The sequence below is a fragment of the Pangasianodon hypophthalmus genome, chromosome 4, assembly GCF_027358585.1.
Source record: "Pangasianodon hypophthalmus isolate fPanHyp1 chromosome 4, fPanHyp1.pri, whole genome shotgun sequence".
NCBI lineage: Eukaryota > Metazoa > Chordata > Actinopteri > Siluriformes > Pangasiidae > Pangasianodon > Pangasianodon hypophthalmus.
The window spans coordinates 26,366,038-26,654,395 of record NC_069713.1 but is presented as its reverse complement, the minus strand read 5'-3'; the positions used below and the strand labels follow the sequence as shown (position 1 = coordinate 26,654,395).

General features: G+C 37.8%; 7 protein-coding genes, 2 long non-coding RNA genes and 1 pseudogene across 20 annotated transcripts; 5 read left to right on the top strand and 5 right to left on the bottom strand.

Annotated features, from left to right (window-relative positions):
• Positions 1–17,819: 17,819 nt before the first annotated feature.
• On the bottom strand, positions 17,820–23,403 carry plk3 (polo-like kinase 3 (Drosophila)). Of its 2 annotated transcripts, none has more exons than XM_026936905.3 (15): positions 23,100–23,403; positions 22,358–22,465; positions 22,142–22,258; positions 21,900–22,029; positions 21,696–21,783; positions 21,512–21,607; positions 21,180–21,378; positions 20,940–21,066; positions 20,725–20,831; positions 20,333–20,450; positions 20,036–20,119; positions 19,763–19,925; positions 19,465–19,594; positions 19,213–19,326; positions 17,820–18,993 (listed from the first exon to the last, which is right to left on the bottom strand). In XM_026936905.3, exons 1-15 carry the CDS (start codon positions 23,307–23,309, stop codon positions 18,799–18,801), a joined length of 1,986 nt encoding a protein of 661 aa, XP_026792706.1. In that variant the 5' UTR covers positions 23,310–23,403; the 3' UTR covers positions 17,820–18,798. The 2 variants fall into 2 exon arrangements, with proteins under 2 accessions (XP_026792706.1, XP_026792705.1); XM_026936904.3 differs by having other exon boundaries at positions 20,725–20,834; positions 23,100–23,400.
• A 130-nt stretch (positions 23,404–23,533) lies between these two features.
• LOC117597050 (THAP domain-containing protein 6-like) lies at positions 23,534–31,308 on the top strand. Its single transcript, XM_034303577.2, is given in 3 exon segments — positions 23,534–24,292; positions 24,295–24,349; positions 24,717–31,308. Coding segments are annotated over 3 exon segments (297 nt in total). The 5' UTR covers positions 23,534–24,270; the 3' UTR covers positions 24,937–31,308.
• A 1,807-nt stretch (positions 31,309–33,115) lies between these two features.
• cacybp (calcyclin binding protein) lies at positions 33,116–42,268 on the bottom strand. The gene is made up of 6 exons (XM_026935821.3): positions 42,110–42,268; positions 41,219–41,432; positions 41,015–41,111; positions 35,324–35,423; positions 35,136–35,230; positions 33,116–33,560 (listed from the first exon to the last, which is right to left on the bottom strand). Exons 1-6 carry the CDS (start codon positions 42,125–42,127, stop codon positions 33,401–33,403), a joined length of 684 nt encoding a protein of 227 aa, XP_026791622.1. The 5' UTR covers positions 42,128–42,268; the 3' UTR covers positions 33,116–33,400.
• Positions 35,321–46,270, bottom strand: mrps14 (mitochondrial ribosomal protein S14). The gene is made up of 5 exons (XM_026936184.3): positions 45,952–46,270; positions 44,575–44,739; positions 42,110–43,767; positions 41,015–41,111; positions 35,321–35,423 (listed from the first exon to the last, which is right to left on the bottom strand). Exons 1-3 carry the CDS (start codon positions 46,018–46,020, stop codon positions 43,585–43,587), a joined length of 417 nt encoding a protein of 138 aa, XP_026791985.1. The 5' UTR covers positions 46,021–46,270; the 3' UTR covers positions 35,321–35,423; positions 41,015–41,111; positions 42,110–43,584.
• Positions 46,271–64,561: 18,291 nt separating this feature from the next.
• tnn (tenascin N) lies at positions 64,562–92,730 on the top strand. Its single transcript, XM_026937257.3, has 15 exons — positions 64,562–64,803; positions 68,558–68,930; positions 69,272–69,646; positions 73,084–73,347; positions 74,370–74,552; positions 74,930–75,019; positions 79,354–79,617; positions 83,540–83,803; positions 86,273–86,403; positions 86,544–86,682; positions 87,037–87,188; positions 87,411–87,507; positions 87,799–87,963; positions 88,071–88,234; positions 91,973–92,730. Exons 2-15 carry the CDS (start codon positions 68,561–68,563, stop codon positions 92,093–92,095), a joined length of 2,781 nt encoding a protein of 926 aa, XP_026793058.1. The 5' UTR covers positions 64,562–64,803; positions 68,558–68,560; the 3' UTR covers positions 92,096–92,730.
• Positions 92,731–95,010: 2,280 nt separating this feature from the next.
• Positions 95,011–100,131, bottom strand: LOC113539772 (uncharacterized protein KIAA0040). 3 transcript variants are annotated; one of them, XM_034304136.2, is made up of 4 exons: positions 99,822–100,131; positions 99,540–99,624; positions 96,485–96,593; positions 95,011–96,403 (listed from the first exon to the last, which is right to left on the bottom strand). In XM_034304136.2, the coding sequence occupies exon 4, from the start codon at positions 96,170–96,172 to the stop codon at positions 95,837–95,839; it is 336 nt and encodes a 111-aa protein (XP_034160027.1). In that variant the 5' UTR covers positions 96,173–96,403; positions 96,485–96,593; positions 99,540–99,624; positions 99,822–100,131; the 3' UTR covers positions 95,011–95,836. The 3 variants fall into 3 exon arrangements, with proteins under 3 accessions (XP_034160027.1, XP_026791617.1, XP_034160028.1); XM_026935816.3 differs by lacking the exons at positions 99,540–99,624; positions 99,822–100,131 and adding an exon at positions 98,657–98,977; XM_034304137.2 differs by lacking the exons at positions 99,540–99,624; positions 99,822–100,131 and adding an exon at positions 98,410–98,534.
• Positions 98,626–112,990, top strand: LOC117597207 (uncharacterized). 2 transcript variants are annotated; one of them, XR_008301689.1, is made up of 2 exons: positions 98,626–98,741; positions 112,091–112,990. It is a non-coding gene; the product is annotated as an uncharacterized LOC117597207 (long non-coding RNA). The 2 variants fall into 2 exon arrangements; XR_008301688.1 differs by lacking the exon at positions 98,626–98,741 and adding an exon at positions 110,883–112,017.
• A 2,482-nt stretch (positions 112,991–115,472) lies between these two features.
• On the bottom strand, positions 115,473–286,658 carry tnr (tenascin R (restrictin, janusin)). 8 transcript variants are annotated; one of them, XR_008301687.1, is made up of 24 exons: positions 286,366–286,658; positions 271,778–271,925; positions 174,970–175,445; positions 169,441–169,917; positions 160,358–160,621; positions 159,074–159,189; positions 157,777–157,927; positions 154,501–154,770; positions 153,498–153,683; positions 151,481–151,570; positions 150,870–151,133; positions 150,084–150,350; positions 146,388–146,507; positions 146,157–146,300; positions 144,787–144,906; positions 143,557–143,700; positions 129,812–129,942; positions 126,687–126,819; positions 126,264–126,415; positions 126,049–126,145; positions 122,901–123,062; positions 122,552–122,715; positions 121,529–121,702; positions 115,475–120,701 (listed from the first exon to the last, which is right to left on the bottom strand). XR_008301687.1 is itself a non-coding variant. In XM_034303944.2 (23 exons), exons 3-23 carry the CDS (start codon positions 175,433–175,435, stop codon positions 121,583–121,585), a joined length of 4,038 nt encoding a protein of 1,345 aa, XP_034159835.1. In that variant the 5' UTR covers positions 175,436–175,445; positions 249,419–249,467; positions 249,568–253,778; the 3' UTR covers positions 115,473–121,582. The 8 variants fall into 8 exon arrangements, 7 of the variants coding, with proteins under 7 accessions (XP_034159835.1, XP_034159836.1, XP_026792444.1 ...); XM_034303944.2 differs by lacking the exons at positions 271,778–271,925; positions 286,366–286,658 and adding exons at positions 249,419–249,467; positions 249,568–253,778 and having other exon boundaries at positions 115,473–121,702; XM_053233699.1 differs by having other exon boundaries at positions 115,474–121,702.
• On the top strand, positions 136,174–142,171 carry LOC113540259 (uncharacterized; annotated as a pseudogene).
• On the top strand, positions 213,678–237,425 carry LOC117597162 (uncharacterized). Its single transcript, XR_008301690.1, has 3 exons — positions 213,678–214,786; positions 220,326–220,438; positions 236,608–237,425. It is a non-coding gene; the product is annotated as an uncharacterized LOC117597162 (long non-coding RNA).
• Positions 286,659–288,358: the final 1,700 nt, after the last annotated feature.

The following is a 288,358-nucleotide window of genomic DNA, read 5'->3' as shown; positions in this document are numbered from 1 at the left end:
CAATCATTAGTTCCGCCCAACAGGAAGTCGGCCATTTTGGATTTTGTGAAAAGTGCATGAGGTGAACATTTAAATAATCCTCCTAGGGGATTCATGTGATTGTCACCAAACTTGGTCAACATTATGCTGAGTCATTGAAAATTTGTGATATCTCGAATGGTTTCGCCATGGCAAAGCAATAAATTTATGGTGAAAAAAGGGAAACAGGAAGTGTCTCACATCTTTTGCATGCAATGCGTGATTTAGATAAACCTTGAGCTGTATGTTTGGTCAGGGGGCTGAGCACATGCATGTGACTATTGTGAGTCACGATCATAGCGCCACCAACTGGCAGCAGGAAGTGTGTCACTTAAAACAGGGTTTTAAATAATCTTCTTATATTTACCTGAACCGCTTGAAACTTGGTCAAAATAATGTCGAGACACGGCTGATGTATAATTGCAAAAGGATTCTTTGAAATCTTAAATAGTGTTGCCATGGTAACGCACTTACCATGTGGCGAAGACATTTTATATTCTATGTTGTTGTGTGATAACACATTAAAAATGATGCGACATCTTCTATATAGCTATAATTACACTTAATCTTTGCATAGCTGTTACATTGTAATTTGAATCAAATCAAATCACAAACTAGGAGAAAGGCACATAAACATAGCTATGTTGCACCCCATTAAATGCATGTGCCCACTACACATTACTTCACTACAATTAATTAATGGCTAATAAGGATAACAACATGTATCTCTTATCTTCTTCATGCATTATATCACCAAATATGAGCTGTATGTTTGAACATGGAAGCTGTTGTAATGCCTTAGACCTGGGCTTAACCTAACACATCAGCGCAAAATAAGTTACTCTACAGCACTATGCATTGTTTTCATACACTCACTGGGTGGCGATGGCACCGTAGTGCTTGGGCCCGTCATCGCTGCTTGCAGCCATATTTATAATTATTTTTGGCCACCATAGGTCATGGCTAAATGTCGGTATTCTATGTCAATGTAACGTTGGCATGAGATGTTTGGAAGATGTTGGATTTTGGTTACTTAAAACTACGACTTAAAACCAACAATATATCAATGTCTAATGATGTTAGAGTTTCAAGTTGTGTGGACTTCAACATTAGGATGTTTAGCAGATGTTGGGTTTTGGTACCTCATAACTAAAAATGTCAGTATTTGACATCAATTTGACACTGGATTTTGGTTACTTTACAAACAACTTAAAACCAAAAATATCAACATCAGCTGTTGTCAGTATTCTATGTCAAACTGATATTGGCATTAGACATTGTTCTGACATTGAATTTTGGTCACCCGAAGTCACAACCTATATTCAACCAAATAACGTCTTATGATGTTGGTGGCCTGCTGGGTACTGCTACTTTGAGAATTGGCTACTGCTGAATTTTGAACAAAAACAAACTAACAAATAAACACATCCTATAATTCATTTACCATTCATTTTCAGTTTGAAGTAAATAATAGCTAACAATTGCTAATGCTACTAATTTGTAGATTTGATTAGACTAGAATTTTTTTTTATTTGGTTCTCTGACACTCATCCAGATGCAGTGTTACATTTTTCATTTTGCAATTTCCGAGCACACATTGCTTACAAGAGTCCCCCATTTCCATGCCACTGTATAACTGATTCACAGCATTGCTCACTGTCTCCTAAAACACCAGTCATGACACATAGCTCCCTCTTTTTCACAAACCATCGCCTCGGCTTGTAGAGGAAGTAATCTGAAAGTGTGATCACACCATTCTGCTGTCTGCTCTCTTGAGACGCTGCAGTAAATACTAATTCACCAAAATATTGTATGGCAAGTATACAGCAAGGTTGATGAATAAACAAAAGAATAATTTGTATGACAGGTGATTCTTTAAAGATATTACTGTAGGAAATAACAGTGTAAAAGTTACCACGCACTTAAGCTTTAAACATCAACACCATCATACTCCTATGCTAACAGAAGTACATAACTGCTTGTTCTTTTTTTCTTGCTCTTTGTTCCTTTTGTAAGTTGTAAGTTCAACATACGATCAAACATGTGCTAGGTTGTACAGAATATATAGAATTTGTATCCTGTATCATTTGTTTGTTGTAAATTTGTTTCCTGTATCAACACTCAAACAATTTAGTCACCCACACCCACACACTAGCACTTTACAAGCATCTGTAAGAAGGTTCTCAGTGTTTGGAGATGTGTCAGCTGCCTGTGCGAAGAATTCTTGCGGTGTGTTATTTCACTTGGGGTATGTTGCTGATTGTATAGTGTCTCACACCTACAGGCTGTAAAGTTGGGAGAAATGGTGGTTGGGTAAACACTCTCACCCACCCAGGGTGACCATTTTTTCAGCTTGGCATTTACACTCCCCACCCTCAGTGTGACTTGCACAGCATGGGTTATTACCCTGGCTCAACAAAGTTACATTTTGCTAAAAAGTGTTAATTTCCCCTATGTATGTATGTATGTATGTATGTATGTGTGTATGTGTATATATATATACACACACATACACACACACATACATAGGGGAAATGAACACTTTTTAGCAAAATGTAACTTTGTTTACAAAACATCCTCTACATGATTGCCATTTCTTTGTAACACACATGGAGTTGTCTCTCCCAACTTTGGCTCCCGGTTTGGAAACAGTGTGTGATGTGCTAGCCATGTTTCCTGTTAAAGTCCATCTCAACCTTGCGACAGCTTCCCAATCCAGCCATGAGAATGATTTTTATATATTCTTGTTTTGTCAAAGGCATTCCTTAAAGGCTATCTGAAAAAATATATATAATATAAACTAAGTCTGAAAAATTTTGGAAGATATTTTGCTAAGAAGTATTAATTTCCTCTATGTATGGAGAGTTTTGGGATGACCTGTATATATAACCTGTGCATATATGCCCTGTGCAGTGCAGTCCTCAGGCCCCTCACCTGGGATGTTACTGTCGTTTTTGGCAGCACAAGCATGCTGTGCCAGGGTAATAACCCATGCTGTGCAAGTCACACTGAGGGTGGGGAGTGTAAATGCCAAGCTGAAAAAACGGTCACCCTGGGTGGGTGAGAGTGTTTACCCAATCACCATTTCTCGCAACATTACAGCCTGTAGGTGTGAGACACTATACGATCAGTGACATACCCCAAGTGAAATAACACACCGCATGTATATATATATATGTATATGTATAATACGTTAAGATACATATTATATATTATACATTAAGATATGAATGCAAAAAATGCCTGTAAGAGGCATAACAAAATTAAAAAACGAAATAACTAACCATGAACTGAATAGGCACTGCTGTGGATAATGTATCAAATCAGAATTATGATTACTGGATAGAGATCTTTTGTGGTTATAACTAATTGATCATTCTAAGCAATGTGGCACATTTTCACAGAGGGTTCTGTGTAGATCACCAAAAGAAATGCCTAATGACTCATTTGCCTCATGATTTCCCTTTTAAAATCTCCAAACAAGCTCCATAAGAATGTGTACAGTAATTGGAACATTAGAAAAAGAAGAGTTCAAGTGCATTTCCCTCTTTCAGGAGCCAATTGTCTGTCGATCAGTCACAGAGACTGTTGGTGATGGTGCAAGGTCTTTTTTTTGTTGCAAACATTACCCACAGATATTAATGTGTTTGTTAGTGCACCTGGGGCCTGCTCATTCCAGCACAGAGTCATTTCCCCTGCCTTGAATCAGGTGCTCTCTGGAGAGTGTGTGGCATGAGGAGAATGCTAACAGAGAGAGAGAGCGGGAGAGGTAGTAATATGTGACTGGAAACTCAATAAAGACCTCTCTCACTTTGCTTGCCTCTAGTTCACACACACCCTCTCTCTCTCACTCTGTCCCATGGCAGCCAGACTGTGCTGTGATTAATTGCTGGTGTGTGTTTTGGTCACTTTCGGAGATGAACACAGAGATCACTTGAGAAAGTAAAAGTGGATGGCATTTTTATTCTTGGTGGGCAAAGACTCTCTGGGATGTGCCCATCAATCACACATGACCAACATGTGCTTGACTACTCAAAAGGAAAGAATCATAGATGCTTGGCCAGCCATTGTTTGCTGGTTATCATTAGCCACAAAGATGAGAAATAATTGAAATATCAGGCAACAGATGGACCGACTCATAATGCACCATTATGAATTGTATTTTGCTGGTGCAGCATAAACATGTGATGGATGTCTTCGTCACAAAAATTAACCATGAGGCAAAATGTTTTTTAAGCTTTCTGTTGGATGGCTACATGTTTATGCTTCTTCAAAGTTATTTCATACAGAAATTCTTTGAGGGATGCAAACTTTTGCACCCAGCTGTACAAGTAACAAAAACAAGTTGCTTGTTGAAAACAGAGTCCATAGAACACATTTATTGCAGTGGAGACCTGGCCAGCAGCAAGGGCCGAGATATATTATTCAAAATATGTAATAGAATATGAGCAGAGATATGAAGGTGTAAATTCCTGGCTTATCTTTCTCTGCATAGATGTTTCATAAATGTTTTCTTCATAAACAGTACTTTACTATGTCAAATAGTTTTTCTACACTTGCTCTGTGCTCCCATAAAAACTAATTTATCCACAAGCTCATTCAAAAACAAGTACTTCACTTATTTTCTAAACATTGCATATATGCACTAACCTTGATAGCAATAAATGTACAATACACATTTTGACATGCTTACTCAGACATTATGTTTACATTGCTTTTTCTTTCATTCCCTTCTTCCATTTTCCATTTCTTCTTCCTATAATTCCTTATATAATAAGATCAAATCAGAAAAAGACGATGAATGACCCAGTGGGCACAAACACAAAAGACACTTAAAATACATGAAAAAAAGTTCATGAAACATTAAATTTAAGCTAGCATGAACATTTTTAATATGTCTATAGAGGACATAGAAAATGTGACTATTTTGGTTAAACTTTGAGTTAAATTTGCTCCAACAATCTTTGAAAGACAGACGTTATTAATTTAATTTATTACTCACATTTTAGACATTTTCTCTCAAACATGGAAAAACATTAGAGAAAAAAGATGGCTTGCATGGCTAAATGATGGCTAATTCCCCTATCTATACATTCTCTGTGTATGGGCTTTAGTATCAAGTCAGACAGATGTAGGCGATAACACTAATTTCCCAACATGTTAGAGTTAGAGCATGATGGTAAATTTTGAAATCTTTGAGTTGTTCAATTTCAACAAAATGGAACACCATGGAAACTGACTCTCCCTTGGCCATAGCTTGGAAATCAAAGGTCACTGAGAATGAGTGAATGAGAATGTTTTTGGCAGCTATCCAGTCTGTCTGTAAGCTATCTGTGAATCGCTACTGATTTCTGATATTGTGTTTGGTTCTGTCTACACAGGGTCCATGTTATTCCACTGGACAAGGTAAACTGTGCTATGAGGCAGTGAACACCCACTAAGTAAACCCATCATGAACCTTGGTTTCATACTGTATTAACATTTGCTTTTGTTTCTTAGGAATACTTATCTTTTTACTGTAAGGCTTAATTCCAAAAAGATTGATGTGTGATGCTAGACTGTTACTTAGACTTTTATCCAGAGTAAAAAAAAATAAATAATAAATAATAAACCCCAACAGGGGGGCTCAGTAGCTTAGCAGTTAGCATGTTTGCCCTGCACTGCCAGGGTTGGGGGTTCAATTCCCTGTATGTGCAGAGTTTGCAGGTTGATGGGCATCTTTATATTGTCTGTAGTGAGTGAATGTGTGTGTGTGTGATTGTGCCCTCTGATGGGTTGGGACCCTTGTGCGCCAAGTCCCCGGGATAGGCTCTAGGCTCCCTGTGTGGAATGAGTTATCCAGAAATTGGAAGGATGGATAAATCCCAACATAATGATGAGCAACTGAGGGGGTAAGCACCTTGGTGAAGGACCCAATGGTGGCTCTTTGGTAGTTCTAGCATGTGAATTTTCTTGCATACTTTTCTTGGGGACTTTGATATTATGATACCAATGTTAATAAATGTAAACATGGCATTATTTTACTACCGTTAAAGTGACAGGCATAACACTTAACAGTTTAATGAAGAATAGGTTCTGGATCACATAGCTTTCCTGATGAGGAAGATGGCATTTTTACTTTTATTTAAGGATGCGTTCAGATGCAACTTTATGTGACCCCAACTGTGGTAAAGCAACCAGGAAGTTGAAATCTTTCCTTCCTCTGTTCATCTTTCTGTGACTGGAAACTCAGTGAGCTTGATTCTCTCTCTACCTGTTGGCCAAACTCTCCACAGGGGTAGAAATTTTGGGTAAATTTTGGGTGGCGTTTTATGTGCTAGACAGAACAATGGTCTATGAGAGACTAACTGGCTCATGTGTAGTTTAATTCCATTAAATTACAACTAATAAACTAATAAAAATCCTTTGGAAATTCTATAGGGCAGAATGACAGAGAATATAACCTTCGCAACAATAGGGAGAAGTACCCATATAGGAAACACTGAGCTTCTCTGTGTGCACCTACACAGTGTTGCTACAGGCAGAAAAGGGAAATTACTAACTACGCAATTTTACCATAGCATTTGTCAGCAGACATACATGAATGACGCATTTTAAAGAAGAGGGAAATGTGCTGCTGACAGCACACATTGCAAATATGACTGGCAACCTCCCACTAGCAACAAAGGGAGCATGCAAAGTAGTAATTGTGTGCTACAGGTATCTATGAATAAAAAAAGACAGTAAATTCCCCAAGAGCTGCTTTGTGTGTCTTTGAAAGTGAGTACTGTGTTGCTCTGGGTTTTCAGAGCAGGGGAGGTTTTGCAGAAACAGGCCTGTGGGCTACCCTGCCTTAATAGAGAAACCCAGCTGGTTGCCATCTTCAATTCCAAAGCTGAAGCCTCACAAGAGCACATCTGTTCCCCTCTACTTAAACACCAGACAGACCAAGAGAAAGGATCCCCTTTCTTTTCTTGGGATATGTTGGAAGTGCTACCCTCCCTTGCATTCCCTTTACATTGTCAGTACCTTAGCGGGTCTCCAAAAGTGAAACCTCCTACTCTTCTGACAGAGTTGTCTAAAAAACCCTGGGGAATGAACCTTAAAAACAACTCCCACATCTTCCAGGGAATAGCAGCATATGTTAACCCAATGCCCTTGTAAGGCTTGTTGCAAATAAGGTGGATTTTGTGAAGATTCTATATTTTGTAATATAGAATTAATTAGAATTAATATCTTAAATTATGATAATTGACTTATGCCAATTCTTTGCCATTTGAATCAGATTGATATAATCCAGATTGATTTTGTCCAGAAATTATTAATAATTATAAATTAATGTCCAATTATAAATTATTGGCCAGAGTTATTCTATAGTCATTGGTAATAGCCTGATCATGGGCAAAAATGTTTGGACACAATACTGGCTCAAAGTAAAGACAACGCAGATTAATACTTAATGATTGTTATGCAAATGAGAGAATCTACAACTAAAAAGGCTAAAGCTGTCCGATTTCTGATTATGAACTGGAAGCATTAGACAGATTTTAATATTTTCCTCTTAATTATATTTGAGGGATGTTAAACATCTTTAAACATGTTTAAACATGTACTGTCAAACTGCTGCTGCCACCATCCATATATCCATATATATATTCCTATACATTTTTTTAATCCATTCATATATTTTTATGTATATATTTTTTCTTTATATTTAATATTTTTCTACATTTTCTTATTTTATGTCGGAACAGTTGTATAAAGCATTTCACTGCCAGTTGTACTGTGTATGGTTATGCATGTGACAAATAAAATTTGAATTTGAATTTGAATTTGATTTTGACATAGATGAGAATCAGAGTAGTATATCTGGTTGTCAGCATACTGGGAGAATCAGGAGGAAACAATGTCGGAATTCTCCTTATCTAAAGCTCAGGAATGCACCACAGACTTAATACTTAATACCTTAATTTACATATAATATTAACACTTAATACATTCATTTTCCTCTCTTCCCCAGAGCTTATCTGTCTCTCAATTTGAAGAGTAGATAATCTCCTCATCTGCTTCTGCACTGTTTTTCAAATTATGCAATATGATCTCTTGTTATGCAATATGATTTCCATGTGGATGTGAGACATTTCCATTGCATATGGCCAATAAATCAATAGATGTACAAATAATAATAATTTAAAGATTAGGAAAAGACTTACCATCTATCACAATGTGATTATTAATGACAGATTTCTACAGAAGGTTCAGTAGCCAGAATCCTAGAGAAACAAAGGTTAAATCTACAATACAAATGGTTCTTCCTTTTATAAAGCTAAGAACCCTTAAGTATACAAATAACCCTGGTAACACTTTAGTTGGATAGTCCAATCCAGACACTACAAACAATCAACAAACCATCTATAGACCACAGACTGTCAACATACTGTCTGGTGACAAGTCAACCAGCTTACTAACTAATTCTAAACAATATGTTAACAGTTTTTGTATCTTTTGTTAGTAGATAATCTATGCACACTCTACAGGGCATCGATTTTATTTGGATGGTCCAGTATGTGCTTGTCAATGTTTAGTAGATGATCTATAGACTATCAACTTGTCCTATCACAATATATGACATGTTGAAAGGCAGTTATACATCATTTAACATGTTGAGAATAAGTTGGTAGATTATTCTGGCAGTATATAAATGGCAGATGGCAGTATATAAATAGTTTGTAATGTGTCTACATTGGACTGTCCAAACCGTGTTACCAGAATCTTTGTCCCACCAAACAGCATGGCATGGCTATTTTTTAACATAAACACACACACACACACACACACACACAAATCTGAACCCAGGTTTTGTATTCTAAGATTGTGTGTCAATTTCCTGTCTGAAAACACTACCCCTGAAAGTTTAAACTTAAATTTATTTGTCAAGGACCATATACAAAAAACATTAATCACAAAACAAAAGATGTTTTGCACCAGAGTTAGTGCAAAACGTCTAGTGCAGAGCTATTAGTGCATTTCCATCTACAAACAGTACAAAACAAAAATAAAACCACTACATGCCTAAAAATTACACCAACATGATTGCAACCCGAATTCCAAACCCTAAGCAAGTCTAACTCCCCCACATCACACTTCAAGAGGAGTTTCTCTGGAGGTTAACAGGTGCTAAGTTGTGATGACTACAAGTAATAAAATATGAAAATTTGAAAACAGAATCAACCCTTTTAAAAATTTGTTCAAATGTACTTCCATGTGTCTTCTTTGCAAGGTAAACCACAGGACATGAGACAGTGAATTTGTTTTAATGACAGTGTCTCACGCAACACATCTAAGGGTGCCAATACTATATGTAGTGAAAATGCTGAGAATTTTGCATGCAAACTTTGTCAAATGTTAAATAATGGTGGCATGATTGTTGGTGCCAGGTAGGCTGGATAGAGTAATTCTCCTGGGATTTTCACACACAACAGTCTCTAGAGTTTGCACAGAATGGTTAAAAAACAAAACAAAACAAAACAAAAAGGCAGTTCTGTGTGCAGAACACCTTGTTGATGGAAGAGGTCAGAGGAGAATGGCCAGACTGATTGAAGCTGAAAGGACCAGCAATGCTAGCTCAAATAACCACTTTTTAAAACCATGGTGAGCAGAAAAGCATTTAAAAATGAACAACATTTCGAACCTTACATGTCCACATGCAGACAGTCACTGACACTAATATTTAAAATTGTAATATTGATTCAATCAATTGTTATCTGAAAGATTATGTTGAAGATTGTTGCTCTTTCAAGAAACCAACAGTCAGAGTATAAAACAGTCTTTAAGCTTTTAAGCTAGTCTGATTTCCTGCACAATGTACTAATGAATGATTGATCTTTACTGTTTTCCTACACTGATTATACTGTGTGTGAATCAGTTCATTCAGACCATGTTATGAGTACCCCTTTGGCGTTCAAACAGAGGCTTTTCATAAACAAACGGGGTGTTCATTATGTGGATGTAAAGTCAGCTCTCTCCAAGTCTTACACACATTTTACTGGCTTCCTATGGTCCACAAAGCCCTGCTTATCTGACTTGACCGAAATTCTAGACCTGTTGCCCAAAGGAAATCAGTGTCACACCGTGTTGCCATCCACCCCCACAATCCCTGCTTTTGTTAGGAAACCCCCAAATGTCTCACACCCTATTTAGCCCTGTGAGGTCTGTCCTTGTCTGGGAATGTGGAGGCTAATAATGAAAACCAGAGCTGTTATGTCAGTCCACACAGCAGCAGTCACCTTCCTAAAGTTCTTATGGAGGGGGATCCATAACAATTGTGTCTGCCAAAGAAGCCTGGAAATGGCTGTGATCTAAATAAATAGTGATGCTAGTCAGTGAATGCATCTATTTATAAATCTGTAGCATTTGTCAAGCTAAAGTATATGGAGTAGGTGGACGAGGCTATAGATGTAACAACACAGAGATTTACAAAAAAAAAAAAAAATATATATATATATATATATATATATATATATATATATATATATATATATATATATATATATATATAAAAATTTATTTTCTATGAAAGACGTACAGTGATGACTTGGATTTCACTGCCACTACGTCACTCAGCTGTGCCTCTCTCCCAGCTCACCACACAGGTTTTTCAGGAGTGGGGGAGCCATCACAAGGAAATAGAGGAGCCTGAAATAGAAAACACACATCCTTTCAACCCCCCTTTCCTCTGTCATGACGTTTTTCCTCAAAGCATGATTCACCCGTCTGCTCTCACACTGCCACTTTTGTTGAGAGAAGAGCTATAAGCTTTTCTTTAACTCTCAGTTGAAAATATCACTGAAGTTCCACAACTGTAGTTCAGTTGTTTCAGTTGCTCAGCCTGTTTATATATGGCTTGAATTACTGAGTATTGCAGTAAACAGTTACTTAAGTTAACTGCTGATATGTTCATAATAGGCATATGTAAGGTGTTTCAGTGTTGTGGAATAGCAGAATAGAAACATAATTGTAAGTTGTACAAATTACAACTGTAAAAAAAACTGTCCAGTTACATACATCCCAATATCAATTATAGCTCCATTTTTACACCTGAACGCTCCCTATAGGTGCACAATGGACAACTTTCATACTTAAGTACACAACACAGTAATTAACAATTAAAATATGTGTAGCTCATCAACAGAATTTTTTCCCCAGTAAAAAAGAAAAATCTAACTTGCCAAGGCCCCAAAAGACTTTCTGACAACTGATATAAACCCACATTAACATTTAGATGGTATGCATTGTAGGTTGATTAGCATTTTCAAATTGTCCATAGTGTGTGATTGTGTGGGCAATTGTGCCCTGTGATGGGTTGGCACCCTGTCCAGGGTGTCCCCCACCTTGTGCCCTGAGTCCCCTGGGATAGGCTCCAAGGCTCCCCATGACCTTGTGTAGGATAAGCAGTACAGAAAACGGATGGCTATCCTGAATAATATGAATTTGCTTTTGAACAATTATGTTAACCATGTGAGCTATGCTGTAGTGAACACGAACTCTATTATCAACAGTATATAAAGAAAGGTAACATTAGCTGGCTAGCAAACTCAACCAAATGCTATTAGGTTTTCAGTAGATTGCTAAGTTTTCTAGCTAGCTAGCTAGAATTCATAGATGTTTCTATCTAGCAAAGATAGCATTACCTATGGCTGTAGCAGCTCTTATATATTAAGACAACACCTATATTTAAGACAACAGACAAAACATCGAAGTGACATCTAAAGTTTAATACTGAGTTTTAATACTGTAAAACATAAAATAATCTGGCTATCTACTCTAGCTTACTCAGCTAGCTAATGGCTTACCTATGCATGTTTTCTTTTGAAGCATTTAAAACTGAAGATATCTGATAAGTTGGGCCAGGTATGTTCATCTGTCTCCACTGTATCAGATGCCTGAAGTGTAGATTTGAACTTTAATTATTTAAAACATGCTGTATTTTAATTGACTTACAATCTTCTGGGGTTAAATGCAATTTTTTTTTACTTTGAAACTGTGATCAAAAATGAATGTAATGAAGCTGAATATTCATATATGAAATATGAATAAAAAAACTCAAGTAAAAGAAATATGATTTAATTATTCTGTGACAGATTATATGTACTGTATCAATTACATGTAGTCTGTTTCAGAATAAGAGTAAATTCTTAAAAGGGCTGATTGGAGGCAGAAGAAGCAATTTTGTATAAGTCCATCAGCAGCTGATGTCAGTATTCACTGCATTGGCCTAACAGATAGATAACATATATCACATTAAGATGTTTAAAGGGTTGTTCAAGTGTTGGATCTACAGTCAGCTTACAACCCATCCCGCAACAGGACCACATGCTTGAGCCTAGAAGCTAACTGTTATTAAACTCAATGGAATATGCACCTACTTCAGTCTCCACTAATAATTTAGGACAGCTACATACTTTGATATCATAATAAATCAAAGCACAGTCTAAGGCTTGAAATTTGTTCTTGCTTTGTGACTTAAGTGTCCTTCAAAGCCTTTGAATTAGAGACTGTTTCTGTGTCGACCTGTATGTAGGAACACGACTGTGACATTGTCCTCTTTAGTTGAGAGTACACGTAGTTCAGAATTTGTATAAAAGCCATATCACAATTGACAAATATATTACCCACAATTGACAAAGGGTTTCCCAACCAGGGGTTCCTGAACCTTTAGGGCTTGTGGTGGCATTGCACTGTGATGAGACTGTGATGCACGTTAAGTGCCACGTTAAGTTAAATTTTAACAATATATATTTTTACAAGTAAAAAATGAAATTAATTAAAGGCATTAATACTGTAGCATTTTATCGTAACCTCATAAGTAAAAAGCGATAGAAATTGACTGAATTACTCATGGTTGATGTCACAAGATAAAAGTTTTTAGCATGCAAGAGTTGAACATAAAATTACTGTAAGCAAGCTAAATCATTTTTTTTTGTGGCTAAAAGCATCTTCATCTTTAGAACCCTTTAAAATCACTTAGAATGGACAGAAATGTTGTCAGTAAAAGAAAGATCATAAGAGGAGGAACATCCAGATGCAAATTAGACAAGCGGGAAAGTTAATATGTATAGTGAAGAATATTTAATATTTAGATTTCCATGCATGGACAGTGACAATGCCAAACAAATTCCCAAGAGTGTGTGGTATGTTTGAAGCAGCTTTCTTATGAAAGTATGGAGCCAGCTTTCTTAAAAAGACATCTGGAAGCAAAACATGGCCATTAAACAAAACAAGGCAAGGTTATGCAGATTAAAAGAGCAACAGAAGCTGTAACTTCTAAACAAATTTTTTTCAACAAGCCAAAGGTTTCGCATAACATGTCCAGGGGTATTTGAGGTAAATAATTTAGATAGAAAATGTTAAGCTGACAAAAAAATGCTGGGAACCCCTGCCTTAAAGGAAAGAATAGGTGGGCTCATTAAGGCCTTTCTCATCAATGAGAACACATTGTACACATTATACTTTGTTTTCTTCATTTCCATATTTCTCCTGGCCAGGGCAATTGCTGTGGATAAAATAAAACTTAAATACTTAATAATAATGTGCAAATGTACACTTGCAATTTCATAGCAAAATGAGCTTTAAATATTGTGAATGATACTACATTGGTAATCAAGGCAGTTTTATTAGTGACTAATTAGATAGAGTTAGATGGAACTCAAGTACAATTTGATTAATTATGGAAAACTAGGCCTAGAGTGAAAAGTCCCCAACAGAGCACAAGCCAGTAATGTAGCTGCTCTTTATGTGGACTATATACCTTGGAATGGGAAAAAAAGCTAATTCAAGTTTGCAGTTATACTGTTTACTGGTATAGCTGGAGAAAAGTGATACACTAAATATTGTGTATACTTAAGTTTACTTTTTTATTAGCATTTTAAAGCACAATTTAAGAAAAGTTTAATTGTACTATCTAAAAATATGATTAAGAAGTTTATTTCTGAGTATACTTAATATTCTATTAGGTCAACATTAAATTGTTATTGTTGTGTTGTTATCTTTAATCCAATACACAATATGTTTAGAAAAAATAGCATAATTAGCATAAAAGGTAATAAGTATATGTTAACAACTAAATGCAATTTCGTATGAAGCAAGTATATTCAAGTCACACTTTAAGTTCAGTTTTTCCCTCTGCTTCACAACTACTAATTTATGGCCTCATTTCCTCACCACCATTTCCTTTGTTTATGTCTTAGAAGAAAGTGCTTAAATACCACTTAGTAAACTAATTCCTAGCTTCTTCAGAGATATACCTGGACTTTCTAAAGTTATTGTATAATTTCATCAGTATCCTATTGACACTCACGTATTTGAGAAAGAGCTCCACCTACAAAATCACAGGATAATGCTGTAAATGAGAATGTATGTTTGTAAGCATGTCTTATCTTTGGAAATTTTCTTTAAAAAAATTGAGCACCTGTGATTTTGCTGAGATAGCAGCACCCACGAAAATTAGATAAGTACTAATTGATCTTGGCAAGATTAATCTATGCTAAGTTCCTGGAGAAAGAGCAGTTAGCTGGAGGAGGCTCTCCATCTGGACACAGATTAATTTACCTCTGCTTCCCTAACTCAAGATGTTGAAATGAGAGGATCTAAGGCTTTATCTTCTCCTATGCCTGTGTTAAAATATGTCGTGAGCTTGGGAATTTTTGTCAACAAATTTGACTGACGTTCAACTTTACTTTTTGCTATTTTTCTCTTATGAGATCCGCTTTCGTATTTTCAAGACATCTCATCAACTCGTCCATTTGACTCGATGGCGGCAGTTTGCTTATTAAGACTTCAACGTGAGTACGTCACGTGTGAATTCGATACAGGCCAATCACTGGACGCGTTCAGAAACGTTAAGCAATAATGGATATTTTTATTGGATTTCAGACAGAATGTTAAATAAAGGTCACTGATGATTGCAGGGTTCAGTAAGTGAGAGATTTTGACTGACACTTCCCGCGCAGGAACTGCATTCACGCACGGGCATTCAAAGCAAAGCGATAAAGCATAATTTTAAAGAGACTGTCAACTTATTATAAAATGCAGTTAATTTTTTTTCCGGGATCACTGTGGGCCCCCAAACCCCCAGCCCGGGGCCCTGGGCTTAAGCCCAGGTAAGCCCGTGCATTAATGCAGCCCTGCTCATGGCAAGGAGGTATGCATTTGGAATAATTTTCTGTGAATGATGTGCAGAAAAACTGATTCCAAAACAACGTCCCAAACAACTGAAAAAAACTGCTCTCTCAGGGAGTCATTTATAGTGCACTCTACACTTTCTTGGTTTTACTCAAAAACACCAAGGTGACTGTGTGGTAAATAGACAGACTGTGTGTTCTTGCCTACTGTGTGGGGGTGAGTAGGGGGAAGACCACAGAATTAAACTAGAGTTATTTTGTACTGGTGACATTCAGAGTAAGTCATCCAGTAGGTGGGATTTCCCCATAAAATGGCATATAGCAAGGATGTTTAAACATATTTGTATGATTGTTGTACCAGTAGTGTATTATCCTTTTCTGTGCTACAAAATAGCTGTAATTAAGTTCACGATTGTGCCATTCAGTCAACAAAAGAAAACTAATGTGTACCATTATGCAAATATTTTGAAGGACATTACCCTTTAAACTGTAAACTAAAACTGAACAGTTTTAGTGAATGAAAACAACAGATTGTAGTCTTTTTCTTTCCTCAAATTTCTCCAGTAGGTTTGTTTAAAGTTTCTGAATTGTAAATGCAATAATTTCATAGCTTGAATTCCTTCTAAAATGGAAAGCCAGATCATTTTCCAGATGCACATTGCCAATACTTTCTCCTTCATTGATGTGATTTGACAACTAAATAGAAATTCTGCAGTCCCTGATCATGCTGCTACAACAGAGTCAGCCTATTATAATGTTACTCAAAGCACACCTATTATGCTGCATGCACTTAATTTCAGTGACTTTGGTGAGGTATCATCAGGTACTTTAGTTAGACAATAGTTAGACAATAATTCTGGCTGTAATTCAAATGATATTAAATGAATGCACTCATTATACATTATTGTTCCTATAGTAGCAGCGCATTCACAGGAAGTTGTATGGTGGACAATCTACATAATCTAAGACTGATAATTAATACCCATAAAGGGCCATAAATGAATGAATGAATGAATGAATGAATGGCCAAAAGTTTGTTGACATCTGACCATAGTACACATATGTGTTATGTGAACATCCCATTCCAGGTTTAGTCCCCCTTTGCTGTTATAATATCCTACATTCTTCTGAGAAGGCTATTTATTAGATTTTGGAGCATTCTATACAAATGGTGTGCGTCCAACTTTGTGGCAATGGTTTGAGGAAGAATCCAAGATATGGGTGCAATGGGCAGGTTTTTAAAGATTTTAAAATGTATAATCATTGATATGTTTTATTTGAAGAGATATTTATTTAATATTTATAGATAATTTATGCCTCACACCACCCCTTCATTGATTATTTTCCTATAACAGCAGGCTTGTCACTGTAGTAGAAACGGTTACTAGCATTACCGAACAAGCAAGGAGTATCACATCAGCAGCATGCCCAAGCATGTAGTACAGAATGAGATTTTCTTTGTGTTTTTGCCTCATTTTTATTCATTGAGGAAAATGCCATTGCATTTTGTCATATATTTTGATCAGAAGTATGAATTATTTTTTAGTTATTATATAGTTTTGATCATGGAGAAAAGTTCATTGACAAACATTTTACATCTTAGTTTTCAGCAACAAAATTAACACTGAATTCACATAACATGTGGCTGGAAACAACATAAAGTTTAGCAAAAATGAAGGGTGAATTGTATAAAATGGAATATTTATAAACAGTTTGAAAATGGAGTGTGGGCATATACTGTAATATACAAATGCAACTTCACAGTAAGTATTGACTTTTGGCTGCTTGGTCATAACTATGCAGCCACTACCCCAGTCTCAGAAGGCACTAAAAAACTTGGTTTCAGAATCAGGATTGTGTCCTCCTCCACTACATCTGAAAGAATGATTCTACCATCTGGTGCTCCAGACTATCATGAGCCTCTGTAGCCCAGAACTCTAAGAAGGGCCCAACCTTGCCTCTTTTGGTAGGATTCCACAGCCAAGCAACTTTCCTAGGCCAGGTGGCTTCATAGAGGAAGGTTTAGTTTCTCTGGCTTGCCATCGCACCAGCCCAGCCAGGGAAAACACACACTAAACCTGACCGCTGCTTTAGTGTGAGAAGACCTGAATGAATCCTTCAAGCCACTCTGGGCAGCTATCCTGAAAACTATAGCCAGCTGAACCAAGATGTTGGCTGATATGGTATTTGTGAAGCTGAAAGATGTTAATATGCCTGGCTATAATCTGGTGACTCAGGTGGTGATGGGACAACGTGATCAAAAGCACATGAGGGTAGCCTGCTGTCTCCCTTTTTTTATTTTTATTTTTTATAAAACACAGACAGCTATGCAATGGCTGCCTTTAAAAATCACTCACTTGTCACTATTGGCATCATACATGCCTGTGAGTAGCGCTTAAAAAAAGACCTTGATTTTCATGCAAAATATGCAGTGAGCAAACTTTTCTGGAGATTATTCGTACATACATAGTAATGAGCAGTTTGTTGGCACTGCCCATTTTAATTCACACATGTCATTAATTATGTCATTTGTCCTATTAGTAGCTAATAATTAGTGGCGATTTTTTTTTCCATTCATGGCTTTGATTATAATTTATAAGTTACTGTCACTGAACGCAACACAAAGTCAGCCTTCAAAAAAGATGCATTTCAACAAACTTTATTCACCCCTCCTCGAGATTCCAAGATACCAATACATAAAAAAGTGATATTGAACATACACAGTGATAACACCATGGAGTTACATAAATAAATAAAAAATAAATAAATATAAACAAATACATGTGCCAAAAAATCTGCCCGAAAATATAACTCACAATGGTGGGATGAAAAGAAAAACCAATACTTATTTCTTTAACATTTTACAGTCAGTGTCACAGTATTTAGAACAATGCCACATGGTGGAAGTCACGACGTAAACAGTTGGAGGCACAAATGAAAAACATTTTGTCTCTCATCTGATAGAGGATATTACATGACTAATATCTTGAACCAGGCAAAAAGCTTATAGCAAGTGTTTGTAGTGCTTACCTCCATCCATTTAGACACAATCGAAATCAAACTGAAAGCAAAAAAAATAAAGGCTCCACCACACAAGCCCTTTCTGATACCTTTTTGTTATTTAAGCTTATAAGATACAGAAGGGCCATTATTGCACAACCCAGAAGACATCCCTCAGAAAGGCACTTTACTCTCCCTTTACACCTCTACACGAGTTACAGCCGGTCCAGCCGCAGATTTCAACTACTAGCCCCACCAGTTTTAAAACTAAATTACTCTGCTTAAAATGTTTAGCATCACCAGCATTCCACACATGATTTGTACCTTGAAGTGAAATAAAAGTCTCTATTAAATAAAGGGGAAGGCAGGTGATCAAAACACAAAGCCTCATCCTCGTCACACAAGTTCTCTTCATCTCCCTGTCACTTTGTTGTGTACATTGTGAAGTCAAGCTGGTAGTGTCAGTGTGACATAGAAAAGAAAACAAAATCCAAAACAGTGCACCATAAGTCCAAGGAGGCCAGAATATAGGTTGGGAGAACTTTTGTGCCAAGATGCAAGCTTCTCCAGATGTGGTTTCAGTCCTAGACCTTTCAGGTTTTAGTCATTTTTTTTGGTTCATTTATGTTTTGGTGTAGTGCTGCAGCAGCTGCACCACATAATGGAGTCGGTGGCGCAGCTCAGAGGAGCAGCCATGCTCACTGAGTGTTTTCAGAGAATATGAGGAGGAGATCCGCTCACGACTAATATAGGTCAACAAGTACGTGTCTGCCAACTTGGACAGTATCACTTTGGTGTGATCAGTGTAGAAGTTCACCTGGGAGCAGAAAAAGAACATATTGTAATTGTTAAAGATAATTAAGTAGAATTACATTTTTGGCTCTTTAACCAGTTGAAAATTTCTCATCCTTCACCTAAATAAGACTTGTTTCAATCTCTTTTTCTACAAGTATTTCTGAAATGCATAAGGCTACATGCTAAACTAGAAGATTCTTATATAAACAGAATCAAAATGGATAAAAGAAACAAAGCTAACCTGTAGAGAACCATTGTTAAAAAGCATAACTAAAGCATGGTCTGTCTTCATCCACTGCAGGAGAAGGGGACAGTCAGTAGCAGATGGCTGCTCATCACAACCCAGATCTCCACCCTGTAGGGACAGATACAAAGCTTAGCTTTGCCTCATGGATTAATTTACTTACAGTCTAAGGAGAGTAACCATAAGTGATTTAAAGCAAAAATAGCTCTGGTAATGAATTTCAAAAAAGTTGTCTGAAAAGCTCCTCACCTCCATGAGATTCTGCTCCATGTAGTTGGCCATCAGCTCCACAATGTGTTTCTGGCTCTGGAGCTGTTCTGGTAGTGCATCCGCTTGGAAGGTGAAGTGTTTATTGTTGGTCAAACAATAACGAACTACCCTGGGGAGTGAGAAAATGCTAGGTCATAACCTAATTAAACTAAAACAAGATCTGGCCACTTTGATTCAAAACATTTGTGAAGGGCATAACTAATCAATTATAGATTTGACTGATGTCCAGATCTATTTTAGTTTTAAGTGAAGTACCAAATTGTAGTCACAAATTTACCTTCGCTGGTCACACAGACTCAGATGAGTGCCTTCATTGAATAGGACTCCCACATTCTGATTGGAGAGCTGATAGCCAAAGCCATATTTGTTGGAGTAGTCCACCCACTTGGTCACCCAGACAAAAGGTTTAGTATTTGTGACACATGGAGTGTTCCTAGATGCTGACGAACCAAAAGAATCCAAACATTAATTTTCTGACCATTATTCTGAGAGATGCACACATGTTTATCAAAAAGCTTCTATTGTTTATTACAGTGTGAATAGAACAAACCTGCTGGCATGGTGGACAAACAATTAATGAGGACCTTCATGGTAGCCTCGGCCACAGCAGCTGGGGTCAGTGGGTCTTCGCATCCTGCACAAAGAAACAGGGCAAAGGTGAAGAATCATGAAACAAAAGTACACCACAAATTTAATATAGCTGATAAGAGAGCAAAATAGGAGTCACTTTATTGTGTTGCTCATGTGAAAATACAAACTATACAGCACTATAAAAACCTCAGAGTGAAATCTAAAATAGCACATCCACAAGTAGATCTACACTAAGTAAACTAACAAATGCACACACCATCAGTACTGCTGGCCATTGTGCCTTTGAAGGAACGGGATGTTGACTTTCTGGACTCGTCCTCAGCTGGTGTGTCTAAGGGCCTTGAAACAGCCAACTGACCTGCTGGAGATGCAACCTGTGTGGAGAGATAGTAGACAGAAGTTATTCATCTACAGAAGCCCCCCATATAACAGTGCTGCCAAGTCAGCTGATATCATAACAAAAGCACAGTCTGGCTTATCACACCTCCTTAAGTACAGTGTCTTTATAAATCATCAACCAGACAGATGATTAAGTGCAACACAGGGTATCTTGACAGGAATTTGGCTAAAGCTAAATTGACTAAATTGAACAAATGTATAACAGAATGTTTACCAACCCAAAGCAGTATTAAGGCTCTTAACACATACCTCATTCACTCCCACTGTCTTGTAGCTGATCTGCCGGCTAATTGAGTGCTTAACCATGCCTGAGACAAGCTTGGAGATGTCCTCCTTGTCCTCACTGGGGTTCTTCTCTGCTGAAGGTCAACAAAACAGCTGATGAAGTTCACATAATGATATTGAAAGGGTTCAGTTTAAAGAAATCCCAGCTTAAAGAAAAGTTCAGTGATTGGAAGCCTTACCTTTTGATTTCTTCTTGCCAAAGAGGCTCTTGGCCATCTTGGTGAAGAACTTCTTGGCAGGGCTGGGTGGGTTGAGCTCCGGCACCATCACACATGCGCTGGGAGGAAGTTTGTCTGGAGTGAAGCCCTGAGAGAAGAGTTAATAGGAAATAGAGTCCAGATACCATGTACTCCAGTGATAGGTTACATTATCCAAAAATATCCAAGATTAAACAGATACAATGTGCTGCAATAACTAACCTTGCTGAAATACTCATGAGCCAGAATCTGGTCAAGAGTAAGGCGCTCATTGGGGTTCTTTTGCAGAATTGCAGAAATTAACTTCTGTGCTGCTGCTGAGAGTGACAGTGGAAGTGTATACTTCACTTCTTTGATGCATTTGTATGTTTCTTTCAAGTCTAATGTTTCAAATGGAGGGTTCCCACACAGAAGTGTGTACCTGATCAATCCAGAGAAATAGACCATTGTCAAGAAACTGAATGTCACAGTATTTCCCATTGTATAATTTTACATTTAGTCTGATATGATATTTAATATTTAATTAAATAAACCTGAATATGGCATTTACTTACATCACACAACCCAGTGACCAAACGTCTGACTCAGTCCCATGTCCTTGACGATTTAATACTTCTGGTGCCAGGTAGTTTGGTGTCCCACAGATAGTTCTGCAAAATAGAGTCAGTTACCTCTTTGCAAAATAATGGTATTGATCAGAACTATGATTTCACTTGGGGGAAAAAGACAATAACTTACTTTTTTCTCTGCTCAACAGTCTCCAGCTTTGCTGCCAGCCCAAAGTCTCCTAATCTCAATTCCATATTCTCATTCACAAAGAAATTGCCTATTTTTTAAAAAAAGGTTTTGTGCTCAGTTACAGCAGTTCAAAAGCACAGCACAGCAAAATCAACTCCACAGGGTCATAAGACAATGAAATGTGGAAAATTGAAAATGCAGTACCTAGTTTGAGGTCTCTGTGGAGGATTCCTTTGTTGTGGAGGTATTTGAGGCCAGAAATGATTTGCCTGAGGTAGTAACGTACTTCAGGGTCTGTCAGGGTGTGTCGTGCTTTCCAAATGTGTGCCAAGGACTGCAGCAAGGAAAGCACACAGTCAACCTCATTTTATCATCTGATGCAGTCATCATTGGCAAGGACCTTTATTATTACCAAACATAGTACAACTACTGGTAATGGAGCTCACCTTTCTGCTGCAGAGCTCGAGGAAGATGTAGATGTTGTCCTGATCTTCGAAATGATGAGAAAACTTGACAACATGTTTGTGCTGGAGGGTTTTGTGCAGCTCAATTTCATTGGTTATCTAAGGACCACAACATGGCAGCGGTTAGAATGAATACATGACAAATGATTTTCATCAGTATGAACCTTGACATAATAAAATCAGCAGATCCTTGTTTACTTTGTCTCTCTGGTGTGGCTTGGACACTCTGCTTTGTGGAATCACTTTCACGGCATACATCTTGTTGCTGGAAAGATCAGTCATCTCATAACAGCGAGCAAACCCTCCCTGGAACAAAACATGGAGGTCTGTCAAAGATAAATCAGCTCTGGGCGAAAATAACCTTTATTTGCTTTAAAATGCGCGTGATGAATGGTCATGTGATCACTTAAAATCAGCGACGATGACACTGGCGATGACGATGCTCCTTACTGCCTTACATAACGCCCCAACGATGCAGAAATCATGCATTAAACCACGAGAGGACGGCCTATCGCGATCGGATTTAAGGGACATTAAACATCCGAAAGAAACAAAACATCCGAACGTGATACTAAACGTGTTACTAAACGTGATACTAAACGTGATACTAAACGTGTTTGTTAGTTAAGATGAGGAAAGAGCTGCATCGCTGTTGAACACAATCCGCAGGTAGGATCAAGAAGGGACACTGGCCTCAGGTGAATTCATATGTGACCATCAATACAACTAAACATAAAGATGTACACTAGATTAATTTTCTAGAATAAAGCCCTACGGCCTGGAATAAAGACATACACCCTAGTTATAAATTCATACACCACAGAATAAAGCCAAACAGACTAGATTAAAGGCATTCAAGAACACACGGGCCGGAACACAGCCCATCTCTTCGACAAGAAAACGAGACTGTCGAGTTATGAAATTATTCAGACTGATGTACCTTTCCCAAAAGCTTTCCTTTGGAGTACGATCGTCCAGTTTTCGGATCGATCACCACCTGCGCCAGCTCGACTTTCGTTTGTTCACATTTGCTCCGGCTCGGTTTTTGCGTCAGGGCTGGCAGAGAGCGCTCCGCAGACGGCTTAAACAAATCCGGGTTCATCATTTGACAGGAACGACGCTGCACTGTGCTGAAACAAGATGGATCCATTCATTAAGACGCGATCTCCTGGTCCGCAAAACGTGTCCGTAAGCCCACCACCCTTCAACTCCTCATCAAACTCGCCCGAGCACGCGACTCCTGGTATATAAGCCACAGTGACGTCACGGAAGGGGCGGTGCCTAATGGGAGGAGCGATGTTAAGAACGATGATGTGATTTGTTACCATCAGACGTCCATCAAGGTGTAGAGGAAGCCGGAATGAAAACGATTGAAATGGTGAATGAAACCCGCATTGATCCAATCACGGATCGGTGTGTTTGGATCAAATGAATATCAAAGGCCAACCATTGTAAGAATACTTGAACATGTTTTTGGAAAATGTCAGCCAGCGTCGTGTCGTCTTCTGTAATCAAGACCATATTTTCATTCATTCCCGTTGTCACCTCGCCTAAATCAAAAGATTTACAGCTTCTTTCAGTAGTGTGGCCCGATCCAGTCTTATTTACTGTGCGATTCAATTTCGTTCATCTTCGCTGACAGTAAACCCTTCAATTTGTTTCAACATGCCCGGGCACATAGAGTATAAATGAATCAATAACGTATGCATGTGGGATGCTATTAATAACAATAAAAAAACAGCATGTGCTACCCCCTGGTGGATTTATTTTGCGCTACTGTTACTGTTGGCACGCAATTTCCCATTTCTGCCTGGCAGCACTTCTGAAACTCATATTTTCAGAATTTGAACAGTTCATCAACAGTGGTCGAATTTGTCAAACTGCAATCACTGCTGTTTATCCATCATATGCATACACATTCTTGGGTGATTTGAAGAGTAAAAAAATCTTTCGTGATCACACTGAAAAAAAATATTCCTGCCTTCAACAAATATTGCTCATTAAAATCATAGATATATAAAATACCTAGACGCCTCATTGGCCGCTGGATCGTACGTCAACGTCGCCGCCATCTTGGTGCGGGCAACCATCATTCACGTGGACTCGAGAAAATGCCTCAGTCATGTGCTGCTTGGGCTGTACAAACCGCCGCACAATTGAAAATAGGTGTCGGGGAATTACTTTTCACAGGTAAGACTGAAAAGTTGTTGACTGACACTGATCTGGTTGTATTTGGTCATTAAAACATTATGCTGACCGTCGGAGTCAGACTATTAATAGCTAGCGATATCGCTATTTAGCTGCGAGTCGAGACATTATAGGAAACCAGAAAGTTTACATTCTTTCTTATATAGTTTTAGCGTATGGTATACTATATGTCAGAAACTAAGTTGTCCGTAATCGAGATATTCATTCCGTATGATACTTGCAGTTTTTTTTTTTTTCTCAAAACTGACTCTTATGCCAACCTACTCGTTTCGGCTAAGCGGCATGAATCTAACGTTAACCGTTAATAGTTGGCTAACTGACGTTAGCAAACTCTTCTCACACATTGAAGGTTTCCCAAAAACATACAGTTGAGGAGGCAGTGGGAAGTAGCTCTAAGAAGGGAAGGTTTTTCCGCAAGCGAGTCCTCCGTGCTATGCAGTGAACACTTCAAGCCGGAGGACTTTGACAGGACAGGTCAAACTGTGAGGATTAGGGATGGAGCTAAACCATCGATCTTCAGTTTCCCCCCTCATCTAAACACAGTAGGTTTTATCGTCACTGGATTATAAAGATTTGATAGCTTGTCATTAAATAGTTAGTGACATATATTTAATATTTATTTTAGCCTGTATTTTATATGTCTATGATTAAAATAAACATATTTTACTTAAAAGGTTGTGTTTTTAAATTTACTTAATTTGAAGCTATATTTGCGGCACAAGATATTGAGTTTTAACTGTTCTCATAATAATAAAGAAAGTAAACAAATAATTTTGAGTGAATTCGACGTTAATCTGGAATTTAGTAAACCCAACATAATTTTTTAAGATCCTCTGGGACACCACGTGATGTAACACGTAAATGAGTCGAATGAGTGAAGCTCGTCGACAAAGTGAAGATTTTTGTAAAAAGCTATTTCAGAGATAAGTAACTTTTAACATGGTGTTAAATCAGTAGAATTTTTTGTGTGTATTGTGTATGTCAAGTTTTTGTTCATTTAAAGAAGCTACATTTTCAATATACTATAGCTAGCAAAGCTACAGTATATTGAACCTGTGCCTGCGTGAGGCTACCGTGAGGCTAATTAACTCAGGAGTCTGAGCGGGCTGTAGCAGCGAATCCTTTAGATGCACAAGAGTAAACAAAGTAAATCACCCTTGCCTCTATTATTTATCGATCATTAATAAACAAGCTACAATACAACAATCATTATCAGCAGTCATAACAGTTCTCGTAAAATCGTCGGGAACAAGTGGTGGATCGAGGCATAGGCGATGCAGAGCTGCAGTGTTGTCCCTGTGCTACACTTAACCGCTACCTCCCACTTCTGCTGTCTGTCTGCACATTAAAAACTGTTGGTTTGTGCGTGTTTGTTTATTTATTTATTTATAAACATTGCTTTCATTGGGTAAACTTAGCATAACTGTTGTTAGCTCACTTCAAGCTGAAGTTTTTAATGATTTAATGCAAATGTTATTTAAAAAATAAATGACAGTAAATTAACGTTATTTATAGAATATGTTTCATGGGACACTCACAGGCTGCATGCGGGCACCGTGTTGGAGACCACTGGGCATAGCTAATCGGTGGAGAACATTTGAGAACGTCTGATACTTTGCCTTACAAAAATGCTCAGCTTTGAGACAGACCCAGCCTTTTAAGACTTAATCTTTCTCACTTCTATCTGGTCAAGGTAGTTTCTTTGTTAAGGAAGAATTAAGAAGAAAAAATTTCTTTGTGACATCTGACTTGGATAGAGGTAGGAACACTTACAGTGATTTTTTTTGTTTAAAGATGATGTAGCAAAACTTGTGTGTCCATGTACTGCATAAATTCAGTGAGCTTTATGAGCTTTATGCCAGTTCTTATCAACCAAATCCAAAACCACATCTTTTGAATAGGATATTGTGCCAAAATATAAAAATAATCTGAATTTAATGGTTCACCAGATCACAAGTTACTAAGCTTGTAGTAGTCTTTTTTTGTTCTCTTTTTTTTCCTAGTGTCAAATGAAGTGGCTATGCAAATTTTGTGGCATAGTAGTTCCACAGAAAGGAGCCCTCCTGAAACATTACAGATTAAATCACGATTATTTAGGACGGCACCAGTCACGGTCATGTCTGCATTCTGATTGCCCCTGTTCATTTAAGACTTTGAGTGTGCTGCATGATAATGATAATATAATATTAGATATGATCATATTAGATAAACAACTACAATGCTTTACTCCCCTTGAAGAGACTGAACTAATTTCACTAATTTCATCATCAAAATCATCAACCTGTATACTAGATCCTTTACCTACTTGTTTCCTCAAACAGATAATTCCTGAAACAATCAAACCTCTTTTAAAGATAATCAGTTCTTCCCTTAGCATTGGCTATGTACCTAAATCATTTAAATTAGCAGTTATCAAGCCCCTGATTAAAAAACCTGACCTTGACCCCTGTCAGCTGTCTAACTATAGACCAATATCAAACCTCCCCTTTATTTCCAAGGACCTTTATTTCCAAGGTCCTTGAAAAGGTTGTAGCACAGCAGCTATGCTCATACTTACATAGGAATAACATTCATGAAATGTATCAGTCAGGATTTAGGCCTCATCATAGCACAGAGACAGCACTGGTAAAAGTTGTAAATGACTTACTACTGGCCTCTGATCAGGGTTGTGTCTCCTTGCTGGTGCTGCTTGACCTTAGTGGAGCTTTTGATACCATTGATCATGCTATTCTCCTCGATAGACTAGAAAATGTAGTAGGCATTAAGGGAACAGCCCTTTCCTGGCTCAGGTCTTATTTGACTGATCGTTATCAGTTTGTAAACGTAAATGGTGACTTCTCTTCTGATACTAAGGTAAAGTTTAGTGTCCTGCAAGGCTCTGTCTTAGGCCGACTGCTCTTTTCTCTATATATGCTACCTCTGGGTAAAATTATCCGTAAACATGGTATTAGCTTCCACTGTTACGCTGATGACACACAGTTGTACGTTTCAGCAAAGCCAGATGACAGACACCAGCTTAATAAAGTTGAGGAATGTGTAAAAGACATTAGAAACTGGATGCTTATTACCTTTCTCTTACTTAATTCTGACAAGACAGAAGTACTTGTACTAGGACCACATGCAGCTGGAAGTAAGCTTTCTGATTACATAATAACCCTGGATGACCTTTCTGTTTCATCATGTGCAGCAGTAAAAGACCTTGGTGTGATTATCGACTCTAGTCTTTCTTTTGAAGCTCATGTAGATAATATAACTAGGATTGCTTTCTTTCATCTCAGAAATATTGCTAAAATAAGAAATATATAGTCACTACACGATGCAGAAAAATTAGTTCATGCTTTTTTTACCTCTAGGTTGGATTACTGTAATGCCTTACTGTCTGGATGTTCCAGTAGATGAATAAACAAGCTCCAGTTAGTCCAGAATGCAGCAGCGAGAGTCCTTACTAGAACCAGAAGATATGACCACATCACCCCTATCTTATCCACACTGCATTGGCTCCCAATCAAATTTCGTATTGATTATAAAATACTACTATTGACCTATAAAGCACTAAATGGTCTCGCGCCTCAGTACCTGAGCGAACTTTTGGTCTTTTATGATCTGTCACGCCTACTTAGATCAAAAGGTGCAGGCTATTTGTTGGTACCTCAAATAATGCGGGCTACAGCTGGGGGTAGAGCTTTCTCTTACAAAGCCCCACAGTTATAGAACAGCTTTCCACTTAGTGTTCGGGGCTCAGACACAGTCTCAGTGTTTAAGTCTAGGCTGAAAACATATTTGTTTAGTCAAGCCTTTTGTGAATAGATTTCTTAGGTACAGGGGCAGGTCTGGAGGGTTTCACAGGCATAGAGTGTTGTGGTGAACTGGGATGTTTGGATGCTGTCGCCCCCCCACTCTCACACGTTCACTCAGGTTTGTTGACGGTGGAGTGGCTGGCTGCCTTATGTCCCAGGGTGCCCTCATGTCTGTATTAGCTTCTGGCTCTCCCTTTTAGTTATGCTGTCATAGCTAGTCTTGCCGGAGTCCCTGCTTGCACTCTGCATGCAAAGTACATCATGCTTAACCATTAGAGCACAAAAGCTCACCTAACAATCTCTTCCTTTCTCTCCATCTCTCTCTCTCCCTCACTCTCTGTCGAGCTACACATGCTACTTCTGAGATGCCAGTGATGCCAGTGATCCTGACCCCTTCTGCTCCTCCTCGCTACCTGACCCATCCTGATGCCCTACTTCTGGTTGGAGTTCGCATCGGTTGAGATCGCTCGCTGCTGCTGGGGGTGGCCCCATATGGACTACCTGAAGAACTGTTTGGATTGCTGGGGATGGCGCCACCTGGGGGCTGTGGAGATGGCATGGGGATCACATGTGGGGAGCTATACTGTAATGGCTTGGGACTGCGATTGCTGTAGTGGCTTTGGGGCTGCAGTTGCCATGAGCAGCTTCGTACTCAGGACTCCATCAGTGGACAGTGGATAGATTTTAACCAGCCGGACTTCTTGCAAAAACTGTGATGAATTTATTGGTTGCACAATTGCACTATTTGTCCATATAGTACACAATAATAGAAGGGATTTATTTATAATTGCACTATCCGTTGCACCCAGATGAGGATGGGTTCCTTTTTGAGCCTGGTTCCTCTCAAGGTTTCTTCCTCATATCATCTTGGGGAGTTTTTCCTTGCCACCGTCGCCACTGGCTTGCTCATTAGGGATAAATTCACAGTGATAAATTCAAATATTTACAATATATTTTTGTGAATCCATTTATTTCTGTAAAGCTGCTTTGTGACAATGTCCATTGTTAAAAGCGCTATACAAATAAAATTTAATTGAATTGAATCATCTGAGCTGTCAAGAAACTGTTGAGTGTCTTTTCAGTGGTTGTGATTTTCGGACAAAGTGTATGGAACATTTGCTTCTCATAAATGTAGAAAGCATTCAACTCATTCAGTAACTGATTTTAAACCTACAGTGCTGCAGAGAACCTCAGATCCTGGTAATGTTGTTGATGGTGTAGCTAACACAGAGGAAAGTGAGGATGACAGTTTTTATTTGGCATTGGATGAGCAGGGTGAATCTTTACAAAATGCTGCTGTAAAAAAAGTTGGTTCTTTGCTGCTTAAATTGGAATGCCTCTTCCATGTGCTAGGCAACTGCATAGATCAGTTAGTAGAAGAGCTCCATTTTATTTCAGGAGAGGCATCAGGTCAAGCATTTAGAAATATTATTGAACAAACCATAAAGAAACACAATTGTGTTGTTGATCCTTCATTAATCACGGACTTGGTAAAAGAGTTTTGTGAATCAGGCCCATTAAGCACAGCAGTTGGGGTAGATGGTCCCTTTTGCACTGGGTACAAAAGGAAAACGTATTTTAAAGAAAACTTCAGTGTTGTTGAGCCTGTGGAGTACATCACTGATGCGAGCGAAAAAAGGAGTTTTCAGTATGTTCCACTTCTTAAGTCTTTGTCTGGACTCCTAAACAATGAGAATATTTTGAAAAAAGCTATGAAAAATGAGGTGTTAAGATCAGATATGCAGTACAGATCTTTCTATGATGGCACATACTTTAAAGACAACACATTTCTCTCTGGAGACGAATTTAGGGTTTGTGACACTAACTACGGTTGAGAGCATTTGACCACCATCAGATGCCTCGTCAGATGCCTCGTCAGTTTCGGTTAGAAACATCAGATGACACCGTGTTGCTTTTCTCCCCAGAGAGTCCTGGTCTGCGATCACAACATTGGCCATCTTGTTTTGATATTCCTCAATTTCCTTATGATACAGAGCTGACTCTGAAGTCTAAATGGAGTTCTTCTCAACGATCACACTGTGAAATCTCAGATTGGTGACACACTAGTTAAGAAAATGTTCCAGCATTGTTCGTATCCCACCAACAAGTAGAACTTTTTCAAGTCAGAGGAAGGAAATAGTTGAGGACAGCCCAGCCATAGAGCAGCTGATGAAAAGATGGCCTGCATTGTTTCATAGCACTCAGGTATCTTGTCGAAGGTTTTATATTGTGCAGAGGGATTTTGTATTTCATTCCTGCACTTGAATGTCCTTTTGCTGTTGGCAGATTTAGTTAGTAATGGAAATAGAATATGATATGTGGTATTGGTATATTTGTCAACATCATTGTAAATTCATAATGGATTGGAAATTGGAGTTGACATTGTTAATTCTGTCTTTCTTTGAAGATCAAAGAAGAATTCAAAAGATTGACCGGTGTCGATCTGGAGTCAACATTTATAGGAAATTTGGACAATTACATGGAGAACCTCCTCTGTTTCGCACAAAGGGAGGAAGTGCTGGGTGCAAAATCCATAATTTTATGAAATTGCTGGACCAGGTATCATTTGCTGGAAATCTTACATACCTCTTTTCAGCTATTAAGCTACGGGTGTTCAGTCTGATGTGTAGTGCATATTGTCATTTTGTCATTGACAAGCTTTTTGGATGTCTGCTGGCAAAGTAGTGATATGCTGCTTGATTGTGTACCTCTCTGAAAATGCTGAACATCTCACTGCACATTACATGGTTAATAAACATGGTTACTTTTGTGTTTTTACAGTGCTGCAGTCCAGTGAAAATGTTTAACCCTTAAGTAATTTTGCTTTTTTTTTTTTTTAAATGAGTATCATCAGATCTTCAACCAAAACTTATGTATGCGTAAATGTGACCTTTCATGTTATGTAACACCCAGTGAAAAATGTGATTGCCCCCTTAGTGTCAATAACTGGTTACACCCAAATGCAACCAAATGTATTTATTTTCACACCAATGTGGAGGAATTTTTGCCCACTCCTCCTTGTCCCCAGGCAACAAAGATAATAAAGGAATACATCTTCTCTTAATTTTATCTGTGAAGTTACAAGACGTTGCTTGTAACTTCAGTGGCATTTTAGCTTTAGCCTAAGTCTGTCAGCATAGCTCCATTGATAAATAGTGTGTATGTATTTAGTGTTAGTACATACAGGTGTGCAAACAGGACCATTTATTATTCCATTGTTTTGTTTCAGGACACCCATGGTGAAATGAGCCAAGATGACTTGCACAGCACACTGAAGGGGGCTCTGCCGATGGCAGTCCTTTAGAAGCAGGAATAGTCTTGGAAGGTGTTCAGGTGCTGTCAGGATTGTCAGGTGTTGCAAAGGTCTGTGTTGCCCTGTTTGGCCTGATGTATGCTGAGAATCTGAGTTACTCCAAAACAAAGGTATACATTTGTATTTTTCCAGAAAATTCTGCTTGAGCTAGACAGTGAAAAACTTTCATCAAAGATTGTATCGTTTGCATATTTCCTGACATTGATTATTGCAAAAGCATACTAAATGCCATAGCACAAACAATTACAAAGCCCACAAAAACACACATATGCTAGCATACACACATACAGCACCAGATTGCTTAAAAAAACATAAACTCTACGCACAGGCATCAAACATAGTGATGCACACACACAAACGTAATAGCCCCAATCTTACACACACATTTCAGCCAAGATGATGCTTATTGTTGTTAATTGTTCCACAGTTAATTGAATATCTCTCTCTCTCATACACATTTGCCTGTTCAGAAGTTGGCTGGACTGCTGTGATGTTTATTTCGAGCCAGAGTTTTTGTCACAGTTTTTGCCTGTTTAACACTAGAATATAGCACCCAATGTTGCACAGTCCACAAACACCTAACATCTATAAAGACAACATACAAACACATACCAAAATACACACACAACCCATATAACATACATATAGCAAACTCAACGTACTTTCTCCATGGATACCAAACTGTTAATACATAAACAGATACCAATACTGTTAATACCAAACTGTTAAAACACATAAATGAATGGTACAGGCACACATTATAAAGTTGAGGCTTAATGTTAATTGCTACACAGTAATTTGAACAGAACCTTTTTTTTCTTATGCTTTGATGTATTTCTCATCACCAATAACACTTTCTGTGTAGATCTTATGATGAAAGGATAACAATAAAAACCTTTGATATTCTTTGATTGTCTTAAGTTTCAAGTCATTTTAATTTAAAGTTAAATTAGAAGTAAAGGAACATTGTGTAGATTTTGAAGTTTATCGCACTTAAAATAATTTATCTACATGAGCTTTAAATGCATAGCAGAGTAAACCTAAATTCTTAGGTTTAAAAAACTTAAATTTATTTTGTAGTATTTTAAGTAAAAACTTTGGTGGGGAAACTCATAAATTTGGGCATTGCAAACTAAGTTTTTTTTAAGCTAATATTGCTTAAACGTCCATGTGGAATATGCTTAAAAAGTGGCTTGGAAAAATATAGTGGCTTGCACTATATTTTTAGGTAAAAAGTTTTTTTTTTTTTTACAGTAATAAAACACTAGGCCTACACTGAAATCATTTTCAGCAGTCTGTGGAGAACATACAATTGTTTTTATATCCACAAATATTTATGAGTACATAAGGTAAACATGGAAAGATGGATGCATTGTAAGTCTTTAAAAATTAGTTGACATGGTTTACATTACCTACACATTGTCTTCACTGGGCACTTGGAATAAAAAAAAAAACAAAAACAAACAAACAAAAAAAAAAACAAGAGCGAGATCCCACAGGCTGAGTAAACTGGCCTGACACTTACCCTGAGAAGCAAACAAACAACCTGTTACATATGATATTTTTAATGTACCATACTTTCAAAAAGTGGTGGGAACACAGCCCCAGAACAGGTTATGCAAAATGAAGAAAATAGAATTTTCTTTATCGACAATTTATTTTCCATTATCAGTATGCAGTCTTGAAAACCAAATCAAGTGTGTAGCATTTTAGGTTTTAGGAACAGGTGTTTTTAAACAGTTTTTCTGACACTCTTGGGGAAATAACAACTGCAGAAAAGTCAAACAAATTTATAGACTTGTGTCCTAATAAGAATTTTCAGCCATAGTGACTGTCAAAAAAGAAAGTGTTAAATAAAAGGCAATTATACAGGAATGGCATGTAGGTGAGAAACTGTAGTTCAGTCGTAGCCAGGAGACAGACTCAGAAGTCAAATTCATCTCCTCTGGCTTTCTTCTCCTGTGACTCTGCCCATGCCTTGTTGATAGTGCGCTTCATTTCGTCATCACCCTCTGAGTAGATCTTCTTCAGCATATTCATCAGCCCCTCTCCAGGATCTGCATTCTCATCATAGCTGGGTTTGCTGAGGAGAATGCATGACAAGTTAGCACGATCATCAGGTTACATGGGCTGTTATCAATATTTTAATAGAAAATATTAAAATATTGATAACAGCCCATAAGTAATGGGCTAATAAGTAAGCTAATAAATAAATAATAAATACTAATAAGTAATAAGTAAATAATAAATAAATTATAATTTTTATAGAACTATTTTGTGATTTGGATGTATGCTTTCGATCTTTGCCATGCTCCAACCACAACAGTTGATCCAACCACAACAGTTGTAGCTTCTTGACAAAAGCAGATTCATTTTCATTTAAAATCTCCTGGTGCTTCATGGAATCCATGAAGTTCCCCAGGACCTTTAGAGGTTCTCTTCTATATAACCGACTTTTTATGCCAAAACTATCTTGAGTGTTTGTTCCCAAAAGGTGTATTTGTGCTTATCTGACCATAGAAACTGGTTCTTGTCAAAGTTCCAGGAGCTTCTGGTGAGCTCAAGGCACTCATGATTGTGGTTAGATGAAATAAAACGCTTTCTTCTGGCATGCCTTCCAAATTATTTTCAAAATTGTTGGCATTGAGATGGCATGGAAATTTGGAGAACATGATCCCTAGAGAAATTTTTGCCTCTTTAACAGTCTTCCTCACCATGTGGAAGACAATACACATTCTCATTTCATTTGTACTGTATATGCTTTAATCCTGTCCATACTGATGAATGAATGAGGGAATTTGGCCTATGAGTCACCTCATATTTATACCCAACTAAAACAGGAAGTCAAATATGACCATTTAAGAGTTCCTACACACTGAGGTGAACTTTAAAGTAAAATATAAATGGAACCATGCATTTTGTATAGTTTTTTTTATTGTATTAGTATAAAATTCTACTAAAGTTTAGAGTTCTCATATTTTCAGTGTGAGATTAAAATTAACTAACCACAGGCATTTTACATGAACTTTTTATACATCAACAAGGGTGCCAACAATTCTGAGCTGACTGTAAGACTATTTGAAAGTCCTATTTCAGCTTTTTATACTTTAACACCTCTATCCATTAAGTATTATTAGTTAAAAGAGGTTAATAGAGGAATATTTCTTTAATAAAGAAATAAAGGAAAATTTCTTTTCCTATGAAACTCAGTTTGTACTCAGTCAGGTTTCTTTTTTGCACTGATCTAATCCAGTATTAAATAATATGCTTTATCAAGACATCATTCCTTACTCCCTTGAGGTAATATCCACTTGTACTGAAAGTAAATTTCACAAGATCAATCAGTAAGTCATTAGTGTTTACTATATTATATTCAATATACAAATAAACATAAGACTGATAAGTTCGGGATTTATCCCTGAAACCGTTAGTCACAGCTCATTAGCAGACCTTATGCGGCCCTTATGCTATATATATTCCTTTTTGAAATGGTACTATCATTATGTGTTGGGAGTGCAGGCACTGCCTATCTATCTAAGGAGACATCTCCTGAATGGAATGCAGGGACAGAGCCCATATTTCAACTGTCCATGATGATAGTATAATGTGTGTAGAGTCAAGTACTGTACTATAGTATTCTTGTATAATGTATACTCACTCTTTCTCCTTAGACTGTTTCTCCACCTGCGTAAAACACTCCCATTTCTTTGTTGTCTTCTTTTTGCACATGACGAGTACCATGTCTGTTTTCACCTGTTTTTAAGAGATAACACCATAAAAGGCCAAAGATGTGATGCAGTCTGTTGACAACTTTCAGTGCACTCAGTATTGGACAGATTGACACACCTTTCTACTGCTCTCCTCAACTACAATGGGGCACAAGAGGTTGTTGACTGTCATTTGATAGTTTTTTCCCTCCAAATCTTTAACAAGCACACTGAAAGACCTGTAAAAGACAGAAATTGCTCCAATATTTCATCACTCATTCATTGAGCTCACTATGCTGACAAATAAAACCTGGTATGTGGACAAATAAAACACTCAAAAAACATACGATAAGTAAAATACATATAAAATATGAAAAAATATAATATATATTTTAATATAATTATTATAATAATACAATATAAATCTAAATAAGAACTGAAAATGATAGAATATTTGAACTTAATATATACAGTCAGATCCGGAAGTATTTGGACAGTGATGGAGTTTTTCTGATTTTGCCTTTATACACCACCACAGTGGATTTGGAATAAAACAATCAAGATGTGATCGAAGTGTAGACTTTCAGCTTTATTTTTATTTTACCATTTAGGAATTATAGCCATTTTCAGCAAAGTACCTCCATTTTCAGGGGCTCAAAGGTATTTGGACAACTGACTGACAAGAACTTAACTGACCAGGTGCGGTCCATTCCCTCGTTACAATGAAGCAGATAAAAGGTCCGGAGTTGATATCAGGTATTGAGTTGGCATTTGGCAGCTGTTTGACTGGAGCTACCAATATGAAGCCCAAGGAGATCTCAATGCAAGTGAAGGAGGCCATCGTTAGGCTGGACAAACAACATAAATCTATAGAAAGATAGCAAAAACCTTAGGTGTGGCCAAATCAACAGTTGGGTACATTCTTAAAAAGAAAGAAAGCACTGGTGAGCTCAACAACATCGAAAGGCCTGGAAGACCACGGAAGACAACTAAAGTAGATGATCACAGAATCCTTTCCTTGGTAAAGAAAAACCCCTACACAACATCAACAGAAGTCAAGAATACTGTGGAGAAGGTAGGCGTATCATTGTCAAAATCTACACTCAAGAGACACCTTCATTAATGCAAATACAGAGGGTTTACAACAAGGTGCAAACCACTGGTAACATTCAAGAACAGGAAAGCCAGATTAGACTTTGCCAGAAAACATCTAAAAAAAGCCTCCCATGTTCTGGAATAAGATTCTTTGGACTGATGAAACCAAGATTAACTTGTACCAGAATGATGGGAAGAGAAAAGTATGGCAAAAAAAAGGAACAGCTCATGAGCCAGAGTATACTACATCATGTGTCAAACATGGTGGAGGCAGTGTTATGGCATGGGCATGTATGGCTGCCAATGTAACGGGCTCACTGGTGTATATCGATGATGTGACTGCTGAGAGAAGTAGCACGATGAATTCTGAGGTGTATAGAGCTATACTCTCTGCTCACATTCAGCCAAATGCTACAAAACCGATAGGACACCGCTTCACAGTGCAGGTGGATAATGATCCTAAACATACTGCGAAAGCAGCTCAAGACTTTTTGAAGGCAAAGAAATGGAATATTCTTCAATGGCCAAGTCAGTCGCCTGATCTCAACACAATAGAGCATGCTTTTCAGTTACTGAAGACAAGACTGAAGGCAGAAAGACCCACAAACAAGCAGCAACTGAAGGTGGCTGCAGTGAAGGCCTGGCAAAGCATCTCCAGGGAGGAAACTAAGAATTTGAGTTTTGAGAACATGGGCTCCAGCCTTCAGGCAGTCATTGACGGCAAAGGATTTTCATCCAAGTATTAAAATTATGGTTATACTGTATTTACAATTATGTCACTTTGTCTAAATACCTTTGAGCTCCTGAAAATGGAGGTACTTTGCTGAAAATGGCTGTAATTCCTAAACGGTAAATGCCATATTTTTGTGGAACCTCTTAAAATAAAGCTGAAAGTCTACACTTCGATCACATCTTGATTGTTTTATTTCAAATCCATTGTGGTGGATGACATCACATTCAGCTAAAAATCATTAAAGATCACAAAATGTGTCATTTTTGTTTAAATTACTGAGGGGCATTTTCAACCCAAATTTTTTTCCTTGAGTACTAAAAGAAAATAATGCATAAGTTGTTATTTGATGTTTAAATGAAAAAATCTTGAAATCATTTTGTGTATAAAAGCACTATTTTAACAGAAGAAACTGTAGCTGTTCCTTGCTAAGTGGCAAATATTAAGCATCCAAATAAATAAATAAAACACTTTCTAATTCTAGTCAAAATTCTAATATGGTTTTCTCTGTTTGGCTCCAGTATTAGGCTAAATCCCAAACAGCTTCATATTCACTATGTTCACTACATAATTTAAAATGTAACAGTACTGTAGGCACATATAGCACTACATACACTCATCTTCTACTTTAATAGGAACACCTGTACACCTGCTCATTTATGCAGTTATCTAATCTGCCAATCATGTGGCAGCGCTAAGCATAAAATCATGCAGATACAGGTCAAGAGCTTCAGTTAATGTTCACATCAAACATCAGAATGAAGAAAAAGTGTTATCTCTGTGACTTTAACTGTGGCGTGGTTGTTGGTGCCAGATGGGCTGGTTTGAGTATTTCAGAAACTGTTAATGTCCTGTGATCATAGGCACAGACTCACCCAAACTGGACAGTTGAAGACTGGAAAAAGACCAGGTGATTTTTTTTTTTCTAATCTTCAACTGTCCAGTTTGGGTGAGTTTGTGCCCAGATAGCCTCAGATTCTTGTTCTTGGCTGATAGGAGTGGAACCTGATGTGGTCTTCTGCTGCTGTAGCCCATCCACCTCAACGTTTGATGTTTTGTGCATGCTGAGATGCTTTTCTGCTCAGCACGGTTGTAAAGAGTGATTATATGAGTTACCTTCCTGGCAGCTCGACCAATCTGGCCATTTTCCTCTGCCCTCTCTTATCAACAAGGTGTTTCTACTCAAACTGTCGCTCACGCCATGTGTTTTGTTTTTCCTACCATTCTGTACAAACTCTAGACACTTTTGTGTGTGAAAATCCCAGGAGATCAGCAGTTTATGAAATACTCAAACCAGCCCATCTGGTACCAACATCCATGCCATGATGAAAGTGACAAAGATCACACTTTTTCTTCCTTCTGATGTTTCTTGTGAACATTACCTGATGCTCTTGACCTGTATCTGCATGATTTTATGCATTGCACGGCTGCCACATAATTGGCTGATTAGATAACTGCATGAATATGCAGATGTACAGGTGTTCCTAATAAAGTGAAGAGCGTATTAGAGAATACGGTCACAGAAAAATCATGCTTGTTTAGGGCTTACAGGTAATATCACTTTCTGAACACATAATCTGGTCATTTTTTTTATATTTCATTGGAAGAATGACAATTTTTAAAATGTGGAAATAGTAAAAATGAAGTATGCTACAAATGGCATTTATTTAATCAAATCCTTTTCCTACATCAAGCAACACTGAAGTCATTTGGCTAAAAAGTTCAAGGCTTAAAGTAAAGATCCACCCTGAACAACTCTGCATATTTATTATTAACATGTGATCTCTAGTAGCATCCAATGGAATTCTGAGTTTACTTTTATTGTTTGAACTTCTTTCATCGACATGTTGATATATTTACACTTTGGTTAATGGTTTCCTACATTACCCACAATGCTTTTTGACTACCCAGTAATAGTAGGACCTATGGGAATTCATTTCTAGCTATAGAGAGTGATGCAGCAGTGGTTTAGTCCTCTAGTCAGGCCAGCTCTCCCAGCATCTTATCTATATACTTTTCTTAAACAGATCAGCTTCCAAAACCTCAGCTTTCATGCTAATACCGCTATCAACATCCCTCAGATCGCTAACTAGCCGAGTAGAGTCTCTGCTGTAACTCAGCCCAACTGTGTTGTATAGCTCCACTGCATTCTGGAACTTTGAGTCCAACATTTGCTGTCACCATGATTTCTACATTGGACTTCTCATTAATATGACATTGAATCTCAATTAAAAAAAAAAAAAAGAAAGTGAGCAAGAGTGAGCTAACAGAATTTTTCTCCTATTAAATGTCATTGACAACCACTAACTTCTCCCAGCAGGAGCGAAAAATACAGCATCAACCAACAACTTAGCACCAAAATTACTAAACACATCGAAACATTTAAATAAAAACATATACACTCACTGAGCTCTTTATTATGAACAGCTGTACCTACTGATTCATGCAATTATCTAATCAACCAATCGTGTGGCAGCAGTGCAATGCATAAACTCATGCAGATACAGGCCAGCAGCTTCGGATAATGTTCACATCAACCATCAGAATGGGGAAAAAAATGTGATCTCAGTGACTGTGGCTTCATTGCTGGTCCCAGACAGGCTGGTTTGAGTATTTCCATAACTGCTGATCTCCTGGAATTTTCACACACAACAGTTTCTAGAGTTTACTCAGAACGGTGCAATAAAGAAAATACATCCAGTGAGTGGCAGTTCTCCAGACGGAAACACCTTGTTGATGAGAAAGGTCAACGGAGAATGACCAGACTGGTCGAGTTGACAGGAAGGCTACAGTACCTCAGATAACCACTCTGTACAATTGTGGTGAGCACAAAAGGATTTCAGAATGCACAACACATCGAACCACGAGGCAGATGGGCTACAACAGCAGAAGACCATGTCAGGTTCCACTTCTGTCAGCCAAGAACAGAAAGCTGAGGCTGCAGTGGGCACAGGCTCATCAAAACTGGACACCTTTGGGATGTGGTAGAACGGGAGATTCGGAGCTTGAAAGTTCACCTGAAAAATCTGCAGGAATTGCATGAATCATGTCAACTTGGACTAGAATCTCAAAAGAATGTTTTCAACATCTTGTGGAATCCATGCCACGAAGAACTGAGGCTGTTTTGAGAGCAAACGGAGGCCCTACCCAGTAATAGTGTTAGTGTTTCTAATAAAGTGTTCGGTGAGTGTATAATGTGTTTGAGGGTGGACTAACAGTAGATTTCAAACATCTGAATGCAGATATTCTACATGAGCTGATGAGAACTGCTGTCTCTTTCTTGATATCATAAGGCTGCAGTGGAAAAAAATCGAATGTACTCAAGGTACGCGGGTTTTTATTGTCATTCCTCTACATACATTGTGCAACAAATAGCAGTATGTGAAACTACATAATGTACAGATACACAACAGTTTGAGATGAGTGCAGGACAAAAAAAAACCAATAAATACACAGAACAGTGAACACACAGTACATGGGCTGCAAACATGTGAAACGTGGGTTCTGTGTATTTATTGTCCTTTGTATTTGTTGTTCCACACATATTGTTCTGTGTATTTTTGCATGGAGCGAGCAGGCATAAACATCACCTTACCAAGCATTAGTCTTTTGTAGTGCGAAGTTGCATTTTCATTGTATTTTAACATAATCTGAGAAGGGATTGCATCCCTTCTGTTTTTACTAAGATTACTGGCTGCTATTATCTGATTTTCTGTAAATCTGTTTTGTGATAATGTCCATTGTTATAAGCTCTATATAAATAAAATTGAATTGAATACTTTTGCCAGCTGATGAACTCTATCTCTCATGTTCATCAGGAGACAAGCTAAAGCACCACACCATGTATTTACATTGTAACAGAAAATCTTTTTAATTTGTGTTAGGTAAAGGAAAATCTATCTGAAGATACTGAGAAATGTTGGAACTAATACATTAGGTAGTTCACAACAAGCACTTCATTAGTCAACTACTCGTGTTCCTCAGCAGTTTGAACATGTAACATACCTGTCCGCAAAGCTGACTTGAACATTGTCAGCAGGGATTTTATGCACTCCTTTTAATGTGATGTAGACTTTTACAAATTTTTCTGATTGGTCCCAACCTATAATAGAAAAAAACATTGTGAGTAACAGAGGCATTCAGACTGGTGCAGTGGGGGGATTACTATGCATAGGAGGCCAATCAACAGCACAATTAAAGTATATACACCATAATTGTTTATTTTGACTGTGTATCCCTTGACTGTTGTGTCTGCTTTGTCTCCATAGTCTCTTTTTGTTTGCTGTTCCCTCTGTTGCTGTTTCTGAGCCAGTTCTTTCTCGATCCTTTTCTGCTCCTGTGAGAGGATATCCTGCACACGCTTCCTTTCACACATCTCCAGGAGCTGCATCACTTCTTTCAAGTCACTCTCAAGTCCTGTGATCTGAACAGCAATTAATAAAGTACTTCTGTGTCAACTGTTAGGCATAAAATCCAGAGTTGTAAAGAACGTCCTCCTATGAGTCTCAATTTCGCAAATTTGTTTATTGTCTGTCCTACAGAATGTTGGATTATACATGTTTTACACAGAAATCTCCAAGTGTGACAAACATTTACAAATGTTGTTGGGTAAATTATAATTAATATTTTAGTTACATACAGTCAGGTCCAGAAGTATTTGGACAGTGACACAATTTTCGTAATTTTGCCCCTGTACACCACCACAATGGGTTTGAAATGAAGCAATCAAGATGTGACTTAAATGTAGACTCTCATTTTGGACACTTATCTTATGTTGATAAATTAGACTAGAGAAACTCCTCAGCAGATTATGGAAAACAAAAGCCAACTTTACATCAGTTAAATTGTGTAAAGGATCTACGTAATTTACGTAGGTTAATTCTAATTTCCAGTTTTATTTTGCTCATTAAAATTAATATGACCAAGTAATAACTAACTAAACTGAATCAATAACATTAGCTAGTAAAACAGTTCAACACAGAGCACAGGCTTCTTACTAACATGTCTAATGGTTTATTAAAACACTGACAACCAACTATAACCGTCACATACAACTGTAATGTCAATTCAACAGTTCATGGCTAAACATAATAAACATACCTGCTCGCTAAGGTCCATGGCTGTATCTGCTTTAAAAATAAGTGTTTCCTTCAATGTATTTTATCGGATAAACACAAATAAGGTGTTAATATTCACACTACAACAAGCAGTTTCATATACCTCAGACTCCACAGTATACGCATGTGTAGCCGCTTTTCTAGAAAGATTCTGCACTGCTGCTATACTTCCGGTGTTGTGCCGAAAAAAGCATCCCTGCCGCGAAATGCGCCCCCTGTCGCGGGAACGCGCATTTGGAGATAGATGCCTCACAACGGAAAGAAAAGGAATAGCAAAGTAAAGGTTCCATAGCAAAGTAAAAGTTGCTTCAATATTTTTATTCCATACATTGATTAAAACAGCAGCTGAACGAAACACACATCACTACTGATATACATAATTACTAGAAAGATATATTTATAAGCAAGCATGTTTGTATCAATCATACACACCCGCGCGAGCGCACACACACACGAACCCAAAATAAAGGCACCGTGTTACTACTGCATAAACACGTAATAAAATATATAAAATTAATAAATTAAACTGAAAATAAAATTAAAACATTAAGATTTATTAATCTTATGTAAATATATAGGTACATTTACATAAGATTAATAAGCTTCATTTATCATTTTCCCCTAAATTTAAAATGTGTTTAAAGTGTTACGTCACCTGTTTATAATTTTCACTGCAAAGTGAAAATTTAAACTGAGTTATTTTAGTTAAACCCATTACTGAAACACTAGAGCTGTTATTTTTAAAAGTTACTTTAAAATTTTTATTACCTATTTAGTTTTGAAATGCATATTAACGAGCCTATAACTTTATTAGCAGTAACTACACTATGTATTGATATTGCATAAACAACATAAAGTAGAAATTTACTTTCTTAAGCAAAGAAGCAAACAAGGAGCAGGAAAAAAAATCATGATCTTGACACAAATTGTTACTGTTCAGTATTTAGCTAGATTTTAAATTTCTTTCATCTGTAAAGTTTATAATACACCAGTAGACCCTGATGCCAATGGCGTCGACAGGGATGCCACGACTGCCAACAAGTCTAGTCCTTATGAATCTGCGTGCCTGAAATACCCATAAATATACTATAAACAGGAAGGAACCTATTCAAGAAAAACTATTTCCGACATTGGACCTTGCTGTGACCTTGCCCCTGTTTGGATGTCTATATGGAGAGTGTCTGTGTTATTGTCTTTATTCTTAGTCTCTTTATAAATGTAAAACCTCAATGATGGTCAGGACAGACACCTGATAGCATCATAGTGAATAAGATTTATTATGCACAAAGCAGCAAAATATTACTAGGAAGACACTTTACAGGAAAATATCTTCAAAAACAGCAATTCATATGCACATGTGGATGATACATTTCTGCTGGGACTTTGAACATGTTGATCTCTGGCTTCTCCGTACTGAAGCTGCAACCTGTAAATACTGAATTGTCCATTGTTAAGTTTTCACCACATCGCTCTCTGTATGCCTGACATCTGGTTGTGGTCCGCTAGTTGTCTGAAGATGATGCGGCTCAGACGCCACCTGTGTTTCACTCCACGGGGTCGTGATGTAATCACACATCTATTGCGGATACGTACTGGGCAGCTGTCTCGGGGCAATGCAGCAATTTCTTTATCAGCTACCTCCTGCAGGAACAAAGTGGTGTCTATGTCAATTTCTGGCGTATAACAGATATATAGGAGTCTCACAAAACAAACAGTTTAGGAGTTTATGATCATGTTTTTTTTTTTTTACATTTGTCATGAAATTTTCTAAAGGGGCCACTAGTAAGGTTAATAAAAAAAAAAAAAAAAATTAAACTAGTTAGTATGTGTCTGTTATGTGAATAACAGAAGTATGGAACAGCCCATTTCAAACTCCATAAGTACAAATAGAATAACTGGAGAAGAGCTAATATTTTCTAATTTTCCAGAGGATATGACAGTAAAGTCGCATGCATATGGTTACAAAAATAATTAAAAAAAAAAAAAATTTTATATATATATATATATATATATATATATATATATATATATATATATATATATATAGGCACAGTTTCTGGTTTGGTATAATCTTTTCCTTTCTGTGAGTAGAGACTGCTTTTGAAAATAATTCATGAAATAAATATAAACTTTTATATTGACTTGTAAAACATTTACAGTTTGTACTCTGTTAATATTCTGCAGTATTAACATACAACTGATTCATATTATCAATCTTAATTTTTGCAAATGGTTTTTGTAACAACACATCAGGGGACATTACATACACACTATCTAATCAATAATACTAATCATGAGTGAAAAAACTGATTTTGGAAAATGCATTCTAAGAGCAATGTGCTATTGGTGAGGTCAGAATATAAAACGGGTTGTGTTAACCTCATTTCACCTACACACTGGGACAGAATTTAGCAAGTGGAAGAAGCACCAACTGAATAAAATAAGCACCTGTAACTCTTTAGGTAAGAGTGTGTTCTTTCTGATGGCATTGATCCTCAGTCTTGTGTCTGCATACTCATACGCCATCTGTCTTCTTTTCACATCTCGCAGCATTCTCCAGTCGACATAATAACCCCGGACCTGCTCCATGATTCCCAGTGAACTTCTGCCTGCCTGAAAATACATACACAACCAGCAGCACACAGTAAGACCATTGAGGCCAGAGCACACAAGAACAGAATCAACTACAAAAGCATTTTATGGCTGTGTAACCCAAACTTGTGGAGATTGTTGTTGGCACTGTTTTGCTTGAAATAAAATGACAATATCATTAGGATTATAAATACAGGTACATATAAGGTACCCAATAGCAGTTATGATTGCAGGACATGATCACAAATGATGACAAAAAGTATGTTCACATATTCAAGGAAAAAAGTAGTTAATGAACATAGTTTAGCTTTGTTGTTAGACCACTGATACGAGCTTCTGAAAAGTTAACATTTATCTGAACGGAAGTAGTTCTAGGCAATGTATGATCAAATACATGTTTAAGCCACCCTTGCTATGGAGTGGCATCCATGGAAATGTGTCAGTAAGTAAGCTCACTGTCTGCAAACCTAAATGCTCCTTATCTTCACAACCTCAGTCTTTGTAATAATTACTTCTAAAAGAAATGTGTCCTTGTGTTTGTGAGCTTTCTGGTGTTAAAGACCCCAATTTAGTGTAACCTCATCACACAGGTGTAAAAAGGAAAGAGCCTTTTTGCATCCCAAATGTCGGTCACATTAAGGGAGTCCAACCTAGCTAATATAAATGACAGAAATCTGAGCATATATAATACAAGCACATTTATGTATAAAAATTATACACAACAAGGCTCAATCCTGAATGTCTCACTACTCCCGACATAAGAACACTAATTAAAAATAAAATATAAAATATGGCTTCATCCCAGTGGTGGACAAAAATATTATATCATGATATTTGAAAATATTGCTTTGATACAGAAATATGTATCATATCATAGAAAGATATGTTTCTTCAAATAAATCTTACAAATCTTACCCTTAATAACAAACGCTATACACACTATCCCGAGGTTTGTTTAGATGCCTATTGACATTGACTAAGGCTGAATCCCAAATAGCTCCTTACTACTTTGTAGAAAGAATGAAATAATGGCCTCTACACCCTATATAGTGCACTGTGTCCCCTACACAGCCATTTAGGATTCGGTCGGAAGCACTAGCAGTTAGACAAGGTTAGCACACGTTACAGAGCTATCTAGGTGGGTCTAGTGGTTTTCTTGTGTAAAGTAATCTACATACAGTTGTGTGCTGAAGAATACACAACAGCTCTAAAACACACAGAAGACGACATTACCTGTTTAGTGAACTGGAATGATGATTGAAGTAACCCCAAACCAGACCGTAGCATTTTGCAAGCGGACATGTTAAATTTCCTCGTTTAGCCGCAGGCCGGTTGGACTTGAACATCGTTACCGTCATCTAGTGGCTGGGACTCATAGTGTAGCTTACAGGTCCACACTGTGTGTGTGTGTGTGTGTGTGTGTGTTCCCAGTAGCGGTGGTAATTTCGATTCCTCCCAGTGACTCGAATCTTTTGATTCCGTTCACCGAAAAGATTCATTCAGATTCGTTCAGTGACTCGTTCCGTAAGTTCCATCATCAGCAGTAGGTGGTAAGAGAAGCTCTGGCGAATTTATTTTCAAGAAAGACATTTCAGTTATTGCAGTCTAGTTTCGAGAGAGTGGCCTGAATGAGGATAGGAATGTAATCTGAAATAATAAACAGTGTACATACGTGTATGAAGTAGTTTTTACTGCTACAATAATTAAAAAAAAAAAACCATCAGTCATTTTTACCCATTCGTGTATAGCGGATTATGCTATGAACAACCCATAAGGCTTGTCTTAGTGCTATACACGTTTCAGATGCACTGTTCCGCCCACTTTCTGTTCTTGTTGAAAGGGTGGCGAACTGAACGAACGACATGTAACAGCATACCTGTCAACCCTCCCGTTTTCCCCGGGATTCTCCCGTATTTTACCATTCTATCCCGCTATCATCCCGTTTAAATATTTTCCCGTATTTTTAATCTTTCTATAAAAAAAAATCCCACTGGGTGTAATTGATATGTTTGCTACATTCACCTCCGGTAAAGCAGGTGACAGTATACAGAACATTAGCTGTAACATCTACAGAACTCACTCAAACGTGTAATGTGTGTAACATCAGTAGATCAGCAGATCCTCGTTCGTTCACTTAGTTCGTTCATTTCGTTGACGAACTGCAAGTACCAGTTCACTCAGAATCAGCGCGTCTGCCATTCTCGTTCAGACTCCAAGTAAGGGGCGTATTCGTTCAATTTGCCAACCAATGGCATGTTCCTTCCCAACCCGCACTCTAATACAGTCTTTAAAAAGCAGGGAAACGCTGCCAAAGCAGTCACGTGTTGTACACGGGCGGGACTTCAGTGAACGAAAAATGTGAGTCAGTACATGGAAGTGAACGAGGACGATTCGTTCACTTAAAATGTTCATTCAAAAACACTGATTCATTCACAACGAACTACCACTAGCTCCCACTGTTCAAATTTCAAATTAAAATGTTCAATTTACAAATGTATAAATGTATCCCTAATGGGCATTCCAGAGCATACCTGTCAACATTGGGATTTGAAAATAAGGGAAATCCCTCACGTTCCTCCATGCTGTTCTTCTCCTTCTACTTGTTTTATTGGCGGGTGCCGTTTGAGTGAGTTCTGTAGATGTTACAGCTAATGTTCTGTATACTGTCACCTGCTTTACCGGAGGTGAATGTAGCAAACATATCAATTACACCCAGTGGGATTTTTTTTTTTTTATAGAAAGATTAAAAATACGGGAGAAATACGGGAAAATATTTAAACGGGATGATAGCGGGATAGAATGGTAAAATACGGGAGAATCCCGGCAAAAACGGGAGGGTTGACAGGTATGTTCCAGAGGCGACGGTGGCAAGGATAGTCTCCCTGAGACATGAGGAAGAAACCTTGAGAGGAACCAGACTCAAAAAAAAAAAAAAAAAATCCTCATCTGGGTCACACCGTATAGTGTGATTATAAATAATTTCTGTTCTATAACTGTGTACTATATATTCCAATAGTGTTAACTGCGTTAACAGGAACTTGAATATGAGCATCATTAGAGTTTTATCTTTAAGTCTGTAGTAAAGTTATTAACTGTTCAATGATGGAGACTTGAGTGTAAACTGCTCTTAGCAATTGCAGTCTTTAGGCTAGCCACGATGCATCTTGGATGAAATAGTTGAATCAGATTTAAATATGTTTAAAAGTATCTATATTTCAATTTCAGCAGCTCCGACAGTCATGCTGGTTGCAGATCACAGGTTTATATTAATGCATTATCATTTCTATAGTAACACCTACTTCACAGAGACCTGTCTGGCTGATGTTCCAGGTAACAGTAAGTCTAGTAACAATAATGATATGTTCAATAATAAACAGATTTAAAAACATGTGATTATAATGTGATTATAATAATATAATAATTATAAGAATTTTTATGCCACAAGAAAGTCTTCAGGACAGAGGAGTACTGTGTGTATTGAACACTGTATGTATTAACACCACATTTAAACAAATGTGAATATTATTTCAGTGGTGTAGCTGATCCATTGGCTCAACATGCCCCAAGGCTAGTCGTACATTTTCCAAACAAAAAAGCCCTAAATTTGAGAGAAATGCCTCAGCAACTCTGACCCACAGTTAAACTAACATGCTGACTACATGTTTTACTTTCTGTGCAAAATGCAATAGTGTCTCAATCATCAATAAGATAATAGTAAATAAGAATGATGACCTCTTAACTATGATGAATTCACTCGGTTTGGGTCTGCAAGCTATTTTCGGCAGCTCCATATACTTTGTTACCATCACAGCCTGAAAGGAATTATTGTTTCTTAATCTATGCTCACATGCTTAAATCTGTTTGGGTGCCTATATACAAAGAGCGACTCATTTTACCCACTGGCTCCACTTCTCCAGCTTTTTCCTATATACCAGAGTTTTAATGAGTCCATAAATAAGGAACAGCTAGAAGTGATGAGGAGAAAGAGAACTACTGGAGCTAATTCCAGCCAATCAGAAGCAGTATGTTCTGAAATGGTGGGAGACACCCTGCTATGACTTGTGGTCATGTTCATTGTGGTAATAAACAAATGTTTGGAAATGACATTTGATACTTACACAGCTCCTGCATCTTGCATCAAAGAGGTTTGGTTAAAGCTGCCAGAAGCAGTGTCTGAGAAGCAGAGTCATACAAACCTTCTCAGACGCTATATAATAACCGTACTATAATAGTCCACAACACATTATCTCCTTTGCTAGAAGTTCACATTTCATTCTGTTTGCCTAAAATCATATCAGTTATTGATATTTTATACATACAGTGCACAAAACTAAAATCCTACAAAATATAAATCAGCATTTTAGGAAATATAAATAGCATTTTATACAATCATTTAATATAGAGAGTGCTAAGTGCAGCTGTTATGACTTTATGACAAAGCTTCCTACTCCCTATGTAGATTGTTATTACAGAAAGTAATACTATTTAGGACAATTTAGTGAGGCCAATCAGCCTACAGTGCATTTCTTTGGACTGGGGAGGAAACCAGAGTACCCAGGGGAAACCCCTGAAGCACAGGGAGAACATGCAAGCTCTGCACACACACAGAGTGGAGGTGGGATTCAAACCCCCAATCCCATAGGTGTGAGGCAAACGTTCTAATCACTAAGCCACCATGCCCCCCTTCTGTAGTTCAATTTAATTCAATTCAATTCAATTTTATTTGTATAGTGCTTTTAACAATGGACATTGTCACAAAGCAGCTTTACAGAAATATATAAATTCAGGATATAAATTTTAAATGTATAAATTTATCTCTAATGAGCAATCTAGAGGCGATAAAAAGGTGATAAATATCAGTCAAATAAAAGCTGAGCCACGAGAGGGCCATTCCCTTAACTCTACAACCCCTGGCAAAAATTATGGAATCACCACACTTAGAGGATGTTCGTCCAGCTTTTTTACTTTATAGCAAACAAACAAATCACAGATATGACACAAAAAAGGTTTTGTTCAATAGCTTAACATTCTGGCTTGTGAAATATACATAAAAAAATTCAAGGACATTTTTTTTTTATTAATGGCATGTCTTTTTCCAAATCAATTAGAGGAAAAAATTATGGAATCACTCAATGTTGAGGAAAAAATTATGGAATCAATAACAAAAAAAAAACACAATTAATACTTTGTTGCTCCTCCTCTGGCTTTTATTCTTTGAGGCATAGACCTCACTAATGAAAAACAATATTCCCCATCAATCTGGTTCCAACTTTCTCAAATAGCAGTTGACAGATCAGCTTTGCAGGGTGGAGCCTTAACATGGACCAGTTTTTTTACTTTCCACCATAAATTTTCAATTGGATTGAGATCCGGACTGTTTGCTGGCCATGTCATTGAGTTGATATGCCTTTCCTGAAAAAAAGCTTTAAAACTGTTTGCTCTGTGGCAAGATGCATTGTCATCCTGAAAAATTATTTCATCATCACCAAACGTATTTTCTATGGATGGAATGAGAAAATGTCCAAAATTTCACTGTACAACTGTGCATTGACTGCTGCAGTAATGACTGCCATCTCCCCTGGTCCTTTACCTGACATGCAACCCAATATCATAAATGAGTTGGGAAATTTGATTGGTTCAGGCAGTCATCTTTATATGTTTTGTTAGAACGGCACCAGACAGAAGTTCCAGCATCATCTCCTTGGCCAATGCAGATTCATGATTCATCACTGAATTTCACTTTCATCCAATCATCCACACTCCATGATTGCTTCTCCTTAGCCCACTGTAACCTTGTTTTCTTCTGTTTTGGTGTTAGTGCTGGTTTTCTTTTGGCTTTTCTATATGTAAATCTCATTTCATTCAGCCGGTTTCTTACAGTTCTGTCACAAACATTGACTCCTGTTTCCGCCCATTTGTTTTTCATTTCATTGTTTTGTTGTGCATTTTCTATTTTCAAGGCATAGTGCTTTGAGTTTTCTATCCTGATGCTTTGACATCTTCCTTAGTCTGCCTGTATATCTACCTTTCATAACCTTCCCATTAAGTTTATACTTGCAACAAATTTTAGACACAGCTGACTGGGAGCAACCAACTTCTTTGGCCACACTCCATGTTGAAATTCCTTGTTGAAGGAGTTTTATAATCCTTTCCATTGTTTCAACTGACAACTCTCTCATTGGAGCCATGTTTCCTTTCAATTAGCCAAGTCCAACAGCCCATTAAAGTGTGTAAGCACTCCCTTTTAACTGCTGACTTATTAGCATTTTTAGACTTGTCCCAGTATTTGTTTTAGAAATGGAAATTAAAAATTGATTCCATAATTTTTTCCTCAACATTGAGTGATTCCATATTTTTTTCCTCTATTTGATTTGGAAAAAGACATGCCATTAATAAAAAAAAATGTCCTTGAATTTTTTTTATGTATATTTCACAAACCAGAATGTTAAGCTGTTGAACAAAACCTTTTTTGTGTCATATCTGTGATTTGTTTGTTTGCTATAAAGTAAAAAAGCTGGATGAACATCCTCTAAGTGTGGTGATTCCATAATTTTTGCCAGGGGTTGTAGTCTATCAAGGAGAATAGTATGATCAATTGTGTCAAAAGCTGCACTAAGGTTAAGCAATACAAGCAAGGAGACACAACCCTGATCAGAGGCTAGCAGCAGGTCATTTACCACTTTACCCAGCGCTTTCTCTGTGCTATAATGAAGCCTAAATCCTGACTGATACATTTCACGAATGTTATTCCTATGTAAGTATGAGCATAGCTGCTGTGCTACAACCTTTTCTAGGACCTTGGAGATAAAGGGGAGGTTTGATATTGGCCTATAGTTAGACAACTGACAGGGGTCGAGGTCAGGTTTTTTTAATCAGGGGTTTTATAACTGCTAGTTTAAAAGATTTAGGTACATAGCCAGTGCTAAGGGAAGAACTGATTATTTTTAGAAGAGGTTTGATTATTTCTGGTATTATCTGTTTGAAGAAACATGTAGGTAAGTGATCTAGTATACAGGTTGATGATTTTGATGAGGAAATTAGTGAAATCGAAATCTCGAAGGGCAATAAAACATTCTAATCGCTGATCTGATATAGTTATATTGTTATCTACAGGCTAGTCATCAAATTATCTGGTTTTAAATTTATAGTCTGAATTTTTTGCCATTGAAAAAAATTCATGAAGTCATCACTACTACATATTGATGGTGAGCATGTTTCTGTGTTGGTCTTATTCCTAGTTAATTTTGCTAAAGTATTAAATAAGAATCTAGGATTATTTTTGTTATCTGTCTATTAGGGTGGAGAGATACATGCTGTTTGAAACACTACCGATTTAGTTTGACTCCATTTACATTCTAATTTTCGAGTGGTCTCTTTTAAGGTGCATTTGTAATCATTATACCAGGGTGCTAGTTTTTTCTCTCTAATTATTTTTCCTTCATGTGGAGCTACATTATCTAGAGTGTAGTGGAATGTTGACTCTAAGTATTCAGTTGCCTGATCAAGTTCTGCGGGGTCAGATTTTGATCTAATCATAGTTGATAACTCTGGGAGATTATTGACAAAACCCTGTGCAGTAGCTGACATGAATGTGCGTTTGATGCAGTAGCATGGCAATGTGCATATATTATGACTAAGGCATAATTTGGGCAAAAGTATGAAATAATGATCTGAGATAACTTCAGACTGTGGAAATGTGACTATATTTTCTATATTTAATCCTAATGTTAGTATTAGATCAAGAATGTGACCACCATTATGAGTGGGTCCTATTACGTTCTGATAAACCCCTACTGAATCAAGAATGGACACAACTGCTGTTCTTAGAGGGTCTTCCGGATTATGAAAATGAATATTAAAGGCTCCAACAATTAATGTTTTGTCTAAAGAAACATACAAGATTTGAGATGAAATCTGCAAATTCACAAAGGAATTCAGAATATGGCCCTGGGGGTCTGTAAATAATAATTAGCAGAATTGACTGGGTAGACTTAATTTTTTGTGGCTACATATGTTATGTAAAAAATGTATAAAGAACTTCAAACGCGTTGAATTTATGTCTAGGTTTTTGTGTGATGCCTAGATTATCATTATAAATAACTGCGACGCGTCCTCCTCTGCCAGTTAGACGGGGCTGATGTATGTAACTGTATCCAGGAGGACTAGCTTCATTTAATGCTACATACTCATTTGGTTTAATCTACATTTCTGTTAAACACAGTACATTAAACTCCTGTTCAGTATTAGTTTCATTAACAATAAATGATTTAGATGTAAGAGATCTAATATTTAACAGTCCTAGCTTCAGATCAAAGGGGATCACCTCTCACTCTCACTGTATGATCTAATTTTATGTTAATTAGGTTACTAAAACAAACTCTCTGAATATTTCTATATTTTTGTGTAGCTTGGGAACAGACACAGTCTCAATATGGTGGAGCCTGCGTGAAGACTCAGTGCAGCTAGCAGATAGTCCATTTAGCCTGCTTGTCTGCTCCCTGGCCTTGTCGGCTCCCTGGATTGTCACCAATTAACTAGGCCTGTTCTGAGGCTGTGTGGTATGCTGAAAGAAATGAGATCAGCACCTTGCCAAGTGGAATGGATACCGTCCTGCCATAACAGGCCAGCCTTGCCCTTGTAAAGGGTTAAGAAATGGTATGAATATTTATTGAAAACAGACACCCCCCCCTTTCTTTAATTAGAAAGAACTTGACTAATAGAATTCAACATGTGAGACTGCTACCTCACCAATAGATGGCTCTCGCGCGCTCCAGTAAACATTGAAAGAGATTAGTTTTCTCCAGCATCAGTTTAACACAGAGCTACATCACCATGCCGCATTGGGATGGGGCCAGAGCATACTACTGCATTGGACATCGCCTTCACTAATTTACACACCTCTACAGTGTTACTCTTAGTAACCTCTGACTGATGAAGGCATATGTTATTAACTCCTACATGAAAAACTACCTACGAAAACCTATCCTTGCCTAAGACCCTAAGATTACCTGCTATGTCCGGTGCCTTGGCTCCCAGTATACACCTAACTAGTGCTGCTGGTTCCCCTAAAGGCCTAGCTAATTTCACATACCATAAGATAGAGTCTCCTATAACCAGAGCTCTTTCAGGTTTCTCAGCGGGTGCTTCACTGAGGAGAGCAAACCTATTAGACCTTAGTGTTAACTGCGACTTTTTGCAATTATGCCACCAAGTTGTCACCCATTCATCCCACTGTAAGGGCTCTAATGACAGTGTTGGGGGAATGCTAATGCCGCCTAAGGCAGCCAGACTTTCCCCTAAAGAAAATATGGTGCTCTCACTCTTGCCAACCTCTCTAATGCTGCAATCTTCTCCTTTAGGGACCTAACGAATATACGCTTATCACAAGTAAAGCTATTACTAACAACAGAGGAAGAATGACTAAACACAGAAGAGCTATTGTAGCACAAATTGCTGAAAAGTTAAAGCTGGCTATGATAGAAAGGTGTCAGAACACCATGGCAGCTTGCTGCATATGGGGCTGTGTAGCCACAGACCTGTCAGAGTACCCATGCTGACCTCAATCCACTGCCAAAAGTGCCTACAATGGACAGGTGAGCATCAGAACTGGACCATGCAGCAATGGAAGAAGGTGGCTTGGTCCGATAAATCACATTTTCTTTTACATCATGTGGAAGGCCGGGTGCATGTGCATCGTTTACCTGGGGAAGAGATGGCACTAGCATGCACTATGGGAAGAACGCACTATGGGACGACTGGGGCTCAGTTGGTTTTCCAGTTCATCCCAAAGGTGTTCAGTGGGGTTGAAATCAGGGCTCTGTGCAGGCCACTTGAGTTCTTCCACTCCAACCTTGAAATGGCCTATCTAGCCTATTCTAATATATTCAGAGTCTTTTTAACCACTCCACTTCATTTCCCCCTCCATTTTAGTTTTGTTATTTTGTATAGATTAGTGACTTATAATCCCAATTAAGTCCATTACGTTCCAAATTGTAACAATACAAAATGTGGAAAAAAATACTAACAGTGGCAATGGTAGCTCAGTGGTTCCGGTGTTAAGGTGTCGTGAGTTCAATACCTGCACTACCAAGCTGCCAAGGACCCTTGAGCAAGAACCTTAACACTCATGTGCTCATTTGTATCCTGTCTCAATTTTAAGCTGCTTTGAATAAAAACATAAGCCAAATGAGGTAAATGTTTACGGTGGGTCACCACTCATGGCACTGTACATCAGTAGTAAATTGCAGTGTATAAAAGTGTCTGCCAAATGAATAAATGCATTTATATAAATTTTATACAAATGCATTTATTAGCATGAATAAAATATTTTGCCACATGCATCCTAACATTTATATTAAAATTCTTTACCCTTCTAATGTGGTGTTATAATGTTACAATCAAAATTAATATTGTGTAGGCATGTGCCAAGAGCCATTCATCATCAGTGCCATCCAAATTTAATCTTTAAAAATGTAAAGAAACTCACATCATAACAGCTTTAAATCCATAGCAGGCACACTTCAAAGAAGTGCAAGATTTCTAAGTTCTTATACTATATTGAGTTTAGATTTATTTCAACCTTAAGCTGGTCTGTTCAGAGATGTGGCAGAGCTGTGGCAAACTTTATTTGTACTAACATTTTTACATATGTAACATAATATTCAGTGTCATTTAACCCCCCCCCTCCTAACTTTTACTAAAAACTTTTTAAGGAGTCATTCATTTGTTTATTTGAGATTTTAGATAGTCATTTTACAGTAAAGTGCTATAAATAAGTGTTGACCACCCAGCTGCTTATTCACCCATGGAGCTTCTTCCTGGCCTTAAATATGTCTGCATGTCTACGTGTTCATCCCTGTATACAATAATGCCACATAAAGTTCAGGAAATCACTCTTTAAACAGTGTTAAGTCACCAGAGAGGTACGTTTAACTCCAGACAAGGACCACTTTGTTGCACAGGCTGGGTAAACTGCCAACAAGCCATATGTAACCAAATGTTATATAACAGACACAGAGAGAGATTTTGTTATTATTATTGTCATCTGATTTTAATGGATTTTTGTTATTGTCATGCTCTATACTACACTCCACTGTTACAGTCTCGAGTGTTCAGTGCTCTATTGTTCTATTATTATAATTTTTAGAAAATTATTCAAAAACATTGCATGCTTTTTTTTTTTTTAATCTCAAGCTTTTAAAACCACAGCCCTCTGCATCTCTCATCACTATTGAAATAATTTGATCATCACATGCTGCTTAAATTAAAGAAAATATTTAGACATCTATTAAATTATTAAATTTAATTTAACTAAATTTAAATTTAACTATTAAATATCTCGATGACATTTATAATTGCATTTCTGGTTATTGTATCATTAATGAAATAGGTGTGCTATTTTCAAAATGAAATACTTTATCTAATTACAGGATTTGAACTGTTGTGTGTGTGCTAGGAATATAAACCAAGAAAAATGAATTATTTCCTGAATATACAGTCAGGTCCATTAATATTTAGACAGTGAGACAATTTTCGTGATTTTGACTTTGTACAACACTACAATGGATTTGAAATAAAGCATGTCAAGATGTGACTTTCAGCTTTAATTCAAGTAGTCTAACAAAAATATTGCATTAACCGTTTAGGAATCACAGGCTCAAAATTAATTGGGCAAACTAACATAATTAAAAATATAAGGATTGTTTAAATACTTAGAGGCAAATCCTTTGCAGTCAGTGACTGCCTGAAGTCTGGAACCCATGAACAACTCCAAATGCTGAGTTTCCTCCATTAAAAATGGCTGTAATTCCTAAACAGTTAATGCAGTATATTTTTTAAACCCCTTCAATGAAAGTCTACACTTAAATCACATCTTAATTGCTTCATCTCAAATTCATTATGATGGTGTACAGAGGCAAAATTACAAAAATCATGTCACTGGCCAAATACTTATGGACCCAACTGTATCAGACATTTTTTTCTCTAGGTTTATTGACATTCTGTGTTATGCTTGATATGGAAGGAAATACACCCCTTTTTATTTGTAAAATAGACATTTTCCAATTCCAGTTTCTCTTTTCAGTAGAAATATTTCAAATCATAATTAATTAATTAATTAAAAAATATATAATAATAATAATAATAATAATAATAATAATAATAATAATAATAATAATAATAATGAAATCTGCAAGCAGCATTTTTGGGGGCCAAGCACCCAGACTTGGTGAGCTGCACATTCACAGACATGCTACAATTGTTGCCTAAACAATCACAAAGCAGAGCCATAACTTTAGGCAAAGGGATTCAAGAGCGATTTGTAGTCTCACTCATGATGTGTATGTTTTGACCACTGTAGGAGGAAAGGTCTAGATGAAGAAATGGGCAGCAGCGTGGCATTGTTGCTGCAGCTGCCGCTACTGCTGTGGCCTGTGGGGTTGTCTGTTGCTACTTTGACCTGTGGTTGTGATTGCGACTGCCCTGACCTGAATTTTTTTCCACCTCCATCAGTCCCCACCGGCTACTGAGTTTGTCAGCTGAAAGATCAATATGAAAGCTGGAAGGAGTGAATCAGTAGAATTACATAACTACATAAACCAGCCCTTCATGGACATGAACAGTTCTTTGCTTCTAGATTTGCTAATTAGAGACTTCAAACTCTTTGAATTATTTGTTTTTACCATTTTAAAAATTTTCTTGTATTTAGTTGTGTATATATTTAGTGAGCTGCTGAAAATTACTTACATTATTTGAATTTTCTTAAATATTTAAAAATTCTTTCCAGCACCTGCCCTATATGCATAATTTCAGTGCATGTTTGTGATTATTAGATTAGATTTTTGGTCACTGCACAACAGCTTCAGGCTATAAGATGAAGTCCTGTTTTGACCTGAGTTCAAGGCCTTGCTGACCCTTGTAATGTTTTGATACCTGGGTACAGCTGCTTCGCCTTCCCTCGAGGACATGTACCCTGTATGGGTCAATATGACAGGAGACACCTAGGTTATCTGTCCTTTACATTCCACCTTCTCAGATTGACAACAATAATTGACCAGATAGTCTTCTTTAATGGAGTTAATAAATAACTCTTTTACATCCTATAGATGGTTTAATCTAATTTATTTTTAAGATTTTTACATTATTAATACCACAGAACAAAGACTGGCCAAGAAGTTTTTGGATTGTGCCATTCTTAAGCATGTTTTTTTTCTGTTAAATCAAGAAATATCTGAGGAAGAGATAATTTTCACAGCTATGCATCTCAGCCGATTGTATTTTCCAACCATAACTGTTAATCCTGTAAAACTGAGGAAAAGATGTCAGATCCAAAAATGACAAGACAGTATGGCAAGGCAGCACTAGGCTTCTGTGCATTTTCAGCAACATCTGTGAAATCATTCAGTGGGACCACCAAGGTTAGAAGGAAGTGCACTTTTGAGGCACTGTATACATTTGCCCACAAGGAAGTAATATTAGGACCTTATATAATTATTATTTATTATAATAGGACCTTTGTACTCTACTAGGTTTATTGAGTCTATGTATGTAAAAATTACTATATTATATGCACACATATGCATTTCCACTTTGCAGTTTTTGAAAAATCAAGCTATCATTCACCAATAAAAATCCTATAAAGTTGTAATAATTCCCATCCCACAGGAATGGTTTCGAATGTTTAAGGAAGGGGTGGGGTTAGAGGTCATAGCACTTCATAGAACTTTCATATATATAACCCTAACTAATATTTTTTATTTAATGATGTGTCCTTTATATATGTGTTGTTTAAAAACTACTTTCTTGTAATTTTAACGATATGTTAAAGCAGAAGCTATACATGTAGTGAATGGGAAAAACAGATTCACTGCAGGTTCTTCTCTAGCAATTCTCTAAATAAACTTTGGTATCAGTGCATGAGAAAAGTGGTACAGAGGTGAACCCAAGCATTGTGACTCTAATCCTTGTTTTTCCTTCTGCTTTCTGGCTTTTAATTTACCCAGCTAACAGAAAACATTATTAAAACTTTAAATGTAAAAAAATTTTACTGAGTTTTAATAATGTTTTCTGTTAGCTGGGTAAATTCTTATAATGATGACCCTGTTTTCTCATTGCTCTGAGTATTTAATAGGTTCTAAGACATTCAAGCTGTAACAAAATAATTTTAAAAAATTATTTTTATTAAAAAAATTATTTTTTTTATAATGTAACATAACATCCAAAATAAATGTTCCTGCAATGTTATAGAAGTATACGCTGTATTGCACTGAGTTTACAGAATCTAACATTATAGAGATGTTAATGCTAACATTGCATCAACACTGTGGTAATGTTTAAAAATCTGAAAACATAAACAATATTCTCAGAAAACCTAGATAATAGACTTAACTTTTTTGAATGAGAAGAACCATAATGTTCAGAAAATGTTCTGCTAACCAGAAGTTGTTAGCTGTGTAGTTACCAATTTAAGGATCAATATGCACTTGGTTGTCCTCAAAGGCAAAGCATTAGATCAGTGCATTTTCCTTATGATCTGTTATGTGACCAATGTGCCTGGGCAACCTGATCTGAGTCAGGAGCATGTCATGCATTCAAATGCATTTGCCAATGGTTGCAACCTGATTTTGTAATAATGTAATAATCCATTATTATTTTCAAAAGACCTCTTGCATTAGCTCTAATAAGACTCTCATAAGTCTGTATCACACAATTTTGGTTTATTTCTTTCTCATATTTTATGTATGTGCAGTGGTGCTGTGAACTGGATTTCTTAAATTATGTGATGATCACATAGCTTTTTGTGCCCCTTCAACCACAAGAGCATTAGTGAGGTCAGCCGCTGGGGTCGTGTGAGGAGGCCTGGCATGCAGTCAGTGTTCCAGTTCATCCCAAAAGTATGTTCAGTGGGGTTGAGGTCAGGACTCTGTACAGGTCACTTGAGTTCTTCCAAACCAAACTTGGCAAACCATGTCTTCATGTTCCTCGCTTTGTGCACAGGGGCATTATCATGCTGGAACAGGTCTGGGCCCCTTAGTTCCAATGAAGGGAATTCTTAATGTTACAGCATACAAAGACATTCTAGGCAATCATGTGATTCCACCTTTGTGGAAAAGGGGAGCCCTTTGGGGAAGGCCCACATATGGGGTTCATGGGCGTCCACTTACTTTTGGCCATAAAGTGTAATTGATTATACGCTCTGTATATGAGAGAACAACAAGAAGCAGTTCATTGACTTGAATTGAATTTAGACTGGCAAATAAGATTTTCTCTAAAAAATGATGACATATAACAATATTTGGATGTGAGAATAACACACACCAAAAATCATGAGCACAAATACATTTTCAGAGGTAAAAGCTCTAACAATGCATGTGCTTTATTTTACCAGCAACATTAAGTGGGACTTGGGGCAATGATTCAGCTGTTAGCCAGGTGATTTTACAGTTGAGGATACTAATTTAGTGACTTGACATAAGCACTTTGCTTTTTTTGGGAGTACTTGTAAAGTTGCCATTGAGTACCAGTGATTTTGTTTATCTGGTATGTTTATCATGATGTAATATGTAGATAATATGATGTAGAGATGCTGTAAAGGTAAAGGAAACATGTACTTTGTGATTTGATGTAATTATCATTTATAATCGTGTTATTGGTGATTCCTGTTATGTGAATTAAAATATGACTGTGTTTTGAATGTGCTATACTTATATTACATACATATTTAGTCCATAATAAACTTAAATTTCTCAACAGTAGAAAAATGCATACTCAAGTCAGTGCTCATACTGGTTAATCATCACTTCAGGCCAACTCAACATTAAGACTGCCCCCAAATAATTTAGACAGTATTTGTTCTCCTGGACTGTTTTCATTCCTTAGAGCAAGCATTGACCTCACCCAAATGCTTAATGATAAAATTAAAATTAAATTTTGCACATACAGCAATTATTTCAGTGAGAATTTTCATATAATTGCTCTACTTTATGCCAGGTTATGATATTTATAAAGCTATAGTTATAATCATTTTCTTTCTCTTTGAATGGCTGTTTACCATTTCTTTTGGATAAGAACCACAGTCTAACAAGCCATCGTTACCCAAAGAAAAGAAAAGAAAAGAAAAGAAAAGAAAAAAAAGAAGAAAATAAACAAACAAAAAAACAGGATTTTATATGACCATCAAACTACATAATATATTATGACCTCTGTTATGCATACGTACAAGCTGTATATATTTTATCTTGACATATTGCAGTCTAAATATATATTAAAAGATTCTTCGCAACTTTTAGTATTCAGTTTTCTTCTACCAGAATCCTATCCTCAACTGTCTAGGACCAAATCCAAAGTTTAGACTTATAGAATTTTATTTTCTGGGAGAGAAGTCAATGCTATAAGAAGAAAATAATTCCTGTGGAACATACTATACATCAATTTGAGGAGTAAACTGCCATAGAATATAACCACTATAATATTGGTTAAAAGGCAAAAAATGTGATCTATCAATGACAAAAAATGTACTGTCATAATAAACAGGATGCTTTGAATTGATTAGAATGATTAGAATGATTAGATTAGAATGATTAGAATATATAATTAAAGTGCAGTCAAATACATAGCCAAACCATATAGAACATATTGTCCCTGTCCCAGATGTAGTTTAATAGACATCTGAGTGGCAGGGATGGCATAAATGTGAAGAATGCATTTTGTTCTGAATTTAAAGGTTACCCATACTGACCTGGTTGTAGCACACGTTTTCCTGCTTTGAACCGTCACACTAAATGCTTGTCCCTACATGTCAGTTCATGACCCACCTTTATGAACTGGTGTTCAATTTCTGTCTAGGTAATTCTTTGAGTAACTTACTACATCTAGAAGTCCAGAACTGTTTTCACAGCCTGAAATTGCATAGCTTTACCCATAAATTAAAATGACTCAATAAATAAAAATTTACTTGTTGATATAGCACAGATTCACACATACAGCAATTTCTGCACTGAGAACGTTGGGCTTTTTTTTTTTTGGCGTATGGTTGCTCTCCAGCCTGTGATCTCTGTGTAAAGTTCCACACTGTTTCTCCTCTTTTGCATAGCTCTATTAACCTTTTCTTTTGGATAAAGACCACATCATTACAAGCACATGTTACTTTCAAAAAAACAAAAAACAAGCAAACAAACAAACAAACAAAAAAAACAGGGTTTCACCTGGCCAAAGCTGAGCAGTAGCAGGATTAACAAGATGACAAGAGCCCCTGGGACACAATCAGTAGACAGATTTCTAAATAATTTTTATGTAGCAGATATTGGCAAGAGTTGTAGTTGGCAAGTGTCATGAGCTACAGTAGGTGCTTTGGTGTTTTATGACAGCAACTAAAATGTTAGGATATGTATAGAAAAAGAGTGGTTTAATTGGATTTTATACAAAGGAACTGCTAAACCTACCCTTTGCCCTTTTATATCAGTCAGACTGGATTTGTTTTTAAGAACCCTTACTGGAAGCATATTTTTTTGTACCTGTTTCAGATTCTTCTGCAGTTCGTGCTTCAGGAATAGTCTAGATGGATAACTGAGCAGAATAGCTGAAAGAAAACAAGGGTTTGGATAGGAACATTTCCTCTCTTTGTTCCCTGTTGAGGGCTTGACCTCTGATACAGGAATAATCAAGTGAAGTATCTTTCCATATAATTTCTTTAATATGTTTACTTTGGGATGAAATCAAAATGAAAGTCTGCTGATGGAAAGTCTTAGTCCATACTAACAGTATACTATGTATTTTTTTCCTTCATTTTTTCATGAAAGGGGGCTTTAGAAGTACAGTTTCTGTGCTTTATTTTCACCAGGCTGGAACCAGCACTTTGAAGTTTCTGGTAAAGAGCAGCTTAAAGAAATATTTTAAAGATGGTATCAATTGCTTTCTGCAAATACAAAAAAGTGCCTAACACCCCTTCTTGCCAGGATCTCCTGCAGGTTCATTATTGCAGTATACCCCTTTCTTTGCATGCACAAGCTCTTGCTGAGCCTTTGACCTAAGAAATGGGGAGGAAGTCATAAGTCGGGTTTATGCCATGCTACATTTCTGCTGCACAGCCTTTGGATCCCCCACATACTCACACATGCACATTCGTAGTGCAGAAGATACTTATTATATTATTTACTTACTTAAATTTTATGTACTGTAAATTTACAGCAAGTAACTGTCAAATGGAATGCTGTAAAATTCTACTTTTACAGTTTATATTGTATTACAACCAAATGTCTTTCCATTCAAATTTAGCACAAGGAAGTCAGAAGGTATTTTGACACACATATTTAAGTTTAATAGATTTGACCTGAATAATAGAAAAAAGTACTGGCTACCCAGATAAAAGAGTTGAAACTAAAAGAGTTGAATAATTAAATAAAAATAATTAAACCCTAAAAAGTTAAAAAAAAATTTAGAGTGCAGTTTAACACCCATTATTTTTGTGCAGTGTCAGATGTTAGTCAGATGTTAACTCTGAGTGGAATAATGCCTGACTGTGGATTGGCAAAGTAAGTAGCATTACAACTAACAAGATCCTTGAAGACCTACACTGAGTTTCAGCAGGTAAGGTTGTATTTAATTTCTTTTCTGATAGAATAATCCAGAAAAAGTTTACTTTCCTTGAAAGCTTGATAAATGCCATTTCCACCACACAGTAATTTTCCTCTTTCTTCTGTTCTAATTTATTGCATTTTCATGCCACATGTGAAAGTATCCAAACATTTAAAGAGAAATTCATGCACCAAACACTTTACAGGGTACGTGCTTCCATTTAGCTCTACAAATGAGATATTGAAACTTTGAAAAAAAGGTTGTTGATGTTGGGAAAGTATTATGCACCTATAATTGGACTTGATAATGATCACATTCTGTCCATCTATATCAGGAAAAAAATTCTCAGTCTGTGAGTAAGACTGAATTCCTCTTCACATCTTCACACCTTTTCTGGTCTCAAGTTACAACAATTCCATCTGTGACCTTGGCCTGTGTAACTCAACACCAAAGGTATTTAGAGACAAACAACATAAAGAAAACATATGGACATAACAGTTACAACAGTCTTTAATTGGTTTTTATTTTGCAATATTTTTAAATACAAAAACTAGGAAGAACTTTTCATAATGTGTTTTCAATGTGTGCATTTCATTGATTTAGATTTATTGACTCCTAGAATCCTAGATTTGTCTTTTAATGCTGTGATGTTGTACAGCATGGTCTGATATGCATTAGTGATTAGTTATTTGGAATTATTGTTGTTCATCTGCCCCTGTGAGAATCATGATTTTATTTCAGCATTTCATTGTGCTTTGTGATTTTTCATTTATTGAGAGATGGCATTTGAGGATTTTGTGAGACATTCTGTCAGGGTTTACATATAAACATTGACTTTTAGCATCCTTTTGAAGAACATCTCTTAAAGACCACTGAATTCAGTGTTACCACTGCACATTAACACTTTTTGAAACAAAAGGTGAATTACAATAAATGTCAATTTTTTTTCGTCGTGAGAGACTGCGTGGAGATATGGCTACCTTCTCATGAATGCTTAGCTCAGTAGTGTGTTCAAACCTCCTTAAGAAGTTTAGGGTTCTGTTGATTTTGGCTGTGTTCCTCTGAGTCTCCTTACATATGGCAGTGCCTGGAATAGAGGTCCATTAAAATTTGTGGCTACTGTACATCAGCAAACTTGAAAATTGATGTATATGAAAAATGATCTGCAAGGGTGGTAGCATGGGCAGTGGGGGTGGGTGGTTGTTTTGTTAAAGTAATGTTTGGAGAAACGATTTGTTCCAGACAATGTTGAGTTGTGGAATGCCTCACATTATCTCCCTCTGTGATCCCTGAGCTATAGAGAGAGGAACGCCCAGGGTGCCTATTGGCTCAAGGCTGCTCATTTAAACTGTGTGAGGGTTTTTTGGAGCTGGAGGACTACAACACTGCTCAGGAGGGCCAAGTCAGAGCTTCTCGACAGGTGCTCACTGCAAGGCACCTTGAGTAACAGTAAGAGATTCTTGAACTCAGGCAGACTGAGGAGGGACATTCAGAATCAGAGAAATAACTACAGCGGTATGGCAATTTTCAGTTCTGTTTTTGGTACTGTGGATGAGGAGATGAGTTTTTTTTAATGGTATAATAATTTTATTAGCCAGTTTTAGGTCAAATTTCAGTTAAACAGGGAAGCTGTTGAAAATAATGCATGAATAATATGCTTTACACTTTCTAAGCTGTTTATACACTTTACATGCTATTTATTATTTTAAACAAAATTCATATGACAGTGTGATTTGTCTAAAGCAGACTGCTTATATAATGAGTAGAATTTTGGATATTTTCACTTCTGCACATGTATAACATATCTTACAAGCGTCACATTATTTGCACTTTATGCAGTACATAAGTGCTTCTGTTGTCCAGATGTCCACTGTGGTCCTAGAGTATGGCTCATTTTTATCACTGTATCCCATGGATTAGAGGGCAACATCATAAAATGTCATAAATTATTGGTCCTATCATTGTATCATTGTAAAGGGAAGCAGCAGAATCAACTTCAGTGTGACCATAGTGCTCAAAAAGATAATGTTCCTCAGAAAATTTCTGTTTTTATTTGCCTCTGACTATAAACATGTGGGCATGAAAAATTAAGAATGTGGAGAGATTTACACACTGGAATTCAAACACTAAGCAAGGTCATTTCTGTGCTCCTTCATGTCTGAGTGAACAGCCTAATATATACACCTCAGTGTACCATACATTACATCAGTGAAGAGCTGCATCAATATCGTAAATTTTGGGTTTGTTAAATTATGTACCTTTAAAAAGTAGATGTACTTCCTTCAAACATGACCAAAAGCATTTCTGAGAAAAGATGTTTAAGCATTGACCAGTGAAGCATGCATTAATATCTTTTGATGCTCTCCCCCAAATGCCCTTGTCTTTTTTAGTCTGTAGAATAACAGAATATAAGCTTGCTGGTTTAACTTCAGATTTTACACCAGTGCATTTCCTTTCTGATTGCAAGAAAATACAAGAGGTTGAAAATAATTGTGCTAGTATCTAGAATGCAACATTGTATTCTCAGCTCTGAGAAAAATATTATCGTGCATATGCTTTGTGTTGGGCTAACTGGATGATTTTGGGGTTCTGTAACTTTATCAAGAAAGTTGTGGTTAAGTCCCCAGTGTTACAGGCATAGCAGGGAATATAACGCAGCATCCCATACACTAGAATAATTACTTTCAGCTCTTGCTGAAAGTAAAGAGTTCTTTCAGCTCTTGAAGACCAGAGAGGAAATGCACCAGTGTAAAATCTTTGTAGCTGCTTTTAAACTGCCTAGCGGAATTTTTCCAGATCACCAAGACCCTCATTTGGCTTAACAGCAAGACCCAAGTTCTGCTTCGAAAAGCAATAGAACAGACTGTTTTTGGTTTGATGCTTCATATATCTCAAGAGACAAGGGGGACACACAGTGTGGATCTTTCCGTCTCATCTCTCTTCTGCCAATCCCTTTTTCTCAGAGAATGCTCTTGATCCTCCCTCGGACCTATCCAAGAAATACGAGGAGATTGCAATCCCAGTGCTGGTGGTGAATCTACTCTTTTCCTCATCACCTTCTATGAGAGTTGTTGGTTTGCTGTTGTGTGGAGATACATCAAAATAGAGTCTCTGGCCATTTTACTGTCTGTATCTCCACTGAACTCGTCCTTTAGGTGTTAACCTGCACACTGCCATTACCTTACATAGGGTTTAGTATTTTGTAGCTTGTTGACATATGTGTGAGACTGAAGTGTGATTATTTATGGCTGGAATGTGGTCTATATGCAGCTCTCCAGTGGAGGGAGGGAGCCTGAGACCATTGTGGGCAAATTACAAGAGCAGGCACCAACAGGGCAACTTCCCTCAAAAGAAATGTGTCCAGCTTTGCTGAACTCATGCGTTGTGTCCTTAGAGCACTCAGTCAATGTGAAAGATAAATTAAGTAAATTACGATTGAGGGTGCCAGTATAGTGACCCTCTGAACACAGGTGACTGTTGCTATTATGATTATATTTGTGTGAATCATTTTAGGATAGAGGTTCAGGAAAGGCTTTCATGCTGGCAGCTAGTCTTTTGTCGATCAGTGGGGACTGAGAAAAACTGGCAAGTCTCAAGTGATCCCTCTGTAGGAGAAATAAAAGACAGTGGATTGGGAGCATCAAATAAAAACTTCTGAGAGGGAGCAATAAACAGTTCGTCTGATTGGCCATTGTAAGTTCTGATGTGCAGGTGGTAGGATGTGATGTGGACTCCAGAGATGCAATCTACTCAGTTGCATACTCCTCCACTCCATTCCCAAGTGTCACTGCCAGGTGCAGTAATTTGAAACAGTACTGGATGCTCTCAACTTCAAATGCAGTACAGACTTTAAATGTTTCATGGTGTAATCATCACATTAGTGAAATACTGTGTCTCCAGATAGTTAGAACATTAATTATGAGATGCAATTCAGGAAAATGTGCTATAAATTACAGTGAAATTGGGATCTACTGGAAAACCATCCTCATTATGTGACCAGATGAGAACTCTATAAGGAAGTGGAATCTTCTTGAATCTTCATTTCCTTTTAAATGAACCTCCACATCTCCATATTTGGGAAGGAAAGGCCTATTTTAAATTACCAACCCAACGCTGATGTTTTGCATTTGCTTGGGAAGTCATGTGCAATTCCAGAATATGCATGCTCACATTTTGTCTTCTATCCATCGGGAAGACCACACTTTTTGAGTTTTTTGCCATTTCACAGCTGCACCACACTTTGATGAGCTCCTAAAATGTCCTCAATGATAAAAACAAATACTGCAATAAATTAGTGATGGAAAGACTATTGAATTATGCGTGTAGTTTTTATATGACCGTTTCATTGGCAACCATTATTAGGTATTGTGCAATAATTACATTCTATTTTACTATACAATCCTAGTTGGTATATTTTACCATGTATTATAAATTTGCTGTACAGTTAATGAAAACTACATGATTCTTTATTTATTATCATAAAGGAGTTGCCCAAAGGGCTCACAGACCCTTGCCTTGGGGCCCCATAGGCCCACAAGGACATGTTCTCTTATGTAGTTTCAGTGGCAAACTGAGCTACTTCTGCTCATACTTACAGAATAAGCAGTTAATGCACATGTATGTTTTTTAAATGCATTTTAATTGTTTTTTTTTTCTTTTTTCTTTTTTCTTTCTTTCACTGTGCCTTTTATTTTATACAGTTAAATGTGCTTATATTCTATATATTCATATAGGCTTTGCATTTTGCCTTTTTTAAATAGGGTCAGTACACTGCTATGGAAAATGTTTCTTAAATGTTGCACATATTAGTACAAGATCTTTTCTTGTGATTTTTCTTTATTAATAAAATATCATTTAAATACTATACTAATATATTCCACTTTTGTGTGAGGCTAAAAAGGATTTTGGATGACATCACTGTTATTAGAAATGACATCATTCACTTAGAAAGGGCTCCATGCTTCTTTAAGCTCTTGTTGCTGTGGTTGTATAATTAAAGGTTAAGATGGAATATGCCAACCAAGCACAGGGTTGCTCAGTTCTTATTGCAAGATGAGGCATTTCTCAAGTAAAATAACCTTAACCACATTAAAAATAATGAAATGTCTGGATCAACCATCCAACTTTATTGTGCATGTAACAAGACATGGTCTTTGTTTGAAAGAGACCAAAACCAAAAGCATTCCAGTGAGAATACAGTCCAGTATGGTCTATATCTGAATTTCCACATGGATGTCCATGGGAAATTGTTTATGTGTTTCTTTCACAGGCCATGCTTCCCAGGCTAAATTGGCTTTGGTTGCTCCTGTTTGGGATGCTGGGTGTAGTCTCACTTGTTACACAGGCAGAAGAGTCTGAGAAAGCAGTCACATTTAGCCATGTGTACAGGATTGACTCTGGTTGTAAGCAGGACCAGCAGGCAGTTTTGCCTTCCCAGGACCAAGCATCAGAAGGTCAGGTCATGACGGTGGATGGGGAGAAAGACATTATTTTCAAGCACAACATTAAGTTTCCATCATCTAGCTGCAATTGCGCTGATTCAGAGGAATTCAAATCCCTGCTGTACCGTGTCAATGGTTTGGAGGAGGAGGTTACCTACCTGAAGTCCCAGTGTGCTCAGGGCTGCTGCAGAGGAAGCTCAGGTATTAGTTCACATGCCAACAGTTCAACTAATTCAGGAGACCATGTTCTCTAACAAGAACACCTGAAAAGAATAAATTATTGTGTCCCTCTTTTTATGAAGTGTTTAGCCACATATACTGTACCTCTAATCCACTTGTTGAGCATAGTGGAATTTATTATGTTCTGATTAAAATTTAGCCATACTGATCTGCTTTTATTAAACAAAAGAATTGATCATTGCTGTAGAGGGAGAAACTACAAAAACTATTACACCATGATCTAATATCATCTGTATACACTGCAAGTTGATGTTCTGCCAGTTAATCTCCAGATTTCATGCAAGTGACCTGCATTCTACTAGGTGGAGACACAAGCTGTAATGGCCATGGTGTATACCAGCACAACACTTGCAGCTGCAAATGTGATGCAGGCTGGGAGGGTCCAGACTGCTCCGTCTCCACCTGTCCGGATAATTGTAATGATAATGGCTACTGTGTAGATGGACGATGCATTTGCCACACTGGTTACATGGGCCACGACTGTGGCCTGCTCACATGTCCTGATGACTGCAATGACAAGGGCCACTGCGTGGATGGCAAGTGTGTGTGCTTTGAGGGCTTCTCTGGAGACACCTGCAGCATGCAGAAATGCCCAAGTGACTGCAAAGAGAATGGCCGCTGCATCGATGGACAGTGTCTCTGCGACGAGGGCTTTTTCGGAAATGACTGCTCTATGGGTAAGGTTTCTTCAAGAATATTTGCAGGTGGTTTCTTACCAAAGATTGTTGGATATGTTATTAGGAGTATGCATCTCTTTCAGATTTAAAGATTTGGCAGTTGGCTGTATGTAATGCATCAGTGTCTAATAGAACGTTTCCACTGGACAGCATGGTATGCCTTGGTAACAAATCCAAACCCAGGACTATCTGTATCCTAGTTAGGTTCATGTGTCAGTTTTGCATACCTCAACCATACTTCATTTGAGGTTGTGAGGGTCACTTACGGTAGGCGAGTTTATTAAATGGCTGAATTTTAAAAAATTCAAACAAAACCCAGGCGTATCTCATTTTAAGTTCCTCATAGGGTGAACTATTGAACACAGTTATATTTTAATGGCAGTCCGCATGACCAAACACAGCCAAGAATACTAATACTTTGATCTTTATTGAAAAAACAGAGACCAAATGTAGTACAAATGATGCTAAAGCATAATAAAAATGCAAGGAATAGCTAAATCTGTGACTAAAACTCAAGTGGCTATATCTATTGTACATTCAGAGCACTAGGTAGGTATTTTATTATGCAGTGAACAAACACAGTTAATAGTAATAATTTGTGATTCAACCTAACCTGAAGATAGCAGATTTTATGTGGATCATGGATGAGAAGCAAAAATTAAATCTAAATATCATAAATATTATAAATATCAATGACATAAAAGCTGCTGCTAAAAGAAAAAAAATCTGAAGCATAAAAGTGGTAAGATTGTGATATTTATGTTTATAACGTTTGAAAACACTAAAAAAAATCACTATTTCTGTACTAGTTGAAAAGTAATACTGTCCAGAGACATTACATACATCGTGTGTATTTAAGGTGTCCTGTGATGGACTGGTGTCCCATCCGGGATGAATTCTCCCGCCATGCACCCAGTGTTCTGAGGATTGGCTGACCATGAACCTGACCAGGATAAAACAATTACAGAAGATGAATGAATGAATGAATGAATTTATATAGCATTTTTAACAATGGACATTGTCACAAAGCAGCTTTACAGAAATTTGGATGAAATCTCTCTAGCCATGGGCAATAAAGGTAAGCAAATTCAGCATGGGTACATAGTTTCATGGCTCAGTTGTGGAATTAATTATAAAATGTGTGATCATAGTACACCACAATATGTTAGTATTTAATTATGGCCCTCTATCATCTTAGAGTGTATGAGGAATTCCAGCATGTGCTACAGAAGTGTAACATTCTTTTAAGTTAAACACAATGCAAATGTAAATACAATTTGAGGTGAGTGTACAGTATAATTACTTCCTGGTACCTTCATGAATATCAAAAGCAGCATTTTTCAGTAGCAGGACTCAACTGTCCTCCCTGCAGTTAGCTCTATTGTTACAACTTTTTCCCTTCATAAGGATAGAGTGCCTCAGGGTAGGAATGCACTGATATGTGATCCTCAAAAAATAATATTGTGAATGGCATGAATCTTAGAGAAGGATATATTGTTCATGTTAACACTTTTGGGTAAGACATCATAATTGAGTCCATATGAGTGAAGACCAAGCATACCATAAAGCAGTGCGGCACCAGCTAAATTGCTAGCTGAACTGTAATTTCAAGCACATGACACCAGTGGAGCTAGAATTTTATGTGATGTGACCTGTCAATCATTTGCCAGTGATTTTTTTCTTTCACTACTGCAACATTGTACCACACCATATGCATGGTACTAATCAATGTTATCGTTTCAGTATTCATATTACTAACAATACAGCCAAGCGGTTGTTCACATGACCTCTGAAACTTGTTGCCATATGATGATTTATATTGTAGCTATTTTCGAAATTAATATCTACAAAATTGGTAAATATTTGTAGAAGCACTCAGGGAGACCAAACGCACTGAACTAATTTCATGTGAGCAGGGAATTTGAAGCCACATCATGCAAAGATGCCTTACGTATATACCCCCTGGAGGGTGAGAATAAATTACTTTGGTTTTATATCCCTCATCATCGGTGGGATTATCAAAAGGGGAATTGGGGAGAGGTTTATTCTAAGGTCATGCAGGATTTCATTGTGCCAGATCAAAAGTGTGCAGATGTGCAGACTTTAGATCACTTACTACATATAACTACTGGGGCTGTGTAAACAAGACCTAACTTCAAATGGTGACATTTTGTTGTACTTAAGAGAACTGGGGGGACCATAATGAGAATGATATGTCTTTAGTCCAAAAATGCATGATCTGATTCAGAGTACAGAGGTCAGTCTTCTGCAGTGATCAGAAATATCATTTATAGTTCTTTAAATACATGTTCTGTAGATTTGTTACCTTTTATGAAGCTTTTTTAAAAAAATGTATTGCTATGTTTTATTATTCATTTGTCAGAATGTGCTGCACATTTTCTTGCACTATGCTTTCTCTAAAGTCATTAAATGGTAATTTATTTATCCCAGAGGCCTTTTGTGGGTTATTATTTAAAGGTGAAATTGTTACTGGCAGACGCCGGAATGAGGCAGGAGTATTAACTGCCACTAAATGAAAAGGCTCCTGCTAAACCAAAGGAAAACATTGACTTCCTGACCTTTCACCATGTGGAACAATGTCCAAACCTGCTGTGAATTCTTTCCTGGTTAATGTGGTTTTCTGAGCATCTATTTGGACTCTCTCTTTCACCCTGCATTTATTCCCCAAGCGTTTTTTTTTTTTCATTTCCTGGGTTTCTTCACTTCACTTTTTTTTTTGACTCCAGTAAGACAGTTAGTAATCTCTATGTGGAAACCTTGCTGCAAACTCTGTGTGTCTGATTGTATGGCTGTATATATATTATATATATATATCTGATAATGTTAACCACTACCATCACATTTATTCTTTCTGAAGAGATGTGGCTTGTATTCCGTTATTACTGATGATCTTGGTTAGTGACCACACTGTAACGAGAAAAACTTAATAACAAGAACAGCTGCTAGTCAAGATTCTTGGAGAACTGCAAATTCAGAAGCATATTTACTTAAGTTAAGATAGATTACAACAATGGTAAAAAAGGGAAGAAAATGGGGAGTTGTTTGTGAGAGGCACAAATATGGAGGGCAAAAAAACTTGAGAATTAAAGAGGAAAATGTCTTTTAGCCTTCCATCACATATACACACCAGAAATCTCAAGTAATGGTAAGTATGAAATGTATGAAATGGGAAGTGTTAAATGAACTACCACAGAGTTTACGCAAAAACAACAACAACAACAACAACAACAACAAAAAACAGTTATTCTGAGTCATGAAGTAATTAATTATAATACTTTGGTGGAGCTTTTTAAAAATTTATTATTATTATTATTTTCACTTTTACACAATGATCTCTACGGGAGATTAGTTTTGCACCATGGGTTTAACATATAGTAAAATTGATTTTTAACATGAAAAACTGTGTGTCTCTACAGTACTGGGTCTAAAAGACCTTCGTGTGATCAGGGTGACTGATGTGTCCCTGCTGGTGGAGTGGGAACATGTAAATAAAGCCGAGTACTACATGCTCTCCTACTATCCTTATGGAAATGAGGGAACCATTCAGGAGATCCGTGTTCCCAACACTGAAAATTCCTACTTGATCACAGGCCTCAAACCTGGAGTTACCTATATCGTGCAAGTACAGGCTGTCATCAAGGGTATCAGCAGTGAACCAGACCGCATCACAGCCACAACAGGTAAAAGAACTTAAGAATTTTTGACTCATTTTTTCATTCAATGACATACAATTGTATGCAAAAGTTAGTACACCCCAGCCAAATTACATAATTTATTGATTTTTCAAGTGAAAAGAAGTAAAAACAACTTTTGCAGCAAAGTGCAGGAAGGTTTAGTTGACACTGTTGGTGCACTGTTCTACTCTGCAGTGTTGCTTGCACAAACATGATCTGCATGGAAAAATAATCAGAAGGAAACCTTACCTGCAACTCATCACAAAAGTGAAAGTCTATTGTACGTAAAATATCTAGATAAGCCAGAGGCATTTGAGAAACAAATACTGACTGATGAAGTAAAAATGTAACTCTTTGGCCACAATCACAAAAGGTATGCTTGGAGAAAAAAAAAGTGGTTGAAGAAAGGAACTCCTTGCCAACTGTTAAGCATGTGGATATGTGGATATATTATGCTCTGTTAGGAGGTGGTGTTACTAAGTTCTGACTTAGTAGGGTGTCCAAACTTTTGCACATGCCATGATTACAAGTTTTTTTTTTCAAAGTAACTGTGTAATAATATTTGCAGAAAGATATATATTTTTAAATAGTTTGCTGCAGAGGTTGTGTTTACTTCTTTACACATTAAAATCAACAAAAGTAAACACTGTACTGTGACCTTATATACCTTATGTGCAGTTAAATGTGCTGATCTGGTTGTGATGAATGACATGAACTGTCCATATGGGATGCTGTCAGTTATTGTGTTCTGCAAAGAGTTTCAGTGTAAACAAGAAAGTGCCAACAGAGTAAAATGCACGTATTGTGGGGTTTTTAGACAATAACTTATTTCTTCACATCCTATTCTGTCCTATGAGTTCCAGAATTGCAGAAGGTAATCTAAAACCCAAGAACAAATAATGAAATATTCACAACAATAAAGGACATTGAATAATAAGCAGCATATTCTAAGTTTCAGACTATTTACAGTGTTTGGCCTGCAGTATAATTTTTGTGAGTAGCAGTCCTTATATTGTGTGCTGGTGCAGATTTGTCTGGTGTAGAAGGTGTTCGTGTGCTTGGACAGACAGAGGACTCTATCCAGGTGGACTGGCAGAATCCAGAAACAGAGGTGGATTACTTTAAACTACGTCATGCCAGTCCAGATGGCCAAGAGGAGCTGGAAAACGTAGCCAGGAGCCAGGAGGCTAGGACTGTGCACACCATTATAGGTGAACTTCTTTCAGAAGAATAAACACATACCCTGACTCTTATAAAATTACCCCGACACCTGAAAAATAACCTGAAACGTTACCACTTTCTGTGTTGGCAAACTTTGAGTTAGCAGCGCAGCTTTGTCTTTATATTTTAAAAGACTTTAACAAGCATTTTATATTATATTATATTATATTATATTATATTATATTATATTATATTATATTATATTATATTATATTATATTATATTATATTATATTATATTTAAATAGATCACAGTACTCTCTGAGGTATATAGGGCATTGAGTAAACATTGAATGTGAGGGCATTGAGTGAGTGGCAATGCTGTGTTTTTATATTTATGGGCAAATTAACTGTATTGTTGTTTGCAGGTCTTAACCCAGGCACTGAGTACCAAATAACAGTGCAGGCCATCAAAGGAAGCAATGAGGGCAAACCATCCCATGCCACAGGAGTCACAGGTTAGTTGGTTAGTTAATATTCTCAACTGGAGGAGTGTTATAAACAAACACACAAAACCCAGACAAACAAACACACAAAACCCAGAAATGCTTAAGACATAGTCAAGCCCTTCTAGAATTATAGAATGCAGTGATATACCAGTATGACAACACCATTAAGTGGAAATCTGAATGGGAGAGACGATATCGTAGGAAATATGACTTCCAGGTGTGGAGCATTAAGCTATTGGAATTTTTAAAACAGGGTAAGTAGAGCAAACAAATTTCTGCTATATTGGTAAAAAAAGCAATGAAAAGTATGTTTCGAATATTACTTTGTTCAATAACTGAAAGCTGTGCTGTTGTGTACACATCTCTACACTAACTGTTAGTGTAGTTTTCAGAGTTTGTGCATGCTGCTTCTGTTTGCACACCTGTGACACACCGTGGGTTTGGCCTGCAGTATAATTGCAGCATATACATCTGTTATAATTATACAGAATACTGATTCAGAGGCTCAAAAGGTGACAGGTCTGAGACAGAAAAGAAACACACTAATTGAATTGCAATCAACACAGTGTGTTTGTTTTTAAATATGCTATCCTCACTTTAATCATAGACTTATAATCAAACCATAGTAACTGTATATCAAACTATCATGGTTACTAATAAAAAAAATAAATGGAGAAATCTCTCTGACAAGAAAAATGATTAAAGAAGTAAACATGTGCATGGTGTAATGTGGGAAATATTAAGTCTGTAATCATTGTTGAGTAATTTATTGTTGAGTAATTAAACTCAAACAAAAGTTGTTCTGGCTCTCCCCTATGCCATACACAGTATGCCATTAATTTTTTTAATTCTATATCAACTTTATTCTGGATTATGCATCAAAGCCTGAATATGAGGTCAACCTTTCCCTTCTTCAACATCTTTACATTTTCAGGTGTACTTAACTACTGGAACTTCACCATTAAACTATTAAACACTATTAAATTATTCTTAGTTGAACCATTTCTAACAGATTGAGTTTTTTTTTTAAATAGCAGTTTGTATTCTAGAATGAAACTTGAATTTACTGAATTTCAGTTTGTAGCCTACCTTCCAATGCTCCCTTTTCACCAAGTTTAATGTTCAGTAATTGTTTATCCTTCACAGCAAAGTTTATTACTAATATTTTTCTTGTTGCCATAAATGAAATAAATAGCTTTCTTGACCAAGGAAACCCACCTCCAACCTTTTTTTTCTTATTAACTTTACCCAAGGTTATTCAAATATGTGTCGCTCTTACACACAAGTCTAAGAGCAACACATAATTCTGAGTAACACTAGGGGTATGACTTTCTGGCCTGTTATGGGAGATCTGCGGAAAGTGTTCAGGCGTGTAGTCACAACAGTGTGCTCATTTGAACACATACATTTCTACAATGATATAGGTAAAACAAACAATTTTATGCTTGGAGGCTTGACTCACTTTTCTGGTAATATGAATACTTTACTGGCATGTTTGACTTATGATAATATATAAATAAAACACTAGTGATGTATTTTCAGTAGTTGCTAGTAATCACAAGAATGTTTCAATTTTCTCAATATTCCCAGTATGGAAAATACATACAACTCACTTCATCTATTGGCAATTAACTGTTTCTCCATCCATGTCTGAAAAAAGTTGGAGAAAATATTGTATATTGGTATAAACTAAATAGCATAGATATATCAAAGAATGAAATATTTCAAATGTGAAAATATTGATAATGCTAAAGGCTTATTGTTATATTTTTCAATCACTGACTCAAATCCATCATTTTCTTTTGAATATAGGAGCAAACAAGTATTTATCTATGCTCATTGTACAGCTACTATATATATATAAAACTTGTCCCACCAGTGTCCCATAATTCCCATTATTTATCCTATGAGGCTTAATTATTGCTGATACTGAAGCAGTACTCAGTGTACAGTGTATGAAGTTGTTTAATTTAGTAAAATAAATTTTCAAGTGAGTGTTTAAATTAGACTGTGTGATTCAGTTGATGTGTGTTCTTGAAAAGGTGTTAAGTTAGTGCTTGTTGTCCCATTGACAGCTCCTTTGTACTCATAGCCCCAAGCTCAACATAAATAGTTTTCATTCTGAGGTTAACCATCTCTGTGTTTTTTCTTGATCTTTGTCAGGCATCCAACCATGTGACCCCCACACATGCTTTAAAGTCTAATCCTAAAACCACAGCAGGGGAAAAAAGAAAGAAAGAAAGAAAAAAAAAATCCTGATTTTTTCATTTCTATAGCCAACATTCTGTTTTTTCCCCATGTTCCCTTGCTATTAAAAAAAAAAAAAAACAATTTTAGGCCATTATAAAAACACTTCAGATAATGTATTTTAATTAGTGCTGTGAGAGTGAATTTCAGTTAACACTATTCAAATTTTCATAGTCCTTATTTCAGCTCTAGCTGCCATTATAGAGACTTAAGTTAGGATGCATTTTTCATTTCCTCAGCTGAGTTTTGAAATAATGCCCCTTTTTACTACTCTCAACATAGCCAGCAGTTTTCTACATGTGACAAAATGACTTGTCAAGGCTCAGCTTCACTATGATGCAGCTCATAAAGCCTGCAATGTTTAGCTGACTTTAGTTGAATTTATGGTCACATCTGTGCCTAGAAAGGCACAAAACAATACACAATATAAAAACATTTCACTTTTTAAAATCCTAAAATGAGGCAGAGGCAATACAAGTCAGAGAGACTGTCAGGTCATTGACTTCATAAAAGCTTTTGTGGATGGATCTGTGAGGATACTGTAGAGAGTACAGAGGTTTTCAGTTTCATTCCTGAAGGTCTACTGCACTGTTTTATTCTACTCACAACACACCCGGTCCATCTGAAGGATGGATTAATAGTTAGATTTGAGTAACTTGGATGCCCATATCATAGGCAAAACCCACAACTCTAAATGAGTTGAATTAGGGTTAAGCTCCTTAACATAGAAAGTAATTTAATGAAATCCATGCCTCCTGAGCCTGTGTATTCTAGTATTCATTTAATGTGTGGTAAACGTTTCTTAACATTGTACATGCCACTCATGGACAAAATTCTACTCATCTTTACATAAAGACTGTCTGCAGTGTGGGACACTTCATATAAGAATAGTAACACACCCAATTAATGGCACTCATTAGTCACATCATATGTGCTGCAACCTTCACTGTACATTTGCAGCATACAAACTCATAACCCAAAGTAAACTATATTTAAATGAGGCACATGTATTTTCCATATAGTGAAAGCCACAAGCCATGTTGCACTCTTCTGCCTCATTAAACCAGGGAGACATTTGAGCTGTCCTCCATCCCCTGCCCCTGCTGAAACTTGGTTAGACCTTGAGAGATTTGTCCAGCAAAAAATTTGATGCTGCTTATTTCACCATACAATTAAACATAAGACAGTTAAAAGTATAATCAGCTCATCATTCTGCTGGCTTTATTCTTATAAAGTGCAGCTTTTGTCAGGTTGTTTGCAAATAAAACAGCAGGTATGGTACACAGTGGTAGCATTAACCCAGACACTGAATTGGAAGAAAAAGTATAGCATTGTCTGCTTGTGGTTTTGATGGTGAAGTTTTGGCAAAAAGGTTAGCACTTAGAGTACTTGCACTGGCATTCCATTGGGTTGATGCTACTTTTTGCAGTCTGATGTGCTCTTTTGTATTCCACACCATATCTCAAATCAAGGCAATTCAAAAAAAAAAAAAAAAAAAAAAGGGTATAATAACAAAAAGCTTTGAGGGATGGTGATCTCACTGTTTTTGGAATGCACAATGTATCAGTTTTATAGCAGATAGCATGGCACTGACCTTGTTGAAGTCACAGAGGAATTTCCCAAATGATGATAGCTTTTGCACACTTTCTCACTTCCTCTTGTGGTTCATGCCAGTGCTCACTTAGCTCTGGTAAACCTAGCTGCTCACACAATCCATTCAGTTTCTTCATTTTTCCACCTTTTCCTTTTAAGATACAGGATCTGGGCAGTTTCAACATTAAAAACTTGACGGCATTCATGTATTTGACTGTCAAAATGTGTCTTTAAATGTGAACAACATCTGAATAAAATAATTGTTCTTTTGCCTAAGGCAACTATAAGCTAAGCTATTTTGCCTAAGGCAACTATAAGCTAATATTTATTTCTTGAATGAAGTCTAAATCAATCTTTGAGCTGGCTAAAATGATGTACACAAAAAAGCATATTCAGTGTACCCATAACTATAGGAAATCAAGCAATCATTTAAAAAATGTGATATAGACTGAATTTCACTTACACTATTGTGTCAAAACTAACATAAACCCTTTCTCGTCTAGACGTTGATTCCCCGAACAACCTGGTCACTAGGAACGTAACCGAGACCACAGTGTCTGTGATGTGGGAGAAGGTCCGTGCTGAGATTGATGGCTACATACTGACCTATAGCTCTGCTGAAGGCTCCAGCCAGGAGATCCATGTGGGAGCAGATGCCACTTCCTACCAGCTCACATCACTGAAACCTGGGGTGCTGTACACCATCTTTGTCTGGGCCTACAAGGGTTCCCGTTTGAGCAAGAAGAGCTCTACTGAGGCTGTGACGGGTAAACCGTTCCTCTCTCAGTTTTTCCTTGCTGGTTTCCTATGTTGAGGGAGCTTCTTATAGTTCTTTCATCTTCACACTCTCTATGTAAATAGTTCACTTTTTCTCTGTAACAAATTCCTTGCTGCTAAATGAATAGGACATCTTATGTTTATCTCCTTGCTATTTCCTGCTTGATGCTGCTATTTTGTTGTGAAACTTCATTAGTATTATACTGGAATTCACCTGTGCAGCTTTTAATATTTCTGTCTCTGCCAGTGAGCTTGAGCTGTCCCTCAATTCTTCATTCTTTGTGCTAGTTGACAGCATGTTGCAACTGTATACACATGAGCTAAGTTAGATAAAAGCTCACAAATTAAAAAGACAACTATTTAGTTAACAGCTAAGTGAGGTCCTACTATACAGTATCATTTGCTATTTGAAGAATTGTTATACTTTTTGTTATTTACACTTCTGACCTTAAACCCAAGCACTGGTAAAATGGTATCCTCAAGATAGCAGAAGTGATCTCTCCAAGTGCTATCTATAACCCAGATGCTTAAGTTCATTATCAGCTAACCCTACAGTATAAGCTACGTATATAATCTATATTACAGTTCCTCTTGTGGTTACCTTCTTGTAATTGCCATTATGCCATAAGTGTTAAGATTTGAGAATTCAGTACGTTTGTTGCTATGTTATTATATGTGAGCAATAAGTTACAGGGACCAGATGGTACAGATTCAATCAGTGGTAGGTCTTCCTGTGGGCTTTATTCAATGTTTGGAAGATAAGTGAAACAGATGTTGACTAGTCTCATAACTCAAATGGCAGGGTGCCTCACGGATCTGAGAACAGGGAATAGAAGCCCTTGAGGTGCAGAAGTTCTGATGTTTTTCTTTCCTTTTGCTCCCACATGACACACACACTCACATACACACTCACGTATATGTGTGTTGTGACTCTCACACAAGACTGAGGGAAAATACTTTAATACCAAGCTACTGCATGTTATTTTTACTTGAATTTACTGTTCCATGCTTTGAACAGTTAAGGAAGGTATTTTTGAAATGAAAACAAACATTAAAAATTCAGTTAAGACTTTAGTTCAAGTCACACAACTGTATTATCTAATTAAAAGATAACTATTGCAAATGTAATCCCCCCCCAAACTTGTCACTTACAGCAGACACATATTCATAATAAACTTTTGGATGGAGCAGAGGACCAAAATAATACTGTAAAGTGTTACACCTTTGAATTTAATGTAGTGTGATTGGATAATATATATATATATATATATATATATATATATATATATATATATATATATACACACACACACTGATCAGCCATAACATTAAAACCACTGACAGGTGACGCAAATAACATTGATTATCTTGACATTATAGTGCCTGTCAAGGGGTGGGGTATATTAGGCAGCAAGTGAACAGTCAGTTCTTGAAGTTGATGTATTGGAAGCAGGAATAATGGACAAGCGGAAGGATCTGAGTGACTTTGACCAGGGCCAAACTGTGAAGGCATCTCCAAAACAGCAGGTCTTGTTGGGTGTTCCCAGTATGCAGTGGTTAGTACATATCAACAGTGGTCCAATGAAGGACAACCGATGAACCGGTGACAGGGTCATGGGTGCCCAAGGCTCACTGATGCACGTGGGGAGTGTAGGCTAGCCCGTCTGGTCTGATCCCACAGAAGAGCTACTGCAACACAAAGTGCTGAAAAAGTTAATGCTGCCTATGATAGAAAGATGTCAGAACACACAGTGCATCACAGCTTGCTGCGTATGGGGCTGTGTAGCCACAGACCGGTCAGAGTGCCCATGCTGACCCCTGTCCACCACCGAAAGCGTTGTGTGTGCGTTGCTTACTTGGGGAAGAGATGGCACCAGGATGCACTCCGGGAAGAAGGAAAGCCAGCAGAGGCAGTGTGGGGCTCTGGGCAATGTTCTGCTGTAGTGATGGGTCGTTCTTGAACGATTCGTTCAGTTTGAATGAATCTTTAATGTGACTTGGGAAGAACGAGTCGTCTCGGGGAGTGATTCGTTCAGTCGCGCATGCGCAACATCCTATAGGTTCTGTACTGGAATTAGTTAACCTGTTTCGAGTCTTTGGGTCTGAGTCATTCGTTCGTCACGTGACAGCCCCTTACAACCTTCCTAACAAACGCATAGTAATTATTATTATTATTATTATTATTATTATTAAAACATAACACCACAGATCTTCAAGAAACAGTAACAAAAACATAGTGACAGAAATGGACAGACCTTTATTTATTTCTAGGAAAATGCTTATTACACATCTTTTGATAATTTTATGATAATTCCTAAATATGATCCAACATACAAAAAATACAGTTTTACGTTATAGTATTACTGACTGAGGTACTGATCCGGGAAGTGGTCACGTGACAAAAGAACGAACGACTCGAAAGACTCAAGAGACTTGAGAGATGAACTAATCAATTCCCTTTCCGGCTCAGACTGCATTGGTTAAGCTTATGGGGCTGTCACGTGATGAACGAGCGACTCAGACCCGAAGACTTGTCAGGTAAGAGGGGAGGTGAGCTAATCATAGACTAAAGATCCAGGTAAACAATGAATTAATGTTTTCTGTTTCTTATAGCATTATAGTTTTGTCTTGTTTGTAGTGTGATCAACGTTTGCGTATGTAGTAGATGTGTTAGGGAAGTAACACGTAACATTTTAATTATATTTTGCTAAAAATGAACGAAATGAACGAAATGACTAGAAAAAAGATTCGTTCATTTTGCTGAACGAGACTCAAAGGTCCGAGTCGGTAAAATGATCCGAACTTCCCATCACTATTCTGCTGGGAAACCTTGTGTCCTGGCATTCATGTGGATGTTACTTTGACACCTACCACCTACCTAAACCTTGTTGCAGACCAAGTACATCCCTTCATGGCAGCGGTATTCCTAATGTCATTGGCTTCTTTCAGCAGGATAATGCGCCCCTGCCACACTGCAAAAATTGTTCAGGAATGGATTGAGAAACATGACAAAGAGTTCAAGGTGTTGACTTGGCCTCCAATTTCCCCAGATCTCAATCCGATCGAGCATCTGTGGGATGTGCTGGACAAATAAATTAAATCCACCTCGAAACTTACAGGACTTAAGGGATCTAATGCTAATGTTTTGGTGCCAGATACCACAGCACACCTTCAGAGGTCTTGTAGAGTCCATGCCTTGAGGGGTCAGATTTTGGCAGCACAAGTGGGACGTACACAATATTAGGCAGGTGGTTTTAATGTTATGGCTGATCAGTGTATATACAGTATATACATACATATATATATATAGAGAGAGAGAGAGAGAGAGAGAGAGAGAGCATTAAAAGCATGTACAAATAGCTTTTTAAAACAGTACCACCTAGCACTAAACTTCTCTACATTTACATTTATGGCATTTGGAAGATGGCCTTATCCAGATTGACTTATTATGGCCTATAGGACTCTGTACTATGCTAAGCTATGACTTGGCAATATACCATAATTTTGTTTAAGAGCTTGGTGCTGAGTAAAAAGGCAATAAATCCTGGACTCAAAATTAAATTGACAAGAGATTCCAGTATAGACTGTAAAATATACTTATATTTATACATATACATATATAACTGTTACTGTTTCCTCTTTCTAGTTGAAAATTCTAGAGAATAACCTTAATGTGCAAAGATAAAACACAAACAGACATCTATAGTTCATTAATCTTGACATCTCTGTAATCTCAGGACTCAGATGGTGGGTCATTATTTTCATCCCAACTCCAAAATTCCTTCCTTTTGGTTGAATGCATGCTACAATATATGCTGAATATATGCTATATCACTATGAAAAGAAACATAAAAGTTAAAAATGCTGCCAGATTCTGCATCATTCTTTAACATGCTATAAACGCTTTTTCAGAACTAGATGCACCTACTAATCTCTTGGTCCAAGAAGTGACGGAGGACTCAGCGATGGTGTCATGGGACAGAGTCCAAGCAGAAATAGATGGCTACATACTGAGCTACAGCTCTGCTGATGGCTCCAGTGATGAGGTGCGAGTGGAAGCAGACAGCACCTCCTACCAGTTCACTGGTCTGAGGCCAGGAGTTGTATATACAGTCTACGTCTGGGCCATCAAGGGCTCTCGCTCCAGCAGGAAAGCTACAACACAAACTGAGACAGGTTATTAAGTGTCTTGCATAATTTTCTTTATCTTCTGATTCATGAATGAGATTCTGGTTCATGCTATTGAGTCCATGGATTCAAACATTCAGTCTAAAACATTCAGGATCTAAAACATTCAGTCTCCAAATTAAATGTGAAAACTTTGGTAAACCACCCATATAATTACCCTGGAATTTTTAGCTTTTTTACCAGTTGGTCAAAAATTGATTGCTGTCTATTATGTTCTTCTTTCCTCTGTCCAAAAACATCGTAAATTATCATAATGTCATTTGAACAAAGGGATTAACTGCAAGACAATTTATAAGAAGTGTCATGTGTATTACATTTCTATGGAAAAAAGCTGTACACTTAGGGTGCAGCTAAAAAACATTCAAATACTGACTTTCCAATATTTTCTCTAAAGTACATGTTCCAGAATTACAGCTATTTGGTTAAATGTAAAGCTTTTTCTTTCCACTGATAAGCTATCACAACATGGACCTACAGTGCATTAAAATGTTCTACAGCTGGCTTCTTAGAACAAGATGCACCTATTAATCTTGTGGTCAGAGATGTGATGGAGGACTCAGCGATGGTGTCATGGGACAGAGTCCAAGCAGAAATAGATGGCTACATACTGAGCTACAGCTCTGCTGATGGCTCCAGTGATGAGGTGTGACTGGGAGCAGACAGCATCTCCTGCCAGTTCACTGGTCTGAGGCCAGGAGTTGTATATACAGTCTAGGTCTGGGCCATCAAGGGCTCTCGCTCCAGCAGGAAAGCTACAACACAAACTGAGACAGCTTTCTGAAATTTCTCTTGCAGTTCTCTTGGAAAATCCTCAGGTTATTTTTTTGTTTTTTGCTTACAATCATAAGAGAGATATAAAAAAAAAAACTGAATCCTATTTTTGAGGTAAATTATAGATGACCAGCCTTAATATTTAAGGATCAACTAAAAAAACTCCCTCTATCCATAGTCATTATTGGTTTTAAATTGGATCTTAATCTCAGAATCTCTCAAATCTGAGATTTTCAGACATGATTCACCTACTGTGGATTTCTGAAACATTCATTTCTATATCAAAGGGTTAAGATTGATTAGTACGTCACTGGAATTTAGCATTTGACATTTAATAAATTTGGAAAATTTGGAAATATAAGTTTGCTCTTTCTTACATTATTTATACCTTGTTAAAACATACACTGTCATGCCATTTTAACAAACTGATAATTGGAATATACTTTATACAGTATATGCTTTATATCGCACAAATCTATAAATCTAAGGTGCATAAAATATACAGTTGTCTATTTTTGTCAAAGAATATGATCCATAATTATAGCCGTTTACTTAAACATCAAGACTTTCACTTCCACAGAAACGCTGTCAAAAGCTAAATGCTGCTCATTTGGTTTATATACAGTAAATTGGTGTTGAAGTAGACGGTCCTACTAAACTCTTTTCTGAATTGAAGTAGACGGTCCTACTAATCTCTTTTCTGAGTGTCATGAGAAAAACAGACAGTGAATGATGGTTACATAGTGAGCTACAGTTTTTCTAACTGCTCCAGTGAGGCGGTGTAAAAGGGAGCAGACAGCACCTTCTACCAGTTCACTGGTCTGAAACCTGGGGTTTATTCGTATAACCAATGTCTCTATGTAGTCTAACCTACCCATCTCTGCGGTGACTCTCATAATGAAGCTCATAATGACTTCAATTGGTTACATTTATTTGAAAGCAGACACTGAGTCTCTCCACAGCCTGAAATGTTCACCATCAAGCTTGCGTCATTACTACAGAAACAGTGGAGGTCCAGACACCATGGTGTATTTGTACATACACTCCCTTTTTATTATTTTATTATTTTGTATATACACCCCTTTCTATTATTTTGATATTTTTTATTTTCATTTTTATTAACCACCTGACCACGCCACAGTGCAACTCGTAGACCATTTGTCTTTGATTATTACAGAGCCAGCAATATGCTTTCATAAGCAGTTTGTGATCGTAAAATTCTTGTTTCAACCACAGTTTTAGTTTCACTTGGCTGTGGTGGCATACAGCATATGCATAGTGCATACTCCATTCCAGAACGTACCAGAGATATTTAATGGAAAACAATGAGAACCAAAACAAGACAGTTAGCACCTACTGGCTACACTAAAAACAATGAACAGTTCTACTTCTGTTTCCCAACTGGATGTTTTTCACAAATCTTGAAACACAGAGCTCACACAGAAATATTGTGGACAGGATTATAACATTACTTAAATTATTACCTGGTAACAGATGTAAATCTAAAAAACTGACACCTGAACTGAGTTGTGAAATAAACATAGAAACAGTCTGTACAATGCAAATGTGGAGACCTGTGACTACAAATTTGTAGTCTTGGACATACTCCTGTCTTGACATGTCCAGTTCCCCACATCACTGAAAAGCAGATAAGAGTAAACTTCAATTTTTTCTTGGTATTTTCAGAAATTGATGCTCCAAAGAATCTGAAAGCTATTGATGTTAAGACGGATTCTGCAGATCTAACCTGGAAACCTCCTCAGGCTCACATTGATGGCTACATTCTTAGTTACAGGCCTGATGACAGTAGTATGCAGGTATGTGGACTGCTACATATTTACATATACAGTACTTTTACATCTTTATATATCTCACATCTTCTGTATTGAACAGCATTTTGTTGCAACTATAATGGTAAATAGTACAACATCCATATGCAATGCCCCATTTTTTTCAGACTGTTGAGAAGAACTTTGTTGCAGGAGATACCAGATTTAGCGTCTCTGGTCTGGCCACAGGGAAGAAGTATATTGTCACTCTGATTGCCTATAGAGGCTCAAAGAGGAGTAAAGTGGTGGAGACCATATTTGTCACTGGTAAAGTTACACACTTATACCTTTATTATAGTAGTAAGGTGCACAGATGTATTGAATAGGTGAATCACTTCTATTATGCGATTAAACTGAAAGAAATTAACTATTTCTATTTACTATGTTATGTTTATTTTTTTTTTTTTGCTGAGGCCCTAGTAAGTGAAGGACAAAAATGAGGCCATAATAAGTAAAGGATAAAACCAGCATGTTAGTTTTATAGCACTCAAGTAAAAATAGAGGGTGGTGAATTAGAATAACTGTTTTTGCTTATGATGTGTTTCAGTATGGGCATTATTCTTGGCTTTTTTTTTATTGCCGTCATTTTAAAATTTTTAATGCTATTTTTGGTCTTTGAAGTAGGAGCAGCTTATCCCTTCCCTATGGACTGCATACAGATCATGAAGAATGGAAACATGGAGAGTGGAGTTTACAATATCTACGTGGCCAGTGACCGCAATAAGCCAATGCAGGTGTATTGCGACATGACCACAGATGGTGGTGGCTGGATTGTAAGTTAATGTATTGTCTGACAAATATAAAAAGCTCATGCCTGGTGAGCAGAGGACAATTCAATGAGAATTGAATCTCATTATAATTCATGCATCTTTTATAGTTTGTACAAATTTTCCCATTATGCATGATCCTAAATACATAAAGTGACAATAGATGAAAATGTGTTTCTTGACATTGTCTTTGGTTCTCTCTCTCTTTCTCTCTCTTTCTTAACCAAGGTCTTTCAGAGACGCAACACCGGCAAGCTAGACTTCATGAAGCGATGGAGACAATATATCCAAGGCTTTGGGGACCTGACTGATGAATTCTGGCTTGGTAGTGGAAAATAAATCTACAATAAAAATCTACAAATCTACATTTTGTATTGATATGAAAGTCACATTCAAACTTCCTATCATACCTGTTAGGGGAGAGCTAGGAACAAAAAGATACTGTCATTTCATACAGGGACTGACTGATGACATTTGTGATGACATCTGATAATTGACTGATGACTGATGACAAGTGTGATACGTATGGTATCATCTACTGTAATTTTTCTGGGTGGTGCTTGGGAAGAAGGCTGCAATTTAATATCAGGCACTGTAACTGTGTTGTGTTATCTAGGCCTGGAGAACATCCATGCACTGACCAACACAAGCACAAATTATGAAGTGCGCTTCGATCTGGGCCTCGGAAGCGAGCGTGCTTACGCTGTCTATGATGACTTCAAAGTAGGATCAGCTAAGCAGAAATTTAAGCTCACTATTGGCAATTACAGAGGAAACGCAGGTAGGGAAGAAAAATGTAGCCAGAAAATAAATACAAACCTTTTCTTATGTCTGGTGTAAATTACAGTATATAATACATTACTTGCTAATAACCTCTTTTTGCCATAGGTGATGCTATGTCCTACCACCAGGGCAGACCTTTCACTACTATAGATTCGGACAATGACATTGCCCTGGGTAACTGCGCTTTCACACACCATGGTGCCTGGTGGTACAAAAATTGCCACTTAGCCAACTTAAATGGCAAATTTGAGGACAACAGACACAGCATGGTAAGCTTTAGCTAAACAATACCTTTTCAAGGGAAGAGAAATGTTTTATGTTAGGAATTGTGCAGTCTGTGGTTTACTTTGTGTAGTCTTTGGCGTACTGAGACACTGACATTTGCTGCTCAGCATTTAAATACACATGTAGGTTGATGGCCAGCAGAGGGCACCGTCAAAACAGTATTGCCTCCAAAACTGTAAGGGATAAAAGGAGAACGTGATAATATGGAGCAGGGGTGCACAAATCCAGAACTGGACAGCTGTTGTCAAATTTGGTAATTACCATAATCACAAACCCTGAAGCTGGTGAACTAAATGAGGTGTTTTTGAGCAGGGTAATCCCCTGGATTACTCAGAACTGGAGTTGAACATCCCCGACAGAGGGAGAGGAACTTCAGTGCCGTGAAGCTATCCAGATTTATAAACCCTCACACCAGAAACTTTATCTGTGTGTGGGTAATAAGCAGTCTGAGTTCTGCAATCCTTTCATACAGCATAAAATTAAAATTTGTCTTAAGGTAGATGCAGAATGTAGTGTGACAACAGAAAATATAGGGGTTTGTTGTCATGTGATTCACCTGGCATGACAGTAGCAAAATATTCTTTCTGGTGATTCCTGATTGTTGTTTTTAAGAATGGAGTTGAAATATGGGATGGCTTTTGACTATAAAATATAAATGTAAGGTTTAAATTTAAAACTCACTTGTAGCTGGGACATTCCAGAATTGTAGGACAATTTAGGCATCAATACTTCTATTTAGTTCACATTTTCTGTTATGTATTTTAAGAAAAGAGATCATAAACCTTCAGAAAAATGTATTCATCAAGCTCAGGCATAAAAGATATATACATATATATATATATATATATATATATATATATATATATATATATATATTTTTTTTTTATTGGGGAAACATTTAAATTATTTAAATTAATTATTTAAATAACAATACTGTAAAAATTCTTGAGCTTGAAACATCTTTTTAGATTATTTTCTATTACAGTTGTACAATAATGTAGTTGAACGCAGAGTAACATGGTCTGCCAATGTGGGGTGCACAAGCCAGTAGGCAAGAAGTGTGCAGAACTACTGCTGTATGGAACAAAACAGTTTGTTGACTTTTTTTTTCGGGAAATAGACGGCCAATTTTCAAACGTTGGACCCACTTTCTGTATTTATCTCTGCATTGCTCTGCTTTCTTCACCTTCCCCTGTAGTTCCCGTAATTCCCTGTGTAATTTTTCTCTATCAGCTAATTTTTCTCTATTTCCTTCCATATTTACATTGTCTACAACACATATAACTACTTAGTTAGTTACATAACCATTTCAACTATAACATCACAGATGCAGTTAGAATGGTAAGCTAATATACACTGTTTTATTTATCTTACAGTTCTGATTTTTCAAGTATTTAATAAATAATGTAATGATAATTGTGGAAGGGTTGGCATAGTAGTAAAATAAGTAATGAGCATTTTTACTTATTGCAGAATTGCAGATTGTTGCAACAAGTATTCAGAAAACACTGTTTTTATAGTGTGCTTTAATATTTGACTGTTGCATTAAACATGTTCCTCAATATTTCCTTTCCTACACTAAAACTGCCACATTTTTATTCACCTTGAAGTCCCTGGTCCTGGCCTAACTAGACATTCTAGGTTGACTGGCAGTTCATGACTGACTGGAGGGGTGTTCAATCCTTCAAGTGCCTTTTTCCTGGCCTTACACCTATCATGAGCCTCTTTCCATTTTTTAATCTGGGCATGCTTCTCTCTCTCACTCAGATCCTTGATTGTTCTATTCTATCCTGCTTCTACATCTCGTCTCCACTTTTCTCTCTCTCTTTTGAGACAGTCCTGTCTCAAATTTACTCAAAAAATGATAACAGGGTTGTGCACTGATGCATTTTCTCAAGGAAAGATGCTAATATAGGAATGAAATGTCACTATCTAGATCATGACATCACATTTAATAAATTAAAAAAGAAAACTTTGAAGTAAGTACCTTTTTGCACTAATAGCGTTAGTAACAGGGTTGAGTTGCTAAGATGGACATAGGCAACCAATGCTAAAAGGATGATAAAAATAAAGAAAAAGAAGAGGGCACCTACCTGTCTTCTGGCCATGCTGTTAGCAAATGTCCTGATGATGTAATTTCCTGTTTGTAGTGTGACCTATTGTTTTTCTGTCTCTTTCATCAGGCTATATAACTTTCAGTAACAGGGTTGAGTCAAAAATGTGGGACTAATGCTAAATTATTATTATTATTATTTAAAATAAATAAATAAATAATATATTTTTTACACAATTAAAAGACACTTAAATCAACCATACCATGGAAGAAAAGAAAGATTTAACACTTATTTTATCTATAATATTTGACTTGTAATTTGGCCATCAACAAGACAGGGCAATAAAAAAATGCCTAATTTAGGTAGTGTACCTGAATTTTAACCAATATTTTGAAACATTTTATAAATTTTATTTTTATTTTGTTTTAAGATAACATTTTTGTACTCAACCAGTATTTTATTCTGTACTCTTGGCATTCTGAACATCTATTCTATGAAAATTTGTGGGTAGGACAGAAAATGTACTCTAATTCTGGAATGTCCCAGCTGAAAATCAGATGCAGGTATTGTTGCAAAATTAACCAACTTCTTTATAATATATATGGAATCCTCAGTTATTCTCAGAGGTGATCAAGAGCCCTCAGAAAAATCAAATTCAATCTTGCATGCATGTTTGTAGCAAATGCACACATATACAGTCAGGTCCAGAAGTATTTGGACAATGACAGAGTTTTTGTGATTTTGCCTTTATACACCACCACAATGGATTTGAAATAAACAATCAAGATGTGATCGAAGTGTAGACTTTCAGCTTCATTTTAAGAGTTTCCACAAAAATATGGCATTTACCATTTAGGAATTACAGCCATTTTAAGCAGAGTACTTCCATTTTCAGGGGCTCAAAGGTATTTGGACAATTGACTGACAAGAACTTAACTGACCAGGTGCGGTCCATTCCCTCGTTACTTCAAGACAAATGAAGCAGATAAAAGGTCCGGAGTTGATATCAGGTATTGAGCTGGCATTTGGCAGCTGTTTGTAATTCCTAAATGGTAAATGCCATATTTTTGTGGAACCTCTTAAAATAAAGCTGAAAGTCTACACTTCGATCACATCTTGATTGTTTTTTTCAAATCCATTGTGGTGGTGTATAAAGGCAAAATCACAAAAAACCCTGTCATTGTCCAAATACTTCCACATTTTAAACTATCCCAGTTAAACTTGTGTATTTCTTTATATACACTGGCTTTAAGAATATATGTGAAATAAATATATTACGGAAGATTTTGAGGAATATAATTTTATTTTACTACCGTTTTTTTTTTTATAAAAGTGTCTTTTTTTAAGTACTTCTTTTTTTCTGAAAAATATTGGTTTCAAAATGATTTGCAACCCCATCCATTTGCATTGTATTTGGTGAAGCCTCCTTGGAGATCCTAACATCTCCGGTTCTCTTACAGAGTTTTTTTTTTTTTTGTTAATGAAAGCGCTTCATCAGATGTATGCACCCATCTTCCAGGATATAACCCAATTTTATCTGTCTTTACTTAGGCAAAGTAGAAGCATCATTTAGTTGAGAAATAAGTAAGAATGTGACCATGATTTTCACTTCCTTTTGAATATCATTAGGTGGCTAAATTTGAATTTCTCTTGAACTTTTACCACTAGGGGGTGAACTGGGAGCCATGGAAGGGCCACCGCTTGTCCCTGGACTATACAGAGATTAAGATCCGCCCAGTGAACACAGCTAGCCGAAAGAAGAGATCACTCAAGAGAAAAGCAGCTGCCTAATGATCAGTAAACTGCAAAGTGAAATGACACAAAGAAAGTAGAAATTGTGATTAATCAAAATATCATATATTATCTCATTAAAAAAATATATGGGTGACAACTGGCCTTTACAGATTACAGATATTGATACAGACATAATTACAGATATTGTACAACTGTATTGCTTTATCTTAGAATAATGTCAAAAGGTCAAATGAAAAAAAAAAAATCAATATTTTATTATATTTGTCCGATGTAGCAACTTGTACAGTGTAAGATTATGGGATTATTCCCTAAACAGCTGTGGTATAGTTGGCCAATTTTCAAACTGTTAAGTGATTTCATATAGTCCCAATGATTCATTCATAATACAAGGGGCATATAAACTGTAAATTAGCTATATAATTAAAATTCACACATTATAAGTTCATTTTATCACCATTTCCTCATTTTACAATTATTACAGTGTTCAGTATGGAATGATGTCTTATAGATTTGAGGGGTTTTACCCCCCCCCCCCCCTTTTTTTCATTTTAATAGTATCTACTGCAATTATTACTTTTACATTTTAGACCTAAATGCTGTATAGTATGTATTAGGCTTGTAATGTTAACAGTTTGGATATGTACTGTAGGACAGTACTATAAAGTGATCTCACAGAAATAAAAGTTCTTGAAATAAAACATATTTTGGTATTTGTCTTTATTATAATGATGTGAAACAGTCTTTTGCCAACTGAACTTAGTGCCATGATTCATTGAATCATTATTACTATATGACAGCATCAATGGTGTGTGTTTACCAAAAAAAAAAAAATTGTACAAACCTTATTAAAACAATATTTTGTAATAGTTCTCTGAAATAGGTTTCATAGGTTTACGTTACTGGCAATATGTAGGTAACATATAGTTTGTGCATCTGTATTCATTTGCATTTTGAAATTACTTCAAGTGTAAATGAAACAGCACAGGGAAATTTTTGCTGTTTTCCTGTAGCATTGAAATGCTTTCCAAATGACTGTTTACTTCTGACTGCTACAAAAAGCTGCCCTTCAGAGTTTTCCACCTTTAGAGGCAGTACGGCATAGTCATGTTGAATAGACTGCAGCTTTTAAAGGCAATTGTGTTCTTCATGTTATGAAACAGTGCAGCATGACAGCCTTTTTAGAGTTCTATACTCATGGCTGGTGGTTTCAAAGTCAAAGTCAAAGTCAACTTTATTGTCAATTCTGCCACATGTTCAGCACATACAGAGAATTGAAATTATGTTACTCTCAGACCCTAGGTGCATACAGATAACATACACACACACAAAAAAAAAGGATGTAAAAATACAAATGGAAATGCAAATGGATACATATAAATAGAGTATAAATGTAGATCTACAAGGCACAACAGATAGAGTGCAAACAGTGCAAATGTAAAGTGAGTAGTGCAAAGAGCTTATCAGACTGTTAAAGTGACAAAGTTAAAGTGACAAAGTTAAAGTGACAAAGTAAACTGTCAGAAAAGGGTAATTTACAGTCCAATTCTGTATGAGGTAGAGCATAGACTAATGCTGCACAGGTGACTGGTGCAGGTCCTGGGGAATAGGGGGTGGGGGTGGGTTGGTGGTGTCAGAGGGTCAAAGTTTGGGAGAGAGTTGAGCTTCCTGACAGCCTGGTGGATGAAGCTGTCCTTCAGTCTACTGGTCCTGGCCTGAAGACTCTGCAGTCTTCTACCTGATGGCAGCAGACTGAAGAAGCTGTGTGTCGGGTGGGTGGGATCACCCGCAATGCAAAGGGCTTTTCGGGTGAGACGGGTGCTGTAGATGTCTTGGAGGGAGGGGAGAGAGACAACAACAATCTTCTCAGCTGCTCTCACTATGCGTTGGAGGGTCTTTCGGCAGGATGCGTTGCAGGCGCCATACCACACATCCTGCTGAAAGACCGTGGAGTGAGTGGAGTGATATGTTTGTTATTGTCTGCAGTGTTTATTTTGCTGTCAATTTCAGCTAAAGTCCTTTAACTTTCATTTATCCTATAAACCTTATACTGATGACCACTCTTTTCTGCTGTTGCTGGTTGAAATATGCAATTGCTTCAGACTCTCCTGTTGTGTCTGTGTGCAATCTGTATCAATGATCCTATAGGATTATTTCCTTTATATCTACACAACACAGTATTTAGTTATTGAACTGTAGCACTAAAAATATTAACACAGTACTAAGTGCTCAGTTTTAGTTTTAAACTCTCATGTAAATGCTTATTCATAGTACAGACTTGACATCACCAAAGTAAATACTTGGAGGAGGAACAGAGGGTGGCAGAACTAAGTTCTGTTATAATTTACATATCAGATGATGACATATTTGAATAGGTAGCAGTTTCCTGCAAAGAAATATGACATGCATGGCTTCCTCTTTTTTAAACAAGAAGTTAGAAATAATGACGTAAAATAAAGTAATACAGGAAATAGGCTAGGCTTCCTAAAGTTTAAGATGCTTATAAAGCCAAAATTGCTGGGTTCAAATTTTAGTGTATATAATTCAAACAGTTTAGAAGCATCAAGCCAGTCTCACTCTTCTCTCACCAGATTGGCATTGTGTAGTAGCAGAAGCCAGAGCTGAGGCAAAACAAGGAGTGCTTGTTTTAGTGGGGGAAGCCGACTCGTTGTTGGATTAGTTACTTTAACAGCCCAGGTTATACCATCACAAAGTGTCTAGTGCTTTGAGAGAAAACGACTTCATGTTTGTATGTGTAGAGCTATTGTTTACATTAAATGTTAGTGAATAAAATAGATACACCCAGGGTTATTAGGGCAATAGGATTCATTTGAGAAAACTGATGTACTGAGAAGTCTGAGAAGGTATATGAGAACATCCTGTCCAAATTGTACAGCAACATATGCAAGAAGAGTTGCTATGATAGCAAGAGAAAATCTTATACAAACAGAAAATAGAAAAATACAGCACCTTTATTTTAATTAGGTTAAAAACAAGACACAGGACTGTATTAATTTCCATACATCAACAGTATAGAGAAAGCAAAAAACATGCTGCATAAGTAAATTCATTATCACACACCTGAAATTAACATGCTCATGCTAATTCAACTGCTTTCCCTCATTGTTGGCCCATAAATTCAAAATGTACCTTCTCTACCATTATTCGTATGTGTCATGATTTCAACTCTAGGTTGTCTCATTGGAAAACAAGCCAATTTAATCACAAATTATAGGCTACACTGAATGGCAGAGCAAAAACATTTGTGCGGTAAAATCACTATTCTTATTCTTTCACAGTAATGAAAATGAATTTGACAAAAGGTGTTAAAACATCTTTGCATTTTTACAGGCCTTTATTTCTTACAGAGGTGTTATTGCTTAACACAAGTGCCTTATGTGAACATCCAGGAAGTTCTTTCCTCTTTGCACTGTCAGCAGTGTTGTATTTAGAAATACGAAAGGGGAATCCACCTCTATTGCACAAACAATTATCTTAGTTTGCAGCAAAGTTTAGGGTTAAGCAAAGGATTAGTTTTGTACCTTTTTATCCATTTCACATAATCCTTGCTTGTTTAAATGAAGTTTCATAAAATTAAGTTAATCTAGGAAAGGAATTCTAAATGTCTAGTAGTTCTTAGTCACGATGACTAAACTCATTCCAGTCTTCAATATTATAATACATCCAGTTAGCTTGACATACTAGTAAGTAATGTAACTTATGTATGAGCTAGGCATATATAAATATCCAAGCCGTATTTCAAAACAGATCATGACCCAACTACACAATGGTAAGGGCCAGTCTATCTGGAGGCATGGGGTCTGTTTTGACTGAAATCCACAAGTCCTCCTCATTCTGGCCACCATTCTTCCTTTTTTTCTTTTTCTTTTCAACCTGTGTCCCTGTCAGTGTGGCAGAATCTCTACAACAGCAACAGTGGCATCCTCTGCAAAGTGATGAGCAGCAGTGACAGCAAACAACCAGGGAAGTGAAGAAAACAAGTAGAGGCAGCAAAAGGAGCACAACAACACACACTGTGTTGTAAATGCCCTCATTGTGTTTGGTGATCATAAGCATCCAAAAAGCATTGAAGAATTCAGCAATCTGCTCCTTCATGGTTCAACAAGAGCCTTGGCTCTCAGGAGGTCATATGCAGATCAAACCAGAAATATCCTTTGTAGTAAATGGGCAGATGTTTATACCACTTCTTCTGGATTTCTATAAGATCTCAGCTTTGTTCACCATAGAAATGGCAATCTTTTTTCTTTCTTGTAGGCTCTTCTAATTAGTTAATTTCAGCATTATTGAATGAGGGATGTCCAGCTGTGGAATTAGTGCTGCTCGACCCTAAAACCAAACACAAACCAAATGCACATTTATCTCTGGTAAATGCTTTGAATACCAGAGCATTTTTTACGTGAAGTCTACCTTTGAAATCACAGAAGATTCTGATATGAATGATGCAAAATCAAGCTTCCACCTGCAGATTAGTCCCTTCTGCTTTGACTCTCCAAGAAGTGATAGAATTCGGACATTTCTGCAGTGAGAGACAGAGGGGTGGTGGATTAAAATCTACGTCCTGTGCACTAGTGGTTTGAAAAAAAATAGGTGGTTTGCCAAGAAGACAGGAAATGGTGTAAACAGGGTAATATTCACAATAAATAAGCTAAAGATTTTCTTTTGATTTTATAGCAATGAAATTGCATATTTGTATATTGGTTACATAACTATTTTTTAGTGGTTTATAATTCATTTAAATAACTATATTAAAAATACACATCTATGGTAATACATAAACAACATCATAAAATTCCTGTACAATGAATATGATGTTTAAAGATGGTCATTATTGTCTATTGAATAATTTGAGTCAAGCTTATAATGGTGTTAGGTTAGAAAACATTTTTGTAAATTCAAAACAGGTCATTTCAAAACAAAAAGTATAATACTGTTGGGAAATCATAGATATTCATGTCTGTTTGAGTACTCTGCTCAAGGAGGTTAACCACTCTGGACTCCCCTGAATAACACATTAAAAAAGAGACACGAATATTAATAAGGACTGATCTAGTTTATTCCCTTAAAGGGGTAGAAGGTCATGATGGACTGTCCTGCTTTTGTTTCAAAGGATGGGATTGTGTCATTAAATTTATAGGAAAAGTCAGTGATATTTTAATAAGGTGTAATGAATTATTTTCCCCAATCCAAGTTGGTGCATTTTCTAGGTCAGGGTTCACCCTTTGCATCCTATCCACAAATTATTCATTTGCCTGGCTGCTTAATTTGTGTCATAGGTTACATTATATACAAGTCTTATTTCCTTATGACAACCAAAGGGTAATTCACCTTCTCCTAGGCAATGATCTAAGAAAAATAAGTAGTATAAGTGCATTAGACTGGCAGAAGCTGTCTTAATTTTACCCCAATGCCATATGCTTTTATAAATGTTCTATTTCATACTTTGCTAATTCTAGCTTCTTCAGAATAGTAAACAGGAAACCTGTCTAAACCACACATAAAGCCAGGTTGGGGCTTAAAAATTTAACTAACTGACTAACTGTACACAAGCTTTGTGTGTTGTGTGTGTGCGTGTATATATATATATATATATATATATATATATATATATATATATATATATATATATATATATATATATATGCGTGTATATATATATATATATACACACACACACACACACAAAGGACAAACATATGTATATATAGTTTTTTCTCCAATTAAATGAATGTTAGTTTGCTAGAGACCAAAATAATCTAATTGTTTATCTGTTGTGTTCTTGTCTTTTGGGAGACTTACAAATCACTTATACTGACAGACTCAAATTTTTGGAAAAAAGTGCAGAAGGATGATAATCTTTATGTAGAATAAAGAGTACTGTTTCCTTAAGGCCACTCTCTGTGCTCGTTAGGGAAGGCCAAGCATTTCGGGAAACAAGCTTTTTGCAATCACTTAGCTTTAATATCTGCACACAGCTGTTTGGAGCTATGCACATAAATGGCTAGCCTTCTGAAACAATTACATCATTTGCTGCTCTTAAACCGATTAAGGCAATGTTTACACAAAGGGAAAAGGCCTTTGAGTTATATTAAAATACTAACTGCTCTCAATTTACAAGTGGCCAGTTTACATTTCTGATAATTTACTACTTATAATCTCCTATTTTTATTACAATCTCCTATTTACTTAAATTTACATAAATTATACAAATAGAGTATATTGTTCTGTAAACAATTTAAGCCTATTAAATGTCGGCAAATAAATCTAAAAGAATGAATATTTAACAGCAAGGCATATGCTTTACATACACATCCTCATAGTCCTTGGATACGTACATATTTTTCTGATACCCGTCTGTTATTTGCTACATGAGTTAGAAAAGAAGTTTCTCACGACATTCACAGATAAAAATGTCAGTCACATCAGTGCAGTAGTACAGGACGTTGAGCGGAAGCAGCATATGCTGAGAAAGCTACTCTTGACTCCATGTAAGCAGTGTGCATGTGACTAAAAGCTGTACACCACAACAGCAAGATCTTATTTCTCAGGAAGCCACAAACACCATCAAAGCTCTGACCTTACCATCTTTGTACACACAAGGTCCAGATGTTTTCCCTCCCATCATACAACCCTCCTCAGATCCTGCCTGATGCTGACACCATGCAAGGTTTGTACTTTATCCACATGTTCATCTGAATACTGCTTAAGTTATGTCCTGTGCCTTCCTTTTGCTATGTGGAGGCCTAGAGTGGAAGAAAGACTCCTGTGTCTCACAAGCTCCTTTGCCTTGCACTCTTGCATTCTTGTGGGTAGGTTATACATTCAACTACTCTCTGATGTCACCGAAGCAGAGAGGGAGGGCTGAAGGAGTAAAACTGTCACAGTGTATGCTCATGAACATGAACTACTTTATAGGGAAAGTACAATAGCTAACATACATGTTTGCACAACAGAGTTTTCTCGAGTTTGCGCTCATATAATCTTTCAGACAGCTGCCATGAACCACTAAAGGTAAAAAATTTTGATAGGCAAATTACTACTCTTACCTACTCTCATAATGTGCTAAAGCCTGGCATTGCAAGCATTGCATGGCTGGATGCTTCAGACATGATGCATACATTTGGTCACGCATAATTTAATTCATCTTATAGTACATGATGACAAAAAAATTCTCAACAAAGGTTGCAAAGATGGCATAAATAGATTTCACTGGAAACAACGTGATCTTTGACTTCAGGAAGAACAAATTAATTCTGTCATTCCAGTTTCTGTTTTAGTCAGTTTTCATTTTGATAAAAAAAGCTATCACAGCTGAAGAAAGTTCACATTATATTTGAGTAGATAAAAAGCTAATATATTTTAAAATATTTTATATATTTTAAATATAAAATATTGCTCAGGGATCTGTATGTGCTAAAAACATAAAAGCAGAAAACCAGAAAACATAAATCTATTTTCTACACACATCATAACGAGGTCAGCAGGTCTGTACAGGATGCAGAACTGAAAGTGTGTCTTAGGGTGTGACTCTGGCCAAATGAAGCAAAGAGCTGCAAAATAAATAAATAAATAAAATAATGTTGACACGTCACCCTAATAACTATCATTGTGAATGATTATAAATTTATTACATAAAATACTGTATATGATATATACAGTGCATGTAATATATAATATTACAATTACCTGATTTCACAGCCTAGGGGATGTGACTCTTAATTTAGATATCGTGATGAACTAAACTTACCTCCACAGGAAATTTGTTCACTTTAGAGGAAGTTAGACATGTACGCAGATGAACTGCACCAACATTTCCCAAAGCCCTGAATCTAAGACCAACCCTATGTTAGACTTCACAACGTCATGTGGTACATACAAAAGAACACATTGTTACAGAGAACTGAAGCAAGCAGACCTCCAGAAACCATGCTCTAAGCTGTTCTCCAGCCTGATTTCATCCTGCAGGGCATAAAAAGCACATTGCCTTACTGAATAACTCAATAAAAGAACATGTTGGAGCTCAGGTTATAAGCTGCCCTTTTAGTGAAAAATAAATCACACTGGCACACTGTTTGGAGAAGCCAAATATAGCAAGAGCTGTTGCTAACTAGCGGCAAACACACCATGAGTCAGGCAAATGAAATGTATCAGCTTAGTACTGTGGGGGGAGGGGGGGAGGGGGCTGGAGAAAACATCATCTTTCTTTCTTTCTTTTTTACTTTCCACATGAAACATCTTAATTATATGGAACAGAGTATTTATGTATCAGGTTTTCTCAAGAAATTGTGAAAAGCCACACTGCAGTATCATGTCCTTGCATTCACCTCCCAGAGTGACAACAGGCTTCCTCTTTTTTCTTTTGGGCTTTACATTAGTTGTAACCAACCACATTTCACAAGGCTGACGTGCCCACAGATAGAGACTTCAGTTTAATGTGAAATACACAAAAGGGAAGCAAAAACTGCATTCTGACTTGATTTTGATTTTACTATTTCTATTACCTATATTTACACCCCAAACTTTAGGAGTAAATCTCTGGGCAAGATTTTAATAAATAGTAATTTTAAGCCTAAACTAATAGAAGATTAGCACACCTGTAAAAACCTTAGGAAAATAGACCAGAATAGGACAAACATGGGGCATACAGCACACAACATCAAAAAAACAAAACAAAACAAAACAAAATTGGTCCTTCCTGCAATCTATGTCAGTGCTTGTTTGTGTGCAAAAAGCTTTTCAAATCGCTGCTTGGCAGATTCCAGTTTGCTATGCCTGTCAACATTGCCAAAAAATTGCTGAGAGTGATGGCAAAGTTTAACTCTCAAGGTAATAAATTAATTATTGGGTAAGAGGTCAGCTGCAATTATGCTAGATTTAATTTAAACTTAATCAAGTAAAACTGCGAATAAAACTAAAATAACTTTATCTCACTCTTTCTTTTATCATTCTAACACTAATCTAGGACATTACCTCTCTCCACCAGCAGAGGTCAGGTTAGGGAATTCTATTGGAACCTCTGCCATTCCACTTTCCGTTCACTTTAGGACTCCAGTATATTAACATACAAGCATTATAGTTGTGTTTGACCTGTTTGCATTGTAAAGTCTGTATTCTGGGTACTGCTTGGTTTAGATTTTCTATTAAAGTGCCTCCGCACATGAATCCTATCTCTCTCCAAGTCTGATGCCCAGTGAGCTATTTGCGGACACATAAATTGTGACATAATTCAAATGAAAATGCTAATCGCGTATTACCATTTGCATTTTCATTTACACAAACGTACAATGTCTGCCAAATTTAAAATGGAATAGCAAAGTCCATTTACAATTGCATTTCCCATGTCTTAAGAGTTATGACCCTGTCATATCCATATAGCAATAGCAATTACTCCATTTCATTTCCACGGCGTTGGGTATGGGGCATGCCAAAATTCAAATGGAGTCGCAATTTCCTTCATATTTCCATTTCCGATGTCTTTCACAGAAACCTGTCAATCAGTATTGGGGGTGGGAGTAATACCGTGGGGCGTGTTTGTATTTGGAAGTGACGTCAGTCACAGTCGACCGCATTCTAGAGCGTCATTCGGTCAACAGCCAAGCAGGAAAATGTGCTGAACAGACGATTGTGCCGATGCTTTACGCCCTCCAATGCTTCAAGACAATGCATATTCCTTAGCAGATATTGGAAGTTTGTATCTATCTAAAAATTCTGTATATGAAAGTAGATAACTTATGGTGAAAAAAAAAAACTGTCACCAATAATTTCTAATAACTTCAATTATTTCTAAACCTATATTCAAAAAAAGTGTTTTATTTTTATAATTCCAAGGCATTGGAAATGCAAATACAAGGGGAATTGCGATTCCATTTGAATTCTGGCAGGCTAGATACGCGTTGCCAAGGAAGTGAAATAGCAAATGGGGTAATTGCTATTGCTATTTCAATTGACAGACTCATAACTTGTAAGATATAGGAAATGCAACTGCAAATGGACTTTGCTTTCAAATGGACATCAAATGGACTTTGCTTTCCATTTGAAATTTGGCAGCCATTGTACTTTTGTGTAAATGAAAATGCAAATGCTGATATGCAATTTGCATTTTCATTTGAATTGTTTCATTTGATGACTTTCCTCAGAAGGCCTCACAAATACACAACAAATTGCATCACTATTAGGCTGGTTGTCACAGTTGCAATAATTTGCAGTATTTCCCTCACATTTTTGTCTCCACAAGGGTTTCAGAGACAGAATTTTAAAACATAGCTGCCTTTAATACTTTTATGTCCCACAAAAATGTATTGTATTACTGCTGTGTGATTACTAATCAGCAATTCATTATTATTTAGTACACAAGAACTATGGTACGTCCATGATTTTGATAGATTAGTGACCATGGTTTCTATAGTTAAAAAACAAACAAACAAACAATCTTGGTTAATTTAAGGGATGTTCTGCATTGTACCGCTTGGGTCCAGTTACACTAGGCATAGTTTTCTATCTGTAATGCCCTGTTTCTTCAGTACTAAAAGTCTCAAGATAAAAGGAGGAGGATGCAAAGTCTTTTTTCAAAGATAAACAAGCTGATAGAAAGAAAGAGAGAAAGAGAGAGAGAGACACTGAGAGAGGAAGTGTATTTCAAAGACCCCATGAATGGCTGAAAGAAATTCAAATTCAAAACTTATTATGGTATACTTAGCCTGAGGGAGTACTCCTCTGTGCTTGCACCATATGCTATCTCTATAAAAGAATAAAAGCCTCAAAACCTGTCCAATGCAAGATGGTTCAAAAACAAATGTTGCCTAGGAGCATCGATTTCAACATGGCTGGGAAGCTCTGAAAGCCCTCATTTGTACAGAGTGACCTCTTGCTCCAGGCCATTTTAAGCCTTTTTTCTTCTATGTTGCCTTGTGCCCTACAAACTACATTCAAGAGACAACAAAACGACCATGATCAAATGATTCTTGACTTACAGAGTGCAATCTTTAAATTCTAAATATTTACAGTTTTGTTGTTTTTCTTTCTTTAACGTATTTTGACACCTCAGTTTCAAGAAACCATAAATATCTTTCCACACAGAGGACTCAAAATAGTGAATTAAAATCATGCTAAAATAGCCTACATTGTGCCACACATTATGAGTTCAGGACCTGGATTTCATATCTTATGGCTTCATTAAGTTGTGTGATCTTGATATAAAAAAATTAACTACAAAATAATAGAATGCACTGGATCAAATACTGTTTTATGAGCTGCTAAATAGTGAGAGTTTATGCTGTTGATGGGTAAATTTGGACAAATTTGCAGTGATGAATGTGATAATTACTATGAGGACTATTCAAGCACAATATATTGGCAATATACCAGGCTCCCATTACATGTTTATTTCAACGCTTGGCGTTTTCTCATTCATACTGTATATCATATTAGTCTTTTCTGTTTTTCATTTTTAAATTGTTAGGTTGGTTTTATGTTATTTCAAATTACATTTGACAACAAAGAAAAAACTGTTTTAAGATGGAGTTCTTCTACATGTTACTGAGAAACCTCAGTCTCCAACATCTTCAACACTTCTACTCAAGAAAAATCTGGCAAGATTAGATATGTGAGGTCAATTTAATTATGTGAAATGCACAGCTGGAAGATTGACTTAAGCAGGTGCTTAACCTATGTCTGAATACGTGTAATTTCCCAGTGTGTATATTGTCTTTGGACTTATTCACTGACTTAAGTTGCCAAATCTGAATATGGCCAAAACTATATATATTGAAGGAATCTGCCTGCCTCCTTTTAAAAAAAGATTTTAACCATGAAGTCCTGTTCAATACTTCAGTCGTAAATGTGCCATAGGCCTATAAAATGTTTTTAATTTTACATTTGTCTAATTTATTTTCAAAATACACAATATATTCAATTCAATTCAATTTTATTTGTATAGCGCTTTTAACAATGGACATTGTCACAAAGCAGCTTTACAGAAATAAATGGATTCACAAAAATATATTGTAAATATTTAAAACGTATTATATATATATCTTATCTTCATCTTAATTCATAATGATATAAACAATATTTATGGAAGTAGTCATATAAAACTCCATCACTTGCCTGGACATCATCTTGTTGACAGGTGGGTCATGCAAAAGGGACCAAATAGGGGGTTTAGTCTTTACAGCATTTATGGTTTAAAATGACCTAAACAGAATGCAAATATGAAATAAGATTTTTTTTTTCAGATTCACTGAATACATTGAGGGAAAAAATCTTTTATACAGTAGAGTGTTCAAAAATTGTGATCTGAAAGAAAACCTAAGGGTTAACTTATCATACTTGTCCGATCTAGTCTAGGATTCTAGCAATCTCGAACTACCAAATGGCTTGAAAAAAAAATCTGAAATATTACTCCATGAGAATCCAAACCACTGAACTTATCTTCATACAAATGCTGCGTCACGTAGTTGTCAAATAATATTACACCCTTTCCCAGCTGCAATGATGGTGTGAAACAGCTTTTTTTTTAAATTTTTTTGCATACCAATTTTTTATTCCATATATATTAACTATCATTTTTTACATATTAATATTCACTCAGTATGTATACTATGGCCAAAAGTTTGTTGTTTGTGGACACCTGACCATCACACTCACATGTGGGCCTTCCCAAAACTGTTACCACAACTGTTACCACAAAACTGGAAGCATACAATTGTGTAGAATATCTTTGTATGCTATAGAATTACAATTTCACTTCACTGGAATTAAGGGGCCCAATCATGTTCAAGCATGCCCCTGTGAACAAAGTGAGCTCCATAAAAACATAGTTTTCCTCAGAAAACTTTAGGACCCCAAAAAATTAATGTTATGTTTTGACTACAGCTATTACTTCAGCAGTAATGTAGGTTGGTACTAACCACTGCACACCAGGAACACCCCACAAGACCTGCCATTTTGGAGATACTCTGACTCAGTCGTCTAGCCATCAGAATTTGGCCCTTGACAAAGTTACTCTGATCCTTACGCTTGCCCATTTTTCCTGCTTTCAACACATCAACTTTGTGAACTGACTGTTCACTTGCTGCCTTATATGTCCCACCCCTTGACAGGTGCCATTGTAAACAGATAATCAATATTTTTCACTTCACCTCTCAGTGTTTTTAATGTTATGGCTGATCAGTGTATATGTATGTATATATACATAAACACATATACACACACCGATCATATATACAGTATATACTGTTCTGATAACATCCTGCTGAGAGAGGCCACTGCCATTAGGAAATACCATTGCCATGAAGGGGTATACTTGGTCTGCAACAATGTTTTGGTAGGTGGTATGTGTCAAATTAACATCCACATAAATGCCAGGATCCAAATTTTCCCAACAGAACATTGCCCAGAGCATTACACTGCCCCCGCCAACATGCCTTCTTCCCATAGTACATCCTGGTGGTACATCTTCCCCAGGTAAGCGATGCACATGCACCGGCCATCCAGATGATATAAAAGAAAATGTGATTCATCAGACCATGCCACCTTCTTCCATTACTCCATGGTCTAGTTCTGATGCTCACGTGCCCATTGTAGGCACTTTAGGTGGTGGACAGGGGTGAGCATTGGCACTCTGACCGGTTATGTGTCCCATAAACAGCAAGCTGCGATGCATTGTGTGTTCTGACACCTTTCAATCATAGCCAGAATTAACTTTTTCAGCAATTTGTGCTACAGTAGCTCTTATGTGGGGTGGGACCAAATGGGCTAGCCTTCGCTCCCCATGCACATCAATGGGCCTTGGGCACCCATGAGCCTGGTTCACTGGTTGTCCTTCCTAACCCACTTTTGGTAGGTACTAACCACTGTATACTGGAAACACCTGCCATTTTGGAGATGACCCAGTCATCTAGCCATCACAATTTGGCCCTTGTCAAAATCGCTCAGATCCATACACTTGCCCATTTTTCCTGCTTTCATCAACTTTGAGAACTGACTGTTGACTTGCTGCCTAATATATCCCACTCCTTCCACTGTAATGAGATAATCAATGTTATTCATTTCTCCTTCACACACACACACACACACACACACACACACATATATATATATATATATATATATATATATATATATATATATATATATATATATATATATACACAGTATGTTTTAGGGGAGATGCACTGTTTTGAGTGTGGCGATTAGGCATGTATGGTTCTCCTGTCCCTTTAGAGTTGAAACAGAGAGCGAGAATGCTGTAAAGGATGGGGTGATGGCTGAGGTTCGGGTAAGTAAAATCAGGGTGAGGAGAATGTAACAACTTCCTGATGGTACTGAGAAAATGAGTAAAACTGAGGGCATTTCAAGGCTGTTGTTACTGATAGTGAGAATGCTGGGGTACAGGTGTTAGGGCAGACTGATGTGGAGAGTTTGGAGATAGTAGGTAAGATGAGCAGTGTAGATAGTGCAGAGGGTTTAGGCTCAGACTCTACTGCTGAGCTGAGTAATGGTAGGACAGTGATATCAGGAGTGGCACGGCAAACAGTAGAATTAGTTGATGAGGAAATGAACAATGATGATGCTTTGTCTGACTTTTTAGATGTATCAGATCTCTCTCAGATAGTTTATGATCAGGTGTACTCTTTAGAAGAGATCAGCGATTTCTTGGATGAGACTTTTGGAAAAATAGTTGATGTACGGAATTTCTTTTCAGATGAGACTTCAATTCGTTATTGGCAGTGTATGGTTGGAGAAGACACACTGAGCCAAAGGAAGAGATTCTGTTTAAAAAAGATCCTCACTAAGCTAAGGAGAACAAAATGAAACAAAATGAAACAAAACCTAATAAATAGACCAATATCAGGGGTAGCTTATCTTTTTTCAAAATATTTGGATCTAAACATTTTGTCTACTATTGAATTGGAAAAAGAATACTAGTAGTATTCTTCTTAATATTGTAAATGCATTTGATTTAATGAATGTGTGGAGGAGCAGAAACCAGTTAGTTAAGTGGTAAACATGGGTTAACTTGATAGACTCTAATATTACTGCTGCAAGACTGGATAGAATATATGTAAGTAATTCAGATAATAACAGACTCGTTAATCCCTCTATATTCCCTAATGGTTTCTCTGATCATCACATAGAGACCGTAGATTTTAATACTGCAACTCTACCACACCTGAAATATTACTGGCACTTTAACATTAAGCTATTACATCTTTTTGTGATAAATTTTGTAGGTTTTGGGAAATTTGGGAATTGAATAAGGATAATTTTGAAAATCTGACTCAAGAGTGGGAGGTAGGGAAATCAAGATCAGGTGTTTTGCTAATAATTTGGATATCATACCACTGCTGGGTTGAAGAAGAATATTGCACAGTTGGAAAAGGATATCAGTGATATGGAAAGTTTGATGTGGATGATGGGGGTGTAAATAATGATTTAAAAAGAAAGAAGCTCGAGCTGAAATCCTTACTGGAAGAGAGAGTAAAGGGTGCTTTAATTAGAGCCAGAAAAAAGCACAGAAAAAGCATATACTTCACCTTCACTGGGAAAATGGGACATTAACCTAAGATCCTATGGAAATAAGAAGAATGGCCACTGACTTATGCTGAACTGTTCGGATCTACTCATTGTGAACCTGGGAGTATGGACTTCCTAATTTGGAAACTGAGGACAAAAAGACATTGGATACAATGATTACCTTTGATGAGGCTGTTCAGCAGCTTTCAGCAGGGCGCACACCTTGAGAAGACTGTCTACCAGCTGAATTTTACAAGAAATTCTGGAGTATTATAGGTGAAGACTTTTATAAGGTAATTTATGAATGTTTTGAGAGGGGCATATTAACCAATAGTTGTCAGTGGGCTGTGTTATCGCTGCTGCCAAAAATGGAGACTTGGGGTTATTGAAGAACTGGTGCCCTGCATCTTTAATGTGCCTTGATTAGAAAATTTTGCCTAAGTGGCCAATAGGCTTAAAAATTGTTTGAATCTTGTTGTCAAAAGAGAGCAAACATATTATGTTCCAGGCCATACAATCATGGATCATTTGTTTCTAATAAATGATGTTATTGATGTTTCTTAATCTTAATGTTGTTTTTTTATCTTGATCAAGAGAAAGCATTTGTTTGAGTAGCATATGATTACCTTTTTAATGTTTTAAAAGCATTTGGGTTTGGAAATAAGTTTATTTCATGGGTAAAGTTGTTGTACCCTGGGGCTTCAATGCTGAAGATGGGAAGAGGGCTGAGTTGCCCAGGACTTGTTAAGATTCGACCGGGTTGTCGAATCTCAGGGGAACTCTATAGCCTAGTGATGGAGCCTCTATTGTATAAATTAAGAAATAATTTGAAAGGTTATACCAGGAGACTCCACAGAGTCATGCTGTTCTGTATTGTCTTATGCCAATGATGTTACTGTTTTTATTACAGGGCAGGAGGATATCCAAACACTCTGTTGGAGCTTAGCTGTATGAAAAAGCCTCCTCTGCTAAAGTTAACCGGGCGAAAAGTGAGGAATTTGTTGTGGGTCCCTGGAGTAATGGTGGGCCACCTCAGCTTCCAGGGGGCTGCAATGGGGAAGAGAAGGCATTAAAGTTCTCGAAGTGTTTTTGGGTACAGAAGGGTATAGGCAAAAGAATTGGGAGGTATGCTGGAAAAGGTGTCAGCCAAGTTGTCTAAATGGAAATGGCTATTACCTGAGCTATCCTATAGGGGTAGAGTCTTGGTTACAAATAACCTGGCTGCCTCCATGTTATGCCATAAGTTGAATGTGCTAGAACTACCAGATGATATAAAAGTTAAGACAAATACAACTGGTGGAATTCTTTTGGTCTAGGCAGCATTAGATTCATCGGTCTGCATTATTATTAAGTTAATATTTAATATTAAATTAAGTTGGATTAATACTTTTTGACTACGGGCTGCACAGAGACTGTTATATGAGGAAGATATGGGGTACACCAAGGTGGCTTGTGCTCTTTTAAGGAGAACATCAGGTCTCAGTTACGATAAACAATTATTGTTATTGAGACTGAATGAGCTATACGTGAGCAACTTGCCTCCATTTAAGAGTTTAACTCCATGTTGAGAGTTTGGTAAATGAATTTGAAATTGAGCTAAGATTAAGGCTGATGATGGATGGAAATAGATGGAGAAAGAACAGCTGCATCACTGAAAGTATCTCATCAGACTGTTCTAAGAAGAGTAAAGGTTTGGAGGTGGTCAGAATTGTTGGGCCAGAGGAAGAATGACTCATAATCGCACTGTGTCACCCAGACATAATCTAGTGTCACCCAAAAGAGGATGGGTTCCCTTTTGAGTCTGGTTCCTCTAAAGCTTTCTTCCTCATGTCGTCTTAGGGAGTTATTTCTTGCCACTGTCACCTCTGGCTTGATCATTACAGATAAATCTAAATCTGCATCTGGATTTCTGTAAAACTGCTTTGCGGCAAGGTCCTTTGTTATGCTATATAAATAAAATTTATATATATATATATATATATATATATATATATATATATATATATATATATATATATATATATACAGTGAATGAAGCAATAAAGATGTGATTGAAATGTAGACTTTCAGCTTTTAATTCAAGGGGTTTAACAAAAATATTGCATTAACAGTTTAATAATTACAACAATTTTTTACATAGTCCCTCCATTTTCACAGGCTCAAAAGTAATTGGATAATTGACCGATAAGCAGTTTCATGGACAGGTGTGGCCTGTTTCCTTGTTATTTCATGACAAATTAAGGAGATAAAAGGTCTGGAGTTGATTCCAAGCATTGAATTTGCATGTGGTAGCTATTCATGGGAACTCTCAATATGCAGTTCAAAGAGGTGTCGAGGCAAGTGAAGGAGGCCATCATTAGGCCGAAAATACAAAACAGACCTAGATAGCAGAAATGACCAAATCAACAGTTTGGTACATTCTTACGAATGCAATGGCAAGCTCATCAACACCAAAAGGCCTCGAAAGACAACTAAAGTGGATGATTGCAGATTCTTTCCTTGGTGAAGAAAAAACCCTTCACAACATCTAACCAGGTCACTCTGGAGGAGGTAGGCATATCAGTATCAAAGTCTACAATCAAGAGATGTAAATATGTAAAAAGGTACAGCGAAAGCAACCCAAAAGCTTAATTAAATAAAAAATGTTGAAATCCTTTCAACACAATTAGCACTGCTTGACTCTGTAGTACACAGTTGTGGAAGAGTACTGACTCATAATTGCACTTTCTGGTGTCACTCAAAAGAGGATGGGTTACCTTTTGAGTCTGGTTCCTCTCAAGGTTTCTTGCTCTTGTTGGGTACATGTACTTTTGTGCTCCTTCAACTTTCTATTTTTAGATCTGAAATCAAATTTGGGAAAATGTCTCTGTCTGGTTTTCTTATTCATAAGAATAAATACAGCAATCATTAAAGGCTTTACATTGCTTTCATAAAAATATTAATATTAATTAAAGTAACAAATACATTATATGATTTCTTTTCTTTTTTTTTACAGATTATGTTTATTTTAAAACTGTTTAATTTAATGACATCTCTTTTGACCTTCTTGAAGAACACAGAGCTGAGAGTGCCCCACCCCAAACTTTCAGGATTCCTTTAACTGCAGCTGCAGCAGCTGCTGACATAATAATAATAATAATAATAATAATAATAATAATAATAATAATAATATAGCCTAAATAAAAAAGAACTAAAGCATTTTGAGTAGTTTTTGTATTTTGTATTTTGTAGTTTTTGAGTAGATAGTATTCCTGTTACAACGCAATCAGTTACAATTTCTTTGAGCAACACATCGAGCTTTTTAACTGTTTAATGTGGATCGTACAGAAGACTCGAGTTTACAGGACTGAGGAGTTTACGCGTTTCAGTTTCTTAGTAACATAAAGTGCATTTTTGTCTCGTTAACTTCAAGAGAAAGAGAAGAAATAGAGCCTGGTGAGGGAACGACTGTATAAAGCTCCAAAATGTAACAGGAACTAACTAACTGTTCTTACTGATCTTTACAAAGGGCCTTGGGACTCTTTCCATAAATGTTAAATAAATGTCTCCTAACAGAAAACTAAACCATATATACACATTTTTAATCTGTTTCTATGGAGCGTCTGCCATACAAGTCCCTGTGAAAGAGCTGCTACTATAGAAACGATGACGATTTGCGTATTTCACCATGGAAAAGTTAGTTTTATACTGGACATTCGCTGCACATTAGAGATTGTCTCTTTCTTTTTCTCAAGAAATAAACACATAAAATGACAAAACTTGGACAGAGAACCAAGAACAATCGAATATACTTAAAAAAAATTCTCCCGTTGAAGCTCGCTGAAGTTTCCATAAATGTTAAGAACCACAGTTCACCAGCGCTTTATAGTAATGCCGTCAGTAAGGGACCGTCTAAAAAGTGCTTAACATAGGCAACTCTGTAAGATTCTATCAAGATTATAGCCGTCTATAGGAGGATATCTGACGTATTGCAGTATTCGGATACAGCACGCATTCGGTACAGTGGGATATAACATGTTATATGTATTTTTTTATTTTAATGGTTTTATTTAAGATGAGGCATACATGTAAAACCAAAGGCACAGTGATAGACTCTATTATTCCTATCAACTACAGCCAATAGATTAAAAAAAAAACAAAACTCTTTTTTTTTTTTTTCCTCTGTGCTTGATCACACGCATGTCCAATACAGTGATTCAGAAGAACATTGTGTGTTTTGCTGGTGTGGGGATCTGTGTTTTCTTGTTGGTGGTTACCTGCACTGATAATCAGTGTGGAGATCATGTGATCTGCATTGTGTGGCTGCTTGTCTTGGGTCACATGAGGCATGTCACATGACACATCAGGAGATTATAAAGTTTGGCTTGTGGAGTTCACACTCTCTTGCTGCTGCCATTTGCTACTGCAACTAGACTCCCGTCATACAGGTAATGGAGTGACTAGACTGTGTTTTAATTGATATAGGAACTGAATTCTCATGTTCTGTTTTAACTTTATCAGGGTGACTGCTAGAACAATGTGTTCCACTCTTCATGAAGGACACAGGTGACTGCGTGGCATTTGAAGGACTTGTGGCCTCCTATTGAGTTGCTGGGCTGCAGACACTCTGGTAGTTTGTCTTATGTGATTTCGTTTTTTAAATTGTTTTATATTGGTATTTAAAATGTGTTGATTATGTACTTGTATTTGTAGCACTGGAGTGCCCCATTTTATCTTCCTGGGTTATTGTGCTGTGGGGAGTATTGAACACTCTTGCAAAGTAGGCCAATACTTCTTGTATGTTGGTTTTATGTGTGCTGGTGAATGAAATTGGGGATTAATGTGCATTATTTCTTTTTAAAGGGACCAGGCCAGCCACTGTTTTATTGTCAGTGTACAAGTCTTTTTTTTTTTTTTTTTTTTTTAGTTTGTTTGTTGGTTGTTTTGTTTGCCTTTGGCTTTGTCCTTTTTTTTTTTTTTTTGGTCCTTGGTCTAGTGTAACCCTGCCTTGACCAAGCCAGCGCGGTGGTCATTGTGTTGGGAGCTGGCTGTTCTCCTCTTTTTGTCTCTGTATAGGTTCTCTGTACAAGGCCGGATCTGCACCTCACTACTGCTCCTTTCAGTTGGGGGCTGCACTGAGGGGACACTATTTTGGTGTGTACTGGTAACATGCAACACGGTGTGGTATTTTGTAGTGGTAATTACTGACCTTGTGTGTGCCGTGTTTGCTATGTTGCATGCTTGTATGGTGTTGGGTTTGTTGTGTCTGTCTCTCTCACCAGGGCCTCCTAGGAGAGGAGCTGTGGGTGCCGTGCCGACCCGACCTTATTAGTTTGAGAATCTCCGGCCAGTTTCCCTTCGTCTCTTTTTCACATTAGCAATTGTACCTATTCAAAATTGTAATAAATTTGAGCTTGTGTACATGCCTTGTGTAAGCTGTTTCTTTGCGGGCAGGGTCTAGAATCGGCCACACTACAGAGAGAAAAGGGGTTTCCCCCGCCCATTTTAGGGGGTGGCGTAGTCAGACAGTAAAGTACATGTAGGAATTCTGCGCGTCAGGTACCACACTGGTAGTGGCATAACCAGAAATTAATTTCGCTGGTTATTATTATTATTATTACGAAATATGAAAATTACCATTGTTATCCTGATCTGTACAATTAAACTGGTAAGTATGATGGGCTTGTGCATTTCAGGTGGATGTTGGATAGCAGTAGGAGCAGTGATGACACTTATTATTTATTTAATCATTTAAGGAACAATCTAATTTTTAATTATCATTTCTCATTAATGATTGAAGCTTCTTTGATTCTGATGTGTCATATATTTTAGGAACAGGAGAAATACAGGAAAGTGGGTGCTATGGGTTGTTTGGGGGCTTAAATTAAATTAAAAGCAACACAATATCTAGTTGCTGTAGTTTATAGAGATAACAGAATTTACTGTACTGTATATTTTACTTGAATTTATATGTGCACCTCATACAATCAAAAAATTAAATTATTTTTTTTCTCTTTTTTGCCAAATAAAACCAAAATTTAAAAATCCAAATGAAAGGATCCAAAAAAATGAAAGGCATTGATTTTTTTAAAATTTTTTTGCTAAAAAATAAAACATTTAAAAGCATTAAAAAACTAATTTTATTTCATGAATATATGAATTTTATTTATTTATTTTTTTCTTCTGGACAAAATTTCAAAAACACTTGATATCTTGATAACAACCACGTTTACTGAAAGAGGAAGAGCTACATCATATGTCTGAGCACATAAGTGAGTGAAAAACAAAACAATTAGTGTTGTAGTCTGGTTTATTAGTGTATGATGCCGCACTGCCAAACTGCAAAGTATATTTAAAAGAAAACATGGCTGTTGAATAATAGATAGTTTCTTAATTGGGCATGGGCACCCAAGGCTCACTGATGCATGTGGGGAGCAAAGTCTAGTCGTCTGTTCTGAACCCCCAGAAGGGATACTGTAGCACAGATTGCTGAAAAAGTTAATGGTAGCTATGATAGAAAGGTGTCAGAACATGTGGATTTTACTTTGACACATACCAGCTTCCCTAAACATTGTTGCAGACCAAGTACATCCCTTCATGGCAATGGTACTCCCTAATAGCAGTGGCCTCTTTCAGCAGGATAATGCCCCCTGCGACACTGCAAAAATTGTTCAGGAATGGCTTGAGGAACATGATAAAGAATTAAATGTGTTGACATGGCCTCCAAATTCCCCAGATCTCAGTCTGATCGAGCATCTGTGGTGTGTGCTGGACAAACAAATCTGATCCATGGAGGTCCCCCTCGGAGCTGCTTCTAACGTCTTGGTGCCAGATACAACAACACACCTTCAGTGTGGAGTCCATGCATAGATGAGTCTGAGCTGTTTTGGCAGCACAACATTGGTGGTTTTAATATTATGGCTGTTTGGTGTATGTGTAATCACTCATTTAATAAAATCATTAAAATGTAACAAAGCAGTTCTTTTCAAAATTCACATTTTTTAAAATATTGACGTTCTGTTTGTATCTTTTTTTTTCAAAAAATAATTGCAAAACAAAAATATAAAATATACACTCCCCCCAGAATATAATTTAGTACTGTACTTATACAGTAACGTAATGTAATGTAATATTGCATTTCTAGTGAGTCTTAGTGCACATCACGAGGCTCAGTGTCTCAATAGTTGTTGCGAATTAGCGATAATCTACTTAACGGTTTTAACAGATGTGTTGACTGAGTCACTGCCCTTATAGTTAAAACATATCCAAATCAAAAGCCTTGGATGAATAACGAAGTACTTTTCCTACTGAAGGCATGAGATGCTGCTGGAGATGCTGCTGGAGACCGGGAAGCTTACAGTGCATCCAGTTTCAATCTGATGCGAGGAATCCGGGATGCCAAGCACAAATACAAGCTGCAGATTGTATAACTTATTGCACCATAACCTTGTTACCTCATTTTTAACATATTTGCTATTTGCACTACTGGTTAGATGCTAACTGTATTTTCTTGTCTCTGAACTTGTACTCTGACAATGACAATAAAGTTGAACCTTACCTAACCTAACCACCACTACAACCTTCAAAATGAAGAAATCTCAATTCCTGGAATTTTATTTTTTTGTTTTTTTTGTTTTGTTCTTAATTATGAGGTCATTAATGTACTCATTCTGTGAGACTTTTGTGTAATACTGCCCTTGTAATGACTGTTACATACCGCTGTACTGAATGCATGTTGTATCCGAATACTGCAATACTGCAGGTCAGATAGACGGAAACTTACATAGTTGCCCATGTCAGGCACTTTTTAGACGGTCCCTTACAGATTTCTTATAGATTCGCTTCAGCGACCTTCAGGGGGAGAAATTTCAAATATTACTTTTCCAGCAAAAATTTTATGTTAGTAAATAACAGTAAGTAAGTAACATACATGTATTACGTAATAGACGACTTTTTAGACAAAAACAAATTATTGTTTTTGTCTAAAAAACAATATGAAGGCTGTCGGGTATTAGCAAAAACAGATATAGAAATATAGATTTTGTTTAGTTTAGTACTGTTTACTGGTCGTTATCAGGATTTTTACATATTTAATATAGAAAACATGTAATTTCATTATTTTTGATATACAGCATTTCTTTCCTAAGACCATGTGTGTAGTACTGTATGCAAATAAATTAGAATACTTCACTCATGAGCATGTAATTGCTAGTGTCTCTAGTGTCCTGTGAAAAGGATAAATATTGAACACATTACTGTAAGAGACTTAATTTATCATTAGCAAGATTAGCACTATCAGGAGGTTTTCTTTAGTCATATCTGTGGTGTGAAAGCTAGTCGTATACAGGCACTTTTGTTACAAATGTCACAAACATCTATATCTTTGAGCTCATCATTGTTTTTACTCAGTTTCTATACTGCTGTATTATTATGTACTGCACATGAAGAGGCAGAAAAAACAAATTCATATTTATAATATTTTATTAATGTGTACAAAAGGTATTAAAAAGGAATTATACAGCATGTTTAAGTCAAACTAGGGCTAATTTAATTAGTCATGTTAATATCCAAGGTTATTCAACTGTAAGTTTCAGGCTATTACAGAGGCATATACAGTATTTCCACAGGTCCATCTTTTTACCACATCAAGTTTGTCTTCAGCGCATGCAATATCCATTCTCTCAGTAAACAGCAAGAGCCAGGGAGGAAAAGAATACACAATTTAATGTGCATCATCTTCTCTCATCTACTGTTTCACATTTGCAGAAAATATATTATACATGATGACAAAAAGAAGCCCATAATAAAGAAATGACAGTATTAATAATGAACTGGATAATTCATTTAATAATGATAACAGGATAATTAATAATAATAAGTCTGAAATGTCAAGAACACTGACACTCTTCTTAACACGCAAATTCTCGTGTTCCAATAAATGGATGGTAATGTGCTGCTGTCATTGCTGAAATATTATTAATTACATTAGCATTAACAAAACAAAGCTTTAATCTTCTTAAGAAAGTCCAGTAAAATAGAAAAAAAAAATACACCTTCAAATGTATAAGTCTCTGATCCACTGTAGAGTGCCACTGATCACATTCTCGTCGGTATTTTCTTAAATAGTATGTTCACTGAGCCTGGTGTGTCAGGTGCTGTCACCGCTATGGTGTGTTACCAAGGTAAGGAGCAGATAAAGACATTACAGTGCAGCCAGCGAGAAAAGGCTCATTAGAGAGTGGCTGGTCAATATGACAGGGGTCACTGAACTGCATCATGAGAACAGGACTGAGACAGTTCTCCCTAAAAAACAGGATGTCATTTATATTTTATAGCTGCATTATGAAGCATTTATTGTTATGCAGGGAGAACACCTAATAACCTGAAGGTGAAATGCTTCCTTGCCCAATGCTTTGGGGTATGTACCAATGTTCTTGTCACCAATACTGACACACTGTCTTTGAATACACTTCCTAAACGCTTCAACAAGATACTGAGTATAGCAGCGTGACTACTTTGATTTTTGTAATCTTTGTATTTTTAAATTTTCACCTTCAGACAGAGTGCACTGAGGCGTACCACTGGTGATGGTAGTTTTAATATTTTACTTTTTGCTACTGTTTTCTTTAAGATCCACTGTCACAAGATGATGTCTTTGCTATTAGTACTTGGCAAGGACACATACAATGGGGAAAACTCAGCTGGTTCTGAAGGAAACCACTTTGGTGGTCTGGAATGAAGGGAAGTACAACCAATTTTTTCAATAATTACTTTTGTCATGTTTCAGGTCTCACTTTATAGAAATATTGTAACCATAAAATGTTAACCATGAAATGTGTACTCATATTTGATAACATGTAATCCTCAATGTTATAGATGTATGGAACCGGTATAGTGCACAAGGTGACAGGGAGGCCTGAAAGTGATCTTTATGACCTTATATAGGCATCTGTATCCTAGGCCTGAACATGATCTATATGACCTTACATAGGCAAATGGGGAAAGCAGGAATAAGCTGTAAATTTAAGTGAGAAAGTCTGCCTTAAACACTAACATAAGCATATATGGGAATGTTGGGTCTTGTGAAAAACCAGATGTGGAAGTTTTTTTCATGTAAATGAAAAAAGAATGGCCCTCTGAAGAGTTGGGTAGCTCGGCTTTATTTTTTGAAAGAATAAAGTCTTTGGCCTTGAACTTCTGCTCTCCGGAGTGAACTTTGATCTTCATTACTGGCTACATCAACTTTTGCATTTTAATGTTACTTCCTTTTTTCTTTTTCTTCTTTTTTTTTTTTTACTTCAATGGGTTGAATAAGTCAAAATATTTTCTATTATATGCTCTTTTTTATACACATGCACTTTTTTTTTGCACCAATAATGTGGTTATAATAATTTAATATCAGACTAAATTGAAAGATATTCCAATATTACAGACATAATATTAACTTGGTTAATTTAACTTGAATTTGTGGGTCCCTGGAGGACTAGTGGGTAGGCCACAGCGATCTCGCCACTGCGGCCCAGGTTTGATTCTCCCAGCCAGGGAACCAACCCCAGCCCAGGGTTGCATGCACTCTTAGTGCCGATCCCAAGCCCAGATAAAATTGGGGAGGGTTGCGTCAGGAAGGGCATCCAGCATAAAAACTGTGCACAATCAAATACGTGGACCAAATGATCTGCAGTGGCAACCCCTAACAGGAGCAGCCGAAAGAGCAACAATTTAACTTGAATTTGCGTTTTAATTTAAATTGCATTTGCAATTACTAGATTAGTACAATCTTTTATCTTGTAAAGCTACCCACAAATATAAATGTGCAACAGAAATAGATGTAGAAATAGATGTACCAAGAAATCTAAAAGCTGTCTAGTTAGGTTAACTTGTGAAGTAATACTGACTCCAGAACACCCCCCTCCCCCCCAATTCTGTAAACAGTTTGACCTGTCAAATTTTTTTTCAACATTCAGTTAGATAAATTTATTCACTACAAATTAAACAACACCATACACTGAAAATTAAATTTTAAAAAAGAGGAAGCAAAAACTTTTCAAAGCAGTAGATTTTACACTTGAGTGGTGTTATTCTGAATTCAGTATGCATCTGACCCAATCCTGTTGAAAGAGTTAACGTATCACCATTTTTGAGGTCATTCATTTCTTACACTGAAACTAATTCTACAGCAAAACTGAACTGACCGCACACTATGACATGACAAGTTACATGAACATTTAAATCACATGAGTATGAGAAATAATGCAAATATAAATCAATAAGTTCAAGAATGGATTTTTAAAAAGAGTTTTGAATTTGCTGCAATAATCTGGGATTGTCTGGGATGCTTTATAAGCTGCAATGATGGTATTTCTGTATCAAAAACTATCAAGATGTAAGCTAATTTAATTTTGAAATCCTCTATGAAATTCAGTCTATATGTGCAGACTTTTCCAACCAATAAATCTTTGGTTTCAAAAATACCATCAGTGATTAAATAAAATATAAAAAAAATATAATCAGTAATTATAAAGAATGAGACATGATTATTCTCCATATGTAATGAAATGGTATGTTCCACTCTAAGCATTCAAAGGCAACTTACCTATGAAATCTCCAAAATGACAAGTCATTAACATGCCACTGATTCTAGTGAGTCAAATATACAGTTTAATCGAATACTAACTGATTATAGAGTTAAGTTAAAAATGCCTTCAATTATTTCTTAAAGTATCAAACAGTCAATAAAAAATCACATTATATTATTATCATTTACTGTACCTTTTAAACACTCTCACTTTTACATTTTTACTGATTACAGCATGTTTAGTTATTTATGTATTTCCTATTTTATTTACACATCATTTCCTAATCTCCTCAGCTCTTATGTGATAATGAGAGTGGCATGTCCAAACCTACTCAGGTGTTAGACTGGTTCAGTGGGTTAGAATCTGATATTGATGGTAATGAGGACTAGAACAATCCATCAAAAGTGTTGACCACATTGTGTGGAGAAAGCAGGAGAGTATAAAAGGGTGTGGCAGGAACAATAAGCTTAGCCAGTTTGGTCTGGATGGAAATGCTGATCCCTTTCTCTCCCTTTCACATAGCAACTGCAGACAGTGATGAAGACCATGCTCCTGGTCAACGCAGAGCCTAGCCTCAAGTTGCTACAGGAATCAACAAGCTTTATCCTTAAATCATATAGATAATTGTTTGTACAAACATAGGGTGACAAACAAAGTAGTTGGAGAACTTAAAGCTTGTACTTATATGGAGCATTACAGTATATTATTAATTGCTGGTTAGCAATCGCACAGCATTAATAAAACTGTTGAGCGATACTGGCTCTGTGTCAGTGGTAGTGTATCTATTCCATTTCTGACCCATTAGAACTGGAAGTGAATGTGTTTTAATGTCATGCTTTAGTAATTCTGTGGGATTACTAACCAGCATTTGATAATACATTGGAATAATTCATATGTACACAGACTTGATGTTCTCCACTTATTGCATTTGGCTGCTTTAGCTGATTTTGCACAAACTGATAGTAGGGGTGGCACAGTGGCACAATGTAACACGGTGGCGTTGTTGCCTCGCAGCTCCAGGGTCCCTTCGTGGAGTTTCTGAGCATGATCTCCCTGTGTCTGTGTAGGTTTCCTGTAGGTTCCCCAGTTTCCTACCACTTCCCAAAAACATGCGAGTAGGTGGACTGCCTAAGATAAATTGTCCATAGGCATGAATGAGGCTGTGAATGTGTATGTACATCATACCCTGCAATGGACTGGTGTCCCATTCAAGGTGTATTCCCACCTCATGCCCAGTGTTCCAGGGATGCACAAGATACTGCACGGGTGAATAAAACACAACCCCCTAATTATAATATAAGTGGTGAGGACATTAAAAATTCAGTATCAGTAAAATAGGAAATAGATAAATATCTGGATATTGCTGGAATCAATAATAATCCAAAAATTGAGAAGCTGTAGCATTGCTGCATCACACCTCCAAGGTCACTTGTTCAATCTTGAGCTGAGGTTATCGTCTGGGTGGAGTTTCCGCCCCTGTACTCCCCTTGTCTGCGTGAGTTTCCTCCAGGTTCAAAAAAACATGACAGTAGGTGGACCGGCTACAGTAACTTGTCCTAAGCATGAATATGTGTGTGAATGTTTAGAAAGAAGAAAGATTACACTACAGTGTAATAATTCCTTTTCACATATCCTAGCTTGTTAGGAAGCTGGGGTAAGAACATGCCATGACACAGCACCCCTGGAACAGATGGGGTTAAGGACTTCGCTTAAGGGCCCAACAGTAGCAGGAAGTTGAACCCCCAACCTTCTGATCAGTAACCCAGAGCCTTAACCACTGTGGTGCCACTGCACCGTATTGTGACACAATGTTCCTGGCATAGGCTCCTCATTTATTGCACCCCTGACCAGGATAAAATGGTTACGGGAATAAAACAATAAATAATAAAAATAAAAATTAAGTTGTTTTTTAAAACTCACTCTATATTAATTTTTTGTATTCAGTTATATTTTTGACTATCAGATAGCCCATATAGTCTAGATCACATATTAATGTCATTTTTGGGATTCCCTAGTTACCCTATGTATATGTCAAATAGCAAAATTAAAAGAAAGTCCCAACAGTCCCAAAATCTTGCATGTAAACCATTCAATCATATTTTACAGTTGTTTTCAGTTATAAAAATATAATTCTCTTATTTTTCTGTGTAGTTTTTTTCTAAAATCTTTTTTCTTAAAGTAACATTGTCATGTATGTAATTTTTATTCATGTCCTTTCCCCAAACCACTTGTGGTAAATAACACTGTACCATACTGTACCTGGGAGCATTTTTTTTTTACACCTTCAGGGATCAAAAGTTTTACAGAGAAAGGAACAATCCAAAAGGCTTATCATTCTAAATGCAATTCTTCAAAAGAGATCAAATAAACAACACAGCCTTACTTTTCTTTTTATGTAAAAATAGGAACAGCTAGTAAGATGGGCCAAAACAGCTGATTAATGTGGAGTGCACCTCCTTCGCTTGCCACTGATGGTGCGATAATTATAAGGTCTCATCTTCATCTCCACAAACGGGATGGAGAACTCATGGCCTTTCCACATGTGCCAGTTGATACCCTACGAAGTACAGAATGGATTTTTTTTTTTTTGAAAATGCAATGACATATGTAGCAAAGTGACATACTATATTACTGAAATACTGATTTTAAATTAAACATTGGTATATTGCATGGAATGGAAATAAAATCTAATTGGAAATGGTAGAATGGCATCCATGAGGAGAGCAATGCTTAAAATTTATTGGTGATTTTAGTAGTTCAAAACATTGTTTCTTTGAATTATAGAATAGTGTGAACATTATACCCTGTACATTTCCTTTGCCAGCAACTAAGAGACTGGACTATAGCTGTTTGAAAAAAAAAATCAACTGCAACAAAAAGCAAAGGTGGATAATTTTTTTTTTTTTCATTCATGTTTTGTTTTTGATTAGTGTTATCTTAGCTTCTGCATTCTTTTCTCACATCTAATTACAAATCTGCTCAGGTTGGATTTCTACCCAGCAAAAACAGCGTTGTACCCTAATGGGAAAAAAAAAACATACTGTATGTGCATATTGACAATTAAATAGCAGAAGCCTGCATGACTTAAATTTTTATGTTGTGTAAAAATATACTGACGTGCTGGTAATCTACAATAGTTAATTCTGTACACACTCTAGTAACAAAGTAAAAACAGGGGAATGAAATTCTTTCTTATTCTTGTAAATATAGTATAAAGTATAAGTATAAAGCATATACTATAGCCAGAACACTGCTGCAAAGTATCTGAAAAATTGGCTTTCTTAGTGAGGATGAATGTATATTTATAGCCACTTGCTATTAATATAAACTGATCCTTTTATTTATTGTTAAAAAAAAAGTTAATACCAGGTACTCAGTATCCTGAGACATTTTATTTGACATTTACCTGACTGTGTCTGGACTCTCCATATTTGCCATTTAGGTTGACTCTGTGACAATTCTTATACCACCAGGCTCCTTTATAGGAAAGTGCACAGTTAGTTACAGCGTTGTCATTATCCTTGTCTTTAGTGGAGAAAGGTCGACCATGGTGGTAGCTCAGAGAGTCACCTAGTACAAATAAAGCACAAAATGTTTTCATGCTATACAGAATTATACTCAAGAGCTTTCTATAATCTTAGAGGACATGCATGGGATGCACTGAGGATGACAAAAGAAACTCAAAGTATTGCATCTTCTTCAAAGCCCAGCACACACTCAACTTCCAGTCTTTTCAGAAAAAGCCATCCACTCACCAGCAGTGCCATTGTATTCCCCTATCCTTAGTTTGTAGAGGCTTCTGGAGTCTCCAATAGAGAACCGGTCGTAGTTGGCGTATACTGCCTCCTGGCCATTTCTCATGTCAATGCGCAGCTCATAGCGTCCTTGAGCCGTAATCTTGTGAAGATTCTCCAAACCTGCATGAAGAAAAAACAAGGTCATCGAGTAGCTCTGAGAAATAGGTCTGAAAAATACCCAAAACCGAAAATAAATTTTCTCCACAAATGTGGTGCACATAGATAACAGCTTGCTAATCTGTGCTGATTTGGATGTTTGTTTCAAGTGAAGTGAAGTGACGTGTAGCCATTTATGGTGACCCATACTCGGAATTTGTGCTCTGCATTTAACCCATCCAAGTGCACACACACAGTAGTGAACACACACACCGTGAACACACACGTGATGATCATGCTGAAAAATCCATCTGGCCATGGCCATCTTTTAACAGACAGAGGCAATCAGGTTTTCTGCTGAAATATACTGATACCTAACATAATTCATGATGCCATCAATCTTCACAAGAGCACCAGTAAACCACTACCATATCATAGATGCTTTTATTTGAATGCATGGAATTATGGCTTAGTGGTATTTGTAACAGCTTATGTATTTTCCATTATATATTGTTTATGTGCAGGTGAAAAACATTTCTTCTGTGTGTGAATTTTTTTTATTGTTGATCAAATGCAATAATAGACTTTCTAGAAACTCTAGGCAATTTAATGATTTTTAATCGTTTTTAGGCCAGAAACTAGGGCTTTTATCAAGGTGGAGGAAATAATGAATAGCTACAAATACAAATTGATTTTGGTGCAAAGCCTTCAGGTGTCTGCTAGTAAGCTAAAGATGAAAAGGAATTTCACCTTTCAGCATGACAATGACTCAACGCATACATCCAAATAAAAAAAGGAATGGCTTAACAAAAGAAGATCAAAGTTTTTGAATAGCCTAGCCAGAGCCCAGACTTGAAACCAACTAAAAATCTGTGGGGTGACTGGAAGTGGGCTGTGCACTGGAGAAGCCCTTACAATTTGATGGCTCTAGAATGTCTTTGCAAGAAAGAGTGGGAAAATATTGCCAAGTCAAGATGTGCCACACAGATAGACTCTTATCCAAAAAGACTGAGTGGTGTAATAAAATCAACAAAGTATTAGTTTAGGGGTGTGAACACTTGTGCAACTAGGTTATTGTAAGTTTTTTATTTTCCTTTTTTTCCTAAAATGTTTTTGATTATTTTTCACCTTATTTGTAAACTTTGCATTTTCACATTAATGGTGGGAAAAGATCTGACATGACTTATCTTAGTTTCATTTTTTTTACTTCACAAAAACCTGCCATTTTAACAGGGGTATGTATACTTTTTATATCCACTGTATTTCATTATTATTTTAAATAAAATATTTTTCATATCATTTTTCTATCTTTTTAATGAGCTTCTTCCAAAAATAATCCTGCCATTATCTAGGATTGAATGTTTGCGTAGATATAGTTTATAATGTTTTCTTTTTATTTTACACTGGGACAATGCTTTGAAGTCTGAGCCATGCAAAGATATTCTTTTGTTCCTCCAGTGAATCTTAATGAATATATTCATTGTCTTATAATGAGATTTGCAAAGAGTATTTATGCAATGAATTACAAATAAAATGGGCTCAGAAGTTCTTTGTCATACTGGATTTTTGAAGACAATTACAGGGCTGTTTAAATGAATGAATGTGGAAGCAGAAAATCATCATTACAAATTATGAACCCATTGTGGCATGAATCACATGAATCACAACAACACAATGGCTACATGTACAGAGAAATAGATAACCACAAAGAATGAGAAATTAGAATGACAAAAAGTTGTATATACTGTACATTGTGCAGTTGTATTGCTATAAAATCAAAAGTGATAGATTAATGGTTTAGCCAATACAAAGTTAACTAAAAGAAAATGAGCATTATGTGACTATACAGATGAAGTCAAGTTTGTATTTTATACATGCCCAGGGGCGTGTTAAATGGGCTAGCTGTGATTAAGCCTCCCCTTTCTTTCGAAGACATCTCCCCTTTCATTCGAAGATGTCTTCTTAAAAAGACATCACATATCACCATTGCGTAAGCATTCAGAATTTTGATAATCATTTTGTTTTATTTAAAAGTGGTCATAACACCTCTAAGGTGATCTAAAGGTGATCTAGGTAAAGGAGCAGGTCTGGAGGGTTCACAGGCATAGAGTGTTGTGATGAGCTGGGATGTTTGGATGCTTTCGCCCCCCCACTCTCATGCGTTCACTCAGGTTTGTCGACAGTAGAGTGGCTGGCTGCTTTATGTCCCAGGGTGCCCTCATGTCTGTGTTAGCTTCTGGCTCTCCCTTTTAGTTATGCTGTCATATTTAGTCTTGCTGGAGTCCTTGCTTGCACTCTGCATGCAAAATACATTGTCCTTAAGCATTAGAGGACAAAAGCTTACCTAATAATCTCTCCCTCTCTCTGTCGAGCTACACATGCTAGTCTTGAGTTGCCAGTGATCCTGTCCCCTTCTGCTCTCCGGACCTACCTGACCCATCCTGATGCCCTTCTTCTGGTTGGAGTTCTCATCGGTTGAGCATGCTCACTGCAGCTGGGGGTGGCCCCATATGGATGGCCTGAAGAACCATTTGGATTGCTGGGGATGGTGCCACCTGAGGGCTGTGGAGATGGCTTGGGGATCTCATATGGGGAGTTGCACTGTGATGGCTTGGGACTGTGATTGCTGTAGTGCCTTTGGGGCTGCAGATGCCACGAGCAGCTTCATACTCAAGACTCCATCAGTGGACAGTGGATAGATTTTACTCAACCGGACTTCTTGCAAAAACTCTGATGAATTTACTGGTTGCACATTTGCACCATTTGTCCATATAGTACACAATTATAGAAGGGATTTATTTATAATTGCACTATCCATTGCACCCAGATGAGGATGGGTTCCCTTCTGAGTCTGGTTCCTCTCAAGGTTTCTTCCTCAAATTGCCTCTGGCTTGCTCATTAGGGATAACTTCACATATTTACAGTATATTTTGGATCCATTTATTTCTCTCCATTGTTAAAAGCACTATACAAATAAAATTGAATTGAATTGAATTGAATCTAATCTCACCTAGCCAGAACTCATCCTCCAGATTCCCAAATCCAGTCCTATATTCACTCCATGTCCTGGAGAAATCAGTCAGGCCATTCTGGCGACGCTGAAACACCTAAAACAAATCATATATATTGTTGTTTGGGTCAATTTTGTAAATTGGATTTTTGAAAAGTAAACACATGGCATCTAATAGATTTTTCTAAGTATTTCTAGAATTTATACACACTTACAATCCAGCCACCACCATCAGTAGTCATGTCGCAATAGACCTGTACACCCTGACTGGGGTCACGGTTGATGTAGACAGTGTAAACTCCACTGACGAGCTCACCATTTAGCAGATGCTGAGCGCAGTTCTGCGGCACAGCAAACAACCGGTTTCCTAAGCAGGCAGTTAAAAAAAATGTTAGAGTAATATCCATGTCCAAGAAGAAAAGAACTGGGGACCTTAGCTTAAGAAAGCCTAAGAAGAATTGGCAACTAAAATGGCAACTTTAATCATGACAAAAAATAAATTCACAAAGAGAAAATAAGAGACAGGACCAAACCCAAGCACAGACACACTCAGTGCAGTACTCTGTCAATCTTGCAATTAAATAACTGGAGCTTCTGGTAACAAACACAGTCGTTTTGTTTGGGTGAGAGTGAGGTACCAGTTGTGAAGGATGTAGAGACAATGGCGCTGGTCTCAAGGCCTCGGGCTGCCTGCAATCTCACTGTGTACTCTGTTGTCTCAGCCAGTCCCTCCAGACGGATCCATGTGTCCTCAGCATCCAGAATTAGCTCCTGTAATTGTTTGAACAAAAGCATAGCCAATATAAAATGATTACCCACACACCCACACAATGGTATAAATAACAATAATGTAAAATCATAGCCTTTCTCCTCACTTTTATTCCTTCACCAGAGATTTAATACAAGGAATAATATTCTGTTTTGGAACAAAATTGCCCATCACAGTGCCTCTTCTTATTTGCACACATTTGCATTTTCATCAGTGCACACGCTCATGTGAAAAAATGTTATTTTATTTTATTTTATTGTAATATTTTTTGAAATCCCAAGAGATAGTGTAGGGCAACTATTGAATTGCTTACAAAATTTACAGCGATAGACTGCAAGTTGGTCTAAGTGATGAATAGAAGGTGGTTAATAGACCAAGATGTTATTTAATTTTTATGTTTTGCAAACTGAAGGAGTGTAAATGATAGGAGTTTATGTATAGCAATAGAGATATTTCCATCAAAGAATCTCAAAAACCACTGTGTATTCACTCTGACTTAATTGAAATTTCTTCTTGAGCAGCACAGTATATATTTGGGCAATTCTGCTCTTCGGTGCAGTCTTATTTTTCCTTTGCATGATTCAAATAATTCAAATGAAAGAAAAAAAAGCAAATGAGAGTGACACACAATTTAAGCAGTGTGTTAGGTAAAATTATGCAACAACAACAACAACAACAACAAAACACTAAGAACAAGTTACATAGCTGTGCTCTTGTACAAGCTGTTATACATACATGTGTCATATGTTGCTAGGATGCCTCATCTCTAACTCCTGAAGTATTATGGTGAAAACAGACTACTATTGTTTTCCATGATATTTCATTGTTATATTATAAACATCAGTAAGCAATGGAATGGACTCAAAGCTCATTCTTTTAATTGTAGAATGCATTAGTTGAGCTTATGCCTTGATAGGGAGGACATAGTTATGTGGGTAAGAGTTTCCTTAGTCAAGCCTTCATTCACTGTGCATTACTGACACCCTCTGGACAATCAGCAAGACTGGAAACATACTGGGTCAAGTATTGATTGCATTTGCAGAAAACTATTGTGACTGTGTGAGACAGAGAGATGAATTATAGTGGAGAAAGATACAAAGAGTAATGGAGAGCAAACTACATTATGATGTTTCTGAGATCATTTTCTAAGACTGCCCAAACAGATTATGAATGCAATATAATTTGTTTCAAAATTTATTAGTGTTCTTAGTAGACATTTTGCACATAGCACAAGCATGATGTTTTACTTTATTTAAACCTCACAGCAAACAATTCAGTAAAAATATAATAATTTCCTAAATTAAACTGGTGAACTGTGGAAATGGGATGAAGAGTTTTTAAAACAGTTGTGTATATATATATATATATATATATATATATATATATATATATATATATATATATATATATATATATATATATATATATTGGACAATGACAGAGGAGCTCAAAGGTATTTGGACAATTGACTGACAAGAAGTTAATTGACCAGGTGCGGTCCATTCCCTCGTTACTTCAAGATAAATGAAGCAGATAAAAGGTCTGGAGTTGATATCAGGTATTGAGTTGGCATTTGGCAGCTGTTCGACTAGAGCTACCAATATGAAGTCCAAGGAGATCTCAATGCAAGTGAAGGAGGCCATCATTAGGCTGAAAAAACAACATAAATCTATAAGAGAGATAGCAAAGTAGGTGTGGCCAAATCAACAGTTGGGTGCATTCTTAAAAAGAAAGAAAGCACTGGTGAGCTCAACAACATCGAAAGGCCTGTAAGACCATGGAAGACCTTGTAAGACCTTGGTGAAGAAAAACCCCTACACAACATCAACAGAAGTCAAGAATACTCTGGAGAAGGTAGGCGTATCATTTTCAAAATCTACGATCAAGAGACGCGTCATGAATGCAAATACAGAGGGTTTACAACAAGGTGCAAACCACTGGTAACATTCAAGAACAGGAAAGCCAGATTAGACTTTGCCAGAAAACATCTAAAAAAGCCTCCCATGTTCTGGAATAAGATTCTTTGGACTGATGAAACCAGGATTAACTTGTACCAGAATGATGAGAAGAGATGGCAAAAGAAAAGGAACAGCTCATGATTCAAAGTATACCACATCATGTGTCAAATATAGTGGAGGCAGTGTTATGGCATGGGCATGTATGGCTGCCAATGGAACGGGTTCACTGGTGTTTATTGATGATGTGACTGCTGACAGAAGTAGCAAGATGAATTCTGAGGTGTATAGGGCTATACTCTCTGCTCACATTCAGCCAAATGCTACAAAACTGATAGGACGCTGCTTCGCAGTGCAGGTGGATAATGACCCTAAACATACTGCGAAAGCAGCTCAAGACTTTTTGAAGGCAAAGAAATGGAATATTCTTCAATGGCCAAGTCAGTTGCCTGATCTCAACCCAATAGAGCATGCTTTTCACTTATTGAAGACAAGACTGAAGGCAGAAAAACCCACAAACAAGCAGCAACTGAAGGTGGCTGCAGTGAAGGCCTGGCAAAGCATCTCCAGGGAGGAAACTCAGAATCTGAGTTTTGAGAACATGGGCTCCAGACTTCAGGTGGTCATTGACTGCAAAGGATTTTCATCCAAGTATTAAGATTATGGTTATACTGTATTTACAATTATGCTACTTTGTCCAAATACCTTTGAGCCACTGAAAATGAAGGTACTTTGCTGAAAAAGGCTGTAATTCCTAAACGGTAAATGCCATATTTTTGTGGAACCTCTTAAAATAAAGCTGAAAGTCTACACTTCGAGCAAATCTTGAGTGTTTTATTTCAAATCCATTGTGGTGGTGTATAAAGGCAAAATCACAAAAACTGTATCATTGTCCAAATATACATATATGTACACACACATATACATATATATATATATATATATATATATATATATATATATATATATATATATATATATATATATATACCTGTTTTATGGAATACATTATAAAATGTGAAAATAATTTGGTACTCACTTTGCGGCTTCCATCAGCTGACTTATAGGTCAGCATGTAGTTGTCGATGTCTGCAATGGGCGGTTGCCATGAGATGAGGGCACTACGGTGGTTGACCTCACTAGCAGTCAGATTCTGGGGAGCGTCCATGGCTATGGAACAAAAGCTTTAAGGTCATACAAAGGACAATTTATCTTTTCTTGTCCAGTTCTGACTAGTTTAACCAGTTCTGATATAATTTGTACTGTTCACATACAGTGACATTTTGTATGGTACAGTGACATCCTCTGCTGCAAGAATGTAGGTGTGGTAGGGATTGCACTACTACTACAACAATGCACAGGTTACTAATTAAATTTCCAAGTTCAATCCTTTTTGGCCTACACTGTTAATGACAAAAGTAAATAAATTGGTGCAATATATGTGCAAAATAATAAATCTGTGTATCATGTTACACTATTTAATAGTGTACCAATTCTTAAAATGCATTCCGGTTTGAAAGAGCTGGCAACGCTGCTGGCGACTCAGGCCATTAATTGGTGTAGTGTTTCATCTACCCCAAGTTGCCCAGCCATGGGGTTATGCTAAGCCATTTGAAAAAGCATTTCTCTGCAGGTTTTTGGGACTAATAATTGAGTCACAGCTTCTCCTATTTGAATGTCCCAGCTCACTCAGTATAAATGATTTTATCCCCTTCCTACCTTTGCAAGCCATAACTGCAAAGTTGGGAAAGGTCAGTGCTGTCCCAGTCTGCACATTTCTGTCATCGATCATTGTGACCTGATCAAGCACATTCTTAAATTATTATATGACTGCTCCAGCCACAATGGGCTGGAAGAGAGGAGGCAAGACCTCATCCACTGGATAGGGAGGATAGCATGAACATCCTTAGTCAACTGGGCGGCTTTCACCAGAGAGTTGGTTTGGTGGCACAAGACCCATGTTGACATCTGGGCTGGAAGGCAATTGATGAATTGCTCAAGTGGCACCCATTTGATTACCTTCTTGGGGTGTGCCTGGTCCAGTCTCAGGCAGTATCTGTAGAGTACAGCAGTCTCTGGGAGAAGGTCCCCTTGAACATTTCCAGGTACACCTTGGCGTAATCCTGAGGTGTCATCATGGCGAGGGTGCTTAATGATGGTCTTGCAAAGGTAGGAAGGGGATAAAATCCATGACTGGTCGCTGCTCCTGCATCTGGGACTGGGTGAGAGGACTCTGCTCCATATTTGCATCTCATCCACTGTGTAGCTCCAAGGTTTCAGCACTAGTGTGACAATGACAATTAAATGCTACTCAGGAACATAGAAGACTAAAGGTGATATTGAACATGAACTTTCTTATAAGCTTGTTCCTTCTGGTAGAGGTCTGCACCTAATCACATTTCTTGTGGTGTGGGATTAAATTTCCAACAGTAGCAGTCAGTAATTTGGGTGAGAGTGGGCGGTCAACACCTTGAACTCTGGCATGTTCCTCAAACCATTCCTGAACAATTTTTGCAGTGTGGCAGGGTGCATTATTTTGCTGAAAGAGGCCACTGCCATTAGGGAATACTGTTGCCATGAATGGGTTATTTGGTCTGCAACAATGTTTAGGTAGGTGGTATGTGTCAAAGTAACATCCACTGAATGCCAGGACCCAAGATTTCCCAGCAGAACATTGCCCAGAACATCACACTGCCTCCGCTGGCTTGCCTTCTTCCCATAGTGCATCCTGGTGCCATCTCTTCCCCACGTAAGTGATGCACACGCACCTGGCCATCCATATGATGTAAAAGAAAATGTGATTCATCGGACCTGGCCACCTTCTTCCATTGTTCCATGGTCCAGTTCTGATGCTCACGTGCCCATTGTAGGCACTTTTGGTGGTGGACAGGGGTCAGCATGAGCACTCTGACTGGTCTGTGGCTACACAGCCCCATACACAGCAAGCTGCAATGCACTGTGTGTTCGGGCATCTTTCTATCATAGCCAGCATTAACTTTTTCAGCAATTTGTACTACAGTAGCTCTCCTGAGGGATTGGACAAGACAGGCTAGCCTTTCCTCTCCACACACATCAACGAGCTTTGGGCACCCACGAACCTGTCGCCAGTTCACCGGTTGTCCTTCCTTGGACCACTTTTGGTAGTGCTAACCACAGCATACTGGGAACACCCCACAAGACCTGCCATTTTGGAGATCACCCAGTCATCGAAGCCATCACAGTTGGGCCATTGTCAAAGTTGCTTAGATCCTTACGCTTGCTGATTTTTCCTGCTTCCAATACATCAGCTTCAAGAACTGACTGTTTACTTGCTGCCTAATATATCCTACCCCTTGACAGGTGCCACTGTAATGAGATAATCAATGCTTTTCACTTCACGTCAGTCATTTAAATGTTATGGCTGATCAGTGTATATACTGTATACTTTTAAGAACACATGGAAAGTATGATGCTGAAAGCACTCATCTGTGTGCGCAGCACATGCATAATACAGTCCTCAGAGCAGGCTATGCAAGTGGTTGATAAGAATGATGGCAAAGTGTGGGTACTCTGTCATCAGATGTTGAACTTGGATTGGAAAATGATCAGTTTAGTGCTAAGAAGCCAACCTCAGGCAATTCAGTCTTCAGTCAACGACATCCTATTCTTGCCTGAATGTTTCAAATAGCTTATTAAAATTTTCATTTCAGTATAGTAAGCCAACAGTTTTTGTTTGTTCATATTTTTTGGTTTATAATTTTGAGTGACAGAGGTCATGTTTAATTTAAAGAGATCTGTTTTTCTCTGTGACAGTTTTTCTACTGTTTTGACAGTAAAATATTTTAAAATAATACTGTATGTTGATAAGACAAATAAAAATAACAAATCTCTCTCTCTTATATTTTCCCATTGAGAAAAAATGTGAGATTTTGGAAATGAGATCTATATTCAGCGGGTTGGGTCGGGTCAGGAAGAAAAACATTCTATGCAGATAATGGGTGTACACAGAGTCAATTTTAAGTGGGACCGGGCGGATTTAAAAAAAAAAAAAACAGTTTTGCGCAGACCTCTACCTTCTGGCAAAAAAATAATAAAATAAAGTAGTAAATCATACTTTGATCCAGTGGAAATTTGGCTGCTTTCCAGTTGCTCTGCACTTCTAACTTGACAGGCTCTCTCTCTCTCTCTCTCTCTCTCTCTCTCTCTCTCTCACACACACACACACACACAGAATCCAGTTGCACATTAAAGAACTACTATAAGCCTGAGAGAGTTTGTGGACTAGTGTCTGGGGTATGAATGAATGTTGAATGCTGAACTGAAGTTGAGGTATAATATTCTAACGTGTTTGTTTTCTATGTGACAGAGAAGGCCAGAGAAGAAGATATGGCAGAATATATGGAGTCTGTGATGGAGTGATTTGGCCAGTACGTATCTTGGTGAGGGTCCAGTGTAGCCGGATTGGAGTCCTGAATATGGGCCAAGTACTTTGTAACTACTTGAATGAGTGCAACAGGGATGTAGTCATTGAGGCACATAACTGGAGATATCTCAGGCACAAGGATGATGGTTGCAGCAGGTGAATACAGCAGCCAGGGAAATGGTCAAGTCAATTCCACCCAAGTTGGTTTTATTGTCATTCCACTATATACAAGGAAATGTATACTAGTTAATGTCATTTCATCCACGACCATGGTGTAGATAATACAGGACAGTACACAGGATTACAAATGCATGACAGTGTGAGATGAGTGCAAAATATGCAATAAATACAAAGGACAATAAATACACAGGACAATAGATACACAGGACAGTGCACGCTAACTAGCCAGAGTACTGGATGGGAGAAACCACTGCAAACTATTGTCTGTAAACTTTTGACTCTGAAAAGAAATGCAGCACCAATATCAAGTAAAGAATTAAAAGTAGGAAAAAAGTGTCTCATAACAGCAAAAAGTGCCCCATACAGATGTGGCCTTTAAGAATGTACGTTTTTTCACGTGGTTTCACGTGATTTGTCATGTGTGATCACGAGGCATCCTGCAGACACGCTTGTTAAATTCATTCGCTGTGCTTCACACAATATCCACCAGGTGACACATGGAACAACAAACTGTAGCTCTACACACAACACTGAAAAAAATAGAATCTGTGGTTGGTTAGATTTAAGAAAAAATATTACGTATGGTTTACATAAAAATATTACGTATCTCATCAAAACGTGATTTCACTGATTATGCTAAACCTAATTTAAACAAGTTTCTAATTACAAGACTGAATTATGCCAAGTGAGTGTGATCAATTCACATAGTACAGCTACTATAACCATAGTGTTTAAATTAAGATGGCTAAAATGTGTGGGGAAGAATAGCACAGTGGTAATGTGGTTGTTGTAGAATGCCAGCAAGCCGGGTTCTCATGTGAGCGTGAGGATTCGATGAGCTTTTTTTTTTTTTTTTTTCTCAGTGTAGAAAGTCGATTTGTGTTTGCATGTGTAAATATGGATGTCCTTCCTCAAAGTAGCATTGAATGAATTCCATTTTCTTTTTTCTTGCCAGTGGAAACTTTAGTTCTTTTCTTAGATTTAAAGTTTCACCATTGAAAAAATTAGTTTAAAGTGAACACAGAACTCTACAGTCCAGATCAGACTGCCACTTCAACTTGGCAATGATTAGTCTTGAATCGATCTTTAAATATGCCTAGGCTTATAGATTATTACATTATATATTTAACATAGAACTAACATCATTCTCTGATAGTGTCTGATAATTTGTTAACTGTACGTTTAATGTCACGATTTTGAGAACACATAAAATATCCACAATAAAATATGGATAAAAATAGCCTAATAATGGACACAAATATTTTGTAATATGGACACTGGAAAATCCATTTACACCTGACTGCATGAGTGTAATGCAGGGGATTATTATTTTATGTGCTTTGTAAACGTATTTGTAAAATAGATTCGATGATGGCAGTGTGGAAGTGGACCATCATCTTCACAGGGAGGTGGAACTTCTTCAGCTGCCGCAACAAGTACAGCCTCTGCTGAGCCTTCTTGGTGAGGGAGCTGATGTTCTGCTCCCACTTAAGCTCCTGGGTGATGGTGGTACCCAGGAAGCGGAAGGTCTCAACAGAGGTCACCGGAGTGTCACAGAGGATGATGGGTGGGTGAGGGGCTAGATCCTTCCTGAAATCCACTATCATCTCCGCTGTCTTGAGAGCGTTGAGCTCCAGGTTGTTCATGCTGCACCATGACACCAGACAGTCCATCTCCCTTCTGTAGGCCTACTCATCTCCATCAGAGATGAGGCCGATGAGGGTGGTGTCATCTGCGAACTTCAGAAGTTTGACAGACTAGTGACTAGAAGTGCAGCTGTTGGTATAAAGCCCCACAGTTATGGAACAGCCTTCCAATTAGAGTTCGGGGCTCAGACACATTCTTAGTGTTTAAGTCTAGGCTAAAAACATATTTGTTTAGTCAAGGCTTTTGTGAATAGTTTTTCTTAGGTAAAGGAGCAGATCTGGAGGGTTCACAGGCATAGTGTGTTTTGGTGAACTGGGATATTTGGATACTGTCCTTAACCATTACAGGACAAAAGCTTACCTAACAATCTCTCTCTCTCTCTCTCTCTCACACTCTCTCTCTCTCTCTCTGCCTCTCTCTCTGTCGAGCTTCACATGCTACTCCTGAGATACTAGTGATCCTGACCCCTTCTGCTATCCAGACCTGCCTGATCCATCCCATGCCCTACTTCTGGTTGGAGTTCTCATCTGTTGCTTGCTGCTGCTGGGGGTGGCCCCACATGGATGGCTTGAAGATCATTGGGATTGCTGGGGATAGTGCCTGGGCTTCAGACCATGGAGATGGCTTCGGGATCTCATACGGGGAGTTGTACTGTGATGACTTGGGACTACGATTGCTGTGGTGGCTTTGGGGTTGTGGTTGCCATGAGCAGTTTTCTACTCGTGTCTCCATCAGTAGACAGTGGATAGGTTCAACAAACCGGACTTCTTGTGAAAACTGCGATGAATTTACTGGTTGCACAATTGCACTATTTGTCTATGTAGTACACAGTAATAGATCAGATTTATTTATAATTGCACTATCCATTATCACCCTTTTGAGTCTGGTTCCTCACAAGGTTTCTTCCTCATAACGTCTCAGGGAGTTTTTCCTTGCCACTGTCGCCTCTGGCTAGCCCATTAGAAATAAATACACATATTTACAATTTATTTTGATTAATTTAATTTGAATGTATTTATTTCTGTAAAGCTGCTTTGTGACAATTGTTAAAAGTGCTATACAAATTGAATTGAATTTAATACAGTGTGACATAATCACAAATGTAAATATGTTGCAACAGTGTCATCTGATGGTTGTGCTTAAGGTGGCAAATATTTATTTAATGTTTTTCCCTTGATTTTAGGGACATTGTTGACAACACCATTAGCCATAGTGTTCAACTGCCAGCAAGTTCAGTGAAAAAACAGCTCTGGCGTGACACTGGAGAGGACATCAGTGAGTGTTCCATTCCCGAGGATCAGGCAAAAGCTTGGGTGGAAGTACAGGAAAACTCAACATTGTCCCATGATCAGAGACAAAAATAAAGAGATACATCTCCAACAAGCCTAGATATGGATCAAGGAGAAGGAGATGTTTCTCATGAAATCATTTTCATTGATGAAACAATGGTGGCTTTGGATCACTTTGCCACCATGTAATTTCATAAGAGTGGCAGACACGTGTCCAAACCAAAGCCAAAACACCCACTGAAAGTTCATCTTTGTGGAGCAATATCCAGAGTGGGAAAATGGACCGGTCTTTCTTTGAAGATGCTATTATAAAATAAACCGCTGCTCTCTACATTAGGGAAAACTTCGGAGTCCATCACCACTTTTTCCAGGACAATGACCTGAAACACACTGCTGCAAGCAGAGTCATTGTTGCAGAGGGTATAAACTGGGTGAAGACTCCACCAGAATCCACTGATATGAGTCCCATTGAGATGGTGTGGCATAATCTGAAAGACTATATTCAGAAAGAAGCAAAAGCAGCTACAAAGTCTGACTTAATTGCTGCTATAAATAAATTGTGGTTCAAGGAATTCGACTATATGCAACAAATACATAAATATACTGTTTAAAGTTCTTCCAGCTGTGGTTGAGCATCAGGGTGGACACACTGGACTGTAGTATATATAGGCTAAAGTGTAATGCCATAAAATAAAAATACTGTACATTTCCAATATATGAATAAGATATATTGATATATATTGACATATACAATATATAAGACCACTTTCCAATAAATATAAACGTTTTTATTGGCACAACCATTTTGCTGTATTTCTGTATTCATTAGATTAAACTGGAACATAATAAAACTGAATGCTACAGTAGTAGTTCTTAAAAATACTGTGACACCCACTATATAGGGAATAGTAAATTAGTGAAGTGAAGTGAAGTAAAGTGTAGTAAATTGTAGCCAAGTATGGCGACCCATACTCGGAATTTGTGCTCTGCATTTAACCCATCCAAGTGCACACACAGTAGAGAACACACACCCCAAGCAGTGGGCAGCCTTTTTTGGGGGGTGGGGGTTTGGTGCCTTGCTCAAGGGTCTCACCTCAGTTGTGGTATTGAGGGTGGGAGAGAGTACTGGTCATTCACTTCCCCCACCTACAATCCCTGCCAGACCTGAGACTCAAACCCACAACCTTCAGGTTCACTTTCGGGTAAATTAAATTAATGTAAATCAAATTCACACGCCAAACATGTAAAAATACTACTATTAATAACTATGAATAACTATGAATTATTAATGTTTTATCGGCATGTGCACAGTACATGTATTGTACAATAAACTTGAATTACACTGAAAAAAATGAAGTGTGGTTGGATAGATTTAAGATAAAATATTACTTATGGTTTACATATGGATGTATGAAAACAAATTATGTTAATGTAACTCAATTAAATCACGTGGAACTGATGTAAGCATTTGAAATAAGTAAATTTATTGAGCTTTTTTTTCAGTGTGTGGACATGTGTGTTCACTTGAAACCAGTTTTTTCAATAGTGAATCTTTAAATCTAAGAAAAGAACAAAAGTTTCCATTGGCAAGAAAAGAGAAAATGAAAGCATAACCAATACAATCACGTTTTGATGAGAAACATAACATTTTATGTATTTTTATGCAAACCATACGGAGTATTTTTCTTAAATCTATAGGTTCAACGACATTTAATGTGCTATGGTGCTTGTTGCAAAACGGTTCTGAGAGAGGTTCCCAGATCTGCAGGCCAAGCACAAGCAGGCCAGGGGCTTCAGTATGAGAAACAGCACTGTTTGTTTGGAAAAAGAGTATATGCTGTATAAGCTGTATATGTCCTGGCAGAACTACTGGTCTTGTCTTTCCTGTGCCCACAGCATGCACGTGATCCTGCGTGATACAGCATGAAATCGCAGGGTCCCTTTTCCTCTGACGTGCATTCACAATGACCACATCTGTAGGTGTGCAGTGATGATTGTACGATGGTGGTTTTTGCGAAGAGTTTGAGACCTTTGTTCTCCCCAGGAACACAAAGTTCCCCATGCTTCACACATTCCACAGAACCCAGCTTTAACAGACTACATAAGGCTACTTTACATCTCCTGTAAGGACAATGACTTTTAAGATGATGCACCATAGTTTGAAAACTTGTTGCCTCTTTTAATGTCATTCTGTATATGTATCATGCTTATAGCCACCAGGTCATTACGATGCTTTTGATCATTTAACAGGTATCATAGTGTTTGCGAGTGTATCAATAACAGCAGGTATGTCGTGTTTGGTATGTGCGTGATTGCTATTGAATTTCCTAAGAAATGGTATAACTTGAAGTGTACAATCTATTACATGCAAGTTACCAAATTCCTGACCAAAGTTCTAACTTAACCTTGTGCAAAGTTTGCAAAGCACATAACTCAGTGACCAGAATGTTAATTAGTGTCAGAGGAGGAGAATACCATTTACAACCTGCCCCAAGAGCCTGCTGATTGGAGCAAACACTTTGGGATCAGCCCAACTGGAAAGGGTTAAAACCCCCTGACACAAAGGAACGTGGGAGTCTCATCCAACACATCTTTGCGAGAGTCCATCAACATCTTCAGGGAGCCTCTACCAACATCTTCAAGGAGTCCTCTTCAACTAACAGCTCAAGAGAGTCTCCATCCACATCTGAAGGAAGTCTCATCAACCAAGAGTGTTAGAAGTTCTTTCCCCTTGTCATCACGAGGAGATTACGCTTGCTCCGAGACGCCGCATCCAGACTGGTTCCTGCAAAGCCTCCAGCTCTCGCCTTCGCACCGCTGTGAAGTTTTGCAACCCGCCTATGAGACACCGCAAGATTCGCGCCTCACTCTGTTTATCAGCCCCACTGGTCTTTCGAGATGCTACATAAGGTTAACCAGACCGCTGACCAATCAACATCGCTGGAAACCCCTTCCAAACAACAACGCGACGAGGGATTCCCTGGCAACACAAACGCAAGTGTAGTACCTCCAGATTCTCGCTGAACTGGTGCATTTAATACAAGTCTAAAGCGCTTCTAAATGAAGCGAATGTTAAATTAAACTGATAAGTTGATGGTTCATTCGGGTCACGGCCTGAGAACTGCTAGAAACTCGGAATTTCATTCATTCTTTTTTCAAAGCCATTTTCACCCCTGTTTGTGTGTGTGTGTGTGTCTGTGTGTGTACGTGCATGCATGTGTGCGTGTTTTTGTGTTAGATTAATTTCTGTGTTTTGGAATAGTAATAATGTCTCGTCTGATTTTTTAAAGGCAAGTGTCTTGTGCGTCTGTGCTTATAATTTACTGCCTTAAACTGCTGCTATTACTGTGCTCTTAATATAGTGTTTCACTATATTTAGGATATTATTGCCGGTGGTCACAGAGGTAATATCCCATACACAATTAATAAATACATTCATTTCAACTTATCGCTGGACGAATAATTGATCAGCTATTAAAATATTAAGTTTACAAAATTTCCCCTTCTGAGCTGATCTGCTAATCTCCTACATATTTTGTTGGAGAATACATCAGCTTAACCTAAACAGCTAATTTCCTACACTGTTGATGAGGCACAGTGTCACTTATGACTAGTTCCATCAGTGAACTTGATGATGTGGCTGTTGAAGATGTCTGTGAAGACATCAGTCACTTGGTAGGGGCACTTCTTCAGCACATAAGCAGGGGCATTGTCAGGGCCAGCAGCTTTACATGGGTTTAACATCAGCAGGGTTTCTGCATGTCTGCTGTGGTCAAAGACAACACTTGGCTGCCAGGGGGAGCTGTTATTCATACTGCTTCCTCTGTTTTGGAGGCTTCAAAGTGGGCATAAAAGTCATTTAACCTGTCTAGGAGGGAGGCATAATTGGTGCTGACAAGGTGATTCTTCCATCTCTACTGATTGTTTGAATCCCCTGACACATGCATTGTGGGTTATTGTTAGTGAAATGTTGTATCTGCTGTTTGTAGGAGACCTTGGTTCTTTTGATGCTGTTGGCGAGGTTGGTCCTTGCTGCCCTGAGAGCCACACTGTTACCTGATCTGAATGCAATCACAGGCCTTGAGGGTTGAGCAGACCTCAGCATAGTGACAGTTTGAGTGATCACATCATCCCCACACTTGCTTATATTGCCAGTGACCGATGATGTATATTACTCTAAGTCTGGAGTATGGACCCCACATGCAGTGGCATGGTCCAATCAGTGTGAATCAAAATCAAAACAGTCCTGTAATGTTGATACCGCTCCCTCTGGCCACACTTTAATTGTGTTAGTGGCTATTTTTTCTCTTTCAACAGCAGTTGATATGCAGGGATTAACAGCACAGAGGTGTGATCTGAAAGTCTGAGGTGAGGCAGTGGATGGCTTTATACTCTCCCTTTGTGTTCACACAAACATAATCCAGTGTATTGTATCCATGTTGTTGAATCATATAGTGCCTTTTAGGCCCTTAGGTGCAAGCTACCCATTAATGGTGTGTACACTATATGGCCAAACGTTTGTGGACACCTGAGCATCACACCCATATGTGCTTTTTGAACATCACATTCCAGATTTAGCCCCCTTTGCTATTATAATAACCACCTCTCCTCTGCGAAGGCTTTCCACTAGATTTTGGAGTGTGGCAGTGTGGATTTGCCCATTCAGCCATAAGAGCATTAGTGAGGTGAGGCACTAATTGTCTGGCCAAAAGGTCTGAGGCTCAGTCAGCGTTTCTGTTCATCTCAAAGGAGTTCAGTGGGGTTGAGGTCAGGGATCTGTGCAGGTGACTTAAGTTCTTCCACACCAGCTTTGGCAAACTATGGCTTCATGTGGCTCGCTTTGTGCACAGGAGCACTGTCATGCTGGGACATGTTTGGGACTCTTAATTCCAGTGAAGGGAAATTGTAATGCTACTGCATTCAAACACATCCTATCCAATTGTGTGCTTCCATCTTGTGTGGCAACAGATTGGGGAAGGCTCACATGAGGATGTGGTGGTCAGATGTCCACAAACTTTTGGCCATATAGTGTACCTCATTACTAAATACTACCTTCTAGACAGCAGCAAGTGCACATCTACACAACCTATGGCCATGTTAGCACATCACAGCACATCTGACCGCTTCTTTTTGGGGGTTCAAAAAACTTATAAACAAAGACATACTACGTACATATCATCACAGTATAATCCACAACAATTTTGTTCTTAATTTAAATACACAGCTGAAACACTGAGTAAATTAATGTCCAAAGGAGAAATATTCTGCCCATGAAGCATCTCAAAAGATGATATATCTGCTGAGTACATTCATATTCATACCCACACCCTTTAATCTTTTACTATTAAAACAGCGCAATCATTGAAATGCTGAAGACAGCCAACATTCCTCCAGAGGGAGGCATGAAGTTGGTTTTATGTTGTCATTTCAATTAATGCTAAGCTCGCATATGCTACACTCTCTGCCAGAAATGCCAAAATGACATATTTCAACATCTCAAAATCCCTGTAGGACAGTACATATATTACAGAACTGTTTATTCTGCTCTTTTTCAGCGATGAGATATTGTTACATTTTATCCAAGCATGACAGCATCTAAATCCACTGTGCTTTGAGTGTATATTTTTTCAAAATTAAGCTGGCATTAATAAAAATATCAAAAATCTGTCTGAAGTCAAATGAACCCAGCAAACTCTGTCAGGTGATTGCACATCAAAATTCTGTTGCTAAGCCTGTGACACTTTTATATGCAAATTAATTTCCTCTAATCCATGAGGCCTAATGAACAGCTTCTGGGAGGGCTGCTTGATTGAGATTGAGTTTGAATTTGCCTGAAAGCATTTGCTCCATTCTAAGCAGCCATGTCAGATTTTTTTCTTTCTTTTTTCTAATGCCTTGATTCATTTCCTCCTTGTATTTCCCATGGGAAAAAAAACATCCCTGCTGACAACTAAGCCTTGCTTGTTTGTCGACTTCCCCTCACAAGTGGCCTCTTGCAGTGCAAGTCATGGACTGTAGTGGTGTGTGGAGTGCACATATGGTCTGTTTCCTTTGAAACACAGAGGCATATTAATGTTGTAATCAGTTAGCTGCCTAGCTATCCACAAAATGACAACAGTCATTAATAGTCTATCAAAAATAGAATACTTTTAATAATTTCCTGAAGGTTCAAACAATCAACAATTAAAAATAACTTATACAGTATATTGCTTCTTCACTTGTATATTACTGTTGCTTTTTGTTTGTTAACTTACTTTCCTTATTCTATAGATTCCAGAACACATCTATTTCCTATTTTACTTACGTAAGATTTAATCGACTTTTATGATAATGAGAGGGCTATGTTCAGTTATCCAGGTATTAGATTAATCCAGGCTGTTTTGCTCTGATGTCAACAGTTAATGAAGAGCAATCACAAGTGTCACTGTCAACCACATTGACTAGTCCTGTGATCTGCTGTGGATTAGGATGGAATTTGAGAACTCTGAGATCAACAAAATTAAAGACACTTAAAATATTTTCTGAAGTGTCTTCAAACACATTCAGAATGTTATGACAAGATTGTGTTTGTCTCCCTACTAGCCCTAAAGGGACAGGATGGAGTTTTTTTTCTCAGGCTACATATAATCTTCATTTGCTTATGCCCACTTTAGCCTCAGATTACTGTTCTTGGCTGGCAAGAGTAGAACCCAGTGTGGTCTTCTGCTGTTTCATGTGTTGTGCATTCAGGTTATTTGAGTTACTGTAGCCTTCCTGCCAGTTTGAACCAGTCTGGTCAGAGGAAAAGAGATTTAATGAATATGTGAGCCTCCACTGCACTCCATCCACCCCCTTCATCATTGATCAGAAGGTTCAAGGTTTAAATTATGGCACTGCCAATTTACTACTTTTAGGGCTCTTGAGCAACCCTCTTAACCCTCAACTACTTAGCTCAATTGTAAGTCATAGCATAAATAAAAAAAATATATATTACACAATCATTTAATTCTTAAATTTCTACCAAAAGTGAAATTCTCACAATGCATTATGGGTGATGCATGTAGTATTGCATCCTTTATAGTTTTTGGGACCTTTTCCAAATAGAACACAGGATGTGAATACATGCTGCATACAGTACATGAGGTTGCAGACATTGATTTTGAAGTTGGAGATTTAAAATATTTTCATTCAACATCACAAATAATACCAAACATGTTTTTAAGCACAACACACATTCTAGTATCATGACTTGGATACGTGTTTTTGAGTTACTAACAAGGGACTCACGTGTGATGAAGCTGGTGATCACAGTGCCACTGGTCAAAGGGCCCTTGGTGGCATAGAGACCAATGGAATAAGGAGTGCTGGGGAGAAGTTGACTCAGCTGATGTTCCTGCTTGTTCCCTTCCACTAGAAATGTGTCTGCTGTCACTAGTTAAAAAGGAAAGGTAAGCTTCAACACTTCATTCGTCAAAGACAGAAGAAGAAGCCTTTATTTGTCACATGCACATTACAGTCCAGTGAAATTCTTTTCTTCACATACCAGAGCACAGGGTCAGCCACAACACAGCACCTGTGGAGCAGAGAGGGTTAAGGGCCTTGATCAAGGCCCAACAGTAGCAGCTTGGCAGTATTGAGGCTTGAACCCCCAACTTTCTGATCAGTAACCCAGCACCTTAGCCGTTGAGCCACCACTGCCCTAATAGCCTTTTGTAGACATTATTTGTAGATAATGGCTTTTTGTAGTTTGGTGTAAATCACTTTCCACCATTTCGATTTTTAAAGCACATACTCTGAAAGCTGTAAATTACTGTATACTGTAAAATACCATAAATGTAAATATTTACAGTGAATCTGAGCTTATCCCAGAAACACTGGGTGCAAGGTTGGATGAGAAAACACCCAAGATGGGGTGCCAGGACATCATAGAGCACCATGTACACTCACATTCACACACACACTCACGAGTGTGGAGTCACCAATCAACCTACTGACATGCTTTTGGGAGGTGAGAGGAAACCAGAGATGGGAGGAAACCCATAAGAAACTCACACATACATGGGGAGAAACTCCACACAGAATGTAACCTGAGCACAGGACCAAACTGAGGACCTTGGAGCTGTGAGATGCCAACTCTACCCACATGCTATCCTATTTTGTAAGCTAATGAAGTTAAAAATCATTGTGTGCAATGAGCTATTAAGGAAACAAAAAAGTAGAAATTTAACAAGCAGTTGAGAGTAGCACTGAATGCTGCAGAGGTGTCTACTGGCAGTTATATTACTCTTCGTTATCTCCCTCTCCCTCTCTCTGTTACTCTGTTTCACCATCTGTCCCTCTCACAATCCTTTCCTTTGCTTTTTTCTCACTCATCTTTTCTTCCGTTTTCTCCTCACTCGATTTCCATTTTCCCTCTTTCCAGTTCATCTTTCTGCCCTCTTCTCTCTCTTCTCTGACATATTTTCCCTCTCTCTGTTTCCTTTCTCCTATGCTGTTTCTCTTTTTATTTCTACCTACCTTGGCTACGGGTGAGAGTGAGTACATAGTTATCCACGTTAGAGAGTGGAGGAGTCCAGCGCAACAATGCTCCCTGTGGTGTGACATTCAGGGCCATCAGTTCCATTGGCATGTCCATGGCTGCAGGTGAAAAAGACTGTAGTTTAGCGTAGTTTATGAAAGAGATGTCTGTAGAAAAGCAGTTTTGCATGACTCTGATATTTTCTTTTTTTATGTGCACAGGATTTTCAGAGATGGTTAAATATAGCACATCTCTCCAGGTTGAAACTAATTTGTTTTGATTAACATCCTGGGAAAGACCACAATTTTCTAAAGGAGCAGAGTTTGTGGGAGAAATTATACATTCGAAGCAGACACACCTAAGGACTCACTGAAAAGGCACATACACCACTGGGAGGGGCAAAGTTAACCTCGTAGAACCTGAAGAGAGCACTTGGCAATGTCAATGTAGCTGCAGCACAGACTTCCTGGAGCAGCATTCCCATAAGGAGGTAACATTTCTCATAGAGTGGCATGTCATGATAGGGCCTGGGGGTCCAGTACATCTATAGGTGATAACATCCAGACCCAGATGCTTAGATAAGAGTGCTTTCATGTCTTTGTTTACTGGCTGATCTGAGGATAGGATAGTCACCATCCAATCTAAATAGTAATGAAACAAGGAGTGCTCTGCAGGCTCTCCTTCATGAAATGCTGAAAGGTCAATGGTGATTGATTTACAAAGCTGGGTGATATAACTTTGGTCAGATATCCTAGATCCATCCAAATGGTGACATAGTCCTCTGGCCTACAAAGCAATCGTCAAGCAAAGCAATCGTCAGAGCATGTAGCTCTTCCACTCTTTTTACTGAAGTGGTCACTAGCAAAAAAAACAGTTTCAGAGTCAATTGCTTAGTTTGGAACCTTGCATAGGCTTGCATAGTCAGGAGGGGATGTAAGGGACTTCAGCACAAGGGGAGAGGAAAGGGCTCTTAGGGAATCGTTGTCAGCCATGGTGCTGTGATTTAATGCATGTACACTTTTAGCATAAATGAGGAGTAGCTGCTATCCAGCAGTCCCTGAGTAAAATGTAGTATTTACTGGATCCAGATAATGAGTTGCACACCATTCACAGAAGAATTTGCACCTAAAGGCATAAAAGGGCATACAAGACCTGGACTGCTTTGTTGCAGTCCTCAGTTGGCAATTCATTCTGAGGGGCCAACCCTCCAGGCACAAGATAATTGCCTGGGGGTGCCAGATTTCTCTGTTCATTAGGCCTGATCAGATCAGATTTGACAATCCTGGTGTCTAGTGTTGCACGGTATCAATAAGCTTCTAAGTAATACTGTTTCCACAATATAATATTTGTGACCACTAAGTGAATATACCTGTAAAGACACTGGTGCTGATGACCTTGCTCTCCTGGCTTCCACGCACAGTGTTTAATTTGATGTCATATTCTGTCGCGGGATGGAGTCTGGTCAGAGTATAGTTTGTCACATCCTTGTCAATCAACACACTGTCCACTTGACCTAGAATTAAAAAAACTTTCCATAATGTATTTGCAACTTGAAAAGGGTTTCTATACTAAGATGCAGTGGGACTGCAAATGACCATACCTCTAGCAGACTGGTAGGACATTTTGTAGTAATCAAAGTGAGCAAGCGGCTGAGCCCATGATACGGTTACTGAATCCTCAGAGATGAATGATACCATAATCTCTCTGGGAGGGTCCATACCTAAAGCAGAGATAGCTTATCAATGTTAAGTAAAGACAACTGTGGGAACTTTTAAACTAGTATTTTAAAAGTTTTACTAGTTTTACTAGCACTAAAACTAGTATTTAAAAGGCTTTATGACTGAATTTATGCATACATAATATGTAAAATTTGAAAATTATCATTTTTATTGAAATGTCTAAAGCTCTATAAACTCGGAAATATGAAGTACATTCTATAACATGTTCTAAACATGTTCAGTGTCAAATCTCATCATAATACCATGTGGATATTTTTCTACTGTCATATTTGTTATGGCTTAGGCAGAATTATGAAGCAAATTTAATAGTTACAGATATTTATTAAAACTACGAACATTTACAATGAAAAAAAAAAAAGTTTCAGGTAAATTAAAGACACACAATCTAAACATACATTTTGAAAGTGTATAATGCACCAGTACTTGTTCAAGATGTTAGCAAGCTGCTGCACCTACTGCAAATAAATAAATAAATAAATAAATAAATAAATAAATAAATAAAATGCCAAATAGTGGCATTTATGTTTCAGTAGGTTTCTAAGCAAACAGGGAATTAATTATAGTACTCTTTATTTGAGTATTGTTCATGAAAGTACAAAGAATGATGAGCACATTCTGTAAAAAGGTTACATGTTGGGCCACTGGTATAGATTCTACAACTCTCTGGAACTGTACTGGAGAAATGAACACCATCCTTCCAAGAGACACTCCCTCAATTGGTGTTTTGATGATTTTGTAGAGCGCTGTCTAACACGTCATACAAAAATCACCTATAAGGGTTCAACTGGGTTGACATCTGGTGACTGTAAAGGTCATAGCATATGATTCACATTATTTCCCTACATCACAGCATCCAGTGAGCCCTTGGGTAGCATTGTATTTCTGGAAGGTAAAATATTTCATTATATTATAAAGATGATCAATCAGAAGAACTTTGTCAGAAGATGTGACTCTTCCCCTTTAAGAGGACCAACAAGATGACAGCAAAATGACCCCAGAACAGAGCTACAATTTTTCTTTTAATTTTTCACCCATCTGTGTGCGTACATACATATTGCATTTGCAGGAAAACATGGATGATTTATTTCCTTGTTCCATGAGCGCTTACTGGCACCAAAGCAAAGGTTGGCAGGCAGTGATTTGGCAAACCGTTACAATATATGGAATGTAAGTTCAGTGCTCTTCCAAAAAAAAAAACTGCTGATACAGTATTGTATTCAATTCTAAAACTAGAAATGTTAAATAATATGCAGCCTCATTTAAATGTTTCTGAAATAAAATGTTCCCAGTAAATGAGTTTTATTATTCATGCATGCATATAGTAAATCATTATGCATTCAAAAGAGCACTCAGCAAAAAAAATCTTAAACTCTAAAAGGCGGAAGATAACATTTTAGCAAGCTGTAAATACAACACTTTTGTGTGTTTCTTTAAACTTAAATGGCAAAATTTCACAGTGCATCTTATGTGGTAGTACAACGTGTGCCAACAAAAAACACGCAAACAAAAATACCTGACAAATCACTATAAAACACAAATTTATAGATCAATCCATGTGGCTCAGGACCACCAACAAAACCACTGAAATGCCTACATGAAAAAAGTACACAATAACTTTCAAAAACACCCAAAGTCAAAAATTGCAGAGAAAATATAGAAGTGCCTCTTGTCTTCTCTGGATTAAACATCAGCCAGCTGACAAAATAACTAAACATTTCATGATTACTCTAAATTCAAATAGAGATAATTAAGAAAGAAGTAGATACAACTGAATTAATTACAACTCAAAAGGATGAAATAAATTAACTGGCACACTTTGTGGAGGAATCTTAATCAGGAAGTGCAGTACATTTCCAGAAATACAGTAGGGACAGTAAATAACAAAAAATAGAAATAGAATGAATAAATACATGTTTCTGCTAAAAAAATATATATATATTCTATGGGAATCTATTTGGGATTTCTTTAAAAAGCTTTCTTTACAGGTTATTTTTGCTGTTTTAAAAATGTAACAATGGTGGAATGTAAATGGTAAAAAAATATGTAACAATGGTTAGAAAAGCAAATGGAATACATAATTAACTAGACTTCCCATTGCTTCACCCTTGTTTGCAATTTTTGCACTTCTCACCTGAATTTAGAACAGAATGCTGTCTAATTGGGTCTGAAATGTGTGCCAATAGCTTAGTACAAGGGCATCCAATCTTATCTGTAAAGGGCCAGCCAGTGTGGCTGCAGACTTTCAAGCCAACCAAGCAGGAGCCTGATAGTCAATTGAAGGCCAAGATCAACTGGTTAAATAGGTGGAATCAGGTGGAGCAACTGCTTGGTTGGTATATGCAGCTATCAGGTCCTACACACACACACACACACACACACACACACACAGTCCTGATAATAAGCCAGACACTCTCTGCTGTAAACAATCAGCCACAAAACACTCTGCTGCAATTGTGAATTGTCACACCTCCTCCTGTGTAAAGATCTTGCTAATATGAAGATCAGCCTATATATTTGTCCACTGAGCAAGGATGCTGTGAGACACATCTCTAAGCAAAGCTACTATCATGTTTCATTTTATTCTGTATTCAAAATATCTACAAACATGTTCAAAGAAAGCACAAAGCCTGTTTTGTCTATATTATCAAGCAAGTCCTGGTTCTCACTGAACATTGCAACAATTGCAAAAAAGGCTGACCACTGCTCGGGGTGTGTGTTCACGGTGTGTGTGTGTGTGTGTGTGTGTGTGTTCACTACTGTGTGTGTGCACTTGGATGGGTTAAATGCAGAGCATAAATTACGAGTATGGGTCACCATATCTGGCCACAAGTCACTTCACTTCACTTTACTTCACTTCACTCAATATTCAGATACATCCTTCTTAATCTTTCATTTTAATCTCATGTAGTACTTGTTAATGAGCTGATGTTTGTTGTGTTAGAACAGTGCCAACAGTAAAATCTGCAGCTCAGGGGAACCAGAATCGGGATTGGAAAACCTTGCATTAGATAATATCACTGATTGGCTGATATTTTCTATAGGAAATATGGATCAAATAATTAAATTAATTATATTTTGTAGTTAAATATGTTAATTATTGTTAGTAAATGGGTGTTCTAATAAGTATTTCTATTGAAGTGTGATGACATTATCTGTGTACATCCACATAACAGGGCATTTAAGGTTTAGTATTAAGTCAGTAAAATAGTGCCATGCACCTTTCTGACTTCAAGTGGACATTCTGCAGCAAACGTTTTGTCATTGTTATTTTTTGTTCAATTAGTCCATTACAAAGTATTAAATATTACAGATATGTGTTTTGAGTGTCTTTCAGTGTTTCTCTTCTGACATAGAAGAATAAAATGAATATGGCTGCCTGTGCCCAGCTTTGAATATTGACTACAATTTATATTAAAAAAAAAAAAAAATAGAGATCACACAGGTACATCTTGACTCTGGTACCAATTTGTTACACAGAGTAATCAAGATTGGACCCCATTATTATTATGAAATAAATAACTAGATTGGGTGTTGCTTGAAGGCTGAAGCAGTTGTACCTGTGACAATGGTGCCTGTAACTGGCTCTGAAGCTGTGTCTCCATGCATGGTAACCAGAGTAACAATGTATTTTCTGGAAGGCAGGAGGCCTGAAAGGACAGTCCTTGTCTTGGAACCATCCAGAACAACTTCAAACTCCTCACTGGAATCATCTGTAGAGTATTGCAGCTTGAAATTATTAGCAGGTGGGGCTGGAGCACTCCAGGCTATGGCGAAGGAGTCAGCTGTGATGTCTGAGAAGTAGAGCTGACTCACAGGACGGAAGCCTGTAACCAAATGATGGATGTTCAATATTATTGGTTCTCTTGAGGAATGAACTCTTCTGTAATCGTTGAACCTTCTCAGGGAGGCAGGAAGTTAAAAAAAAAGCAACATGAGGCTATGAGTTAGCATGGAGTATGGAAGATCTTTGGCCACACACATTAAGTAAATGATGTATTTTTGTAGAAGAAAAAAGAAGACTGGAGATGAAAAGAGATGAGAACAAAGAGGTGAAAAGTATCCTCGCCAGACACACATATTTCAATACAAAAGCAATGAAATACTCTACGGTAATTATTTGATACAAAATGAATAAATTCAAAGTTTGTTATATGCTCAAAATTCAAATTTAAATAGACAAAATTAAAAATTCTCTGATGAATTGTACTTAGCACCACATCATAATAATATAGGGCAGAAGAAGCCATAGCCTTGTGATATGAGTGAACCCTCAGAGCTCCAGGTTAAAAATATAACAAATAAATAAATAACTATTCAGTATGTGAAATATTCACAGTGGGTACCTGTAAAGGCATCAATTGTGGCAGCAGCACTTTGTTGTCTGCCCCTCTGAGCCATGACAGTGATGGTGTACTCAGTACCAGGCTCCAGGCCACTCAGTGTGGTGCTGCTGATATCTCTGGGTATGGTTATTTCAGTGGTCACACCACTAGCTGAGGTGTAGCTTACTCTGTAATACTCAATGGGTCCCTGGACAGAGCCCCAGAGTAAAGTGATGCTGTTCTCTGTGGAAGCTGTGACCATCAGATCCATGGGGATATCCAGACCTGTGAAAAAGTAAAAGAAAGGAATAAAAAAAATAAAGAACATAAAAAGTAGTAGTGAGCATCAGTGGAAATACATGGGATGGCAAGTGGCTTTGCTTAAAATATGGAATGACCATGTCTGCAGAGGAACTTGGGGCTCCCTCCTAAAATCTTGAAAACAATCATCACTCTACTTTTACTTTTAGTAAAGTAGAAAGCATAAAAGATTTTTTATTTTACAGGTTAATAGCGGGACTGCTGGAATACAATACATACCAGAATAAAATCAAGATAATAGCTTATTAGATAATTGGATTAATGAATATTATATGCCTTCAGTCTGTTGCTCTACATTGATAGCTGGTTACCTGTCCTGGCATTCATTGTGGCTGGATTGCTTTGGTTGTTACCCAGAATAGCCGATATCCCAATGCCATATTCAGTACCTGGTTGTAGATCTAAGAAGAGAAAGTATTAGTGATTTGTTCTCAGTTTAAGAATTATAATAATAATAATAATTAATAATTTGGCATAATAATAATAATTTAAAAATATGGGCTCCTAAGTGGCACTATATAATCTGTGATATATGTGGATGACGGTAGTTAGCACTTTCCTCAGAGTGTGTTCAGCTGTCCTGTGACATTTGTGGCAAGTATGAGAGGTTATTATCAATAACAGATCAAATCTCTAATGAGAGACAAAGATAACATCGGGGAAAACTGACTCTGTCACCCTAGGACGTGTTTCCACTAATAAAAAAATATTATCCATTATTACAGCATTTCATGGTCACAACACCACAATCACACATAATTCACATTCACAGGGGTCAATAAATATATGCTACAATAAACTGTATATATATATAAGAATATGAGTTACATGCATTGCTGTAGGCATATGAAGGCATGCACATAAAGGCATGCATGCGAGTGTGCATCTGTGTGGGTGCGAACAGGATGTTTACTGTTCTTAGTGATATAAAAACTATATAAGAACATTTAACATCCTGTTCAAACCCACACATATGCACCCCCACAGGCATGCCTTTATAACCAATAATCAACAGAACAAAAAGGCAATAGGTTGAAGCAGGAGCATGATACGGGCCGATGGAAAACGTGCGGCATTTACTCACACAGTAACAAAAATACTCTATTTTAAAATACGTACTCTACTTTAACAGTGCTAAAAGCCAATGAAGATAGGTTCAGTCTAAATAAGGCCTCCTCTTGGGCTTCAGTAGTATCCCATAATTTAATCATTTAACACTGTCACGTCAGGCATTTCAAATGTGTTTGACCACACCCAGGGAATCACAAACACTGCTTCAACACCAAGGATGGAATACCAAACAAAAACCAATGCGCAGAGGTGGAGTGAGCTCAAATTACACACAGATGAAGGCTATTTATTGCAACAAACATCTGGTGGCTGAATTAATGAGAAGTTAATGGGGAGAACAAACACTGAATGTTGGAAGTCAGAACTAGGTTGTAATGATCTCTCTCTTATGCACAGGACAAAAAAAAATGTCCTCCAGCCTGCCACTAAGGACACACTTCACTGACACTTGAGCACAGTTGCATTGCTTACACATATCTGGGGACTTAAAGGCATATCTCCACACATATTGACTAACAGCCAGCCTGAGGAAGTACTACCTAAGACTAGCCAAGTCATAATAACTGAAGTATCACACCGTGTGAACTGCTGATGCCAAGATAAGAAGGTGGAAGCATCTGTGTATCAACAAAAAATGTGGTGCATGCTGTTCTTTGGCAGCCTCTCATTACTTTATGACTGTTATTGCACTCTTCCCATTTTCACAGTTGACAAGAAAAAAAAAAACATGGAGAATGTTGCAGGCCACTCAAACCATGTCTCCATGTTGCTCACTTTGCACAGGGGCATTGTCATGCTGGAACAGTCAAGTTAGTTCCAGTGAAAGTAAATCTTAATACTGCAGCACTCAAAGAAATTCTAGACAATTGTTTCCAGCTTTGTCGCAACACTTTGGGGAAAGCCAAAATATCAGTGTTATGGTCAGATGTCCACATAATTTCGGGCATACAGTGTAAATAAAATTTAAGGATATAGACATGAAACACATTTCATTGCTTGAGATAAGAGACAAACGTCATGTGACAGGGACTAAAATCACCATTGTACATACATACAAAGATTAGTATTTTTTTGACACCTTTATTTAAATTTTTTCACTCTTGGGTGAAAAGGACCTGAACGTTATTTATTTATTTAGTTGTTTGTTTGTTTGTTGACAATGCATTATAAGTTCCAAACTACAGTTTATGTTAAGCAAAAGAACAGAACCGAGCAGCTCTGAAACAGAGGAAGATTGTAAAGATGTGGTGAGCTCACTTGTGAGAGTGATCCTGGTTGTGGTTCCATTGCTATGTGGAATTACGATTTTATTGTACTGATCTCCAGCCAGTGTACTGTACACAACACAATAATACTCCACAACAGCCTTGCTATTGTCCCACTCCAGCTCCAGAGATGTGGATGTCTTAGAGAGCACCCGCAAGTGTTTGGGTGGATCGATCTCTGTAAAAAATATGATCATATGACAATGATCATCAGACATCAAAGGCACAATGCAATGCAGTATATGTTTAATGATGCTTGTGTGATGATTATAAAATGTTTGCCCAGCAGGGAAGTTATAGGAAAGATGGTTCCGGACAAACAGTAGTGTCAGAGTTTTTTAAAAATCTTGGTGATTACAGTCTTTGAGTATTAAATAATCAACATGACTATCATATCAATGTGTACTACTGAGCCATTTCTTGTCTACACTCTGCTCTTCATCCCGGCCTTGCTGCTGAACTCTCCTGTTTTTCTGTCCATCATACCAAACTTTGACCTCTTTACCCGTTATATCTGCAGCTCTTTGGAGCCTCTCTACCTTTCATTGTAGGTGTACCTTTCTATGTCAATATCTGTTCTCCACTGAAGCTTCTCTCTCATTCATTTCAGCTTGTCAGTCTGTCATTCAACCCAACCCCTATGTACTTCATCACAGCCTCGCATTCTGTCCACCCATCTTACCAACATATTACCTCTTTATCCCCAATTCTCCCATCTTCAATCCAGCCTCTTTGCCCTTCCTTGCAGCCCCCATGACCTTTACAGCCTCCACCTATCCCAACCTGACTGTTCTTTATTGCAGTGTCCACCATTCACTTCTGCAAGCAGGCAAATTTTCTAGCATCTGGAAATCATGAATCATCTTACTGCTATTTTATGAATTGAGGTGCAATTCACTTATTGCCACAGAACAATACTTTGTTTTCAGCTAATTTTCATGATCAATGTTAACACATTGATGTTCTGTTATGATGTATGTCCCAGGTGTGCTCACCTGTGATAAACTCAGCAGAGACAATTCTACTTTCACTGCCCTTGTGAAAGCTGCTAACCAACACTTCATATCTGGAGCCTGGCCTTAGGACTTGTAGTGAGTACTGACTCAGAGTCGGCTCCAGATGAAATGTGGTCTTGGGTCCACCATAACCCACGAGTCCATAACGCAGGATGATTTCGTCCACTTTGGCCCTGGGCAGAGTCCATTCTACAAATGCCACCGTGTCCGAGACATCCCGGATCATAAGCTGTGTTGGTCCATCAATTACTGAGAACCAGAAATCAGAATGGCCAACATGAAAACATTAGTGCACACAAAAAAATGACAGAATTGTAGGTAACGAATAGAACTAAAGCTGGAAATGAACTGCTAGTGACAAAAATGCAACCAAAACCTTAACAAAACCTTTACATATGCTCATTTAGTAGATGCTTTTATCCAAAGTGACTTACTTTAGAGGCAGGAGGCAGGTCATTACTGAGACATGATATACAGTTGAAGACAAAATTATTAGCCCCCTATGAAATATTTCATTATTTTTCAAATAATTCCCAAGTGCTATATAATGGAGTGAAATTTTTTTCAACACAGCATTTCTAAACATAATAGTTTATTTAGGAAACTTGGAGTGTTTGTAAAACAAATAGAAACAAAATTATAACCAAGAATAAAAAAAGTCTACAGGTCAAAATTATTAGCCCTCTGATGTTAATAGTCAATAGCGTATCCCTTTTGCTTGATAACAGCCTTTAGTCGTTTGTTGTAGTTCTCAACAAGTTTCAGGCATGTCTCCTGAGGAGTTGCAGCCCATTCCTCCTTAGCAAATCTCTCAAGCTCCTCCAGATTTGTTGGTCTCCTGGCATGGACTCTGGTCTTCAGTGTGCCCCACAGATTTTCTATTGGATTCAAGTCTGGGCTTTGTGCAGGCTAGTCAAGGACGTTCACTTTGCTCATTTGGAGGTAATTCTTCACCAGAAATGAGGTATGCTTTGGGTCATTATCATGCTGGAAGACAAAACGTCGACCCAAACCAAGTTTTGTTGCAGATTGCCTGAGGTTGTCTTCTTGTAGTCTTCCTTTTTCATGTTTCCTTCAACCCTGACGAGATTCCCAGTTCCAAACGCACTGAAACATCCCCACAGCATTTTACTCCCACCGCCATGTTTCACTGTGGGAACGGTGTTCTTTGGGTTGAGTGCCTCTCCCTTCTTTCTCCAAACATAGGCAACATCTCTATGGCCAAAGAGCTCTAGTTTTGTCTCATCTGACCAAAGGACGTGTTTCCAGTAGTCACCATTTTTGTCCAGGTTGTTCTTGGCAAATTTCAGTCTAGCTTGGAGGTGTCTCTTCTTTAGAAGTGGAGTTTTTCTTGGTCGGCAACCTCGCAGTCCATTCCTGTGCAGGGCTCTAGTGACTGTCTTCGTTGAGACATCAATCCCAGACTTGACTAAATCATTCACTAGTGTCTTGGCAGTTGTTCTTGGGTCTTTAGAAACCTCTCTCACTAGTTTTCTTTCCAAAGTTTTTGAAATCTTTCGCTTCCTACCTCTGCCAGTCTTGTTCTCCACTGTGTGGGTCTCTTCAAACTTGATAATACTTCTCACGGCAGTTCTTGACACTTGAAAACACTTTGATAAACGTGTATATCCTGCTCCTCCTTTGTGAGCATTAACAATTCTCTCAAAAATGATGGGACTCTTAACCTAATATTTTGTTGCACAACCTTTAGAGTATCTGTAGCTCTCAATGAGACTTCTGGACCTGTCAACAGGTAATTTGTCCCACTCTTCCTGAGCAAACTGCTCCAGCTGTCTCAAGTTTGAAGTGTGCCTTCTCCAGACTGCATGTTTCAGCTCCACAGATTGATCCATAGATGATTGGATGTTTGATTGGATTCAGTGTCTTTGATTGGATTCAGTGTCTTTGGAAGTTTTCCTTTGGCTCTTTGTCTACCTTCTGCACTATCCTTCTGTTCAATCCGGGGCTGATTTTCCTCTTGCAGCCATATCCAGGGAGATTGGCTACAGTCCCATGGACCTTAAACTTCTTAATAATATTTGTAACTGTAGTCACAGGAACATCAAGCTGCTTGGTGACAGTCTTATAGCCTATGCCTTTAAGATGCTTGTCTATAATTTTCTTTCTGATCTCCTCAGTCAACAGTCTCCTTTGCTTTCTCTGGTCCATGTTCAATGTGGTACACACAATGATACCAAACAGCAGAGTGACAACTTTTCTCCATTTAAATAGGCTGAATGACTTATTACAAGATTGAAGGCATGCGTGATACTAATTAAAGAAAACAGTTAGCTGGAAATATGTCTATAATCTGAATATTTATAATCTTTTCTAGGGGTACCATCAAATCTGTCCAGGCCATTTTAGAATATCTTTGTAGAATAAGCAATAATTTATCTCTTTTCACACTTTCTTTGCTTTACTCTATGACATACCAAAGGCTTCAGGTATACATGAAACAATTGCTTTTACTTTCATCACTTTGCAGGAGGATTGAAGCATTGTTTCAATGCGCTGTAAGGGTACCAACAAATTTGTCCACATCTGTAAGTCCTTGACCACATTAAAAATGCTAATTAGACAGAGAAGACCATTTCTTAATGGCTTTTGTTTATTTCTTCACATTTCAAGTTCATTAATAACCACATTTTAAATAGACTCTGTAAATCTAAAAGATATAAGCCAGAAGGCTGTTAATGTAAGAGGGCTGGTAAAAGGGTCTGTAAGTTCTGTGTCAGTTCTTTGTCAGTTGCATTCAGCACCCAAGCATGGACATATACATATTTTATTCATGTACTTATGTTGCTGCAGTGAACAGGTAAAACATTAATAACATCAAATTAATAATTATTGCCTCTTTAATATTGATTGACTAAAATTAATTGTCTTTTAATAGTAGACATCCCGCTTGCATTGCTTTGGAGAAGTTCAGTTGAATCTATTTGTCCTGTCTCTATGTGACAGAAAGAAAGAATTTAAATTAAGTCCTAAATTGCTGACAGGCCTGCTCTGTCATCAAGGTGACATTTTCCATTTCTAAGGTAGTGTGATGTTTCCCTGAATTTTACAGGTCCAGCCCAATACCAATGCTCTGGTTTTAGGCTGCATGAGTGAATGTAGCAGTATAATTTCTCCCCAGCGCATATGATGGATAGGAAGTATGTTAGGTACATAAGAATACTCCAGCAGGAGAACAGTACCAGTTATGGTCAGGTAAACACATTAATGGACATCACGAGTGCTAGACAAGCTCACATGTGGTAACAGTGGCAGTGACAGGCTGGCTCCTGCCTTGGTCTTTTAGTGCCACCAGATTCACAGTGTACTCCTCTCCAGGCCTTAGACCAGTCTGATGGTAGGATGTGATTGTGCTGGGCAGCTGGGTTGTCATTCCTCCTTCATTGTCCTTTGGCAAAAACAAACATACAACCAAACAAACAGACAAACAAATACACACACACACACACACACCCCAGCTTCTGTAACCCCATGTTCATAGATACACATCAAGAGACAGTAAAATGTGCAAAAATGAACAGTAAACAACACAGAAGCTGAATTTTTTCAGGAGGAAACTATAATGCTAGACCACATCAAGTGTACATTATATCTGCAAGGTTCTGTGTTTGGTGGTAAAACTTGACTGAGAGTTCTCAATATATTCTCTTTTGCTTTTTTTGATCGCTTTTTTTTGATCTCTTGCCACATAAAACTCCATCCATTATGATATTGTTCAAGGCCAAGAAAGTACTTTATGCTTTTAGATTTAATCCTATTTGGTTAACACTCAATGTAGTGTCTCAGTGTGATTTCCCTTGTGCCTTTCTATGACCCTTGGCTCTTCTTGCCCAATAAGATTAAACTGCTACTGACACTCTCCACATCTGCGACCTTTATATTCAGCACATACCTTCTCTGTCTTTTCTTCTTCTGAGTTTCATGTAAAACTGAAGGTTCTGTAAAACGTTTTATCTTAAAAGGCACACATATCCCACATTCAGGCTATAGACAGGAGCTGGGAGTTAAAAAAGCAGGAGAAATTAAAGAGGCTGGCATATATAACGGTATTAAAGGCCTAACTTGCTCAGCATTAAAATGTGGTTATACCACCATTAGGAAGCAACAAAGTCAACCGTGGATATATTTACTTACTCGTTTGCTGGCTAAGGACAATCTATTATTTGTCCTATAATAAAAGAGCAATGCTATGAAATAAAACTATAATCCTCTCTTGTTGTCTTCCCATTATGACAAATACAATTTATCTGTCTGTTGTTACTCAGCAGAGACATTGTTTACACAGACTTTAGCATTAGTAATCTACCATGGCAGTACAAGTGTCCCTGGAGGTTAAACATGGAACTATTAAAAGAAGAAATACTATTAAAAGAAGAAAGGATTCCCTTCTGCCATTTTGGAAATTAAATGTGAAATGTTGAAGAGATGTGCCACTTGCTTATGTTTACTGTTTATGTGCACTTATATATGTTTACTATACCAGAAACTGATGCTGAATGGAAAATCAATTGAACTTAGGAAGAAAAAGTCTTACCATGGGAATGAAGCTTATTTCCCAACCATCAAACAAGTAGTCAAAGGGTTGCCACTGAACCTCCACTGATGTTTCCATGATAGATTTGAAGAGTAGACCATCAGGATTTGAGAGATCTGGAAGGCACAGACTGATGCATTATTTGCTTTTGTCTTCACTATGGTCAATTTATCAACATTTTTATGTAGTTCTCCACTTGATGACTGTGTGTTTGTTTATTTTCCTGAAGGAAGAGTAGATAATGTGTGTGTTTGAGGGGGGGGGGGGGGGGGGGGGGGGGTGGTATGAGAAATATTTGAATGAAAGAAATATTTGACTCAGAAAATGCAAAACAAACAAAATATTAATTTTAGAATAAGAAAACAACATAAAAAAGCATAACCAACTAATGATAATAACAGCCAGAAACTAATTACATGGTCCAGTCCCTTTCAAATTCAGTTTGCTCCCATTCACATGATTGTCTGTAAATGATCTGTAATAGTTCATGCAGCAGAGGTTTATCCAGCAGTGGTTATTATTACTAGGCAGAAAGCCCAGCTGACTTTTGACAAACAATATGATAATTTGCTGCGATGTGGGTGAAGCAGTAGAATTCTGGGCAGTGGCAGTTCTTGTTTAGTTGCACGAGGTTGACAGGCAGTAAGTGCATGCAAAGGATCCTGGAGAATTATGCCAACTTGTTTCCCAGTATCCAACTGGGAACACATGAGTCGAATAGTATCCGACTGACAAAGGAGTCCAGTTGTTCATTTGCAGGGAAAAGCAGCAAAGAGTGTGACTGTGTACGTTCAAAAATACATTGCATAATATTCCATCCAGCCTTGACAAACTTGCATTTGATAGTGTTGATAGAGTTGATGCCCTTGAGACTTGCAGTTACCCATATTACTATGATCTAATCCAAGTGCTAATTATGGCTCCCTATGTCAACTATTCTACATTCAATTCTGATCAGCTGGTGGAAAGTTTTCTCGCCTCATTTATATCACTACCCTATATGCTTGGGTGGTATTATGACTGACTGGTAACTTGCTTTGCATAAAGTGATATATGTTAATAATATAAACAAACTACAGATTTTACAAGGAAACTGTCCAAACACTGCAAGCAAAGCATACAGCACAGCAATATCTCAATGGCTCATCTGTAGATTATATACAGTAGCTCAGCTTTGCAAAGTCAAATTGTTTCAGAAATATCAGACTGAGAACAATTTTCTAACCATTCTTTAGAATGTCATTTGATGAATAGAGCCAAAATCTTAACAAAAAATTAACTCACAGGTTGAGGCCGTGGCGCTGACTGGCACACTGATGACATCTTCAATGACAGTGTACACATTGATGTTGTACTCCAGACCTGGCTCCAGCTTACTGATGGTGGTGTTGGTCACACTCCCTTGAACTCTCAATTCCAGCTGTACTCCACCAGGGCTTGTTGGAACGTAAGTAATCAAGTAGTCTGTTACAACTGATGACCCCTCCCACTCTATGTCAATAGTACGTTCCGTCACTCCACGCACTCGCAAATTCATAGGTGGTGCCACTGCAAGGATAGAAGGATGGGGAAGTGTGAGTAATGGTATATAACTGTGTTCATGCATATGGAATGAAAGGGCTAGCATTAAAAAGCAGGTATTGAAAGTTAAAACACAAAATTTGACAAACATCATGACAGACATCCAGGGTCTTGGGAGTTAGTACATGAGTTTTTATTTTGATGCAAATGGAAATCAGCCAGCCAACATTATTTGAAATGTAGATGCAGTGTTATTAATTATATCTTGTTTTGTTACATTCATTCTAGTATTTGTTATTTTTTCTAAAATAATGTTAGTTATCTATATAACTGACAGTGCCAATATGAAATTTTCAACAAAGTCCGTAGTGACAGACAGTATGATGCAGTATTTCCAGTAAATACCACCATCATATAGCCATCGTTCAATGAGCTGGTAAGAATAACATAATCTATGAGAAATAAGAATCAGAGGGCACTCCTTTCCTATTAATGCTTAGATATTAATTACTCTGTGAGCTTATAACAACATGGATAAACATGCTGCATTAATACTCAGCACAAGTAAATTCATGTACAGTCTGTCAGATCAGCCCCTAACATTTGCACTCTCAATTTCTGCATACTTTGCAGCTATAGTGAAGCCTGTGACGATGACTAACCTTCAACAACAAAAACAGCAGTCTCCTAGAACACAGTAATGCTGCTTATTAAAATAAAACAGACATAATGATGTGTTAAATCAAATAGTAGCAGACTATTTTCCTTGCCAGTTGGGATTTTTTGAGCTCACTGTCAGTACTGTTCCCCCCATACAACTACTTGTAATAAGCCATTTTAATGTAAGCTTGCAACACATTTTCAAGTATTTTTGTTTTGCATAAGAGCCATAACCTCATGCTGTAATAGAGGTAAATTTGATATTTCAACTAGAATACAGTACATCATGGTTGAGATATCAATATGATTTCAGCTTGCACATATACTGCTTCTTGTTGCTAGATATATATATATATATACACACACACACACATATATATATATATATACACGCACTCTCAATCACTGATTTATTCAACACAAACCAAACATACCTCGCTCCGCGTACCAAGACTGCGAGGGTGAACAAGCTGTGTGACGTTAATGTAACTCTTCTTTACAGCCAAAAGCAACAAGAGAAATTACAAGTGGTTCAGTTGGTAATAGCATGAAAAATGTGAGCTTCGGGGGAACATGAGCAGATCTAATGGATTTGGAACTTCCCAGGTGACCTCATGACCTCTCATTATACAACGTGACCCATAACAACCAATGAATTTGTGGCAATTAACTTATTTATCGTAAAATTATAAATAAACTGTGTGTATGTTGTTTTAAATGTGTTGTTATTTGTGCTAGTATTGTATTGGAAGCTATGAATTTTAATATTCATTAATATGAAATTTGTGCATGTAAATTACTATGAACTTCATCCTCTGAATGAATTATGTACACAGGATAGAACTATGCTGTTTTATGTGGTCATCTACAATGAGACCCATATGAAATGCCATCTACAGTGCTGAGTTCTTGACTGCCACATACATCGTTAGTGTAGATGGGGATTTTCTGGTGTCTTGTAGTCCCTGAACAAAAGTCAGGATCCTGAGAATTGGGCAATGCACCAGGTCCAGCAGATGGGGTGAAGACCATTCAGAAAACAGCTTCCATAACCATCAATGTGTTGACTTGGCACTGGTGCCTCATCAAACCTTTTCCAGTCAAGAATGGTAAAATTTAAAATATCAGGCAAGAAATTCAGACTATTAATTTAAAACCGGACAGTTTTATAACTAACCCTGTAGACGATAATATAATAATATCAGATCTACAATTACAATGTTTTACTCCCCTTGAAGAGACTGAACTAATTTCACTAATTTCATCATCAAAATCATCAACCTGTATACTAGATCCTTCACCTACTTGTTTCCTCAAACAGATAATTCCTGAAACAATCAAATCTCTTTTAAAGATAATCAATTCTTCCCTTAGCATTGGCTATGTACCTAAATCTTTTAAATTAGTTATCAAGCCACTGATTAAAAAACCTGACCTTGACCCCTTGTCAGCTGTCTAACTATAGACTGTAGGATCTGAAGTGAACAGGCAAGGAAAGCAAAGAAGCCATAAAGCTAGGAATCCTGCTCCCAGACTTTGCAGATCCAAGTTAATTACCACTTGTTTACTGGATTTCAACTGCCCTGTGAACAATCAGCAACTGATAGGACATCCCTGACCAGAGGACGAACCCTCATGGAATGCCAAGAGGAACCTCTGTCAAACTTATTGATCTAGGTCGCTGGCCAAGACCAGATGGCTCACCCAACACGATGCTAAAACTGATAACTACAGAAGGGGGGGGGGCTCACCCAAGGACCCCAGGACCCCAGGACCCCAAGTTCTCCCACAAAGTTCACCACCCTTCAAACATTCCACAGAACCCAGCTTTAACAGACTACATAAGGCTACTTCACATCTCCTATAAGGACAATGACTTTTAAGATGATGCACCATAGTTTGGAAACTTGTTGCCTCTTTTAATGTCATTCCGTATGTGTGTCATGCTTATAGCCACCAGGTCATTATGATGCTTTTGATCGTTTAACAGGGACCATAGTGTTTGTGTGTGTATCAATAACAGCAGGTATGTCATGTTTGGTATGTGTGTGATCACTATTGAATTTCCTAAGGGTAGGTATAATGTAAAGTTGAGTACGATGTATTACATGCATGTTACCAAATTCCTTAACAAAGTTCTAACTTAACCTTATGCAAAGTTTGCAAAGCACATAACTCAGAGACCAGAATGTTAATTAGTGTCAGAGGAGGAGAGTACAGTTTTCACCCTGCCCCAAGATCCTGCTGATTGGATGAGACTCTGAAAAGGGTTAAAACCCCCTGACACAAAGGAAACTCTAAGTCTCATCCAACACATCTCTGCAAGAGTCCACATCTTCCAAGAGTCTCATCCAATCCATCTTTGAGAGAGTCCAACACATCTTTGGAGTCTCATCCACTACATCTCTGCAAGAGTCTCCATCCACATCTGAAGGAAGTCTCATCAACCAAGAGCTTTAGAAGTTCATCACGAGGAGATCACGGTTGCTCCGAGACTCCGCATCCAGACTGGTTCCTGCAAAGCCTCCAACTCTCGCCTTCGCACCGCTGTGAACCACTCATCAAAGTTTTGCAACCCGCCTACGAGACTCCGCCGGGTTCGTGCCTCACTCTGTTTATCTTCCTCATTGATCTTTCGAGACGCTACATAAGGCCAACCAGACCGCCGACCAATCAACATTGCCGGAAACTCCTTCCAAACAACGATGGCAACGAGGGTATCCCTGGCAACACAAACGCAAGTATAGTACCTCCAGATTCTCGCTGAACTGGTGCATTTAATACAAGTTTAAAGCCCTTCTAAACAAAGCGAATGTTAAATCAAACTCATAAGTTGATGGTTCGTTCAGGTCGTGGTCTGAGAAACTGCTAGTAACTTGGAATTTCATTCACTCTCTTTTCAAAGCCATTTTCACCCCTGTTTATGTGTGTGTGTGTGTGTTAGTGTTAGATTAGTTTTTGTGTTTTAGAATAGTAATAAAGTCTCGTCTGATTTTATAAAGGCCAGTGTCTTGTGTCTCTGTGCTTCAAATTTATTGCCTTAAACTGCCGATCTTGTTACTGTGCTCTTTATATAGTGTTTCACTATATTTAGGATGTTATTGCCGGTGGCCACGGAGGTAATATCCCATACACAATTAATAAATACACTCATTTCAACTTATCGCTGGACGAATAGTTGATCAGCTATTAAAATATTAAGTTTACAAATTTCCCCTTCTGAGCTGATCTGCTAGTCTCGTATATATATTGGTGGAGAGTACATCAGCTTAACCTAAATGAGCTAAATTTCCTTACAAGACCAATATCAAACCTCCCCTTTATCTCTAAGTTCCTAGAAAAGGTTGTAGCACAGCAGCTATGCTCACACTTACATAGGAATAACATTCATGAAATGTATCAGTCAGGATTTAGGCCTCACCGTAGCACAGAGACAGCACTGTAAAAGTTGTAAATGACTTACTACTGGCCTCTGATCAGGGTTGTGTCTCCTTGCTTGTGCTGCTTGACCTTAGTGCAGCTTTTGATACCATTGATCATGCTATTCTCCTCGATAGACTGGAAAATGTAGTAGGCATTAAGGGAACGGCCCTTTCCTGGCTCAGGTCTTATTTGACCGATCGTTATCAGTTTGTAAACGTAAATGGTGACTTCTCTTCTCATACTAAGGTACTAAGGTAATACTAAACATGGTATTAGCTTCCACTGTTACGCTGATGACACACAGTTGTATGTTTCAGCAAACCCAGATGACAGACACGAGCTTAATAAAGTTGAGGAATGTGTGAAAGACATTAGACACTGCATTGGCTCCCAATCAAATTTTGTATTGATTATAAAATACTACTATTGACTTATAAAGCACTAAATGGTCTCGCGCCACAGTACCTGAGTGAACTTTTGGTCTTTTATGATCTGCCACACCTACTCGGATCAAAAGGTGCAGGCTATTTTTTGGTACCTCGAATAGTGTGTGCTACAGCTGGGGGTAGAGCTTTCTCTTACACAATTATGGAACAGCCTTCCACTTAGTGTTCGAGGCTCAGACACAGTCTTAGGGTTTAAGTCAAGGCTGAAAACACATTTGTTTAGTCAAGCCTTTAGTGAATTTTTTTCTTAGGTACAGGGGCAGGTCTGGAGGGTTCACAGGCATAGAGTGTTGTGGTGAACTGGGATGTTTGGATGTTGTCCCAAACTTCTGAAAAAAAAGTTCTCCAACATGTGACGTAAATGTAAATAATCTGAAAGGGTTATTTTTAGTGCTGACATGAGACTTGCACAGCTGGACAGATCTCACAGAGTAGTCTTGCTCAAGATAATTTTAATTAGCAGTGTGGCTGTTGGCCATATGCTGCAGTGGCGGATCCACTTCCATTTTTAATACTGACCAACTGCTGCATCATAAAGCTGAAATTGTGTGTGTGTGTGTGTGTAAAAATGGGCTTCTCTTGAGACTGAGCTTTGTCTAGAAGTATTATGCAGTCCCTGGGGATCAATTAAAGGCAAATACTACTGACAAGAAGGTCATTTAGTTACTTTTTTAAATGTACCACACAGGTGGGAAATTTCTCCAGCTCCTGTTGTACCCTTGAACCATTGAAGAATACTGAAACATCCACTTAATGCAACTCTCTGTCTATATTCCTGTAAATAATGTTTTTGTTTTTGACACATAGAATATGCCAATTATTTTTGCAAAATTTGTCCCTTTGTCCTCATTTGCAAAATCACCTTACCGCTTTAATAGAGTGTGCACCATGCACAGTGTACGCTATTGTATGTTAAAAAAAAAATTTTAAAAAAGTTTTTCTTTGTTAGATAGTGCTTAAATATTCCATACATATAGATAAATATTTGATGGTAAGACTGTATCAATAATTTGTATAATAATGTTGTTGTTGTTCTTTCAGCTGCTCCCGTTAGGGATCATTGGTCCACGTGTTTGATTTGGCACAGGTTTTTACGCCGGTTGCCCTTCCTGATGCAACCCTTCCATTTTATCCTGGCTTGGGACCAGCACTGAGAGTACACTCCCAGTAGCTGGGTTGGTTCCCTGCCCAGGAATCGACCCTCGACCTCGACCACGGGATCCAGTGACATAATTTAATTTTTTGTTTTATTTTACATCATTTCAATGTAACTGGAAAATTTTGTTTTATGATGGTTTGGGGCCAGAGAATGATCGCAGACACTGGGCTGGAATACAGATTAAATCTGTACAGTACTATACAGTACTGTCACTAGGAAAATCTCTGGTGTACAGTGCAATCTTTTTTTTGCAACAAAACATTGCATACTGAGTATATAAATAGCCACACATACTGGCATTTTATTTAATTTTATCATGTTTCATTTGAACTTAAACATCTAGCAATATATTTGTTCTCTCTTTTTTTTTTACTACGGGCAAGTTAAAAAGATTACAATTCCCAAAACTTGGATAACATTTTAAACATTCCACATAATTAACCTCCCATTTTACAGAACTGCTTTATTTTGCTATCACTTGTCTGAATCCATAATGTTACTTCATGCTGCTCCTAAAGCCTGTAGAGCCAGAGAAGAGCAGTACAACTGAACTGACTTTTCTGTATTATCCCGCCTCTGTTGTACCACCACCCTTGTTGTTTTCCTCTCAGTTGAAATGAATAGAGCAATTTTGCCTCAACCAGGTCTTCAAGAAAATGAGAATCAAATAGTATTGAATTGGTAGTGTGATTTGCCCATTTTCTCTTTTCATCTTGCTCTTCTTTCTCATGAGGTGACAGCTGTTGTCAGCCCATTTTTTCTCTCTTTTTTGTTTCTCAGAACAACAGTAAAAGCAAGTAAGCACTATTCAGAAACTGCCCAGGCCTGACTAATGTGAAGAACCTTCTGAAGTGAATGTGACTTTTGACAAATGAATGATGTTAAACTCAGAGACATCACCAATTTTATAGCTTCAGTGTGTGTGCAGAGGCTTCAGCAGGGGGTGTAATTGCTTTTGCTTGGTGTGTAGCTGCTCTTTTACTTGAGATAGACATGTACATGGATTTGGAGTGGTTTTGGAGAATTCTTATCGCTACAAGATTTACTTTAGAAGTAATTTCTAAAGATGAACTAAAGTTCTATTTAAAAATGTGACCTCACCTTAAAAATGATGCACTTCTCTCCTGATTGACAATCTGTAACGGCTTATTTATACTTCTGCGAGCATGTATCTGTGAGCCTGTCAAGGCGTAATGCATGATGCCTTGCATATGGACCACTTAAGGAGCAGTGCCGCATGACCCACACCAAAATTTACAGTAAAAGAGACAGAAAAACAGAAACAGAAAGTCTCAGAAATTTTTTTTGTAAAGTGCTGGGGAAAAAAAACGAAACCTTGCATGATCAATTATAAATCAGTTCTCACTGAAAGCATTTCTGAAGCCTTCTCACTCACTGTTCGGCAGTATCAAGCTGCCCATATATCAAAGCATATCAATTTAACTAATGTTTAAATCCACACTTCTATCAATCACAGAATGAACACTAGGTGTTCAGTGCAAGATATTTTAATAAAGACACCAGCCTTTAGAAAGACACCAGCCTTGAGAAACAGTATGAATATGTCTAAACTGATATTTATATATATTTTTTAAACTTTTCATCATTTTCTGTCATGAACCGTTATGTTTAATATTTTGAACAGACTACACTTCAAAAAGCAGTGGGGAGCATGAGCATGTCACTAACCTATAGAATACAAAAAGTAGTGATAAGGGAAATTTTATTGTTTAAACTTGTTGCTTAAAATTTTACTGTTTATACTTGAAATGTATTTGGAACCGTAAATGTATTTGAAACCCTTGATTAAACCCGCAGAAGTAATATCACCACGTCTCATCACATAATTTCCAAGTAGGCAGCACATACCTCCCCGCCAACCAGTCTGCCTTAATCTTGCAGGGAAAAGTTTATGTTCCCATGTTTATGGACACCACTACTTCTGGTATGTTATAGAAGTTTGTGACTGCACTTGATATTCTTCGTTATGGTTTTGGACGAGATCAGAAAAAGGTGTATTCCAAAATAGTGTTTTATTTAAGCAATATCGCAGGAGCAAGAGTGTGGTTATACTGAATATTGGCATGGCTATGATTTGGACGTAGGTAATCACAGGTGTACTGATATTCAGTATAAGCGCAAAATTGAGAATGCGATATTGCTTTTATACAACAGTTCTATAAACATGAAATTAATATCAAGTAAGTGACATTTTGGACACAATATGGCCGAATGTGGGGCTGAATCCGCTAGTGGAAATAGATCCCAAAGAAGCTACATTCACTTTATAGCATGTTGGCTATCTGGCTAGCTAGGTCACATTGATTTGTACATTTCCGTTAAATGTGCTTCCGGTAAAATTGGCATCCCTTCTTCCTTTTCATCTTTATCTGATGAGCTTTCTTTCATATTTTAAGTCAAAAATTATACTCCTGAAAAGTATTCTTTGTCATGTCCACTGATAATGTCGCTAACACTACTCTATTAGCCATTTTGAACTAGGAATTGGAATTTTACGTGGTGAACACAGACAAGTTTTATACAACTAACTGTTGTATAAAAAGTTAGTTGTAAGCTGTTTCAGATATACAGTATTTAAATGTGATTGCCTAAATAAGTATGCCTTTGTGTTTCTTGATTTTATTGTAAAATGTCTTTGATTTTGCTACATTTAAGACTTTCATTGAGAATTATGGGTGCTTCTTTACTAGATATACAAGCACATATTGATAGAACTGAAAGCAGCCAATTTGCACTTGAGTAAACAAATCAATTTCTGTACAGACTACAAATTTTCCTAATCATTTCCTATCATTACAAACATTTAACAATTTGTTATCTATTAATATTTTTTGCGGTCTTTGAGGATCATTCTGCATTCATGCTGAATTCATGCCTGGATTAGGCAAGATATTTGGATGGGCAGTTTTTTACCTGGCTTTTTGAGATAGCAATTAAATTTGAGATGTCATGTTCTCAAAAATAACTAAGCAATGGATTTAATACACCATGTTATTATTATGAAGTTAAATAATTTTTTATCTAAACATATATGTTTTTTCAAATATAGGTAATCACTAATGGTTTTGCACACATCTCTTAGGAACTATCATATTCTGACTGTTCTTAGTGCAGGAAGCTTGGTAAACAGCACCCACCTGAAGCACACTCTTCTCCCATGTAGCCCTCCTGGCACACACAGAATCCAGCCTTACATTCTCCCTTGTGGCTGCAGTTGTTAGCGCAGGAGATACGTGAGCAATCTTCACCTAGGAATCCCAGTCTGCACTGGCAAGTTCCATTGATGCAGAGCCCCTGCTCAGAGCAGTCATTCAGGCATCTGTTCATGGAGCAATCATCTCCAGAGTAGGCCTCCTCACACACACATTCTCCAGCAATACACACACCCTGGCCTGAGCAGTCACCAGGGCACCTAGGCTCTGAGCAGTTTTCTCCACTGAAATCACTGTCACACACACACTCGCCTTCGACACACACACCCTGACCAGAGCAGTTCCCCAGACATTGTGGTTCTGAGCAGTTCTTCCCCATCCAGCCTTCATCACACACACAGCCACAAACATCCATGCTGAAGGTGCCATGGCCACTGCAGAGAGGGCCAAAATCCAGCTGGCCTAGGAAGAAAATAAAGAAAAACATGATATGGGAGTTTTTCGTGCGATGTTAGACACTATCATCAAAACACCAATTGAAGGAATATGTCTTAGAACAATGCCGTTCATTCCTCCAGTACAACTGCAGAGACATAACATGTCAGCTCATTCATACCCCAGGGTAATAGGACATGACGTTTATTTGAAATATTCTTTGTCTATTATTTTTCCACATACTGTACAGTATATTATTTAAAAATGTAGTTGTAATGAAAATGATTTTATGTTAGAACAAAGACAACACTTTATAATAACTTTCATTAATGCGGGATTAATAATATTTTTTCACAATTCATACATGTTTATGAATGACACTTGTAAATGTAGTTGCTCATGTGTGTACTCATTATTAAAGTTTACATGTTTTCTTTAAGGGCAGCATGGATGCCACCTCACAGCTCCTGGGTCCCTGGTTCGAACCTGAGCTCAAGTTACTATCTGTGTGGAGTTTTGCATGCTCTCATCGTGTCTGAATGGGTTTCTTCTGGGTTCACTGATTTCCTCCCACCTTCCAAAAACATGCCTGTAGGTGGACTGGCAACTATAAATTCCCCACAGGTATAAATAAGTTTGTGAATGTGTGTGCATGGTCCCTGTGATGGCCTAGCATCTTATCCAGAGTGTATTTCTGCCTCACCCTCAGTGTTCCTGGGATAGGCTCTGGATTCACCATGCCCCTGACAAGGATATGTTTTCCTATACCTTTACATTATATTTCTTCATTACTAAGTGAGCTGAAAAAAAAAACATTAGTACATGTTTGTTTCAGTGTTTGTAATGTTAAACAATCATTAATAGATAGGCTGGTAACTACAAATCTGACCTAAACATCTTGTTAACAAGTTTATCCTAAAGCTGGACTTTTACAAAATGTGTAATTCATTGGTAAACATTCACAACACATAATTACAAATCATCAATTAATTCAAACTAGCCCAAGACAAACCTGGATCAACAACCTATATTTACAAAATATTACACACATTTTCTAAATAGCAGTTTTCCTTTTCTCTAATCATTCACTTACTTACCATTTTCTTTTTTCTGTTTTTTACTCTCTGCATTATCACCCAGGTATAACCATCCACTCTATAATCACCCACTTTATAATCACCCATAGTCCCTCACTGTAAAATGCTTTTTTAAAGATAATTTTAGCATCATTTTCAACTTCTGATTTTTTTTAGTTTTAAGTTATTTGTATAGTTCTTTGAACTATAGTCAAAAACGTCTCTAGGTTACGTATGTAACCATGGTTCCCCACAGGGAACGAGACGCTGTGTCAAAACGCTTTGGGAACGCCCCTGGCGAGACCACATTCTGAAGCACGTGTGAAATCAGTCCAATGGAGAAGCGAGACGTAATGAGCGGGGTGACGTGAGCAACCAGGAAGCATAAAGGTGCATCCGGCAAACGCACATATTAGCTTCTGGTGAAGTAAGCGCCTGCAGGGATGCAAGGAGTATGGCAGAGAGATGCAGCGTCTCGTTCTCTTCGGAGAACCATGGTCCAGTCCCAAAAGGCCACGCCTACCGACAAGACCTTGGAGGCCGCCATACCCCTAGTCGAGTGCGCTCTGACCCCCATGGGGGACTGGAGGCCAGAGGACCCGTAGGCCAGTGTGATGGTCTCAACCACCCACCTACTCATGGTTTGCTTGGTTGCTGGAACCCCTTTCTTAGGCGGACCGAAGCAAACAAACAACTTATCTGCCTTACGCCACTGGGCAGCCCTGTGGACATAAGTGTCCAGTGCTCACACTGGACAAAGCAGATTGAGTCTTTCCTGGCCTGCTTCCTGGAAGGGAGGAGGACAAAAGGCTTGCAGTACCACGGGTTCTGGCGAAGAAGTGGGCACTTTAGGGACATACCCGGGTCTAGGGTAAAGGAACGCCTTAACCATACCTGGGGCAAACTCCAGGCCCGACACTGCAAGTGCATGAAGATCCCCTATCATCCTGAGAGAGGATATGGCCAACAAGAAGATAGTCTTAAGCGTGAGGAGCTTATCAGAACTATCTTCAATGGGTTCATAGGGGGCATTGCCCAAAGCCTCCAGAACCACCGCCAGGTCCCATGAGGGCACCTTGGTGCACTGTACTGGCCTCAGCCTCTGGGTGCCACGGAAGAAGCATGTAACGAACGGGTCTTCCCACTGACTGGCCACCTAGAAAGGTGTGGCAAGCAGCTATGGCCGCCACATAAACCTTCAGGGTGGAGAGGGATAACCCTGCGGAGAAGCGCTCCTGCAGAAACTCCAGAACTGTACCAACTGTGCAGTTAACTGGGTCTTTCATTCGCTGTCCGCACCAAGAAGTGAAAAGTTTCCACTTCAAAGCATACAGTTTCCTCGTGGCGGGAGCTCTGGACTGGAGTATGGTCTCAACAACCTCAGTTGAGAGACCAGATGCTAGGAGCTGTGCCCCTTCAGGGGCCAAGCCCACAGCCTCCACATCTCCGGGCGGGGGTGAAGGATGGTGCCCCCCGCCTGAAAGAGGAGGTCCCTCCTGATCGGAATCCGCAATGGAGAGCTGTCGAGGAGGAAGACAAGGTCCGAGAACCATACTCGGGCTGGCCAGAACGGGGCTACTAGCAGAAGCCGGACCCTGTCCCAGCGTACTCTCTCCAGAACTCCCGGGAGCAGAGCAATCAGGGGAAAAGCATACAGACGAAGCCTCGGCCACGTCTGCACCATGGCATCCAGACCCAGTGGAGCTGGATGCATGAGGGAGAACCAGAGTGGATAGTGTGTCGTTTCCTGCGACGCAAATAGATCCACTTCCGCCTGGCCAAACTCCCTCCAGAGGAGCTCCACCATCTCGGGGTGGAGCCTCCATTCCCCGGGCCTCAGCCCCTGTCTCGACAGGATGTCTGCTCCCTGATTGAAGTGCCCAGGGATGTAGACTGCTCTGAGTGAGTGGACCTTTCCATGAGAGTACAGGAGGATCTGGTGCGCCAGCCTGTATAGGGGGCGCAAGCGCAGATCCCCCTGTTGGTTGATGTCGGAGACCACCGATGTGTTACCTGTGCGGACAAGCACATGATGTCCCCTTAGGTCTGGAAGGAAGTATTTCAGAGCTCGAAACACAGCCAGCATCTCCAGGCATCTCTGGAGTGGCAAAGGAGCCAGGGCAGCATACACACACTTGGTGAAAGTGCAGGGTGAGAGTGACAGGCCGAACGGAAAAACCTGATACTGGTATGCTTCCCCAAAAGCAAACCTCAGGAACTTCCCGTGTTGAGGAAGGATGGATACGTGGAAGTATGCGTTCTTGAGATCTATCGTGACAAACCAGTCTTTGGACCTGATCTAAGACACGATCTGTGAGACAGTGAGCATCTTGAACCGAAACCGTTTGATAGCGCAGTTCAGTAGATGCAAGTCCAGGATCGGACATAACCCCCCATCCTTCTTTGGAATGATGAAGAGCGGCTGTAGACTCTCGAGAGAGAGGAAGAACACGTTCTATGGCCTCCTTCCTCAAGAGAGTGTCTACTTCTTGTTCCAATACCAGAGCCTGCTTGGGGCCCACTAGTGTGGGGACAACCCTGTTGAAGCGAGGTGAACGAGAACCAAACTGAATTCTGTAACCTCCTTCTACAGTCTGCAGGACCCATTGTGAGACATTTGGCAGAAGTTTCCACGCTACCAGAAAGTCTAGTAAGGGAACCAGCCTCTCGAGACTGGCCTCTGGTGCAGCTAGAGGACCCACTTCGGTGGCCTGAAGCGGATGACCGGCAGGGAACGACCAACTTGACCGTTCTACCGCCCTCACTTGAGGGAATGAGCTTTCCCGTGCCGTACCGCTGCCCGCTTCGAGGACCCCGACCGAGAGCACCGCTCTGACCCCTGCTCTTTCTGCGGGTCCTTCGGTGTCCTGAAGTGGATGACCGACGTGACCGCACAAGCCCGTCTCGGATCCCTCCGCTAAATCCACCTGCAATCCCCAGGATAACAGCCTCTGCTATGCCTCGGCAGAGGGAGCGGAGCACATGGAGTGGAAGAAGCTCACAATTATGACAGGAATGCTCCATTCTCAAACAGACGACGCACAAATCGTGTGTATCCCCACCCGTGATATAGTGCAGGCAGGAAGGAACAAACGATCTGAAACGCCGTCCGCTCGCCACAGACTTTGTTTTCACACTCTGTTTAGACATGCTTTTCACACATGCACAGACGCGCTCGCTGAAGAGCAAAAAGCTAATATGTGTGTTTGCCGGATGCACCTTTATGCTTCCTGGTTGCTCACGTCACCCATTGGACTGATTTCACACGTGCTTCAGAACGTAGTCTCACCAGGGGTTTTCCCAAAGCATTTTGACGCAGCTTGAGTTCCTGAAGGGGAACAACTCTAGCTATAGATGTACACTGCTAATGTGCAAAAAAAAAAAAAAACTCCCTGAGACTACAAGATAATAAGACAATCCAGACTCAAAAGGGAACCCCTTCTCTTCTGGGTGGCCCTGGATAGTGGGATTTTGATCATTAAAGCAGCAAACAATTGTATAGAGAAAAGGAAAAGTTTAATAAATGTGTTAAATGTTTGATATGATCATATTGTGAATAGGAGACATCTTATGAATATTATCACAGCAGGAGTGCTTAGGAAGTGCAAGGCTCTGTGGTATGCAGATAAGATTATCCACTGGAGCATGGAGGTGAGTCATAGTCATAAACATTTTTCGGGATGTGCATTTTAAGAAATGGAAATTTTAAGTTAAAATAATAATTAATACACTGACTGAAATTAAGCCTGATTTGTGAAGTTTCATGTAGTAAAATGTCATGTTAGAGCTGTTCTTCCATGATTAAATAACTATTTGTTCATTTTTCAGTTCATATACTTCCATTATGTATCTTATTTTGTTAATAAGTTGAAATTTAACAATTGTCCCCAAATTCCTTTTCAAGCTTAGAAAAAAGTATGAATATTTCTTCTAGAATTACTAAAGAACAAATATAAAATAAAATATATTAAAGAAATAAACAATGCATTTATTTTGGACTCACCCAGGACTAAGTTATCTCCACAGCAAGCACCGCTACACTGTGCTCTGAGCAGTGATACTTCTTTCTCCAGCATCTCTATGCGACTGGCTAGCTGCTGCAGCATGGTTGAAGCTGGGCATGAACACACTGCCTTGGGGATGTTGATGTGGTGGGTGAAAGTCACCTGGCTGTCCAAGTCCACTGATTGTTCCTCATACTCCTCACCTGATTTATCACTCCCTGTGGATCCCTTTGAGTCCAGATCCACTGAGCACAGGGACTCTAGTGGAATATTAATGTTGTACACATGGTTGAAGATCATGGGCTGGCTCTGATTGCTGGTGTTGCCACTACCATCTGTAGCTTGCCGTTTGATCCTAGCTGTCCATACTATTTTGTCCTTGTGGGCTGGCACAGCATTAATGCTGAGGAACAGCAATGCCAAGCTCATCAGAGAACACAATGCCATTATGGACCAACACATCATGGCTCCAGATCTAAAAGGAATAAAGAAAAATGATAATGCTAATTTAGTCTGTGATAGGAAACTAATTCAGAAAGGGTCAGTGGCCAACATCACACAGTGATTCCCTAGGGATATGGCATTAGGCAGTAATCAGGGCCAGTATGTGTATAAAGCTTCTGAGTAAAAACAGTCTTAGAAGTCTACTTAAGACCAAAAATATCTTAGTTAAAAGTGAATAAAATGTGTTATATAGCTGTTGTATAAAGCAACTCTTAGTGAGGATTAGAAAGTAACCCTAGGAGTAATTGCTGTATGACAATGGCATTGCTATAAAGAATAACCCTAGTAGTAAACCCTACTAGTAAGTATTAAGCCTAGGAGTAAATGCTGTATAACAATGACTGTAATGAGATCACCTACACCCCATTTTTGGAGTACAAGCTAATACAAGTGCACATACACACACATATACACACACACACACACTCTGATCAGCCATAACATTAAAACCACCTGCCTAATATTGTATAGGTCCCCCTTGTGCTGCCAAAACAGCTCTGATCCATCAAGGCTTAGACTCCAGAAGATCTCTGAACGTGTGCTGTGGTATCTGGCACCAAAACGTTAGCAGCAGATCCTTTAAGTCCTGTAAGTTCGGACTTGTTTGTCCAGCACATCCCACAGATGCTCGATCAGATTGAGATCTGGGGAATTTGGACGCCATATCAACACCTTGAACTCTTTGTCATGTTCCTCAAACCATTCCTGAACAATTTTTGAAGTGAGACAGGGCGCACTATCCTGCTGAAAGAGGCCACTGCCATTAGGGAATGCCGTGAAGGGGTGTACTTGGTCTGCAGCAATGTTTAGGTAGGTGATACATCTAAAAAGTAACATCCACATGAATGCCAGGACCCAAGGTTTCCCAGAAAATTGCCCAGAGCATCACACTACCTCCGCGGACTTGCCTTCTTCCCATAATGCATCCTGGTGCCATCTCTTCCCTAGGTAAGAAATGCACACGCACCCAGCCATCCAGATGATATAAAAGAAAATGTGATTCATCAGATCAGGCCACCTTCTTCTTTGCTCCAAGGCCCAGTTCTGATGCTCACGTGCCCATTGTAGGTGCTTTCGGCGATGAACAGGGGTCAGCATGGGCGCTCTTACTGGTCTGTGGCTACTCAGCCCCATACACAGCAAGCTACGATGCACACCTTTCTATCATAGCCAGCATTAACTTTTTCAGCAATTCGTGCTACCGTAGCTCTTCTGTGGTATTGGACCAGATGGGCTAGCCTTTGCTCCCCACGCACATCAGTGAGCCTTGGGTGCCTATGACCCTATCGCTGGTTCACCGGTTGTCCTTTCTTGGACCACATTTGGTAGGTATTAACCACTGCATACTGGGAACACCCCACAAGCCTGCCGTTTTTGGAGATGCTCTGACCCAGTCGTCTAGCTGTCACAATTTGGCCCTTGCTAAAGTTGCTCAGATCCTTACGCTTGCCCAATTTTCCTGCTTCCAACACCTCAACTTCAAGAACTGAATGTTCACTTGCTGCCACCCCTTGACAGGTTACATTGTAACGATATGATCAATGTTACACAGTTCACCTCTCAGTGGTTTTAATGTTTAACTGGGAAGAAATGGCACCAGGATGCACTATGGCAGGGGTTTTGGCAGGTGGGCCACAAGAGGGTGCTAGGGGGTCCGCGAAAAACATGACAGAAATAAAAAAATTACATGATTTACTTAAGATTTTGTTTTAAATAATTTATTTTTTATCCTAAGGCTATTAATAACCAAATCTATATATAGTTTTGTGATTTATATGAGTGGATCCTTGTAACGTATTTATCCCAAAATACTTTGCGTTTTATCATTTTGCATTTTACAGAAGGCTAATTTGAACTGAGCAATTAGCCACTGTGTACATGCTCTACAAATGATGGAAAGATTTTTGAAGAATCCCGATCCTGCAAGCAGTTCGTGTAAATCTGATGAAACTAAGGCGGACACTAAGGCAAAAACTAGAAAATATGACAAATCTTACATTGCGTTTGGTTTTACCTGCATGTTAAAGCAGGGAGTCGAGAGACCGCAGTGTGTTCTCTGTCAAGAGATTCTCTCCAACGAGTGCATGAAACCATCCAAGCTCAAACGACATCTAGAGCAGAAACATCCCAATGAGGCAGGAAAATCAACTGACTATTTCAAACATCAGGAGCTGTGTTTGGCCCGGCAGTCTAGTATTTTTCGGCAGCAAGCATCAGTCTGAGAGATGTTTAAAAGCTTCATATTTGGCATCCCTCCACATTGTGTGTGCTAAGAAGCCGCACACAGTTGGCGAAACATTATTATTACCAGCTACTAAAGACAACGTCAGGGAGTTATTTGGAGAAGAAGCAGCACGAAAGGTAGATTGTGTGCCTTTGCCGGACAATACAATGAGCAGACGCATAGGTGAGATGGCCAATGATATTGCATCGCAACTATTGCTAGTGGATGAAAGTACTGATGTAGCGAATCAAGCACAGCTAATGGTCTATATACGTTTCCTCGGTAAGGACTAATTTATCGAGGAACTTCTCTTTTGTAAACCCCTTGATGGCCACGGGGCAGCACATCGTTAATATGATGGATAAATTCATGACGGACAATTCAATAGACTGGTCTCGCTGTGTTGGAGTGTGTACTGACGGTGCTGCTGCTATGACCGGTAAGCACAGTGGCGTCATGACTCTGATCAAAGAGAAAGCCCAGACGCTGTTGCCACACACTGTATGCTTCACCATGAGGCTCTTGTGGCCAAACGCATTGAAGATGATTTGCATCAAGTGCTGAGGGATGTAGTAAAAACTGAACTATGTAAAATCACACCCCTTGAAACACAGGTTCTTCAGTTTACGCCCCAAAGAAATGGGTGCTGATTACGAGGGTTTGTTGCTCCACTCAGAGGTACGCTGGCTTTCCCGCGGGGCTGTGTTAAGCGCAAAGAGCTGAGAGAGTTTCTCTCTGGTGAAAAGCCAGAGCTTGCCAAATGTTTTGAAGATGACTTGTGGATACTGAAGTTGTCATACATGGAGGATGTTTTCCAGCATCTCAATGTCCTCAATCAGAGCATGCAAGGAAACAGTGTTCACATGCTGAACGCACAAGATATGGTGCGCGCATTCACGCAAAAATTATCCCTGTGGGAAAGCAAATTGCAAGAGGGAGTTACAGAAATGTTTCCTCTCTATAACCAGGAATGCATCTCCTCAACTGCTGACAACATCATGCCAGTAATTCAGCAACAACTGTCACATCTTCAGGGCTATTTTAAACGTATTTTCCTGATTTGAACAACACACACCTGGACTTTGTTAGAAACCTATTTGCACCAGGGGCTGGCACTCATCTGGATCTAGCAGCCCAGGAGCAAATGAAAATGTCTTCTATCTTTTGCCACAACTTGTGAAGCTGGATTTTCAGCAATGAAAGTACTTCAGTCCAAGCACAGAGCCTGTCTGGAGGTTGAAAGTGACATGCGCCTTGCTCTCACGAAAATGAAACCACTCTATTGCAAACTAAGTAGAAGCCACCAGGCTCATCCTTCCCATTAGGGGTTTTTGAATCAGTGAATGATTCAAATTGGTTAGATTGTGTTTGTAGTGCAAATGCAGTCCTTCAGATTTAACTTGTCACACTGTTCTAGTGTCTTAATACTGTGAAAGAAGGTATCCTGTTCAGTTAAGGAAAATATTTTGCAATTTTCCAGAAATAGCTAGTATAAAAAAAAAAAAACACTACAGAAACTACGAATGCTGTCCTTCAGGTTAAACTTTTTATCTATCAGTGCCTTAATTAGACAAGGTACTCTGTTCAGTAAATGTAAATATTTTGCAATTTTTTCAGAAATACAAAAAGCTACAGAAAATGGTTAATTGTGAGAATCATTTCTGGCTATAGTGAATTGCCAAATAATAAAAGAAATTTTTATGTAAATAGAATTTCAAATGTCTGTTTATTGTAATATGAATTGCAATATGTCTTTACATTACAAAATTTCAGTTTACATGTTTATAGCCTACTTAAAATACATAGCCTTTATATTTAAGGCAAGGGGGTCCCCTGCAAGGAATCCTCACATTTGGGGGTCCATGGAATTAAAAAGTTTGAAAACCCCTGCACTATGGTAAGAAGGCAAGCCAGCTAAGGCAGTGTGTTGGTCTGTTTAAGAGAACATTGTTTAATTAGCGATGTTCTGCTGGGAAACCTTGGGTCCTGGCATTCATGTGTATGTTACTTTGACACATACCATCTACATAAACATTGATGCAGATCAAGTACACCCCTTCATAGCAATGGTATTCTCTAATGGCAGTGGCCTCTTTCAGCAGGATCATACATCTTGTCACACTGCAAAATCTTTCAGGAATGGTTTGAGGAACATGACAAATGCTTCAAGGTGTTGACTCGGCATCCAAATTTCCCCAGACCTCAATCTGATCGAGCATCTGTGGGATGTGCTGGACAAAAAAGTCCATTGAGGCCCCACCTTGCAACTTAGAGGACTTAATGGATCTGTTGCTAATGTCTTGGTGCCAGATACTACAGCATACCTTCAGAGGTCTTGTGGAGTCCATGCCTCAATGGATCAGAGCTGTTTTGGTGGCAAAGGGATCTACACTAATATCGGGCAGGTGGTTTTAATGTTATAGCTGATCAGTATTTACTCAGTTTATTAATACTATACTCTATCCATGATGAAAATAACTGTCTATTAGTACTGTATTCTACTGATGATTAGAATAACTCAGTTTATTAGTACTGTATCTATGATGAGAATAACTCAGGGTGGGTGGGGGTACTGAGCCAACACAGAGTACGATATGTCTTTTTTTTTTTTTTTTTTTTTTTTTTTTGTTTTATTCTGGCAAATTTGTCAAAATGTATGAACAAATTATTATAGTTGGAGTTAGTTTTACCGTGGAAACAGAGCCCTTTTGAGAACTGAATGCATTAAAGCTCACCACTTGGCTACATTCTCCCCTGCTACAGTCAAAGCCCTCAGTGAACTAATACAGACCCTTCACTTGCTTCCCAGCTTCTCTAAAGAAACTGCACCAAGACTTGTAAGCACTTGGGAAAACACTTCTGGACTAAGTGATACGGAATTAACCACTAAAACGGATTTGACTGCACACCAGTGTTGGCTCTTTTTTTCCATTTTCTTTTTTTTTGTAAGTTGATTTTGTTTGTTTGTTTTATTTGACAAAATTTAAAACATAATACAAATCCATTGTGGTCCTCGATATTTAAAAAATGGATGAACAAATCATAAATGGAGTGCAATCAATCTCAAGTTCAGAAACTCACCACACCAACTTCAAATCATCAATTAAAAAACAACCATTTTTTCACTTCCCTTCTAAAAATACTATCAACTTGTATCTCTTGAATACACCCAGGTAATTTATTCCAAGCAACAGAGCTAGTATATAAAAAAGAATTTTTTCCCATTTCACTCTTAAATCTACAAGGATATATAGCATTACTACTCGCCCTTGTAGAATGACAGTGAACCTCTCTTAAAAATACATAGTATTCTAACAGATACTTTGGAACCATTTTGTTTAATATCTTAAACACCATCACCAGTTTTAGAAAAATTGTCCTTTTTTCAACTTTTAAAAATCCAATTTTCCTATAATGTTCCTCTTGCTAATGCATTAGTGGATTTACTTTCAAAATAACCCTACACAACTTATTTTGAGCAGTCTGCAATTTATTTTTTAATTTCTTTGAAATACCGCTATACCAAAAAGCTGCAGTGTAATCAAAGTGTGAATGCACTAATGCACCAGCCAACATTTTTAAAGTTTGAGTATCTAAGAAAGCCGCCTGTCTTGCTAAAAATTTTATTTGATTACAAATTTTTGAATGAGCTAAAGCAGCCATCCTTTCTCCTGTCAAATTGCTGTCTAAAACACAACACAAATATTTTACTTCTCGTTTAGGTGTAATAATTTGATCTCCAACCTTTACCTCTAATCTAAAGCATTTTTTCAATTTAGCAGCCGAGCCAAACAAACTTCAGTTTTCCCCAAATGTAAAGACAGTTTATTATGGCAAAACCATTTGGAGACCCCTTCAATCTCTCTACTTAATTCATTTGCAATATTTCCCTTCCTCTCATGAGACAGAATTATTGCTGTAACATCTGCATATAATAAAAGCTTATTTGAACAGGCCATTTTTAAATCATTAATATATAATAAAAAAAGTAAAGGACCTAATACACTCCCTTGCGGAACCCCACATGAAATAGTCAAACAATCCAAAAACACCCCATTTAAATCTACTATTTGACACCTATTTTCAAGGTAGGACTTAATCCATTTACAGGCTGTATTACTAAAACCCATTGCTTTAACTTTTAAAAGCAGAATACTGTAATCGACTGTATCAAAAGCTTTTTGCAGATCTAATAATACCATCCCACTTAACTTCCCTTTATCCATTTCTTTCCTTACATAATCCGTTAAATATAAAATTGTTGTCTCAGTGGAGTGTTTCCTCCTAAAACCAGATTGAAACTCATACAATATATTATGTTTAAGAAGATAGTCTTCAATCTGCTCAAAAATAATCTTTTCCATCACTTTTGATAATGCACTCAGAATTGACACCGGCCTATAATTATTACACTCAAACCTACTACCTTTCTTAAAAAGGGGAATAACTCTTGCTTGTTTTAACTCATCAGGAACCTTACCTTGACAAATTGAAAGATTTATAATATGGGTAACCATTGGAGTAATAAAGTTGGCTGAATCTTTAAGAAACTTCACTGGAATATTATCTAACCCTGTTGCTTTACTACTTTTAAGATTTATTAATTTCTTAAAAACATTATTCTCCTTTACTTTAGTAAACAAAAAACCTCCCGACATAATACCGCATTTAGCATAATACTCATTAACTAATTTGTCATTAAATATACCAATTTGTGCTGGAAGCTCATTTAACAATTTTTCTGCAACCATAGTAAAAAATCTATTAAAATGATTTGCTACCTTTATCTGATCAGATATCAATCTTCCATCTACATTAAGGCTAATTTTAGAACATTTTATCTTAGTCTTTTCCTGATACCCTAAGTCATTTAACACTCTCCACAATTTTTGAGAATCCTTCTTCATTTCACTAATCTTATCCTTAAAAAAGTTTTTTTAGCCTCTTTTACCATATCTCTTACCTCATTCCTTTTACGTTTAAATATCTCAAAATTATAATTATTTCTATCCCTTTTAAAAACCTTAAAACTATCATTACGCTCCTTAATTACCTTTAAAATACTATCCTTCATCCAAGGTTCAGTCCTTTGCTTAATTCTTATTTCTTTATAAGGTGCAACCTTACTCAGAACTTCTAAAAAATTAATCTTAAACCTATCCCAGGCCATATCCACATCATCACATTGCAACACCTCAGTCCAGTCAACCTTACTAAGTTCTTCTATAAAAACTTGTGGACTGTATTTTTTGAGTGATCTCAATTTTACTGTATTATGTTGCCTTATAGCCTCTCTCCTAGATTTCCTAATTACATATACTATACAATGATCACTAATACCAGCATCCAAGACACCACTTCTACAGATCTTAGAATTATCAGATACCAATACAATGTCAATGACAGTTTTAGTTTTAGGCGTAATTCTAGTAGGGTCCACAATAATCTGTTTCAACGCATATGATTCACAAAATAAATTAAAATGTTTATAAATTGAAGTATCATGTTTTTGCATATCCGTATTTAAGTCCCCAATAATTATTATCTCTTGACCAATATTAAAATTAGAAACACTTAAAATCTCATCAAGTCTCTCATAAAAATCATTCTGATCAGGTGGGCGATAGCATATACCCACTAAAATCGGTTTACTCTTAGGTAAAAAAATGTCCAGCCAAACAGCTTCAATAGCGGCACTGTCCAAGTCTTTCCTCTCCTTAAACATAACATCTGATCTAATATATGCACATACTCTTCCTCCTTTACGATTCCTGTTGCTTCTTAACAAACAGTAGTTTGCTATATGTATCTCTGCATCCAATATTGAGTCATCCAACCATGTTTCACTGCAACCAAACAGAGACACATTGGATTCCTGACATAAATGCCGCAATTCACTTATCTTTGGAAGCAGACTCCTAACATTGAGATGAGCCATGTGAAATCCCTTCAAAGTACCGATGTCCCTCATTTCGTTGATCTCCAAAGTTGTTTGATCCCGTGAAAACTGCGCGTCTTCCTCAACAGACCTGGCTCTGGGCCTCGGTGTCCTCGAAGTCCTGCCACCTTCCTCAGATGTAGAAAACATATCCACCAAACCATTCTCCTTTCGAATTACATCTCTTGTTTCAAAACAAGGAGGCAAATCTCGCCATCGATCCGCTATAGAACTCCATTCCACGGCAATTTCCGAATGCCGACATTGCTCTACAGTCGAAACTTGGGGTCTCATATCAGAATCGCCCGAAATAAAACCTTCAAAATCCCTCGAAACAGGCCCAGGACATTGATGAATATCTCCTGACAAAAGGAGACACATCATTATAATCACCTAGTCACTTAAATGTCTTCTCATTTTTCCGCTACGTCGTTGTTTCCTTGAACAGTTAATCCACAGATGGTAAATCAGCGAAAAAACAACACTCTTTCCAAAACCGAGATGTTTACATCCACATCGTGTTTTTTTTTCTTCTCTCCCAATATTAAAAGAAAATTCGTCCACCTCCTTCAAACGATTAAAAAGAGTATACAACAGTGAGAAAATGAACAGCGATATTACCACTCCACACCTGCCTGCCGCCATTTTAATGTTCGTTAATGTTTAGTGGAGAAAGTCATGCAGAGTATTGTTCAATCTCTCACACTGAGTGTTTTCTTCTGGACAGTGGGGTGTGGTATGAGACTTCTTCACTTCATAAAGCTTGCACAATTCTGTGATCACCTTGCTCTCAAAATTCCTCCCTTGGTCTGACTGCAACCTCTCAGGACCCCATACTTCAGGAACCATTCTTTCAACAGGATTTTGTCACTCATGTCAGCTTTCTGGTCATGGGTAGGGAATGCTTGGGTGCTACCAAGTCCACTGCTACCAATTCAGGAGGTCTTAAGGCAGTGAACACTTTCATCGGTGGGTGGCTTTTAGCTTGTGGCATCTTTGTCAAAATACTTCTGTGACACTTCTTGACCCAGTTTTCCACATCCTCATACATCCTTACCCAGAAACATATCTGCCTTAACAAATTCAGAATGTGCTCTATTCCCTGGTGCCCCATGTCATTATGGACACTCTGAAGCATTTTATTTTTCAGACAGGATGGTAAGAGGAGGTGGTAACATTCACCCCACTTGCCATCCTCAATGACACAGTAGAGTAACCCCTCATTTTCTCAGATCTTGTCCCACTGCTTCAACAGGTAGAGCACTCCCTTTCAGAAGCTAGATCTTTCCAACCTGTTGGGTTTCCTGTTAGCCCTCCAAAATTTACAAATAACACCCACAGTAGGATCTTGCATTAGAAATGCACATAGCTTATCTCTGGTGTAGCCTAGGAGGGTCTCAGTATTTCCTTGAAGCTCACACCTAGAGTTCACCCGGACTCCATTGCATGAATATCACTGACCCTAGATCAGGCTCTAATGGATCAGTCTCTGTCCAGAAGGCTGCATATAGTCACACAGTCATCAAACTCTGCATGATCATGGTCAACTTTAGGCTCCCCTGCTAATGGCTGCTTAGAGAGCATGTCAGCAGCTGCATTACATTGGCCACACCTATAGAGAACCTCAAAGTCAAACACAGCTAGCTGAGCCACCCATCTCTGCTCCACAGCACCAGGTTTAGATATTTTAAGGTGACAGAGGGGGTTATTATTGGTAATTACAATTAATTTAGACCCCAGTAAATATACTCTAAATTTCTCATATACTTTCCATTTAAGGGCTAAAAGCTCAAGTTTCATACTGCTGTAATCACAACCATTCCACAACCATATACTAGCGTAGGCTATGACTTTTTTGTGTTGCTGATAGGATGGCCCCGAAACCATGACTGCTGGCATCAACCTCCATTATGAATGAAAGTGTGAAATCAGCAAGCCCTAACAAGGGGGCAGAAGTCAGCTTTTCTTTCAATTTAAAGTTCAAGTTCAAGAGGCTTTATTGTCATTTCAACCATATACAGCTGGTACAGAACACAGTGAAATGAAACAAGGACTCCAGGACCATGGTTACATAAACAACCCAGAGCTTCATGAGACTACACAGAACTAATCTAGACTACAAAGACATACACAGAACTACATAAAGTGCACGTGTGCAAATGTGTGCAACAGTGCAACAGGACAATAGGCACAATATAGGACAGTGCAGCACTGACCAGTACACAGTTCTTGTGTGGAATAAGGTGCAAAGAGATATTACAATATAATAATAGGTGTTGTAAACATACTAATTAGCAGCAAAAATGCATGTGGTCAACACAGACATACAGATTTTGTATACAGGGTCTTAGCAATTTAAGAAAGAAACGTGCAAAAATTGCAGAGGTAGTGGAATGGTATTCGGTTGTGTATGAGTGTGTGTGTGCTTGTGTGTATGTGTGTCTGGGTTGGTGTCAGTCCAGTCTCTGGGTATTGAGGAATCTGCGGGAAGAACTTGTTAGACAAGTTTCTTGGGGGAAGAAACTGTTAGACAGTCTGCCCGCGTGGGCCTGAATGCTTTGGTACCTTTTGCCAGACAGTAGGAGGGTGAAGAGTTTGTGTGAGGGGTGCGTGCGGTCATCCACAATGCTGATGGCTTTGCGGATGCAACGTGTGATGTGAAAGTTTTTGATGAAGGGAAGAGACACCCTGTCCTCACTATCTGCTGCAGAATATTGCGACCTGATATGGTGGAATTTCCAAACCAGGCAGTGATGCAGCTTCTCAGGATGCTCTTGATGGTGTAGAATTGTAGAATGTGATGAGGATGGGGGGGTGGGAGATGGGCTTTTATCAGACTTTGCAGAAAGTAGAGATGCTGTTGTGCTTTCTTGGTTATGGTGCTGGTGTTGGGGGACCAGGTGAGGTTCTCCACCAGGTGAACACCAAGGAATTTTGTGCGATGGAGGAGCCGTGGATGTTCAGTGGACAGTGTTTGTTCCATTATCTCCTGAAGTCAAGAACCATCTCTTTTATTTTGTCCACGTTCAGGGAGAGGTTATTGGCTCTGCACCAGTTCGTTAGCCGCTGCACCTCCTCTCTGTATGCTGACTCATTACTCTTGCTGATAAGACCCACCACGGCCATGTCATCGGCGGACTTGATGATGTAACTCGAGCTGTGCATTGCGGCACAGTCAGGAGTCAGCAGAGTGATGGTGTGGTGTGGTGGTGCTGGAGATGCTGCTCCCGATCCAGACTGACTGAGATCTCCCAGTAAGGAAGCCTAGGATCCAGTTGCAGAGGGAGGAACTCAGTCCCAGTAGGCTTAGCTTTCCAATCAGGTGCTGAGGAATGATTGTGTTGAATGCTGAACTGAAGTCTATGAACAGCATTCAAATTTAAGTGCCTTGTTTGTCCAGGTGGGTGAGGGTGGAGGGTGATGGCGATGGAGTTGTCTGTTGAGCATTTGGGATGATATGTGAACTGCAGGGGATCCAGTGAGGGGGGTGGCAGAGTCTTGATGTGCCTCATGATGAGGCTCTTGAAGCACTTCATGACGATGGGTGAGTGCGCCGGGATGGTAGCCATTGAGGCAGGACACTGAAGACTTCTTTGGCACAGGGACAATGGTGGAGGCCTTAATGCACGTTGGAACAATGGGGCTGCTCAGGGAGATGTTGAAGATGTCAAAAAGAACATCCGCCAGCTGGTCTGCACATCCTCTGAGAACTCTGCCAGAAATGTTGTTTGGTCCAGCAGCCTTCTGTGGGTCGATTCTGTGTAATGTATTCCTCACATCAGCTGTGGTAAGACACAGCACCTGGTTGCTGGAAGGAGGAGTGGTCTTCCTCACCACCACATCATTCTGCACATCAAACAGAGCGTAGAAGTTGTTCAGCATATCTGGAAGGGAGGCATCACTGTCACAGGCATGTGATGTCCTGTAGTTGGTGATGGTCTGGAGGCCTGACACATGCACTGTGTGTCGCCTCTGTCCTTGAAGTGACTGTGAATTTTCTGCGTGTGCGCGCTTTGCCTCTCTGCTAGTCTGGGACAGTTTGGCCCTCACTGTTCTTAGGGTCACCTTGTCACCTGCTCTGAAGGTCTTCAGCAGCACAGGCACCTTAACAGTAATCCATGGCTTCTAGTTGGAGCATGTGGTGATGGTCTTGGAGACAGTGATGCACTTGCTGACATAGCTGGTCACTGATGCCGTGTAATCCTCCAAGTTAGTGGAGTCACCATCAGTTGCAGCCTCCCTGAACATATGCCAGTCAGTGTGCTCAAAATAGTAGTGAAGAGCAGAGATGGCTCCTGCTGGCCAGGTTTTTACCTGCTTCAGAACTGGTTTGGGGCATCTGACAAGCGGTCTGTATACTGGGATTAGCATAATAGAGATGTGGTCTGAGTAGCCGGGGTGGGGGCAGGGCTCTGTGCAGTACATGCCAGGGATGTTTGTGTAAACAGACAAGCGCATTCGCCCTTCTCGTTGCAAAGTCCACATGCTGATGGAATTTAGAGAGCACTGACAGTGACAATAAACAGTGCATCAAGTGTGCATTCTGCAGTTTGCTAATAGTGTATTTTACCGTTTGTATTCCTCACATCAGCTGTGGTAAGACATAGCACCTGGTCGCTGGGAGGAGGAGTGGTCTTCCTCACCACCACATTATTCTGCACCTCAAACTGAGCATAGAAGTTGTTCAGCATATCTGGAAGGGAGACATCACTGTCACAGGGTATGTTTTTAGCCTAGCACGGACCCTCGCCCTCTTGCTGCGCATCTGCTTCCTTGCACGCTGCTTAGGACATCCCCTCCCCCAGCCACTGACATCAGGCAACGCCAAGGACTGGAGGCCTGGTCCCCGCAGCAAGCCGAGATCACGTAGCTTCTCTAGCAGATCATTGTGCAGGTTGGTTATTGTATGATTCCTATACTGTGGCAATATTTGGCAATGGTAGACACAAACACAAGTTGCCACCAATTAAACCAGCAATATCCATTTGCTGTAAATAAATAAATAAAATAAAAAAGACAGTTGGGCTAATAAACTGGAGTAGCCACTGTGTGCTATTGCCATTTTTTTTTTTTGCATATTGCAGAACCTGGGGTCAGAACACAGGGTCAGCCATGATATAGCACCCCTAGAGCAGATAGGGTTAAGGGCCTTGCTTAAGGGTGCAACAATGGCAGCTTGGCAGTGCTAGGACTTGAACCCCTGACCTACTGAGCAGGAACTCAGAGCCTTAACCATTGAGCCACCACTGCCCTACAAGTGGGCAAAGGAGGCTTGTCAACGAATGACAGAAACTTCCTTCAGGTCTGGCAATGATTCACTAGATCCTTCAGGTCTTCCTTCATGAAGGCAATGATTCACTAGATCATGAAGAGATCCAGCAATCTGTGAAAAACCCTTAACAAACCACCAGTAATAACTGCTAAGGCCTAGGAATGATCATAGCCCTTTTACTGAATTGGAATCTTCCCATTGCTGAACAACGGAAATTTCGTCCCAATGCCCTGTGCCCTTCTGTTGCAAGAAATTACATTTCACTGGTTTGACCTTCAACCCGGTCTCCTTAAGCCACTTCAGTACAATCTCAAGCCTTGCTAAGTGATCTGAAAAAGTTTGGGAGAAAACTAGAATGTCGTCCAAATAAACCAGTATTATATAGAAGATCAGGCTGCTCATGATCGCCTGTGGCCTGTTGCTGGCATATTGCAAACTCAAAAAGGAATGCTCAAAAATACTACAAGAAATCACCACAATTAGGTAGGTCAATGTCCAGTGCCACAAAATCTAACTCAAGATAACCAAGGTAGGTCTAACCCAATGGCAGTGGTAATTTTCAACAACCCCATTGTTGACTGTATGTCTTTGTCTGCTCCACTCAGGTTTTCTCACTTGGCACCCCAGTGTCTAATAAACAAGACATAGATACACTATCTACATTTAGTTCATCTATAGGACATTTAGCCACTGCATGCTGAAACAACTGACTACAACTGATTTCCGGCCTGTGCTCTTGGCCGTTCACTGGGTTAATTTCCTTCCAAAGTCTTTTCAGTGTGAGATCTCTTACTGCATTGGTCAATTCACCAGTAGTTTTACCCAGTTTGGCAAGCACCTTTACTATGTCCTGCAGTGTCACAGCTTGTTTTCCTGGTACATTCATTGAAGCACACTCTGAGCTTTCCTTTACTTTATTTTTGGTTACAATGCTCCTAAATTTTACACTTTTGTTACTGATTTTACAGTCCTCAAATGACCAAGTCATAGCTTCATCACACACTTCAATTACAATTACAATGAATGTGGTTTACCCCTCACAAACGGAGCTCCCTACAAAGAGAATTATCCATTACTCCCTCTACAAACTGATCTCGGGGCATGAGCTGAGCCTCGAACACTATATTTTATGACCGCTTTATAACTGTATTCAGTATTTTTGATAAAGCATGAGAATAGTCACGAAGGTCTTCACCTTCAGCTTGCCTACAGCCATAGAATATACACAGCAGTTGGGAGGCACTGCACTTCTCTCCTTAGATAAGTTAAGAAGTCATTTGGCGGTACAGAGTCTCTACCCATAAGTAACCTCACTTCTTTTAAGGCTGTACCCCTTAACAGAGAAATTACAAAATTTGATCATCAGTAGTTCTGTTTTCAGCCCCCAGAACACATTCCACTTCCTCGATGACCTCATCTACTGACCTCCCATCTGTAGTTACATCACCACTAAACAGCTGAATGTGGGCTCTCTAGGTACTTGACCATATTGACCCCTCCAATCCCTCCAATCTTCACCACTACTGTATTTTACATCTAACTAATCTAACTGCCCCACTCCTGGTACCAACATGTGTGGGCAAGTCTCAAGTCTACTTTATTTATAGAGCCCTTTCCACTACAAAGTAGACCAAAGGACTGTACAGCAGCACTATAATACAAGGATAGTAAAACAAAAATCAACAAAACAGAAAAATAAATATAACCTTGAAGAAAAAATTAAAACAATTTACATCTTCCAGAAATCAACAATTAAAAGCCATAGAAATATGTTTTCAAGCAAGATTTAAAAACATCAACTGAGGGTGCAGATCTGATGTAGGTGGAAGAGTATTCCACAGTCTTGGGCCAGCGACCGAAAATGTTGTCACACCAAGCAAACCTGAGGGCAAAATATCCCAACTGGTAGCTGAACATTTCAATTGAGCAATAATATGACCTATATCAATAGATGAAACCAGATCAAACCGTGAGAGGTGCAGACTCCAACCATGACACATCAGAAAAGGTACTAAAGATCTCGCCAAAAGCCTGTGGGATAGATGGAGTAATTGCACGAGAGCAAACATAAGAGGACTGACTCTTCATTCAGGATTCCCTCATTTCATTCAGCGCTTTTACACTGAAAATAACAGGCATATTATTAGAAATGTCATTAACATCAACATCACAAATTGACAACCCTAAGGAAAAAAACAAGGTCCAAAGTATGTCCTTTCTCATGAGTCCATTAAGTCTGAAAACTCCTTGACCAAAGGCTTCCCAGGACAACAAATATGAATATTAAAATCACCAACAATTAAGATATAATCAGACAGTAACAAAATAGAGGACAAAAAGTCAAACTTCAAAACTCAAGTAGTTCATGGTCGGGTTAGGGTAAGGGTTAGGGTTAGGCTAACCCACTGTATTCTACTGATAATCAGAATAACTCAAGTTTTATTAGCACGGTATTCTACGGATGATAAGAATATCTCAGTCTATTAGAATTGTACTCTTATATTGTTGATTAGAATCACTCAATACTGTATTGAGTATTAGAATCACTTCATGTATTAATATTCTACCTTAGTGAGGATGAGAATCACTCAAGGTATTACTACTGTGTCTGTGTACTGAAGGTGAGAATGAAGCACTGTTCCACCACAGCATGGCATGTTTTTTTTGTTTTATTTTATTCTGGTCCCCAAAGCAGATACTGCATGGTGACGAAGACTTGCCTGGCCATAGTGATGGCGAGCAAAAAGCTGTCTGAAGTGACAGAACTTACATATCCACACCTTCTGTTGGTTAATCATTACTGGTATGGCCAACTGGCTTGGGTTTTACTCCTCTTTTCTGTGATGGTCTATGGTGAAATTGAATTTGCAATTCTCCAGTGCCTCCTGGACTTGTGTACAAAAGACCTGCCCAGGCACTAGTACCAAGTGGCATAAAATGTTTTTAACAGACTATGGCAATGTCATTTAAGCCGGCCAAACTTACCTTCTTTTTGTGTTAGAACAATGATTTCCCCTGCCCTGTGGCTATCATTCTCACAGCTTGGAGCACTGCCTGTAAGATTTCTGTGCCCACTGAATATCCTGTCATCGGTATTATGAATTCCAAGAATAAATACACCATGGTGTTAGACTTACACTTGCAGTGTAACCAGTGTATCACTCAATTAGTATTGTACACAGATATCCTGCACCCTTTTATGAAATTGGTACATTGTGGAGTAGCCCAGCCACTGACATAGACTACTACTACTACTACTACACTAGGCCATGTGCCTGCTTTCTGAGGCAGTGCTGAATATTGATAAATATGAGTATTTATCTGAATATTGATAAAACTGATAAAGGTCAACACACTCTTCTTGATGATGTAGATTTTACCCTAACAATTGTATGCCATCTTTTGCAAGACTTTTTGAGTCCTTGACTAGAAGATGAGCACGCACCAACAACCATGTTGCAAAGTCACTGAGCACACATCCCCCCTTTTTGATGTTTGATGTGAACATTAACTGAAGCTGTTGACATTTGTCTGAATGATGTATGCATTGCTTGGATAATTGCATGAACGGGCAGGTGTACAGCTGTTTCTACATACAGTATATATGGATATATTTAAAACTGTCTGAAATATACTAAATCTAAGACAAAATAAAAAAGTGCCAAGGTACTAAGAATAGAATATAGAGTTCCAGGACTTCTGTGAGTGTTTTTCTCTGCTGACATTTTCCATCTTTATTAGGGTGACAGTGGACCAGTCTAAGCAGACACACACTTTATTACTGTTCAATCTCCTGACTATAAATTGAAGACATTAATGTCTTGAACTTTATTTTGACTTGGTTTGGCGATCAGTATAGCATGTCTAGGATTCAACCAGCTGTCAACCATGAGCCATGAGGCCCCCGTGTGATATGAGCTCAAATAACCAGCAATTAAGGAAGCCTTTTGTTTGGACCATCTGCCTTGCTAAGCCATCCCAATCCACATCCCTGCTATGTCTTGCTGGGATTGGAATGGTCTTTGCTCTCATTGAATCAGCTAAACCTCTATGCCTATACTTCACAACGTTAAGTGTGTTTTTCTTTTTCTCAGTCTAGCCTCTGCAAATGTGTAACATGTTTTATATACCAATGTACCCTTTCTACATAGTGTGTTAATCAGAAAGCAAAGAATTTAAGGCTAACACTCCATAACCTAGCCTCAGCATGTACAACCAAATACATCAACTTCTTATACAGTGTCAAGCTTGGTAATACTTCTGAAGTTACAGATTCAAACTGACGATGTAAATTAACCCGACACTTAATGAAATTGTACATATTAGACTTGTTGTTATTCTGTAACTATACCAATGTATACAGAAGTTAATTGTTACACTTACGTATGCAGTGTTTGGTATATGTGTGTTTCTCTTCATGTTTTTAACTGTTGGTAATTTGCAAATTTAAATACCTCATTCCACACGTTTATTATAAGCATCAAGGACAAATAAGGCCGAATTATAATAGGAAATTGAGAGGTATGTGACCTAAAGGGTCACATGCTAATTAGCTGGAGGGCCAGGCAAACTAGTCACCAATTGCCTTTAGGCTGATCTTTGGTTGGCTGAAACCCCTAGAGGGCTGGTTTAGCCAAACTGCTTGAAACCCTCATGGTCAAGCAAATCATGGAACTGGAAGAACCCCAAGGCTCTCTGTTTGTTGGCATCGTCTGGCCCATCTCTTCACTTGGCCGTCCAGTCTCCATCCATTGTCTCTGTCAATGACCAATGACTTCTCCAAAATCCTCCAACGATTATCTGACTAGAATCCTCTGACCACCAACAACTACCTCCAAGCAAAGCAAGTATCGATACCTCCCAACTTTAGTCTAGTGGTTTTTCATACTTTTCATACAGTCTAAGAACCCAACCTTCTGTCTTCTATCACTGGTTTCTCTTATGCCATATTCATATGTGTATGTGCATGTATGTTTGTGTCTGAGTGTGTTATGTGTATATAGTAGGTTAGTCTATGTGTAGTAGTGTAATAAAATCTCATCAGTATTCAAGGTGACGTTGTGCTGTGTTTCCTTGCTCACCATCTAAGTTCCTAAGGTACCTGTTCTTGTTACCGTACTCTGAAATAATCATCATAGACATCATAGAACTAGACTAAAGTTGGGAGGTATCGATACTTGCTTTGCTTGGAGGTATTACTGTCGATGGCCACGATAGTAATAACTTGCCAGAGTTGATAGATGCCTCGCTAAACATTTCAGTGGATGAAATGAGCAGTTAGTGGTGGTAAATTAATTCTGATGGAATTCTCCCAAAGTAATTAATATTGCTGTTTGTATTAATGATCTCTACTTCCATAATTGGTGGAAGATTAAAATAAGTTAACATTCAAATGAGCTAAATTCCTTACATATTGGTGTAGAATGCATACACCTTATACTGAGATTCTGAGCAGGACAAAGTGTCAACTTGAGTGTTTATCTGTTCTATAATTCTGGAATGATTAATAACGAGTCTTTATGCACGTGTCGGGCCTATTATAGACAAAGATTGCGTGAAGTTCCCCTTCTGTGGTTGAAGGTTGTAATGACACTTTCATCGCACGATTGTAATGGTACCCAAATAAGTTTAGGCTGTTTCTGATGAAGAAATCTCAGTAACAGTGTTAAGGATAGAACTGAGTGATGTTCCTCTATTCTTCCTCAAAAGGCCTTATTATTTAGCTAGACAGATGTCATTGCGTGTTCCAGTGCCATTCAACTAGGCTATGTTAACTTCCTAGGGTTTAACCATTAGAGTAGCTAACGAATGTGTGCCCTCTTTACCTGTGAAACGAATAAATATATATGAATCTTGCTAATACTGTGTATCAGTCCCCGAGTGCAATTTGAAAGGGAGTTTTGAACGTTGCATGATTGCATAAGAAAGTTTGCCTCGGCAGCGAAGAAACCCTGCCGTGTAAATCTGTTGATAAATAATTATGGGAAATCTGCCTGGTGAAGAATCATAGTCGCTGCGGAAGCGAGTACGTAGTGAGTGTAAAAGCCATATGATAAGTACTCCTTTTTGTTTTGTTGAATAAATGTGTGAAGTGCCACCACACGCGACTGCTGCTGATTATATGTACAATTTGAGTAGGCAACACCCTTCCCGTCATCTAATTACATCAACGCGGGTTGCTATAACAACGACTGTCTACGGAAGCACTAGAAAGCTCCTACGAGGTCCTGTCGTAACAGCGCATGCGCCGTCAACCTACGCTATATCCTGAACAGAGCATTTCCGGTAGCTAAGCAAACAGCCTAGCGGATGTTCAGCAAGCTACGCTAGGCTACACTATTCTGTTCTTTGTGCTCCTCCCAGTTTAGAAACCAAGCCTGTAAGAATCATCAATAGACCTAGCCAACCATTCACAGTAAACCACTAACTGACACGTGTTCTCCTTTCCCTTTTACCACAAATACAGCCTATCCACCAGCACAGCTAGCACAATCCGACCCAGTCCTGGTTAAAACCAAGGCACAGGAAAGGCAGCAGATAATTTTTCACTGTCATAAGTCTCCCTTGTTCAGTAACCTCTGATAAACGGTCCGATTGACTGACCCCAAGGTTGTACGAAGCCAATCCTAGCAGGGATTTCTCTTGTTTGTCCAATACATAATGACTGTCTCTTCTGACCTTTACCTTTCCTCTCCACTAACAATCCTCTTTGACAGTTTGACAGTCTTTGACAGACTCCCAACGCACACCTAGTCCACACCAAGCATTAAGCTTCTAATCCTGCAAAGGTCGGTGCCAGTCTCATGTTCTAGTGTTTCATTATAGAGTACCACGATGTCTTGGGCAGTCACCCCCACAGCCCACTGGCTCCCTGTCTAACAACCTCCTAACCCAGCTGAAGCTAAGGGATACCAAGGCCAAAGTGGAGGAACTAAAGACCCAGTCCAAGGAACTCCAGAAGGACGCTATGCAGACTCAGCGGCACATGGAGGACAGGAGGGAGCTGGAGGCCAAGGAAAAAATAAAGAGGCTCCAAGTGGCTTTGGCGGATTTGCAAGTGGACAACAGGACCTTCAGGAGAAACCATCTGGATGCCCAAAGGCGACACAACCACAGAACTTGACCAAGACCCACCATGTTCTGGCAAACTGCTATGCACCCTGAACCACACGCAAGATTCAGCTTGATATTGTCCCAAAATCACCTCAGAAATAGAATTACATGGAGTAACAACGACGGACTCGGTCTTAGCCCTCTGAGACAACTCATCATCCGAAACTGTTCCACATTCTAGTACAAAACACACCAGGACTACCACATGTTACCAAATGCACCTGGTTGCCCCTGGACCCTCACCTTTGAACCATGACCACCACCAAGAGCCCCTACGCCCTAAATGTGAGGTGGAATGGAAGATGTCTGACTCAGTACTTCCTTGTCATCCCAGACCTACCCCATGACGCTTACATCGGAGCTGACATCCTAATGAGGCTCGATGCGTGCGTGGACACACTGAACCAGGCAGCGTGCACCTGGGATTCAAATGGATTCAAAACAGCCAATAATAAACCAGTGAAACACCAACACCTCTTCAAAGCATGTGATGCCATCACCACTAAGGATGACATGCTAGTATACTGGAAAAAGTTCCAAAGCCACTTACACAAACCTGGCAAAGATAAAGATTACAATGAACAAACAGATGCTCTTGGTAAAGCAAGCGCACTACAGCGGTCATCCATGGTCACTACCCACCCTCCCTCCCTCCCTCCCACACCTACAATGGCTGTCGTCACCCGCAATCATTGCGGCAATGCTCAAAATGCTCTGGCCTCGACTGCCCTTCATTTGACCTCTCAATTCTTGCCCAGCAGCCTGACCTTGCTGCAAGTCTCTGATGCCTCTCTAAAGACTATGATTGCCCGTCTGTCTGACCCACACACATGCCTGATCACACCCTCTGACCTCATGGCATGTCTTGACCTCAGACACCTCAATGATCTCAAGCACAGGTTGCGTTGCGTCTCCACGATGGCATATTGCTTTATGTCCCTGACAACTCCTGCGCCAAAGCTTGTGGTTCCTCAGTACCAAAGGGGGGTGATGCTCACATACGCCCATGATGCACCCTGTGCCAGACACCACGGCACCAAAGCCACCTACGAGATGCTGAAACAGGTGGTATACTAGCCTGGCATACAACAGGATGTAGCAGAATATGTGAAAGGGTGCCTAGTGTGCTGTCAGTTCCAATCAGCAAACCCAAACTACCAGGCTCCACTACAACGGGAAAGAATCACATTCCCAATCCCACAATCACAATCAAATCCAATACAGATTTGAATATTTGTTAGTAGTCACTAAGTGTGGTAGAATATTTAAATTTTAAGACTGTCCTACATCTTTTCCTTTTTAAATCTAGATAAATTTTATTAATATGCAGTGCACAATTGTGCATAATTTCCATATATTCTTTTTTGATACCAAACTGTTCCTTCATGAAATGGTACATTTTAGCTGTTTTCCAGCACTGCTTTTTCTAAGAGAGCAAATCCTTATCAATGGTCATAAATTTATTCTTCATGTTATGTGATGTTTAAAGTTACTGTAATATTTATAAATGATCAAGACAGTTTGTTTTTAGTTTTTGTTTGGAAAATGCCAATGCCTTTATTCAATGCCTTGCTATGTTTTCTTGCAAAAATTATACATATTTAGAATGATACAAGCATGAGAGTACATCCTTCAGCTTAATGACCACAGACTTCAACGAGGCAGACCAGATAATAAAGCTGGATGTTGTATGATCATACAATGTTACAAAACATGGACCCATAATGTTAGCAAAATACCAGTACAATTACAATTTTTGGGTCATTGTCCAACTGTACTGTGAAGCACCATCCTCTCAGGTTTACAGCATTTGACTGAATCTGAGCAGACAGTATATATATATATATATATATATATATATATATATATATATATATATATATATATATATATATATATATATATTTTTTTTTTTTTTTCTTTGTATATATTATTTTTCTATATTTTCTTATTTTATGTCGGAACAATTTTATAAAGCATTTCACTGCTTATGCATGTGACAAATAAAATTTGAATTTGACATGTTTGACAGATGATGTGGTATGCTTTGGATCATGAGCTCTTCCTTTCCTTTTCCATACTTTTCTCTTCCCATCATTCTGGTACAAGTTAATCTTGCATCAGAACTGGTCAGGCTTTTTTTAAGAGTTTCTTTTTAAACAAAGTCTAATCTGGCCTTTCTGTTCTTGAGTGTTACCAGCAGTTTGCATCTTGGGGTAAATCATCTGTATTTACATTCATGAAGGCATCTCTTGATTGTAGACTTTGACAATGATATGTCTACCTCCTCCAGAGTGTTCTTGACTTGGCTAGATGTTGTGAAGGAGTTTTTCTTCAACAAGGAAAGAATTCTGCGATCATCCCCTTTAATTTAATTTAAATGGAGGGACTATGTAAAAAATGGTTGTAATTCCTAAACAGTTAATGCAATGTTTTTATTAAACCCCTGAAAGTCTACACTTCAATCAGATCTTGATTCATTTGCTTCATTACAAATCCATTGTGGTAGTGTACAGAGGCAAAATTACAAAAATTGTGTCTCTGTCCAAATACTTATGGACCTGACTGTGTATACAGTATGTACTAATAATTTTTTTTCTATGTGACAAACGCATCCCAATTAACAAGCAGAATCAACAAATGTAGTTTCCCTGAATAGTTCTTTACAAAGGTTTTAAAATATTCTCATATTATTGTCATAAATAAAAAAATATCTATGAGAATGAATTAAAGCTGGTGATTTAAAAGAAGACAACGTTTGTGGGTTAACCACACAACTGGCAACACTGCCTACATATCTCCACTCTGTTTTTGATCTGATTCCTCACTTTTTTGTGGGATGCTCCCTGAAATGAATTTGTATGAGGGAAGGAAGCATACTTTGGGCCATATTTATGTTCAAAAGATCAGGATTTATCCAGTGTAAGTCCTGGTTATACAGAGTCACTTTACTCAGGTGCTTAGGTTGATTTTCTGGGTGGCCCATTCAGCTTGTTGAATTACCGTGAGTAGTTTTTGCCCCCAAGGTTTCCAAGATAGGGTAATATAACAGCATCTAGACCGCTGCCTTTAAAAACAAGCACATGTCTTCAAGTCTAGAAAAAAAATCAAAGGATAGAAAACTGAAGAAGCTGAATGCATTGTTTTTTTCTGTGCTGTTATCTGTGATATAACGTTAACATAAAAGCAAAACACAGTTTAACAATAAAATAAATAAAAAGAAAGACTAAAATAATATGTAATTGAGAAGAAATAAACATCTTATAGGAGTCTAGTACTGCATATTACCAGTATACATATTGTAGCATGAATACACATGTATACTAATAATAGCTGTCTATTAATTATCCCATTATATATGGTATTTTGCCCATGCAAAATTGGGGTAAACACAGCCAGCGTAGATAGAGAGCCTGAAGCCTGCATATATATGAAGTACATGCAGTATATGCAGTTCATTAATACTTGCTGCTGTAGTAGTCAAAAGAAAAACCTCAAAAAAAAAGCAACACATATTTGTGTGAGACACAAAAGCATAAAAAGCAGCTACATTAAATCCAAGTTAAACTGATGCTGAAAACCTATTTTTTCAAACCTATTTCTTATGTTACACAAGTCAAAAAAATAAAACAATAAAAATAACACTTTTACAGTCACACCTTACGAAAGTGGTAATAATTTTATCCATATAAAATTTCCTCATGAACATAAACATCCTCAACAAATTGTCCACCAATCCCTTAGATTACTAAAAATATCTTTTGCAGTAATTTAAATATACATGTATCTGACTTTACATAGCAGCCATCAAAGGTGTTTCAGGCAGAGAATGTATGAGACACAAAGCAGTAATATCCTCCTCCCTTTAGTGCCTGGTATGCAAGCATTTCTGAAAGTGCATTTTCTCAGTCTTACCCCTCATTTCACTTTCGTCTTCCTCTGTTGCAACCCTCGGTTTCCTATGGGGCCATGACTGAGAGTTATTGTTCTGCCTTTCATAAAAATACATTCTCTTCTCAGAAGGCAGATGAGTGAGGTGAGTGAGGTGGATAAAGTCACAGTGAATTTGAGATGTGCCTTAGTTTTTTTTTTTTTAGTTCTACATATAAGGCAAAAACTTGGCTAAGACACAAGTTCAGGTCATGAATAATGTTCCAGATGCATCAGAACATATATAGTCTGGTTTTGGTCTAGTACAGCATAAAAAAAAATAAAAGCATAAAAATCATAATCATGTGGGCTTTTACTTTTGATGATGGTGGACATTCCTCTGAACTTTAAGCACCAAAGTACACATAATTTCAGTGGTAGACCATGCTGTGCATAACAGTATCACTGACATGGTAGCTGCAAGGCACAAATATATCAGGTTTTAAGCACAGTGTATTTTTTCCTGTCTAATTTATTTGATACTCTTATATTGTAAGGCCAAGTTACAACAGGTGTACAGTTAGAGGATATTGTTCACTTTGATATATACACAATGGGCCGTATTCAGAGTAGTGCATGTGTAGTGAAGATTTAATACCAAAATTGCAAACATTGGTACTCAGACCTCATATGTAACTACAGAATTAAGAGCTGTTCAATAACTTGCACGAGTTGCACACATGGAGGCAGTGAGACAGGGTTTACCTAAAACAGGGGCATGTCTCAGTTACGAGCGATTCAGACTTTGGACTTAAGATCATTTTTGAGAGGAGCAGTATTAAGTCCAGTGCCACTGTCTGACAGTTTGACATATTCATTGAGATGCACTGTCTGACAATATGTGACATTGAGATGCATGTCTTAGCCCATACAGTATTGGAATGCCCTTTGAGGTTAATATTAAAAACAGAAATGTGATACTATTGTTTAATAGAATCATCCCTTTGAAGACCACAATTTTATTCTTCACACAGAAGACATCCCAGGAGAAAACATCTAATTCAGAGACTGCTTATCCTTGTTTGTTTATGGATTCAAATAATGCTGTAAGAGAAAAAGAAACCTACAAAATAATATGGATGGAGGGGCTGGATCAAGTGCTATTTTATTTTTTTATTTAACAAGCTGTCAAATAATAAATGTCAAAGTCATATTATTAAATTAACCAAATATGCAGTGATTACTGTGATAATAGCATGTAAGTCCCTGTTCACACCTGGCATTTACATGCATACTGGGTGATTTGATTGTAAGTGGTGTGAACAGAGCATTGTGATCTGATCAATCAAACCGAAGGTGGAGGTGGTTTGGGACGCATGCGACCACAATATTTGTAGTGTCAATGCGAATGAATCCTGAAGCGTCAAAGACAGCAACAATGGACTGCCTAATCCACTGCATCATTGCCCTAGCTGGAAAATGCATATTGTGAGATTGTTTGGAAATAATGCTGAAAGGTTCTCCACCACTAGGCTAATGGATAAAGGTGTTGATATAACAACAGAGAGGAAAGAAGCCGCTTTTGGTACCTCCTTTTGCCATCTCATCTTCCATCTTTGTAAGTTTTGTTAGCAGATTAAAGCATTTGAAAAATCCTGTACAGGTACTTGAGAGAGGATTTGCAGGCATGAAAACAAATGCAGCAGAACACTGATAAATGTGTGTGACATCCTTCCTCCAGCAGAAATGATGTATCAAAATCTGATCACATGTGCTCCCTGGAGACACATCCAAAATGAAAGGTATAAACGGCTATGCGTTTCAGCTGTCCACTTGTGATCAGATCACAGATGGATGCTAATACTAGGCCTGAACATGGCCAAAGTCAATTAGTGCAACAATATACTGGCAATATAATAGACTTCTATTAGATTTTTATTTGAATGCTTTCATTTTTTTATTCATATATCTCCTGCTTTTATGTTACATCTTATTACATTTGACCACAAAAAAAGTTATTTCCTTCTTTAGTCCACGTCTTCTCTAGGCTTAAAAGCAAATGTTTGTCTTTAAAGGCAGTGGCCTAGCCACTACTGGAAAACCACTCTCAGTTTCTCCTCAAGAAAAATCTGGATGCATGAAGTACACTCAACTTAATGGGCTGCTCAGTAAATCGACTTAAACATCTGCGTAACCTGAGTCTGCATACGTGTAACCTTCCACCCATAAGTATTGACGTAACTTTTGGAAATAAGTTGCCAAAAAGTTCTGAATACAGCTCAGTGTATGTTCTGTCACCTCTAGCTCTTTATCACTACTCATATCTCAGTACAATTTCAGTAAACCACACGAATAATATCTGGTCAGCAGTAGCCCTGTAGTTGTATAGAAGATGGACAGGGTAGAGTATAGCTAAACACCAAACACACACTGGACTGAGTTGACACTGTATTGTTTCATTTTGTTTTTATTAAGTTGTAGCAAATGTAAAAAATAAAGAGAAACTAATTAAAGGGAATAAAGACAAAAAGACAAAAGATTTTTTAAAAAAAGACTAGAAAGGTTAAAGACAAAAAAAAAGCTCAACACTGACATTTTTCCTGGGTCAAGTGGGGCAGTCCTCTTGTAGAATTTTGTTTTGTTAGCTGCATGAAGTGCATGAAGTTGATTTTCTCCATTATTGTTCTCCACTATAAATGCATAAGATACAAATGCATATGACTTTTTTGTCTACTAACATTAAAACGCTAAGATTATACACATATTACATATTACATTAGGCAAAGTATTATTCCATTGTAATATTCTATTTTTAAAAATCTGCTGTAATGCAAATTGTATGAGGTTACAAATATTGAAATAAGTATTTCAGAAGTTGCTTTTCTGTTTTTCATTACATGTTATATTAATGCACATCATTTTGATCACTGAATGTGAGTTCTGTCCAATTTCCAACCTTGTTTATGTTTACATAGATCTAAAGTTACTTTAGTCACTGTTCCCAGTGAAATACTTTTCAGTTTAGCAGTCTCAACTGAAGCTCCTATAACCCATGCCCCAATAATGACCCATCTTTTTCTCTTTTCTCCTGAACAAACTGGGTCGGCTCCACATTTTTATAACACTATTTTAGAACATGAAGGAATGTTTAACATGAAGGAATTGCTAAATTGTATCATGTTAGTGTACCTGCCTGGAAGCATCTGCACTCATTAAGGTTTTCCACACATTTATTCAGGTTATTCCTTTAATTCGTCACTCATCTACATTTTGTCTCTACACTCAAAAATATACTAATTCAGGTCATACATTAATCACTAATAGGATAGAGGTGTTACTAATAGTGACTGCAGTGCTTGGCATCTTTTTTTTTTTTTTTTTTTTTTTTTTACACTTTTATGGCCACAACATTCTGGATCTTGAACATTGCAATCTGATTGGCTTTCCAGATTTCCATGTAGCAAAGCTAAAGATTTGGTTAGCTTGTGGGACTATCCATTATCTAGCACACTGTGTCTGGCTCAATCAATCCCATCTTGTTTTCCAGGTGTGGCAGCGGGTACGTGCTCAAGCGTCAGCTGTGGACAGAGAGGAGGCAGGTCGAATGCATGATGTTTCTTTGTGCTTTCAGTGGCCTCCCGGAGAAGGAGAGAGAGAAAGCCAACCAGCACAGAGCCGTGTGTGCTTATAAAATAAAACTGCTGAAAAGCGAAAGTAAAAGAAAATGAATAAAGCACCTTTAAGTTGTTCCAAGCCTACCTCTAGCTTCCTCATTCCCTACCCAAACCTGGGAGGTGTTACACCGGTGTTGAAACCCAGGAAAACTGAGGAACAACTGCCATCATGGAGTCCTCACCACTGGCCCAGCTCGTCAAGTCCATCACTGGCATTTACCAGACTCAACATCAGGCCCTCCTCGAGCTACGCAAAGAGCAGGAGCAGTGCATCCAGGCCCTGCTCCAAGCCCAGGCAGGTGCTCCGAAGTGTGGTCCAGCAAGCAGGTACTTCGGTCGCAGTCCCAGCAGCCACCGTGGAAGCATGGGGCTGGCCCGAGTCCCAGTGGGCAGCTCGCTTACTGCCGCTCCTGTCAGGGAAAGCCCAGCTTGCAGCCCAAAGGCTTCCGGTAACAAACCTGCTGGAGTACCTGGACCTGAAGTGGGCGATATTGCAAGAGGTCAGCCACACCCCCGAACAGCACCATCAGTGTTTCCACTTGCTGACACTCAGAGAGCTCGGCTACCTGTTTGACTTCGCCAAGAAGCTCCGAGGCACCTGCCAAAGAAGCAGTGCAGAAGAAGTAGTTGTCCTCATGGTGCTGGAGCAGTTCATCGTCTGACTACTAGAGGGGATGGCAGAATGGGTCCAGTGCCACTGTCCGGTGTTGCTAGACGAGGCGGTCCAGGTGGCACAGGACCATCTGGTGGCGTATCTGGGGGCAGACGAGCCCCTCCCTTCACTCTTTCTCTCTCCCTCGCGCTCCACATCCCCCTGTCCCTGCACCACGGAAATGGGGGCCAATTCCCCTGAAACCAGCTCCCCGGTCCCAGGTTTTCCCTAACCCTCCCGCCCGCTCCTTCCCTTTGTCCTCTGATGTCTTCCCTAACCCGCTGCCTCCACACAGGTAGAACCGTCCGTGCCCACTAGGACTGAGGCAAAGCCCAGGCAGATTTGCCCGCCAGCAGGAAAGCTGAGCATTTCCACGATCAGTGCTCCCGCAGGCCTCTCCCGATTAAGCAGGAATGTACCACGTGTCAGTGACTATGCAAGGGAGTACAGGCCTTGGTGGATTCCAACAAAGCCTGATTCAGTGGGGGGCACTAGGAAATACGCAAGTGGTGAAGGTGAGGTGTGTGCACAGGGATGTTCATGATTGTCCACTGGTGCCAGTCATAATTCAATTTCAGGGAGAAAAGCATAGAGTGGAGGCAGTGGTTAGTCCTCGCCTCACACATCCACTAATTCTGGGGACAAATTGGCCAGGTTTCTAAGGTTCTGACATTAGTAAGGGAAATATTTGTAGATGGGTCCTGCAGTAGCGAAGCACACTGTTGGATGTGTTCAGTGTTGGCTGGGGAGGTGTTGCCTGGGCCGTCGACATCATCTACGTGTCAGGAAGACATGGAGGGTGGGGGGCACTGCCCCCGCCCTTCAGAAGAATTCCCCTCAGGGATTTCCCTCTGGAGCAGACATGTGATGAAACCCTCAGGCACGCCTTTGACCACGTGTAAGTAATTGCTCTCCTTCCCCTACTTTGTGATGATTAAGATAGGTTATATTGAGTGACTTGGAAAATTCGCGGTGATGTTCGCTGCTGGTGTGTGGCATGCCACGAATGTCAGCTAGTGAATCCGCTGGCCACCCCAAAAGCGCCATTGTGCCCATTACCATTAATCGAGGTCCCCTTCGAAAGAATTGGTATCGACCTTGTTAGGCCATTAGAAAGGTGCATGTGAGGATATCGCTTTGTGTTAGTCCTGGTGGATTATGCAATGCGATAGCTGGAAGCAGAGTCGGAGAATTCGGCTATGAGGTCAGGCGAACACATACAGGTGATGCACTTCAAATATGCACCTCAATCTCCTAAAACCATGGAGAGAGGTGGTTCCTGTGGCTCTGGCAATGGTGATTCCTGAGAGGGAGAAGCTGGGACTGGAGGTAAGTCTGGTTCCCTGTGGAGACCACCTCTCACTGTTCCAGACAGCACAGGTTGCCAGGTTGCAGGAGGAATTTTCCAATGTGTTTTTGCCTCTACTCATACTCACGAACCTCATAGAACACCACAATGAGACTCCTCCAAGTGTGGTTGTACGCAGCTGCCCATACCAGCTCCCTGAACACACACACAAAAAAAAATGGTTCGGGAGGAACTCCAGGCTATGCTCGACATGGGAGTAATCGAGGACTGACTGGAGCAGCTCAATGGTCTTGGTACCCAAAACTGATGGGTCAGTCCGTTTTTATGTGGACTTTAGAAAAGCCAATGCAGTTTCTAAATTTGACGCATATCCGATGACTCGCATTGATGATCTGCTTGATCGGTTAAGCACGACTCCCTTTTATTTGACACTGAATTTAAATGGATTTTTGACAATGGATTTATTTGACACTGGAACACAGTTTGTCACCCTTCTGTTTGGGTTGTTTGGGGCCCCAGTGACGTTTTAACATCTCATGGACAGAATCCTCCATCTGCACAATGCATATGCTGCTGTGTATTTCGATAATATAATCATTTATAGTAATGATGTGCAGTGGCACATACAACATCTAACGGCTCTCCTGAGATCCTTGAGACGGGCGGGCCCACAGTAAACTCAAAGAAGTGTGCAATTGGGTGGGCAGAAGTGCAGTATCTGGGCTTGAGGTCAGGCAAATGGATAGAGGCGATCCACTTCAAATATGCCACCTCAATCTCCTAAAACCATGGAGGGAGGAGGTTCCTGTGGCTCTGGTGACGGTGGTTCCTGAGAGGGAGGAGCTGGGACCGGAGGTAAGTCTACCCGAACCTGGGAAGTGTTACCATGTAAACCATGTTGCAAAAATTTGCTTTATCCTGTTTGGTCATGATTTGGCCATTTGTAGTAGGCACCTTATTGTTATTCTACATTTTCTTATTAGGGGCCAAGCACCGAAGGTGCATAGGCACCCTATTGTTTTTCTGCCTTTTCTTCTTCTTCTTCTTCCACTTCTACTTCTTCTGGTTAGGGTGTCTCTGACAGCAAAGTTGTGAAATTTGGTGCACTGATTGGGGAGGGTTTAAGGAACATTTATGAACAAATTTGGGCCAAGTGCTGCCAAAGCTCTAGTGCCACCATGGGGTCAAACTTTGGCCTAATTTGGAAGTATGTTTATGGTCATGGCTTTTGAACTGTGTGTCCAAAAAAGCCAGGCATCTCACCCTATGATGTCAATTTATGCCTAATTAGATTTTCCAGCATATTGGATTTTTATCAAAAACTGTTTTTTCTCCTCCTACAAATTTTATCCAATCATCACCAAATTTGGCACACGTTATCTTCTGAGTAAGCCTCAAAAAAGTTATCAAAAGAATTTTGATTACTCCAAACGGTTTGCCCATAACGGCCAATGAATCTGATGGTGATGCTGCCAAACAGGAAGTGAGGCTATATCTCAGCAACAACTTTGTGCACTGACGCAAAACTTGTTAGGCATCTTCAGGACCATGATCTGAGGCTATGCAACAAATTTCCTGACAGCACCACCTACTAGTCAAAAGTTACAATAATATACTAAAAATGCTTACATCTAACTGTCATTTTTGCTACTCCTCCTCCAAATTTTGTCCAATCTTCACCAAATTTTGGCTAATATCATCTTGAGACCTGTCCGAACAAAAGTTATCAAAGGAATTTTTATTTTCAAAACCATTCTCCTGTAACATGCTGGCAAATGCAAAAACTAGGATGTGAGGGTGTTTCTTAGTAATACATCTATGTATCATCATGAAACTTGATAAGTACAGTCAGGTCCGGAAGTATTTGGACAATGACAGAGTTTTTGTGATTTTGCCTTTATACACCACCACAATGGATTTGAAATAAAACAATCAAGATGTGATCGAAGTGTAGACTTTCATGGCATTTACCATTTAGGAATTACAGCCATTTTAAGCGAAGTACTTCCATTTTCAGGGGCTCAAAGGTATTTGGACAATTGACTGACAAGAAGTTAATTGACCACGTGTGGTCCATTCCCTCGTTAGTTCAAGACAAATGAAGCAGATAAAAGGTCTGGAGTTGATATCAGGTATTGAGTTGGCATTTGGCAGCTGTTCGACTGGAGCTACTAATATGAAGTCCAAGGAGATCTCAATGCAAGTGAAGGAGGATATAATTAGGCTAAATACTTCCGGACCTAACTATATTTTCAAAAAAAGTTTCATGACTGCACCACCTTGTGGTCAAGAACTGTAACAACTTTCATTTTTTCCTTATATCATTTAAGAATTTGTGCTAAATTCACAGTTCATTTTCCTATAATTCCCTGGGGTATGCCAAAGTGAATGCAAGATTTGAACGCTGAATGCAAGATCTGAAATTCAAGTGTACTTCTTGTCAATCATCTTGGATTTTGTCAAAAACAGTTTTTTCGCTACTCCTCCTACAAATTATATCCAACAACAAATATTGCATACATCATATTCAGACCAACCTGGACAAAAGTTGTCAAACAGTTTGCCCATAATGCAGCAACAAATGTGACGGTGAAGCCGCCAAACAGGAAGTGAGGCTGTACCTCAGCAACAACATTACACACTGACACAAATCTTGGTAAGCATCTTCAGGACCATACCCTGAGGCTAATCAACATATTCACCAAATTTGGGTCACATCATATTGAGACCTGTCTAATCTTGCAGAAAGTGGCCCAGACTGATGAGAAAACACATCAATAACTTAGATGTTTTTAAACTGCAAGAAGAAAAAAGTTTTAGGCCAGAGCAGTAGCAATCGTGACCAAAGTTCAAAGTAGCAACAGACAACACTCTGCTGCCCATTTGTTCATCTAGACTTTTCCTCTTACATTAAGAGAATTCCACCACTGTCTGTTGTCAAAACGTACACATCATGAGTGAAACTATAAATCACACCTGAATACCTTCACCTAAATTTATTGCTCTGCTTTCCTGTGATTGCTTAGGCAACGATTGTAGCATGTCTGTGAATGTGCAGCTCACCGAGTCTGGGTGCTTGGCCCTGAAAAGGCTGCTTGGAGCTTTTATTATCATTATTATTATTATTATTATTATTATTATTATTAATACCTTAGCACTCTCTTCACCCTTGGAAATAGGGTATTCTGGGTTTGTTAGTAACAAAGAGGATTAAAGTGTATGAAAGATGGAATACTATGGAACTCTTTTTAGCCTGGTGCCGCAGCGAGTGGCAGCACGGCACAGCAGCTTTCTCACCTTTTCCTACTTTTCCTCTTTTTCTTTACTTTTACCACTACCACTACTTTTACCACTTACTTTTACCAATAGATTGTAGCTTGTTGTATTTATTTTCCAAGTAGGAGAATTACCAGTTTAGTTTTTTAATAATGTGCACAACCAAGACAAAGGACACTGTGGCCACCAAACAACAATGCATCATAGTCTACTCAAGTGAGGAACTCCTCCAGTACTGGAATCGATCATTTGCATGTCCGAAGGAGATCCTGGTGGAGTTAAGGATATGGAGATGAGGAAATCAAGCTGGGGCGATAGTGAGGAACATAAAGATGGAGTGGAGCTGGAGATAAAAGCCTTGTCTTCCCTCTGATGTTTTGGGGAATGTACGATTGCTGACTAACAAGATGGATGAACTCTCGGCCCTTTGTCTTTGTTAACTCCAAATGCCGTAACCCAGGGCATGTTACTATGAAGGCAACAACTTGCACGCCTGATGTTGAGCTGCTGGCCATCAGGTTGAGGCCATACTGTCTGCCCCGGGAGTTTTCAGCCACCATTGTTGTTACTGTTTACATTCCAATGTCTGCACACTTGTGACATCATTCATTCCCCATTGCAGATTTGCAGACATGACATCATAATGCCCAGTGCACTCTTAATAATAAATGGAGATTATAATCATGTTAAAATCTCAAAGACCTCGATCAACTTTACCCAGTATGTAACCTGCAACATGAAGGGATAAGACCTTGGACTTGTTGTATGCCAATGTTACGCAGGTGTAACACTGCCCCCCCCCGGCAAATCAGACCACTGTTTGATACAGCTCACTCCTACATACAAGCCTGTTGTCAGGAGAAAGCCTATAACCACCAGGACTGTGCAGCTTTGGTCTGTGGAGGCAGAGGAGGCCCTGATGGAGTATTACAGGACAACTGACTGGGAGATGTTTCAGGAAGGTCATGGGGATGACATTGAGAGTATCACTCAGTGTGTAACCAAATACATCAGGTTTTGTGAGGAGAATGTTGTCCTCACCAAGAAGGTCCGCTGATTCCCCCAACAACAAACCTTGGATCAGCAGGGACATCAAAGCCCTGCTGAACAGGAAGAAAAGAGCCTTCATGGCAGGGGACACTGAAGATGCCAAGAAGGCAATATGGAAGGAGCTGAAGAGGGAGCGGCAGAGGGCTAAAGACTGCTATAAGAACAGGTTTGAGGGGAAGCTGCAACAGAACAATCCAAGAGAGCTTTGGAGGAGTGAGGAGTATCACTGGCATAAAAAGGTCAGAAGGAACAATTGAGGGGACAAAGGGTTGTGCCAATGAGTTAAACTAGTTTTTCAACAGGTTTGACTCACGAACGCGGGCCAAACCTCCCTTTACCTCCTCAAATATCCCCGTCCACACCTCCAAGATGGCTGTCCCCATTCAAACCTTGGCTCCCCCCTCCTCTGCAGGCCTCCCTGTGGCATGATAAGATTTTGGCAGGACAGTCATAACCCACCTTTTCTCTCTTGCAGACAACACAACGACAGAGAATGACATCACAACACCTCCGGCACCCAGGAAGACAGCATTACCACCACCACCCCCTCCCCATATCCCCACCCCCAACATATCCCCAACCACCCCTCCAGTCATCACAATCATGACCAGCCAGGTGAGACATCAGCTTACTAAAACCTGGATTACAAGGCCAAAGGATCCGGCGTCATCAACCCAAGGGTGCTAAAAGTGTGTGCAGAGCAGCTGGCAGGAGCATTTTGGCATCTTTTTGACCTCTCTCTGAGGCTGAAGAGGGTGCCTAAGATCTGGCAGACATCCTGCACAGTCCCCATGCCCAAGAAAGGACATCCTAGCACTCTCAATGACTTCAGGCCTGTGGCCTTAACGTCACATGTAATGAAGACCCTTGAGAGGCTGGTTCTGCAGCACCTCAGGCCCCTGGTACATGTCTGGCTGGATCTGTTGCAGTTTCAGTACCAGGCTGACATCAGTGTTCAGGTTGCCATCATCTACCTGCTTCATAGCATTTACGCACACCTAGAGATGCCACTGTGAGGATCATGTTCTTTGAATTGTCACGTGCTTTTAACACAGTCCAACCATTTTGGCTGGCTGAGATGCTCTCTGCAATGCAGGTGGACCAGGACCTTGTTGCCTGAATTACAGACTACCTCACCAACAGGCCACAGGGTGTCAGGCTGCAAGACCCTTGTCAGGTATGGTTAGAGCAACACTGTTGCACCCTAGAGAACTGTACTGTCACTGTTCTTGTTCACCCACTATACTGCTGACTTCTGCTTCGATTCGAGAACATGCCACCTACAGAAGTTCTCGGATGACTCCTCCGTTGTTGGCTGTATCACAGATAATAAGGAGGAGGAGTACAGCGATCTTATCAAAAGCTTCATAGGATGGTGAGACAACAACCAGCTCCAGCTCAACATCTGGAAAACCAAGGAGCTGGTGGCGCACTTCCGGGGCAGCAAGAGGCCACCCCTCCCCTGTCACCATAAGGGGGGAGGGAGTGGAGATAGTGGATAACTACAAGTCCCTAGGGGTGCAACTCAACAACAAACTGGACTTGTCAGACAACACTGAACCCCTCTGTAGGAAAGGACAGAGAAGGATGTTCTTTCTGAGGGGGCTCAGGTCCTTTAATGTGTGCACTAGGCTGCTATGGATGTTTTACCAGTCTGTAGTGGCCAGCGTTATCTTCTTTGCTGTGGTGTGCTGGGGAAGTGGCATCGGGACTTGTGGTGCCAACAAACTGGGCAAACTGGTGAGGAAGGCCAACTCTGTAGTGGGGATGGCACAGGACAGTGCGGAGGCAGTGACCGAGAAGAGGATGACGGGAAAGCAGAAAGCTATCATGGGCAATCCTTCTCATCCTCTCTATGCTGAGCTGAGGGGGCTTATGGTTTATGTTCACAAAAAAAACAAACTTCAGAAGTTTGATTTAAAACAGGAAATATTCTTTGATTTATTATCCTTCTTTCTATTTGTAGGAAAATGTAAATAAACTGTATATAAATTGTGTCTTTGTGTTTTTTTTTCTTTTTGTGAATAAACACAAATGAATCAAACAGGTCAAAACTCTTTTGACAATAGCATCACACAAAGTCTCAAATAAAATAAATAAATAGTTTTACACTTTCAGTTCAAACTGAATAAAAAAGTTCCAACGAACTACTTATTCACTCGTAAGAATCAAAACTCTTCACACAAATAATCAATTCTTCCCTCAATACTTACACATTTCAAATAAAGAATCAAGTCTGGTATCAATTTGTTCACTCCAAAGAATTAAGCAGTGTATATACAGACTCAATTTGTTCTTAGGAAAATAAAATAGTTCCACTTTGAATCAAGTGAATTGAATTGGGATTCAAAGAAATCAAATATGAATCAATAGCACTATAATGATTCATTTCAAAGATTCACAGTACTCATAATATTCACTGGGCCCAGACTCTTTTAAATGTGTATATATACACTGGCAATAAACTAAATTATGAATGTAAACAAAACAAAAGCCCTGTTGCCTGTGTGACGCTCGTACGCATTGAGGTGTAAAATTATCTTGCCACTTCACTCTACCTGAGCTAGAAACAAAACTTTACTCACAGGTGACAATGGAGTCCTTGAGCTGCACACAGTCTTGGTGATCAGCTGAGAAACGTAGAGAGCACCCAGAGAGCGTGATTGCGATCGGCGAGCAAGTCTGTGCCTCCCATGTTGCCAGAGGAACTCACGGACATACCAATAGTCCGGAGCACTATCTGGTGAATGATCTCCAATGAGGTCAGAGGAGCTCAGTCTCTGGTTAACCCAACTCACTCTCGCACCAAGCGAATGAGTAACACTCCAATGTATAACTTACATACAGTTTACAAAAGCAGTGCACTTTCAATACTCAGAGATGATGACAGAAAGAAAAACACACACTTTGGTTTAAAGTATGTTGAAGAAATTCAAGAGCAACACTCGGTGCATCTACTAGGAAAGGTACCTAATTGCATCACCCCTACTGAATTTCATCAAAATAGAAGATAGTAGAACTGGCTCAGTCACCATTGACACCACAAGCCATCCAACACACAGCTAATATTTTTAGTGATTGTAGATGTCAAGCTGTTCTCTTATTACTTTGCATCAAACACCAGATTCACATCAAAATATAAAATAAATGACTTACATTCTCCTGTAAACTATAATAATTTTCAGACTGGATTACTGTAATTCGACTACTTGACTTGTTGGTCTCCAGTGTAATGGTATATCTCCTCTACAAAGAATTTGAAATTTTCTCTCATTTTTTCCTCCCTTACTGAAGTCACCCCAGTGGCTTCCTTATGCAGGTAAAAAATCTGATTCAAAGCTCTTTGTCTTCACATTTAAGGCCTCAAAGTGCTCAACACCACATTATCTATGCATGTTGTTTCAGAACTACACACCAGAACATCTACTGACATCTACTGTCATCATCTCTAGGCCTCTTGGCATGTCGTCTTCTGAGATCTAACAACACATGTAAAGCAAGATCTCATTGCTTAAATGCACTGGCTCTTCAGCGATGGAATGGGCTCACCCTGCCATCTAAATGGCACAGACTCTACATTCCACAAATGTTTGACCTCTTTAGACAATATCTAGCATAACACTTCTTTGTATTTCTCTGCAATAACATATTTTGTTTATGCATTCCCTAGTGGAAAAAAGTATACTTTATTGTATTCGTAATATATTTCCTGTTTCAATAGTACATTGCAAATATACTAACAAAAAATTGTACTAACTTTAAATATATAAAAAGTGTATTACCACCATGCTTTTACCTATTTTTACAATACAACTTTTAACACACTTTAAAATAATTGTAATTTAGTATATTTTCTAAAAATATATTTTACAAAAATATACTTGAATTGAAAGTTTTGTTTATTTTTTTAAAAGTGTATTTATTTGCACTTTATGTAAATATATTTTAGTATTATTTTTAACTGTGTGCTGAAAATGACCATTGTAACAATGCATTGAAAGTATACTTTCAAAGTACATTATTAAATAACCTGAAGTTGTAGTATACTTTAAGTTAAATTTTGGAGTAATTTTTAAGTGGACTTCTTTATGCTTGCAATTCACTTCATTACTGCTTTCAGAAAGTAATAAAACATATGATAAATGAGTTGAAAGCCCATTTAAAACATTTTTAAATAAAGTGTATGCACTGCACAAAAGGCTACTCTTGTAATTGTGATTTTAGTATTTTAATAAATTTATACAATGTCACAGAGAGGTCCAATGTATAAACATCAATCCATGACTAATTTTATATCAACAGCACACCATATGAACACAAGAAAATGTGTTCTACAGGAAAATAACCTTTTATCGAATGTGTTTTTGAAATGTTTCAGATGAATTTTGGGCGAAATGAGCAATTAAATTAGCATTAGCCTATGCTATTTTGCTTAGCTCGCTATCAGTGCTGTGGCTGAACAGTTAGCCTACTAATCCGATAGACTTAATATTGTTTGGGGAGCTTAGTTGGCTTGGTATTGCTAACTTCATAGAGCTAGCTATTTATAAAGGCAGCGTTGCAGTTTACAGACTTGGTAGTTGATGTTTAACTGTTTGTGCTCTTGACTGAGGGGATTTGTGCATTTTTTAAAGTTGCTATTCACACTTCTTGTTTTTGACAGCGAGGCCGCGAATTAGCGAATTAGTTCTCCACTTAGCTTAGCCTGTTAGCTAGCTAACTGGAGAACTAATTCGCTAATTCGCGGGGGGAGAGAGAAGAGAGAGACGTTGCTAAAGTTCGGTGCTGTGCCTAGAAATGTCCGCGATGGTGGAAAAGGGTACGACGGAGATTTCAGGGAAAAGAAGAGGCAGAAACTCGGTGAACAACCCGACAAAAAGTTTTACTTCCAACGGCAACAGTAACAATTCGACGACAAAGTGACGACAAGCACGGTAAGTCACGGGTGGTAGCAGGCCCGGGTTGGCTAATCGGGAGCACTGGGAGGATTCCCGGGGGGCTGGTCTGTGTTTTGACCGCGAGGGCCGGTGTTGTCATGCCAGTGGATTGGAATACAGATCTGTTATTGAAGTTACATGTTATTTATTGTAATGACCCTGACAAGAAGTGCATTCAGCATTGGGGAAAAAATTGCATATTTTTACTCAAAAATAATATATTTATGGTATATTACTTGTGTGTTTTGAAGACACTCTTAATTAATTTGTAATGTACTTGTAATACAAAAACTTTAATATCACTAATCAAGCATGCAATTATCTTACACAGGCATACTTAAAGTGTACTAAGTATACTTGAAGTTGATCCAATTTAGCACATAAAAGTACACTAAATACACTTAAAGCTTTACTACAATTTAATTACAACTAAAATATATTTAGCACAAAATTAGTTGTTCCAAAATAGCACACTTCAAGTTAATTAATCATTATCACACTTAAAGTATACTGACAATTAGTCTGGCTGCAAGTATACTTAGCATATTTTTTTTTTCACTAGGGTTTACTTATGATCTGTCCTTTTCAGTTACTGATTAGACCACTTGAGCACCTGTACAAACCAGCATTAATGTCAAGTTTTTCAGATTATTATGAGATTTGTATCTCAGGGATTTCTTTAGCCACTCTGGTGGATAATCATCATGCTTTTTAATAATAATCAGGGTAGAAATATGTGCATTCATAAAAGTTAAAACACAATTAAAAGAAGAATTTAGTACACTTGTATGCTGTACACAGGCATTGTGACAGAAATGGAGAAGTACAGCACAGTGTCATCATAATACCACAACTGAACTGAATGTCCATGACATGAGATCTCACACCAGTGTTTGACCTACTGGCTGACATGTACTAATGCTATGGCCATCACAGAAAATACAGACCAAATGAATAATTGGTGTATTATTATGTTAGCATATTCAGCTAAGATGATGTTCAATTTTCATTTAAAAATACCTCAAATTGTAGAGTTTTTGTTTGATAGTTTTTTAAGGAATATTATACATTTTGCCATTTTGACCTTTCCATTTCCCTTACAGCTAAACAAACAGTTTAACATTCAAATCTTCTCTAGGTTTCAACATTTATGAAAAAAAGACTCCAAAACTTACCAGTTTATAGAAGCTTAACACCTCCCAAGAGGGGAAGATGTGGATTGTTGAGTTAACAAAAGCTTAACCGGCACACACACACACACCTCCACTGTGACCAATTAAGGCTGTATTGAAATTCATTAAACAATCGGATACATTAGGGCTGCTCTGGCACTGATTATTATCACAGCTTTTTATAACACTAAAAGAAAGTGTTATGCTTGCAGCATATCCTGAGAGACAGAAGCTGCTTTCTTTGAGTAGCTCAGCAAAAGCCAAGGTCTCTGGATCTCTGACACTGAAATTAAATTACTTTCTGCATCCTATGGACATTCAGGATTTTGAAGCACACTCAATCCACTCTAATGTATGCAGTTCAGGGTGACAGTTGGTCTTATCTCTGCTACATCACTTGCAAATGATTTGGATATATGCTGTTATGATATTTAAAATATATAATGTACATTTTAATGCATGACTATGCTGTTCCAGGTAACAGATCTTAGAGAAAGCATAGTAGTATATGTACAGGAAGCAACAAATCACATGAACAAAAATGTGCCACATAAAGAGAGAGAGAGTGTATAAAAGTGAGAACTGTACACATCTCAGATAATCATATTATTAATTTTTCACTATTTTTTAGTAGCGGATGTGAAATAATTTAACTAGTTCACTTGCAATGGCCAGGTCCAGTTATGAAGACATATGGACCAAAGAAAGACAATGACCCTTATTTATCCTAATTTCACCAACACTTTGATATTTATTTGCTATTATGTCTTTTGTGTAACGATTCCATCTGGCTGGAGTTGGCATAAATTTGGGCATAATATTTTAACAACCTGAAAAATGCTATCAAAATCAATATCATCAGTAAACATATTGAGTATATTAAACAGAGTAATATAAATAATACCAATAATATAACACACACAGTAGTAGCAATTGCATACAAGGCAACCTTGTACCAAAATATAGAGTGCCAGATGTTATTTTATTCATTTTGCTAGTCTGAAGTTTTGTTTATATGGACTAAGGCTCTATTTATTTGTTTGTTTGTTTATGATGGAACCTTGACACACTGATATTTGTAAGGGAAGCTGTAATTATATCTGACCTCTTTGAGTTATCATACACTATATGGCCAAAAGTTTGTGGACACCTGACCATCATACCCATATGTGTTATCAACTATGACTGGATCACCATCTGATCCCACAAAACTTGATCAGGCAACTGAATGCTTAGAGTCAACGTTCCGCCTCATGCTAGATAATGTATCTCCACTTAAAAGAAAAATAATTATACCTGGGTATAACGATCACACATGCACCTTAAAAGAGATGACTCAAAAATTAGAATGTGAATGGTGTTTGGTACCAAATTGGTGGTAATTCAAACAGCATGGAAGTAGAGCCTCCTGAACTATAGAAAATCAACATATCAACATAAGCTGCTATATCAACATATCTTCTATTAGGGTAGAGACATAACAAAAATAATCCTAGATTCTTATTTAATACTGTAGCAAAATTAACTAGGGTTAAAAAGTCCTCATTAAAAAAAACCTGATCTCAACCCCTGTCAGTTTTCCAACTATAGGCCAATATCAAACATCCCCTTTATCTACAAGATTCTAGAAAAGGTTGTGGCACAGCTGCAATGCTCATACCTACATAGGAATAACATTCATGAAATGTATCAGTCAGGATTTAGGCCTCATCATAGCACAGGGACAGCACTGATTAAAGTGGTAAATGACTTACTACTGGCCTCCATTAAATCCAGATCTCCATTAAATTTTGCATGCTTCTTAAGAATCCTATACTGTATGTTGCATGCACTTACTTAATTTCATGCAGTGTTGAGTTTTCCTTTAGGAGTTATTGACTTTTGGGTACACTAAGCCACATTCATTTTTGTAAATATTCCTGTTATGACTATCTAAATAATAAAAAAAAAAGTTCAACATATTTTTTGATTAATTATTGACCTAGAGAGTCGAAAGACTTTTTTTTCAGACTCTCAAATCTCAAATATTTAATAAACAATTTGACACCAGTGGTTCATGAGGCAAAGCTGTTCAGAATGAGGAGCTCCATCAAATGATATGAATTACTTGTGAATTACTCTGGGGCAGGGCGATGAATCGAAAGTTCAACTTTTTTTTGATAATTGTTGATCTAACGAGTCCAAACAATTGTCCTGCACTGGTTTTATTTTGGTTGAGCGAATAACCTAGGACTACTTCACAAAGGTTTTTTAAGTAATTGCAAATATTTAATGATTGGTGAAAATTTATAAGTTGAAATCGCAATGAGCCATTTTAGTAAAAGTGGCCATGTTCTCAAAAGTTTTTGCCTGCTGTCACAGCGATGAATCGAAAGTTCAATTTTTATTATTTTTTTGATAATTATTGATCAACGTAGTCCAAACAATTGTCCTGCTATGGTTTTATTTTGTTTGAAAGAAAAACCTAGGAGTAGTTTACAAAAGTATGTTTTTTAAGTAATCGCAAATATTTAACAAATGATTTGACTGACTCCAATGGTTCTTGACACAAAGCTGTTCAGAATGAGGAGCTCCATCATACGGTATGAACTACATGTGTTTGTGTGGAACACTGCTATATATAAAACCATTTATGTGCAAGAAAAACTTGATAGCCCCCCAGTGGCCGATTAGTTTCAAATTTCTCACAGACCTCTGGGGCCAAGAGTCAAGGAAGTCAACCAAGTTTCATTTTGATTGGCCTTTGTTAACCTTGTCTAGTAGCTGCTGAAATTTGATTGGCTGATGGCGGACATGTTTTTTGAGATAAGCGACTGTCCTCATAAATATTGATAAAGACACTGCATGAAAATCTTTATGTCAATTGGACCACTGGTTCTGTAGTTAGAGCCAATTTCATGTTTTTTCCTGTTGTAGTGCCACAAACTGGTCACGGTCAGTAATTTTTTACGTGTCCTCAGATTTGGCCCATACATAAGTGTGTTAATTTTGGTGAAAATATCTCAATCCGTTCAAGAGTTCTAGCCATTTAAGTAAAATTGGCCACGACCACTTCAAACTTTTTGACTTGCTATTAACTCAAAAGTTTTTGAAGTTTTAACTCAAAAAATAAAATATTTTTTTACTAATTATAATTACTGATAATGGGACTCCAGTGGATCTTGCTGCATTTGATGCAAGTCAGAATCATGTTTAAAACTGATTCAGAAACGTCTTGGGTGTTGGCCTCATTCAGCATGATGAAATTAAAATGACCCATTATAAAGACCTACAAATATGTGGGAAAAAAGAGTAAAAGTCTAAGTACTAAACAGCCACATTCTAAGTACTGGCTTCAGCATGAGACTTTAGATTTAACTGGCAGCAGATATAATCCATGAACCATTGCTTCCAGGGCCTGGAAGTATATGCATTGAAAAAAAATCATATACAACATAATGTTCACTTATTAATGCCACAGTTTAATCATATGTGTTCTAGCACTGTCAATGCCATTCTAAAGTTGAGAGCAAGTCAAGTCTCAAGTTCCAGTAAATGAAGCCAACATTCTGCTGTCAAAAATCTAATCATTACTTTCACATGTAAAATCTACCTAGAGAAAGCAATATTAATGTGTCTGAAAAATTATGAATTTTATGTTAAGGAAAATGGCTATTTCTGAAAGCATAAATCATTTTGTGCAAAAATCATTTACGTAATAAATGGGGCTATTCAAATTATAAATTAAAACATGATTAATTGCATTTCTTGGAAATAAAGGCATCTTTGGCTTCTGCTCAGGACCATGAATCCATAGGTTACTTTTAAATGCTACATTTTAAATCCAATACATGTGCACAGACAGAATTATAAGGAGGGAAACATCATTGAATTCTGTATTAGAATGCGAATCTACAGACTACATTTAAATGCCACATTTTAAATGCATGTAATGTGCACAGATGGTTAACTGTACAGAGTGAAAAAAGTTTTTGGGGGCTTCTATGTAAGACTCAGAATCCATAGGCTACATTTAAATGCTAATTTTAAAATTTGTCTATTGTCATTTGTATGGATTGTACGTATAAGTGTTTTTCTCAGTTTTAAAGATGATGTAGTCAGAAAGCCTATGCAAAGTTAAAAGTATAGATGGCATGATACCACTTTTTCTTCCAGTTCCAAAAAATAAATTTATTTTCCAAAAACCAATTCGAATCATTTGTTATGGGATCCAATGTTTTCTCACAAGCTGTGATTTAGGGAAAATCCGAACATAAGTGAATTTTATTGCTTTTTTCTGTCTCTTCATCAGGCAAAATTAACCCAAAAGCAGATTACAGTCCTTTTAAAATCTCTGCTCTTAATTCTGATTGTTCCTTCCCTAGTGAAGAGAGGCAGTGACAAAGAGAGAGAGAGAGAGAGAGATAAGAGGACAGAGAGAGAAGTGAAGAAAGAGGAGTGCTACTTTCCACAGCTCTCTGATATTCCCAAATAACAAGTAAGTCATTAGCCATCAGTCTTTTATCAGTGTTCTAAAACCAAGTTTCTAAAACCCTTGTGTTTGAATGAATAAACATGATTGCACCTTAATGCAGCTATATGATGTGAATGAGTGTTTTTCTGTGCATGAGCAACAAAGGATGTCAAGTTTGTGCTTTGAAAAAAAAAAAAGAACTTTCCATCTGAAAGGTAGATTGCATTTTTCATCTGCTATAAAGATACAGGATTTTGGAAGCATATTTATCTTTTGTGTTTCTCTGAATAGCAGGATTCCACTGAAATGCTTATTTGGTTTTGGTTATTTTGACACTGCTTATTTGGTTGGGTGTAAGACTTTTTTTTTTGTCTGTTCTCTCCCAGTTTCGTGGTCAGCAGTAAACACACATACTGTGTGTTTACTGCTCGGGGTGTGACTTTTAAAATCTACCAGAACAGTGTTATTTTTATGGTATTACTCTTGCAAGCAATAAGCAATAATACGAATAAAGAACTATGCTGTGGTTAAAAAAAAAAAAAAAAAAGACATTTCAAAATACACAAAAATATAATTAACAGAATAAATAAAACATCTAAAAAGGAACAGTAAAATATTAAAAATCCATTAATGAAATATTAAGCAAGTAAACATGATGCCATTTTTTAAATACTTATAGAACACCTAATTTAGATATTCAGGCAGTGCAATTCAACAACAGCTGTTATTATCACTAATAAGCTTTATTTGTGGTCTGTTCAAACAAATAAAACAAAGTGACCACTTTGCTCAGTATTAATTAAAACCATAACTGAATCAACTGTTATACATTATTCTTTAGAAAAATGCACAAGAAAGCAACCTCTTCTGTTAATGAAGGACAATTTTCAAATATTGTGGACATAGTTGAATGATAGATCTTTTGGATGGCTGTCACTTTTTGCTATGCAAGAAACTGACTGCTTGATAATGCAGCCAGAGCCGAGCGATGATAAATTGCAGCCTATCATACTTTAGTTCAGCTGAGAATTGCTGGCTCTGTGTATGTTTCCAGTGGCTCAAGCCCACATGAATGGACTCTTACAAAATAGAATAGCCAATGTGAGAATAAATCTAAATGATCTATAACATCTAACATATAACATCAACTTTTGACATTCCAGTTGGCAAACCTCTGAAATTTCCATTTACAGCTCAACAGGTCCTACATATTAAGCTTGCTTTCAATTTACATGATCAAAATTCTGAGACAAAAATTAAGTAGATTTTTAAACAGTAGTCAAATGGAGATACAACCATATTATTCATTCATTCATTCATTCATTAACTGGTTTATTCTGGTCACTGTTGTCTTGGATCTGAAGCCGTGAACACTAGATTCAAGACAAGAGAATTCACTCCAGAGAGTACACCAGTCCATCGCAGAACACCATGCGCACACACACAGGGAAATTAGCTTAGCTATCCTGCTTGGTTTTGACAGGGGTGAGGAAATCAGATACTCTGGAGGAAACCAATGTGAGCACGGCCAGAACACGCCAAAATCTGCATAGACAGTAAACTGAGCTCAGGATTGAACAAGGGACCCTGAAGCTGTGAGGCAGAGACACTATTCACTGTGCCACCTTACTGCCCTTCTTATTATTTTGTAAACTCAAATACTGTTTCTACCTGGCTATTTTTCATTAAGCAATCCTCTAATGTCAATATAGTAATAATGATAACAAACTCAGCTGTGAAAAAAAAAAACACTTCAAGGCTATTAAGACCAGATTACGATCACATAGATAAAGATCTAAAATTAAGATGAGTTCTAAAAATCTGATTTTTTTTTTCTAAACAAGATATTTTACCTTAAATTTTAATTTCAAAACAACTAGTCCACCCCTCTCCCAGAACATACATACAAAATCATAGAAAATCTGACATCTATACTTCAGTCTTGGTTACACTGGAAGGTTCAGTTTATTAGTCATACAGCATGTAGCAAGCTAAGTAATATTTAACACTAATGTTATCTGATATTAGCTACAATATTATTTTTCTGCTGCCTTCCCTAGTGAAAAAAAAATGCTAAGTATACTTGCAGCCAGACTAATTGTAGTGTGCTATTTTGGAACAACTAATTTTGTGCTAAGTATATTTTAGTTGCAATTAAATTGTAGTAAAGCATAACTTTAAGTGTATTTAGTACACTTTAAGTATATGCCTGTGTAAGATAATTGCATGCTTGATTAGTGATATTAAAGTGTACTTTTTTTGTACTACAAGTACATTACAAATTGATTAAGAGTGTCTTCAAAACACACAAGTAATATGCCATAAATATATTATTTTTGAGTAAAGATATGCAAATTCTTTCCCCCAATGCTGAATGCACTTCTTGTCAGGGTCATTACAATAAATAACATGTAACTTCAATAACAGACATCTGTATTTCAACCCAGTGGCATGACAATACCGGCCCTCGCGGTCAAAACACAGACCAGCCCCCCGGGAATCCTCCCAGTGCTCCCGATTAGCCAATCCGGGCCTGCTACCACCCGTCATTTACCGTGCTTGTCGTCACTGGAGGAAGGAAAACTTCCTTCCTCCCAAGAATTGTTACTGTTGCCATTGGAAGTAAAACTTTTTGTCGGGTTGTTCACCGAGTTTCTGCCTCTTTTTTTCCCTGAAATCTCTGTACGCTTTTCCACCGTCGTGGGCATCTCAAGGCACAGGACTGAACTTTAGCACCGCCGCCCCCCCCCCCCCACCCCCCCCCCCCCCCCCCCCCATTTATCTGAAACATTTCAAAAACACATTCGATAAAAGGTTACTTTCCTGTAGAACACATTTTCTTGTGTTCGTATGGTGTTCTGTTGATATAAAATTAGTCATGGATTGATGTTTATACATTGGACCTCTCTGTGACATTGTATAAATTTATTAAAATACTTAAATCACAATTTAATGGCCTTTCAACTCATTTATCATATGTTTTATTACTTTCTGAAAGCAGTAATGAAGTGAATTGCAAGCATAAAGAAGTCCACTTAAAAATTACTCCAAAATTTAACTTAAAGTATACTACAACTTCAGGTTATTTAATAATGTACTTTGAAAGTATACTTTCAATGCATTGTTACAATGGTCATTTTCAGCACACAGTTAAAAATAATACTAAAATATATTTACATAAAGTGCAAATAAATACACTTTTAAAAAAATAAACAAAACTTTCAATTCAAGTATATTTTTGTAAAATATATTTTTAGAAAATATACTAAATTACAATTATTTTAAAGTATATTAAAAGTTGTATTGTAAAAATAGGTAAAAGCATGGTGGTAATACACTTTTTATATATTTAAAGTTAGTACAATGTTTTGTTAGTATATTTGCAATGTACTGTTGAAACAGGAAATATATTACAAATACAATAAAGTATACTTTTTTTTCCACTAGGGTTGACTTTTTAATGTGCCAGAATGTTTATACATCATAAGTAGAACAAAACCAATTATATTTTATACATTTTTTAGTATTTAGTATTTAGTGTGTATATATATATATATATATATATATATATATATATATATATAATGTGTGTGTGTGTGTGCGTGTGTGTGTGTGTGTATGTATGTATGTATGTATATATGGCTAAAGGTTTCTTTCAGCACCAAACTGAATCTTTAAATCTGCACTTCTGTCAAAGCATGATTGCCCATCGTCACCTACTGTATGTTTATCCTGGATGACAAATGGCTAGCAGATAGAACCTTATATAATCAAGTTTAGCTGTGGGTTTGGAGATTTTTCATTTTTTACACCAAACCTTTGCATAATAAAATACTACAGGAGAGTGAAATATCCCTCAGTGATTATGTGGTGAGCTCATTTTCGATCATAATACCTGGTAGAACCATATCTCGTGATTTGTTGGGTTGGTTTTCAAGAATACATGTAAATTTATATTTATGTTTATGTTCAAAGCAAAAGTGTGGGTATGACGATGGTTATAATATGCACTTCTTAGACATCATTTCCTGATGTCTAATGATTCAGGCTGAAAGAACACTGTGACTTGGTTTGTGTTCCACCAGGTGACAGTAATTATTTCATACTTTCATATTCATATGAGGAGTCTGTCTCAACCAGTTATTAAATTCAACATTGCATAAGGCTGCCTTCTTTTAAAGGTAAAAATAAGAGAGACAGGCACACCTCAGTTATTTTCTCTGTACTTTTAGGAGATTTAATATATGATTGTGGACTCTAAGCTTTGAGAGCACATCTTGAAATCTTATTATTTTCTTTCTTTGCGCTAGAAAGGAATGCACTGAACAAATGCTTCAATCATGCTCAATCCTGGCCATGAGCCACTCTGATTAATGATGCATTCAATTCCTCTATTTGCTGTCTACTTTGAGAAATGGCCACCTATGCATAAATTTATTGCCTTTGTTAACTTTTAGAAGCGTTTCTTTTTTATAGTGGTTCCCTTTTGAGTCTGGTGCCTCTTAAGGTTTCTTCTTCATGTTGTCTCAGGGAGATTTTCCTTTTCTTTGTCAGCTCTGGCTTGTTCATTCAGTGTCTAAATCTAAATCCATATCTGGATTTCTGTAAATCTGCTTTGTGACAATGTCCATAGTTAAAAGTGCTATATAAATAAGATTGAATTCACTTAATTTATTTGAATTGAACTGACTTGAAGTAAGACTGATTCATTCTCCTACCTGTATCCAGCTCCTCCCAGAGAACTCACTAATCACCCAAATCTTGTTTCATAGGTACATTACCTTAGGCATTGAAAACAAAATCACTCAAGCACGTGAGCATCATCCCATACCTCTTCAGTGCCCCACAAGGAAAACCTGTGTACCTCTTAATATCTGTTATAAATTAATATTGGACCTATTCGTCCCTAGCCACTGGACAGCCAGAAGTGAACAAAGCATACCAAATTCTCCACAGTAAGTGCTAGTGGGACTCCATGCTTTCAGAAAAATTCATGTTCCACTTGCACCCAAATAGGCTGGTTCTAACTGACCTTTCTGATCAATCATCAGGAGGGATTAGTGGTCCCAGTTTTTCAAGGGCCAAATATACGTAGAATTCATTACATCACTCAGTGATTCAACTCAGGAATGCCTTTCCAGTGTGTCCTGGGATATCAGTCCCCACTATTTCCCTTAAATGCTAGCATCATTAATGCCCCTGCAATAGATGTGTGGTTTTAAAAAAGTGAGGTTTTGGAGATGGCCCATAGACTCTTGGAACTACAGGTGAGGCAACAATACAGTCACAGATCGCCACCAGTCTGAAACTGTTTAAAAACCAGGAGGCTGAGTATGGCTCTCATGTAGAGACCTACATTTATACTGAGGCTACAGAAAATTCATGCACCATTACATTGGAATTCGGTGCATCCAACCTGTCTGTTGTCTGACAGAAATATGTTGTCAAACAGCTAGGCAAACTAATATTGTCTCCTTCATACAAAGTCATGTCTCAGTCCATCTTTAAGGACTTGATAATATCTGGGTGCTAATGAGATGTATTATCCATTGCCAAATCAATCATGGTCAATTGTATGAGTCAGAACTAAAAGCAGCATCAGAAAGGCTGGGCTGAGGATATCATATCAATGATGCCATAGAAATACAACAGATATATTAGTGTGCTTTTAGAAATGTAGAATGCTTCACCATGCTCAAGTAGATATGTATAGTTATGTGCAAAAAGGTGATGTTTATTACAAAATACAATTATACAATCTGGGTCACAGCTAAATAAGGTCAAAAGTAATTGAAAATCATTTCAGTGGTGGCTGTTTTCCATCAACAAAATGTCACATACATAATTAGGACAAGGACTGATCAGAACTTGCATATGTCTGTATACAACCTATGTCGGTAAACAAGCTACATTATTTAAATATACTGACACCAACCATAAATCTGTTCTGATCTGCATAAAATCCTGCTTTACTTGGATAACTCTGTTTATGTAGATTTGTAGACGTAGATTTTTTGCTTATCCATGCAGCACATATTTTTCAATGTTTATTTTTCAATGTTATTTATTTTTCAACGATTTTCCTGTGGTTCTTATTTTTAAATTATTAATCACAGCATACAACAATTTCATCCTGCTGCTTGTCTTATGCTACTAACTTCAGAAAAGTGGCAAACTGCTTGGGCCTATAACTGATAATCAGACCTAAATTATCCACTTTTTTTAGCAGAGCATCAAAAGTAATGACACAAAAGTAGGATTTAGAAGAAGAGAATGAAATAGCTCATATCCCTTCTAATTTCACCCAGTATTATGTCAGTGTTAAGTTGAAGATCAGGATATTTGGAATATACACAGCAGGATATTTGAAATTTATTCAAAGCATCTATTTATAATGTTATGTTACGTTTGCAGTGAATACTCTAGCTAAATCTTGTTTGATATGAAAATCTGTCAAATGACTGTCTAATTCTCTCCTGTCTACACACTGTGTGCTATTTCTGTAGCTGACTTTTGGTTTTGGTTTTGGTTGCGTTCTGTCCAAATCCACTTACTCATCACAGCTTTTTGAGGTCGTTATTTGTGATAGGGAACTATTCTCTGATCCTTTTTAAAGTCTTCCCTTACTGAGGATTTATTTTAAATGTGATTGAGCAAAATACTCATGGCATGATAGCACCCCTGTTATGTACAATGAAAGCACCCTGCACTTATGTGACCTAATATATTAATTAATATATCCATGTATAAATTGAAGTATTATATGTTTTAAGGTGGCATGGTTACGCAGTGGGAAGCGTTGCAGCCTCACAGCTCCAGAGACCCCAGTTTGATCATGAGATTACTGTCTGTTTGGAGTTTTGTATTCTACAGTTTACAACATTAAGTTCATATACACCAGGCAATGTCTATCAAGGCTGATCAAAGACAAAGCCCAGTGGATTCTGTGCATTTGAATGCTAAATGTGTCAACTAGTACGACCTGTTATCATAAGGCTCTCTGGGAGAGCAGAGAGAAATATGTAAGCTCACTTCATTTCAATGGTCTATTGCATTTGAAGATTAGAGAGCCATTTGTAAAACTGATCTGCTGCAGTGCTATGTGCCCACATGATGAAAAGCAGCAAGCTAACTAAAGTGATGAAAGCAGGTTACCGAATGCCTTGTATTTCTTCCAGGTTTATTCATCTCTACAGTCCCTACAAACTGTAAACTTACGAGAATATCTCTAGCTAGCATAACCTTAAACCAGTTTATTTTAAGGTCTGATTATATTTTGCAACATAATTCTGTCATATTACCAGTGTGTAAATATAACTAAATATTTATTTTATAAGACCATTTTCAAACTTTTGTATGTATGGTTAAAATCCAAAGAACAATCACAACAAAATAGTTTATTTTTATCTTTTAAGTTTTAACAGCTATATGGCATATTACCTATGCTATATGGCCAAAAGTTTGTGGACACCTGACCTTCACACCCATATGTGGGCCTTCCCTAAATTGTTGCCACAAAATTGGAAGCACACAACTGTGTTTATATACTATAGCATTACAATGTCCCTTCACTGAAAGGGGCCCAAACCTGTTCCAGCATGACAGTGCTCCTGTGCACAAAGCGAGGTACATGAAAACAGAGATTGCCAAGGTTGGAGTAAAAGAACTTGAGTGGCCTGCACAGATCCCTGACCTCAACCCTACTGAACACTTTTGGATGAACTAGAATGCCTACTGCTCCCCAGGCCTGCTTGCCCAACATCAGTGCCTGACCTCATTAAAGCTTTTATGGCTGAATGTGCACACATCCCCACAGTCACGTTCCAAAATCTAGTGGAAAGACTTTCCAGAAGGCTGGAGGTTATTATAACAGCAAAGGTGGACTAAATCTGGAATGGGATGTTCGAAAAGCACACATGGGTATGATGGTCAGGTGTCCACAAACTTTTGGCCATATAGTATATTACCAGTGACCAACAATGTATGAAACATATTTGGTACTTTTCATTAACTCAACATATTAGCAAACAAAGTCCACTAGTAAAAATCATGAGCTAATGAAATAAGAACTGTTTTGCAACAACAAAAATCAAAGCCTCAGCATTTATCTCCCAGCAATTGCATACCTTGTAAAGAATTCATTATTAATGAAGGCTAAGATAAAAAGCCTGCCAGAAGCCACTCCCATAAACTGGCCAGGAAGTACAATGACAAGGGGGAATTGTTTTTGTGTGTTGTGGAGAGTTTTAATCACTCTGCTGCTTGAGAAATAGGTAACCATTTATTAATATTGAACACAAATAATATGCAATCTTTTTGGAAGCATTTTAGAAGAAGGCATGCAATCATGAAGACTTATGTGTTTAGGCTCAGACTCACATTAATTTGTGGATAATATTTGCATGTAGATCCAGAGGTTTAGCTACTCTGTTGATAACACCCAGGTCTTTCAATCACAAAATTTCATGTTGGTACATAATATAGCTACAAAGCATGTTACTAGACAAAACATATTCACTGCTGCTGTGGATGTGGGCATATTCACCATTTGTCAGCACAGCTTGGGACAACCCCCAAATGTTTCACGGTATTACTTTAACTGTTTTGCTTATATACACAGTTGACTTCACACCACCATATGAACATAAGGGGGAATTCTAAAAATTCATTTTGTTAAATCTGTGTACACTAACTGTATGTTGTCAGTTTCTGTCTTGGTGTCACTGTTTACTGAACTCTGTTTTCAGTTTACTATTTACGTTATTTATTGGTGAAGTTTGTGTTATGAAGTCTGTTAGGAGATAACATTCAACTAAGAATTTCATTGTACACATCAAATCTATTTGAGACTGGTCCTGCAGGAAGCAACAAAAAAGTTATAGCAAGTATAGATGTTTTTACTTTTGTGTGCATGCTCAAGCATGAAGCTCATGGAACAAAGAACCTATTCATTAATATGAAGGAGTGGCAGCCCTTACTAACATTGTTGTGGTGGTTTAATTTAGGCCTCTACTTTAGGCATCTCATGTGAAGGCCTGACCGTACCATTAGGCTGGGCAAGCTTCAATGAAAATGTCTATATATACATGTCCATGCTAGATTGTACATCTCCCAGAGAATGAAGCGCTGTGGTGTGGTCTGGGAGTCAGGTACGTACCACTATGGTGAGACCCCATGGTGGAGTTTGGGACGAGGCTTCCACCAATAGTGCAAGGTCACATGGAAGAGACAGAGATTCATCCTGTTACCACCAGGCCTAATGAAAGATCCCAATAGTCTAAATCTGCCCGTATGCTCTAAGTGATGTATGAATATGTTAAGTACTGGCAAGGAAACTTGCCCATCCAGAAAAGTCCTGCAAACAGGTTGTTTAACCTATTAGGTTACTAGGGTTAGTAGGGGTAGTTAAACTGGATTAGGAACCCCTCCTAATCAAGACATTTTCATGACGGTAGTATTATAAGGTTCTATCTGGATTAAGAATGAATGGTAGATAGAACTATATAATATTAGGGTCATACTTTGTCAACTCTAATGCTGGGGTAATGAGTAACAAAGTAACCATTGATCAGAGTGCTGATATTAGTGGTCAAAATGTCTCCAAGATGGTCAAAATATTTGCTGATATTAGTGGTCAAAATGACTCTTTAGCCTTCAGTAGTGGATGGGTCCCATTATGACCGCCATCCACCTGTGAGAGGGGTTATATCCAGAAAAAAAATTGCTGCCTGTCATAAGACTATACTTGTTATTTATCATGATCACAAATGTGGCTACCTACAGTGGTCACCATATCAGTTGCCATAGGGGACACCTGACAACAAGATGGGTGCTGAATTGATCTATATGTGCAAAAGTGATGAAATATCATGACAGATGAGAGGTGGCAACAATCAAGTAAAGGCAGAGCTAGCCTGATATTAAATTTAAAATTTAAAAACAGGACTAAAGGAGTTTAATTTTTTTCTTGCTGAACAGGTAAGATATTTATCTGTTCTCTTATTTGGTAGGAAGTTAGTGAATTTACTCTTTTATTGTTACAAAACTGTTCTTTAAGCTAGAAGATTCATTATAGCAATGTTAATTACTAATGGTAGGTTTTACATAATGGGGCGAGACTAAGTCAACTGGGGTGTCTAACCGTTTAACTTATATTTATTTCTCTGTGCTTTGGCTTGTGCCAAAATGTGTTTGAAAGGCTGAAGAGCAAAATACACAGATTAGCTTAGAAATACACAGAGAACACTGATTGTAAAAATGCACACAATCTATCATTAGATGATATTACATTACCTCAGTTACCCCACTATTTAATTTGGTATTGTCAAAGTTCAAAACTTTGACAGGGCAAAATAAATGTGTAATGTACATATTATGTCAAAAGAGAGAGACAGAGATTATGGTGAATAATGCTCAGCTGAAGTGACATCGGGGCCTTGTGAACAAGCTGACCTAACTATTCTGTAACATGAAAAACACTGCAGCTGCCTTGTTTGAGGGTGAGATTCTTGAATCTGCAGTAGCAGAGCTGAATTTAAAGGAGAACAATATGACTGTAAACATTCCTCATAATTCAAAAGAGAATAGGGCAAGTTACTATGTTGACCATCACTTCACATTGCAGACTATCTAAAGTAATCTAAAGTAATGCACCACATCTTGATCAATTTCATGACTAGTATTCACTATCCACCACAGGCAAAGTATTTGCAGACTAGTAAGCCTGCATATGTAGATTGCATTCATAATCATTCTAGATTAACTTGCAACAACTCAATTAGAGGCCTACCTTAAAGATTTAGCAACTCTAATATCTTCTTTCAAAAACAGAACTTTTGCCCTCACTTGGCTCATTACAGAGGCTGTCAGTAACAAGCCAGACACTGACAGACATTGTGACATTCACAAGTCCCTTTCCCTCAAGCACTGAAAAGGCTTCAGAATAAAGTCCCATGAGGAATTTTAAGCATTTTTCAAAGAGAACTGGATCAACTTCAGGTACTCAAGTATCCTGTCCTGTGCTAGGAGTGCATGTTCAGCAGGGCCTGGCTCATGGATCCCCAAAATCTTACTGGCACAGACTCTCCCTACATGCTCTATATATGTGCCAGTATCAAAGAAATGTCTGGAATAATACCTATGAAATTCATTAATCAGCCTTTAGACAAGAATCTAATTGTGCTTCTTCAAGACTTCAGCTCTTGAACCCATGAAATACAAGCCAGTAAACACTCATTCAAATTATCTCTTTCAGACCATTTACAAGTTTCCTGTCTCTCATTGATAAGCATTGAACCATGAATATGCTCACTGGGAAACACAATCTTTGAAAGAACAAACAATGACCATAATATTGCCTACTCGCTTTACTACTCCGTTCTGTGCTTAAAAGTGAGCTTAAAAGATTCACTTGTAGAACCTCAAGCAGAAAATCTTCTATCATGGCCATGCTGAACTGACACCACCATTGACAGGTAGAAAAGAATGCTAGTTTGGAGTGTATCTCCCACATAAGCCAGACCAGATTAGAGTTATATTTGTTTTCAGTGCTCAACATCTATGCATTTCCTGGATAATTGGTGGCAAGCATGGACTTAATTAACAGCCTGAAAGGAGTCTTGATGAGAACAAACATTCTAAAACTGGTCTAAAGAGAGGCAACACCATGAATTTCCTCAGAATTATTTGTTTCCAACATAACATCACTACCAATGATATTGAATGCATCTATGTATTTGATCCCTATATTGCTGTTGCAATATGGACTCCGCTATGGACACAGCTATGACCACTACTTTAGGGAGAGACTGATTGTGGCAGTGATGCCATGCCTTTTGTAAAGAAAATAGCAGAAGTCTTGGCATTGTCTGAAAAAGCCAATAAACTGCTGGATCTTATAATCTGAGGCTTCACAAGATTATAAACTTAAAAACATTAGTCAACTCACTTTAAAGAATTACCACAGGTATGGACATTATTCCATGTTTTCAGCTGGATGTAGCTACATAGCTAAAGTGGATTATCAAAAAAACCTGAGTTCCATAAGGAAAAGATTTTTCTTTTGCCATACTGTGTGTAGAACACTGGAAATCAGGTAAGTGTAAGTCTGCAGAAGTTAGAGATTTCATAGTAAAAGTGTCCATTCAAATTATTTTACCATTGTCAAATTTAATTTTTTGAATTTGTCAAATTTATCAAATATTTGTTGCAGCCCTAGTAATGATTATTCTAGCCAGAGCAGAGAGCTGTATCACCAGGAAGATTTATGCAACACAGTCTGTGGGAGGACAGCAAAGTAGAGGATGGCTGATCTCCCACCTTACTGCTTGAGTGCCGAACCACTTTTCACAAATGTTGGTCTAGGCATATTTGGCACCTGGAATGTATATCCTCAGCCAATCATGAGGGAGCAGTAAACAGTAAAAATGGGCAATCATTCTCACATGTCTAAGTGTCAGTACTGTGCACACTGAGCTAGCTAAATAGATGGAAACTACCTGTTTTATCAATATTTTATTGCCATCAGTGGACCTGTGAAACAGACTTGTTCAGACTATGGCACTCATCGTAGAGGAGTTTGCAAAGAAATGTAAAATATGAGCCATAGTGTAGCAAGAAGAAGGCTGCAAATGGATTTTCAACTGATCTTATTCTTTACATTTGGGTCTGGGAAAGGAACACTGGAAGTATGAAAAGTATGCAAGGAAAGGAAACAAGGACAGGAGAGATCTAGGATAAATGTCTTGCTCATTGAAGAGATGGCGCATTAAACCATGCGCTGGTGCCACTCAGTACACTGATAAAAAAAAAAAAAAAAAAGAGTTCCATGTAGGAAGCACCTGTGTATCCCTTATCTACAAGCCTTCTATCTTATCGCTCCCTGATATCTCTGAGGACATTTAAAGAATTGATATGTCCTTAAAGATTTGATTGCCTTCCAGGTCACAGTTTAAATCAAGGAGGCATTAATTAGACTTTAGGGATGTATCAACTTATTAGTGCTGTTTGCATTTCTTTGCACATCTTGCCTAAGGAATCTTTGCAGTGAATTTATAATGTCCAGCTGTGTTTTTATATTTATTTATTTATTTGTAAACCCTTGAGACAATTGTGCATGAAAATCCCAGGAGCTCATTAGTTTCTGAAATACTCAAACCAGCATACACCCATGCCAGGGTCAACGTCATAACCCACATTCTGCCCCAACCCACATTTGGATAGATCATTAACTGGAACTATTGAGCTCTGCATGATTTTATGCATTATACTGCTGCCACAGGATTTGGATTATTGCATCAATGTATACCTGTGTAGATGTTCCTAATAAAGTGGACAGAGAGAACATTTGATTATTGTGAGATTCATCATGCAGTTTAATAAATGGTCTACCTCAATATTGTGCTGTTTAGCCTCCTCTTGCAGTTAGTTTATTATTTTTTTTACTTATGGAAATTGTTTATTGAATATTCTTGTAAACAGAATGATAATCTAGGCATCACACAAAAACCTAGTCATAAATTCAACACGTTTGAATTTCTTTATAATAACATAACATACGTAGCCACAAAAAATATGTCTACCCAGGTGATTCCAGTAATTATTATTTACAGACCCCCCCCAGGGCCTAATTCTGAATTCCTTTGTGAATTTGTGGATTTCATCTCTAACCTGGTTGTTTCTTTAGACAAAGCATTAATTGTTGGAGACTTTAATATTCATTTTGATAACCCAGAAGACCCTCTGAGAACAGCAGTTGTGTCTATTCTAGATTCACTAGGGGTTAATCAGAACGTTATAGGACCCACTCATAGTGGTGATCACACACTTGATATAATACTAACATTCGGATTGTATATAGAAAATATAGTCACAGTTCTATCTCAGCTCATTAGATAGCTATCTGAGATCATTACCTCATCTCATTTAAAATTTGTCTTAATCATAATATGTGCGTTTCATAATATGAGTTTTATCAATAATTCCCCAGAGTTACCAACCATGATTAGATCACAATCTGATCCTAAAGAACTTGGTTAGGCAACTGAATGCATAGAGTCAATATTCTGCTACATGCTAGATAAGGTAGCTCCACTTAAAAGAAAAATAATTCGAGAGAAAAAGCTAGCACCCGGGTATAATGAATACAAATGCACCTTAAAACAGACAACTCAAAAATTAGAACGTAAATGGCGTCAAACTAAATTGGTAGTATTTCAAACAGCATGGAAGGAGAGTCTCCAGAGCTATAGAAAATCTCTTAGTGCTGCTAGATCAGTGTATCTCTCCACCCTAATAGAAGATAAATCCCAGATAAAATTAACCCCAGATTCTTATTTAATACTGTAGCAAAATTAACTAGGAATAAGACCACAATAGAAACATGCACACAATCATTATATAGCAGTGATGACTTCATGAATTGTTTCAATGGCAAAATTAAAAATATCAGGCAAAAAATTCAGACTATTAATTTAAAACCAGACAATTTTATAAATAACCGTGTAGATAATAATATAACAATATCAGATCAATGATTAAAATGTTTTACTCCCCTTTGAGAGACCAAACTAATTTCACTAATTTCCTCATCAAAATCATCAACCTGTATACTAGATCCCTTACATGGTTCTTCAAACAGATAATTCCAGAAACAATCGAACATCATCTAAAAATAATAAATTCTTCCCATAGCACTGGCTATGTACCTAAATCTTTTAAACTAGCAGTTATCAAACCTCTGATTAAAAAAACCTGACCTCAACCCCTGTCAAAGGTCAGTAGATAGGCCAATATCAAACCTCCCCTTTATCTCCAAGATTCTAGAAAAGGTTGTTGCACAGCAGTTATGCTCATACCTACATAGGAATAACATACATGAAATGTATCAGTCAGAATTTAGGCCTCATCATAGCACAGACACAGCGCTGGTTAACGTGGTAAATGACCTACTACTAGCCTCTGATTAGGGTTGTGTCTCCTTGCTTGTGTTGCTTGACCTTAGTGCAGCTTTGTTACCATTGATCATACTATTCTCCTCAATAGACTAGAAAATGTTGTTTGTGTTAAGGGAACAGCCCTCTTCTGGCTCAGGTCTTATTTGACTGATCGTTATCAGTTTGTAGATATAAATGGTGTCTTCTCTATGCATACAAACGTAAAGTTTGGTGCTCCACAAGGTTCTGTTTTAGGCCCACTGCTCTTTTCTTTATGACAGAAGTACTTATACTGCATGCAGATAGAAGTAAGCTTTCTGATTACATAGTAACTCTGGATGGCCTTTCTGTTTCATCGTGTGCAGCAGTAAAAGACCTTTGTGTGATTACTGACTCCAGTCTTTCATTTAAAGCTCATCTAGATAATATTACTAGGATAGCCTGCATCACTACATGATGCAGAAAAATTAGTGTATGCTTTTGTTACCCCTGGGTTGGATTATTGTAATGCCTTACTGTCTGGATGTTCCAGTAGGTGCATAAACATGCTCTAATTAGTCCAGAATGCAGCAGCGAGAGTCCTTATTAGAACCATAAGATATGACCACATCACCCCTATCTTATCCACACTGCATTGGCTACCAATCAAATTTTGCATTTATTATAAAATACTACTATTGAAGTATAAAGCACTGAATGGTCTCAAGTCTCAGTACCTGAGGGAACTTTTGGTCTTTTATGACCTGCATGCCTACTTTATTCAAAAGGTGCAGGCTATTTGTTTGTATCTCGAATAGTGAAGGCTACAGCAGGGGGTAAAGCTTTCTCTAACAAAGCCCCACAGTTATGGAACAGCCTTCCATTTAGTGTCCGGGGCTCAGACACAGTCTCAGTGTTTAAGACTAGGCTGAAAACATATTTGTTTAGTCAAGCCTTTTGTGAATAGTTTTTCTTATGTAAAGGAGCAGATCTAGAGGGTTCACAGGCATAGAGTGTTTTGGTGAACTGGGATGTTTGGATGCTGTCGCCCCCCCACTCTGACGCTTTTACTCAGGTTTGCTGATGGTGGCTGATGCTGATGGTGGCTGGCCTCTTTATGTCCCAGGGTGCCCTCATGTCTGTGTTACCTTCTGGCTCTCTCTTTTAGTTATGCTGTCATAGCTCTCTCTCCCTCTTTCTCTCTCTCTCTCCCTCTCTCTCTGTTGAGCTACACTTGCTACTCCTGAGATACCAGTGATCCTGACCCCTTCTGCTCTCCAGATGCCTGATCCATCCTGATGCCCTACTTCTGGTTGGAGTTCTCATCAGTTGAAGATTGCTCGCTGCTGCTGGGGGTGGCCCCACATGGACGGCCTGAAGATCGTTGGGGTTGCTGGGAAAGGTGCCACTTGGGGATCGTGGAGATGGCTTTGGACTGCGGTTGATATGGGCAGTTGTACTGTGATGGCTTGGGGCTGCGGTTTCCGCAAGCAGTTTTGCACTCAGATCTCCATCAGTGGACAGTGGATAGGTTCAACCACAGGGACTTTGTGTGAAAACTGTAATGAATTTCCTGGTTACACAAATGCATTATTTGTCCATGTAGTACACAGTTATAGAGGGGATTTATTTATAATCACATTATCCGTTGTCACCCAGATGAGGATGGGTTCCCTTCTGAGTCCTGTTTCTCTCAAAGTTTCTTCCTCATATTGTCTCAGGGAGTTTTTCCTTGCCATTGTCGCCTCTGGCTTGATCATTGTGGATAAATTCATACATTTACAATTTATATCCTGAATGTATTTGTTTCTGTAAAGCTGCTTTGTGACAATGTCTGTTGTTAAAAGCATTATACAAATAAAATTGAATTGAATTAAGCAGCATAAATTGGATACAGTATATTGTTTGGATTGTTATTTTGAAGCAAATTTGATTTTTTTTTTTGCTCAAGATACACAGATATCTTGAATCCCTTCATATATTTTTATGTATATATTTTTCTTTATATTTAATATTTTTCTATTTTTTCTTATTTTATCTCACTGCAAGTCATACTGTGTATGGTTATGCATGTGACAAATAAAATTTGAATTTGAATTTGACTTACTCTTCCTTACCCCAGTGTCTCATCCATAAATCCCCAACACACATACACCCATTCTTCTGCTGAGCCTACAGCCATCAGCAGAATCCATCATGTGGACAGAATTGCTGAGTAGCTATTACTTTTCTGTGGCCACCATAAAACCAGGCAATTAAATGCTATTGGACATTTGGCTCTCTCTTGAACCACAAATGCCCTGTCATAGGCTGTCAATGGAGATGGAAAGGACCTTGAGAGCTACAGTGAAATTGCAACTCACAAAGTAGACAAGTCAGGCCAGTGAACTCTAATTAGCAGCATATACTCATTCCTACACATTGATTTTTGGGAGCCCAATATGAGTACTTAGGATAAAAAGAAGTGTGAACCAAATAATATGGCCATATTTTCACTATCATAATTAAAATGCAAAAATAACGTACAGAGTCACAGGTGATTATAGATGCATGTTGGAACCTGGTGAAGAGTGAAATATTTGCAAAAAGTGTTATAATGGGTACATCATCAAGATGCATGCTGCTGCAATGTTCAATCATCATTCTTGAACAAACAAGAAAACTTAAAGCCTCCCAGAATCTGACCATACTTTTAATTTGATATTATAATGTAATCCAGGCTTAATAATTACTCATATCCATCATTAATTTCTGTGCATTCTTGCCAGCTATGAATATACTATGGAATTTGTCTGTATTGGACCATCAGATTATTATAAACATGTGCCTGCCAGTGAACAAGAAACATCCAGCTACTGGGGAAGTAGGAATATAGGAATACACTGGAACTGCTCTTTGAGCCTTGACTTAAACTTAGGAAAATACAAATTGGGCAGTCACATAAGGTGTTAATGCAAATGCAATTTTGAACTCAAGTGAGTTAAAAAAGACATGTCCTGTGTCACTCCACCAACATCAGATATAAATCTGGACAAGAAAATATCAAATTAGGGAGTACAAAAATGAATGACTTAAGCCCAAATGAACTAGTTATATGCTGGCACTCCATCACTAAATTACACTTGCAAAAATAGTTTTATCTATCTCCAAAGATCAGATTTTTTTCAGGAACATGAATAGCAAAGGCAATATCACAAAATAAATCCAAAATATCATGTGTACATCATAAAAATTTTATCAGTGCTTAATAAATCTCATGTAATCTCTATTTTATTTATTTTAGAATTATATTAACCTATTTTAATATTATCCTGAGATCATGACAGGCAATCACAAGCAAATTCCCTGCCTATTTATTATAATCTACTTACAGTATGGAACTTTCTATGTTGTGGACATTATCAGCATCATCCATGTCAGTCTCTCTAGTCTCATCTGAGGTAAAAGTCACTTATGGCATTTAAACACAAGCCTCATTGTTGCTCTTCACACAACCGATAACTGTTCGCTCTTGCATCTGTGCCGAAATAATCACTGATGAATTCAGTGAATTCTGTTCTGTCGGCAAAATTTCTCATAATTTTATTAGATCATTCAAACATTTTAAAATTTGTCTACTGTCATTTGTATGGAGTGGTGAGAGAGAGAGAGAAATACGGACTACTAATCAGAAGGTTGTGAGTTCAAATCCTAGCACTGCCAAGCTGTCACTGCTGTGCCCTTGAGCAAGGCCCATAACAAGTCTCTCAACTCTCAACTTTGTATAAAATGAGATAAATGTAAGTTGCTCTGGATGGGTGTGTCTGCCATAAATGTGAAATATATGTGTGCTTTCTTACAGTGGATTCCAAAAACACAATTCAAAACACAGCCAATATGAATACATATTTTGACATTAGGGAAAACATTTCTCTGAAACATTTGATTTTACTTCACATGACTGCTTTTTTTTCCAGCATATCAGCAAGTCCAGATGTTATTTTTGCAACACGTTATGTGCCAAAGATGGTTGTGGCAAAAACCATGACAACGCATACTTACTCAATTTATTTGCTTACTTCATAAAGCACTAAAATTTGAACAGAGAGATGTGCAAATGTTTTTGGGAAGTGCTTCTTTATGGTATAATGTACATGTGGAATCATCTACAGAAAAGTGTTTAATAATGCATTTAAATACATAAAAATCCACAGTGAAATATGTCACACCATAAACATGTTAATCTTCACAAGAAGCAGACGAACAGCTTATAAAAACTAGTGCAGTATGGGACACTACATTTTACATCATCTCCTGCCCTGCAGATTGCTGCCAGCTTGTCAGACCATATCTTGCCATTTATTAGTACATGCACCTTAACTTTTTGCCTAAAAATAACCAACCACTTAAGGAAAATGTAGGTATATAATGTAACAAAATATGACAAACCTCATAAATCCAGCAAAACATTCAATGCGATCCTACCTATGCTATTAGTAGAGTCAAATGTATCTCTTTAGGGCTGCTACACAAGTGGCTTTATTTATATGAATTCATTCTGTTTGCAGATTCATAATCCTCAGTTTGTATGTATCCTGAACTGGACACTCTGTAGACAATTTTCATTTATATACAAGTTACATGTAATGCATTCAGAAATAAGGATGCTCTGGTTGTTGAAAATTACATAAAATGCACAAATTTTACTTTTCTACAACTGAATATTGTAATGATTTATAATTACACTATCTAGTGTCAGCCAGAAAAGGATGAGGTCCTCTCAAAGTTTCTTCCTCATGTCTTCTCAGGGAGTTTTCCTTGCCAATGTCACCTCTGGCTTGCTCATTAGAGATCTAAATATAAATCACATTCATATTTCTGTAAAGCTGCTTTGTGACAATGTCTACTGTTAAAAGTACTATGCAAATAAAACTGAATTGAATTGAATACCTACATGATTCAACCATTCCCCCTGAGTAGAGTTAGCTAAGTATACTAAATAATAAACCTTCTCCAGGAGGAAATCTTATCAGAACAGTAGAAAAGAAGCTCAAGACTTCTGCTGCTCCCAGAATGAGCACTCTTTTTCTGAGTCCTGTACTTTAATGTCATGGACATAAAATAGCTTTGAGTAGTAGTAGGGATGAACTGCACCCTTTACACATTCAATTCTTCTCCCTGACCTCCTGAACTTGATTTAAGCAAAAAAGTATTTGCTAGTAGTATACTGGTTTTATATTGAATCCATCTAGAACCTTGATGAAAGGTGGTACTCAAAAAACTTTGATTTGTCATGTGATGTCATCCACTGGTTATGAAGGGTTGCACAATTCTCCAGGCAGAGAAAGTGCATGTATGTGCATTTTCTCTGCCAAATCAACAGCTCCTGCTCTATGCTTGGATTAACCTACAGGAGTGCCCAACTCAGAGATGCTATTCAGGGTAAGAGTCTAGACACCTGACTTTTTAAAATACACCAAATCAATGCATGCTCATGGCAATCAATGGCCCCGTCCTATTAGGAGTAATTAGGAAGCTGAACATGGTGTTACCTAGTCTATCATGTTGTGGTCTATTGCTCAGACCAATTAATAGCATTATCTGTGATTTACTTTTAAAAATCCTTTAGCGTTATTCCTCTGTTGTGCTGAAAACCACTTTCTTCAGTTTACTTTTGAAAGACATATTAGGAGATGCCTATAGAAAGGCCTATTTGAATGAAGTGTGTTGTTTCCATCTGGACCTTGAACCATGGCTATTTTTCTCATCAGGGTTTTCAGAATGTAACATTGAAATATAATGTTTATAGTGTATATATAGTGTTTGGCTTTGGTTACTTTATGATGTTATATGTTATATCTTGTATGTTAAGATGATAAGATGCACAAATCATATTTCTAGGTGAATTACACAGTTTTTTTTAACTCTCTTTACACACACCAACATGCTGAGCAGACAAATATCCCAGGAATGCAGTATTTTCTTCCCACCATTGCTCAGTCCAAATTTCGTCATCAAATTATACACATTTCTTTCAGAGATTTTTGCTGTGGCTTCTTCCATCTGTCTTTCTGGAGGCACAAGATGATTTGTGTGATTGATTGTATAGTAAATGGTAATGTAATGCACCCTGTTTTTAAGGCTCTCCACCTTATATCAGCCAAAAAAAAAACTATAATGCAGATTTAATTAAAAACAAACAAAATTTACCCAACAGTCTTTGATGGCAAATAAGCAGGCTAAGTAAAATAACTCTTCCACCACCCCTCATTAAATGTTTCTACTTAGCTGCACCTCACCATACAATAAACAAAAAACCTGCATCTCCATATATATGTACTTTTAATATTGGTACCTGCCACCACATACATGTGCATACACCGATCAGCCATAACATTAAAACCACCTGCCTAATATTGAGTAGGTCCCCCTTGTGCCACCAAAACAGCTCTGACCCATCGAGGCAGGGACCCCACAAGGCCTCTGAAGGTGTGATGTGGTATCTGGCACCAAGATGTTAGCAGCAGATCCTTTAAGTCCTGTAAGTTGTGAGGTGGGGCCTCCATGGATCGGACTTGTTTGTCTAGCACATCCCACAGATGTTAGATTAGATTGAGATCTGGGGAATTTGGAGGCCAAGTCAACACCTTTAACTCTTTGTCATGTTCCTCAAACCATTCCTGAACAATTTTTGCAGTGTGGTAGGGCGCATTGTCCTGCCATCCACATGATGTAAAAGAAAGAGTGATTCATCAGACAAGGCCACCTTATTCCCTTGCTCCATGGTCCAGTTCTGATGCTCACGTGCCCATTCTAGGTGATTTCAGCAATGGACAAGGGTCAGCACTCTGGCTGGTCTGTGGCTATGGAGCCCCATACACAGCAAGCTGTGATGCACTGTGTGTTCTGACACTTTTCTATCATAGCCAGCATTAACCTTTTCAGCAATTTGTGCTACAGTAGCTCGTCTGTGGAATTGGACCAGGTGGGCTAGCCTTCATTCCCCACGCACATCAGTGAGCCTGGGTCACCCATGACCTTGTCGCCTGCTCACCAGTTGTCCTTCCTTGGACCACTTTTGGTAAGTACTTACCACTGCATACCAGGAACACCCCAAAAGACCTGCCGTTTTGGAGATACTCTGACCCAGTTTTCTTGCCACCACAATTCGGCCCTTGTCAAAGTCACTCAGATCTTTATGCTTGCCCATTTTTCTTGCTTCAAGAACTGACTCTCCACTTGCTGCCTAATATATCCCACCCCTTGAGTGGTGTCATTGTAATGAGATAATCAATGCTTTTCGCTTCATCTGTCAGTCATTTTAATGTTATGGTTGATCAATGTACATACCTTATACAACAGAATTTGTAGTATTCACTCAGGTCATATACAGTAAGCCTGTTATCTGATAATATAGTTCCTGCTAACTCTCAGAGTCAGTTTTCTGCTTGAATAAAAGATTTATTTACTTGCATGGGAGATATGCATTAATTTAGACAGTTTAACAAAGCTGAGAAGAAAGACTGAACCAAAAGTTCATGCCCCACCATACAACAGGACTCCTTTTTTAAACATTGATGGAAAGTGGTTCAGCTTCAGAGCAGCCTAATATTTTTACTGCACTATTTCTCAACAATAGCACTAATAACTCAAGCATAATAGAAGCAGAAAGAGGTAATAAGGGATAATCAGTGAATCATGTAATTATTGTTCTTCATTTCAGACGCATGGTTTCTAAACTCATACTGGAAATTAGGACTGTAAATGATTGCTTGGAAGCAGCCATACTCATTTTCAATAGTGTAGGTGTTTATATAGCTTTGATGTAACTTAATATAAACAGTTTATTTTTTTGCAATTTCTTTTGCAATATGTGAGTCTACCTGCTGTTACATGTTGCTTCTCTGATAATAATAATAATAATAATATTTTAAAGATTTTTATATAGTTCCATCCTCGGGCTCACTTTATAACCATAATCAAAATAATAAGCTTAAACAAATGCCATTTATAAATCATACAAAATGAGACATACAAAATGAGATGACATAAAAATCTAAAACAAGTGATCAGATTACAAAAAGTGAGGAGGAAGGTTAGGAAAGTGTTAGACTTATGTCTGGGAGCCAAAGTGAAAGAAAAACATGTATGTCTTGAGTTTGGTTTTGAATGAGGTGAGGTTTGCACAGCCTCTGAGGTGTCAAAGCAGAGAACTCCAGGGTTCAGGGTCAGTGACACTAAAGTATCTCATCCGTTGCCAGCTGTCAAGAGTTGTGTGTGAGGAGTAGTAAAACCAGTACCAGAGGATTCTAGTGACTGGGTTCGGATATTGTATAAGGGATGATCAGGTAGGAGGGCCTAGTCCAAAGATTGCTTTGAATATGAAGATTAGGATCAGCATTAGGATTAGGATTAGGATTTGTACATGTATAATTGTATGATGGAATGTATAATTGTTTTAAAGATGATTACAGGATTTTGAACAGCAGTAGAAGGAGTTACAATAATGCCATCTATAACAAGACAGAGGTTGCTAACTTTATCAAGGGCTACCCTGATTCTTACCAGCATAATCTCTGACTTATATGGGAAAGTTTGAAATCATCCAGTGTGTTATGCTCTGTAGGCAGTTGTTTAAAGCACAAGGTGAAAGAGAAGCATTAGGTTTTGTTCTGAGGAAAGAAATGGAAGATAAAACCATGTTGGTGAATAATGGAGATGAAGGGAAGTATGTGGATATTAAAATAAAGAGGAACCAAATGCAGTACTGAGATCTAATGGTATTGATAAGGCCAGGGTCAGCAGAAAGCAATCTAATTTTTGATGCAATTTGCACACACAGGTTTTATTTATAAAATATTTTTATGATGTGTTCACTATTCTTTGATCTGTGTACACTTAATCTGGCCTTTGTTACCCTTTGTGTTCAGGTCAACCTTGCAGTGAAAGAGATGCAATTAGCATGCACTTCAATTTTCCTGTATTTAGTATTATAGTAAGTTTAAGAACATTCACTCAGCATTCATCTGGGATGGATGTTCAATGAGCAAGCTGAGAAACTCCCTAACAACATTAGGAACACAACTATCTCCCAGTCAACACTGAAATTACAGAAGGAAGAATACAAGTACAGAGTACAAAAGTAAGTGAGATTAGCACTCCAACAGAGTAAAGATTCAGACTGACACAGAATGATCAGTCAATGAAATTTCAGGCAGGGATTGGAAGGGATTGGAAGCCAAGCTAATTTGAACCTAATTTCAAATCATAACATAGCAGGAGTTTAAAACTGAAGTGACGATTTAATGATTCTAATGAATGAAAATTTAGCCCAGCACTACAGAGATCACACATTATTTACATTATAACAGATTATTTATATTGTATTATTATTTATATTATAACAGATTACACCAAAAGTGTATTATTATTATTATTATTATTATTATTTTGGCTTGATTTTTTATTAAAATACTGGCAAACTAAATGGAATCACTACCATATCTGGTTTGCAACTTGTTACCTACCCTGGGTCTGTGTGGTCTTCAGGCAGGTTTAAGCATCATGAGAGTGAATGTCAAGCACAACTGTTTCTAAAGTGGTTTAGTAAGTAAGGAGAGCAGGAACATCACCTGAGGATTTTGCACTGACAATATCATAGACAGCAGGAGATCATGTATAGCACAGCAACATGCTGTAACAGACTGTTGTATTTGATATATCACATGTATGACAATCATAATCATACAATATGAGACTATACTACACTATACACTATAATAAAAGCTTAACTTAAAACTGGAGAGTTTTGAGGGCATAGAGCCCTGAGATATCAGCACACTTTTATCTACATGGAAAATGTTTAAACACTGTCAGCAAGGTTATACTACAGCCAGGGGTTAGTTAAAAAAAAATCATAGGTACTGACACGGAGTTAGCAGCTTGCCAGTGTACCTTCCAGCTAGCAAAGCATTACAATAATCTAGAGGTGCTAGGTCAGCATTGCATGATGTAGTTTCTCTGTACATTTTATAGCTTGGCAGTCTGGGGAAGCCTGTCCTAATAGTGTGGCCCAAGTATGCAAAAACCTGTGGAACTGAAATCGAATTCCAAAGGTTTTTGCATACTTGGGCCACACTATTAGGAATTTAGAGGAATTGAAAACCCATCAAATTTTAACATATATTCAGTAAAGCTGGTTCCTACCAGGTTTAGCAAGAGCAGCTTTGTTTAAATAGTAAAACATTGCTTTACATCCAAAACTTACGCATTCCACAGTCTTAATGACTTAATGACTCATTCAAGTTGTGTACAGTCAATCCGATCATAAAACAAGCATACGCAAATTCCACCAAGAGTTATTACCTTATTTATCAAACTCATCTGTGGTGTATCTATATAATCAAATAATAAAAATAAATATTGTCAATAATTATATCAAGCAAATGAAGTAGAGTTAAACAAAAAATAAAAATATAAAATTATGTTAATAATCTCATTCACATACCCTGTAACCTCATACTAGACTACAAGTAGGATAATGGGGTTCAGTTTCAACCTGTAATTTGTAACTGTAATTTAGAGGAACTCATTCACCATTATCTGTGTTATAGCTACATTTGGCTACAAGAGGCATCAAACAGGTTTGAGGTTGAGGCTGAGGTCATTACATAAATATTACATTCGAGAGTTATAAAGTATAATTCACTCTGACCACAGATTGTATCAAAGGGAGACCTTCTTAAATTATGTAATTCATCACACTACAAATGACAAAAACGATACAATTATAGTCTCTATATAGGCTCTAGAAGCAAGCTGGAATTATCTTAACTTTAAAGGTGTTTAAAGTTATTTAAAGTTGTGTAAATAAATCCTTTGTTAAACAAATTTTATTAATTTAGTAAAGATACTTTTTAACAGTGAAGATGAACGTATATTGTTTCCAAGCTTCCCTTTGCAGAGAGGAACCAGACAAGGTTGCCCCATCAGTATTTTTCCAACACCACAATCTTAACTGTACAGTTAGCTGGACACATGTTATAATAAAATGCATAAATAAAATGTTCCAGATAGGTCTCACTGAATCTACTACATGCATAGAATCCCTTCCTAATGCCAAAGACAATTTTCTTAACTCATTCTGGCATAGCCCACTGACACTGTCAAGAAAAAAATGAATAAACTTTAGATCGTTTACTTCCAATCTTCCTGTCGTTATATCTCCTAGGCATCCCATCCACAACCTCTATCCTTAACTACCTCAGAAAGACCGTCCTGATAGCCTTATTAATCAACAAGAAGACTACTGTATATTATTGAACTGGAAAATGAGGGGGGAAAAAACACACTAAACTGTTCAATCTTCTTTGAGTATTGAGTATATTTCTTTGGGAAAAATATACAACCTCTGATAATATTTCATATTCCAATATTATAATATTTTAATATCTCATAAATATTTCAGCAAACTTGCCATCTATTCATCACTACTATTGTTACAACCCAGTCTAGGGTCAGGCCATAACAGCACTTAAAAAAAACCCACTAAGATTTAGATAAACCCCTGTGTACTCTGCAGATACCCTATTCTTACTAAATAAACAAGTAAATAAATAAAAACAATTGAAATGCGGTCCTCCTTAGAGGGCTGGAGGTGATTGGGATTTAAAAAAAAAGGTATTGCTTGGATCCAGAGTATGTTCAGCAGTCTATTGGTGCCTTTCTGTTTACTATGCTTCAGAAACTTCCATCCCTACTGTTTGAACTATTCAGTGCCCTTGGCACAAGGATATATTGAGTCATGGAATAAACAATAGTCTGATTCCCCCATCGTGTGTATCAGATCTGATCCTTTCTTTTAGATGGACCTCTTGCTCCATAGCCAATTTACTGATGATCATAGCCAACATTAATGACGATCACTGATACTTAGACTTTCTTTTGCTGACTGAAATTGGCAACAACCACAAGACTATTTAGGGGAATATTTACGGGAGTCCTTCTTGATATAAAATCTGCTCTGTTGAGAGTTGTCATTGATCACCTGTTGGCTATTGACGCCGGTTTTCCGCTTGTCCTTGACCACAGTGTAGAAGGTGATGACCCTTTTTTTTGTTACTAAAGTACTTGTCCACATACCTCATACATGATTATGTTCCACCCTAAAAATATGAAAACCAAATGCATATATCAGTACTTCTCATCTAACAATAGATTAATTTCTGAAAAACTACGCCTACTCTAGGCTCCAACCGATTCCTTCTGGTACAGATATGTTTAAGTATGTTTAATCAGTTAGGTTCATTCCTGATTTACTGATGGACAGGTGGTTACGGGGTTCCATCCCTTTGAGAGGTTTATCAATCATCACAGAGAGAAGCCATGCATCCAGGTGGGATAAACGAAGAGCATATTGTCCAATAAATGTTGAGATGTTTTTTTTCTGTCCAGAACGCACTGACCCACAATCTTTTCTCTCCCAGGGAAGCCATGTGTTCGGGCAGGACCCAAAATGACGTGTTAGCTGACCCAAAAAGCTTGTTGTCCAAAAAGTGTTAATGTTTCTTCCCATTAAAACAGGAAGTACACAAACAAAGAACACACACTAAATGACTGTGGGGGCACGGGCATGGTCGTGCGTCAGCTATGGATGGAGAGGAGGCGGGACGAACGAGCAGGTAATGCGTGATGATTCTCACCTGTGTTATATTAGCCCAAGTTATTTACATTTAAGTCCCTCTCCAGGATCCATCAGATGCAACACCAGTCCCTCCTCAAGCTGTGCACGGAGAAGGAACAGCACTTCCAGGCCCTGCTCCAAACACAGGCAGAGGATCAGCAGGGTACTCCAGCAGCAGCCCCATTCTTCAACCTCTTCGAGTGTGAGGAAGTGTGGGGCTGGCCAATGTCACAGTCCACAGTCTGCCGCTACTGTCGGGAGAAGTTCAGCTTGCAGCCCATAAACTTCTGGTCGCGAACCTGCTGGAGTACCCGCACCTAAAGTAGGCTATCTTGCAATGGGTCAGCCTCACCCCTGAACAGCGCCGTCAGTGCTTCCGCTTGCTTATGCTCAGTGAGCTTGGTCACCCATTTGCCTTCGCCCAGCAGCTCTGAGACACCTGCTGAAGATGGCTGCTGGCAGAGGAGCGTGGCGCCATGAACGTTGTCAACCTAGTAGTGTAGGGCGTGGTAGGGTGTAAGTAAAGGGTGTGTGCAGCGTTGGCTGGGGAGGCATTGCCTGGGCCATCGACCTCAGCTCCACGTCACGAAGACACAGAGGGTGGGGAGAGCTCCTTCTGCCCACCCTTCAGGGGTGCGAATTTAAAAATTTTTGAAATAAAAGAGAAATTGAAAATACAGTCCTGCTCACCATTATTGGCACCCATGAAGTTTAAGTACTTCCTGAAAAACATTAATCAAGTGAAACAGCTTTTTTCTATAAAGAACTTGTGTTTGATACAAAAGAGCAAATGATAAACAACATTTTAAAACAAAAAAATGGGAGAAAAAATAGAAAAACTTAAAGCTTGCTGTGACACTGGTATTGGCACCCTTTACTATAAATCAGTATGGAAATACATTTTGATTCACCTGTGGTAAATCACAAATGAGAATCACCTGTGATAAATTGTCAGTGCCCATGTGACATATATTAGCCACTGAATGATGACTTCAGTGTTTTAAAAAGCCACATGTTACTCCCTGTTCCTTTGTCATAATGGAGAAGACAAAGGAGCTGTCTGAGGACATCAGAAGTGCTATTATTAGCAAACACAAGACCTCCAAAGGGTATAAGGCCATCTCCAAAGACCTTGGTATCCCTGTTTCAACAGTGTGCAATGTTATTAAGAAGTTTTCCAAGCATGGAACTGTCAAGAACCTCCCTGGACATAGGGGAAAGAGGAAAATCGATGAGAGAACTCTTCGAAGGTTGGTGCGAATGGTGGAAAAAACACCACTTCTAACATCCAAAGACCTGAAGTCCAACCTGGAACAGTCTGGGGTCATAGTTTCAACAAGTACTATACACACTAAACCAAGCAGGGCTTCATGGGCGAAGGCCAAGGAAGACACCATTGCTGAAGAAAAGACATAAAAAGGAACAACTGACCTTTGCCAAAGAGTATCTGGACAAACCACAATTCATCTGGGAAAATGTTCTGTGGACAGATGAAACAAATATAGAGCTTTTTGGCAATGCACACCAACAGTTTGTTTACAGATGGCACAATGAAACTTATAAGGAAAAGAACACCCTACCAACAGTTAAGCATGGTGGAGGATCCATAATGCTGCGGGGCTGCTTTGCTGCGTCTGGTACTGCAGGCCTTGACCGTATCACAGGAATCATGAAATCAGAGAATTACCAAGAGATTTTAGAGCGAAATGTCCTACCTAGTGTAAGAAAACTTGGTTTGAGTCAAAGATCATGGGTCCTCCAGCAAGACAAAGACCCAAAGCACACATCCAAAAGCACACAGGAATGGTTGAAAAGGAAAAAATGGACTATTTTAAAATGGCCAGCAATGAGTCCTGATCTCAATACTATTGAAAATCTTTGGGGTGAGCTGAAATCTGCCATTGGGGAAAAGATCCCTGCAAATGTTCAAGAGCTTGATCAAACTGCAAAGGAAGAGTGGGAGAAAATAACAGCAGAGAAATGCAAGAAGCTTATAGATGGCTACAAGAAACGTTTGGAGGCTGTCATTGCTGCGAAAGGGTGTGCAACCAAATATTAAGGAAGGGTGCCTTTATAGCTGCCCATGACGTTTTTTCCTGTTTCTTCTTTGAAATTACTACATGCAAGTTGAAAAACAATGTTCTTTGTTTAATTACTTTGGACCTCCAATTAAAAAATCCCGATGATATAATTTTGGTACATTTTCATTTATTCCTGAAGATATTGTACAGGTTATGCAAAAAATGAAGGGGTGCCAATAATGGTGAGCAGGACTGTAGGTCTAAAATTATTCAAAACTGTAGGGTCTAAATTTGACCTTTTAAGAAAGGGATGAACAATGGCATGTTTCAGATAATTTGGAACAATACCAGTTTCAAGACATTTATTAATAATTAGAATAAGACTAGATCCAACCACATCAAACATTTGTTTAAAAAGACGTGGGGGAACAACATCAAGGTGAGAACCAGTAGGTTATAGCTGACCCACAATATCTTGTAAAAGAGAAAAGGAAATAGGTTCAAATTGGCTTAAAACACCAACACCAGTAGGGGAACAGAAGGATTATAAGCAGAGGGAACAATATTCAGTCTAATATCCCTAATCTTGTCCACAAAAAATTGAAGAAAACTTTGACAAGTACATAAAGTCTCAACTGGGTAAACACTAACAGAAGGATTTACAACAGCATTTACAGTAGTGAAAAGTATTCTTGGTCTATGACAATTTTTTTTCAACGAGATCAGAAAAATGCTTAGACTTAGCAGCTCTCACAGCTCTCTGAAATTGAGTTAACGTCTCCTTTAAGATTTCATAGGAGACTTGAGGAGAAAGAAAATGGAAAATCTTTTTCCATTTTCTTTCAGCTCTCCTACAGGCCTGTCTGAGGGCATTGGTTGTGTCGTTTAGCCAGGGCCCAGACTTAGGTTTATGATGTTTAGCCTACAGTGAAGCCACAGAGTTTAAAACATTAGTACAAATAGAATTAAACAAACCAAGGTGCTCTTCAGCACACAAGTCATGAAGAGAGAGATCAAGAGACTGAGATACCTCATTGAACGCTGCCGAAAAATCACCACTGGTGATAGTCACATACAGACAAGCCATGGGATTTCAATGTCACAGACAGACAAGCCATAGGATAACACAAGATCAAGAGTATATCCTTGAATTTTGAAGAATTTTGACAGACATAGACATTAAAATCCCCTTAAAAATGAAATTAGAATAAAAAATCTATCAAAATTAGTAAAGATTCTCCCTAAAGAACTCACTGATAAAATCTTTGTGAAATCTAGGTGGTCGATATATCAATGCAATCACCAATGGGCTGCCCAGTTCCAGTACAAACATTTGAAGTTCAAAACTACAGTAGGCATCAGTCATTAAAGTCCAGCAGAAGAAGTTTTGTTTAAATATAGAAGCCAGCCCTCCGCCACAACCTGATGTATGAGGACAATTGAAATATTTACAATCAGTGGGTACAAGTTCAGAAAATGGGCTTAAGTCCCCAGCAGTAAACCAGTAGACCTGAACATGGCAATGTCAAAGAACTAATAGTTGCACTCTCTAGTGCCATGGTTCTCAAAATGGGGACCAGGGATCACAAGAGAACATTTCTGCTGAACATTTGTTCACAAGAGAACAAATGATTTATCACTGGAATGCCCTCAGTTCTAGAAATTCTAGGGGAATTACTGATGTAGCTGGAGTTAATAATTTTATCCACATAAAATTTAGTCCTTGAGATAAGTTGTCTCTGATTAAGATTCTGTGTCTTGTGGTCTCTTTCATTTAAAAAAAAACTTCCATGGAGATTATACAATTAAATTAATACTGTCATATTTATGTATTTGCAATATTTAAAATTGCCCTCAAATGGTATTCCATAGTTTTTTTGAGTGCATTTACAGCCCAAAACATTTTGGGGAATTTCAGGGTGACATATTGTGGTTACAGCTGGGACTTAATAGTGCTCCTTACTCAAGCCAATATTGCACCATGAAAGTTTGGAATTACATGTAACTGAGACATGCCTCTGTTTTTGGCAAGGTCACATCCCCCACCCCTCTCTCTGCCTGTGCACGCAACTCCTGTGGAACTGTCCAATTTTGGCATTAACTTCTTACTATGAATACTCTGAATAACTCTGAATATGGCTCCTGAGAGCAACTCGGACTGGTTTGTGGGCATCTTCTGATATTTTCTGGTTTTCACTGGGACTGGAAGCTGTTTAGATTAAGGAGCTTGGGCCAAATTCAAATCTACCAGGGAAGTATGTGTGTCAGAACTGACATTTATGCTCAGTTATGGCAGTAGATGTTACAGTGTCCTTCAGATGGTCACTGCCAAGGCAATTTTCCAAGAAATTTAGACACTGTCGCAAGGTTAGCACCCTACATATTACAGTGTGGTTTATGGGTCAGTACAACTCAAGTTTAGAAAAGCAGACATTTGTGTAGACGGAATACCCAATCCAAAACAAAGAGTGGCAAATTAGTGGGAATTTCTCCTAATAATAGCAGACTAAGCAGTAACAGTGCATGCTATGTAGAAGGAGTGCAAACTCTATGATGCTTAGCAGCTCATGTTAGCCACAAGGTCCATTAGCCAGTTAACTAACAGAATCCACCAGAATATTGGACATTCTAAGGCTGAAAACACAGAGGCAGGACCAGCTGTAACAATGGGCTTAAAAAAACAGAAGGAGAACTTAGTGGAGGTAAATGATAAATAATATCCGTTTAGTGCAGGCAAAGCAGAGAAAGTGCTAAGCGGATAGCTCTAAACTGTGTTCACAGAGTCTGACGTGAGCATGTGAGATAGAAAAAGGGAATGATTGTTGAATACTATTTCATACGTCATCACATGACCGTTTTGGTACAAGGGATGATAAACACCACCCCTGGCAGACAGGAGGGATAAAATACAACAATGTGATCAGAGGAGACAGCATCTTAATCTGAGACATTGCTTATCTAATGTTGCAAGTAGTTCACTTGTAGGTGATTCACTGAAAGAATTTCTGTCATTTCTACAATAAAATACTGTGTTCAAACCAGGATAATCCTTTAAATTTTTTACAGTTTGATACTGTAGCTTGCTTGGTATTCTGGTAACTACACAGTAAAACATTCAGTATCATTAACATTACTCTAAAATGAGGCATCAAAAGTATTTACCTGAAGCAAACTGGCATTTTGTTTTTTCATGTTTCATTTCCTCAAAATTTAGTAATATGGTGGCCCTAAAGTGCAAAACACATTATCAAACCAACAGCAAATAACACAAAAGCAAAACTAAAACCACAACAGCAAAACCAAAAACACAACAATAACTCAAAACGGAAAGGGTAGGTCGTTATTGAATATCACATGCTCGTTTCTGATTGGACACAGGGTATGACTATCAAAGTGAAAAGGAATTATGCTTTTTCAGTCTTCTGTTATCTTAGCCTAGCAAAACCGGTTGAAGTTCTTTCCTTCTGTTTCACACATTGAAATGTTTTGCCCTTACTGTGGCACGTAAAATTTTATGGGTACGGCTTTTAGATACTTAGCAGTAATGGTGCTGAATTCAGGAAGCAAGCGTCCACGAGCTCCTACACAACCAAAGCAACTAAACTTTCCAGAAAACAACCATTATAATAAATCAGTAACAAAACAAACACACATTGATTCACACAACCATTATAATAAATCAGTAACAAAACAAACACACATTGATTCACAGTATCTATGAGTATACTGGCTGAAAGTTTTTGTATTTATTCTTTTATATTTAAAAATGGCTAAAAACAATCAAGTTTAAATTTATATTATTATATAAATCAAAGCACTAGATCTGTCAATATAATTGAAGCAGTAGGCTATTTTGATGCATTGTGAAAGGGAAATTTCAAATTAATAGACAATCAAAGCCACTTATATCAGTTCACAGTGACCTACTCTATGCTCAATTAATCAATTAATAACAATAATAATAATCATCATCAATTAATTTTACTGTAGAATGTTAAAGTAATTGCTCTCCAAAGTCACATGATCTGTCAATATAATTGTGCCAGTAGGCTATTTTAATCCATTATAAACTTGACAGATCTTGTGACTTTGAAGAGCAATTACTTTAAACTCCCTAGTGAAAAAAAGTATACTTTATTGTATTTGTAATATATTTCCTGTTTCAATAGTACATTGCAAATATACTAACAAAAAATTGTACTAACTTTAAATATATAAAAAGTGTATTACCACCATGCTTTTGCCTATTTTTACTATACAACTTTTAACACACTTTAAAATAATTGTAATTTAGTATATTTTCTAAAAATATATTTTACAAAAATAAACTTGAATTGAAAGTTTTTTACATTTTTTTAAAAGTGTATTTATTTGCACTTTATGTAAATATATTTTAGTATTATTTTTAACTGTGTGCTGAAAATGACCATTGTAACAATGCATTTAAAGTATACTTTCAAAGTACATTATTAAATAACTTGAAGTTGTAGTATACTTTAAGTTAAATTAAGGGGGGTGCGATGTTGGAAAAGGGTATGACGGAGATTTCAGGGAAAAAAAGAGGCAGAAACTCGGTGAACAACCCGACAAAAAGTTTTACTTCCAACGGCAACAGTAACAATTCTTGGGAGGAAGGAAGTTCTCCTTCTTTCAGTGATGACGAGCACGGCAAGTCATGGATGGTAGCAGGCCCAGATTGGCTAATCGGGAGCACCGGGAGGATTCGGGGGGCCGGTCTGTTTTTTCACTGCTTTGAAGACACTCTTAATTAATTTGTAATGTACTTGTAATACAAAAAAAGTACACTTTAATATCACTAATCAAGCATGCAATTATCTTACACATGCATATACTTAAAGTGTACTAAGTATACTTGAAGTTGATCCAATTTAGCACCTAAAATTACACTAAATACACTTAAAGCTTTACTACAATTTAATTACAACTAAAATATACTTAGCACAATATTAGTTGTTCCAAAATAGCACACTTCAAGTTATCTAATCATTAACACACTTGAAGTATACTGACAATTAGTCTGGCTACAAGTATACTTAGCATTTTTTTTTTCACTAGGGCTTCTACAGTAGAATTAATTCATCTTTATTGTGAGCAATGTTTTACAGTTTGATACTGTAGCTTGCTTAGTATTCTGGTAACTACACAACTAAAATATGCAGTATCAGTAACATGAGGCATCGAAAGTATTTACCTGAAGCAAACTGGATTTTTTTTTTTCTTCATCAAAATTTAGTATAACTTGACTGATTACTTAAGTAAACCAAATGGAGAGAAGGATCGGAAAAGCTAGGTAATGCTAGCCTAGCTAGGTAGCTAACATTTGCTTCCTGCCTGTTATTTTAAATAAATAACCCATATACTATAGCTTGCTTTCAGTTGCTGTTTTTTTTTTTTACTATATACTATAGCTTGCTTTCAGTTGCTGATTCTATCACAGTACTTGTCATTGTTCATTTTATCAGGTTCTTACTGTGTAATTTGAAATGTTATGTTTGTTTGATTTCATTTGAACTGAAATAATTGCTTTAATACACAAATTTATATCCGATTCGTTTTTTAGGATTTTTGACTATTTAAAATTTATTCAATATATTAAATCAACAGTGCAGGCATGCTTTTTATATTGTAAAACACTGCTACTAATTTTGCAGTCAGTATAATGTTCCATTGCCATAAACAAACATCACAGTAACTATGCTGTAAATATTAATTACAGTAACAACTTGACAACTCTGCTGCTAGTAAGATAATGTAAGTATACAAGATTATTTTTTTACAGTGTAGCCCTTTTCTCAACCATGCCACGGGGAGGCATAAAGATTGGTTTCCAGGTGATAATTAAAAATTTCATTGCTGACAGGCAATGGTGCCCTGAAGATTCAACAAACTTAACAGCAGCTTGCCTCTCTATGGGGGAGAAAGAGTAATGTGATTATGACAAGCTGTTCAGGTCTGTTCTAGGAGTAAGGTCTTTCAATCAGGCCATTCAATCAGGCCTGAAAAAACAAAGATGAGTATATGTTTTTTAAGCTTCCTGTTTTATGTACCATGCATCTGTCTTTTTAGCATCTTTATAGCGTCTGCATTTGCAGTACCTATTGATTAGCAGAGAGATTAAGCAGTTAGGCTTACCCTGCATAACCTCTGTCTCCCTAATATGCAGCTGTTTTAATAAGAATCAGTCTTTTAGCTAACAGAAACACTGCTCTAATGAAGCTTTCCTCCCTAGGGTGGTCTTGTAAAAGTAGCGCAATGGCAACGTATATGTCCATTTGATTTCTAATGATACTACAAGGTCAAAAAACAGCTAAGGACATGCTTCCCACCATTACATGTGACATTTAATCCCACAGCTTGGTACTGAATGGAAATCACGGGTAGACACTATAGCTGTAATATTTAATAATGAACTGCACTACTATATTATTAAGCTATTACAGCTATAGTATATAGTATACAGTATATACATATATAGGTAGACAGATGAGGCATTTGGATACTGTGTACTCTTTGACGGAACATTTATAATAAATAACTGCTATAGTTTTACAGGGTGTAACCTCAGAATCTGTCTGTGCTTTGTAATATTGATCTCAGGTGAAAATATGTAATATTTTAATAAAAGTCAGGCATTTGTAGACATAAACATTTTATTTCCTCAGTTCAATCTGAGAATTTAAAAAAGGTCAAAACTTTCACCCATTCTTGTGTTGCATCTCTTGATGTGTCTTGTGCTAATGAGCAGAATGGAGCAAATTCAAATCCCAAAACTGCCAGAGAACCACCACTGGACCTCTGAGCACTGTCCTCTCAAATGACTGATCAATAATGAGAATGTGATGATTAATAATAAGAGAGCATAAAGAATTGAGAGGAACAAGAAGTGCAAAACTCTTCTACACTATTCTTTCTGTCCTTTATAAACAGCAGCTAAATAACTCTCGTTGGTGGCTCAGACCTATTATTGGAAAATGACATATAGCTTCAGTGTTGCCAAGCCAAGCCTAATAAACATTTTTAAGATAGACCGCTTTATCAAAGGTTTGAATAAGCAGAATGCTTCATTGAGTTGGTGCACACAGCAGTGAATTTACACTTTCTCCCTCTCTCACTGCAGACAAGGCTATTGTTGTGCCATGTGCATGCCAGATCTGACACTTATTCTGTGACAGGTGTTCTGTTTAGTCTGACGCTCCTCTGGTTGTTTTCACAACTTTCTCAACGGCTTTTTAGCACTCATTAAAAAAAGGTTTACAATCAAGCATTTAATTAAGGATTTTGGGCAGCTTCTTTCCTGGCCATCACTCTGCTGGCAGGCTATGTTAAATGGATTTTATGCAAGGAAAAACTGGGAAGCATTTTTGGTGTTATGAGCAGTAAACACAACAATATACCTGTTTACCACAGTAAATCACAAGCTCAACATCGCCAGATTATACTGATCTGCCCTGTTAATAGGTTTCCATTTTGCATAGAATACAGTTTAAATAAATAAATAAATAAATATAGCTGCAAGCAGCAATTATGGTGCCAAGCACAACAGAGGCAAAATTTGCTGTGCCGCTTGCCACAGATTTCTCAGGCACCTTCAGGGCATATATGCCAATTTGAGTTAAAATACTGATTATTGAAGTGATGTGACAGTAGTGATTATTTTATGCTAAATAATCCACAAACCATAAGGAGAAATACTTGATGTGTACAATTTCATATAACTTTTGACCAGTAGATGCGCTGTTATCAAACTGATATGCCATTGTCTGGGGAGGTTTCAATGGCACATATAAAGTTTCATCACAATAAATCAAACAGTTACACAAATACAGCCTTGGGTTTCTCTGAAAAACCACATTATATAAATCAATTCACACACATGTAAAACATGACAGTGCCACCTGGTGACTGATTTTTTTTTTTTTTTTTTGCACAAACTGCTACGCCCAAAAGGCAAAAATGTCCATAGTGTTTTGAGCAGTCTTTGGTAATGTTGTATAAAAACTACTGAAATGTGATTGGCAGATGGTGGCCATGTTATTAAGATACACAGTTGTTCTCATAGTCAATGATGAACATGGACAAAGACGTTGCCTATTATTTATAACTTATTGCTGGCATGGACTGAAGATGATCTGAGTCGAATTTGGTGAAAATCAGATGAACAGTCTGAAAAGCCAAAATATCCTTTTTTCATATCTCATGAGCACTAGGTGGCGCTGTTCTGAAACTGTGCAGGTACCCTGAAGTCATGATGGTCAGTATGACATATACTAAGTTTGGTCTGAATATGCTAAAGCATTACAAAGATATAGCCTCACATCCATTTCAGCGTGCTGATCATCGAATTTGCTTGGATGTCATTTGAGAATCGTTTGACTAATCAACTTGACTTTGATAACTTTTTGTCGGCATGGTCTGAGGATGATCTGATTTTCATGAATATCAGACAAATGATCTAGGAGGAGTTTGAAAAAGTAGGTTTTTCAGAAAATTCAAAATGGCGGAAATATTTTCATGACAGAAAATGATGTCATAGGGTGCATCCGACTTGACACAAGCCAAGGAATCAGAGAAAAAAAAAATTTTGTTTCTATCCCTAAAGTTATTAGCATCAACATGAGTGCAAATTTGAGGGTTTGAGATAGCAAGTCCAAATTTGCTATGGTAACATTTCAGCCTGTGTGCCAAATTTCATAACTTTCCTATGTATGGTTCTGTGGGCTCCCATAGACTCAAAGTAGAAGCAGAAAAGCAGAATAATAAATATAGCTGCAACCAGCAATTACGGGGCCAAGCACAACAGAGGCAAAGTAAGGAGATAAGCAAGCATCACAGCATGGTCTTGATTTACATATCACGTTTCAGTGCAACAGGCAGTAGTGTTGCCAAGATATTGAATAAAACCCCAAGTCAGTGCGTTATATGGAAACGGTTTGAGATATCAAAATGTTTTTTTGCCAGCATACTCTGATGATGACCTATGTGAAATTTTGTGAAGATTGGATAAATAGTCTAGGAGGGCTCCAAAAAAGTAGGTTTTTAACATGACTCAAAATGGCAGACAGACAAAATGGCCTTTTGAGGAAAAATGTTTATCGCTGGTTTTGGACCGACATTTCAGTTTGGTCTAGCAACACGAAATCCATAACTTATTGCTGGCATGGACTGAAGATGATCGAATTTGGTGAAAATCGGACGAACGGTCTGGAAAGCAAAAATTTGCTTTTTTCATATCTCGTGAGCACTAGGTGGCGCTGTTCCGAAACAGAGCAGGTACGCTCAAGTCATGATAGCTATAACATATACGAAGTTTGATCTCAAGTCATGATGGCTATGACAGTTTTGTCTGAATACGTTAAAGCGTTACGGAGATATATCATATGTCACTTTCGGCGTGCTCATCATCAAACTCGTTTACACGTTACTTGAGAATGGTTTGATTAATCAACTGGAATTTGTTGGCATGGTCTGAAGATGATCTAATTCAATTTCTGTGAAAATTGTACCAACGGTCTAGGAAGAGTTCGAAAAAGTAGATTTTTCAGGAAATTCAAGATGGCGGGCAGCAAGTTCAGCTGACCATGGCGTAATTGGTATCATTATTCTCGCATGACCCAAGGGATCTAGCGAGACCAGTGACATGACAATAAGCAAAAGGAGTCAAAAGCTATTAGCATTTTTTTGAAATTGCATTATAATTTTTAACAACAAGGTGGCATTGTTCTGAAACTGTGCAGCTGACTCACCATGGCTCAACTCACAATGGCTATGACATAGTTTGGTCTGAATAGGCTAAAGCATTATGGAGATATAGCCTCACAACCATTTCGGAGTGTTCGCCATCAAATTTGTGAGCGGAAGAAGAAGCAGAATAATAATAAGAACACTAATGAAAACAATAGGTGCCTACGCACGCATGGATGTCTGAACAGCTGAGTCACTGGCAGTCTTCAAACGACGTCTAAAGACTTACCTCTTCCTAAAGTACTTAAATTAGCACTCTAAAAAATGTATTGTCTGAGCACTTGTCTATTACCACCCCAACTGAGTTTTTGGACTCATGGTATTCCTAGTTCGTGACCTAGTGAGCCAGTATGAGAATGTATTTTTTGATAGGCTTCAAAGCACTTTTGTAAGTCGCTCTGGATAAGGGCGTCTGCCAAATGCCATAAATGTAAATCTAAATGTAGGTCTCTTGTCCCTTTGCTATTATAGTGTTAAGCAGATATAGACAGTACTACTGACCATAAGAAGGCTACCAAGTTATTGACTGTTTAGGAAATATTAAGGGTGTGGGGGTGTGCAAATGCAGATACTTTATTTGGATATGCACCATAGATATGGCTCAAATGTAATGTAATGTAAAGGGTCCCGTTGTTCTGCCATTGCATATTCACATTTTAGAGACAGTAATAAAATGACCTGTTTGAATTTTTTTTTTTAATAAACAATGTAAAGATAGGCAGGTGATATTTCTATTTTGTCTCACTTCATATGACAGACAGTGATAAATTACCCCAGAAAATGGTCTGATGATTTATTCACGTTGGGCTCACCACTAACTTATCAAGAGCTGGTAAAGCTATATAAATATTACTTACAAAATTGAGGTTTTGGGCACTGTCATGCCAGGCCCTGTTGGGAGATACCACTATACTTACAGCACCTTTGGAGAACCAACAAACAAGGCCAGTGTCCAGCACAGTGCATTTGATGATTACATTTACATTTACATTTATTCATTTAGCAGACGCTTTTATCCAAAGCAACTTACATATGAGGAAATTACTCAGTGCAGCCCTGGCAAGTCAGTCTGAGGCACACAAAAGAACTGCACACCAGGAGATTAAGAGAAGAAGACGTGCGATGCTATAATGTCATTCTTCCCTACTAAGGGGACTGGATCAGTGCATTCACTGACCTAGTACTCGGTGTACTCATTAAACACCAAGAACACAATCCTCACACAACACTCCTCTTTTTATTTCCAGTTAAATAACCCCTCACTCCCCATTTTGTTGTACATAGAAACCTGTGTAGAAACTGTCTGAGATCAACAAGGGATCAGCCAGAGTTAGAGCTGAAAACATGACTTTGATATTGGTGAACAGATATGTCAAATCTCTGATTTCACACAAGCTGCTATTTGGCTAGTCGTCCATTGAAATGCCCTCGGGTGTGCATTTAAAAAACACAGAAGGATCATACATTCATTAAGCATCTTTAATGGTATAGGGTGCTGTGAGTATCCTGTGAGGAAATGAGTGATGTCCTAATCTAAATCTAAATCACATTAAGATCATCAATTTCAGTGGCGTTTGACAGAGTAGAGTACAATGCTGCTAAAGGAGCAAATTTCTTTTGCTCCTGTTCCTTATTCATCGACGGCTTTCTGGATTGAATGTGTACTGATATTCTGGATTGCATGTATTGAACTGTTTTTTGTCACGTCTTCTTTATAAAGGACATTGTTAGCTTAATGGAATTGTGCCTGAAGAAATAAAAGACACATCCATCAATAAATCAATTTAGTTTTTGCTAGTAACATTTTTAAATATATACATTCAGTCATAAATATTCTTACTTATATTTATTAAAAAGAATATAGTTGTTATAGTTATAGATGTTGTATAGTCACCTTTAGACAATGTACTGTAGTGTTAAATATCTGGGAAGACTCTGTTATGATGATGCATTTCTGCATGATGTGTAGTTTGCACGATGTATGATGCCTTTGCACCATAAATCACCTGGATACCATTTAGACATGTACTAAGCAAGATTTAACCAAGCAATTGTTTTATTAATTTTTGGCAATGCAATGAAATGTTTCTAAGGATTTCCCTGGTTTAGGGAAATATCGCTGGTATGATTTAAGCTTGAGATTAGGGTGTCGTGGAGGGTAAACACCATTAATATACCACTTTAAATATAAAACAGCATTTACTGACCTTTTTATAGTTTACCTTCACTTTTTGTTGTTGGATTAAAAATAAAAACAAGACGTAGTTGTCATATTACTTCACTCCTCATCCTTCATTTGCATAAACTGTTTAAATTTAATGCATCGTTTGACTCAACCCACATTATTGACAGCCACTATGCTTCCTGCTGCTCCAAATTACTATCTCTAATTAAAAGAATGAATAACGTCTGGCAGATTATTTGCATTGTATATGCTGTTTCTGTTCTTCATTATATTAAACTAAAATGCATTTATTTTCTACTGTTTAAAAAGGACAAACTGTATTGTTAATACAAGTAATTTCATGTCTTTACTAAACTGCATTATGAACAATAAATCAAACACAAAAACAGCATATAAAAGTCAACCGACCCAAGCATTTACATAGTAGGGGGTCTTTTACTGGCCTTTTTTAATAATATGGATCAAAATAAAGATTAATAGCGAATCATTTCTATTATGACACATCTACATGCTTCCCACACTTTCTCAGACTGAGAATAATCATTGTTTCTTGTAGTGTGTGGCACCAGAAAGACACAGCAGAAAGTAAATGAGTAACAATAACCAGTACTTCTGTAGCTGTATTAATATTAGCATCCTTATAATACATTCACCCTACCATGTGAGGATAAACAAACCCCCTCTGTGTGTACTTGGATATACTGTAGTTTTAGAAATTGGGCACTTCAGTTACCTTTTCTAATCTTCTATAAGGAAGGATATCTGTTTTTCTGACTTGCCTTTTGGGGACCGCACTATAAAAACAGCTCTGCTCTAACACTGCTTTTTTTTTTTTTTCTGTGTTAAGCTTTACTGCTGCAGCTACACTCAAATAGCAGTGCAATAAATAACTGTGCAGGATAATTTAATCAATTTCCTGAATTATTTGTGATCTTAATTTATTATTTTGTTTATGTTTTTATCCAGGCTGAAATTTCAGTCTTCAGTCTCAAGTTCAAGTCTGAGTAAATCAGTGTGCAACTTGAGTCCCCATGTGTGGCTCACAACCCTCTGCACATGGGTAATATGACAGGAGAAACTGCAGAGCTTTCTGGGAGTGCACGTCTCTGTAGTCCATCTGATGCAATGTTCTGTATCAGGCAGTTAGAACGGGAAGACTCTCCATCTTCTTCCTATAAAGAACATTTACACCAGAACGGTGGGTGTATAAGGAAGGTCTGCAGAATTGAGATAGCTGATTCTCACACCACCAGTGACCTATTCACTAACCTCCCATTTGGATGAAAGTTACAGATCATCCATATCTAATCTTCCATATTTATGAATAGCTTCTTCAGCTCATCAGACTACTTAACTGATCTGCATGTTAGACCTGCTGACTGACCTACCCCCACAGTTCATCTTTTTATGTCTGCGTACTATACCAAGTCAGTTTACATGAGAGACATTGCATTTCACATACACAAAAAATTTTTTTTGTTCTATTGTATACACTGCACTTTAATATTATTTGCTGCTGATAATCAGTTTTTTGCATAACATTATAAATAACATTAATGCAATATAGTTATTTATGCTAATAATTGTGTTGTCCTGTACTGGAATGCTGCTTGTTGTCAGCATTTAATAGAGTCATTAAATGTGTAAAGAAAGACGTAATATAAAAAATATACGCTTTGCAATAACTGAACACTCTCTGGCATACATAAGCAGAAGTGGTTGAGTGGCTACGTTTACATTCACATCAATATTCTGATATTAATCAGAATTGGGCAATATTCTAAATAGTATTGAGTCATGTAAACACCGCAATCCGACTGCCTGATTCAGATTAAGACAATATTCTGATTCCACAAATTCCAATTCCCAACCCTGGAATATGCCTGTTTTAATCAGAAATTTGTTGCATGCAAACACCTTATTCAGAAAATCCACTGAAAGGAGACATATGCACATGCTCAGTCCACAGGGAATTGTGGGTGCTAACAGATACTTAGCTGTAGGCTAGGTATTTAGGAATGGCAACTCAGACATACTTACAACAACCATGCATACAGGTATATTCAGATGCCTGTATGCATATAAACATTGTATTCAGAATATGGCTGCAACCCAAATACAGACCTTAAACAGAATTTGATGTGCATGTAAACATAGCCATTGGTGTCGAAATAATAATCATAACAATAATAAGCTATGCTGTATCCATCTGCGTCCATCCATCCATCAAGGTAGATGAACATAAGCTGAAATAAAACTGTCTTGTGTAGTACCTGGGTTTTCTTTAGTACATATTTTTAATTTCACTATGGCCATTATTCAGTCGCAAACCACTCTATTGCTAAGCTTTTATTGCTAAGCTCACAAGTTTGGCTTTGCTTCTTAACAGTGACATTGTACTTGACACAACATATTAAAGTTAAAAAATAAAGTAAAGAAAAAATCTGGTGGCTCTCATGCTGTGTGAGGCATTTTGCTGACATAGTTTGGGTTCAGTTGTCTTCTTCGAGGGAACAGTCAGCACAGATCAATACAAAGTCATTTTAACTGATCACTTTTATCCTATGATGAAAGGGCATCTGGTGTAAAAACTGTGCCAAATCAAATATGCGGATGAATGATCCACTGTGGCAACCCCTAACAGGAGCACCTGAAAGAAGATGAAGAACAACAACAACCTTTATCCAATCATGAAGCATTTCTATCCTGATGGGAGTGGTGTCTCTTATTTTGCAACTCTTATTTTGTTAAAAAGTATTCTCTACTACTAATTAAAAGAATATCTTTTAAAAGAATAGTGTTCCAGTGTACAGTACAGAGCCAGAGATGTGTAGAATCTGTCAATGTGCATGAAAGCTGTTCTGGTGGCTCATGGTCATATAGCATTGTACCATATAGGGACAGGTTATAAGAAAAACAGCATGAAGTAGCAGCTTCTGCAAACCCTTCAGAAAAATTTATTTAAACAGCTGTGCTCATCTGCTACATCTGCATTTCCTCCCCTTGCTCCCTCTCTATATTTACAAATGTAGATAAGTATTGATCAGAAACCCCTACCCTATCCATCTATTCTATTATGTGTGCCTGTCTTATATGTTTCCGTGCAAGGAACCAACAGCTCTTGGTTGGTTAATTCTACCTCCTCTATTGAAGCAGAAGTAATATTTATGAACCACTCAGGTGTTGTGTAATGTAAACAGGCTATATCTCTGACCCATGTTGAGCGAAGAAACAGGAATTGCCATGGATAGTCATCCATTCACTTTTGGTAATGTCATATTCTTCAGCTTTCTTTCTTCAGTGTCTGTCACTTTGTCTCACATCACTATCTCTGTTTTTGTTTTCTAAATAATACTAATTCAAAATGAGAAATGATATGGACTGACTCCATGCCATCTGATCAACATGTTAATATTGTTTGTTCTAAAAAGTGCTCAGTTAATTGATATACAGTATGTGTTATTCCACACCTACTGTGCAAACCAAAATACCTGTATCTCAAAATATTAATCGCCCTATCACTATGTAGATGTACAGAGCTGATCTCAAATCAGCACTATTGTTCTAACATATTTCATATATTTGAACCATCCACTAATGAAGTCCATTTTATTGTCATCTCATTTAAATACTGTGTTAAATTTCTGCACAATACAAGTGCAGACTGCATGTAGCCTATATTGTAAGAACCAGAGGACGAACCCTCTTAGTCAAGAGGAACCTCTGTCAAACTTATTGATCTAGATCGCTGGCCAAGACCAGATGGCTCACCCAACACGATGGTAAAACTGATAACTACAGAAAAGGGGGGGACAGACTCACCCAAGGACCCTCATGGAATGAGACCTTTGTTCTCCCCAGAAACACAAAATTCACCAGGCTTCATACATTCCACAGAACCCAGCTTTAACAGTCTACATAAGGCTACTTTACATCTCCTGTAAGGTCAATGACTTTTAAGATGATGCACCATAGTTTGAAAACTTGTTGCCTCTTTTAATGTCATTCCGTATGTGTGTCATGCTTATAGCCACCAGGTCATTATGATGCTTTTGATCAGGTATCATAGTGTTTGTGAGAGTATCAATAATAGCAGGTATGTCGTGTTTGGTATGTGTGTGATCCCTATTGAATTTCCTAAGGGTTGGTATAATGTGAAGTTGAGTACAATGTATTACATGCATGTTACCAAATTCCTGACTAAAGTTCTAACTTAACCTTGTGCAAAGTTTGCAAAGCACATAACTCAGAGACCAGAATGTTAATTAGTGGCAGAGGAGGAGAATACAGTTTACACCCTGCCCCAAGATCCTGCTGATTGGAGCAAACACTTTGGGGTCAGCCCAACTGGAAAGGGTTAAAACCCCCTGACACAAAGGAAACTCTGAGTCTCATCCAACACATCTTTGCAAGAGTCCATCAACATCTTCAAGGAGTCTCTACCAACATCTTCAAGGAGTTGTCTTCAACTAACAGCTCAAGTGAGTCTCCATCCTCATCTGAAAGAAGTCCCATCAACCAAGAGCTTAGTTCTTGCCCCTCGTCATCATGAGGAGATTGCTCTGAGACTCTGCATCCAGACTGGTTCATGCAAAGCTTCCAACTCTCGCCTTCGCACCGCTGTGAACCATTCATCAAAATTATGCAACCCACCTACTAGACTCCTCCGGGTTCGTGCCTCACTCTGTTTATCTTCCTCATTGGTCTTTCGAGACGCTACATAAGGCCAACCAGACTACCGACCAATTGACATCCCCGGAAACTCCTTCCAACCAACAACACAACGAGGGAATCCTGGCAACATAAACGCAAATATACGTAGTACCTCCAGATTCTCACTGAACTGGTGCATTTAATACAAGTTTAAAGCGCTTCTAAACAAAGCGAATGTTAAATTAAACTGATAAGTAGATGGTTCGTTCAGGTCATGGTCTGAAAAACTGCTAGAAACTCGGAATTTCATTCACTCTCTTTTCAAAGCCATTTTCACCCTGTTTACGTGTGTGTGTGCTTGCGTGCATGTGTTTGTGTTAGATTAGTTTCTGTGTTTTAGAATAGTAATAAAGTCTCGTCTGATTTTTAAAGGCAAGTGTCTTGTGTCTCTGTGCTTCTAATTTACTGCCTTAAACTGCCGATCTTGTTACTGTGCTCTTAATATAGTGTTTCACTATATTTAGGATATTATTGCCGGTGGCCACGGAGGTAATATCCCATACACAATTAATAAATACAGTCATTTCAACTTATCGCTGGGCGAATAGTCGATCAGCTATTAAAATATTAAATTTACAAATTTCCCCTTCTGAGCTGATCTGCTAATCTCCTACATATTTTGGTGGAGAATACATCAGCTTAACCTAAACAGCTAATTTCCTTACAACCTAAATAGCAGCCTATTAATAAGGTTGATAAATAGGTAAGTTCTGAAGACAAAGTGTTCTGTCAGGAGGTCTAATACACCTTACTGTGACTGTTCAAGCTTGTTCTGGCCTCTACAGAAGAAAATCGCAATGATCAGACAACAGCAAATTTGACTGTACTCCTTCATTTACCACTTATGTTTTCTGCTATTTGCTGGTATTTTATTTTATTTTTATTTCATTTAATTTAAATTTTACAAACAACACTGAGGGTCAGGCCTCATTTAAAAAGTACTTATGCAAATATGCAACATAGTGGCGCCAATTACATGCTTCTGGGGATTTATTGTAATCTGATGCATTTATTTATTTATTTAGGTTGTTTTTTAGCTCGCAGCTACACTTGAGCTATCCACAGGTAATAATGCACCTGCTGATTTAATGGATTTCATCACAGATAAATTAATAGAATTTTGATGCTAGTATCACTTGCACAGCTACACTAGAGATATGATGCAAATATCAAGCCCACAATGCAAATGTCAAGCCCAGTTTTCTGTTTAAATTCTCTGTACTATTTCACTCCACATACTACTGACCATCCCACACTTCTAGGATGTAATTTAATCAAATTAAACAAATATAGGAGGATAAAAATAAAAGTGGCTTATTTCAGAAATTCAACAGCTATATAAAAGCATCATCAAAATTTTTTAAATTGAACCAATACTTAATATGTGGAAGCTCTCCTCCACAAACGTCAATGTGGAAAGTTCATTATTATGACCTTCATTATTAATTAGTTGCTTTGGTGAAACAGAGTTCAGATAGCTGATCCATGTTAATTAATTCCACTGTATAACCAGCCCTGAAAGTGTGATCGACAGATGCCTAATGCAATATTGTGTCCTTTATAGAAAGAGAAATGCGCTGATGGAAAATGCATTGATGTAAGTACAGTTGGAAAAGGATGCAGGCATATATAATTCTTGCATGACCCATTTCTTGGAGGAAACAAGAAGGAAACGTGGAAAATCTGCTCTCTCTGAATTGTCTAATCCTAAGGTTCTCCATCAAAGCCCTATGTGTATGGGGTTGTGTAGCAACAGACCAGTCAAAGTGCTCATGCAGACTCCTGTCCACCATCCTTTTTAACTGCTTCCTTTTTTTTTCAATAATTCTGGTTTGACAGTTTAGTATCTCTCATTTTCTCAGCATGACTGGCATGATCATACTTGTGGTGTAATAGCATGCTCAAAGCCACTATTTCCACTATCTACACTGCTGGAACATAATGACACAATCAATAGGTAAAAAGCTCGGATTTTATCTCATTGCACATGTCCACCCCAGGCGACATGATCAGGTCAGACTACAGCTACACAAAAATGGCTGTTATATATTGTCACATGCTCATCCTGTGCAATCATCAGCAAAACAAAAATAAATAAATAAACAAATAAATGCATATTAAAGATAGAAGCCACAGCCTTTGCCCCTGGTAATTGAAAAGCATAGGAAAAAGCTGGCCAAAGAATTCAGCAAGGACTCAATTCAATTCAATTTTATTTGTATAGTGCTTTTAACAATAGATGTTGTCACAAAGCAGCTTTACAGAAATAAATAGATTCAAATTAAATTAAACCAAAATAAATTGTAAATATGTGAATTTATTCCTAACGAGCAAGCCAGAGGTGACGGTGGCAAGGAAAAACTCCCTGAGACGATATGAGGAAGAAACCTTGAGAGGAACCAGGCTCAAAAAGGAACCCATCCTCATCTGGGTGATAATGGAGAGTGCAATTATAAATAAATCCCTTCTATAACTGTGTACTATATGAACAAATAGTGCAATTGTGCAACCAGTAACTTCATCACAGTTTTCACAAGAAGTCCGGTTTGTTAAACCCATCCACTGTCCACTGATGGAGTCCTCAGTACAAAGCTGCTCATGCCAACTGAAGCCCCAAGGCCACCACAGCAATCGCAGTCCCAAGCCATCACAGTACACCTCCCCATATGAGACTCCCAAGCCATCTCCACGGCCCCAAAGTGGCACCATCCCCAGCAATCCCACTGATCTTCAGGCCGTCCATGTGGGGCCACCCCCAGCAGCAGTGAGTGATCTCAACCGATGAGAACAGCAACCAGAAGTAGGGCATCAGGATATATCACTGGTATCTCAGGAGTAGCATGTGTAGCTCAACAGAGAGAGGAAGAGAAGGACCAGATCAACCATTCCGTTTTTTGTTTATGGCGACTTTGTAATTAATAACAGTGTAGCTGGGGATTATTGCTTTGCATCCAAAATGTCACTGATACTTTGAGGGACCAGAATTAATTCAGCCGAGATCCGGCCATAGCACTCACTTTGAAAGCACAAATCTAGCCATGGGCACTCGCAAACATGATACTAATAAATTATGGAATACAAGAGCAATATTTTTTCTCTCCAGCTGTTAGTTCAAATGAATCACCTGTTCAGCCATAACTGAATTCAGGAAAGCGATGTACCCAGAGGAATCTGGCACAGACAAGGACAAAACATGCAAGACAACTAAAAACAAGCAAACAAAATATACAGATTTCTGTATAAAATTCTAACTTTCTGTATAAAATGCTTGACTTTTTCAGAACTCTCCACAAAGTTGCTCAGTGCATCAGTGTTCAGTGTGAACTGTTTTGACACAGAATCCATTCCTAATAACATAATTTTCACTCCTTCAACAGCAAAAAAAAAAAAAAAGTGTATTTCTATAGCCCAGTTTGCAAATATAATGTTTCCGAATAGATTGTACTGAAGTTCAAAACCAAATGAATAAGATGTCAAATGTATAAGAATTTAGGTAAATTACACACAATACCACCTGAGCTACAGTCAAATCACAAAAAATGATAGAGATAAGAAGAAAATGGCCACGGTGAGTCAAAGAGGTACCAACAGCACAATATGTGCAGTAATATCATCCCATAAATCCTGAATCAGGGCCTCATTTAATTTTTCAGATCTCTATGGAAGGAAACAGGTAAGAAAAAGTGCAGACATTTCCGTGGGACAAAAAGGCATGCAGTTATGCAGTCACATACTGATTTACAGTCCATTAAAAATGGAGTCACTTTTTCTCCTATATAATTTATTATTAACTAACCACATAGGAAAGGTAGAAGGATTATGATCAAGTTTATTTTTTTCTGTAATGCTAGTATTTTTTATTTTCTTTCTAGCATATTTCATTTGTAACTGATTTTTTCCTGTTGTATATGATATACAGTATTCTATACAGTCAAGATGCCATTCCATTCTGTTTGTTATTAAAATCCAACCAAGGGAAAATCAACAATTATTATACAAACTACAATATAGGGAGGTAAAGTGCTACATCATCAATACATACTGTACTTATATAGTGCACCTACTGTAATGTCACCAGTTCTTCGAGGTTCTTTTTGTGCTGACACAACAAAGTGTTCTTGTTAGTAGAGCTCCTGTTTTGATAAAATGTTCTGGCATGTTTGTGTTTTAGTAGTGCATTTTAGTCATTAAATGAATTGAGATGACAAGCTTGTTTGTCCAAGCTGGTTTGAAATGTGTCTGTACAGACACAGTGTATTGTAAAAGTGGTTAATGCTTGTTAATAGTTAAAAACTACTTTTTCTGTAACAACATGACCTGACGAATGTATACCTATATGGCTATAGGATACACATAGTCTTGATAAATGAGTGCTGGACTGTATATTTAGTGTAATTTATTTCCCTGCCAGCTAGCAGTGATTCTAACTAGCTATTGCTAATTGCTTGCCGAAAGCATGTTGCACAGTCCATGGACTTATATGGATGGCTATAAAATTTGCTCAGTGAAGCAGTCAAATGGGGGCTGCTTATGAGATAGGCAATCTCGGTGTTCTATTCCTGCAGCCACCCACGCAATTAACAAAGCAAATTTCACAGCTCTCACTGCAATTTATCACCAGCCATTCTCCCTTCACACATCAGCACAACTCCTACAGAATTGGCATCTAATGTTATAGCTGTTAAAATTGCATTACACTCCTACTTTAAAAGAACTTTTTGCTTTATCGGTGTTGAGTATTAGGACACATCACCAATGAGTTCTGTCTGTGGGAGGCATATGGCGACCCTTTCCTATTTTAATAAAAGTGAAGGAGAGGCAAATGAAAGCTGAGATGGAGAGATAAGCCACAAATGAGATGGGCCAGAAGGTGCAGAGGGAGACACACGCATACGGCTTAACACACCAGCTTCACTTCACATACTAGCCCTCCAGTGCACTCTGGACATATGATACAAAAGCTATCCACTCTTCAAGCAAAGGGACTGCCAGCCTTGCGGGGGGGTTGGGGGGGGGCATAAATGGCATAGCAGCCTTGGCAGTGTTGCACAAACTGATGTTATCCTCTCCTTCTTTGTCTGACACTGGTGTTGGCCATTGCTCACATACCTTGAAAAGTTGTCTTGACTGTTGGGGTGAAACTGCATCTGCGTGAGGTGATGAGGCAGGTGGTGGGTCATTCAGTCATAGGTACCAACACTGCACACACACTGTTCCAGCAAAAACAGCAATTGGACACTCAAGTAGAGCAACTGCCCTGCAGGCAAAGAGGGAATAGTTTGGTACATTTTTGATTGTTACATGTTTTTTTCTTGCCCAGTCAGCTCATTCGTATTCAGGTTGTCTCAGTGCCATAACTCTAAGCTCTATAGATTCTGTTTATAATTAGACATAACAAAATCAGCAGGCCATACCAAATAAGAGACATAGGGGAGAGGCAGACCTGAGAGACCCTCTCCACCTCCACCACCCTTTCTCTCCATTACACTGTTTCCCTGGCAACCATGCCAGCAGGAAAAAAGAGGTTGCAGGGGTCACAAACGAGAAGCATCTGACATGAAGAGAATAAAAGCAAACTATTTATGCAGGTCTAGACATAGCCAAGTGCTTTTTGTCTCAAAATCTGGCTCTTCACAGCTCACACTGTATTCTCTGCTAGTTTTCTCCCTAATGAAAAATTCAATTTATTAATTCTAGAGTCATTCCTGTTTTTACTTTGGCTCAAAGAAACTTACAAAGATGCATGAGGGTTTTCTTCTTTTTCTTTTTCTTCTTCTTCTTCTTCTTCTTCTTATTATTATTTAAAATCCAAAAACAGATAGATATTATCCATCTTTCCAATTATAGATATTATTCATCTTTCCAATTACAGATGGTGTATGAACTGGATAAATAATCACAGGACTGTGTTTATCTGTAAATGCTGAGACAGTGACAATAAATGCCAAAGACTATTATAACTCAGTGAATGCTGTTTGTTCCACTTTTGAAAGAGTCTGTGATGTGTTCAGTAACTGGCATTAGACTTTGTCTGGCAGTGAAAGTGGAGCAGTGACACAGGCTTGGTTGCATTTCAAATTATGTAGCTTTGGGTCACTTCTGCAGGAACTGAAAGAACAGAAATGTGACAGAAATCTACATTTGAAGCCTGAGAAAATATTGAGACGATGTGACTAATTCAGAGTTCAGAGTGGGTAGTATTTACATGGGTAGTGTTTACTTTGTAGTTAGCCATACTGCCCTACCCCTCTTTATGTTGTCCTACACATCTTTATCTTGTGTCTTTATCTTATCTCGTTCTTTATGTTCGGTGTCTTATAATGTCTTTTATAGTTATTTTATTATATTGTTTTATTTTCTTGTGTTTATTACTGTTATATGAAAAAAAATTTTCGTTGTGCATGTTACAATGACAGTAAATCTTCTTCTTCTTCTTCTTCTTCTTCTTCTTCTTCTTCTTCTTCTTGTCTTTGTCCTACATATCAGTTCTGTGTTGTCATTTATGTTGCACCATGTTTCTGGATGCATAGTACGTTGCTCCACTCTATATTTGTATATAGTTAGGAGAACAATAAAAATGGACACAGAAATAAAATTTAAATGTGAAAGTCTTCACTATGTCTGAACTGGTAGATTTTAAATGCCACATCCTCTTTTACTTCACTCCACCCAAGTTAGTGCTTCATATTAATTTATGTTCATTAAATGGTAACAGATCATAAACACACAAAAATTGGTTTGCGCACAATCAAAATAGCAACATGCCTGTGTTAACCAGTGCCTGTGCCCCATTGTGAGGGATTTCACTGAGAAAGCCTTATTCTATTTGTAAAAATAAATAAATAAATAAATAAATAAATAAATAAATAAGAAAAAAGCATTTACATTTTGTGCAGTATTGAGAAACATACTGCTTTTCATTTTGGTACTGAAATACTGAAATAGGGCAGAACACATGCCTTGTACAGGGTATGCAATAACTAAGAGATTTTGCTTTTCTATTTGTAAACCACTCTTAGTAAGACATAGTTCACATTACTGAACTGTAAAACAACATCAGCAAATAACCAACAGATACAGAGAGGGCTTACTCCACTTGGTTCAGTTCTGGAAAAATGTAGTCAGTTAATGTTAATGGGCATACACTAATTTATATAACACTGAAATAAATAGCTAAGATTGGGATTTTGCTGCAATATGAATAATAATGCTTGTCATCAGTGCCCATTATTTCACATTGACTGATGCTAGCTATTAGGCTAAATTTCTGAGGTCAGCTCTCACGCTCCAAAACAGTTGCCATAACATAACAGTTTTGGTATTCACTGCTTAATCACATTAGTTTAGCACAAAATGCTCAGTACCTAATGCTATCACTTCTGATCACCCACTCACCTTAACAAGCTAAGTAATCAACAGTAATTACCAAAAAAGATAATGCTACTCGCCTTAAATTGGTGCTTAAAGTTTTGGATGTAGACAGTGTTTTAATTTCTGGTTTCCACAGGTAAGAAACAAATGTGTATCCATTACTGTGTGAATATTTCATGCTCATAAACATTGATAATTATGGCCAAGGATGTTCGATAATCATGTTTCTATCACTAGTAGAATGCATCCTCTTTAACTGCAGTGCAGTGGTGTTATTCCCAGACAAGAGGGGAAACAAACAGAAATATTGAGCGGGTACAACAATTTGCACATTGCGATTTGTTCGATGAAAAAAATAACGGTGAAATGTGTGAAAAGGGGAAAAGTAGCTGCAAAAAACATTAAAAACTTGTAACTGGAAAAGCTACTTTATTTTGAAAATGGCTAACCTACTGTCACAGGACTGAAAATGTAGCTAGTAACATCACTACTTGTAGATTAGCTACTACCCAACACTGCTGATAGAGTCAATAAATAGGACACTGATATAAGGAAAAGATTTATGACCACATGAATACAGTTGGAGATTTCATTGTCTAGTGACAAAACAATTATTTTTTAAAACAAACGTCACTTGAATTTGCCTGTGCAAATTCAAGTTCTTCAAAAGGGATTTTAAAATATATGAGTAAAAGTGACCCCTTAATATTTCATTCTCTGTATAATATGTTCTTCTGCAATTACCTGTTCAGCATAAACTTAAAATGTGATTTGAAAACTGCTGATCTTTGAATTGTGCTATGTGAATACTATTAGTTTCCGTTTTAGTGGTATAAAACTAATGGTATAAGGACAAGGAGAGTGGCTGTGCACTGACAGGCTTGCGTGATCCAAAATGTTCACCTAAATATGTGATTCCACTCAATTTTAGGAATGACTACACCAACATAATTTGTGCGTTGCTTTAAAAATGTATTTCACACATTTTTTTGATCATTTATGATGGCTTTATACTTACAATAGGCTCCCTCATGAATACAAGGCTAACAGCAAAGGTATAGATCCATTCCTTGTTTTATCCAGTTTGTATGGTGAATTTAGTTTGTTGATACTTTTAATTAAAAAGAAATTGCAATTTTTAAGAATAGCTAACAAGCATTAGTCATTTGCAAGTTCACTCCTTTAAAACTCTGCATACATTTCACTGTACAAATACACAGCTTTGAATATTGGCTCATTTCATGATTAGGATGCACTACAAATAACAATATTCCAAAAAGATGTCTCAAAATTAACCCTTCCAAAATATGCTAACACCACTCTATTCTAACAAGAACACTATACCATGTATACTGATTTTACATAGTAATTTTATTGCTTTAGTTTGTTTAGTATTGTAATTATTGATTTCCCCTTGCTTGGTAGTGCTGTAAGAAAAAAAAATCATTCTAACAGCAACAGAACAAAATATTATAAGCTTGATCATAAACTCTCCACCGCGTCCACCTCATTCAAACGCAGGAGGAAATGTGACTACAATTTTAAATTGACTAAAAATCAGTGACCAACTGAGTGAAAAATGTATACAACTGAGTGAAAAATGTATACAAGAATTTTGAAGACTGTGTTCACTAAATGCATTTTGTTTCAAAACAATAAAAATGTATTTACAATTTGGTCCACATAGAGTGCTGTTGTGCTAACTGTGTGAAGAGTTTTGAAAAAGTGAGCTAAAAAAAAGAAAACAACAATTATATCTTTTTCACTTTACAGTGAAATGTTTGATTTTTCAAGTATTAAACTTCAATGGCTTCTTTTATTACGACTGTGGCCCTCTATCTTGCACTATATATATATATATATATATATATATATATATATATATATATATATACATATATATATATATATATGCAACACTTGCTTAGCTCTGACAAAGCTGCTCCCAAGGGTACGTCACCAGTGTTTTAACACCGTTAGGTTAATTAGCAAGATTCTGCTGTAATCATAAATACATGTGTCTTAATGTGTCTTCATGTGTTTCGATATGCATGAGTTAAACTGCTTTGTCCCTCTCTCAGATACCCTTTTTGTTTTGTTCCCCAAGAATGGACAGAATTAATCTTTCATTTAAACCATAAATGATCTGATTGAGCAGCTGGGAGTGAGAGCAGTTGCAGGCTTTGAGCTGTTCAGTGTGCTGGAGGCTGCCCAAAAACAGCCTGATTAGAACACAAGTCGCTTGACAGTTCCATCCGCCTCCTCATAACAGGCTTGTCCAGTGTTCCAGAGAAAAAGGTCACTGTGTATTCTCACTAGGCTCAAATAAAACAAGAACTTGAGGTTTCTTCTATTGAAATACTACAAGTAAAATTTAATTTAAATATTAGCACAATAAACATTTATGTGATGTGTGAAATGTTGACATTTGAATAGTTTAAAAACATCGCTAAAAGGCATAACTGCAAAATAAATAGGCTTTGTCCTACAAAAATTAACATTTAACTACAAAGCAGAATGGGTGGAAATGGTACCTGAACACTGCTACATGTGAAGAACTAACTGTTGAAACACCAACATGTCATAGCCTGACCCTCTTTTATTTAAAATTCCACTATAATAAAACAGGGATGGATGCTGGACATATTTTCAAACTGCACCCCTCATCAATGGACCCTGGTCATCAGTTAACATGAGGGGGAAAAATCTAATTTTAGCAAAGCACCAGACATTATTTTGACCTGAACATTATCTATCTTGAATTGACTGCTTGTTCATTTCACAAATTGAATTTATGTGATTGGTCTATTGTTGCAGGTGGAACAGGCATGGAGAAATGCATTATGGGAGTTTGGGAATGGCTTTGACTGCTGGGCTTTCTCAGTGGGAAATCAATGGTTTTTTGTTTAATCAGATTGCAAATTGATTGCAAATGCAATCAGTGCCACTGCTATAATTACTACCACTGCCCAAAAGTAATTACAAAATCATTTTTATCAACATATAATCTAAATTAATTAATATAGGCTCTATTAATTGTTTCCGGAACAAATCAAAATTTACACAAGGTGTCACCACTTGCATGTGTGACACTTAAATCTGAAACAAATATGATATGTGGCCATGCATCCTCAGTCTGAGCAGTCACGTTGGAATTCACTTGTCCTTTATATTAATCCAATTTGGCATTAGTAATAAATTCAAGCAGGCAGAAATTAATCTTAGGTGGAATTTAATTCTTGAATCATGTGTGTCAAGTCTGATGAGATTTCTGACATTGACCCTTATACATCAAATATGTGTAGAAAAGAACACAGATTTGAGCATACAGATTGACTTGATCTGATTCATGAAATCTTCATACAACGTAAAGACAATGAATCATGATGAATCATCTTCATTATGGATACAAGCTCCCACCCACTAGTCACTTATTTAAATGTCACATGCATACAACACATCCCAATTTACCCTCATATACCATAGCCTTCATTTCATTTACATTAAGTGTGCCCTAAATTTGCAGGTATTGCTATATGCGGAAATAAAAGGAAGGCATTCAGCAAGACCATCAAGATCCAAGGAACATTTGAGGAAACAGAAGAGGGGAAAAATTAATTTCAGTGAAGCTGAATCTGAGGTTTCTGCCAATAAAAAGGCAGTTATAAAAGTGTGCTCTGTTTTTATAAACTGCTTAAAGCTGAAATCAGGTAGAAAACTAAACCTTTTTACAACTTCACCTTCAGGTAGTTATTTTATGTGAACTCTATTTATTGTGTTTAGAGTTTTTTCATCACAGAAGTTAAATAGGTCATATTTAACTAAAATCAGATTTAACTACAGCTTTAGTTTACAAATACAGGTGAGCCAAATTTCCATGCTGAACAAACAAACACTGAAAAGCAGACTATGTGAATGTGAAAGTTCAATCATTAATCATTCATTTCATCTGGTTGTAATTCATGTCATTTCTGTTAGTGTTGCTAATTAACAAGATAGCTTTACATTGAATGACATTTCTAAGTAAGACCAGCTATTTGTTATTTTCCATAAACTTGGTTTTTATTCATAGTCTTGCAAGTCTTGCAGATGTATACTAATATGAAAATCCAGATATCATTAGCCATTTTTCTCTTTTAACATTTTAAAATTCTGCCATAAAGATCACCATTTTGAGCATGTGGGTCAGTTCAGGAGCACAAGCTGGTCAGAGGGGAATAGATCACTAAGCACTTGCAGTCTAAATGCAGCTTTAATGTTCCTCTTCTAACAGATCGATTATCAGCTGAATTTGACATGGACATTATATCAAAAGGAATAATTTCCCACTTACTGGTAGTGTGCATGTAGGTAATTTTTTATTCTTTAACTTCACCTCTGCAGTAATTGGAAAGGTTAGAACTATTGGCCATAAATATAACTTTATTAAGGATACAGTTCCAGTATTTCAGTATGTTCAGAGAAAACAGTTATTTTGCCCCTTAATTGAATAAATGTTAAAATATTAAAGCACTATACTTTGGGCCTTCAGTAACCAAATGATGCTGTCCTTTTCTGTCACTTTCACTGACGTGGCATCTCTTCAATTAAAGCAACAAATCTTATGTAGCTTAGATCCTCTAGACTTCACCTTTAAACCACCAATTCCCAATTGCCACAAGGGGCCAAAAAAAATCCTACAGTTTATTTTGTGGCTATAACACTGCTGGCATTATGGTTGGATGGCTTGCACAGTGGAAGTTGGTGAAGGCACCACCAGCACACGTCTTTGAAAGGTAATTAAGGAATATTTGCAACAGAGCTTAATTCTCTCCTATGAGATCTCCACATAAGCATATTTTAACACAAAGGCTTGTACTATAGTGTACAAGTGTTCACGCTAACAATTATTTGAAAATTGCATTTGCATTTTATTTGAAAATTGCAGAGGCATTTGAAAATTTTGTGGATGTCAGCAAGTGTTCTAGTGTGACTGGCTGAAATTTGACTTTGACATGACTGATTGATAGGTGCCTATAGCTCTTCTGTAAATGGCAAAACAGCTCTATCCTGCCAGCTTTTACAGCCTGTCGCTCAGTTCATCAGATATGGCAGGAACTATCCTTGGAACTACCTGATCTCTTGCTGTCCTCTCTCCTGGTATTTTCTCCTTATTTGGCTGATTACTTAATTCAGTATCGCATCTTCCCAATTCAAAAGGGTCAAGAATAATCTGGGCTATTGTCTGAATGCCTGTAAATCTCTTCTGATTTATTTCCTTCCTCCATTTCTACAGCATTAGAGAGCAATCAACTACCCTGTTGGTCTGCACCCTGATCAAATGCCAGCTGATAAGACAAATGTTCTTTGTCACTGGAATAGTATATAACAGGGCTTTCTTGCCCTTGATCCTTGATGATTTTCTTTGCCTATCAGTGTTTTTCAAAGCCATGGACATTTTGGAATTTATCAACCATCTCTCTTGCTTCGTTTTGCTTGTTATCTTGCACACACATATACACGCAGCACAAAGCAATGCTTTGTGTTGTTACTCACACTGTGACAGTGTTTTATGAATCGGTCTTATGACTCTATTGAAGCCAAATGCAGCTGTCTTGAACAGGATCCCATAAGTCCTTAAGCCCACAACAGAAGAGGCAATGTTTATTTACTTAGCCTAATTAGCAAATCCCATTAATGCACACTGTTATGTTCAGCTGCAATGCTTTATTCTAGTATAAAGACTGATGCTAAACTGGCACTGACAATGATGTCCCCCACACAAAAATGTTATATTGTCTAGGCCATCTTGCACATTGTCCGCTATCTCTTTATCTATATGGCAACCTTTTCAACCTCAGCCAGATAACAAAAACATGTACATTCAGGTCCATAGGTATTTGGACAGTGAGACAATTTTTGTAATTTTGCCTCCGTACACCACATTGGATTTGAAATGAAGCAATCAAGATGTGATTGAAGTGTATACTTTCAGCTTTAATTCAAGAGATTTAACAAAAATATTGCATTAACTGTTTAGGAATTACAGTCATTTTTTACGTAGTCCCTCCATTTTCACAGGCTCAAAAGTAATTGGACAATTGACTGATAAGCAGTTTAATGGACAGGTGTGACCTGCTTCCTCCTTATTTCATGACAAATTAAGGAGATAAAAGGTGTCGAGTTGATTCCAAACATTGAATTTGCATTTGGTAGCTGTTCATGGGAACTTTCAATATGCAGTCCAAAGAGGTGTCGATGCAAGTGAAGGAGGCCATCATTAGGCTGAGAAAAAACAGACCTGTCGGAGAGATAGCAGAAACTCTAGGAGTGGCCAAATCAACAATATGGTACATTCTTAAAAAGAAGGAATGAACTGGCAAGCTCAACAACACCAAAAGGCCTGGAAGATCAGGGAAGACAACTAAAGTGGATGATTGCAGAATTCTTCTTGTTGAAGAAAACCTCTTCACAACATCTAACATCTAGTTAAGAACACTCTGGAGGAGGTAGGTGTATTAAATAACTTTTGTAATCAAAAGACACCTCCATGAATGTAAATACAAATGGTTTACCTCAAGATGTAAACCACTGGTAACACTCAAGAACAGAAAGGCCAGATTAGACTTTGCTAAAGAAAAAAACTCTAAAAAAAGCCTGCCCAATTCTGATTTAGAATTATGGGAAGAGAAGAGTATGGAGAAGTAAAAGGAGGGCTTGTGTTCCAAAGCATACCACATTATCTGTCAAACATGTGGGGGAAGTGTTATGGCATGGGCATGTATGGCTGCCAATGGAACTGGGTCACTGGTGTTTATTGATGATGTGACTGTTGATAGAAGTAGCAGGATGAATTCTAAAGTGTATAGAACTATACTTTCAGTCAAATGCTGCAAAACTGATAGGATGGCACTTCACAGTACAGATGGATAGTGACCCAAAAAGTAATTGCGTAAGCAACCCAAGAGCTTGTTAAAGCAAAGAAATGGAATGTTTTCAAATAGGCTTGTCAGTCACCTGACCTCAACCCAATTGAGCATGCTTTTCACATACTGAAGACAAAACTGAAGGCAGAAAGACACCAAACAAGCATCTACTTAAGGCAGCTACAGTAAAAGCCTGGCAAAGCATCTCAATTGAAGAAACTCAGTATCTGGTGATGATTGGTGGGTTCCAGATTTCAGGCAGTCATTGACTGCAAAGGATTTGCATCCAAGTATTAAAAATAATCCTAATATTTATGATTATGTTAGTTTGTCCAAATACTTTTGAGCCTGTGAAAATGGCGGGGCTATGTAAAAATGGCTGTAATTCCTAAATGGTTAATGCAATATTAAACTCCCTGAATTAAAGCTGAAAGTCTACACTTCAATCAAATCATGATTGCTTCATTTCAAATCCATTGTGGAGGTATGCCGAGGCAAAATTACATAAATTGTGTCATTGTCTAAATATTTACGGACCTGTCTGTATATTTTAGTTATTTAGTTAATTATATTTTTGTTTTAATCTCTAGCATTTCTTACTTCTTATGTACAAATTAAAAATTCTGGGTGTGTAGTACTGTAACAAATGTAGTGGCTGAGACAGTGAGTTGAGGTTGAAAAAAGGGTGCAGTTAAACATGCCTATAAATGACATGGGCTCAACTGGTTCAAAGCTTGGACAACACTTACTTGTCAAATCCTATAACAGAGTAGATCATTGTTGTTTAGCAATGTAAGGCTGACAAAGAAGAAATGGCTCATATAATCTGTATCATTTTCTAGTGCACTGACACCAAACTTCTTACTCTATCCTAACGTTTTTGAGTCTTAAATCAAATTATCTCCTTGTAACAATTTTGAACTAAGAATCATGTTTAAAGAGATACACAAAAGCTACAGTGGAAAACAATGCACAGATATATGCATATGCATGTATTTATATTGCAGTGTATGTAGCAGCAAGAGCTTTGATACTGCACTGATTATCATAAAGTTGCGAGCTCAAATCCCATTGCTACCAGAGAGAAACTTGTTATTTACTATGGTTAAAATAGGGTGTTGAATAAATAAATGTACACCAAGATGCCATTGAAATATAGTTAGCACAGACTCCAGCCACATCTCCCAAATGTAATGATAGATATAATTACTACACGGAAATAATCAGTAAATAGTTGTTCCAGAGCATTCATTTAAGTGACACTGGTCCTTGTTAGTCCATATTCCTGTTCCAATCTGTGTCATGAGGCTCCACCTATACTAATGTAATCATGCAGGGCATCTTAGTAAAATTATATCAGCTTTGTGACAGGTATAGCAAAAATCCTTGTATAACTAAATCACTTTTGTGTACTATGCAGAAAAACATTCCAGAGTCCGAAACATTAGGTAAATTATTAATTAACACATTGAATAATACAATCTTTTTGTTTTGCTGAATGTTAGCACAGGGTTAAATATAAATTATTCATACAGATTTGAATTCAAGACTTTTTCTAAAGTACTCTAGCACCACTTGTGCTTCTACTCGTAGTGAATGCGACATTTGCTGTTTTAGCAAGAGTGGAGATTTTCACATCTAATGTCTGTCTGCTCCATTATTGATCTGCATTTGCATAAATTTCAATGTTAGGCTTTTCTATATGGTATGCTTTAAGAGATAGGACTGCTTCTTGGCAGGGGAGACAGAGAATATTACCTGCCCCCTTAGATAACATTTTGGAGGATTGAATATATGCCTAAGACTTATACCACAGGAGAAAGAACGGGGGGTCGGGTCCGAGCAGTGGAGCGGTGTGATATACCTACAACAAGATTATAGTAGAGCCCCCAAGCTCTTATATTACACTGTATGATAGCATTTAGAGAGAGGAGAAGAAACAAGCTAGAATTGCAGAGCTGCTAGGATTTTATATAGCACAAGACATTTTGCACCATTTTTTAAGTAACATGCCAATACCCAGTTTTGTGCCCATAGTTAATACCCTCATCAGATTTTCATCTAAATGTATTTTTTTTAAATGAATGATACATAATACAGCTGTGATGAAGCATTTGAAATAAATACATTATTTCTGAGCAGTCAACCAATGACACCCCTCACCATTCTGTAATTTCCTTTCAGATAGTGCGGATGGGTAGTTTTCCCATTTCAGTTAGAAACAATCAATTTCACATTTGGCACGCTTTGTGCTCTAATTTTATGTTTGTGCATAAGCCTAATTTTCTGTCCATTCTCAGCTGCCGAGCTAAACTCAGATTTAATGGCAAACAATGGCGTACAAGTGGACACGTGGCAAACTAAAATACACTAAGTATATATGGATGTCCATCTATAATGCATCTATATGAATCTGCTATTACCATGGAAATATATGCACTTGTCTCAGAAGCCTTTCTGTTTGGGTGCAGAATTGCACATTCATTTTGTAACTGCAGATATATACTGGTATGAACATGAGTGTGAAGAGGTGTATACATGACTAGGATTGAGGATCTTACACAGGACCAATATTTCGAAAACATTTAAACCTTAAAAAGACTATTACAGGGGGATATGGCCCTTTCACCCATGATTTGAGGGGCTCTGACTGGAGCATCACTGCAGTGAGACCATGCTACAAATAATTTCCAGGATTATATCTCTGGCAGGATGAGTGTGGCCATGCAACAATTTCTCACAAGCAAACAATAAATTCATTATAGGACTAATTTCATTTGAGATGATTACAGCGATATTTCTGTTAATTACAATCTGACTAGCTTTACACTTATATCATGTGCAATGGTGGCACAGTGGTTAAGACATTAGCCTAATGATTGGCAATTTTATTTGTATAGCACTTTTAAGAATGGACTTTGTCACAAAGCAGCTTTACAGAAACCTTGAGAGGAACCAGACTCGAAAGGGAACCCATCCTCATCTGAGTGACAACGCATAGTGCAATTATAAATAAATCCCATCTATAACTGTGTACTACATGGTCAAATAGTGCAATTGTGTAACCAGGGAATTCATCACATGAAGTCTGTTTTTTTGAAAAAACACCAATTAGTATTTCAAAGTATTTCAAAAAAGAATACATGTATGAGAATATGGGTGAGACACCAGCAGTGGTGGAAAGAGTACAAAACACACTGACTTGAGTAAAAGTACTGCTACTGTAGTAACAATTTATTTGAGTAAAAACAAAAGTAGTGATCAACGAAATTACAAAAGTAAAATTGTCTGCTAAAAAAACTTTAATGTCTACTTTTATTTTATGTCTACAACTGACAACAAATCCAAAAATGTTCTATATCTGAGGAATGCACTTTTGAACAATTATGTTAACTAGCCATGTGAGCTATGCTGTAGTGAACACCACTTCTATTATCAACGGTGTATAAAGAAGTGTAAGATTGGCTGGCTAGCAAACTCAGCCAAATGCTGTTGGGGTTTCAGTAGGCTGCTTGGTCTGTTAGCTGGCTAGCTAGCTGAATTCATACATGTTTGTGAATACATGTCTTCCCAGAAGAGTGGAGGTTATTATAAGCAAACAGGGAACAGGGAAATTTTGAATGGGATGTTCGGCAAGCATATAGTATATGGGTACAGTAGTCAGGTGTCCACATACTTTTGGCCATAGAGTGTACCTGATAAATTGGGCCAGGCATGCTCATCTGTCCCCACTTTCCCAGACTTTGCTGACTAAGCAATTGGTGACTGAAGTGAAGAATTTCATCAGGAAACTGCTTTATTTCAATCAAGTCAAATCCAAATTGAATTATTTAAAATTTGCACATGTTGTCTTTTAATTGCCTTACAATTTTCCAGCATGACAATGCATTATTTTTTTCACTCTGTAATGGTAATCAATTTAGCAAAGCTGAATATTGGTGCACAGTCGGTGTTCCAGTTCATCCAAAAGGTGTACAGTGAGGTTGAGGTCATGTGCAGGACACTATTTTTCCACTCCAACCTAGGTAAACCCTGTGTTCATGGACCTCACTTTGTGCACCGGGGCATTGTCATGCTGGAACAGATTTGGGCCTCTTAGTTCCAATGAAGGGAAATCTTAAAGCTACAGCATACGAAGACATTTTATAAAATTTTGTGCTTTCAACTTTGCCGGAACAGTTTGAGGAAGGCCTACATATGGGTGTGCTGGTCAGGTGTCCACATACTTTTGGCCATACAGTGTATATAAAGTAAGCACTGTGCATTATTAGTTGTTGATTTGACTCAAAAGCATAAAAGACAACTAGATTGTACCATTCTGTCCCTAAAACCCATGAGAAAACAAGAATCTCTTACAAGAGAACTTAAATGTATTGCAAAGGACCTTATTTCAGTGAAAATCATTTCCCAGCCTGTCAACATTTCTGAAAATATTCGCAGTGTCTTAAAATGTTGTTTACATTGATAAGAGCATAAGATAATTTAGAAGCTATCAAATTTCATCCACATCAACAGGATGGTCGACACACACACTTTTGTTTTCTCTAGTCTTCATTACTATTAATAAAAGACTCAAACACTTTGGATCAATCTAACGCCTGGGTAGGTTTGGACACGTTCCTCTCATTATCATGTAGTAGTAAGGAGATTAGGAAATATTGTGTGAATAAAATAGAAAATAGTTAAATGACTAAACATGCTGGGGTTAATAAAATTGGAAAAGTGAGTGGTTGAAAATGGAGTAAATTATTATAACTTAATAGGAGTATAAATTATTTTTGTTTGTGATTGATGCTTTAGAAAATAATTACAAGCATTTTTTATTTTTAAACTGTCTCAAAATTGTTGTTTTTAATTATGTTTTTGACTTATCAGATAGCATTTATATAGCACTTTTGTCATTTTGGGAATTATATAATATTTGCTCATCATATTCATAAACACACTGTGTTCAAACCAAAACTGCTGTTACAATAAATTAATTAGTAAAGTAATGCAATAATAATAATAATAATAATAATAATAATAATAATAATAATAATGGTGATGATAATAATAATAATAATAATAATAATAATAATACATTTTCCCACCACCTACCTTTATCTGTGCAGGAAAAAAAAAACAGCCCAGGAGCTATATTTAATATAAAGCTATATATGTATCTTAAGTAAAATGCAAGCAATGATAAGAGTAGTTTCAGTTCAGTAAAGCATCCCAGTGTGAAATTCAGTATGTGTTCAGTGATATTTAGTTCATTTATAGTTCAGTGATAGTAATATTTAGATTGATACTGAGTTTGCAAACCGATTTTACCGGATAGCCTTTATAATAAATCACATAATTCTCTAGTAACCCCAAAACCATACATGCCATGTGATAAGATTAGTAAAAAAAAAAGAGTAGTGATGCTGAGCTTACCCACTTAGAGAAACCCAGCTGATGTCAGACTCTTCACTGCTGTCTTTTTTTTTTCTTCTCCAATGTGGTCCCAAAATACCTGTTTCTGGCAATGCCTTTCCAGTGATGAAGTATCAGTCTAACAGATGTGCTACAATATCATTTAGTCTTTTGTTCACAAGGTTCAGATGCAAGCTCTTCTCAGGCTGTCTGTCGTGGCTGCAATGTGCAAGCTGAGCAATGTGTGCACCTTGCTTCTCTCTCTCCTTTTCTCTGTCATTCTCCTCCCCCTCACACAATATCTCAGTCTTCCTCTCCAGTGAGGGGCTCTCTCACTCTCTCTCTCATTGACATCATTTGCCTCTTCCCTCCTCTCACCCAGTTGATTCTCTGCCCCCCCACCCCACTCTTGTTGTCTCTTTGCCTCGTTGTAATGGTCTCTCTCCTCATGCAGCCCCTAGTGGATGTTCCAGTAGCTGTTCCAGACTTCATCTTTTAAGAAAGAGAAAGAGAATGTGTGAGAGAGACAGAGAAGCTAGAAAGATAGACCCTTTCCTTTCCTCTCTCTCTCTCTCTCTCTCTCTCTCTCTTTCTCTGTGTCACTGACCTATTGACTGTCTGTCTGTCACTCTATCATTTTCAAAGTGCAATCAGCACCATTGCCTGTGCGGTAGGACCACTCCTTTGACAAAGAAAGAAATGTGTAAATGTATAAATCAACAGGCAGTTCAAAGTAAACAAATACAAATCGGGGACACCAGTATCTCATTCCCGTTGCATGTCCCTTCACAAACCTTTGCAGCTGCCTCCCCTAGTGTTTTAGTGGATTCATAGTCTGTGTTAGGCTGGGTATGAAAAATTATCATTTTGCTAAACATGAACTTGTGATAAAATAACACAATATTGCAAGGATTATTAGCTTTTTTTTACACTGCTCAAGCTGTTTGCTTTCAATGGCTGCATTATCAGGCTGCACATTTGGGCAAGCCATGCAACTGAATGAATCGTTTAACTGAACGGACTGAAATGACTTAAAAATTTCACCGTTATTATTGAGCACAGCAGTGAAACAATGGGTGCTAATAATCTAATGGCTATTACTGACGGAGACCACAGAAATAAATACTCCTTGTGCTACCTACATTAACACACAATGTAAATTGCTTCTCCATATTCATCGTTTAAGTCATATGCTCTGGAAATATACAGCTCTGAGGGACTGAGATTGAACAGGACAGTTTTTTACACACAATGTATACTGCTTCTCCATATTTACATCATAAAATTAACAAATGTCAGTGCTTTAAAAATTAATTCTGTCACTCTTTTTACCTTAATATGATCAATTCCTTTGTTACTTTTTGTAATACTGCAATACTTGATTGATTAATTGATATATATTGCATTTCTTCTGGCATAAGAAAAGATGTATTGATTTATGGATGTTGTCCATCTTTGGATGGATGTTATATTATATATAATAAAAGCCTTCGGGGAAAATAAATGTCAATACATTGCGATAATAAGAATTTAATATTGACAAATATTTACACAATAATGTGTAACAGATCATTTTAACATTAAAAATAGAAGAATATGTACTGTAAATAATTTATAAGCTGCAATCTACTTGATGCAAGTGCATGTAAGAGGCTTTAATAAGAGACAGTTAAACAAATCCAAAATGTTAGGCAGAATTAATGTCACACAACAGGCAGAGGTCAGGTGATTGGTAAATCGGCTTAACTGGGCAAAGACAATAACCATGACTAACTAGAACAGCGAACACAGGGAACAGGCATGGTATTGTCAGGTGCACAAAGACAAGACTGAGTGTATACTTTGCAACGTGTGGGTGAGTAAGAGTCTCCTTTAAAGATTTGGTATGTGTGATTGAGAACAGGTGAACTCAATCAGAAGTATCCCCTCCCACTCGATGAGGTACACCAACGGGAATTGAGGATTGACTTGACCGGGTAGGCCGGCTGGCCCGCAAGAGAAGCAAGTGGGGTGG

Bases quoted from the DNA above. Each gene is read 5' to 3' on its own strand.
- cacybp (XM_026935821.3), bottom strand. The intron at 35,424-41,014 runs GTATGTTACATG...TGTCTTTTACAG, and splicing joins CAAGTCAGCTTTGCGGACAG to GTCTTTCAGTGTGCTTGTTA. The intron at 33,561-35,135 runs GTGAGTATACAT...CATTCTCCTCAG, and splicing joins AAACAGTCTAAGGAGAAAGA to CAAACCCAGCTATGATGAGA.
- plk3 (XM_026936904.3), bottom strand. From the start codon at position 23,309: ATGGATCCATCTTGTTTCAGCACAGTGCAGCGTCGTTCCTGTCAAATG. The intron at 21,067-21,179 runs GTTAGTTATTGC...CTCTTCTCTCAG, and splicing joins CTCATGAGTATTTCAGCAAG to GGCTTCACTCCAGACAAACT. The intron at 20,451-20,724 runs GTATGTGTTAAG...CTCTCCACACAG, and splicing joins AGACAGTGGGAGTGAATGAG to GTTGCATCTCCAGCAGGTCA.
- mrps14 (XM_026936184.3), bottom strand. From the start codon at position 46,020: ATGTCCGCTTGCAAAATGCTACGGTCTGGTTTGGGGTTACTTCAATCA. The intron at 44,740-45,951 runs GTAATGTCGTCT...ATGTATTTTCAG, and splicing joins CATTCCAGTTCACTAAACAG to GCAGGCAGAAGTTCACTGGG. The intron at 43,768-44,574 runs GTGCTTATTTTA...TTGTTCCTGCAG, and splicing joins TCTTACCTAAAGAGTTACAG to GAGGTAGCTGATAAAGAAAT.
- LOC113539772 (XM_034304136.2), bottom strand. From the start codon at position 96,172: ATGAAGGAGCAGATTGCTGAATTCTTCAATGCTTTTTGGATGCTTATG.
- tnn (XM_026937257.3), top strand. From the start codon at position 68,561: ATGCTTCCCAGGCTAAATTGGCTTTGGTTGCTCCTGTTTGGGATGCTG. The intron at 74,553-74,929 runs GTGAACTTCTTT...TGTTGTTTGCAG, and splicing joins GACTGTGCACACCATTATAG to GTCTTAACCCAGGCACTGAG. The intron at 75,020-79,353 runs GTTAGTTGGTTA...TTTCTCGTCTAG, and splicing joins CCATGCCACAGGAGTCACAG to ACGTTGATTCCCCGAACAAC.
- tnr (XM_053233699.1), bottom strand. From the start codon at position 271,848: ATGACCCACCACCTGCCTCATCACCTCACGCAGATGCAGTTTCACCCC. The intron at 150,351-150,869 runs GTACCCACTGTG...ATTTGGTTACAG, and splicing joins CACAATTGATGCCTTTACAG to GCTTCCGTCCTGTGAGTCAG. The intron at 144,907-146,156 runs GTATATTCACTT...TTTCACCTGCAG, and splicing joins CAGCACCAGTGTCTTTACAG to CCATGGACATGCCAATGGAA.